The 207,497-nt window shown below is 47.3% G+C and overlaps 4 protein-coding genes and 1 long non-coding RNA gene across 9 annotated transcripts; 3 read left to right on the forward strand and 2 right to left on the reverse strand.

The window, feature by feature from the left end:
- Window positions 1–12,798: 12,798 nt before the first annotated feature.
- On the reverse strand, window positions 12,799–32,367 carry ATP12A (ATPase H+/K+ transporting non-gastric alpha2 subunit). Its single transcript, XM_027721029.2, has 23 exons — window positions 32,213–32,367; window positions 30,401–30,547; window positions 28,964–29,023; window positions 27,902–28,105; window positions 27,204–27,317; window positions 26,935–27,069; window positions 26,195–26,312; window positions 25,606–25,874; window positions 24,686–24,884; window positions 24,076–24,185; window positions 23,169–23,303; window positions 22,723–22,915; window positions 22,357–22,532; window positions 21,204–21,340; window positions 20,374–20,524; window positions 18,147–18,315; window positions 17,366–17,520; window positions 16,640–16,763; window positions 16,221–16,366; window positions 15,434–15,567; window positions 14,343–14,444; window positions 13,530–13,621; window positions 12,799–13,330 (listed from the first exon to the last, which is right to left on the reverse strand). The coding sequence occupies exons 1-23, from the start codon at window positions 32,219–32,221 to the stop codon at window positions 13,302–13,304; spliced, it is 3,108 nt and encodes a 1,035-aa protein (XP_027576830.1). The 5' UTR covers window positions 32,222–32,367; the 3' UTR covers window positions 12,799–13,301.
- Window positions 32,368–34,856: 2,489 nt separating this feature from the next.
- LOC120323006 lies at window positions 34,857–52,019 on the forward strand. Its single transcript, XM_039380001.1, has 5 exons — window positions 34,857–35,192; window positions 42,353–42,431; window positions 47,960–48,118; window positions 49,880–50,130; window positions 51,842–52,019. Exons 1-5 carry the CDS (start codon window positions 35,074–35,076, stop codon window positions 52,017–52,019), a joined length of 786 nt encoding a protein of 261 aa, XP_039235935.1. The 5' UTR covers window positions 34,857–35,073.
- A 3,262-nt stretch (window positions 52,020–55,281) lies between these two features.
- SCN3B (sodium voltage-gated channel beta subunit 3) lies at window positions 55,282–63,583 on the forward strand. The gene is made up of 6 exons (XM_027721002.2): window positions 55,282–55,825; window positions 57,356–57,519; window positions 58,974–59,199; window positions 60,119–60,257; window positions 60,772–60,868; window positions 61,318–63,583. The coding sequence occupies exons 1-5, from the start codon at window positions 55,771–55,773 to the stop codon at window positions 60,833–60,835; spliced, it is 648 nt and encodes a 215-aa protein (XP_027576803.1). The 5' UTR covers window positions 55,282–55,770; the 3' UTR covers window positions 60,836–60,868; window positions 61,318–63,583.
- A 5,222-nt stretch (window positions 63,584–68,805) lies between these two features.
- Window positions 68,806–157,390, reverse strand: GRAMD1B (GRAM domain containing 1B). Of its 5 annotated transcripts, XM_039379990.1 has the most exons (22): window positions 156,975–157,390; window positions 156,472–156,513; window positions 145,838–145,915; window positions 99,294–99,504; window positions 92,258–92,278; window positions 84,519–84,603; window positions 83,551–83,654; window positions 83,312–83,407; window positions 82,934–83,014; window positions 80,831–80,946; window positions 80,238–80,394; window positions 79,445–79,634; window positions 78,914–79,057; window positions 78,154–78,272; window positions 76,568–76,710; window positions 75,612–75,715; window positions 74,607–74,810; window positions 73,931–74,021; window positions 72,413–72,424; window positions 71,984–72,091; window positions 71,242–71,359; window positions 68,806–70,118 (listed from the first exon to the last, which is right to left on the reverse strand). In XM_039379990.1, the coding sequence occupies exons 1-22, from the start codon at window positions 157,331–157,333 to the stop codon at window positions 70,029–70,031; spliced, it is 2,673 nt and encodes an 890-aa protein (XP_039235924.1). In that variant the 5' UTR covers window positions 157,334–157,390; the 3' UTR covers window positions 68,806–70,028. The 5 variants fall into 5 exon arrangements, with proteins under 5 accessions (XP_039235924.1, XP_027576791.1, XP_027576792.1 ...); XM_027720990.2 differs by lacking the exon at window positions 156,472–156,513 and having other exon boundaries at window positions 156,975–157,388; XM_027720991.2 differs by lacking the exons at window positions 72,413–72,424; window positions 156,472–156,513 and having other exon boundaries at window positions 156,975–157,387.
- LOC120323005 lies at window positions 70,040–71,598 on the forward strand. The gene is made up of 4 exons (XR_005563044.1): window positions 70,040–70,161; window positions 70,353–70,466; window positions 70,561–70,669; window positions 71,211–71,598. It is a non-coding gene; the product is annotated as an uncharacterized LOC120323005 (long non-coding RNA).
- Window positions 157,391–207,497: the final 50,107 nt, after the last annotated feature.

Here is a 207,497-nt window from a genome sequence, read left to right on the forward strand (position 1 = left end):
TCCAGTGTGGAACTGTGATCAAGCCTCCCAGTGTGTTCCCTGTGCCAGAGGCTGTTCCTGATGGTGTTTTGTGGCACTTCCAGAGGCTGCCCCTGGCTGTGCTCATCACCTGGTTAATCCTTCCTCTCACACACCCAGATATGGAACCTTTAAATGCTGTGAGAATGAAAGGTCCAATGAAAATATCTAATGAAGGCATATATATATATATGCCCAATGAGGATTTTTGAGGTCCTGAATCATAGTTCTCAATTAAAATGCTCCCAGATTTGGAGTATTTTTCGATGGGGATCATCTTTGCATAGCTGACATGTCTCTTGTTTCATTGCCAAGGCTCTTTGTAGCTTCCTGCCCTTGAATCCTGCCTTCTGTGTGCTTTCAGGTGAAGTTGAGATGGCAGCTGTGCATGGCCAGGTGAAGAACTTGCTGCAGAACCAAGATAGAAAGATAAAGAGGGTTTGTGCTCTGGAGTCCCAATTTTAGCCTCTGAACATCCTTAGCTCCCCTCAGAGGCAATGATGTTGGACATTTACTGAAGGCAGAGCTAAACACCAGAAACTGGACTCTGAAATTAAGGCTGGTTTTGAAAATGCTCCAGTGAAAGTCAAGGTTGCCTTCATGTAGTACAGAGATCTCTCAGTTCCACCTCCAGGAAATATTCTTTTGAAAGTTTCTGGCTTTAATACCATGGTTTTATCCTGTACAGGGCATGAAGGTTCCCAAGAAGCTGTTTTCACACCACTGCTGAAAGACTACAGCATTGTCACTCCAAAATTCCTGGGTGTGAGCCTGAATTAAATGTTTCTATAGCCTTGTTCTCAAACATGAGAGGAGAGAATAACCTATTACTTGTGCTCCTATGGGAGGAATAAAAGCCTGAAGTAAAGAGGTTTTTTAATTTATAGTCAAAATGGGAAATCTTTTTTTTTTTTTTCCCCAGAACTAAAAAACTATAAATGAAGGAGAAAATGCTTCTTAATCTCTTTGCATTGTGTGTGAAGTCCTGGAGCTGTGGATGATGTGGTGTGTCCGTGGAAGTACAAGGATTATGTTGGATCTTATCAGCTGATTTTTCTCTCTTCTCTCTGCAGCTCAACTGAATAAATGTGAATATTCCAAAGTTCTACCTGACAGAGGGAAAACTAGAAAATCTGGCAAAAAAAGCCAAGTTGCTTTTGGAAGTTCCATCCCCGGGTGAGCCCCTGAGCTGAGTGAAAGCAGTGCTGACCCTTTCCTTAGGGCCCCAGCACTGCCCAGGAGGGTGTTGTGTCTCTACCACAGGTAAAAGGAGTCGTTCCCCACAGGGCAACAGGGATGAAACTGGGGCTGCCACTTCCAGAGGAACTGGGAGACACCAGCAGTGGCAGGTGGAGGGAGTTCTTTGGTGCTGAGCTCTGGAGGCCACCTTTATCCTTGGTTTATTCCTTGATTACACACTGAATTTATGGTTGTCAGAAGCCTGAAAGAGCAAATACTTCATTTCTGAGCACACAGTCCCCTGACTCAGAACAGCAGGGAATCACTCTGGAGCCAGGGAAATGCCCAAAGACTTTGGTCCTCACAGACAGTGACAGGAGGACAAGCTGCAGCCCCAAGCTGGTTTATCTTTAACACAGTAGTTTTGTCTCTGGAAACGTTGAAGTGTTCAATTAACAAGTTCTTCTAATTTTATCTTTTACCTCGCAGCTTCCATAAATAACTTTATAACTCCTGAGATAGCTCCTATCTTCATGGGATGGACCCTGTCCCATCTTACACAGAGCTGGTGATTCATCAGTCCAGCTGATCTGCTGTGCTGAGCACTTGTGTGTGAACCACGATGGGAAACATATTAAAACTGTGTGTAAAAATGCAGATCATCTTGCAAAACCTATAGCCTATAGAACTCTTCTTCCTCAAGGTTCCTGTTAAAAAATAGAACAGGTTGTAAAACCTAATGACCAAGAGCAGGACTTTTCTCTCTACAACACCCAGTGGTACATTGATCTCAGATAAATTCACAAGCAGTTTTAAACTTGCAGCACTGTTATGCAACTCTTTCATTGCTGAAAATATTTTGAATCAAACAGAAACATCTCCAAAATGTATTTTTTTTAACTGTGACCCCCAAATAAGCAGAGGGCTGCTGGGAGTCCCCAGTGAGGTTCACATGCAGTGAGAATCACCTGTGTCTGTTTTTGTGAGAACTGTGTGACAATCTTGGAAGAATTCAGTGTTTCATGGGAAAGTGGTGTCATATTTTCAGCAGGGAACTGATGCCCAAGGGAAGAAATTAAGCAGGATGAGATCTTGTCTTTGAGTAAGTCAGGTGTGCAGTCATTAGAAGAACTGGAAGAAACCTGAAGTGAGGAGGAGGAAGAAACCTGAAGTGAGGAGGAGGAAGAAACCTGAAGTGAGGAGGAGGAAGAAACCTGAAGTGAGGAGGAGGAGGAAGAAACCTGAAGTGAGGAGGAAGAAACTTCGTTTTCCTTATTGCCTTTTACTGACTTGGAAGTATTAGACCCTGGAAAAGAGAGACCTGGAAATTCCACTTCTATCTCCCAAAAGCAATAGGCATCGATTCCGCATCTCCCCCTCACCCATCTGTCAGCCAGTGGAAGTTCTGGCAAATCAAAGCCCAAAATACCACCAAGTATGCACAGTTCCCTGTGGGAAATCTGCTGCAGCCCATCACTCCCACACCTTGGAGCCACCAAGCAAACAGCTCTTTATTTTGCCATTCCAAAACCACACCAAGTGTACACCTGCGGTATTCCCGTGGGGAGAAAAGCTGCTAATAAGCCTATTTCTTGGAGCAAATGTGCCAAGGCAAACACAGATAAAGTGAAGAACGTGGCAGGGAGGAAAGCTGGTGGTTTCCATGAGCCCCAGCTCTTGCTAAACCCTCCTGGAGAGCCCAAGTGCCCGGGTCTGACCTTTGCGAGCGGCGCCGGGGAGGCGATAACTGGGTTGTGGTCAACAGGGAAGTCAACATGTTGTGTGGGTCAAAGGCCTTTTGGAGCCCTGGCTGTTGAGGTCAGACACTGCCTGGCAGGTGAAACTGTTCTCCAAAGCCTCTTGCCTGAAGCTCTGAGCTCTCCAGGATCCACAGGCTGAGCAGAGTGACGGAATACTCCGAGTTGGAAGGGACCACAAGGGTCATCGAGTCCAGCTCTTGAGTGAATGGCCTGGAAGGTGAAGGACAGGAAGGGTGAATGACCACAGGCTGGAGAACCTGGGCCAGCAGCCCTTTGGAAAGGGGCCATCTGATGAATATGCTCACAAGTGATGCCAGAGGGGTGTTTGTGGCCTGGATCTACATCACAGCACTGCTGCAGGAGTTGGAAATTGGAACTATAAAAAGACCTGGTTCTCTCTCGTTACGTGCTGCTGGGAAGTTGGATTTGCTCCATAAACATGAAATTTTGATATATTTTGCTATAAATGAGGTCAGGACCTGGGGGGGTTTCTTTGGTCTTGTCAGAAGAGCCAGAGTTAGTTTTCTCTCCTCTAGCAAAAGAAGGGTTGTACACTCAGTAAACAGTCCTCAACATCCTTCCTGGGGAAATAATATTAAATTTAAGATGTAAATGTTATTTGATCCACAGGCAAAATGTCCACCAGCAAATGTCTCCCATCAATGATTTACCACCCCAAGGAGTTTTCCTGCAGTGTATTTACCTGTGTTTTTTAGGTCAGCAGTAACTAAGAACGAGGAAGACTTTGTAGTGCTGTAAATCCTTTGCTTACCTTGGCTTCTCCACCCTCTCTTAGCAAACTGCAGCTCTAAACCCCTTAGCTAAGCTCAGAAAGAAAGTGTTCATGCACAGAATCACCCCTCTTGGGTTTTATTCTTTTGTGGTCCCCCTCTTTGTTTTTTTTCACTTGCTGACACCTTTGCCTTCTGGACTGGGAGGAAATTTGACCCTGGGTTGTGAAGATCCTGCTCTCAAGGAGAAATTCACCTTGTGGAGGAGTTTAGTCTCAGCAACAAGCTGGATCCAGCTGTGATCCAGGGAAGCTGAGCAGCTCCTTCCCTTCTGAGTTTATATTCAACCTCCCTGGGTGGTGCTGGGGGAGTGGGGGGCACTTCTCCTGCAGCCCAGCTCACCTGCCCAGGAAGGAAAGCTCAGCCACAGCTGGGGACTGGGACATTTGTCTTGGGAACATTCTGTCTGTTCAGCACAGAATGAACTTTCCTCCAGAGCAGCTCAGACCTGGCTATTCCAGACAGAAATGAGAGTAATTCAAACCTAATCTAGTAGAGCTGGTTTGAGACCCTTGAGAACTTAGGACAAAATTCAGCCACAATGAAGGGACTGGTTCCAGGCAGGGCTGTGCTGCTCCCAGTTTGGCAGAGGACTGCAGAGAGCTGGGGCACGAAAAGCTCAACACAGCTCCCAGAATGACTGAGCTGGACTCCTGAAATGAAATAACAGCATTGTCCCTCTGACCTCACCCCAGGAATGCACCTGGAAATGGGGAACTTGCTATAAAAGTAGCTGCTTTTCATTGTTATGTTGATAAAGCTGTTAATGTTTGTGGTTTGGGGAGTATTTGGGAACCCCGGTGGAAAATTGGAGCTGAGGTTGTTTGGACTGTTGGCACAGGTTTGTGTTTTCTTTTCTCCACCACTGGTTTTTAGGTGAGTGGAGCCAGGTGACAGCATCACATCGGGTTGTTGCTCCAAAAACCTTGCAGGGATTCAGGCCTCCAGTTCTGGAAGCACAGGGACATCCTCAGATGAAAGGCTTAGTGCTGCTGGTTCTGTAAGTCAGCAATTCCCTGCCAGCACATCCTTTGTGTGACAGGATGGGAACTCTCAGAACTCATAAAAAGGCTATTTCTGAGCCCTGCTGCTAGGTCACAGGCATCTTATTTATGTACCGGGCAGACACAGACCAATTTTTCTGGGATAAAATCCCTGTCTTGACTTCAGTTATCATCTGTTACAGTCCCACAGGAAATGACATTTGAGGTGTGTACTCTGCCCTTAACTCATTCTTTTGGGATGACTTTTTGGGATAACAAAACACCACATGGGTAAAAAGAAGGTCTTCACTGAGAAAAGATGACAGATTTGCTTTACTGGGGACAGTGGAGATGGCTGAAATGATCAAATTAAATCCAAGGGCAGTTGCTGAATTACTGCAATTTAGGAACTGGTAGCTTGAGACTGGAATAATCTGAGAGGATCCCCCTGCACTGGCCTTTCTGGGCTGTCTGTATTCTGTGGTTTGAAGTAAGAGCCTGACTCTCCTGCTCATGCTCCTTCCTTGTGATCAGGGGAGTTTACAAAAGCTTTTGCTGTCTCCGGGTTTCTTTCTGCAAGGTTTTAATGTGATTTCTGTGATCTGTTTCTTCTGTACCTCTTGTCCCAGCCTGCCCCTGCTTTGCCTCTTGCCCTGTCCAGCTCTGGATAGTCTTGTCCTTACACCCCTTGTCTTACAAACTGAAATTCTCACTAGCCAGCCTTTTCCTTCTTCTTTAAAAATGGAGAAGGCTACTGTGTGCTGCAGGCATCTTTAAAAATAGCAGTATGTGTGTTTTTCTTCCTCTTTCTGTCACATAAGTAGTGCTTCTGCCTGGCTGGTTCCTCCCCCAGCCCTCCCTGTAGGCAGGGAGCAGAACCCAGCTCAAAATCAGCTGCTGTGAGGGAGCTGAACTTTAACTCTCCCCCTTCCCCGAGTCTCTGGCACCGCTTTTGCCCCCAGGAAAAATAAGATTCTTCAGGTTATCAGGCTTTCTGCCTTGGGGGAATTCCCTGTGCTTTGTCTTGTGGGTCTTATCTACTCACTTACTCAACATATTCTGGTTTTTGTTTGTGCAGAACTTCTGATACTGCTGAGCTGTTCCACACAGTCCATTTGCCCACACACCTTTGGTTTCCTCCCTCTGCCCACCTTTCTCCCCATCCCTGTTGCTCCCAGGACTCTGCTGAGTGTATTTTATACCCTGTTTAAAATTCAAACATCAGAACTGCTGCTGTTTAAGTGCACGCTCCGATTTGAGCTTCCTCAGACTATCAAGGAAATAATTGGGATTTTAACTTAATACCTGGATAGGTGTCACTGCTCCATCAGAAAGCCTGGTCTGGGATAGTGGGTCAGTCTTACAGGGCTCCAGGCCTGGCCAGAGTAGGAATTTCTGCCTAAGAAGCAAGATTTGTACAGAGCAATGTGGTTTTTCCTGTAGTTTCTCAGTTGCACAGCCCCAAGAGTTGTCTGTTTTCCAGTTTTACGAGAGTGGTGGCTGGAGAAATATGGAGAATATGTGGGGCTGGAACAGAGGGACAGAGCAACTGAATGGCTGAAGAAATCATGGCATGGAAAAATAAATAATGCAACCACTTCCTATATTTTTATTGTCAAGACAGTCTCATAGTTTAGGGCATTTCTTGCCTGCTGACTGATAAAATCATTCACCTTGAGATTGGGTTGTTGATCTGTCAGTGGATGTACAAAAGGACCAGTTACAGAGTCTCTGTTGGGGTAAAATTTGGAGGGAAGGGGCTCAGCAGCAGTTGAGTTGTGCGAGAAGCTGAAGGCCACACTAAAGGCCAGGCTATTTTTACTGAAAAATCACTGTTTTTCATGGTGTTTGAAAGGATCAGTTCAGCTGAACAGACCTCAGGTGCTGTGACAGCACATGGGTTTGGAGACTTCATAGCTGTCAAACCCACCTCCTTTGGCAGAGAAATCTGGTACCATTTTTACTGATTTTTGTCTTTTCTGCTTATTTTACACTTAACTAACTGTCTCCTGTCCTGAAGAATATTTATTACATTCACTTGGGAACAGAGAAAAGCTTCTGCTTTATAGCTGTGAGTGTTGAAATCTGGTTTTGGGGCTTCAGGGGGTTGTCTGCTTCCAGGGAGTTAAACACATAAGCTGCAGAATTGGAGGCTGAATTGGCTTATTGCCCATTTTTACAGCACTTACACATCTTCCTGATTTTGGGAATGGCTTCAATGTCCTGCCCTCTTCTTCTGGGATATTTTCCTTGGAAGACCTCTGGCTTTTCCAGCCTCCCCTGTGGCTCCCTGAAACACAGGTAGCCTCAGGCTCAGCTGCTGGAGGTGGGGTGTGTTCTTTGCTGTTCTTAAACCTTCAGCAGTTGGGCTTCTGAACTCCCTTTCACAGAGATCTTTTTATTTGTCGAGGTCGTTCTTGCTTTTCAAGAAAAAGAACAATTATTTTTCTTGTTCGTTTTGGATTTTTGCTTGAAAACTTCGTGAAACACGGGGCAGAAGGAATTAGTCTTCCAGCCTCTTCAAAAAGAATCATTGCTGCTGCAATTAATTTTCCAGTTAAAGGGGTATTAATTACGAAACATAGTGGTGTTTTGGTGTGGGTTGTTAAATAAAAGACATAGTTCCAGGCTATTTAGGGGGTTTGCTGATGGGTCTGCTAGAAAAAAAAAAATCATGTTTGTCCTTAAATGCATCGCTCTGACTGGGCATTCTCCTTGAAATTCCTGGCAAAACATTACAAGGGTTTTTAGCAGCACCAAACCAGCTAAAGTTGATTCCAGCTGAGCTTTGTTTCCTAAATAGCTTTCTTAGAAATGTGAGCATTTAAATGGTGCCAAATGAGCTTCGAAGATACCATCTCCCAGGTTACAAAAGGTGACTCTGCCGGTGTGGGGGATTAGGGTTGGTCCGGAGAATCTGCCGGGTGGAAAACAACTTTGCACCTGGAATTCCCGTGTTCGCCCTGCATTTCATTGTCTGCCTCGAATTTCCCCACCTCCGAATTATAAAAACTCTTCTTTCAGCTCGAAAATAAACCTCCCGACGTGGAGCTGAAGGAGAGGCTCAGCTGAGGTCCGAGCAGGTCCTAACTGTGATTAGAAATGCAAAGTGCCCCGTGCTTTGTGGTGCTGCTGCCTGGAATCCGATGGATGGAGCGATTGTGGGCTCTGCAAGTGCTGCCAGAAAATATCTGCTCCCCCGGGGGGGTCTTTCGTGCTGGTGGGTCTGGACTAGTTTTTTCAGTCGTTGCAAAATAATGTTTTGGGAAAAGTTCACGAACTGACTTAGTTAAGGCCAGTAAAGTAACAAGGCATGACTGAGGAGGAGGAGGAGGGTGTTTTTCCCCTGTGAAGGTCTCTGGTATCAGAAGGAATTCTGCAGCCAGCTGGGAGTGGTCAGAGGATGGGGCTGGGTCAGATGGTTGGGGTCTCTGCAAATCGGGATTTTGGAATTCTATAGAAATTTCTGGGCTATTTGGCACCATAATCATATTCTTCAGTGCAGTTTTGTGTCTCTCCTTGTGGTTTGCCTGAGCGCTGATGTGACCTTACTGAGAATCTGCATCACAGGTTCTCAGCAAGGCCCCTTGGTTGCCCTGAGGAGGTGCCACCCCAGAGTTCTGTGTGTGGTGGCACACCAGCAGTAATCTCTTGAGTTACAGGAATAGATGGGCTGTGAGTTGGGTGTGCCTTCCTACCATCATTTCTATTTTCAGCAGGTGTTGAGCTGCAGTTCCCTGCAAATGTTTGCGTCACGATATGAATTTCTGTGCTTTGTTTCCTCTGTTTTTCTTTCCTGGGCCAGCAGTGTCCGGGTGTCTGCCAAAGAGATTCCTTGCACGAGAGGTGGTGCATTAGAGAAGGTAATGAGGAGAGTTTTCACTGTATGATTTGGCTGCAGTTTCTGTTTCAAAATGTGGACCCTCCCTATGAGTTGGTGGCACTGAAGGCACTCTCACAACTCTTCACTGTAGCCCTCCAGTCTTCACTCAAGTCTTGACACCTCAGGCTCTCTCAAACAATTCTTCAGCTCTTAAATCATATTCTGTGGTTGAAAATGTAATGCAGGGAATTCCTACTTAGTTATTTGGAGAGGGAATGAGTGTCCTGCATGAGGTCTGCAAAACTGATGTACAGGAAAGGGGGACTATGATCTGCATAGTCATCACTGAAAAGTTTACATACTACACTTCAGTGTTAAACACATCTCTTCTGCTAATGCCAAAATCAGTTTGGTATTTGAGCATAAGGGAAAATCCAGCCCTGGCACACATTAGGACTTATCTCTCTCACACAGTTATGGTGGAAGGCAGGTATTATGTGTTACCATCTTAAAGCTTGACTCACTCCAAGATAAATTGCTCAATAACTCTGACCTGTTCAAAATCTGTGTGTTAGGAAGCAGGACCTAAAATCCCACTGCCTAATTCCAATATTAAGTCTTGCCATGACTAAATTTTTGAGGGTCAGGAGACAGACCTCACGACAGAGCAACCAATACAACTTGCCAGCCTGGGTAGACTTTCACACACTGCATTGCACAACAGTTTTTGCCATCCTTAAATTCTCCCTTTCCCCTTTGCTGCAGAGCAGCCCTTTGCCTTGAGCCAGCTCTCCCTTTTCATTTTGCTTGCCCAGAATGCAGGAATTGTCAGTGACACAGAGGTGAAAGGGGAGAGAGTGTGTTCGGATTTTTAGGTGCTGGGGAGATGCTGAGGGCCAGTTCAAACCAGAGAAAACCGAGCAGAGAAGCTGTTGTGTTCAGCAGAAGGAGGTAAAGGAAAGCTGTGAAATTCTGTGTAATCAGTGGGGACATCAGACCTGTCCAGGCTGGCTGAGGCTGGAGCAAGAAGGCAGAGTTTTGTGTTGAAGAAGGATTTCTCAGTTTATGAGCTAGTGAGTTAACTCTTGGCATGCTTAGTGGAATTGTAGTAAAAAGAAACAGCCTGTTTGAAGGTCTATTATCTCACAGTTCAAAATCTGCTGCTCTCCATTGCATATCTTAGTAACAAGTTACTGAGAGCAGTGTTTGTTCCTGCTGAGGCTGCAGAACTGACTCAGGGCATTTACAAGAAAGAACTCAGTGGAGGAAATAGCATTTTCTTTTTGTTTTAGCACCCAGCACAGAAGTATTTCTCGTGATTCATTTGTTCCTGCGTGTTTTCTCACCCCTCAAATGATGATAATAATAATAATGAGGGTGTGCATGGGGTAATAATAAACCTACATGAGACTGGAGGCTCTGTGTGATACAGGCTGTGCAAGGCTGAGTGAAAAAGCCATACAGAGACCTGACCAGGAAAGCAAATTATTTTCCTTCCCAGCTAGAGTATAAGGAGCTTGCCAGCTCAGTTTTTCAGAGCCTGGATTAGAGTGTATTCTGCCCAGATCTGGAATTGAACTGAATCCTGATAACATTTTTCATTTGGGAGCCACGAGCACACAAAGTTGCCATGGTGAAAATCCTGAACCTGCTCACGAATGGGAGACAAAGCAGATTAAAGAGAATAAATGATGCAGTGCTAAGTGTGAGAATTGATGTGTGATGCTGCTACTTAAAAACTCGTTATGAGATTGGAGGGAAGATGCTTCTGTGTGTGTTTGAGTTGCTGAAGTTTGCAGCTGGATTGTGCCACCTTCTCCCTGTGGACATAGCAGTGCTCTCTGAGTTTATGGGGTTAAAAGAGGCCTGTGTTGAGTTCCACACTCTCTTGCATCAGATCCCAAACCCTCATGCCTTGGATGTCAACAGAGGATGGTGACACTGGGCTGGGAGGTCCCTGCTCTGCTCTCATGCAATGACCTGCCCTGTCCTGTGCAGCAGTTCCCAGGTTTGCTGGTTCAAACCAACAAAAATGCCAGGAGCAAATGCAGGATTCATTCTTTCCGTGCCTGTGGCCTGTTTGTCTGTTTTTCTTTTGTAATAATGGGAATGCTCTGAGATGTAGAAACAGTGGCTCTGTCTTTAGGCTTTGCCCTCGTGGAAAATCATGTCGATATTCTGATTTCTTCACTTGTCTTTTCAGTTGCTTTGATTGGAGCTTTCTGCTTGGGCATTGATATGGTAAAACAGATTGCAAAGAACATCTTGTCTCTCAAAGGAATGCTGGTGTGATGGAGTCACAGACTGCAGAGCTGACAGGGTGCACACAGACTAATCTCAGCCTCTGAGGAGAGCTGTGACTAAGCAACACTGGCAACACAAAGGAACATTTGTTGGCAATTCTTGTTAGAAGCAAAACTGACTCTACAGGTATGAGAGCAAACTGTTTCAGAACCATTTGCAGGGTTCAAGGTGTTTGCTCCAGATCATCAGCTCCCTTTAGTTTTTATTTTATTTTTTTTTTTATTGGTTTGGTTTGCTTTTTTTTCCTGTTGCTGATGTTCTATCTGTTGCTTTTCCCCCCCCCCTAAAATGATGATACAGGTGGGGAATGTGGTGCTGCCATTCCTCCCCACTCACTCCTGCACACAGGGGACGTGGAGACAGACATTTGGTGGTTTCCAGACACTGCTATGACAGAAGAGCAGAATTCTTTTGCTCCTCTCTCAGGAGCATATGTTGGTGTCAAAATGGATGGATCACATCCATCTTTTAAGTTTTCCTCTCAGAACTTCTCTTTTTTTTCTCCTCTGCTGCTGAATTTTTCTCCAGTCTGTGTTGCTTTGTTTCTTCCTGTTTCTTTATTTGACTCTTCTTCCATCCCAGAGCAAAGTTCCCTCTGACAGTGGGGAGGCTGCAGGTGTCAGACAGAGATGTTTTGTGATATGGCAGAAGAATGTTCCTGGAAACATCAAGAAGCAGCCAGATCAGGTTCCAGGGTTACAGCTGCCACTTGGCCTTGGAATCCTGGGAAACTCCTCTCCTGTGGCTCTTGGTTTTGTCTTTTAGCCTTGCATATTCCTGTGTATTCTATACAACCTATCCAGTCATTTTTTTCTATAGGTTGTTTCAAGAAAATATATTTTGTTTTTGGAGTAAGACAACCACAGCTATTATATTCTTTCCTGGTTCTGTGCAGTAACTGCCCCCTCACATCGAGTCCCTCTCCTCTTCCTTTCCTCTTGTCTCTGTTTGAACAGATATTTTGGCCAGTCTGGAGATGCTGGAAAGCAGCTCATGTTGCTCACCCGTGGAATTTCTCCTCACATCTTTCCCATCTTTTAAACAGGAAACAAAACAAATCAGTGCTGGCTCCTGGCAAGTGCCAAGGTGTTGGAATGAGTCAGCTTGGCACCTCTCCTGCTGTTGTTGGTGTGCTCCAGGATTGCATTAACCAGTGATAAGCAGCACATTTATCTGGAATTTGGACTCACCCATTGTTTACAGGCTCATTGTTTTCTGTCCCTCTTCCTTCTTCCTTGGCAATTCCTCTTCTTCCCGTCCCTCTGTTGATACCCAGTGTAATTGATACCCTGTGCAATGCCCAGCCAGCTATTAAGGTGAGGAGTTTTAAGGAAGGAAGGTCACAAAATGCAAAGCAGCTCCCAACAGAAGGGTGTGGACTTTTGGACAGGCAGCTTTAGGTTGGAAAACACTCCTCTCCTTCCCCTCCTGCAGCTCTTCCCTTGGTCTCTCCCTCCCTGGCAGTCCCTCTGGCTGTTTGATGCAACTCCTCTTTCTGCCTTTGTTCCTTCCCTACAGCTTGTCCAGGCTTGTATTGAAACGTGAAATTTAATACATATCATTTATCATTTGCTTTAAAATTGGTAGAGCCCTGGTCTAAACAAGATGTGGGACCTCCTGGTTCCTGCTGAAATGACCCTATTCAAGAGCTGGTTTCCAAGAGAGCTTTAACTGTTCCTGTCTAACCCATCCCAAGGGTTATTTTGCCTTGGAGATTGTCGCCTTTGGAAAGGAAGTATTGAATCTTGGCTCTCAAAGTGCTCAAATCTTCTGCTTTGTGCCTTGATTTTTCGAAAGGAATTTGTCAAAAGGAGTATTTCAAGTATGTTGGGCTGTAAAGGGGGGCACCTCTTTCCCCTGTGACCTGGCAGAGAGGTCAGGTCCTTCCCTGTTCCACTCAGTTTTTCTCAGTCTTTGTAAGAAAATAAGGTGGAGAACAGTTTTCTGGAAAAAGTTTTATTAACAAATTGTTCCTATACAGCACTTTTACCCTTGGTAAGGGAATACAGATCTGTGTATGCACTGGCTTGGAATTCACTTCCACCAGAACAAAATCAGCAAACAACACCTTCAGTGCAAATTAATGCCTTAGATTGCATGGAATTTCTGTCTTTTGGTTTGTTTTTTTTTTTGTCCTTTATGTGTGTTTTCCTCTCAGAGTGTTCTCCAACTTCGTCTTTGAACGAGGGGAGATTGTAGTCGTTACAAAAATAGGTAGTATTTCAATTTCTAGACAAGTCTTGGCTTTACAGTACAGTGGGAGCTAATTCATCAACCTCTAAAGTCCTTATTTCTTCATTAAACTCATGAAATCATTTCACCCCATCGTGGGGCAAAATCCATGCTTAATATTGCACAGACAGGACTTGAAAGCAGCAGAGGCTGAGTCAGGTGGGGAAGAATCTCTCCAGGAGGAGGAAGAAAACCTTTGGTAAGGACTGTTTCAATAATACATGTTCTTGTCCCACCAACCTGCAGGAGGAGAAGGGAGAGGAGAAAAAAAAATCAGTTATTTTTTTCCCTCAGAAAGGCAAAGTGATGACTGGCAACAAATGGTTCATTTTTAAGCAGCCACCTGTGAGCAGTGGCTGGGGGGGGTGGGGGTGTGAGTGAAAGGGTAGGAAAAGACACATTAAATCAAAATATTAAACTGGAAGAATCCTGTACTTACTTCCTGGGTACCTCCTGATGAGCAGCTTACGGATTTCATCATAGACCCAGATCAAGATGGCAAAGGGCACAGCCACAAACCAGTACTGGAACCTGGCAGGGTGGGAAGAGGGGCTCAGTCAGAGGCATTACCAACCACCCAGCTGCCATTCCGGGGCCTCTGTGCTGTTTGGTGTCACTAAAAGAGAATCTGGACTTTTGGGCCTCTTTCCTTTGTCTTAACTGAGCACTCAAATGTGCCTATAAAGTCTCAGAATGAATCTATTCCAGATCCTATTCAGAAGGAAACATTGCCTGGTGGTGGCATTACAGCCTCTGAAAATGGCAGAGAAATGGAGCATATCTGAGAGTGATCTCTTTAGAATAAAAGTTAAATGCTGACTATTCTGACAGTGATCTCTTTAGAATAAAAGTTAAATACTGGCTATTCTGACAGGGATCTCTTTAGAATAAAAGTTAAATGCTGGCTATTCTGACAGGGATCTCTTTAGAATAAAAGTTAAGTGCTGGCTATTCTGACAGGGATCTCTTTAGAATAAAAGTTAAGTGCTGGCTATTCTCACCAAAATATTGGGGATGTTGGAAAAATAAGCATTAAAATGTTTGCTTTACACAGGCAAGTTTCTGGATGCTCAGTAGTAAATCTGTGGAATAGTGTGGAAATCATGATAATAATGTCCTTTTTGGTTAAGAAATAGCCCGTTCTGCTCTTCATAATGAATATTCTTCAGTATTTACCCCTGCATGGGCACCCTCCTCCCGTGGTGTGTTTGTCTGTGGAGGGCAAGGGAAGTTCAGCAGCACCAAAACTCACCTGAGAGGTGTGAAATTCAGGGCTGTAACGTGTCCAAGGCCGTAGGTGAGGATCAAAGCAATTCCTATCTGGGAAAATATGCCCACCCAGATGACTTTGTTCCTGCAGGGAAGAGCAAAGAGGAGTTACAGCTCCTTATCCCTGGGGGCACAGGTGGAATGAGCTGCCCCAGGCGGGCACTGGGGACACAGGGTGGGCTCTGCTCTCCCTGGCAGCATTCCCAGCTGGCAGCAAGCTTTGGGATGCACACACAGCGTGCACTGGGAGTGTGCCCAGCGTGACTCAGGTGTTAATGGAAGCAGGAAGTGCACACAGGTGTGGGCTCTGGCCCTGCAGATAAAGGATGGAGAACAAATCGCCCTCCTATCGGGAATGCCTGGGGTGAATGCCTGCTGTGCTCTGTGGCCTCTGTCCCAGTAGATATTTTGAATTCCCTGGCTCCCGTGGGATTGAAGGGTGCAGAGGGTGGCCAGCTGGTATTTCCCCTTCTGGAGCCTGGAGTTATCTCAGAGAGCTCCAAACGTGCTATCTGTTGATAACTACATAAAGAAGTTGAGAAAATAATCTGGAAAGGAAACTCCCCCCCTTTTTTTTTTTTTATAGTGAGCATTTTAATGAATGGAGAGTTAGTTTAAAGCTGATGCATTTTCAGGATAATGAATACGATGCCTTGCTTTAAAAGAAAACCCCTCTCCTGAAGCAGGAAAGGGGGGAAGGGGAGGTGGAGTAAAATGTTTGTCTGAGATTTGTGGTTGCTTGAGGCCAAACCTGGTCTTTGTGCAAAGGCTGAACGTGAGTGGGTCAAATCACTGAGCTGACCTGCTTCTGAAATGAGCTGCAGGATAACTTGAAACATGGGTTTAGATTAGATATTAGGAAAGAATTCCTTACTGCGAGGGTGGGGAGGCCCTGGCACAGGTTGCCTGGGGAAGCTGTGGCTGCCCCATCCCTGGAAGTGTCCAAGGCCAGGCTGGATGTTGGAGCAGCCTGGTCTGGTGGAAGGTGGCAAAGGGGTGGAACTGGATGATCTTTAAGGTCCCTTCCAACCCAACCCATTCTGGGATCCCACGTGTCAAATCTGCAAAACTCACCTGAAAAGGCCCTGCCGGAAAATGGAATTTCTCCGTGTTTTCCTGATGATCAGGTCAGCGACTTGTTGAATGGTGATGCTCACAAAGAAGGCTGTGTAGCCTGTCCACTGCAGATAGGTCCTCTGGTATTTGGTCTGCAAAGAGAAGGAAAAATCAGGGAGTGTTCTATCAGACATCTCGTGCAGGAGGCTGCAAAACTCGAGAGTAGGGTTTATTTCGGCTCCCAAGGTGTAAATGCAGAGTTATTCCAGATTTAGATCCACAGGGATCAGATTTGGGCCAGTTTTAGTCCAACAGGTGCTGTGCCTGAGTCACGAGGCTGCAGCACGAGCTGGGGGTGAGGAGGTGTTTGTGTTCATTTATTAGTGCTTCTGCCTTGTGATTCCTGCAGGATGAGTGAGGGGGAGTGAGGAGGGAAAGGGGGAGGCAGAGACTGCAAAGTACTGTTTGCAGGGTGCTGTTCAGGAGCAGGGCTGAGAGATGATGCTTGTGATTGATTTGGATGGGCTTAAACACACAGTCCAGGGAAGAAGGTGCATCTCCAGAGGCTCTGAATGAGAAAGTGGGCAAACTGCAGAAGAATGAATGAAAGAATGGAGGCTGAATGAAAGCTGGGTGCCAGGAAGCTCTAAAGAGTGTATCCTGAAGGAACATTGTGTGGCAACTAATTAGAATCGCATTTAAATCTCATTTTCCTTTCTTTCTTTTGGAGGAGAGTATAGAATTTTTTAGAGAGTATAAAATTTTTAAGGAGGGGCAGTGCAAGGAATTTTCAGTGCTTCCTTACCCACTGCTGTCCATAGGAATCCTCGAAGTCATTGATGGCATTGCTTTCCCAGTTGACCCTCACACCCAGCAAGGTGGAAGGGAGGAAACCTTGCTCAGCATAGACTGTGAAATAGGTCACAAAGGCTCCCACTGACTGTATGATACCTGCAAAATCAAAGGGCTGCAATGAGGAAGAACCAGATTAAGGAGCACTGGGGAACATGCCATGAGCCTACAGGTAGTTTTAGAGCTCTTGGTGCTCCAAGTTTCTTGCTCCCTGTAGATAAAAACCCTGTTGTGGTGTTGAATAATAGAAGGGAGCTGGTAAATTTGCAGAGCAGGGAGTCGAGTTTCAGCTCTCTGTTTTTTAAAAAAATGGATCAGCTTGACTCTGTCTTGCTTTGCTGATGCCAGGCAGTGTTTGGGAGGCCAACCTACCGATCTGCAGGTAGGAGTACACAGCCAGCTGCTCGTTCACCAGCCGGTCTGTCCTCTTGTTCCGAGGTCTCCTGTTCATGATGTCGCTCTCAGCTTTCTCGTAGGCCAGAGCCACGGAGGGGATCTGCAGCAGAAACAACCCATCAGAGCCCTGGGGGCAGCACTGGCCTGTTTCCCGGGTGTTTGTCAGCAAAGTTTCAGCTCTCAGGTGGTTCTGTTCACATGTGCTGCCTTGTCAGGATCCAAAGGGGACAGAAGGATCCCTGGGGTGTTCCCTAGACATGTTTCAAGGGTTTGAGGGGACTCTGAGACTGTTTCCTAGGTCTGGTGATCCCATGACAACAGAAAGAGCTGGAGGATATGAAAAAAAAACATTAAAGGGCCTTTCAGGTGCCTTGGCTCTGGTGAAATACCTGGTGTTCATCCCCTGCAGTAACTGCAGTGATTTCTGGGATCTCTTGATTGAAACACTGGTGTTTGCTCACTTCTGATTGTTCTTGTCAGCACAGGTTTTGCTTCCTCTCCCCCTCTGCAGGTAGCTGTTGTTTTCTACTCTTCTTTCTCTACCCCTGGCTGCTTTTACCTTCCTCTTTCACTACCTTGTTACTGGGCTGCAGGGTAAGGCAGGGAAACCTTCCTTTGTTCTGCATTCCCTTTGCACCCAGCCCCTCTAGCTTGATATTCCAGCAGAAAATGACTTCAAACATGACTTCAAACATGACTTACAATGTCTGTGCCCAGGTCAATGAACAGGATGGTGATGGTGCCAATGGGCATCGGAATGCTGGCAATGATGTAGATGAGAAAGGGGCAGAGCTCAGCAATGTTCTTGGTCAGGGTGTAGGCAATGGTTTTCTTCAGGTTGTCAAAGATCAGGCGGCCTGGGGGAGAAGGAAACTCTTGTGTAAAAGTGAATTCTTAAGTGTTTTCCAGCAAAAAAGTTCCATTTTTAGCTAAACGAAGTGAAAACATTTACTGCTTATGTTGACTTTCCTCATATGTTTCCTCATGCATTTTACAGGTTATTTTTGTTGTTTGTTTGTTTGTTTTTTTTAACTGCTAACCTACCTTCCCTTAGAGCCTCCTGAAAATTCAAGTGTAATAAAAACCCTCTTTCAATGAGAAAGTTTGAGGGGAAAGTCCCATTCCACAACATGCTGTGGTTTCAATGGAAACCCCAGAATCTTTATGGTGAGAGTGGAGCAAATAATAAACTGAAAATGTAGAGAAAACAATTTGTATTCTAATGGGAACAAGCTGGGAAGTGCCTTTGTCTGGAGCTTGATCAAACAGCAGTAGCAAATCAATGCTGTGTGAGAGAGGGGATGACTTTCATGTCTATGAGTGGAATTAATTCCCAATTTCCCCAAATATCAAAATCACATCTCCAAATCCAGAAAGCAAAAAAAAGAGGAGGTGAGTGCAGGGGGGAAGGACCAGGAGGGCTGGCCAGTGCTGTGTGACAGCAGCTCTCAGCTCAGAAGGTGGGCAGCAACATTATTTTTACCTTCCTCCACTCCCGTGACGATAGAAGCAAAGTTATCATCCAGCAGAACCATATCAGCTGCATTTTTAGCTGCATCAGAGCCAGCAATGCCCATGGCAATTCCAATATCTGCTTTTTTAAGGGCGGGGGAGTCGTTGACTCCATCTCCAGTCACGGCAACAACTGCTCCCTGGAACACACAAAAGGATCCAGCTGTGGGTTGGGGGGGAGAGGGGGGTTGTTTGCCCCTAAGGACAGGCTGCTCTCAGCACACTCTTTACATCTCTAGAAAAAAGATGCTGAAGGGAAGTTCTGACTCCTCTTTGTACCCCCAGAAAACAGCCAGGGATCAGAGGGATGGTGGGTAGGGTTTGGACAGCAACCTTGGACTTTGGTGTGATAATGTCTGTCTCTGAGTTGGTCATTTAGGTTCCTACTCTAGTAGAAATATGGAAAATTCAGGGATGTGATTTCCTACATCCTACAGAGTAGACACCTCCGTTAGATGCACTTCAAATGCAATTAATCTGATAGCTTCTTTCTGTGGAGTATAAGCTGAAAGATTTAGATATCCACCTATATATATATATATATATATATATATGTGGTCTATCCCTGTCAGAGCAGACCCAGGTTCACCTCTGTCATCTGTGGGAGGTTTGGTTGACATAACATGCTCTGTCCTGTTTTTTGGGGTTATTTTGTGAGGTGCCTACAGAATCAGCCAGGTTTCATCCTAATTGTAAATTATGTAACTGCTGAGTGAGACCCCATTCCCATCCTATCCCAACACCTTCTGGCCATCACCAGCCTGGGCTAGAATTGCTCCAGTAATCCAAAAGATGGAAAACTCTGCTTATCCAGCTCAGCTTCTTTGTTATCTTCCCATGGGACTATCCTGCAGCTAAAGGTCTTGCTCCAGCTGATGCAGGAGTTTGTGGTTTGATGCAATACAGGGTGTTCCAAGTGGGAAAAACCCTGACAAAGTGATTAATAGAAATGCTGAGTGTCCTGTCCCTGGGGGGATTTAGCTCAGTGTCACTACCTATAAATAATGCCATGTACAGAAGGGCTTATAAGCTCTAAGCACTAAACATAGCATGGAGACTGAGTTTTGAGGGGGGAGGCTGTTCCTTTCCATCCTCTAAAGAGCCAAATCTCCCAGGAGTGTGGGTGTCTGAGCAGTGCAGAGCACATTTACCCACCACGTGCCAAACAGAGACCATTCAAGAAATAAGATCTTTCCATTTCATCTCTTTTTTATCTTTTTTTTTTTTTTTTCCCCCACTCTCCTGAAAGCAGCCCAGGCTTAAACCCCACGAGCTGATAATGCTGGTTGGAAAGCTTAGTGCTGGCATAACTACAGAACTAAAATAATGTCTTGTGCCATGTCTTCTCTACAAAGCCCAGGCACAGCACTGTGAATCAGCTTTGATTCACAGCATCTACCTGGAAGATGTCATTTCTGAAGGGAGGATCTTTTGGTGGCAATTTGCATCTTTTACAGAGCTCTGTAGGTGTCATTTCTCTGCCTCCTGTGCTGGCTGCACTCCACACTCCTTTACATAATATTGTGGATGGGACAAACTGTCTTTAAATCCTGCTTTCTGTGGGTTGATTTACAGCCTTTGAAAGCACCAGACATAAGGCTTGGTCGTGAATAAATCACCCTGTGACAATTTGTGGGGTTCATACCTTTAGAATCATAAATCCTTTAGAGCTTTAAGCTCACCAAGTCCAACCTGTTAACCCAGCACTGCCAAGCCCACCCCTAACCCACCTCACTCCTGAACATTCCTGTGGGCAGCAGCACACGGGTCTAAATGGCCACAAGAGATAAGGTGAGAGGATGTGGCAGGGTGTTGCTTTTATCTGGGCTGACAGGATTCCCGAGGGAAGGCAGCTTCCCAAGCAGTGCAGTCTCTGCCCAGGAGGCTTTATGTGCAGCACAGCTGCTTCTCAGAGTTAGAATCCGAAATCCAGACCCTGGCTACAGCTCCAAGCCAGCGAAGCCCAGGGAAAGCTCATTTTGTCAGCAGGAGTTCAGAGTGTGTAGCAGGGATCTGAGTGGCTTGGATTCTGTCCAGGCGGTGTTGGTGGCAATCTGTTAGATAATGTTCCTGCTCAGTGCAAAGAGTATAAACAGAGCTCAGGGAGCACCGGGAATTGCCTTCCACCCTCTCACCACGCGGCTGATACCCGGGGAAAGCTCCTGAAGGGCATGGAACCTTCCCCACCTCTTACTCACCTGCCTCTGGCAGCCCTCGACTATAATCAGCTTCTGCTGGGGCGATGTCCGAGCAAAGACTATCTCGGAGTGGTTACACAGGATCTCATCCAGCTGCTCCGAGTTCATGTCCTTCAGCTCCATCCCATTAACCACGGCTGCTGTAGCTTCCCTGCAAGAGCCGGGGGAGAGCTGGGTGAATTTTCGAATTAAAAGGCTCAGATAAAAATAGTGCACTCGTGGAAAGCACGTAAATGCAGCTGGGTAGTGGGGAAGCGGCAAATGGAGGTAATTTCGGAAGCAGTTTGTTGTTAATCAGCAGGTGTTGAATGAAAGGCGCCGCAGAAATGCGGAGTGAATTACAGTTACCTGGATACAGAGGGGAGTCATTGAAGCTTCTTCCCGAGCAGCAGAAAATGCATTTTAAAGAGGCCTCTCAGTGGGAGGGAGGGACAGCAGAAGGGGAAGACATCCCTTCTGTAAAGAGCTTTTATCCTTCCCTTGTGATGCTATTTTTTTTTTCACATTTGGTGGGTGAAAGAGGAATTTGGACTGTTGGTCTTTAGGTAGCGTGATTCTGAATTTTGCTTTACGTGTGTTTTGTCAAAAGGGCTGTGACAGTGAATCAAACGTGATCTGTAAAGGATAATTTGCTGGGTTTTCTTTGAGAAAAAAGATGAGAGCCAGCGAGTTGTTTAGGTAGGGATGGCACATGGGATGGACACAACTGGGAACGTGCCATGGAGCAGAAGAGCAGAAGGCAGGTGGGTGTAGAACTGGGCTGTAAAAGCTCCGTGGAGGGAGCAGGAAAATGAGCCCACAGGTATTCCCTGTGCTCTGTTTGCTCTTACCTCCTGTTGACCTGCTCCACGGGAATGTTGAGGCGCTTGGCAATGTCCTCCACGGTCTCACTGGTGGCTGAAATGATGCCCACGCTCTTGGCAATGGCCTTGGCCGTGATGGGGTGGTCGCCAGTGACCATGATAACCTGGGCAAGGGACAGGCACTGGGGTGAGTGACAAACGGGTATGCCCCGGCTGGAGTGAGATAAGGTGGAATATCTATTGTTGCAAGCCCGGGAAGCAGTTTAGGGTGGGAAAGCTGTGCTATGTGAATAACAAAGGGAGACTATGAGCAGTAATTACTGAGCTCCACGTCGACGGCAGGACTCTGACTCTCCTTATTGAGGCTGTTTTATCAGGGCTGTAAAGGAAGAACTTGTCACAGGCAGCAAGGTGAGAATAATGCAGAATTAAGAAGCCTTTATATAAGGATCTATATTGGGTATGTTCAATGGTGAGAGCTCCTTAGAATATTGCATCTTAAAATGGATCCTTGTGACTGAGGTGTCCTGACAGATAAGACACAGCCTTTTCTTTTTTTCCTTGAAGAAAAGCTGCCAGATCTGTCTTCAGACTATAGAAAATTTCATCAGGCTTGGGATTCATCTCATCTGAGATCTGCAATTCCAGAGATGATTTTCCTTTACTTAGACAGATCTCACCTCTGCTTAGAGCTGAAAGTTTACCTGGGGATCCCCTAGGAGTGAAATGAGGGGAATTATTGTTTCACATTCAACTTGAACAGTTTTGAGATTTGTGATTCCTGTGGGTTAAAGTTCTTGGCAAGTGTAGCCCTGGTGTCCTGATGCCTTCTCAAGAGTTGCTTCTGTCACTTTACTCTGTTTACAAGTAATTGTAGCTGGCATGGCTTCTGTATTCTAGCAATAGGTCTGATGAGGCCCTATCTGAGCTTTGGCAAGTTTGGATTCCCAGTTTTGGGGTTCTGTGCAGTTCCTGTAGCCAAATTCCCACTTAAGTTAAACTGTTTTGCCTCTGGTGGTTTCTTTAAGTTACAGTTCTAGGGTGTTACTAACGAATGTTTAGATTTTTGGGGGCTGCTTCGTGAAAGATACTTCATGACAACGTGGTGGAAGTTCTTAAAAGCTCTGTTATCCTGAGTATTTCTGTAGGATCACCGTGGTTTTCCCTGTAAAACCCCTACCTTGATCCCGGCACTGCGGCATTTGGAGACGGCGTCTGGCACCGTGGAACGGGGTGGGTCAATCATGGATAAGAGCCCAACAAAGCACAGGTTGGAGGTTGGGAAGTTCATGGAATCGGTGTCGAACTGGTAGGTGTCTGGAAACTCGTTTTCAGGCAGGTACAAGTGGCAGAAACCTGAAAAGAAACTGGGGTTGGTGCGATGCACAGCGGGAGAAAGAGGAGAGTTTTGCTGTGTGACACCAGGGTTTGCTCTTGCCCGTAGAACTCCAGTGCACTCAACCACTTTTCCAGACATGCTGGATGTGCCAAGACTTTAAATCCCATTTTCCTGCAGATCTCAGGCAGCCCCTCCAGCTGGACTCACCCAGCACTCTCTCTCCCATGCCCCCCAGCTCCATGTAGGCTGTCTGGAAAGCTTCTGCCTTCTCGCTGTCCAGTGGTTCCTCCTTGCCGTTGATCATGATGGTGCTGCACCTCTCCAAAATCCTCTCTGGGGCCCCTTTCATCACCAGCAGGAAGCGTTTGTCACTGGGGTCGTCGGTCTCGTGGATGGAGAGCTGTGTGCCACAAATGGGAAATGGGTTGGAAGAGCAGAAATGGTCCTTTTTTGCTCCTAGTTTTCCATGGAAGTAATGTTCTCTTCCACGAGGATATCATACATTCCATCAAATGTATTATGCTTGCTATTATAACTTGCTATTTACTGCATTAAGACTTCCAGGTCACAAATAGTTGCATTAGACCCAGTGATAGAAATGGTTTAAGCTGGGATAAATCTGGCATAAAATGAATTCCAAAAGTGAAACACACCTGGAATTTGTTGGTAGAGTTGAAAGGAATTTCAGCCACTTTCTTGTTCCGTGCTCTGATATCCATGACATCACCCAAAATTACTTCAGAAAACTTAAGCAGAGCTGTTTCAGAGGCATCTCCCACCACGACTCTCTGTGTGCACAAAAGAAGGAACAGTTTACAGCTTTTGTAGTACTTTTGCACTTCCGTGATTCAATAACACGTTTTCTGCTTTAGCAGTAATGAATCTACAATGAATCTTCAAGCTGTCCTGGAAAATTGTGACAGTAAAAATTTGGAATGTCTGGCCTTGGAGTTAGAGCTGAGCTGCAGCCAAGAGAAAATCAGTGTTTGATTTTGGAAGGCAGATTTGTGAGCACCCTCAGGTTCGTGTGGTGGCTTTGTGACACAGTTCTAGGTGACCTAACTGAGGCACAAATCCAAATTACCTTGAGGAAGGCATTGGTGAGTAAACAGCAGAAATCAAGGATATGTTCTGGTCATGTGGTCACTGGAATTTACTGCCTTCAAGCAGTCAAGTGTAAAGACACTCATTAAGGCATGTTTACCTTCGCTATATTAAATTAATAGCGTAGTAATTATTAGTGTAGAGATTCTTGCTGCTTGTGTTGCCTTTTCCCTCACAGGTACAGCTGTGTTTGGACAATACTCCCAGACATGGATTCTTGGGGATATCCTGTGCAGGGCCAGGAGCTGGAATTGTGAATCCCTTCCAGTTCAGGATCCTCTGTGATTCTGTAATTCCCTACTCTTGGCTGCGTGGGGTTTTTCCCCTGTGTTAAGTGTTTTGTGAGTGTACAGTAGTAATACCACTGTCAATGGGAACTCAGAGATTCCTAAAGCTGAGCAGAACAAATTGTCCCCTCAGAGGAAGGGAAATAAGCTGGTGTGAAGTGGGCAATACCTTCATTATGGGGAGGTTCTCCTGGCCTGGCCGGAATTCCGCCCGGTTGCAGAGAGTCACGATTTTGGATAACGCTGTCCACGACGGAGAGGTTTGGTCAAAGGGCTGGGCTGGGGGAAGCAAAACACACGAGGCATCCTTTAGCCCACTGTGGGATCATTGCATCCTATGGCACATTATGGGATAGAGGTAGAAGCTTAAGTGTGAAACAGCAGAATTGGTGTATTTGCAGAAAAAAAGTTGCTCTTTCGACAGGTTCTTTTAGAGAAAAACATTTTGGCCCAAACTTTTCCATCCATCAGTTAACAGTGCTGGTGAAGGTGTTCAGATGATGTTTCTCTGTTCATTTCCCTCCTAAATGTACTGTTGGCAGAGGGCTCTGGAGTAGAACCTCCCCCAGACTTCCTGTGAGTGGAGTTCAAATATTAATTCTTATTTTCACATCTCTACATGTCTAAGAAGGGACTTTGCACGTCTGTGTGGAAGGACATGTCTGGTTTAACTACAGAAGACATTCCCATTGGCACCAGTTTGGCAGCCAGTAGGTGTGAACATCCCAGCTCTGACCCAAGGAGTTGCCCCTTCCCACATCCCCCATTGCCACATTTACTTGTTTGGTCTTCACTGGTGTCTGCTGAGTAGATCTGATTGTCAAACCAGAGGTGAGCCACAGTCATCCTGTTCTGGGTGAGGGTCCCTGTCTTGTCAGAGCAGATGATGGAGGTAGAACCCAGAGTTTCCACAGCTTCCAAGTTCTTCACCAAACAGTTCTTCTTGGCCATGCGCTTGGCTGTCAGGGACAGACTCACCTGGCAGGAGCAAAGAAGTCCAGCTGTTAGTGAGGGATGATTAGAGGGGTGTAGTGAGGTTACATACTCCAGGGATTTGTTAAGGGTTTCGTTTTTTGAAGAGAACATTTGAATTTTTTTGCTTTTGATTGACTACAGTGCAGGTTTTTTTCTCTCTTTTTTAAAACCCTAAGGTTTGGCTGTAATCAGCACAAGTGCATTCAATGCTGAGAGGAACCTGCTTGCCTGCTGATAGAAATAAGAATGTCTTAGCAGTTAAGAGGCTGTTTTAGCTGGAAGAACCTACAATGGGGGGAGCTCCTGGTCACCAACTTAATGAATCCTGAAATGATTCTCTTCATTGTTGCACTACTGCTGGTGCTTTAGAGCTACCAGTGCTCAGCAGTGCTGCTCCTCAGCCAGGGATTTCAGTGATGCCACAGATGTGTTAGTAAGTGGAGTTTTCATGCATCTTTTAGGGTGCAATGTCCTCCTTTCCAAACGGGAACAGGCTGTGGGGAAATGAGTCGTGTCATTCTGCTGGTCAGCGATTGAGGGAGAACGGTGCTTGAAGAACCTCATTTCAGACTGGTTTGTTGGTTTTAGGATTAATGACTCGGTTATGCCAGAATTCCAAAATGAAGTGTTTATCCTTTCAGCTCCATGGGGGAAAAAAAATCCCACCCCCTCTTTCAAAGACAACTCGGACAAGAACTGGAGTGGCACCCGAGCCCGGACTCACCGTCACCGTGGCCAGCAGTCCCTCGGGCACATTGGCCACGATGATGCCGATGAGGAAGATGATGGAGTCCAGAATCTGGTACCTCATGGAGACAGATATGATGAAGAAGAGCACCCCGACGGAGATGGCCACTCCTGCCACCAGGAACACGAAGTGCTCGATCTCGATGGCGATGGGGGTTTTCTCGTTGCCCACGCCCGAGGCGAGCGATGCGATGCGGCCGATGATGGTGCGGTCCCCGGTGTTGATGACAATGCCAGTGGCAGTGCCTGCAGAAACAGGGAGACCTGTCAGCTCCAGGACAGACAGGTTCTTAGAGGCACCTGCAGCTTGACATTCCAAGGGATTATTGATGGAAAACCCACAGGGAAGCCACAATTAATTGATTGTTGCACGCGTGACCAGGGTACTGTTCAGACAAAGCCCTGCTGGTTGATACTGTGACCATCCTAGTGCTTTAGGTTTTATTTTGTTCTTCTTGGGACAGTAGCTTCTTGTGAGCAATTAACCCCCCCTGGAGTTCCTTGCAGCAGAATTGCTTCAGTGATTTAGCAGGACCCTTTCTGGAGGCCCTTGTCTCTGTACCCACCTTCCACACAGGTGGTGGAGTAGAAGGCGATGTTCCTGGTCTCCAAGGGGTTCTCGTGGGTGAAGTCACAGGAGCGGGACTGTGGCTCTGACTCCCCTGTGAGTGAAGAATTGTCCACCTTTAATGAAATGGAGACATGCCCATGTTAAGGTTAGTAACACACAGTGATGTCTGGCCCAGAAGGCAAGGTGGCAGCACATTTAATAATCAGTGACAGGGCCACAAAAACCTCTCAGTGCCTTTTCTCTGAGTTCTGCTGTCACTGACAGAGACTATTTCTGTGGGAATTCAGTTCAGTCAATGCTGTGTATGTGTCAGAGGGATTTTCAGTAGAAGCCTGAAAGAAAACATGATTTGAAAACCTTCTTTCCATGTCTGTGGAGGCTCTTAACGATGTATTGGTGTATCTGCCTTTGTCCTGGCAAAGAGCATTGCTAGAATGTGGCATGGACCTAATGGCTTGTTTTGATGTTCAGGGAGTGGAGATGTTAGTCCTAGATGAGCATCACAGCATAGCTTTGCTCTCTGATTTAAGCAGATTATATCTATCAGAGCTCTAACAGGTCCTGTTGGGTGTGCAGAAATTCTTTCTATGTAATAAAAGCCTCTAAACTCTGTCTTCCCTCTTTCTCTGTGCCCTTCCAAGTCCTGTTCGGCCGTGCAGAAATTCTTTCTGTGTAATCCAAGCCTCTAAACCCTGTTTTCCCCCTTTTCCCTGTGCCCTTCCCAGCCCAGCTCACCTTGCAGCCCTGAGCGGAGATGAGGCGAATGTCCGCTGGGATCCTGTCCCCGCCCTTGATCTCCACGAGGTCTCCAACCACCAGCTGGTCAGCTGGCAGCTCCTTCTTCTCTGCATCTCTGATGACAAGAGCTTGCTGAAAGACATAAGTGTGACAAAAATATCACCCTCTGCACCTCCTGCCAAGGGGTGCAGTCAGGTCGGGCTCGTTGTGCTCCTGCCGCTCCGAGGAGCGTTGTTGGGGTGAACTCTCATCTCGGTGGTTCTCACCTGGGGGATCATCTTGCTGAAGCTGGCCATGATGTTCGTGCTTTTGGCTTCTTGATAGTAAGCAAAGATTCCAGTGAGGATGACAACCACGGCCAGGACCACTCCAAGGTAGAGCTAATGAATAAAAGGCATAATCCAGTTAATTCGAGACAAGCGTTCAGCAATTCCTCTGCTGGAATAAATCACAGTTCTCTGTTGCTTCAGCAGACTTTAAAAATGTGGTATTGGTCAGTTTAAAAGACAGTTTAAGAAAAGAGCTTTCAAGTGTTGCCCTGCAAGTGATCTAGTAAAGCTTTTTGAGTATAAAAAGGGCTTTTAATAGCAAGGTTCCCATGTCTCTAAAAGCTTTCTCTAAACTGTACCTGACACAAGCCCAAACAAATTATACTTCTAGCAGAGTGTAACTCATAAGGGAATTAATCAAAGACTCTGGAGTTCTTTGTGGACTTCATTATTGCTCTTGTGAGTACTCAAGTATTGCAATTATGCCCAGTGGTTATAAAACCTTTGCATAGTTACTCTCTAGACAGAAGTGGTATGACAGGTATTTGAGGTTTTATCAGAAGTGTTCAGTCGTAGAGGGAGAGTCCTTCAAGAGTAAGAGGCCTCCTTGTAGTTACTGAGTAACTGTGTAGTATTTAAATTACTTAGATTGTCACAGGGTCAAATACTCACTTTGTGGTTATTCATCTACTTACATTGTCAAAGGGTGATTCAGCTTTCTGGACAAGCTGGATGGCAAAAGAAATCCAGGAGAAGACAGCTCCTATCCACAGGAGGATGGAAAACCCTCCCACCATCTGCTTGAGGAACTTCACGATCTCAGGAGTGGCTTTGGGAGGAGTGAGGGCGTTGGGACCATCCCGAGCCAGAACCTCTGCTGCTCTGGCACTAGAGAGACCCTGCAGAAGGAAATGACATGTTTAACATGAAGCCACAGAGAAAAACACATTTTATTTTGTCTCAGAACAAAATGCACAGGCTGCTGGTTCTGTCAGTGTTATATGTGTCACAAATCAGCCGCCGTGACCCGCAACCTTGATTCCCAAACTTTCTGATTTCAGAGTGGCTGCTATGAGTTATCTGCTATAAAAAAACCCAGATATTTCTTTACTGGACCACTGAATCTGAGACCATGTCCAATAGGAGTTTTTATCCTGGTGGTTGTAAATCAAGTACACCTGGACTAAGTGTTTGGAAAGCCAGGGAAAAACACACATCAGTTATTTTGCTGCTGTTTCTGTATTTCCACAAGGTGTTTGTAGCTCAGGGATTTCTTGAAATTCTTGTCTGTGCTTTGCCCACATTGCAGTGCTTTGATACTCAAATGTCAGGTGTCAAAGGGACTCAGGTGCACAATTTCTCAAATGTAATATTTCCTCCAAAACCAAGTCATCCCATGCAGACTTTTGCTATAAGTTGTTACAGGCACTGCCAGTGAGAAATGAATTGCAGTGAAATCAAAATATCAGATAAAAGCTTTAGAAAAGCTGAGATCCTGGTGCAAACCCCGAGGCCCCGTTTTGTGCAGGGATTTTGGTTCCAAAACAGTAGATCAGCCTTTTTCAGACTTGAGGGAAACTCCACTTTAAATCCAGGTCAGAGCTGCACATGGACTTGCTGGTTTAGGCTTTACTGTGGGAGCATGGATGTAGGCACCCACACACATCTATTAATGCTTTCCTGCTGCTTCTGGAAGCTTTGGGGAGCCCAGAGGCAGCTGATTCAGGCAGTTCCTTAATGATGCCCCATGGACTTACTTTGTCGATGCTTGTGCCATACTTCTTCTCCAGGTCCGAGACGCTGAGTTTGTGGTCATCCTGAATTCCAAAAGGGAGAGAAAATGGGAGTGAGCAGAATGTCAGCCTGCTGAAATTTGAATTTTGGCATCTGGAGAACGCTCAGGGATTCGGGACCACGGACCCAGTTGCTTGTATGACACCCCACTTTCATTAACAGACAATCTGCACATTGGTAAGCAAAGCATCTTCCACTGGAAGATGATGTTTTCTTTTGATTTGCAGAGTGCTTTTGTAAATAGCTCCCTCCTCCAGCAAATCTGTCACAAGAACAGGATGGTTCGTGGTAATCCTGCCTGCCACAAGTGTCTGTGCTTCTTTTAGATAAATAACTCCTCTTTGTGTGTGCTACAAGGCTCAGCACCACAGGCAGTGGCAGAAAACGTGTGACAACAATCTCTGCCCTGGATTGCCAAGGCAGGGGATGTGAAATTATCCACCAGCAAGTCTCACAGAGAGAGGCAACAGGTTTTAACCACAGTTAAAAAGGGTGTGGGAGAGGGAAATCTCAAAGCTCTTCTCCTTTGCCTGCAGTGACACCTCTGTGGTATCGTTGGCCTAATTATATCCTGTGCTGAGCTGAGATTTAGAAGCCAAGAATTTGAGAGATCTCACAGTTGTTTTCACGGGGTGATTCATGGGCACTTGGATGAGTCAATTCACTTGTCTGTGCTTTGGTTTCTCTTTAGAAACAGGAGGGTGATGTTACATCCCCTGGTGGCAAAGATAAAACGGCCTGGGAACTGTTTAGCTGGTACTGGGCACATCATGGACACATGATGGGTAAATTTATCACAGAATCACAGAACCAGTGGCCCATTTTGGGGTCCTTTCCCCCTGAAATACCATCCAGGCTGTAAAAAGCCTCTCGTCCGAGCTGCTCTCAAAGCAGCTCCAAAAAGAGGTCAGTATAATTACCCTCATGTTTCAGATTGGGAAACTGGAATGTGTGGAGAGGAAGCAACATTTCCAAGAGCAGCCAGCAGGTCTGGAGCAAGCCAGAAGGAAAACATAGGTTTCTTGAGCTTAGGGCACTGTCCTTGGAGCACAGTGCAGTTAGTTGGGGGGAAAAAACCCAGGCTTAAAGCTGAGACATGCTTTTGGATGTGCTGGAAATCTCTGTGCCTTTCCCTGTGTTTCCTGGCTGCCTGTGCAGTTGTCAGGAAATACTGGTGACAGTTATTCCATCTGGGGAATAACTCCTTTTTTGGGGAGATAATGTTCTGTACCATCGGTGGCTTAATTAAACCAGAATCAATCTTTCATTTTAGGTGTTAATCTCGCCCAACACTTTCCTGGCACACTCCAGGGGTGTGAGGAAGCAAATCCTTCCCTGTGTCAGGATTTTCCTTCCCTGGATTTCGTTGGCAGGTGTAATGGGAGCTCAGCAACACTCACCAGGTCCAGCTCTTTCTTAAGTTCCTCTGTCTTCTTTTTTTTCTTGTTGCCTTTTAAGTCTTTGTGCTTCTCATCTTCATCTTCAATCTCTGTTTTTTGTAGATCTTTTGTCCCGTAGATCTCAACTGAGTAAACATCAGACCTTTTCTGTGGAAGGCCACAAAAACCAAGTCAAACACTGACAAATCTGTTTTTTGTAGAAAACCTACGAATTACTGCTGTCCCTTTCTCCTGGCAGCTTAAAGTGTTAATTCCTGTCCTATCCTGAGATCCACCCAGTGTGTGTTACAGTGATCATGGGCAGGACTTCACCAAATGTAAATTACAGAGATTCCTTTAGGGATGTGCAACACTTTTAGCAGTTTATGGTCCAACACCAAGTGTGGAAACACTGCCCAGGCTCCCACCACTGCCAGTGAAAACCATCCAGTCCTTTATCAGCTCCAAGAAGAGATCAGTGGAAAAGCAAAAGATTTGCAACAGGAAAGCGGAGGGAAAATTTATTCATTGAGAACTTGCTTGTTCCTGGGGCTTTTTAGACACATAACTTGGAGAGTTACTTTTTTAATTAAAGTTAACATTTACATATTTATATTTACACTCAATCACGAGTGAGAGATGAGGCAAACACCACCTGAGAGCCAGGGAGAAGCCAGTCTGCTGCTTCTCACACAGAGCTCAGAACTAACAGGGAGTTAGCAGAATATTCCCTTATTTCTGCCGGGAAGCTGCTGACGTGGGGATGCTGCTGAACCTCAGATAATGTTTTGCTCTCAGGGATAACTCGGGGGTTGTGCTGTTTCCTAATTTAATTAATAATTTAAGTTAACACCGTGGTCTGAAGGGCAAACTTCCTGTGCCACCGATTTACCAGCTCCTGTAATCATAACGTTCCAGTTCCTAATTATCTTGTAAACTACATGCCAGGCTTGGAAGGACTATTGGGTGACCCCATTCTGGAGGCTTCCTTATGGATTAAGCACCAGAGGGTCAGGAGAGTCAAAGCAGAGAGCTCAAGTAATGGAAATAGCAAGGAAAAAAAATAATAATTGGGACATCTTATTACTTAATACTGTTCTGAACTCAGAATTGGCATCTTACCCTGAGCTGCCCTTTAACTGTTGGAATATTCAAATCTTGGCATTGTATCTCGAGGAAGGGAAAAGCAAAGAGCTGGGGAGTAGTTTGGGGATTTAAAAGGCTGAAATCCCTTTCTCAGAGCACTTGAGTTTGGTGATGAATATCCCAGAGAAGGGACATGTCTGTTACAAGAGGTTCTATTTCTTTCTAGCATGCTGAAGATTCACAGTCTGCTTTATCTATTGGGATTTTTTTCTTCACCTTCCTCCTCCTCCTCCTCCTCCTCCTCCTCCTCTCTTTAACTATCCCACCCAAAAATCTGTTCAGCTTTTCAAATCCCTGTAAAGGAGAGAGACCAGGAGAGAATGAAAACAGCTCTCTACTGTGAGAACTTAGCAGTTGGAAGAGCATAACAAAGAAAATTAATGAAGTTAGTAGAATCTATTGATCACTTCTATGCATGGTCTATGTTTAACCCTTAACCTGCACATTTTCATAAAATCTCAGATTTTGGCACTTGCAAGTGCTCATGAACCTGTGGATTATCAAACCAGCCAGTCCTGGAATTCTCCCCTCTCCAACCTGATCACTCCCAACAGTGTCTGGTATTAACTCAATTTTTCACTTAGCTTGTATTTATAGCATACATTGGCATATTAAAACTTAAATTCATGCTTTTTCTTAAGAAGAAACACGAATGCAGGAGGGGCAATCCCTTGCAACTGTACTCACCTTTACCATCTTGGTGAGTTTATTCCTTTCCTGATGGAGTGAAAAAGTCTCTGGATGAAAAGCCAAAGCCCAGCTGGAGGTGAAGTGGCTCGGAGCAGCTGGAGTGCAGGAGGTGGTAGGTCCCTCTCAGATGGCCAGCAGGTGTTAGCTGGAATCCTGCTCCCACCTTGGCATCCTTCAGGCAGGACGAGCTCCTTGTCCAAAGCCTGTGGAGAAAGAGCACTGTTTGCCAGTGCTTTATAAATCAGCATCTTGTGCTGCCACTCCACCCCTCCCCTTCCAGGTCCAGCCCATCTTCTGTTTCACCTGGAGTAGGTGGAAAAATACCACAGTAATGGGCATGTGGGTTTCAGGTCAGATAGGTTCTAATTATTCCCTCGTAGTGTTTGCTCACAAGTAGGGAACAGGTGTATTATTCATCTTGCTGGAAGCAAAGAGTTTCCTTCCGAGACTTTCCAGCTCCAGGCTGCCCTCAGGATTCCGGCTGTCCCGGTGGAGGGGCAAAGGGAGGCTCTGCACATTTTGTCTTGCCTGTTCAGGTGACCCCTAAGGTCCCTCAGAGTCAAATCCCTGCCCCATTTAGGTACTAACAGGGATTTATGGAGTGGTGCTCTCTCAAGCTTCTTGGCTTGGACTTCACTCTTAATTCTTGCCCTGCATTTGTTGTGTTTTTAACCTTCATGCTCAGCTGGAAAAAGCACTTCCTGGTGCATTTTCAGCAGGAGCACTTACCTGAACAGTTTGTTTACTTTGTTTATCTTGCACCAATTACCAGCTTCCAGACAGGAGTGAGAATGAGATTTATGACACTTTGGATTCCTGGCTTGGCTCATCACTTCCAAGTAAAGTTAAAACAACTTCTTCGCCTCTGAAATTTTACTGATTTTAAGTGAGATGTGGCGAAAGGTTTTCCACAGTTCAGCATCATTTGGGGGGAACTGTCTGTCTGACAGAACCAGTCCTGCTGACCAGCACAGCATCTCAGCAGTTGGTCTCTGACGTTATAGGATCCGTAAACTCCAAATTGGATCATTTGAGGTGCCACCAGCAAATGACTCAAACTGTGGCGAGAGACGTGACGTGTTAGCGGAGATAAGTGAGGTTGAATTTATCAAGCCGTAGATAAAAGCTGCTTCAACAGTAGCATGAATAATTTATGTTGAAATCACGGACAGGCTTCCAGGGAACTGGAGTTTCCTACCTCCTTGAACCATTTCCACCTCTCAGTTTATGTGTGTTGGTCCTTTTCCATGGCACTCTCGGATCCTGGGACGTTTCGCAAGGCGCGGAAGCGCCGCTGGAAAGGTTTCGTGTTCGGTTTCTGCCTCTCGGTGTGTTGAGACCTGGGTTGTGTCCTGGGGCTGGAATATAAACCTTTTCACAGGTGTGTAAGTGCTGCAGGTTTCACAATGTGTGCAGGAGCAGGGATAGAATGCCTGCCTCCAGTGAATCTGTGTTTGTTCTGGAAAACACACCGGAGCAGGACGATGGAGAGGTACAGTGAGGATATTTGGCTTTGCTGAGGCTGGAAATAGGGGGGATATGAGAAAGGAAATGGACTTGGAAGTAGGGAAATGCCTTCCAGGAGTGGGGTTGCACGACATCAGATCTGTGGCTAAAACCAGTGGGCTGCAAAACACAAAAAGAGGGCCAGCAAACTTCACCCTGTCCATGCACAGGTTTTAACTGGGAACTGAGATTTCTAGTCCAGTGGTGGGTGGAAAACAAGAACGTGTATCCTATTATTCATGGAATCCATAAAGACAGCCACCCTGCACTTTTTAGTAATGGTTTGTGATTCAGGAAGTTATCTGGGTCATTTGGGCAGCTTTTGTGTTCGTCTTCTATAAATCCTGCTGACTTTTGCCCGGGGACGAATGTTAGAAATGCAAATTGGAAGATTTTTGGCAACAAAATGCCTCATAACCCTGCTCTGGCATGGAATATTTGCACTGCCACATCTGTCTGTTGAAGGATGTGTTTTGTAGCAAAGGAATTGGACTGGGAAATCTCCACAGTTTAGAATTTACAGAGTATTCAGCTGGGTTTGCTGCTGACAAATGATGTGTGTTGAGCTGCCAAGTTCAAAGGGCAGATTTGGTGGTTAAAAAGCTCTGTGCCCAAAATGTCATTAATTTTGCCCACTGAAGGGCTTGTTTTTCTGTGAGATGAGAAGGATGAGAAGCACTGTAAAAAGACCAATCTCCTGTTCTCTGTGAACAAACAAACCAGGGTTGGGTCATCCTTGTTACCAGGAGTCACTTGCCACTGATCACCTTGTGTTTTATCACTTGGCCCTGATGGAAAGTCTCAGAAACAGAACCCAGGTGTGAATTCCGGTTGCAGTTCTGGACAAGGGTTTGTGCACCACCAAATCCTGCCAGGGAAGTGCTTGTGCCTTGCTTTAGCAAGACATGGCTTGTGTGGAGAGGAATATCCCTGGGCCTGTGCCAGAGGGCTGCAACCATCACGTGTGTCTCTGGTGTGTCACAACAGCCCCAGCTGGGCCCTGGCTAGGAGGTAAAATGAATTAGGATTTCTAAATATCAGTCTTGAAGTAGCTAAATATTTCTAAACATCAGTCTAGAAAAATGATGTGTCCCTTCTCAATTATTGTGTCTCACGTTTCTTCCCCAGAATCACGACGTGCTTTGATCATATTCTAAGTTCTTCTGTCTACGTGCAAGCTCAGTAAAAAAAGGCAACCAGGAGAATGCTTTGCTGTTATTTAACACAGGGACACCACACTTCTTGTGTGTGAAGGCTGCAGGTTGCTGATCCCAGCGCTCAGATTGTCAGACACCCTCAGGCTTTGAAGTAAAAGTGTAAATCTTTGGAAAGGGTTTTGGAGCGAGAAGGAGATGCTGTTGCCTGATGAACTTTGCTTTGCTATTTATGGGCCTCCTGTCCTGTATGAAGCAGAACGAGCTCAGCCGAGGCAGCAGGGAGCTTGGGAAGCCCTAAAGCCGCAGAGGGGATGGTAAATGGACACTTAAAATTGCTCAAATTCGCTTAAAATTGCTTAAATTCGCTTAAAATTGCTTAAATTTGCCTTTCCCGGCTGCAGTTGCGGGCGGTGCCGGCAGAGGGCGCACGGGCCCCTGTGCTCAGCCATTCCCTCCCCAATTCCCGGCTTTTAAACCCGAAAAATTCCTTAAATTCCGCGAGAGCGGAGTGTGTGTCTGCCTTGGTGTCCCTGCACAAGCCTGTCACCTCCCCTGGTCCACAAGGAGGACGTGGACCTGGGCACCAAGTTGATCAGAGGGATGGAACATCTGTCAGATGGGGAAAGTCTGGGAGAACTGGGATTGTTCAGCCTGGAAAAGAGAAGCTTTGGGGTGACCTAATTGTGCCCTTCCAGTACCTGCAGGGAGCCTGCAAGAAAGAGGGGGAGAGACTATTTACAAGGGCCTGGAGTGACAGGACACAAGGAATGGCTTCAGAGTGCCAGAGGGCAGGGTTAGATGGGATACTGGGGAGGAATTCTTCGCTGCACCATCCCTGGAAGTGTCCATGGCCAGGTTGGACGGGGCTTGGAGCAACCTGGGCTAGTGGGAGGTGTCCCTGCCCACGGCAGGGGGTGGGAGTGGATGAGCTTTAAGGTCCCTCCCAACCCAAACCATTCTGGGATTCTGAGACTCTGTAGAAAAATGTGGGGTTTTTGTTTGGGGTTTGTTTTTTTTTCCTTCTTCAAGGCCAAAGGTAAAACAGAACCTGAACTTCAGGTGAGGGTTTTGCAGTGCTGAAATCACCTTTGAAAGGTGGGATGGGGCTGCAGGTGAGCTGGGCACACACTGGCACATGGGAGCTGTGTGATTTCCTAGTCCTTTAAACACCCTTTAAAGGCAGGCTTTGCTCCTGTCTCCAGGACCAGGCAAGTCAAAGGGGCTGGGAATGTGTTCTGGGTTCATCTATTGAGAAGTTTGTATTCTGGGAATGTGTTCTGGGTCCATCCATTGAGAAGTTTGTATTCTGGGAATGTGTTCTGGGTTCATCCATTGAGAATTCTGGAGGATTTCTTGTTTTCTTACTCAGCAAGAGGAGAAAATCCCCTTTCAGCAGAAGGAAAAGATGGTGCTACATCTTATCTTTTCCCCCTCCTTAGTTTAACCCAAAGATGTTAAACTGTGATTCACAGGCCACAAGTGATGAACCAAGCACCTGTATAAAGCTCTCAGGGGCCAAATGAAAACAGCTTAAGTGGTATTTGGACACTGGTAATTTAGGCATTGGTTGTAAACCACTCCTTGTCTGAGCATTCACCTCCTGGGATCAGGGAATGGCACGTTCTGTTCTACGTGGGGCTGGACACATGGAAAACTGAATTTCTGTGCTTTTTTTTCCTTCCAATTTTCCTTTCTTGTTAATCAAAGATGAGCAGGGAATGCTGGGGAGCAATGGGCTTCACTCCCAGCTTTTAGGATGGCATTTTGAGCGAGGAACAGCATTATAAATGCCGTGCTGACCTGATGTCCCTGCAGACCTGGCACAGCCACCACAGCTGCAGGTTGTTTCAGGGCAAGTTTCTGATTTTACAAAAGGATTTGGGCTTCCCTTGGCCTTTTGAAGCTGATACCCTGCTGAGGTGAGTTTTGTGTAGCCACAAAGAGACAACATGGCTTAAATATATAATTTCATATATCTTTTTCAATATATCCTTTATTTCTTCACATCATTTGAAGAACAGCTGTCTCTGAGGAGGAAAACAAGCCACAAGCAAGTCACAGCTTCCAGAACTATCTCACTCTTCTGAATATTTTATTTTACTGCTTCCTAGTGCTACTAATATGAACCATTCCTGAATCCATAGTGGTGTAAAAACAGTAAGGAAAATTAATCTTTCTCTCAGCAACGTCCTGGGGCTTTGCAAAGGTACCAGTCATGGACTGGAAGTTGGTGCAGAAACACAGAGTAACTTTCTTCTTTAAACATGGTTATGTTGCCAACATTTCATTTGCAATCATAAATGATTTATGGGGGGGTTGTAAATTCTAGTCTTCCTTTCAAACAGCTGCTGTCTTGATGCCTTGATGTGGCTGCACAAGTGATGGCCAGCTGATAGAGCAGGACTGGTGTTGACTGGCAGGACAACTCTCCTTGGAAGGTGGCTGAGGTGCCACAGCCAGATGTGGTGACCTCCACTGGAAGGTGATTAAGACATGTTTAAAAATCACTGCTTTTGCATTCCCAGAAAAGTAGGTGGGTTCTGAAGAGCTGCTCCCAGAGCAGCCACAGGGGAAGGAAACTAGTGAAGCATTTAAGAAGAAGGCTGTGTCCCCCCTCTTCTTACTTTATTTTTTTCTTTCATTTCCATTCAATATCAACATATACCAGTATCAATGGAATTCTGTTGGCTTATTTAAAAGATGAGGAGGGAGGAAGAGAACTCTCTACTCAACTCCTAACACCCACTGAGATATTTCAGGCAATCTCTATCTTATTTTTCCATTTGTATTTCCTTCTGAAATTCTATCCCTTAGAAATCCTGTCCTCTGCCATCACCGGTGTGATGGTCACATTTTTGCCCTTGAGTAAAATTCAGAGAAGGGCTTCTGGGGTCAGAGAAAACACCTTGAAATAGTTGAAGGTGTTACACAACTGGGATGTTTGAGATGTGAAGTTGCAAACAGCATTTTACCTGTGGAATTCGAAGGTCACGTGGGTTTGGCTGCACAGCTTGGAGCTGTGTGAGACCTTCCCTGCACTTGGCCTTGCGCAGAAAATACTTGGGGTCAAGAAAAACTTGTTTCATGTTTGTCGAAGCCACGCGAAGGGGCTTGGCAGTGTCTCCATTCCCACCACCAGTGCCTCTGCCTTGGTCCCAGAGCACCCTTTGGAGGTGGATCCCAGTGCCTCACTCAGAGCCCCCAGCCTGGGGTGGGGCAGGAGTGATTTGAGAGGGAAAACACGGTGGTGGATGAAGTAATGAAGTGCCAGGGCTGATGCTGGGCCTTGGCACGAGGAGCACGGGGAACTCATGGTGCCAATTCCCCCCTGTGTCTGACAGACCAAGCATTTTGGTTGTGCACTGTGGTGGGAGCTGCTTCTGCCATGGCACAGAAATCAGGGTGAAACAACCCCCCTGGCACTCGGAGGAAGAGGAGGCTGTACGTGCTGCAGGTCTGCACACACGGACTCGGAGGGACTCACATTGGCATTCCCTTGGAATGACATTCCCTTTGCATGCCACTTCCCCTCCAGTGCCTTGCAAGACGGCAGAGGCACCACAGCCAGATGTTCACTGGCTTTTTAAAGAGAGGAAGGAGCCTCTGCTCCCTCGTCAGAGCCTCCCACCTCTGCCATCCCTTCCCTGCGCCAGCGCCGAGCGTGTCCCCGGCCGTGGGCAGTGTCACCTCCCACCTCCAGTCCTGGGGCAGTTCATGCTGCAGGAAAACCCAACCTCACCTTTCACCCACCTTCCCCTTGGGAAAATGCCCCTGACTTTGATTTACAGTGGGTATTGTTCAAGTGCTGCTGAGAACCAGTCCAACCACCCGCTTAATTTATGGGAATAAAGTCAGTTAAGTAAGAGATGTAGAAAGTTACGGGCTTGGGGCTTGGCTGGCAGGGAATCCACTGGTTTTCAGTCTGTCTCGCTTGGGAAACGGCTCAGGATAGTGTGGATAACGTCTTGTAAAGCTCTTTCTATCCACAAAGAATGCAAAGTTTTGTTAGACTTGAGTGCACTCAACTGCAAGACGTCCTTAGGTGTTTTGTAGCTCTGTGTTGGTGGGGAATTATTGTACTGAACAGCTCTGAAACGTTATTTTAAGCAGAAAATGTTGGCTGAGTTTAGATTTTTCCCTTCAGCTCTTTTATTTTTTTTTTTTTATAAGTGATGTCTGAGGTACCTCTTCTTACTGTGCTCAGCTTGGGGAAGGTGGCAGGGCTGGGCCTTTTTATTATCATGGTTGTAAAGCACCTTTATTTAGTGAGCAGTGACACCTGTGTGTTAGGGTTGGGGTTCTTTCCATCAGTACCTCTGGCAGTGATCAGCAAAGGAGGTCAGGAGCCTCATTTGCACTTGACAGATGGAGAAACTGAGTCACAGAGAGTGTAAAACCAACAGCAGGAGGGTCCCAGTGAAAGGACGAGGACTGAGTTTTCCACTTCCCTGATTTCTGTGTGTCCCTTACCTGTCTAATCTGCTTGAGGGCTGCAGAACATCAGATCCCCCAGCACAAAATTGCCTGGGAGGGGATGCAGCTCATCTAATTTAGCTCTGGGGCTGCACCAGTCACTCAAATTGTCTCTGCAGCCAAGAGGGAGAAAGCAGCACCTCCAGACAGCAGTTCCTCATCCGTGTTAGACGTATATGAGATGATAATTACCCTGCTCTCTGCCTGGATAAAGCAGTTCAGATGAAATACATGCTTTTAGGGCAGGTGACTCCTGTCCTTAGGAACAAATGCATGTATAGATGTGTCCAGATGACATGGTTTAAATATTAAATTAAAGGAAGCACTTCCCAAGCTTTGATTTGGCTTTTGTGTACAGATGATCTGAGCCAGATGTGAGCACAGTCCTTGGGCTTTTGTAACAGACTTTCCTAGGAACTGAGCTTCAGAGGGTCACCCTGATCTGCTGCAGAAATATTTGCTGTTAATGCTGATTTTTTTTTTTTCTAAAAGAGGATCTCACAAATCCCATCAAGTTTTGCTTCACGAGTCAAGTATTTTGAATGCATCTGGGCTGAGGTGACTTGTGGCAAAGCTAAGGATGAATGAAAGGCTTCCTGTGTCACCAAATCCGTGCTCAGTATGCAAAGTTTTGTGATGAGTAAGTGTGTGGTGGCTCAGGGCTGCTGGGAGGTACCTGCAGGTCAGCACAGTGTCAGTGTGAGCAGCAAAAATAAAACTCAGAATGGTTTGGGTTGGAAGGGACCTTTAAAATCACCTCATTTCACCTCCTCCCCTGGGCAGGGACACCTCCCACTACACCGGGTTGCTCCAAGTCCTATCCAACCCGGCCTTGAGCACTTCCAGGGATGTGCTCCATGCCCTTGGAAGGGGAAGAGAGGAATTTAAAGAGAGCAAAGTCGCATGAGAGGCTCTGAGCTCAATAAGGTGAAGGACTGTGAGGTGCAACACACGCTCCTGCACTTGGTAACCCTGGAGAAAGAGGGAAAAAGCAAGGGATAACTGGGATGTCCTGTCAAATGAGCTTTATTCCCTTCTCCTTGCTGCTGGGCAGCCTGTCCCTTGTGCAGCACCGGCACTGGGGTGTCGTGCAAAGTGTCTGAACCAGAACTTCTTGCTCTGGAAGTCAGTTTTTGTGAAATGTTGTGTGAGACTTATTGCAGGCACTTCCCAGGACGGCGTGAGGGAGCTGGGGGTGTCACAGCACAACTGCACCCCCCAGGAGGAGGCAGGAGGCAGCTGGATGCAGGGATGGGGCTCCAGGTGATCCAGCCCCAGAGCTGGGAGCAGCCCAGTGCCAGCAGCCCGGGGTTAATCAGCTCTGCTGCCTCACGGCAGTAATTGGTGTTTGCACAGCACTTTGCAAATCTGAGAGCAGTTGCTTAAATGCAAATGATGGATGGGTTGGCTCCCAGCCTGCCTCTGGAGCCTGCCCTCTCTGCTAATTAGGCACTTTGGCTCTGGAGATGAATGTAAAACACGGGATTGGATCAAACCTCTGGTTATTTTGGTTGGGGCTCCCTCCTCTTCAAAGGTGTGAAACCACCTGAGCTTGGAACACTGGTAGTAGAGCGACGTGCAGGTGAAGTTTCTAAGTAAAAAATCAGCATTTTGGGGGTGCTGCTTCCATGAGGGGCCCTAAAAGCTGTGGAAACAGCCGTGCTTCTGTTTTCCTCCACGTGAGCTGCTGGGTGAGGAGGTTTATTTTATGTTTTGCAGGGCTTGGTGGCACAACACTGCCTTTATCTGAGCAGTTTTCATCCTCCTTGGTGCCCAGGTCAATTTAAATTTGGGAATGTGCACAGTTGAGTTACTGGCCCCGGGGTTTTGTTGGACACTGACCGTGAGCTTTTTAGCAATAGCAAACTGCATCTTTATCTCCCCTGTGTGATTGTTTTAAATTTCACTGCAGTTTGGGCAGCCACAGACGACTAGAAAAGCTCCAAAATGTGTATTATTCTCCTCTCCTATGAAAACTGTAATCACAGCAAATTAAAACACATGAGTTAGTATTTCCTTCCTTGGAAGTGGAGTCAGATATTTTGATATTTCTTGTGAATAATACCTTATTTTTAGCTCTTTCAGACCCTGAAAATTTACACTACTTGGCATTAAATCCCTAACACGTAGGAGTTTAAGCTACTGCATCTTTTGGAAGGAGATTACTCTTTAACATAATATATTTCAAGATTAATAATTTCAGAAGCTTCTGGGCATCCATTCAAGAGGGCAGCTCCTTGGAATAATGTCTGGTTTTATCAGGTTATTGCACAAAATCAGCATTGCATTGAAATGTTGCTGTCTTGCAGTATCACCCTAAAGTATGTTATTCAGCTACTGAAGTGATGCTACAAAATGAGCATAATTTTATCACAAAGTGAGTGTGTGTGAAACCAAACATCAGAAAGGAAGAATGGAATGCTATGCCAGCTGGAAACAAAGACTGAAATACAGTAGTAAAACAGTTTTGCAAAGGCCACCTAAGTTCAGAAAAGGAAAACAGCTTCATAAAGAAAATCAGTCTCAGTAAATCACCAGTCCTGGGGGAATTGTCTCGTACTCTGAAAAGTAGTTCTGTGTATTCCTTCTCATCAGGATGATTAATGGGCTGGTTCTGCCAAAGGGAGCATGTTTAAGCACAATGTAAGCACTAAAAATGAAAGCTTGGTGTTTTTGCAGCTGCCTGTCGTGAAATTGGGTTCTCTAAGGAAGAGGCAAAAATTAGGATGTTTCCAAAGGGAGTTGGACCAGTGAAATACAGCAGTTTAATTCTGAACCATAACAGAAATATATTATCCCCAGACAAGCTCCTGGCTAATGCTCCTTCCCCCCACATCATCTCAGCTACCTTTCTAACCTGACTGAGGATTACATTTAGGAGCCAGAAGCTTTTCAGTGCTCCAGGCTCCTGCAGGACATGCCTTCCTGTTAGCCAGGAAGAACAAGCTGTAAACCAGCACTTGATAACTATTAAATTAACGAATCCCAACTTCTGTTGCAGCAGGTGGCACACAGAGGTCTACCAGGTACAAGGTTCTGCATCAACAAATGATTTGCATCTGCTTGTCTTCCTCCTGGAGGTGAGTCAGAGGCCAAATAGTTTCAGTCCAGTGTTTATTTTAAGTTGCTGTTCGTTGTTGATTCCTCCTGAGAGGGACTGAATATCGTGGCTGATATCACTGATATCTCAGGTGATAATCTGTGGGATGGAGATCAAAAATCCCAAGCCTGGGCTGCAGCAAATGGATCATGGCAAAGCATTGCCCAGCTCCTGGGGGCAGATGGCTCCCCTTCCCCTGTTCCCATCCCTTTTGGGGTATTTTTGGTGCTGTACTCCTGACACGGCCCCTCTTTTCCTATTTCTGCACTTTTAAACAATTTTTGGCTGCAGGTTTTGCTCTGGGACTCACCTGTGACTGCTGTGACCACACCAAGGCTGGTGGGAGCACACAGGTCCACTTTCAGTCATGGCAAGCATGAATATGCATTTCCTCATGTGCATTTTCCCTGGATTTTCCCCTTAGCAAAACCCTGGCTGTAGCACTGGGCAGGAGAGGGAGCTTTCACTTCTGGGTGTCACACCACTGGTTGAGATTAACTCCTTTGGGTTTGGGAGTGTGTGGGGTGTCGTTGCATTGCAGAGCATGTTTAGGGAGATAATCCACTTATCAGGCCAGGAACACGTTCTCCCTCTATCAGACAACAAATTAGTCCTTTCCTTGCTGAGGGAGATAATGAGGGATATCCCAACCTGGAGGAACAGGGGAAGGCATGGCACGAGGTTGACAAGATCAGAGACAAAAGGAGAAGGGGGAAATGAAAAGCAGATTTGTTGAAGAATGGGCTGCAAAATATGAGTGATTTACTGCAGCAGCTCATTCATCAAGGGAATTTGGCCTTGCCTCACTCTAATCTAAATTGAATCTAATTTAGATTCCAAGCAAGGGATGGGGATCCTTTCCTGAACCAAAACAAGCCTTGCCACCTCCTACCTTCTCATTACTCATTCCTTAATTTGTTTGGGTTCGTTATGTAGGACATTCAGGAAGAATAGCTTAAAGCTGTGTGTGCCTGGGCTAAATCTGGTGTTATAATCTCTGCTTTGCTGCACACAGGGTTGATTTTTGATTCAGTTTTGATGCAGGGCCCCCAGGAACTCGGGTGTGAACATCTTTTCTCCTTTCCTGAGTGCTGAATTGCTTGCACTTGATCTGGGGGAGTTCAACACTGCCTTGGGCTCAAACAGTTTCTGGTTTGTCATTAAAAATCGTGCCAGCATATGTCAGTCAGAACCATGCTGGAAGAAGGGGCTGGAAGATGGTTTCTCTCCATTTTTGGGGTGTGCTGCTTGCTGCCCTACTTTCTGCCCTTGCATTGTGAGTTGATAAACAGCCAGAGTTGGCCTGTGCATGCCTGGGAATGGCAGAATTCCTTCCCTGAGGCTTGTCAGGACTCCCAGCTCGGGCACTGAGGTTCAGACTGTGCTCAGTGAACTGCCCTTATTCAGGACCCTGCTGCTGATTCCCCCTTAAAATGTGTGCCAGGTTTTTCCTGAGCCTGTTCCTGAGGAGTGAGAGGTGACATTTGGGCATTGATTCCAGCAGAGGCTTCTGTGGCACGGGCCATGTCAGGGCACTGCCTTGGAGCTTGTCCCAGACCGTTGTGCTGCCTCCTAATTTTTGAATTCCACGTCTGATCCTTTGACATGTGTCTCACCTTCCTCCCTCCTGCAGCTTTTTGCTTCCCCAGGGATACTCTGCTGCCTGCAGGAATCTCCTGTGGGCATGTGCTCCAGGATCTCAGTGCCATAAATCTTGTCACACCTACATGAGTTGTTCCCATGCAACTAATTTGTCTCCTGCTGGTTCTGAACAATGTTCTGAACAAAACCTTGGGTTGGGCAGGTTGTTACACCCCAAGGATAAAAGGGGTTTGCTGCGAATTCAAGGCTTGAAAAAAAAAAAAACTTGCTTGAGGGGAAAACTTTGGGGAATGGGGAAAAAATTCAGCAGGGATGGTGAGAGAGGCTGGGCAGAATTTTTGGTGAAAGGGAATCAAATGGTGGTGTTAGGAGGTTGCCAGGATGCCTGTGGGGAATTTTCTGGAAGAAAAAGCAAATTATTAAGTTCCCTGCAGAATTTAAGGTATGGAAAAGGGTTAAATATTCCCAGTGGACCCCAGACCATGTAGGTTATGTGTCTGAACTGACTGACAGTGAGTTCCCTGCCATCTCTACCCTGCTGCTCATCAGGTCCCTGTGCCCTGGTTCAGTGTTGTTGCCACTTTGCCCTGGCTGCCTCCCCATGGAAAGCATTCCAAGCCACGTGAGGCAGGTGGGTGACAAAATGCAACCAGCTGGGAATGGTGGCTGTGGGAATGCTGCTTCCAAGAACTGCACCAAAGCACAGGAGCCTCTGTCACACGTGAGCTGCACTCCAGACTGCTCCAGGCAAGGGCTGGGGAGCTTTGGTCTGGTTGCAGTAGGAAATTCCAGTCGAAACCAAGACTGGGTTGACCTGATTAGAGCAGGACACGGGCGACAAAACAGCTCCTGCCCCGAGATTCCTTTCTTGTTGCCGAGGTGAGTGTTGGGGTCTGCTGTTCCCTGCATCCAGACACTTTTCCTGACCAGGAACTGTGCTGTCTTCTCCCACATCCTGCTTTAGTCACGTCTCTCTTCTGCTTTTTTTCCCCCTCTGAAGTTTCCTCCCTGCTGCTGCTGGGCATTTGGATGCACTTTGGCACATCCATAGATGGTGACATCGTCATTCTATTCCATTTGGAGCTGAAAGGAACTTGCAGTTGGGTGCTCAGGGTGATTTTTCAGGAGTGTAGAGACACCCCATGGAATACCAGTTGGTAGAATCCAAGCTGAATTAGGTTTTACAAAATCTGAATAATTACACTGGGAGGGGATCAACATAAATTAATTTTTTTTTTTAAGAAAGTGTTTTAAAATTAGCTTTAAAACAGCTGGAAATAAGAAATTAGTAACTGACAATCAGCTGATGAGCTTTCCTGCCTGCTATGATTAAGGGCAAGTACTTTCCATTGCTAAGCTGAGCTCTGCTGGGCTGGACTGAGCCAGCCAAGGCTGGAGTCTGGGGGCTGCTGGTGAGCTCTGTTGTTTTCTGTGATGGTGTTTCCATGTGGTCAGGAGATGCTGCCACTGTGGGAGCAGATCCCTTTGGTGACAATGCCAACATTGGGATCAAAACCACAACAAGTCCGGGAGGCAGCTCCTTCCCACAGCAGAGCTTTGTCTGTGTTGTATGGACATCCTGAGCCAGCATTTTGGCTTTGGGACTAAAATAAGACACAGGAGGCTCTGTGGAAGTGTTCCTGGCTGCATTATATCTTCCTTATCCATCCAAGCCTGTGTTTGGAATTGTGCCGTGGATTCCCAGGCTTGGGTTTGGTTGTTGCTCCATCTCCCACTTGTGCTGAGTGTGAAGTGTGGGTTTTTTCACTGGAAAACAGTAAATTAGCAGAACACGGGGTCAGTTTACGGAGAATTGCAGCTATTTGCATATTTGATAATTTGCAGATCATTAAATGTAAATTATTTCATGCCCCAGGGAGAAAAAATGTACGGGAGGAGGATGAAAAAGCACAAAATGTTTAATTCTGAGGTATCACTAAGAGCAAAGCTGATTTTTGTACTGGGTCCCAGTCAGTCAAGGGCTCTCTGAAGTTAAAAAGACAAAGGTTTTCAGTAGTTTAAAGCACTGAAGTGCTTCCTGCTGCGTGTTGGCACCCGGACGTTCCAGGAGCGCGACACGAGGTGGGGAAGAGCCCGTAAAGCTCTGCCTAGAAAGGGAAATGAGGTGAGGAGGTTTTGCTGAGCAAGGTGCAGGAAGGGCAGGAGGAGGAGGTTGCCAAAGCAGCCCCTGTGTGGTCACGGGCCAGCAATGAAGGAATGGGGGTCACTGGAGGGGCGGAGGCGCCGTCAGGGCGTGGCTGGAACAGGAAACGGGAGGTGCAGGGCCCTCACCCCAAACCCGGGTTAATGGGTGCCCTTGAGCACATCACCTCACCCTGAGCTGCCTCTGCTGCCACTCTGCCTCCTGGCAGGGAGGGCTGGACACCTCAGGGGTTCGGGTGATAAAGGACTTTATTAGTCTGTGGATGGGTGGGAGCCCAGAACCCCCAGACAGCAGCATTGACCCTCCTTGCCTGTGCTGTCTGTGCTTCAAATTCAACATCTACAGACCCCACAGGAGCTGGGAAAAGAAAATCATCCTTAATGCTCTCAGTACTTAATACTCTTTATTACAGCTTAGGAGCTCTCTGGAATTTAGAGGAAGCACATTTCCTTCTAAATTGGAATAAGCCTCCAGCTTTTGTTGAGGATGTGTGAAGTTTTATTTCTGCCTTCAGGATGTGCATTAATGTGCTTTGTTGCTTCAGTTCTCAGAGAAAACAACCGGTGTTGATATTTATTTGGGTGTTGTTGCTCTGAGATGCTGGGAAAGGGTGAGAAAAAGCCTATTTATAGAACAAACTTCTCCTTTCTTAGACAAATCATTCTTTGTCTGATTTGAATCAAGATGGGAGGGAGGAGGAGGAGGAGGAAGGACTTTTCAAAGGATGGGGAGTTGCCCTCTGTGGTGAGAAATCCAACCCCCACAGAGCACCTTGGCTGCCCAGGAGCAGGGAGAACTGCCCAGGGACAAAGTCAAATGCAGGAGGTGGGAATCTGATCCTTGCCAGGCAAGTGGAACACATTTAAGTGCAGCTGACAGGGAACGTCTGTCAGGGCTCTGCTCTGTAGTGCACAGCTTGGGTTTTAAAGGGATGACATTTCTGGCATAAAGCTTAGTGTATTTTATAGAAAAAGCTAATTTTATCTGTCCTCAAAAAGGTTTTGTTCAAAAAGTGGACACTCCATCATGGTTTGCTCACCGTGCTTGAGGTCCTGGGTGAGCTCTGCTTCCCTCGTCCTCCCTGCTGAGCCTGTCCTGAAACAGCCACAGACAGGCTTGATAATATAAAGTAATTTTGGGTTTTAGAATGAAAACTGTACTTCCAGAAAGGTTTGTAATCAAGGAATGTTTACATGGCATGACAGAAGTATGTACTGCCTGCTGTGAGCACCCTGAGTGCAGGAATGATCAGTTTAATAACTCAGGTGCTGGTGGGGCTGGTGGCCATGTGTAGTGCCTTTGGAATGGGAATGAGCTGTTTAGTGGGTCACAGAAGTAGCCTTTCACCTCCTTCTTACTGGGCATTTGGGGCCACGGGGATGCTTCCAACATAACCACTTTTATATAGAGGGTTGTACATGTGTGTCTCTTTAAATGGAATATATGTGCCTTGTGTTCTCTCTCTGATATGATCAGCGTGTCTCCCTGTCAAAAATCAGTTGTTATCACTGAGTAACTGTACCTGGACAAGCATCTTTTGATGCTGAATCTATAGAAGTACAAAAGGAGAAGAGATTATAGTCCAAGTGGTTTCCATTTTGATGTTTCAAATGTATGCATTAGAATAGCAACAAGGAAAATGTTATGAAAGTAGCAGATAAAACTTCATACAGGACAGCAAGCTTCTCTTCAGCATAAGTAAGAACAAATACTCTCCTTTTTATTTTTTTTTCATTTAATAGGAAGTTGTGCTCACAGTAACATCCTTCTGGGAGCGTTGTGCCAACATTCTGCCCTTCTGCTTTTGTGAGAGTGATGGGGACTGTAGATCCACAGTGTCCCTTGTTCTGGTGCTGGACAATCCCACCTCCAGCTCTAGAAGGAAACTCTGTGTTTCCCAAGTAAGTACCACCCAAAAAATCCGGGTTTGATGGCATTTAGTTTTGAGGGTGGGCAGGTAATAATGGCACCATTAGGGCCAAGAATGCTCTTGAACTTGATTCATCCTCCACACATCACTGGCAGTTGGCACTAATTTTAAGTCCTTGACAAAACAGAGGCTGGAGCTGATGACCTGGTTCCACTGACCTTGAAACAACAACCTCTGTGACCTCCAGGCAGTGACATCACCCTGCTACTGCTCTGCCTGCTGCCTCTGGAGCAGAAGGGCTGCTGGCGGAATTCAGTTATTCCCTGTGCCTTCCAGAAAAAAGGGATTCCCATGGAAGCAGCAGGAGGTGAAGCAGGAGGAGCAAGGAGGGAACACAAAAGCAAGCACGTGGAGCAGAGCAGGGCTGATGCTTTATGCCAAGGCTCAGTCTGGAGAGGAATTTCTGCATCCCTCTTGCTTTTGTTGTGCCACAGAAATCTAATCCTGAAGGTTGTACAGAGATGACACATCACTTAAGTCCTTTATGGCCAAATGCTTTTAGAGTTTGTCACACACCAACAGAAGAGCTGTTCTGGTGCAGGGATTTCAGGAAATTCAGATCTTTTGGGGTGGAAGGGAAGGATTTGCCCTTACACACCAAGTGTTGAGTATTGCAGCTGCTTAGTTGCCATGTGACACTTTAATGAAGGTTTGTGATATTTTACTGTGGGTTTGCACCCCCGTTTTTCTTAAGAGCTGATGTATTTCTGTAGCATTTCCCAGAAAGTGGGGAAAAGGTGTGATGCAGATAACACCATCTGCTTGCAGGTAAATTAAAGAGGGCTTTCCTGGAGAAATGTCTTTGTTCTGGGGCAGCTGCAGAACTCGCAGTCACTGAGCCGAGGGGCAGAAAGGCTCCACTGAGCTCTTAGTGCAGCTTAATGAAGAGTTTTGGGGGCTCTCGGAGGTGAATAATTAACCTCGGTGGCATCAGACGACGAGCGGATGCCGCCAGAAGGATGCGGAGGACACGGGAACAGCGCCACGGGCTCCGTGCTCCCGGGTCTGTGTTTGGCCGAGCGGGATTCGGGAGCGAGGAGCGGAGCCCGGCTCGCCCCGGGCGCTGCGGAGGCACAGCGCGACCTGCCGGGAATGCGGGAATGCTGCCGCTCTTCTCCGGGATTGCACAGCCCCGGGAATGCCTTCCCCCTGCACGTGTGCACATACATGTTCTCTCTCTCCTTCCCCCAAGCCCCCCTCCAGGGATTTCTCCATATAATCTCTCCCTCCCTCTCCATTCCTCTGGATGGAAAGCTACAATCACTCTAAATTTATTTGTGGGGTTTTTTTCTGTTTGTTTCTTTGTTTAAAATTAATAAAACAACTACCAAGAGTAAGCAAACTGCAGCAGAATCCCCAGGCAGGAAAAGGTGCCTGCTTAGGGGCTGAAGTGCCAGCAAGGAATTCCCTTTGAAAAGTGGTGGTTTGGGGGGGAAGAAAGAGGCATTTTATGGGTTCAAATCTCTGTGTGACTTCTGCTGTTTTACACAGCACCTTTAAATTTGAGCAGGGAGATGTTCCTTGCTGTCAGAAGACAAAAGACCTCAGGCACAGGGTGTGACTTGGGGATGGTCCTGGGCAGGGCCAAGAGTTGGACTCCCTGATCCCTGTGGGTCCCTTCCAGCTCAGCATATTCTGTGACCTTTCAATTCTGTCATATTTAAGCTGGAAAACTGTTTCTCCTTTCTCTTGTGTGATGTCTAATGTATCACATGCATCTTTGTCATTTTAGATGAAAGATGATGACAATGTGCTACTAGGAGGACAAAGTTGGAAACCCACAGATGGCAGATGTAGGATTACAAAGGCTCAAAACCCCCAAAAATTCTGTTTCACGACAGGAGACTTGATTCTGCAAGAGAAATATCTCCATTACAAAGTCTCTTGGTCTTCTAAGGGGTTTGGAAATGGTGTATGTCCATGTTCACTGACAGCTGGGAGGAGATCCAACCTTATTCCTGTCTCAGGAAAGCAGCAGCCAAGGTAAGGCAGCAACATTTGCTGAACAAGCTTTTCTCTCAAAAAATGCAATCACTGCACGAGCTAAAATAATTGATGCATTTGTGTTGTTTTACTAGCGGTGAGAATTCAGAAATTAAATGAGCAAATGTGAATGAATATGTGTGGCAATCTGACACGCTAATGGGTTTTCATCCACTGCTAAAGTGAATGAGCTGAGGAGAGTCTTAAAAGCATATCTGTGAAAGTGCCACCTCATTAGGCTGGGATTGGTAAAACAGTCCTGCAGTTCCAGCACACAAGGCCTTGCCTACGTGCAGATGCACTGCTGGATTTTATTGGCAAGGAGTCCCAGAAAACAATACCCCAAAGCCCCTGGACTGACAGCAGGGCTTAGAATTTCCAGGATGTATGTGTACAATAACACACCTCCAGACATGGCCTGCATTAAAAAAAAAAAAGTGTTTATTTAATTTATGGCCACATGTCAGCAACGTGCAGGAATGCAGCTCCCTGTGTTTCTTGGATGTGGAGCAGGGAATTTTCAGCCCAGCCTTGTTTGCTGCTCCAAGGGATCCCAGTCCCCAGACCCTGCCAGGCCTCTGTGCATGCGCAGGCTCTGCCTGATGGGAGGCTGCTCCACGTTTAAGGAAGCATTTCCCTGGCAGGGAGCAGGGCTGTGGAAGGCAGGAAAGGCTCACAGACAGCTTGGGCAGTGTCCTTGCTGGGGCACTTCTTGTTCGCAGAGGGGAGGACTCTCTAAAATCCAGACCTTATTCTTCGTCCGGGCAGGAAAACAGTTCTCAGAGCCGAGGATAAATTGGGACAGCCTGGGTTTTCTCTGGGACATAAGGATGGCAAAGGGACTGGGCCTTGTGGGCCCTCAGGGAAAGCAGAAAGGGAGAGTAGTAAATCAAGACCATGCACCATCTGTAAGTAGTGGAGAGAGATCCTGCAGTGTGTGTGTGACAGAAAACAGGGCTGTTGCTCGGGATGGAGCAGGTTTTTCAGGAATCATGGGGATGATTCTCCTCCACTTTGTTCCATGGCATGGGGAGATTGATCTGGCAAAAAAAAGATGCAGTGCTAATGCAGGCAGGTGTTTGTGCAGGGAGAACACGTAAGACAGCAGAGTCACTCCAGGTGCAGCTTAAGGCATTAATGGGGAACTATCATTTGGAATATTGGGGATGGGGTGGGTGAGGAGGGGGGCTGGGTCCTCCTGAAGACTGCAGAGCTGTTCCCAGCATTGGGAACTGTGCATCAGCTGGAAGTGGAGGTGCACAGGTGTGGGAAGGGCACAGCTGGAGCTGTCTGTAGTTTCGGATATTCAGAGGATCCAGGTGCTGGCAGGTACACGGGAAATGCATTTTAAAACCTGGGTGTGGAAAGAGAGAACTGAATGAGCCTTTATAACCCCCCAGGCGCCCTGTGAAGGCAATCAGAGAAGCCTCCCCATGCTACAGATTTCTGCTGCACGGATTTGGGAGTGCGTGGGAAGGGTGCCTACATCCATTACATTCAACATCTCTAAATTGGCATCCATTATCCTGGATGGCTTCTCTGCAGAGCACTGCTCGTTTCAGACTGGCTGGAGGCAGCTCTGTGGGAGCAGCAGTGCGAAGTGTGAAGGGGGTCTCTGGGTTTTCCGGCTCTCTCCTCCTGTTTTTGGTGGCCGGGAGGGCTGGGCTGGCCGTCTGGGAGCCGGTGCTGGGTGTGTGCTGGCTCCTGGCAGCGAGGAGGGGCTGTGCAGGGGCCGGGCCGTGCTGCTGCTCAGTGGAGAGGACGTTGGCACCGAGGCTGATGTGATCGGGATGGCAGAGGGAGCCGCCGGGGCGGCTGTGCCAGGGAGCCCAGACACGCAGGGCTGCGTTCCCACTCCCAAATCCCAGCCCCGGGGACCGTGGCAGTGAGGGATTAGTGGGGGCAGGGTGCTGAAATTATTTTTATCTCCTCTCCTTGTTGTGCCTGTGCACAAGTGCCAGCCTTTTCAGCCTTTTCTCCTTTTTTTTCCTCCTGCGAAGCATTAACTGGGTGGGTTGCCATGGCAACCCCCGCATGATAAGTTGGGCTGCCTCTCGCGGAGATTTCTCTTTCTACAGTCAAGATCTCCCTCTCTCTCTCTCTCGACATTCCATCCCCTTCCCCATTTCCCCTGGGGTGCCAGGATGGCTGAGGGCTCCGTGGTGTCCTCCACCCGGAGGCACCGGGGCTGTGTCGGGGCAGGAAGGAGCAGCCGTGCATCCCGTGGGATGTGCTTGGAACAATCCCCGCTCTCCATCCCTTGTGCAGCTCCCAATTCAAACGGGCTCCCAGTGCAACATCCCTTTTACTTGCAAGTTTTCCTGAAGAGGGCCGGGAGGTGTTTTTTGCTTGTTCTAAACAGGCAGACATTGGAGTAGTTCCCAGCTAAGCCCAGATTACAGCAAGAATGAAACTGTGTTATTCTTTCGTTCTAAATGCAAACAGTGTCTCTGAATGAGTGGGGAGAAGTTTTCTGTGAAAACAAAAGCCAGCACAGGTTGTGGCAGGTTAATAAACCACAGGTATTTATTTCAAATCACCTTTGATCTTGTCTGTGGTACATGAAAGATGCTCTAGATAAGGAATCCCAGGTGAAGAATAAACTTCTCCAGAGCTGGAGAAGAGGGTGTGATCTCCCTGACCTGTAACTCCTCAGGTTAAAATCCACCCAAATCCAAGGCCAGTTTCACCAGAGGGTTTTTTTTCACCTCAGGGCCCAGTTTCCCTTCTTTAAATAGCAGCTACTACACCGGTCTAGCATGAACTGCTTGAGATTGGTATCTGAGTAATTCTCATTGCTTTTTTAAGATATTTGTAATTTAAATTGCTTGGCAGGTGAGTTCTGGAGTGTCTGGGGTTAGAGGAGAAAAGGTTTCTGTTTCTACCTGAGCACTGCAAAGCTGAGGCAGGAGCAGAAAGGGCTGAGGGGTCAGTCAGTGGCTCTGACCAAGTCAGTGCTGTAAAGCTGCTGCTTCCTCTTAATCCTCTTGGACCCTCTCTCTGCTCCCTGGCAGGATTCTCTGTGATAGATGTAATTAGAGCAGCAGGAGCACAAACAGTGCAGCTCTGCTGATCCCTGCCCTGGGTTTGCTGGCAGGGCTTCCTGGGAATAGATGTGACTTCCACGGTACTTTGTGAAACAGGTGGTTGTCAAACTGGACAGGCAGGGACATTGTCCAGTGGTTCCTGTGCCTGTAAAACCCCACCATCAGCACTCATCCACCACACATGGGCTGGATTGTTCCAGAAGGGCTGGGAGCAAATCCTGTGGCTTAACCTGCCCTTCCCTTTGTGGAGCTGTGAATATAGGGAGGGTGCAGTGGGAGAAAAGAAAATACTTTAGTGGCTACATTAAACTAGATCCTTCCATCAGCTCTGGCTGTTGTGGCTGCTGTTTCATCTTCCCATGGAGAAAAGTCAGATTTTAAGGTTTGGACATCCATGATGGATGGTTTCTAAGGGGAATTGGAAGTCTGTTGCTGGTATCTGCAAATTGCAAGTTGTTTGTCTTCCCAGTCATACCTGGCTCCTGGAGACACATTAAATAGGTGTTTTCTTTGAGAATTTTGCTGGTAGGAGGAGAAATAAAGAAAGAAAAAGGAAGGAAAGAAAGGAAGGAAAGAAGGAAGGAAAGAAGGAAGGAAAGAAGGAAGGAAAGAAGGAAGGAAAGAAGGAAGGAAAGAAGGAAGGAAAGAAGGAAGGAAAGAAGGAAGGAAAGAAGGAAGAGAAGGAAGGAAGAGAAGGAAAGAAGGAAAGAAGGAAGGAAGAGAAGGAAAGAAGGAAGGAAGAGAAGGAAAGAAGGAAGGAAGAGAAGGAAAGAAGGAAGGAAGGAAAGAAGGAAGGAAGGCTGGGAGCAGAGGGACAGTGAGACCTGCCAGCCAGCATGTAGGGGCTGCCGTGGCTGTGGTCGGTCCCTGCTGGACTATTTTGGGCTGCCAAGGTTTCAGGGCTCACAGCAGCCATGGGTTGGAACAGGGCAGAGTAACCTGTGCTGTCAGCACAGTGAAGCAGAGCAAGGAATGAGGAGGATGTCCTTAGCTGGGAATTACTTGGAGCCGTCACAGGAGCCTGTGAAGGGTGACGTGGAGGCAGTGGCTGTGTGTGGCTCTTGGCAGATGATGAATGCAGCCTGCTGATACAAACACAATTAGGTGATGTCTAGGAAAAGTGCTGGCTTTGTTCTGTGCCTGCTCTGCTCAAGCAGTGCAGGGGCCTGAGTGCAAGTGTGTGCCCTCAGCCCCCGTGCCCCCCCAGGGCTGTGACAGTGACACCACCAGCACTGTGTGCCCAGCTGAGAGCCCGTGTGCAGCTGAACCTGGTGCTTTCTGCTGGCTGCAAATGCCCCTGTTTGGGTGGGTCTGGCCATCTGCACTCTGAGTTTGGGCACTGCCAGTCGCTCCCATGTCGTTCCCCCGTGGGGGTGGTCAGGTTTAATTGTGCTGTGTATCGAGCTGCAGATGCTTTAAAAAGAGGGAGCGCATTTAAAAAGCACTTCATTTCCCCCTCTCTGTCCACTGTGACCTTCAAAGTCGGAGGAGCCCTCCAGGGCATGGTGGCCACGGTCCAAGGAGAGAAAGCCCAGCCTGCTGCTGGCATTAAACTCCCGGGAATCAGGCTGGAACATGAGGCGAGAGGATTTCCCAGTATTTCCAACTGTGACCTTCAGAGCCGTGCAAATGTTAGTATTAAACTTATTACAGCAGAGGCCTTTCTGTGACCCTGCAGGGATAACTCCCCCCACCCTCCCCCCTTGGCTTTTTTTGGAGGCAGGACAGTGATGCTGATATGTGGTGCTGAGCCACAGAGACAGGACAAGGAGTGAGGGGTGCAAATTGAAATTCAGGTTGGATGTTAGGGAGGAATTCTTTACTGTGTGGTGGTGTGACAGGTTGTGTGACAGGTTACCCAGGGAGGTTGTGGATGCCACATCCCTGGAAGTCTTCAAAGCCAGGTTGGATGTTGGAGCAACCTGGTCTGGTGGAAGGTGTCGCTGCCCGTGGCAGGGGGTGGAACTGGGTGGTGTTTAAGGTCCATTCCAGTGTGATTCTATGATATCCCCCCTCTAGCCAGGGAGAGAGGGAGGCAGCCCAGGGGTCACTGGAGCCCCGGGGAGCGGGAGGAGCCCTGCACGCCCCGGGGCCGGGGGAGGTGGCCGCGCATGCCTGTGCCGGCCGTGCCCCCCGCCCGGGCTGCTCCAGCATCCTCGGCATCCTCCTCCCGCCCGGGATCCGCGCCCCGCATCCCGCGGGAACAAAGAGCGGCGGCCGCGCCCCGCGCGGGGCACCTGCTGCTGCTGCTGCTCCGCATCCTCCCGCATCCTCCCGCATCCTCCCGCCTCCGCCCGCCCGCGCATCATCCTCCCGCACCCGCGGCCCCAGCGCATCCTCCTCCCGCAGCGCCGGCCGCGCCCCGCGGAGCCCGGCGGAGCTGTCCGGCCCCGGGCTCTGTCCGTGGTGCTGCCGCCGCCCCCCCAAGCCCTGCCCTCGCCCGGAGCTCGGGGCCACCGCGATCCGCCGCCCGCGCCTCCCCAGCGCGCCCGCGGCTCCCGCTCGCCCGGCATCCTGTTGCGCCGCGCCCGCGGCGAGGAGCGGAGCAGCATCTTCGGGAAGGAGCCTCTGCCCAGGCTGAGCCCTCGGAACAATGGCTGCGCTGCCGCCGATGCTCTGGGCGTCCTCGCTCGTGCTGGTGCTCTGGGGTAGGTGCTTCCATTCCCACACCTCCTAAGGATGCTGCTTTAAATTTCCTAGCGGGGCTCCCTTCACGCCGCTTTCCGAGCGGCTCTTTATTTGTTTTGTTTTGTTTTGTTTACGAGAGAAGGGGATTACGTTCGTGCAGAGTTGGTGTGAATGTGACGGAGTTTGTACGAGCAGAGAAAACCCCTCGGTGCTGAGGAGACTCACGGCAGAAAGCATGTGCATGTCCTCTGCTGTTTGCTGTTGTTTGGAAATTTGCAGTGTAATTTAACGTTTAGTCGCCTTCAGGGGGGGGGTGTGCAGAGCATTAAACCGTGTGTTGGTGCTTAGTTTCCGTGTAGTCTGTACAAACTGGAGTAAATCAGTTTATTGCAATTGCAACTGCCACAGGGAAAGGGGGGTTGGTCTGTTGGTCTTGCCAACACGGCCACATTTCGATGTGCACGTCCCTCCAGCCCTGTGTGTTGGGTGCATGTCTGTGTATGTGTGTGTGTGTGTGTGTGTGTGTGTGTGTGTGTGTGTGTGTGTGTGCATCTGATTTTACTGGAATAAAGCAGGATCCTGTAGCTTTTCCTTATTTCTCCCTGAAAGCTGGTGCTACTCATGGAGCTGGTAGTACGGGAGAATTGGAATCGGGCTGTTTCCAGGAATAGTTCCCGGGATCATACAGTGCTCCAGAGAGCGGGTTAATGGTGTCTCTGAGGCTGGGGAGGAGGGAGCAGCCAGCAAAGTCAGCGTCTGGGCTCTGGAGACAGGCTTGGGCAGACAGAGCCCAGTATTGTTTAGCCCAGGGGACAAATGTCAGCAGGGATTTGGGCTGAGACGTTGTGCTGAAACGATCCTTTCCTGCCCAAGTCTGTGCTTTCACATGCAACGATTTTCCCCTTCTTTGCAAGAGCAGTAGCTGAGAGTTTCCAGCATTAGCACAGACCTGATTGGAAGCATTTTGAGCAGGAATGCATGTGAAATCAATAACTCCTCCTGCTGCCAAATTCACTCATGTCCAAGCCCCTTGGTTCCCAGTACTGCCCAGGAAGCCCAGAGACAGGAAGGGTGGCAAATCCTCATGGATTCTGAACACATTGATGGATTAAAGCATCCAGACCTTTTAACTTAGCACAAAGAGCGAGCTGTTCCTCCACACTGGAATTCTGGGCTTTCCCTCACCCCAGACTGTAATTGCTGCTGGAACAGGAGCATGCTCAGCACGCATGGGAGGGAATGAACAATGCCTTTAAAGTGGCGTTAATTACGAGGGGAGAGATGAAAGTTGTGGCAAAGGACATGCTGGAGAGGTGAATCTGTGTGAAATGATCAGCCTCTGTTACTTATTATGAATTATTAATATCTCAGAGAAGGAAGCTTGGTAAAATTTGACATTTGAGACTTAATCTGTTGTCAGACGGTGCTGGTAATGAATCAAACCGTTTTCCATGGGGGATGACAATGTGATCATAAATGCTAAGATGTGGATGACTGATGTCTCTCTAATTCTACCTTAACACTACTTCTCTGCTGCTCCTTTCCCCCAGCTGGTGTTTGTTCTGCAGTCTGTGTTGAAGTCCCATCTGAGACAGAGGCTGTCCAAGGAACAGACATGAAGCTGCTCTGCATCTCCTGCATGAAGAGGGAAGAGGTCACGGCCAGCACGGTGGTGGAATGGTACTACAGGCCCGAGGGTGGAAAGGATGAGCTCGTATGTATGTTTGGGAACTTGTTTTCATAGGTCTTACAGTGAAACACAGCCCAGTGAACTCGTGTGGGAGAAGCCAAGAGGTATCTGTGGGAGTGTAAGTTTGTCCTGGGGCAGGATCCCCAAGGAAGACTGTGCAAGGGAGGGAGAGAGACCCAGATATGAACAAAACCTTTCTGCCACATTCTAATTCCAAGTCTATAGAAATGCCCCACGGACTGCTTTTGTAGCTTGGCAGAGAGACAAGCTTGGAGTTCAGCTCTGAGCTGCAGGTCTTCACAAATTCTGCAGCATTTTCACCCAGCACCAATTTTGAACAGCAACTAAAGTGTCTTTTCCTTGCTTAGCCTATTTTCACACTTGGGCCCAGCATGAACCCATGGCAAGAAAAGCTAGAATCTCTTCCAGAGTTCAAACATTTGGGTCATGGATACATGAATGCCAGTTTCCAGTTCATTCCTTGAATACCTCAAGTCCAGTATCTAAGGATATCAAGAAGGGAAGCAGAAGTATGGAGTGACACTTGGTACCCTTGGCCAGGTCTGAATCCCTTCTAAATCCCAAAGCTGTTATTTTGGAAGGTAACTTGGCCTCCGAGAAAACTGCAGGACAGGATTTACTTTATTTTGCCTCAGGGAAAGTAGTGTGGTCCTGACTGTGGGAGGATCTCTGGGGCTTGTTTTGGATCCCTGTCAGGAAAAGGTAAAATCCGTTTCCAGAGTGAATCAAAATGGAAATTGCCCAGATGGGGGGCAACTGGGATGCAAGAAAGGATGGTGAAATGGAGGTAAAGCTGAGTGCACATTTCTTTCTAGCTATTTTATCTGAGTATGGAGCATTAGATCAGTGGCTGCACTTCATCTTGACTGAGCAGGGCCAGGCAAGATGACAAACTAAAGGAACCACACTAAGGGAGTGGGGATGGGGATTCACTTTCAGAGTGATATATTTACCAGTGGCAACCCAAAGAATGCCAGTGGAGGTGAGCTGGGACAGGCAGTGTAATGATGGGGACTGTGGTCAACCAGAATATCCCACTGTCATATTTATCCTTCACCTCAGCCCAATCTCCCAGGGCTTCCCGAAAATGACTGTTTGTCTTTGCTGTAAATATTCTGTGGTTCTTTCTCAAGATGATCTTACATGCAGTGGCTGACAGGCACAAAGACTTGCAGGATCCTGGTTTTCAGTTCCATTGCTGCTTTTTTGTGCCACTGTCCACGTGTGTCAGTGATTTTCTGTGCCTCAGTTTTTCTGCCCCAGTGATGGAGATGCCAGTTTTCGGATAATTCAATTCTCTGTCTTTTCTAAAGTCGCCTGATATTTTGAGGTAAAGGATGATGGAATATGAATAGCTGCTGTTACTAAGGGAGCCCAGAACATCCATGGGTGTAGCTAGAGGGGGATGCTGTTCCCGTCAGTGATTAACCAGAGTTCCCTTTCACGTTCCCTTGCAGATCTACGAGCACAGAAAAACCAACCAAGAATTCCAGACCCGTTTCAGCGGTCGGATACAGTGGAACGGGAGCAAAGACATGCAGGACGTGTCCATCACCGTGGTAAACGTGACCCTGAACGACTCTGGCATCTACACCTGTAACATCACCCGGGAGTTCGAGTTCGAGATCCACCGGCCCCTCTTCACCAGCTCCCGGCTCATCCACCTCACCGTGGTGGAGGAGGGTAGGACGGGCTGGCAGGGAGCCTGTTGTGCCGCCTCTGGCCGTGGGTGTTGTCCTCCAGGGATGGGGTTTTGTCGTGGCAGTGCAGGAGAGGGTGGCTGAGCCGCCACACAGCCTGTCTGTGCTTGGCAAGCACCGCACGGGGCTCAGCGGGACCTGCCCGCTGTTTGCTGGCTGCAAACAGGGCTGTGTGTGAGCGTGGGGAGGCACGGCCAGCCTGGCAGGCCGGGGCACAGCTGGGCACAGCTGGGCAGGCGCGAGCAGGGGTTTCCAGCTCCTCCTGCGGCGGCTCTGGGATGCTACAGCACCGCCTTTCCCAGGGAGCCGCAGCGTTCCTTGCTGCCGCCCCCTCCCTGCGGGAACGGCTCGTTCTCCATTTTGATATCACTCTCTTGCTGCCACCCTCCTTCCCTCTCCGGTGCTCCTGAGTCTTTCTGTTCCTCTCGGGTTTGCTCGGTTCAGCCTGGAACCCCGGCTTGCTAGAGAACAGTGGGAATTCTGCTGGTCTTTCAGAGAGGGGCGGGAGCTTTCAGCCCTCCTGTTTTCCTGCTGGGTGTTCCCCTCCCTCTTCCCCACAAGCATCTCCGTGTTTTGATCTCAAGTAGCACCAGCGAGTAGGACGCAGGGAGGAAACAGAGCGTGAGGATGAGACAGGCCAAGGGTGAGCAATCCCTGTGGATGTGGGGGTGGCACAGAATGTGAGGATCACATCATGTCTGATCCCACTGGAGACACTTGGTGGGTTTGCTGCTGTTGGCAGCCTCTCCTGGTCCCTCTCTTTTACCCCCTCACAGCCTAGTGGCACCTGGGGATCTCTGGCAAGGAGATATTTTCATCTAGGAAGGATGACACAAGGGTGGGACGTGTCCATGGAGCTGCTGTGCTCCCATGATCAGAGACTCTTTCATTTTCTTGAACAGCTGGAGAAGACTTCACCTCTGTCATCTCAGAAATTATGATGTATATTCTGCTGGTCTTCCTCACCCTGTGGCTGCTGATAGAAATGGTCTATTGCTACAGGAAAGTCTCCAAGGCAGAGGAGGCTGCCCAGGAAAACGCGTAAGTGTGGAACCTCTGGAGGTCCCAGTTGTTTTGCCAGGGTTCTTCAGGTGTCCCAGGCCAGATCAGACTGCAAGAAAACCGAACCTTGCTCTTGCATGGTCTAGTTGGGTGTCCAAAAATCCTTGTAATGTTTAGGAGTACCAAGAGGCACTTCCACAGTGCAGGTGGGGAGTGTGGCCACACTGTGGTGTCCCAGGGTGGCCTGGTTTGGATTGCGTGGAGATGCTCTCCTGGAAGGGCTGGTTTCTTACTGGCCCGTTCCCATCTTTCTCCACACTTGGCATGGATAAGGGTGCTCTTTGTACATAGCAGGAAGGCTGTATGTGTAGGATTTTCCAGTAGGGAAGGCTCTGTGTTTGCTCCTGACTATGCCAAGGGGAGTTTCCCGCCATGAGCATCTTGTACAGGTGACGTTTGTCACCTCAGAGACACCTCCAGGTGAATGGACCCAAACTGGCTTTTGCACTGTAGCACTTGAGGTTATGCTTTCCTCCTTCCCTTTCAACTACAGGACAGACTATCTTGCGATTCCATCAGAAAACAAGGAAAACTGTGCCGTGCCTGTGGAGGAATAGCGGAGAGGAGACAGCGGAATGAACGGCACCAAGGTAGGGGATGAGGAAACTCAGTCACTGCTTCTGTGTGTCCACCTTCCAGCCTCCCTGAAGTGAGTTAGGTGCTGTAGGGCTGGAGAGCAGGCGGATGGGAGACTCCTGGAGCACGGCTGTGCTCCTCCTCTGGGCCTCAGAGGCAACACAGGTGCCTTTAGGTGGTGGGTGTAATCATCCTACTTTAAACCCCAAACCAACACACACGTTCACTTTTATGATGGAATTACACCTCCTTTGCCCCTTCCCGTTGAGTTGGGAATCATCAGCACCCCCTGCAGATGGGGAGCTGTGCCCACGAGGGCTGCAAGGGCTCCATCTCCAAAGGAAACATCTGCTGGGAAGGATTAAAACCTTTTAAATTCTTGCTCCCGTCCTGTCAGCTGCTGTGCTAATCCCATCGCAACCCTCACTTTGGTGAGGTCCAAGAGGGCTTCTCTCCCTTGCAGGGGCTCTGAAGACAGAAGGACCACGTCATGCCAGCCAGGTTTGAGGGGAGCTCTGCGCCGCCGGGAGGAAACACGGGGAAGTGTAAATTCTCTTCCATTTGCCTTGGACTCTGTACAGCCTTGACTTTGGTCTCATGACTCCATCCTGAGCTGCCAGCCCATTGCTAAAGGACTCTTCTGTTGAAGCATGCTGAGCAAAAGGCACAGGGGTGTGGGCAGCACGGCTCCTTCCCAAGTTTCAGTTCCATCATCACCTCAATGGCTTTGTAAATGTTACCTGTCATTCCTTAGCTGCTGTCACCACCACCTTTATTTGCTAAATATGCTAGTTCTCCATTGCAGAGGTAAAGGGTACGGATGTCATGTCACTCTGACCTGCAGAGCTGGGGATGAGGGCATTTTAGGGTGATGTTCCACCATGTATTGCAGACTAAACAGACTTATTGGTGTCAAAACAGGAAGAATTTATTTAATTAGCTGCTTGGTAAATTGATCTGGACTTTGAGCTGCCCATGCACAGGCAGAGTAGGGTGGGACTGTAATGCACTAAAATAGTTAAAAATGTACAGTAGGAAGGATGGGCCCCTGTGCCTGGAGGCACCTGATTCTGGAGGGAATTGAGAACAGATCCTGAAATATTCCTGCTTTGGGAGGCAGGATGATGTAAGTATGAGAATCCTCTGTGTCCCTCCTTTCATTTAGCAAGTGTCAATACTCTCAGCTCCTTCCATCTGCCTTGCACAGCAGGTTTACTCCTGGAGTACACAGACACACAGTGGTAGGAGTAACCTGTGGAGCCACGTCCTGCAACAGCAACCAGGCAAGTAGGACAAGGTATGGGATCCACCTCCCTCTGGGAAACCCCGGGAAGGAAGGCAGCCTCATGCAAGAGAAATAACCAGGAGGCAAAGCCCTCACAGGAGGACACCACCTTAGTGAAATGGTTGTACATTTTACACTGTTCTCTCATGCTACAGCACAGCACCATCTAGAGGGACAGACAGAAAACACCCATTTTCCCCAGTTAGTCCTAATTCTTGTGCTAATTGCTCACTGGTTTGAATAGTCAGCATTCATCCTAAATGACCCCCTGCTGCCCAGGAATCACGCTCTAAATTCCCTCTTTCCTATGCAAACTTACTTTTTCAGAGGGTTAAGCAGAGTAAAATTTGTTTTCTGGCCTCCCATGTAGATCAGTTGAGCTCAACAAGTGGGTTTGGAAGGGGGGAAAAAGGCAGAAAGATTGGCCAGGGTGGAATTGCACCTTAAAGTGGGGGAGGTTTGGGTTTGTCCTATGGCAGATGTTACATCCCTGCTGCAATGGAGCCTGTACTGCTTGCTAGAGTTGACAAATTTTGCTACACTGATGCTTCCAAGTAGTTCCAAAGTGCTTGTGACTCCAGGCATGCTTCCCACCTATGGAATTCCCTCTGCTTTGTTCTGCTGCTTTTTATGTGTTTGCTAAAAATCACGGAAATTACTCCATTTGTAAGTCAGGCCCAGGCCAGATTTCTAACTGGCAGTTGTTCAACAACCCTTTTTTTAGAGTGGGTGTCTAGTAAACTACTACAGTGCAGTAGGATTGCTCCCAAATCCAGAGCCAAGTCTGGCAACTGGAGCACACTTTCCACTTGTAGTCTGGGCACCAGTTCCCTAAAACCTAATATCCAAAAGGGGGGAGAAAGCAGACCCTCTTCGAGTTCAGCTGGATGTTACCATTTTCCCTACAATGATTTGCCTGCATTATCCCAAATCCAAATCCACAGCAACAGAGGAGGGAGCAGATTGTAACTCCAGAGTTTCCAGCACTGACCACGAGAGCCCACGGAGATTTTTTTTTTAGGTAAGGTCACAAAACTTCTCTCCCACTTCAGCTCTGCTCCCCAGCCCCTGTGAAGCACTGAAAATCCTCTGGTTAAGTCAAAAAAAGGAGTAAACTAAGAACTTCTTGAGAGCTACCTCAGGTGGTAAAGAAGGGCCGTCCCCTCGTCCTGCACCTCCCCGTATCCCACACGGGCATCTCCTGGAGATGCTTTTCTTCTTTTTGGGACACATCTTTCACTTTTCCAGTTCCTGCAGACAGATGTGGCATTGTAGGCAGGAGAAAAAAAAGTTTTGCTCGAGAATCTCACAGAGTAACAAGTGAAAAACTGGGGTTTTTTCAAGGCTGGTGGTAAAGGTTGGTCTCTGCAAAGACTCTCTGTGTTCGGACACGACAGGAGAGACTCCAGAACAGGCAGGATAATAAAGAGAACAAAGACTCACACTGTCTGGTTGATAGAGTTTTTAATTGATACCGTACTTCCATGTACTAGCTACTTACACCAGGTTTGGCTGCAGAGCCTTTACAGTTCCTAGAGGTCCTAGCAGGTCATTCCAGCAGCGTTTCACCGCGGTTTGCGCACAGCGCAAAGGTCCCGACAGTCACACCACGCCTAAAACCAACCCACTGGGGGCCTTCCCCCACCCCACAGTTCACCTCAGTGCTCCAGCCCCCCCCGTTCCCGGGCTCTGGTGGCGAATTCCAGGAGGGAAGTGCAGGACCCACTCCCTCGTTAGTCTGCAGTTCCAGCGATTCGGGGGCGCGGGGTCCGGGTGGGGAGGACACGCTCCAGGTTTTTAGCAGCTTTATCCAGGCCTGGAGCACGTGATGGGAGACGAAGTGCCACGGGAATGGTGACATCCCAGTGATGGGAGACGAAGTGCCACGGGAATGGTGACGTCCCAGAGGTGCCACAGCCACCGTGAGGCCACTCCTGGGCGGTTGTGCTGCTCTGCTGCTCCTCCCTCCCTCCGTGTCCAGAGCCAGGTCAGTGCTTCCATCTCTGCTCTGTAAGTGCTATTCCACGGGAGGTGGGCTCGTGGAGATGGGAATGACGCCTGTGGCACGGGCTCCACCCCTCTCCCCGCTGGAGAAAGCTGCTGTTTTGTAACAGCCGCTCTCCCGAATCCCGATTCCCAAACGGAGACACGACCACGCGGCTCTAGAACCTGAGCTGCACATTGGTTTTATTCCCTAACTATTCTGGGAGTCTGGGATGGGGAAGGTGGCCTTTAACGTTAGCAATGGAATTGGCCTAAATGAGTGAGGTAACAGAAACGGCCAGAGGAGGAACCTCCCTGAGCCATGTGCAAATATAATTCCTTCAGCAGAAGGAAGTCCTTTTCCCTACTGAAAAAAAAAAAGTAAAACACATTCACTTAAAGAGCATACAGACTGCAGGAGGGAAAGGCAGGCAGGGACAGCACCAGGTCAGTCCATCTATGACACAGGGAATGATTGTCCAGCAGCAGAGGTTTGAGGGGAGAGGGAAAAGCCATAGCAAGCACTGCAAAACGTGGGAGAGGAGGGCATGGCACACCACGTACCCATGCTAAGGGATAAGCCCATGCTGTCTGCCTAGATCAGGGAATGGCCTCAACCAGCAGTCCATCAAGACACGAGGAGATTATTTGGCCAGTGTGCACATCTAGAAAAAGGAAGGTATTATGGCACAGAGAGACTCGTGCTGTGGAGACTGCGAAGCACAGAGAGCAGAGCGTGTCCGGGGGGAGACGGGCTGGGACATCAGCACAGGAACCACGCTGAGACAGCTGCTCTGTGAGCCACTCACCTCGGGGGCTTTGGTTTGAGACTCTCTGCTTCGAGTTTTGTGTTGAGCAAGCCCCTGCCAGGAGTTTTAACTAGTGCTGAGACTGGCTGAAAAGACTAAGTCAGAGAGTCCACGTGACTGTGCCATGAAACGTGTCTGTGGCAGCAACCCTGGCAGGGATCCCACCAGGAGATCTCCTGGAGTTGAGCAGGGATCTGTCAAGAGCTGTGGGATGACAGCAGCTGGCTGGGAAAACAGGATGGAATTGCTTCCCCCTGAGCCAGGCACTGTTCTTCAAACAGCAATTTTCAGACTGATTTTTCTGCACGCTGTGGAAGCAGAAAGTTCCACCTCTGAATTAGGAAGTGGTTTGTTTCTGTCCTCACTGGGAAAAGCAGACACTGACTGAGAGAGTGCTCCTGGTTAGAACAGTTAGTTAGTGCAGCAAATCCAAAAGGTCTTGAGCAAGTACCCAGACCAAAAGTGTCTCCAGTCACTACCTGGAAAAGAAATTTCTACCTTCTTGTATAAAGGTAAGAAAAAGTTTCTTATGTAGGACACATGGACAGTGCTGAGGAGGCAAGCAGGCTGAAAAGTCTGTCCCCATCTACACCCAGATGAGCTGCTGAACAGGGTCTGTCTGATAAGAACACAGACCAGCATTCCAAAATCAGCATTCCAGCTTTCCTAGAGGAGATATGCCAATGCAAGGCATCATTATTTCAGAGCCAGTTTTGTGCCAGGGCTTCAAATCCAGCAAAGCTTTGTGCTTTGAAACCCTTCCCCTTTTAATACAGGCTCATGTTCCACTAAAGGCATGTTGCATATCTCTGAGGTTTGTCTTTATTAGATCTAAAGCAGACAAGAGGGCTCAGGTGTCACCCAGCAGACAGGCACAGCCTGAGCTGTGTGTAAATGCAGGCTCTCTCAGCAGCAGTTCAGGTGTGTTAGGGGAGATCAAAGCCCCGTGACTTCTTTTTTTTCTCTTCTCCCAAAAGACTTGAGGGAGCCAGAAAGGATTTATGCAGAAGTTGGTGTATGTTAATATCAATTAATATCAAAGTTTTGTGACTGAAGCATGCCTGGGGTTATCAGCAGAGCACCCAAAAACATGGTTATCCTGTCAAATCCACAGCTCACTCCTCTCCTGACCACTGCAGGTACCTTTTTCTCTCCTAAGTGGAACGTGCAGCCCCAGCACTGCCCCTGTCTTGGGCATCTTACACCTGGAATAACCTGTCTTTTGGTCCTCCCCAAGACACAGGTGCTGCACTAAATACATCTGGAATGCCTGATGGCACAGCAGTTATCCAGGCCTCAAATCCACCCTGAGCTCATCCCAGATGCCATAACCCCAACAGCTCCTGCAAGGTAAGCATTAGGTGTGTGTTCATCAGAGGTGAGGTTGTATCAGGCCAGGATCAGTGAGTTATGTCCCTTCTGCCATAAAAACAGATACCCAAACTGGCAGATTGAAGCCTCCTGCTCCCCCTTCTCCCTCCTCCCACAGGGGAGCATCTCACTTGGCAGGAATTGGGCTCCTACCTGCTGGCATTAGTTTGCATGCCTGGCTGGAGAAATGCCTTTTTAAAAACCCCTGGGGTTTTTTTTTATTGTTCCTATCCTGCAAATCAAACCCCAGCTGTGCTCACCTGGCAGATGTGCAGAGTGGGAAGGTCAGAGGGAGGGCTGGGCAGGGAAATGTGCCTGCCACGAAAATAATGTGGGATTTCTGGCACAGATGAAGTGCAGAAGCAAAACCCTGACAGTGGAAGCCAAGCTACGACTTGGCTGGGATGCTGAGGGAAGTACCACCCCCTGGAACATTATTCAGGTTGCTCAACCTCACTCCTAAAAAGCATTGCTGATTTCTCCAGGAAATACAATCATGGTCCCAAACTGTCTATGGCTCCAGAAGGAATTAACCTGTCAGCTGGGACTGATCAGGAGCAGGTGATTCCTATCACAGCTTTCTACACCAAGGCATCGAAGTGAAAATACCCCCAGGTTTTGTTTAAGCCCTTACCTTTAATCTGAGCTTTGTTTGAGCCCTCACCTTTAGTGCCATTGTGGGTTTTGCCTTGAGAAAAAGACCTTGCTTTTCCCCTTTTTTATTATTACTGTGATAAATTAAGAGGCAATAAAAGATCAAGGATCCTATCCAACTCCAAGCCAAGTGGGAAAAAGAAAGTGAGTAACTAGAAATCTTGAGAAAAAGAACCCCAAAGCCTCAAAGACAAACCTCCCTCTGCCTGAAGGATGCTGCAGGTACAAGGTTCTGGTTGGTGCCCAGAACAAAGGATTTAACGTTGCTGTGTGTCAGGAGAGATGTCAGATGTTAAAAATCCAGTCTGATGTGCAGGTAGAATAAATATTAGTGCTTGAGATTGTTACAGCTGCCAGTGCAGCCTCACATTAACTTAACAGAGCTTGTGCAAGGCTGTCCCTGGGGCCCAGCCTGAGGGAGGGAGGGAAGGAGGGAGTCAGAGGGAACGTCCCAAGCCTAAAGCCATGGCTAAAGCTGGAAGGATGCTGCAGAGGAAGGATGCACTGATGAGGGAATGGATTTCTTGCCTCCCTAACTATAAAGAGAGTGTGAAACTGGTGAGAAACCAACCCTGACCAGCAGCCCTTGCTCATAACCCCCTGGGACAGGAGGGTTTCTCTGCCTCCTGACTGATCAAATCCACCTAGGGACAAACCCCTCCCAGCCAGGTGGAAGAGACCCCAACATCCCAGCTGTGTCTTTCAGGATGTTCCTTTTGCTTTCCTGGCATGGGCAAGGTGAACCACAGGGCCTCCTCCCTGTCCTCTTGCCTGGTGCTTGAAATTAAAGTCTAGAAAAAGGGGGAAGATGGGCAGCGGGGGAATTCTCTGTGCTTAGCAATTGTGGGAGGGAGTAATGGGGGAAACAGGACTCTGGGACAGTCTGGCAAGTCACAGTGGGGAGTCAGGGCCCTCCTGTCCCAAGATGAGCCACAGAATGCCCTTCCCAGGCACTAGCACCTCAGTGTCATTGTAGAGCAGCCATTTCAGCAGCCTCCCTGGCAAAAAGTCAGGGAGCAGTACAGTAGTCAGCAGCATTAAATTAAATAAATAGTCATAAATACACATTACTCTCTAGTTTTTCCCCAATTGTACCTTGCTTTCACAGTCTTAAATGTCTTTTTGATAACCTGTCTTCATCCACACTCCTTCCCATGTGAGTCTTCTGTGGGACATGTTGTGTTTAGCACTTGGTCATGGAAATTGGAGGCAGGTTGGGAGAAAGCAGCAGGTTGGTCACTCCTACATATATGACCTTTCCCTAATTGGAAACTGGGAGCTTGAGAGGGTTTTAGAAGCCACTTTGTCACCCAGTTGTGAGGATGAGAGTTTACATGAGACCAGTGACTCACCCTTGTGTTCCCTGCCCTTTCAGTGCCCACTGGAGACAACAGAGGAGCTACAGCTGGCACCATTTCCACACTGGGAACTTCCAGCTGCCACTCAGAAAGTGGGAAAATCCTGCTGTTGGACAGGGTGGAGATGGAGGGCCTCACATGTTCACCTAATCTGCCTGGCTGGGCAAGATGACAAAGCATTTATTAAACATTCACACGAGCAGCCTCCAGCTCAACCAATCCCTGTGGGGCCTGGGACTCTGCACAGGGCAGCCCCACTGCCCCTCTTCCTCATGGGGCTGCTCACGAGAGTCTGGAATTATCCCCCAGAACAACTACAAATACATATTGGCTTTTCAGTGCAGCTCTACCCCCTGACTGACTCACAGAGCAAATGCTTAATGAGAGAAACCTTCAGATGCCTCACACCATGGACACCCCCAAGCTCTGTCCTGCCACCCACTGATGGTCCTTTTTCTCTTTTCTCTTTTATCCTTTTTTTTTTTTTTGTCCCTGTGACCCTTCCTCACCTCTCCTGGGTTTTTGGAAGCCTTGGTGCACACAGATGCAGTCACAGATACCCACAGTGGTGGCTGTTGCTGCATAGCCACAAACATGTAAGTTTATCCCAGGGAAGGAAATCAAGTTATTTTTCTCACTAATGTTTTCCCACAGATTTTATAAGACAAGATACGAACAAAATGGTCTTGTAGACCAGGGGCAGGAGAGAGATTTGCTGAGCTGGGCAGTGGCTGCACATAAATCCTAATTTGGGGTTTGTTTTTCGGTTGGGGTACTCCCACCCTCGTGGGGAGTTGCCTGTTCAGCACAGATGTAGATTTTCAGCACGGGGATGGCTTTATGGCAGGGGCCCAAGCACATGGAAAGCAGAGAACTACAGCCAAGGTAAAGGGGACACTGTCACAGGGGTGGCCCTGCTCCACCCACACACCTTGGGGGCAGGTTCTCCCCTCCCCACCCTCTCCTCGCCTCTTTCTGCTGCACCAACAGCAAATTGGTGCTTGTGGACAGCATTTCAGCTCCTTTCCATCCTGGCCTTCGCCCTCTGAACCAGGCTGGCCCCTGTGACAGCCAACTGTGTTTCTGCACCCAGGGGTGCAGGAGGTGACTGCCAGGGAGACCTGCTCTCTGCAGACCTACAGCAACTCTCCCCGAGGCCTCCTCTCCAACCGTGGGACAGTTCTGCAAGGGGTTGACTGCCATGGCCAAACCCTCTCTGCCCTGAAGCCAGCAAGGTCAGGGAGTTGACAGTGTCCCCTTTTTATGCAGAGATAAATACAGTCAACCAGGGACCCTCATGCGTGGGGAGGGGGCTGGGGAGGGGGGGGGGCACTCACGCTGATGCTTCCCTTTGGAACAACAAAAACTAAACAGACAGACAGACAAACAGCCAGCAATATTACAGAGGAGCAGTGCAGGGCCCAGGGAGCACCCCTGGGCTCGGCCCTAAGCACAGCTCAGTGCTGGGAGAGCACAGCCCTCCCACACACACCCCCCCACTACCAGAGACACTCCAGTTCAGCCAGTGTTGGAGGTCAAAACCCTTCCCCTCGATACGTAGGCTTTGTTTTGTGGTTTTTTTTTTTTCTCTTAAAATCTGTATATAATATATATATTTATATTCTGTATATATATATATATATTTATATATATATTTATATATCCTATTTACACATATTGCACACCGTCCTCTGGCCTCCTGCATTCCTGCCTGTCAGTGGAAACGTTTCCGTTTCTCCTCTGGATCTGACCCGAAGTCCCGGGACCCGATGCCATTCTGAAGGTTTATTAGGGAATCCTTCATCTGCAAGACAAGAGATTTTCCCCACTGTGATGCAACCCTGGAGGTGAGAGCTTTGGGACTTCCTTCTTTTCCCTGTAAAGTGTCCACACCAGATTCAATTTTGGGAGCAGGGCTGGGATGTACAAATGGGCACTGAGAAGGTGGGAGACTGTGAGGCACCTTTCTCCAAAAGAAAGGGTGAGAGAACGAGGTTCAGGAGGAGCAGCTCTGATTTATGGATTATTTTCTCAGCAGCCTGCTGTACAAAAGGTTTTTTAGGCAGTGGATACTGAAACTCTGTGCTGTGAAGGGCCCATGCAGAAGGTGTTCCCTTCATCCACGAAACCTATGTGTGAATCCAGAGCTGAGGTAAAAAACAGTCTTTCTTCCAAACTGGGATGCCACAGACTAGATTCAAAATGTAAGATCTTTTGCCAATGTAAGATTTTTTTTGCCCCTGTAGAATTCTCTCCTCCTCGTGTGACAGAGAGGCTGTGGCACCCTGTGACAGCCCCTGGACCTGCTGCCCACCATGAGGGGAGAAGATGGGTCTGAGGGAGACACCGGTGGAGGTGACACACCTGAGGGACCACAGTGGAGCCAGGGAATGCTGCAGGGTTGGGAGCAGGGGGTGGGAGGACAGAGGTCCTGGAGCAGGTCCAGAGGAGAGCAACGAGGCTGGGGAAGGGACTGGAGCACAAGTGCTGTGAGGAGAGGCTGAGGGAGCTGGGGCTGTTCAGCCTGGAGAAGAGGAGGCTCAGGGGAGACCTCCTCACTCTCTGCAACTCCCTGCCAGGAGGGGGGAGCCAGGGGGGGGTTGGACTCTTTTCCCAGGCAACTCTCAGCAAGACAAGAGGGCTGGGTCTTCAGCTGTGCCAGGGGAGGTTTAGGTTGGATATTAGAAAGAATTTCTTTGCAGAGAGGGTGCTCAGCCATTGGAATGGGCTGCCCAGGGAAGTGGGGGATTCTCCATCCCTGGAGGTGTTTAAGATGAGACTGGATGTGGCATCAGTGCCATGGGCTGGGAACCACAGCGGGGTTGGATCAAGGGTTGCACTTGATGATCTCAGAGGTCCCTTCCAACCCAGCTGATTCCATGATTCTATGACTCAGGTCCCAGCCCTACCTGGCCGTGGGGTCTCACCTGGTCCAGCAGCATCACGGAGGATTTGATGATCTCCCGCCACTTCTGCAGCTCCGAGTCGTGGTACTTCTGCTGGGACTCCAGTAACTGGGCCCACTCTGTCTGAGACTGGGGCAACCTGGCAGCACAACACGGGCAAGAGTCACCCTGGGCAACCTGCAGTGGGTGTAACCAGCTTCTGGCTAAGCTTTTCACCCCAAAGGGGCACGTTTTCTTGAGCAAAAGTGCATTTAAAATGCTTGGAATTTCAATCAATTGGATTCCGTGGTTTGCTTTTTCTAGACATGCTGTCAGTCTTTATTCATCCCATGTAATTTGTTCAGGACTTTCTCTTTATTTTGAATTAAAGCTGCACTGGCTCTCTTTCCCATGGCTCTCTCTCTTCCTTCAGGCCCAATTAACCCCCCCAGAACAGGGTGGGAGGCTGCTGAGGAGAGAGGAATCAGGACAGATGGAAGCACTCAAGGGGCTTGGAGAGGTTCAGATACTTCCCCAAAAATCATGGATGCAACACAAAACTTACCTGTGTGGGGCAGGGAAAGATGTACCCATGTAATTCCAGAACATGCACATTACAGGATGTATGTTCTGTACTTAAATACTATATTGTAGTAGTCTAAACAAACACCAAGAGTACTAGAGAAAGACAAAATCACTTAAAGTATCTATAATCACCTAAAGTATCTATCCATGGGAAAGTAGCGGGGCTATTTTGGGGAAAATAATAATTCTCTAATAATACCTCTCCTGCAGCCTCAAGCCCTGCCACGCTGTGAGGGTCTGTGTAGTATATTCCAACATCCAGAGTTTGTAGAACAGCATCATATTGAGAATGACCAGCAGCACCAGACTGGAAAGAAGGAGAACAGTCAGTTTAGCAGGAGCACTTCACAGCCCATTGCCAGGCACACCTGGGAAATGCCCAAGGCTTGAGAAGGTGTCTGAGGCCCAGGTCCACCCTGGATGTGAGTGGGAACTTAAATCTGAGTAAGGACCAGGTGGTCAGAACCCAAAACTGCACCTCGTGGAAGAAATGCGTGAGCAAGGACAGAGAGACAGAAAGACAGGGATGAGGGATCAGCCAGAACAGGTTGGATGGGTGGATGTGCTGAATGCAGAGAAAGAGAGGGAAATGGGAGAGTAAAGAGGTAAAAAAAGAGAGAGACAGTACCTGAAACAGATCCTAATGGGAGCAGGGAAGAGAAAAGACGGAGCAGCTGCAGGTTAGAAACGGACTGACACAGACCAGGAGAAACTGGGCTGAGAGAGGAGGCTCAGAGACAGTGCAGGAGGTACAGGGGGGCCAGGGGAGGAGAAAGGAACAGTGGGAAGAGAGGCAGGAAGGACAGACAAATACCCCTGTGCCTGCATTCCTGGTGCAATTCACCCAGCAAAGCTGAGCTGTGGCTCTGGGGGACGAGCCCCAAGTGTGCCCACGAGGGCACCGTGTGACACACAGCCAGGCTGCACACAGCCAGCCTCACCTCCTCCCAGCACTGCTGGCACTGGGAACACCCCCACAGCCAGACCCTGCACTGCTCCTCTCACCCACCACCACCACACACGGGCATTTCCTCTCCTCCTGGGGAACAGATTCCAAAAATACCAGGCTGGTGCCTGTCTCTGAACAGAGCAGCTGTTCTGCTGGAAGAATGGCCCACTATCACCAGCTCAGTCAGGAGGAGGGCAACTGGCCAGGAGAGTGTTCTGAAATCATTATCAGGGCTCTCTGACCTAAGTGAAGCTCACAGCCTGTCAGGAGATGTTTTCATAAAGCTTTTTTGTACCTTTCTACTGTTTTCTTATCACAACAGGACTTGACATCACCTTCCCAGCAACTTGGCTGGGTTGCTGCTGCAAAACTCTGCAGTCAGTGCCCCCACTGGGAAAAGGAAACACAGAAAGGAGCTCAGTTTGAACTATAAGTTCAGTCTAAAAATTCCAGCTTCTTCCCACCTCACTGAAAGGTGGCTGGAGCTTAAGGAAAGACTGAGCCCAAGGCAGAAAAAAACCCCTCTGTACCTGGATTGCTCCTTTAGTCTGCACTGCAGCACTAACACATGAACTAGGAAAATCAACCTCTTGTGCTTCACATATTTCTATCCTTATTTTGAAGAAATCATCTCTAAAGGGTCCAGCTTCTTTTTGGGATGGTATCTCTCGTCCAAATCACCACCCAGGACTAGGTTTTGCCAGACCAGAATTTCCCCACAGAATCTGAACCTTGTTGTGATAGACAATGGCTCCCAGAGAGCTTTGCCTGGTCATTGTTCTTGATAACAGCTGATTTGTGAGCAGAATACATTAAAAGACTTATTTTAAATTTAAAACACCCCACGGTTTATAGATGCCATTGAAAGTCTCTAAATTGAGTCCCTGAAATAAAAAAGACTATCTACTTTTTCTCTTTTTTCTCTCTTTTTTTTTTTCTCTCTTTTTGTGTTTCTTCTCTTTCAGGTATTGATGCCCCTCTCCTTGCACAGCTGCCCTGCTTGCAATCATCACTGTCCCAAACACGTCCCAGACCTGCATTTAGGACTCCCAGAAACATGCAGGTCTACAAAGCCCACGTTTGGTTAAAAAAAAGGGTAAACCTGAGCAGAAAGAAGGGAGCACAGAACAGCAGAAATGCAGACAAACCAAAGCTGTTCAAGGCTGACTGTGAAGGAAAGCAAAAACCATCACTTACACAAAACTGATGACAAGGAGCAGCTTGGAGACACTCTGCAGGTGGAAGCCACTGGGGCTTTCCTCGGGGATGTGCCGTGTCTGAGTGGAACCTGAGGAGATGGATGCATTTAGGACAGGGAATGCTGTCTCTTGTCCCTCTCACAGAATCGACCAGGTTGGAAAAGTCCTCTGAGATCACTGAGTCCAACCTGTGACCCAACACCGCCCTGTCACCCAGACCATGGCACTGATGCCACATCCAGCCTGCTCTTTAACACCTCCAGGGATGGTGCCTCTACCCCCTCCCTGGGCAGCCCATTCCAATGCCTGATCCTTCCCAATGTCCAACTTCTTCCTAACGTCCAACTAAAACTAAAACTTCTTCCTAGTGTCCAACCTAAACCTCCCCTGGTGCAGCTGAAGACCGAGCCCTCTCGTCCTACTGCTGGGAGAAAAGCCTGACCCCCACCTGGCTACACCCTCCTGTCAGGGAGTTGTGGTCAGTGAGAAGCTCACCCCTGAGCCTCCTCAGCCTCTCCAGGATGAGCTCCCCCAGCTGCTCCTCACAGGACTTGTGCTCCATCCCTTCTCTGGAATCAACCCTCCCCGCCCAAAAAAGCACAACACCCCCTCCCTGCCCTGGAAACCAATTCTCCCCGAGCAGGGCAAGCAGAGGTGTCTTTTCTCTCCCTCACCTGCCACGTGCTTGCTGCGGTGTGCCACCTCCTCGTCGGTGGGGGTGGTGACGGGGCTCAGCACCTCCTCCAGGTGTGGCACCCGCAGGTGGGCGTGGGCGCGTTTCCGGCGCCGCACCGTGGATTGCTTGCTCACCTTCTCCTTGGGGGATTGTCTGTGCACCTCGGCCAGGTACGTGCTCTCCGTCTTGGCCAGCTCGCTCTCTGTGCGGGCGGGAGGGGAACATTTCAGGGATGTGCCTTCCAGAGATGTTTCAGGGATTTAAGGCCTCTAAGGGCGCAGAGAAGTTGGCAGGGGCTGAGAGACACGTTCCTTCCACCTCCTGCCAAGCCCTGAGCCCAGACTGCCTGGCAGAGAGCAGGACTCCCTGCCCTGGTTAATCCCAGCTGTGGTGGCCCCTTTTATAAGCCACCCCAAGGTGGGCTCCCCAGGCTGCCACGCCGTGCCTAAACCACTGTAAGTGTAGATACCCTTCTGGAAGATTTGTAAGGAGGAGATGAGGGCTTGTTTCCCTTAGGAAGCCTCTCCTGCCTAAGAAGAAACACTTTTCTCATGGCTAATTTGGATGTTTTATCCTCTTGCCTTAAACACCTCCAGGGATGGTGACTCCATCTCCTCCCTGAGCAGCCCATTCCAATGTCTGATCCCTCCCAATGTCCAAATTCTTCCCAACATCCAACTAAAACTAAAACTTCTTCTTAGTGTCATTCTCTCTCTGAGATGAGGAGAGAGAAACTCATGCAGGCTACAGGGCCTGGGGGGAGGCCAGTAAAGATAAAAAGCCTTGAAGAGAACAGGAGGCCTGTCTTTCTGAGGTTGTGCTTTTTGCAGCACTGCTGAAAGTTTTTTCCCCTTGCAAGCCCAGTGTTCTCGACTTGGGAATAAATTTTCCAGAACTCCTTCCACTGCCTGGCATTTTGGGGGTGGATGTGTGTTATCCTGCTTCCCAACCACGGGAGGTGCCACTGTCTGTGTGTCACTACCACAGTCACTGCCACTCTTACCCAAATGACGGAAATAATCCTCCAGGCCACTCCAAAAATTCTTCTCAATGAAGGATTTCACCAGTCCCCAAGGCTGTTTCCTGTAACGTAACTCCGTGGAAACCCTGTGAGAAGAAAGGATGGTCGTTCTCCCAAGTTTTGAAATATCAACTCACAACCTCTGTCACTGTAAATACCAGAAATAATCCTGCACACTGGGATTATTTCTGGGATGGTCCCAGCCCTTTGTGTTTCTCAAGGAGAAGCACTGCATGGAGAGTCCTTCCAGAGGCAGGAAGAGCCTCTCCCAAAAGGACTCCATGTGGTAGGCAGACATTTAGGCTACTTATTGAACTGTAAGTTCAGTCTACAAGTTCCAGCTTCTTCCCACCTCACTAAAAGGTGGTTGGAGCTTAAGGAAAGACTGAGCTTAAGTCAGAAAAACCCCTCTGTACCTGGGTTGCTCCTTTAGTCTGTACTGCTGCACTGCAGCACTAACACATGATGCTCACCCAAGAGGCAGAGAACCAGCAGATACACCTGGGTTTTAGTAGCAGACTTAAAAAGTCTACAGAAAAAGTCCCAGAAAAGCCTATAGCTCTGCCTGATACCAAACTCCTCTGCTTCTCCCCAAAGTGCATCTCAGAGGCACAATCCCTGGAAATATGTCCTGTTGCTTATCACAGGTAGTTGACTGCACGTGACAACAGGCCCTGCAGACCACTGCTTCCAAGAAAGGGCAGGAGAAGTCTTTAAATCCTCTCCCTGACCTGGCTGGAACTCCCCTGCATCAGGTCTGATGTTTGCTCCGTGTCACCCCAGCAGGAACCTGCCCCTACTCTTTGTGACAGGAGTGTTCCAGCCACAGGACAGAGTCCCCCCTCAACCCCTCCTAACACACCAAACAGCAAAACTCCCACCCCGAGGTGACTTTCTGGTCACCAGAAAAGCTCTTTTAATCCCCCCAAAAAGCCTACCTGAGTCGGCTTTTGTTTCTGGCCACACGAGTCAACGTGTAGCGGTTGATGGTGTAGAAATAATCGTGGTAGGGGACGTCGTGGGTTAGCACCTCTGCATCTATGACATAGCACTCGCTCTCCTGGCTGGCCTTGTACATTGTCTGCAGAAAAGACAGCAGGCAAGGCAACTGTTGGTGTGGTCAGAACACAGCTCTGATGGATGGCACCGGCACAAAACACACACACCCCCATGGCTCTGCCCCAGCTCACCCCGAAGGGAAGGCAGACTCCAGGAAACCAAGTGTTTCACCTAGATGTTTCCCAAGGGTGTATTTCAAAATGTGTATGTATTTCAAGGGTGTATTTATGTTCCAGCAGCTCAACCTCCAGTGTTTTGTAACAGAGAGGAGGAGCAGTTCTTTGGGACCTTTGCATGTATGGCCTCTGTTCTAATGTCTGGCTTGTCAGGGACCAACCTGAGTCACAGCCAGACACAGTCCTGCTTTGAGCAGAGGCCTCTCTAGCATAAATTATTCTGTGATTCTAAACACCATAAAAACATGTTAATTACTTCTTTTAAGTGCTTCTGATCTGCTTCTTCCTTTGCTCCAGAACAAACCTCATGAAGGGGACACAGTTAATTGCAGATCCATGTACAAAAATATGGCTTTTCTTACAGACCATTTCCACTTACCTCTGCAGCAAGGGCACAGCAAGGTGTGCCTTGGTGGGTGACCCCAAACTCAGCATAAAATAGGCCATGTCTTTCTCTGAAAATGTGCTGTTCCCTTTGCCCACCACTTTGCTGTCCCCTTTCCTTTCCCTTCCCTGCACAGTCTTGGCTTCTGAACAGCACATTTCATCTCATCCTCCCCATTTACACCTTGCTGCTGGGATTCTCCTTCCATCCTCCCCAGTTACACCTTGCTGCTGGGATTCTCTTTCCATCCTCCCCAGTTACACCTTGCTGCTGGGGTTCCTCTCCCTGAAATGTAATGCTCAGACATCCCTTCCAGGTTCCCTCTTAGTATTCCCTAATACTAAGCTAACTCTCAGTATTTACCTTTGGTCACTTGAACATATCTGAACAAGGAAAGAGGTTTTTCCTCCCTCTCCAGCTGCAGCTCCCATTAGATACAGCCAGCCTGGCTCCTCCCAGTGCACTGCAGGTCCTTCCCCTTTTTATCTTCTTAAATATATCTCATTGTCCTCCCCATAATAAAAACATCTCCCTGCAAAGCTGTGAGAAGGACTGGCCAGACAGTACCTGACTTTCTTGTGCCCTGCTCATGAATAACATCTGCTGGAGTGACCACAGCCCAAAAAAACACCAGAATGGGTGACAAACACATTTGTTAAAATGTGCTGGTTTGTTCACAAACTCATCTGCTTTTGTTGGAAAACTCGTGGTCCTCTCCTGGCAACACAATCCAGTGTGAGTGCACTGCCTGCAGTGATACTGGGCAGCAAGTTAATACAAAAAAATGTGTAAAAGGAAAGGGATAGGGTCAATGAGAACATGCACAGCAGCATGGCCAAGGCAAGAAAATAACTCCCAGATCAGTTCCTACCCAGCAGCACAGCCCTGCTCCCCCCTCACATACCTGTGTCTCTGTGACAGTGGCAGTTTTGGGGGCCAGAGGGTTGGTGAGGGTAATGGTATACAGGATCACTCTGGTCTGATTGCCATTTTCTTCCTTCTTCCAGGGATTAAAGATAATATCTGAGGGGACAAAACAATATTCCAGTTAAGTTATCAGAGAGGGGTCTCTGGTCATGCACTAGGGAAAGGCATAACAAGCTTGGACAGTATTTCCTTGCCCTTGCAGAGCCTGGTTGCAGAAGCACTAGAGCTCAGCAGAGTGTGAAAGAAAGGGCTCCTGAGCTAAATGGGAATATTTTCCCTTCTTTGAAGTGCAGGGAAAGTTGGAGAGGCTGGGAATACATCTCCTTTAGCAAACCTACAGTTACAGGGAAAGGAGAACCACAACATGTCAGGGGACACTCTCTGCATCAGCAAGTGGAGTGTCTGGTGTGGAGCCAGAAGAGCTTTCTCCTCACACTGCTAAGCCTTTAACACAGAGTCAGGCCTTAGCTGATGCTAAAAAATAAGAGGGTCTGCTTCTTCCATGAATTTTGCTGCTAGAAATGAAACTAGATGGGCAAGCGAGGCTGGTTCTGCCTGCTTTTCATTACTGAGAGCACAGACTGCACTGTCCCAAAATCTGCTCAGAACGTTACCCAATCCCTCCATCAGGCAAAGATACACCTCCAAGGCAGAGATTTTCCTTCTGCCCTGTGCCTTGGCAGGGACCACAGGAGGCTCCCCAGGGACCACAGACTCCCCAAGGACCACGGGCTCACCAGAGAACCGGCGCTGCTCCATGAAGTCCCTCTGGAACTGGGAGTCTGTGAAGAGCAGGTCGTAGAGCTTGTCCACGCTGAAGTTGAACACCTCGTTCACGTACTGACGGCCATTCAGGTCCTCGTAAAAGGCCTGGACTTCCCCTGTGGGGAAACAGGCCCCCATTTCTGAAAACTTTACACCTTTGAATATTCAGCCTTGACATATCTGTCCCCCAGGATCAGGGGGGCTGTGTTTCCACAGCAAAAGGGCCTCAGTATTTTACTTTGTGAAGAAGGAAGAAGAGGGACTTCTAACCCTTGTCCTCCACTGATCCCAGGACAACAGTTGGGATATCAGAAGGGGTAATCACCTCCATAGCTTATTTTAGGGATATCCTTCCAAATACCCCACATATCCACTTTCTGCAGCCCACAGTGGGGATTCTTTGCATCTTCTGAACCCCAGGAAAGGAATCCAGTATTTGCCACTCCAGTCCCTCACTAGAAAGGGTGTAAAACACACCGAGGGAATGGCCCTTCCCCACATACCTTCATCGTGGGTCTCTGAGGAGTCACTGAGCTCAGTGGGAATGTCTTCGTTGTCATTGAAGTCCAGGGAAGGGGAGTTCACAGGGCCAATGATGTCCATCTTCTCTCCCATGATATTTGCAATGCCGAGGTCTTTTTCCACAGGGCTCTCTGCCACTGCCTCCTCCTCTTCTGGGAGCACTCCATCGAACTGCAGCAAGCACAGAGCACAGGGAGGGCAGCATCAGCACCTGGAAACTGGGGCTCATTTCTGAAAACTTTGCATTTGTGAACCAATTGTCTACCCCTGAGTATTTAGCTTTGACATGCCTGAAAAATTAAATAACAGAGGAGGAAAGTTGCCATACAGTGTTTGTAAAACACTGGATATATTGGATTACCTCCTGTCAAACAGTCAGTGTTCGATCTTGGGACACCACAAGGTTTTTTTATCCAGACAAGCACACAAACAATACTAGTTTTGCTCTCAAACAAGCTGAAAAAACCTGAGGTTATAACTGAACAAGGTCTGCTCTGCCATAACACCACGAGGGCACCGCTGAAGGCAGCAAAGCAATGATAACCCTTTTTATCTCCAACACTCCACTCCTTTCCATCTGAGGGCACAGAAAGGAAAATGCACTTGGCTGCTGAGAGTCCCAGGCTTTTAGGACGGGCACACTTGGTTCATTTTTTTTTGGCCACGCAGAGACCTGAAGTCAGTGGAGGAGCAGAGCAGTTCCCTCACACAGCCAAGGAGCAGTGGGATCCCAGGGAGGAGCATTCCCGCTCCCAGGGGAGGGAGGACACTCACCGAGGCTGGAGCTTCACTGCTGCCCGTGGATGTCAGGGTGCTGGCAGTGACAGATTTCTTTGGCAGCTGAGGGCTGGCTTCTGGCTTGGCCTCCATGCTGCTCTTGGAGGAGCTGTCGTTGACTTCGTTCTCTTCCACGGGGATTTCCTCACAGTAGCTGAGACGCCACAGAGAACACAGGTTTTTATATTTACCCCTCTCAGTACAGCTACAACTGGACACACAGAGCAAGTCAGAACAGTCCTGTGAAGTTTCCAGTGGGGCCAAGAAGCAGAAATGGGTCAGTGAAGCCCAGACTTTTCAGTGTTTATACACAGACCAACAAGCATCAGCACTTTCTGACCATGTAACCCTGTCACTGGGATGCTCTGGCATTTGCACATTGCCCAGCTGGCATTTCAATCCCTACCAACTTCCATGAGCAAATGGTGGGCTTTCAGTGTTTCAGGCATTACACATTTAAGGGCAAACCTTTGGCCAGATCCCAGAACCTCTCCCCAGGGACAAGCAGCACTCTGAGGCCTGCAGTATATCCTGCTCTCCTGGGGCCATCTTTTCTTCCTCCCAGGCAGAGTCTCCTCCTCCTCACTCACCCCATTGTGTTGAAGTCATCATCAGGAGGCACATAGTCTTCATCATCACTGGTCAGACCCAGCTCGTTCCCATAGCACTGGTGGACAAAGTGCCAGAGCTCCTTTGGACACAGAGGCTAAAAGGGGATGGAGAACAGCACACATCTGCACCCAAGAACACTAAAACAGAATGACAGTCTGGAATTCCCATTGTCAGGAGTACATTGCTTGCCCTGAAAGGAGAAGTGAGAGATCCTGACACAGCCCCTGATGGGAGGTGAGAGCCTTACACTGGACTCACCTCTGTGAAATTCCGTTTTATGGAATTTATTTTGTTAGGCCAAGCTACCTTAGAGGTTGCCCCCACCAAGCACTAAGAGGCTCTTTTCCCAAAAAAGCCTTCACCATCAGCCCAGGTTCTGCCCTAAAACCTGATTTTGTTATTTTTCCATGCCACAATCTCACATTACTCAAGACTGTCAGAAAGCCAACACGAGGCTACACCCAGAGCAGCACATGGGATGAGATTTTCTACTCTACAATGGAATAATGCCAGCAGCAAACCTGCATTTCCCTTTCCCTCCACAGGTGTTTTCCTACCTCTTCTGCTGTGCTTCCATTTAATATCTGCTAATTTACCAAGCCCCAGTGGGGAGTATTTACAAGGAAAATAACCTTACAAGGTTATTTTGCCCTTCAAGTTTCCTTAAATTAAAGCTACCTAAAGAATCCCAGCTGCAGGGAAAATGATTTAAAGCAGCAACAAAGAAAAACGCTTCCTGTTGCAGTCTGAAATCAAAAGGAGTTTGTATCACCAGATACTTCTGTGAAAAGTATATACTTGAGATAAAAAGAGAAAATTAATTATCCAGAGTGTTGACAAAACCCCAGTTTTTCAGGGATGCAGGTCAGTTGATCACCATATGACTGTGATCTGAGGTTCTTAAAAATGGGGTAGAACTTGTGATTTAAATACGTGGCACAGGGATAAAAAGGGATGGAATTTTACCCACGAGAAACTTATGACCAATGACAAAGATTTCTTGGTAATGAGGGAAAACAAATCCAGTGAACTTTTTCTGAGTTGCCGGCTTGAATTTCTTCCCATAGTAACTGCATGGGATAAGGCAGGAATTTTTTAATCCAGCTCCCAAAAGTAGCAATCAAAAGCATGGGAAAAAAAAACACTCTAATGAGGAACTTCTACCCAGAGAAATGTCTGCTGTTTCACCTTCTCCCCACACACACTCTCATTTCCATGTTTGATCAGGAAAACTGGACGAGGTTCTTTCTCCCCCTCTTGGAAAAAAGAGCTCTGGAAGTGTTTCCTGTCCTTATCACTCCATTTGCTCTGACCTTGAAACCAAGGGCACGCTGAATTTTGTCAGGAACTTCCAAAGGCTCCTCAGATTACAGCACATGGCCCAGCACAAGCAGCCCAATGCAAAGCGATCCCCGTGCATCCCAAATACTCCCCCGATTCTCGGGACAGGGTATTCCGGGTGCTGGATTACTTGAGCCTCCCAGTATGGTCTGAACTCCAGCCAGGGCATCCTGAAACGCTGGAAGCACTGGAACATCAGTTCCTGAGCCTGAGGAGTGAGGCCAGAAATACTCACCAGGCTGTGGAGCAGATATTTGGATGAGATACAGGACATATGGGGCCTCTGGCACAGCAGGAGCACATCCCTGCTTTATTTTAAAACTGAGCCCTGAGTGCACCCTGCACCCACCACTGCTCTCCTTTGGATTTGGGATGCCCTGAACACTCTTTATCTGCCCTGTTTGGAACTCCACACTTCCAAAGCACAGAACTCTGCCAGCACACTGAGCTATTCCTCTTGCCTTTGGAACTGCTTTTTTCTGGGCTGCTTCACTGGAATTACACACTTCAAAAAAATTCCCTGCTGAGACCCTGTTTCCACTCCTTAGCAAAGGCAGGGTGGCACCTATAATGTGTGCACAGAATTCCATGCAAAAAGAAGGAATTGCACCTGCAGTTATGAACATGCTCTGTCTAAAAATATGTGCCTGCTGTCCCAATGTCTTTTGATGCACATGCAGCAGTGAGGTTACATCCATCCCCTCCCTTCCACCCCAGCCAACAGTGGATGGTCTCAGTACCTTGTCAAGCAGAGCGTTCTGCCAGAGTCTGAACATCATCATGTACGTCCTGTCTCGAGCCCCAAAGGAAGTAAAAAAGTGCTGAAAGGGAAGAGACGGGGAGAAAAGTCAGTTCAGAAAAGGCCCAAAAAAGGGAATATGAAGAGACAAGCCTGTTTGGATCCCTTTCCAGCTGCAGTTCATGGAAGGAGTGAGCAAACCACACTGGATGTTTTACCTGGCCCCACATCCCACCCCCCCCACATCCGAGCTCCGTGTGTTCCAGACCCAGCCCTTTCCCCTTGCTGCTGCACGACCAGTCAGTTTGGAAAAATCCCACACCACCCAGAATTCCCCTGCCCCTGAGAGCCATCAGAAGCGAGGGCTTCAAGGACGTACCTTTTCAGTGTCAGTGCAAACTTGGATGGCATTGGGAATGAGCCGGGCTGTCTTCTCCTTGGTCATCGAGCAGATGTCCTTCAAGCGAACGGTCAGCTGTGGGCAGAGCCACCCAGGAAGGAAAGAACACAGGGAAAGACAGGAGATGATGAGAGAGACAATGAAAAGAAGTGCTTCCAGAGCAGTGCCAGCAAACGTGCTGACACAAAGCCCACTGGCACACAGCCTGGCAGCCTCACCAGTGTCTCCCAGCGGAAGATGTTGCTGTAGAAGCAGATCCAGTTTTCCGAGAGGTAGAGGCGGCCCTGCAGGAGGATGTCTCGTTGGAGAGCACATGAGTAATCTGTGGGTGGACAGCAGAGGGTTTAGGAGCAGTAAAACCAGGCAGCAGGACAGCCTAAAGGTGAGGATGAGTGGCAGCACAGAGAGAAGAAGCTGCTTCACACAACCCAGCCGAGCCCCAGCTGCTGCTCCGGCCACTGGGTTATGTTTCCTCCCAAGGGCACGTCACACACAGTCTCTCTCACTGACTGATGATCCTGCCTGATCAGTTGGCCACTCTGGAGCATCCTATGTAGGACTGCCAGATTTAACCTGTCTCCTCCGTTTTGCCTTCTAGTGTCATTGTTCACTTCCCTCCCAGTTCGAGCATCCTCAACAATTCCCACCCCTCTGCTCCGACGTGCCTCGCTCAGCAGTGAGACACAGCCCGAGATCAGCACTTACATAAGAGGGAAGAACAGATGCAGTGTTCTTGCTCTGGGCAGCCCCCAATCAGCTGTGAGGCCCAAGCCTCACTGGGCGTGGGAAGGGCAGCCATGTGAGAGCTGGGAGCACCGGGAAGCGAGGGAATAGGGAAGCTCGGTGCTGTTCACATGGAGACCTGCAACCCCCACCACACGAGGCCACAAAGAACCCTCTAAGACTCTTCTTGAGCACTAGAAGAGCACAAACACCCTGTGAGGTTTGGGGAACACTGGGGAGGAAAACATGCTCCTCGAATCATGAGGGAACCCATCACAAATCAGTGCTGCTCTCCCTGAAGGAAAACGAGTGGAACCCACCCGGAATGGTGAGGAGGGGCTCTGTCTGTGCACAACAGGCTTTTCCTTGGTGGCAACCTCTTTGCAGAAGGAAAAGTTGGATGCATATGTGCTGGATTTCCCCCCTAGCAGGACAGAGCACAGCCCTGAGGGGCTGCACTTACCCACAATGAGTCGCTCCGTGTCCGGGAGCTGCTTGAAGAGTTTCCTGAAATCCTCATTCCGTTGTTTGTATGTTGGACTCAACACCTGCAAATAACAGAGGGCCTGTTAAAGAGAGGGGCAGGCATGAGAACAGAGCCATGGAGAGGGAAAACGGGAACACCTGGGGAAGGAGAAGGGGGGTCAGATGCACTCACAAAGCATGAGACCAGCTCCCATCACAGCCAACACAGATGGGAGGGTTTGGGATTTAGTGCATTAAGTGAGAAGAAGAGGAGAACCTGACTTGGAAGAGCAAGTACAGGGTAGAAGGGCTGCACCCATACCTGCAGCTGGGAGTTGCCTGGAAGCTGTGGCTGCAGGGGAAATCTCCTTCCCTGCAATCCCAAACTGCACAAGGTATGACATGTGCTCTGTTTGCAGTGCATCAGTTAACTGCCAATTCCCAGCTGAGCTCAGCAAGTAGGTGATCCAGCACAGCTGCAGCCCTGCCAGAGGAATTTGAGCAATCCCTGCCATCAAGAGCTCAGGAATACTGCTCTCATCCCAGCCCTCTCCCCATGGAGGGGCACTCCGTGCACACACAGCTATGTGCTGGTGTGGTGAGGACACTTCTGTGGGGCTCAGAAAAGGCTCTCGCAGGGACTAAAGTGTGTCATGTACTTATTTTGTGCCCTGGCCTCATGGAAGGGCTCGGAGAACATGGTGCTGTTGGCTGGAGGGAGACCAGGAGCTGGCTCCTCTCTGGGATTTGCTGAACTACAATGTGAACTCCATGTCAGACCACCTCCTCCACACCCTGCCCTGCTGACAGCTCCCCAAAACAGCCACAACAGCCTCTGAAGGCAGAGCTGCCCAAAATAGAGGCAGGTGCAAATTCCCATCTCCCAGATAATCTGCCACGTTCTTCCTCACACAAATGTAGGGAAGGAGAAGCCTCCTGGGGTACAACCTCTTCCCTCCCTACCTCCCATTTCTTGCCAACAACCTTCTCCTATCTCTTCCAGCTACACAACACAAATCTCCCAGAGCAGAAAGGGCCTCAAAAATCAAAGGTAGCTTCTGTTTGAGATGGTGGTGGGAGTCACAGGGTGGGAGGAATGTAAAGTTTATTTAGCATTAGCCTCACAGAATTGCCAAATGCTGTCAAATCAAAGAAGATTTGATTTTGGCTGTCAAATCACAGACAGCCTCCTGCCCCCAAAAGCATTCCCTCTTCCTCACACCAATTCAATGAACTACAAACAGTGTATTTCAACGTGAGCTCAGCACTTCCAACACTTGCTCCAGTCCTGTGGGCCCAAAGGAAAGGATCTTACTTGGGAATCAAACCCAACAGGCAGCAGATGACACAAATGTGAATTTTACTCACCAAACTTCCAGTCTGAACATCTGGAAAAGATCTTGGTCAGAGACGGGCTCCAGCAAGAGCCCAAGCCCAAGATTTCCAGGAACAAGCAGGGAACGGAGTGGGGAACAGAGACTGTAATCAGCTCTGAGCTTTGGGTTCAGTGCATTAACACAGCCCAGCTGAGCAGCACAGCTTCCATGTGCAGGGGCACTCCCTTCCCTGCACTAAGGGATGGTCCAGCCTGCCTAAAACCTGTCCTACAGCAGATGCTCTGCTCAGCACCAGCAGTTCTGTCAGGGTGGCAAACGGTTCCGTTTAGAGACACTCACAGCTGGGATTCCATCTGATCCAAGGCTCACATTTCCTCGGGACAAGTCGACAAGTCCCTCCAGGTCCCACCGCAGACATGGCAGCTCTTGATCCAGCAAATGATCCCAGAGAGACCCACACTCCAGCAAGGAATCCATGGTGTTCCCTCAGCACTTGCACAGCTCCCCGTGCTCTCCAACTCTGCTTTTCCTGTTCCTGCTCCCGCCGCTTCTTGTTTATGTCCAAAGTCAACAGAGATACAGCAGCTTGGCAGGAGTTTAGGTCCCTTCCCCTGCCTTCCTGCTCACTTTCAGCTCCTCTGCCCCAGCAGCCCCTGAGGATCCTGGAGAGGACTTGCCCTCCAGAGGACTCTCTTCCAAGTGGCTCATCGGGGTAACGGTGCTGGTGGGCGACCCCAGTGCTCTCCTGCTCCCGGCTCAGCAGCTCCTTGCCGTGGGCATCCCCTGCACAAGTGCCCACAGCCGCCCCAGCAGGTCTGTGCAGGGCACCTGCAGCTCCTGATGTCCAGGGAAGGCAGAGCCAGCCACCGAAATACCTCCAACCCCACCGGAGCAGCAGGAACTCACGGATGGAGCCGTGGCTTCCAGGGCTCAACAGGCTGGTAAACAACTCACACTTCAGCTCTTCCCCCCTCCTCTGAAAGCAGAAAAGCAGTAATTCTTCCTCCTCGGTGTCTGCCTCGGGCTGTGCTCTCTAATCCCCCTCTGCTCTCAAAGGCAGCTCCAGTCTGTGTGTGTTTCCCAGGGAAGGGGCGGGTGGGGAAGATCCCAAAATGCCTCGCACATGCCTGGAGTCACTGGAGCCGGGTAATTCCGGCGGCCAATGCCCGGCAGTAACCCAGCCCCGGCCCTGCCTCCCAGCAGATGTTTCCTGTCATGGAAAGTTGCTGGACAGGGTGTGCTGGGGGAGCAAGGAGAGACCAGCCTAAGGAATCAGGAACCAGCCCCGTGAGACCCACACAGACGGGAATCTGGAGGGCTGCACTGCTCCTCTGTGCATCTCTCTCCCCCCAAACAACAACAGGAATTTTTAGGTTTCATTTATTAGTCAGGTCACATTGGAAATGAAAGACAAGGGCTTCCTTGCAAAAGAACTCCCTGCAAGTCCCAGGGAGTGCTGGAACTCCCTGTATCCCTCTGCCCTTAGTGCCCAGGCAGCCTCTCCATCTCCCTGCCCAGGTACAGAAATGCACAGGTAAATGTTCACACCACGGCACCAGTGATGCTCAGCTATGAACAAACAAGCAAAATCCTCGTTCTTCCTAACAAACTGGGCACACAGGTCTCAAAAAGAACCAAAACCAGAAAAACACCAAGCAACCAACCCAGCCTCTGCAGAGGTCTGGTTCCACTCCAGGCCAGTGACTGCAGCTTGCTCACTGACCCTCTGCCTGCTCAGCTGCTCCCCAAAATCACTGCTGCTCCCAGACAGCACACAGGTCTCTCCATTTAGCCCTGTTAAAAGGAACCAGTAGATCCATATGCATCCCAGGATGAGGGAACAATAAAAAACCAAACCATTCTGTAACCTGGGAAGGACTAAGGATTGGGATTACAGGCATCTGCATTGCTTTACTGAATGGCCCTCTTTGCTGGAAACTGCATATGGGATTCACCTATGGAAAAACCCCACCAGGATGGTTCTGTCCACACCCCCACCCACCTGCCTGTGCAGAGATGAAGGACACCAGTGATGGGAAGAGCTGACCTGGAGGTGGAGGCAGCAAACATTAACTCTACTGCAAACAGAGGGAGACGGGACAGGACGGCACTGCCAGGGCTGGGGGGAAATGGGCAGAGAAGGTGACTGCCCACGGTGACATCTCCCTCTTATACACAAACAAATCCTCCCCAGGAAGCCCAAAGCATGACCTGAAGGACAGGGAAGTTGGACAACACAAGAACTGAGAGGTGTGTGGAACTGTACAGCACGTGTCACAGAAAACGGGTGAGGAGAGATGGCAAGAGGCAGAGGGGAAAGGGGGGAGGAAAACCTTATCCAACTTGCATGGCTGATGGACCCGCTCTTAAGCCTTTAGGGAAGATTTACATTGCTTCTGGAAAACTGCTGGAAAAGAACAGAATACATTCCCTGCTTGTGTGGGAGAGTTTTGACCCCACTGACAGCAAAGAAACTGGCCACCTGTCCCACAGCATTTCTTCCAAACCCAGTCTGCTTGCTCAGATTTTTCTTCTTTTTTTTTTTCTTTTTCTCCTTCTAAAAGTGAACGAAGAGCAGGGGAAGATGCTGCAAAGCAATCACTGGCCATCTGGGGTGGAAAATTGGATTTCATAATCACACCAGCTTGCACCAGAAGTTCACTTCTAATTTAGTGGCTCTACAACCCAACTGAGCCAGGCTGGCACTCCATACACCTAAAGAGCTAAGGAAAATCTGAGAGGATGAAAAGCACCTGAGAGACAGCGAGTTAACATTGCTCCAGAGAGGGTTTGATAACATGGTTATGGAACTTCAAAGATGGTTGTGCTGATGTAGAGAGAAAAAAGGCTGTTCCACACCTTGCTCACTCACAGGCCTGGATTTCTGCAGTCAACCCTGTTCACGTGGTTGCTGTTGCTGAGGCTGCCACTCACAGGAAAGGTGTTTCTGATGTTTTCCCTAAAATGATGCATAATTGCTCTTTGTCTTCATAGGGAACATTGGACTCTTTTCAACAGCTCAGTCTCCCCTCCCCTCTGGGTATCTACGAGGTCTCCAAGAAGAAGAGACAGCACAGGGCTGAGTCCTTGTGGTGTTGAGTCTTGTGATGGCTTGAGGTTTTTCTTCAGAAGCTCAAGGGCTGCCCAAAGGTCTCCACAAAGGCCCTTTGCAGCATCACATTTCACCACAGATCCTCAGCCAGCCCCCAACTCCAGCTGCACAGGCTTTCACTGCAGCTTTCCCAGAGGAAAGCCTTGGGCTCTCTCCTCTGCCTGGGTGTGTTTTTGAGGCTCAGAGCTGCCCTGTGTGCAGAGCATTTGTTTGCAGAGCTCCAGGGGCACTCCTGTCCCACTCCGTGCCGTCCCCAGGGCAGACTTTGCTCTCCCAAGGAAAATAGGAACAACTGGGCTCCCACTGATCTGTTCAGACTTACAGGGACAGCAAATGGTTTTAGTGGTATTTAAGAACACTTGACATGGACAATCAGTGTCTTTTCAGTGTTCAGGTCAGTTATAGGGAAAAGCTGTCAGAAGAAAAATAATCAAGCATGTGATAGACAAAAGCAAAGGAAGGGAGTACAGAGTAGGGCAGACCTTGGGATCCCAATAATAAAATGAAAACCCCGTGGACAGATGTAAATCTCACCTCTCCCCTGCTGTCAACTGTTTCCTCTAACTTTTCAAGATCATCTTACTGCCTTTTCCAGAGCATAGTCTAGATTCTCCTGATGCCTGGTGCTACAGGAGGCAATTTAAGAAGCAAGCCTTGCTTCAGAGCAGCAGAAACGCTGCAGAAAATCAGAGACACCCTCCCTAATTTAGGAACAGGGAAGTAGAAGGATTGACAGTCCAACTGGGACAGAAATAGGCAGAAAAAACCACGGCAGACTTGCCAGTGTGTCAGCTGTGCTCTGACATCAGGACACAGGATCTGAGAGCTCCCCATGCTCAGAAATGGGGCCCTCTGCCCAAAGCCCAGAGAGAAGGAGGAGAACGAAGGAGAGCTTTTAGCCTTGGCAGCAAAATATCTCCAGTTTGGCTCTAATTTTAATGACATCTGCTGGGTGACAAATTCCTCCCACCAACTGTGGAGCTCCCGACATCCCCCCACACAGAGCAACTCCTGTTTCGTGTCACCAGGGAAGTGAAACACAAGTTTCCCACCTCTCCAAGAGCAGCAGGTGTGCAAAAAAAGTCACACCTCTGTTTCAATACACAAAATTACTGAGTAAGTTTGGGGGTGAGGTCTGTTCTAATTTTTTAAAATTAATTTAAAAATAATTTTTAAAATTAAAAAAAAAAAAATCAGTTTCCAGTAATTCACCATGCAGACACACAAGTTCCAAAGCCTAAACCACAGCTGAGCAACAGAGTTTTGCTCCATAAGAATCACAATTCTTGTAAACCAGAGTCTCCTTGTCCACAATTCCTCACTGAAGGCATGACAAACACCTCAGGGACATTCTGCTCTTCCACCACGAGGACAGGAACACAAAGCAAACCCCACAAGGTTGAGTATATTTAGATTTATTCTCCAGCTGGGGTTCTCTTCTAAATCTCACAGTGCATCAGGACCAGTTTGCATTTTGTCCTCTGGAAAGCCAAGCACAGAAAGCACACCCAGACCCAGAGAGGGCAGGTCTGCAAACCAATCCATGACCTTGGGTCACCCCTTTTCTCCCACTTCTCAACCTGGCAGGGATGTCAATCCCAAAAAAGCACTGGTAGGATCAAAAGGAGAACACATAAGGCAAAAGAACAAGTGGTATTTTAAGGAAAAAAATAGAGAAAGAGGAATCCAGGAGAGGGAAAAGGGAGGGTCCCAACTGGCAAAGAGGGATGCAGTGCTACAAGGACAAAAAGACCAGTTAAAAGCAGCAGAAACCAAAGTCATCTTAAAAAACTGGTGATGCTCTGGGGATCTTTGAGGACTCTTTGAGGCAAGGGCTATTTTTTGGTTTGTCTGCACAGTGCCTGGCACCCAGGGCTGCTGAGCTGGCACAAAGAACAATGTGGAGGGTGTTTGAGCACAGTGGAATTTATGTAAAATGAAAGTGAGTAAGGGAAACTGTAAGGCTTCATGAAGAGGCAACCTCCACTGATTCATTTCTAGAGCTGCTCTCAGAGGGGAAAGGAATGGAAGAATCAGAAGGGTCCAAATGCCAGAAAAATGCTGCCTGGAAGGAGCTGGCAAAGAAAGGAGACCACACATTAGCAAATTTTTGATGGTAGTAATAATTCCAAGTGGGACTCACTGCCTTCCTGGAGTTTGTGGCCCATCCATATTTTCACACTGCTGCTTTTATCTGGCCAGAATGACTCTGCTAACTAGAACATGGATTTGGTTTTTGGTTTGTTTTCTAAAGGAAAATAATGGGGGGGGGGAGGAAAACCACAAAAAATGCAGCCAGTGCTTACTCTCCGGATGTACTGTCTCTCATGCTGAAAATATATGGAGGAAAAACAAGAGAACAGAAAGATAAGATAGAGAGGACATGAAAACACAGGAGACCCACAGAAGCAGAGCACAGCAAAGCATCATGCACAGGGAATGGAGCTCAGCAGCTACAGGCAGAAGCAGTAATAGCACAAGTCACCTTCAGCTTGGTGACAGGTTCACATTTTGGCAGCAGCCTGCTCAGGCTGGTGCATCTGCATCCACGGTCCTTTACCTGCCACTTCTCCACTAGTTTGGTCTCCCATGGTCTGTATTTTATTCCTAAAGCCACTGCCTCATCTGCTCCTGAGATCACTTCTCCTGTCCGTGCTACCACCCCTGATTATATCCCACAAGCACCTAACTCTGCCTCTCACACCCCTGCCACATCTGACCAGCCAAAATCCCAGGTTCTGATGTCCCAGGCTGCAGGAGGAACTGCTGCTGAACATTAACAGCTGCTGCATTTGCCCACTGGCTACTTGAGAGCACTCCAGGGAGGGGTTCAACTGTGCAAAGGGTGGCACCAGCTCTGCACCACGACACTCGTGCTGGCAGCACCACAACAGGGCCAGGGCAGAAGCAAGAGATGGTTTGTGTTTCTATGGGGTCACCAGAAAAATAACTCCTCTCTCGCCCCCACACCACCCTGAGAGATGCAAAGGGCTTGCAGGGTGGCAGCTCTTGTTTGTCACCTCGTCACAACCCACCCTGTGAGGAACCAGAGACACAGGGTGTGGGGATCACCAGGACAGGGGCTGAAAAGACAAAGCTCTCACTCTCTGTCTCTGGCATCCTTTCCCTCAGGATGCCAGTGCTCCTTTGCCAGTGCTGAGCCATTTCCATCTCTGTTTGGAAAGGGTCAGAGTGCCCCAGTGCCACTGCAAAGCCCCTTTGCACCTTCCCCCCGCCCAGGCCCCCAGCCCACATCCACCCAGGGACAAGAGAAACTGGAGTACTTACATTATACCAACTCTGGCTTTTCTGTAAGGACAAAATAAAAGAGAAGCATTAGTCAGCACAGAGATCTCAGGATCAAAAAGAAAGAGGGACAGAGAAAGCAGGTCCAATCTGGTTTGTGCAATTAGTGGAGTGAGAGTGGGATTAAACAAAAGATTTCAATGGATTCCACAGTGTAGTCTGAACACAATTATTTCCAGTTACAGGAGCAAAGAACAAATCCAGAAGCATGATTCCAGGACAGGGAACAGTTCAGGCTAAGGTGTGCATGTCCACATGCACACACACAGACACACAGGCTGGCATCTGTTCTGCAGACCAGCAGCACCTGCTACAACAGAGGAGCTCATCACCATCATCATCATCATCATCATCATTGCCAGCCGTGTCTTTAGAGGCTTCACTCTTCTGCATTTGCTGGCTGGGTGGCAAAAATCACATTGCTGAACAGCCCCTGTGCAAATAAACCCTCAAAGCACTACTAGAGGCAGGGACTCACAAAAAGCCACCAGGCAAATTTTTTCAACAGCATTTTAAAAGGGAGGCACACACACACACATGGAGCCAGGGGAAGTGCTGAAGGAAATCACTACAAAAGCTAAGCAAGGGGAAAAAAAAAAAAGGCTGGGATTTTTTTTTTTTCTTTTCAAAATTTCAGTGCACAGTGTTTTGCATCATCTGCACATGTGATTTTTTTATTTTTTTTTTTTATCTTTTTGTCCTTATCGTGGCATTTGGGGTGGTTGGAGAGGACAGGCCACATGTCACACTGGAGCACATGGAAGAGCTCAGCTTGGAAAGTCACACAGCCATTTTCAGCAGGAGGTGAGATCCACCTGGCACAGGGAGGAGAAGAAGGAACAAGCTTCCCACTCCCACTCCAGTCAGGGTGGCTTTCCAATGACACTGAGCAGAGCTGACAGGACATGCAGGCATCCCCCATTTTTGGGTGGAAATACCTCAGGGCACTGCAGCCTTTGAGCCCTGAGGGTGCTCAGCTAGAGTGTCCTGCCAGGAACATGTCTCAGAGGCACAAAGCTGAGCTGTCCCCTCTCCCAGCCACGTCCACATTCCTTGGGGGAGCCCAGGAAAACAGACAAGGACAGCAGCAACATCCCACTGCGCTTCCTCTCCTTGAAGCCACCTTGCTTCTGACCTTGGCAGTATTTTTCACTCTTTATACCCAGCCAGGGATATGAAGGCAAACACAAAACTGTTCTCTGCCTTGTAACAGAGAGTTTCACTCGGAGTGAAGCTCAAGCTCACAGCAACACAGAAACCACCTGCACTGGGGTGGCCCACAGAGGACACACAGGATGTTTTACCATAAAAAAGTACATTCAAAGTGTTAATGAGAGCAGACTGGACCCAAGATTTCCGTGAAGACACACTGTTTTCTCCCTGCTCTCAGTTCCCTGTGCCCCTTCCATGCCATTCCAGCAAACACAACCTTACTGGTGTCTTGGATTTCGTTCATGGAGACGTTTCTGAAGGGTATTTTAAAACCTTGGGCGTATCTCCCAGTTTGCCTCACTGATCTCAAAACCCCACAGTTACACAGTTCATGTCACAGACTAAAATACAGCAGTTTGATGTTAAAAAGAGGAACCCCCCTTTCCCCAAATCCCAGGGAAAGGATATGAACTGCAGGACTGAACACAGAGTACAGCTCATTCTCTACCCAAGGAATTTCCTCTTGCTTCCTACACTTTTCCATACCCTCCATTCATGAAGGATCTGCTTGAAGTCATCCCTCCCTGCAAGCAGGACGTGGAAAAAGGTCTTATGCAATTCAGTCTAGGCTAAAAAAAGAACCAGGGTAATTAACCCAAAGCATGCACACAGCACCTTGTCCTCGGGAGCACAGGGCCTAAGATGGAGTGGTTTTCCTGCAGGTTTGTTTTGCCATCTGTCTGCCTTTAATGAGCAAAAGGAGTAACTCAGAAAATTCCTGGGGAAAAGCAGCTCATAATCAAGCTATAATTGGCACACTCGAGGCAGAGGCACTGCTGTCACTGTGCCTTCTAAATCAGGGTGCACACGCTGTGGTGGCAGCACAGCACAACAGGATTTCACTCCCCTCTGTTGCATTAATTGCAGCAACTATTTCCCACCACCACCACATTTGAATTTCCCCAAATTAAGGGGCTTCTCTCTAAAGGAGCCCTGCAGGTTCTCCTTTTTTAAGCTCTTCCACCCCCAAAAAAACCATACTGGCATCAATAAATATACTGAAATCCATAATTATACTGGCACCCAAGCCTCATCTTTTGCCTCCACCAAATGTTCTAACAGACTACAAAAAGTTCAAAGAGAAGGGAGACCAAACCTTTAAATCTCTCTTCTATTTTATTCACCCTTTTATTTTATACTCAGTGACAGAATATAGGGGGATGTGAACTGTGAAAACCAAGAGACAGTAAAATGGAGGAGAAAAAAAAAGAAAAAGGAAGAACATGTTTCTTACTTTGAGCAGGTTAAGTCTGTCATACTGGAAAAAGAAACCATAAGCATTAGAACTGAAAAGAGAAAATAAATAAGTAACAGAGGAATGGAGGTGCACACAGACATGGAAAAGATGGGACTGGTTTGCAGAGATGATGCTACAGGAGCAGAGAGCAGAGGAAGAGCTTTGGAGAACTTGAGCAACATGAAAACTGGAGTATTTTCCCTAAGCCTTCAATTAATGCAGTGCTGCCTCTAAATCTCCGTGGGTTAATAACCCCATATCTGACACAGTGCTGGGGAAGATCCCAGCTTTACACAGTGCAGATGGGAAGCACAGGGGCACACAGACAAAGTTCACCCTGATAGCCTGATCCAAAGGAAGCTCCCACCTTCCAGCAGCACTGGGAGCAGGATCACAGCTCACTCTCACACACTGCTGCTCCCAGGGGAACAGAAAGCTTGTGCCAAGTGCCTGACATGCCACAGAGCTCCAGGAGAATCCCTAAATCCCTTCTGCTGGGGACACAGGTACAGAATGAGGAATATGTTCCAGAGCATGGAATATATTCCAGAGCCCTTTCTCCTGATCTGTGCACTTCCAAAATCTCTACTACCCACCTCTAAACACCCATGGGCAAATAACTCATAGAAATTAATTAAATTTATTCCCCAAACCCTCACCCCAGCCCAAAATGACCAGAATTTCATGAGTTACGACCTAAAGGGGGATTATACCACCCAGTGGGAGGGTGAATGAGAAGACACAGCCCAACTCTTCCCATCATCACACACTGAAAGGACAAGGTGCAACAGTCATAAGCTGCAGTAAAGGGAAATTCTATTTGGGTAGAAGGAAAAAGCCTGTTCACAAGAGTGGTTAAGCACTGGAGCAGGGGCTGGGGGATCTCCAGCCCTGGAGGTCTGCAAAACGTGGCTGGCCAAGACTTTAGACTGAGCTTATCTTACCACATCAGCCCTGCTTTGAGAGAGACCTTCCCAGATCTCTTCTGACCTAAACTGTTCTACAGTGCCCAGGGCCCACCGCAAAATTCAGGTTTTCCCCTAACCTGGTATTAATCCTCAGCATTCCTCATTAGCTATGGGCATTGGGAACAATTTGAAGGACTTGCAACGGAGAGGAAATCACTTTTATCCTCGGGCAAGAGCAAAAGAGTTAAAAATACACATTTTGTTGTTGGCTACTGGCAAAAAAGGTTGGGTTTTCCTGAGTTTGGAAAGCTGTTCCAGAAGAAGCAGCACTACCAGTGAAAGCCTGAGGCTGACACAGACCTAGGGGTGGTTTGGTCCTTGCCACACTGGGGGACAGAGAGGAAAAGCAGGTCCAGGAGGGATTGCCTCAGGATGGAATCCAGTGCTTAAAAACTCCTGGTGAAGCGCTCCCTCTGACGGCAGCGCTGCAGCACGACAGGACACACGGACAAAAGAGGGCAAGGGACTCAAGCAGATCTGTCAGCAATTGTATAAACACAGCGTCAAACTCATGGGCTCAAGCTGTTCCATTTCATTAGCCAGACAGGTTGGAAAATCGATTCCTCCTGCAGGAGATGGCTGGGGGAGGAGAGGAGGCTGAGGAAGGAGAGTCTAAAATCTCTGTCCTTCTCTGCTCCCTGTCTTGAACAACCACCGTCACCTAAGTGGGGAGAATCAGGGGGTTTGTTATATCTGGAATTCCTCATCTGTGCCAAAGAAAGAGCAGAGAACAGGGATCCAGCCTGCACACTGGGTTAGGCTGCACAGAGACTGGGCTTGATCATCCCTGTGGGTCCCTTCCAGCTCAGAATATCCTCTGTGTGTGTGTGTGAGCAGGGCAGGAGGCTCTGACAGGCTGGTGGAGGTCATGCCCAGGATCCCCTTCCCTCTGAGCATCACCTTCCTCACACCGGGACCAACCTGGGCTCCACTTCCCTCTTGTTTCTCTAATTGTCTCCCAGTGGGTGGGTTTTGTTCTCCCAGAAAAGCAATGGGTGGCTGCAAGCACATCACAGACAATTTACACACACATTGCTCTCCACCACTGTTCTTCCCACTCCTAACAAACCTCTCCACAGACATCAGTCCCACTCCTCTGCAGTTATCCAAGCTACAGCTACCAAGCACAAGACAGCCTGTCTAAAAAAAAAAGAGACATAAAGAAGCTTCCAAGAGACACCAGGATTCGTGCAAGGCCAGGCTGGCTACAAGGATCACCACCAAGGGAAGAGCCAGCCCTGCTCCCTGAGGACTTGCCTAGAATGACACCCAAGGCCAAGGCATGGATTTTGTGGGTCATGAAGCCATCCAGGCCAGTCTGCTTTTAACTTTCCCTGCACACATGTGGAAGTGCCAACAGCCTGTCTGATTTTCACACTCTTCTCAGGGCAGCACAGAGGTGTGAGATCCAACCTCAAACGATCTTATCTCCAGTCCAAGCACCCACAGAGGGATCTTCTACTTGTCACCTTCCAGAGGAGCCCATGAATTCTCACAATTCATCTGGGACAGGTCTGTTCTAACAGGTTAAAGCTGGGTTCACTTGAAATCACTGATCTTTAACATTTACATCACACAGGGAAGCGTGCAAGGGCAGTAAAGCTGAGACCACTGGCCACAAAACTGCTGTTCATCATAAAAAGCAGGGAAGAAGCTATGGAGAGCAACTCTTTTTTCTGAAAGTCATGAAGGAAGAGGAGAGAGGGAAGAGAAGGGATTGTGGTTCTGCTCAACCTACCAAATCCAGGGGACTTCTCCCTGGCAAAGGCAGCTGCTCACTTCTAGGGAGGGGGAAAGCAAAACTAAAAGGCTGAAGGCAGTTGGAAGTAACTGAGGGAGCGTGATGAACAGGCCAGTTCTCACTCTGTGTGAGCAAATATTAACGAGATGCCGGGGATTTAAGTGAAACCAGCTTCCAGCTACAGGCACGGGGCTGAGCTCTGCTGGCATTCTCACAGCTGCACCAGGAGAATGCCTGTGACTGGGGTCACCACTCAGCACCTGAGTGACGGGACAATTCTACAGTGGGGGACAGGAGAGAAAAAAGAAGGCTTACTTTGGAGAGGCGCTTGTGTGACTTAATCGGAGAGAAAGCATGCAGGAATGAAAAGAGAGAAATTAGGGAAAGAAGAAAAATTACCTGGCAGATCAAGAGAAGGAAACCCCACAAATCCCAACAGAGAGCAGCATACCCCCCCCTTTTCTCGTGGAAAGCACCATGAATTAAAGTTAAGCTTTAGCAGTCACTGTTTTGGTAAAAATCTCACTCCCATGGCCTTAATTCACAGCACTTTGTGGGCCAGGGCAGTGCAACTCGTGTCTGCAACTCCCTCTTAGCAAGGACATCACTTCCCTGAGAGCAGCCCTGAGTGTGGCCATAAACACAGCATGCCCTGCATCCTGCCTGCCTCCCATCCCATCCCATGGCTTGCTTTTGGGAACACAATGCACGGGTGTCACCCGGTGGTGTTTGTAGGTCACTGTGTGCACAGGAAGCCAGGCTGACCTCGAGGGCAACCTCACAGCTCAAATGGTTCAGCTTGAAAAAACCCTTCTCCCCCCTCTTTTGAACTCACACAACTCCCCTCAGTGGGGAGAGATCAGCTCAGCCCAGGGAATGTGGGCCACTGAATCCCGTTCCCGTGCTGAGAGAGCCCACAAAGGGCAGCAGATGAAGGTTTCTTGTGTGTGACACAGCCCAGCAACAGATCAGGCAGAGATCTAACAGCTCATTCTGTACAAGCCACCAGAGTTATGCCAGAGTTCTAACTGTGAAGTTATTCAGGCCGAAATATTTCACTTCAGAAAGCTGGAAAAACACAAGTGCTCCTGACAGATGACTTAAAACACATCCCTGATAGCAGGGTTACAATCAAAGGTATGTTTGGCTCCCAAGGGCTGTGTTTCACCAGCTCCCACTGCTCGCAGGAAAACCCAGAGTTGCCAAACCTGAGACCCTCTTCTGCAGCACAGCAAAGACAAGGCTGCTTCTAACATGGTCCAAGGACACAAAACCTTTCTAGGGAAAATACCACCTACCCTGGCCAAGCCAGCCCTAACACTGCACTGATCAGAAGGAATGGGCAGAGGACTGGAAAACTGATTCTGTGCAACCTGAGCCTCATCTCAGAGGGCTCAGGCAGGACTGAGAGTGCACAAGCCCTTCACAGGCTGCACAGGGGAACCTTTATTTTTTCCATGGCACTCAACGATCCAGATGACAAAAAGTAATTTCAACAGCTGATTTTCAAGGTCTTTCTCAGAACCACAGAGCCTCCCAGGAATCAAGGCTTTGACTATAGAAAGTGAGGCTCTGGCAGCTGTTAGGGAGCTGCAGTACCAGCCATCAGCAGCTCCTGGACTCAGGTCGCTGCGAGGATGACGGAGCTGTGCTGAAGTTTGACCCCAGCGAGGAGGACTTGACCCTACTTAGGAAAACTTGACCCCAGTTAGGAGAACTTCCAGAAATACGATGGGAGAAGGAGGAGGAGAGTTATCCAGAGGAACAGAAGGCACAGGACAGAGCCAGTGTCCTGCAGCAGGGAGTTCAGCACCGGGGACACGTGCCCACCTCGGCCGGAGCCGCTCGCTCGCTGCTCACCTTGGAGTTCTTGGCCCCACTGCGGCCTGACTGGGAGGAACAGCTCCGCTGGACACCCTGCTCCGGCGTGGAAGGGGATTTGTCTGAGGAGTGGTCCGAGCCCTTCTCCACCATGGCGTCTCCCGGGGCGTCCTGCGGCGTCGGGGAGCGGGAGCGTTTGCGCAGGATCGGGGAGCAGGCAGGAGTGCTGCGGTTGGAGTTACTGGCAGTACTGCAGGGAGGGAGAAACAGCAGGGTTAGCCACCCCCAGCTCAAAGGGAAACCAGCTGCACCCCTGCCCCGAGGTGTGCAGAGCCCACAGATCTCCCCACCAGCAGGGCAGACAAATCTGGCTTCCTGGAGCAACACGCCCAGCGAGTTGGGGCTGCTGACAGTCATCATTTCCCAGTGGCAGAGGAACTGCCAGGCCTGGCAGTGCCCTTCTCCACCCACTCTTCAGTTCATCTGACCACAGACCAACGAACTCATTCTCCTGTGGGCTCCAGCAGTTTCAAGTGATGATGATCTGAGCTTAGAAAATCTAAACTTGCGCTCAAGAATGAGGGAGATGTCAGTGTTTTCTCAACACTCTGTCCCTCCTTAACTTTCTCTTAACTGTTCTCAACAGGATGCATGACAATGGGATCACACTCTGTTAAAGGTCATCAAAACCCAAAAATGCTGGGGCACTGGGAGGGAGGTCATGATGACAGACACTGCAGTCATGAGTTCCTGTACAGAATCATCCTTTCCCACACCAGTTAGAGCTGGGCATGAGAACGTTTTGCTATAACCTGAAACCCTTCATGATTCAAAAAAAAACAAACCGAAGTTCCCCTTTCATAATGGGAAAAGTAAGACCTTCTTGAGTCTTCCAGAAATTATGAGACGTTTAGGAGAATGGAAATTCTCCTCCTCTACCCTCAGTAAATGCCCCAACACCTCAGTCAGAAAGTCAGTAATATACCCATTAATACAGAACAGGAAAACTCAGATTTCCTCACTGGTCCTTCTCTTTTGATGCCTCTTCTTCCTGCCAGACTCTTCATGCTACATCCATTTTCCCCCACGTCACTCATTTCCTTCAGCAGCCATATCTATTTCTGACCAGGCCAAACATCCCTGAGGCTTTTCCAGCAGCCTGCAGGTGCCAGTGGAACCTGGGCTGATCCAAGGATGAATTCTGTGCTAACTCTGCCATGCTCAGTGGTTTGGTACCCTGTTGTCTCTCAGAGCCACATCTGAGTGACAGAAAAGCAGGCAACAGGGAAAGCATGAGGGAATTACAACTGCAAGGGACTGAATTAAAAAGTTGGTACAACCAGACTCTTAAGGGCTATAATTTAAGCCCAATTATCTACAGCAAACTGAAGCTTCCTTCTCACACTCATACACAGTGAGGTACCTAAAAGGGATCGTTTCCTTTCTGAAAATCTCAAAAAGCTGAACACGTGCCTGAGGTTTCATTAATTCCCAGAAAAAAATCATATCCACCCCTTACCTCTGAAGATGCCAAAACCTTTTTACACAACAGATATGAGCAGACAATGTAACACGCTCCTGCAGCAGTTATCAGGCTTGGGTTGGTTTAGCACTGGATGAACTGGTCTCATAAATTATCCTCTATTTGCTCACTGCTTGTGTAAACCCACAAGTGATGAGACTTGCCCTAAACAATCTGCAGAAAGCACACAACCTGTGCAAACATTGACAGAACCAGATTTCACAGCAGCTGGCAAGGGGCAAGAACAGCAGGATGGAGCCCCACAGAAACCCCGGAGAAGATGCTTTCAAGGACACAAAGTGTGCAAGTTCACACAGAAAACGGACAGAAATTGGGTTTGCAAAATGTTCTACGAGCAGGAAGCTGGACTGAGTTACAGACTCTGCTCTGTTACCTGCTTTTACTTAGAGTCATACAGCTAGAGAACAATAAAAACCTGATTGTTCAAATGCAAAGACAGGCAGAGTAATCCCAGCCTTAGCTCGGTTCTTCACGGCTCACAATTAGCAGTGGCACATCTCATGAGTGTCATATATTGTCACAGCACCTTGTCCTGTGTCCTCCCTTTCCCTGGACAAGAAACAGAAACACATGTACAGCACAACTGTGGCAACATTCAAGATTTAAGCCCTCCAAATCACCTTTGAAACAAAAGACTAAAGAAAAGATGATCTGGACCATTCTCCCAGCAGCACTGCCTGCAACAGTTTGGGTATATCATAAAGTCAAACTATCAGGAATTTCTTAGTTATTGAAATTTTATAAAGTATCAGGTTTCTTCACAGACTTGCAGCTGATCCAGTTAAAGTGGGTGTTTCAGCTTGTCTGTTCTGCTGGTGCTCTTTCTCCTGTCTAAACCCACTTTTTAACAGTCCACCAGAGCTACACTGGTGGTACTAAAACTTCAAGTTCATCAGCAATGGTTCCAGTGATGGAAATGGTTCTGAATTGCCATTTCTAGACTCTACACAATGTAGAGTTCTAGTCAAAACCTCTACATTCTGAGGCAGTATTGGTCCTGCTCGCCCCCAGCAGCCTCGATGCAACACAAGCTGCTTTATGTGAGAGGTCCCCAAAAATACAAAGCCAGAATTTGAAGCCAGCGTTCCTGACTCACACATCACTGGACTAATCTGAACAGATGTACTAATTTTGCTTCTACAGCTCTACAAAACCTGAGCTTATCATGCATGACCTCCCTCTCACTTTCGGTTCCTGTGAGTTCATACCCCCAGTTTCACTTTGGGTGTGAACTTCATGCAACCCTATAAAGACCAAGTCAAATTCACTCAAGGGTCTATTGGCTTTCAGGTCACAGCTGTGAGATTTTTAATGCTACTCAAAATGCAAATCACTCAAAACCAGGGTTCAGCTGCATCACGTGCATGTGAAGCTCGGATGAAATGCCCTAGAAAGTTCTAGTTTTACTCTTTTTGTGGTCTTACAAAGCTCCTCAGGTGGCTTTTTCAGTAACAGCTGAGTAACCCCCACAGGGGCAGAATCAACACTAACTACCTTAAAGCTGCCATGTATATATTTGTTCATATTATCATAGCCACGCATTTTCGTGCCAGCCCTGCCAAGCACAGTCTCAGGCAGATTCCAGCTTCCAAGCTCGTTTTCCAGTCATTTAGCATCTCTGGCATGCTTTGAAACACTAAATCCATCCCCACAGATTGTGTTTGGGATGTATGGATTATCACCTTTGCAGGGACGGGGGGGAAATAACTTCAAGGGCACCTTCTCTGGCTCTCCCTGAGGTCAGTGGCAGAGCCAACCGAAGGCAGGAGGGTCTGATTCCTCCTCTGGGTGACTGGGAAAAGCAGAATATTTCTCCCATGAGGGGCTCCACACGCCAAGAGTCTGTTAATTCAGCCTTTCGTGTCTAGGGCGGCGAGGATGGGCCCAAAAAGCACCGGAGCTGCAGCTCCATCCCCCTCTCCTGCCCCTGCCCCGAGCCCCTCCAAACTGCGCTGCTCCTGCTCATTCCCTGGCGTTTGGATCCAGCCCAAGGCACAGCCATGACGAACGCTTTCTGCAGTTGCCATGGCGACCGAGGCCTCGCAATTGAACCGGGGACCGGCGCCTGAGATGCCAAAACGGCCTGACCCACTTTGAAAAAAAAAAAAAAATAATAGTAATAAATAATGCTTTAGAGCCCTAATTGCCCGGAGAGCATTCAGGGCCTCACAGCCCCCCCTGCAGCGGAGCCTTCAGCGGGTGCAACAGTTTAAGTGAGGCACAGAACACAAACAAGCCCACCTAAGCTGCAGCCCCTCGCTCCCAGGGGAAACCCTGCACGGAATATGTGAAAGCACAGAAGGGCTGATTCTGTCTCCTTGGTTTATGTCCTCGCTGTGCCTAAGAAAAACCACCTTGTCCTGGGGTTGGAGCCACAGGAAGAAATACCACGGGACGGGAAAGGGCCAAACTCTGTTCAGACGTGGAGGAAAAGCCTCGGTGTCTGGAGCAGCACAGTAAAGAACCAGCAGCCTTCCAGAGTCTGAAAGGGTCTACAAGGAAGCTGGAGAGGAACTCTGCCTGGAATTGTAGTGATGGGACAGGCAAACTGAAAGAGGGCAAGTTCAGGTTGGATATACGGAAGGAATTCTTGCTGGGAGGGTGGGGAGGCCCTGGCACAGGTTGCCCAGAGAAGCTGTGGCTGCCCCATCCCTGGAAGTGTCCAAGGCCAGGCTGGAGGGGGCTTGGAGCAACCTGGGCTAGTGGGAGGTGTCCCTGCCCATGGCAGGGGGAGGACCAAGATGATCTTTAAGGTCCCTTCCAAACCAAAGCACTCTGTGATTCTACGAGCTTTTCTTCAGGTGGTGAAAAAGGACAAACACTTGGCAATGCACAGACAAGCCACCTGGTCACCCTGGGACACAAGGCAAAACACAGAAAGGCCACACTTCCTCCTCCAACCCAGTATTTTCTGTAAAGATCTGGACCAGCTGACGAACAGAGACTTCACCAAGCAGTCACTTTTGGGAAATGCTACAGCTTGTACTCCACAAGTGAAGCTTGGTGTTTTTACAGCTACAAAGGAACCCTGAGGACTCTGTGCAAGGAAAACTCAACAAGAAACCTGCCTTAGTTCGAGTCTGTTAAGTAAATTCTGCAGGAATGACATTCAAGCAGCCCTGAACTGACAGGAAAGTCTGTCCATCCTACCAGATCTGAAACAACCACCCTGCCTGCCACTGCTACACAGCCAGCCCTGGGCTTGAGACAAGCACCCTGCAACAGTTCTTCCCCAAATTTTGGGTGCCCCAACAGCCAGGAGCCACCCTCCAGAAGAGCACTGTCACAGCACCAGTGGCTACAGCTACACTGCAGGACAGCAGCTCAGTATTCTCTCAGGTAGGGACACACACTCAGATTAGGAGGACACACAGCAAATCCATCGGAACCTGCCAGTTGCAGGATGTGAATTAGAATTCAGCCAGAAGTAATCACTGTGCTGCCAAAGGTTTTGTAACAAGGGCAGATCATCTAAACAAGCAGCAGCTCCACGTACACTGTGATCACCAGCTTCTCAGAGGGTTTCTTCCTGATCTGGAAGTCCTGATCTGGAAAGCTAATTGGCCTCCAAGTCCTCAAAAGAACCTGCTTTATAAGAGTAAATCTGCAGCTGCTCAGGTCTCCCTGCAGCCCGTAGCACCCACCTGATGGAAGGTTCTTCAAGGCCCCAAGTCTGTGTTACAAAATCAAGCTTAATTCTGAAAGTGCTGAGCACTGTGTTCCCAAACCAGCAAAGCAGCACATATTTAAGCACATATTTACCTCTCTATGTCTGAGAACTATGGGCTGTGCACACAAAGTCAAGCCTGTGCCTACACACTTTCCTAAACACGATCAAAAGAGATCCCCGAGCATAAAACAGAACTGCACTGAGAAAGTCTTGAAAAGGGCAGGAAAGGCTACAAGGTCAAGGAGGCACCTCAAGCCTGGCTGCAGCACAAAAAGAGTTAATTCTCCTCAGAAACAGCCACTAAGAGGGTTAATTAGACGCCTACAAAGATACTTTTCTGCAATACAGTCTGACATCAGTGCAAAAAGAGGAGATTCAGAACCTCATTATGCAGTCTCCCAAACAGCAAGCAGATGGTAACTAAACTTTTGATCACCAACCTACACTCGCTTCAAATTGATAATCCAAGAATGAAAACCTCCATATATCCTTCAGCAATCCCCTGGGCTCGCCATTGCTCTACAAGCAATAACAGAATGCTCTGCTTCTATTACATCTCCCAGCAAGAGAGACAAGAGAGAAAGCAATAAATCAAAAAGCAATGACACCTGCAGGGCTGTAGAGAAACTGAGTGTTTCATGACAACTGCTTTGAAGAGAATGGTAAAAATAGCCTGCCTTCTGCATGGTTTTGGGTAGGAAAGTCCATCCTTGCTTAAGATTTTCTCGGTGTGTTTTGACGTTTCCCAGAACGGTGTCCTCCGGTGACATTCAATCGCATGTTTACATATTCATGAAATAAAATTAATGCAATTATTATGCCTCAGAGGATTAGCAAATCACTGCAAGCATTAGGAAGGAATTTGCCTTCTGCCCACATGCAGCAGTGCGAGGCTGGTCAGCTGCATTATTAACCATGTCATTGTGTCTCTCTGAATCACCCGATCCCGGTTACCACGAGAGACGGACGATCAACTCCACGGACAAACGGGCTCATCTCCCACAGAAACTCCCACTGTGCTGGGTTGGAAACAACCTCTCCCCTGCTCCCTTCCTGCTTGGAGTTACTGCAAAAATGCCAAGAAAACTGGACAATTTTTTTGGAACCAGAACCAGACTGATCTGAGTAATGCTGTCTGATAACACAAGTCACGATTTGGAAAGGGTCGTTAATCTGCAGAGAACCACCACGTGTGATAAATCACACCCTGAACCCCTCCACCACTGGCAAATTAATAACTCCATTTGCTCCAAGGGAAGGCAGACCACATGAAACACGGTACAGTGGGTAATACAAAGAAATCTGGGAGGCAAAAAAGGGGAAATAGCACGAAGCAGGAATTTCACATCCCTCTGAAGCTGAGGGTGGTTCAGACACAGCCCCAGTGTGGTTACCTGCAAGTCACCCAGCTGAGCTTCCAAAGAGGAACAGATCCAGGCTTTGTTCCCTCTCCTCCCCACCTCAATGTCAGCATTGTCCTTAACAGCAAGAACTGCAATATCTGATGCTGCCCTCCAAAATCTCTGAGCCTGGAACTTGGGGCAGAACAGAGCTCAAAAGTCTTGTTTAAAAAATAAATCTAATTACCAAAGACTCTGTTAAGCCATCTTGGATGTGAAGAAAGTTTTGAAAACTTGACAACTCAAAGAATAAAACGTAAAATACATCCAAGCATGTTTATTTTAATCCTCACTATTTCCAAGCTAACACCAAAATCTTTCAGTGGTTTGGGGACTCAGCGTTGCTGCCACACATCAATCCATGTGCATTGTTCCAAGAGAGGGTGAGAAAATTGCAATACAGCACTAAACAGCAAGTGATAAAGATCCAGGCTCATTTTTGGATGAGGATGTAGGTGTGATCCCAGATGACCTCAGGAAGAGCCCAACAACTCCTCCCTGCTACCCATCTCCTGCTATAACTTCAGCAAGGCTGGGAGACCCCTGGCCTTCATCCCCAGCACAGGGATTGTCTCCCTGAACACATTCCAGTCTTGTGGCAGCAGGTTTAATAAACCACAGATTAAAGAACATCTCCCAGACAGAGTGGGGGCGGACAGGGATATTGTGCATCTCAGGAGCAGAAGACAAAGCTGGAGCTCTGCATCTTCCCACTCACTCCCACTGCTCCTCAGCATCAGCTTTTGTAAGTTCACGGAAGATGTGATCTTCAAAGCTGGGATCAAATCGATTTCTTTTGTTCATCCCTTACTGCTGCCTCCCTTTACCATTCAGAAAACAGCAATGCAACAATTCTACACCCTCCCCCTGCTATCTCCATGCCATTTGCTCTCCTTTGCTCTATCCATGCAGCAGCACTGTCCAGCTCCAAGTTAAAATTAGAGAGGGTCAGGGGCTGCAGCTGATCCTGGGAAGAGTCAGACCCCCTCAGTGCAAGAGTCACACACAGTCCTGAGGACCTGCTTCAGGCTTGTCCCCCCACCCGGCACATTCTCACTTGCTCCATCCAGCTGGTTATCAGTGGCACGGGCAGCTGGGGGCTTCCCATGTTTGGCACCCAAAGTTACTGCACTGCTGTAAAATATACCCCTAAGATCTGGCTTGAAGTTTCCTCTTGTCCTACTGAGTCCAAATCACAAACCCCATCCTAAATCCACCAGCTCCAGAAGGAGCTCTCCCGCAGATGCACGTGATTTAATGAAGCAAGGGAACAGGAATATATTCCCTTTCCTGAATCGTGATTTCCATGATGGACAGGATAATGCTAGTCACCAGTAATCTAAGAAAAAGCAGCGTTTTAGGGGATTCGGCAGATTCTCGCTGCCTATAAACACAGAGAGCGCAATGAATTAAATAAATAAATAAATAATGAAAAATAAATAATGAAAAATAAAAAGCCACCTGTACAGAGTCTGGAGCAGAGCCTGAAAAACAAACCCTGCCTCTCCCCATCCGTGCAAATATACAACCACAGAGAGGAACAGAGCGGAACCGTGGCATCCGTGCGAGGGCTCCGAGCCCTTTTCAAAGCGAGGGAGCACATGGGCAAACAAATACACCATATTCCTGCAGCAGCTCCGGCTGCTCCTGTGACGCATTGCCCTGTTCATCCCACCCCGACCCCCCTCCTTGGACCCAGATGTGATGGGAGGGATAAGTGTCCCCTTGGGGATGGGGGAGACGGGGAAGGAGGAGGGTGAGGGGAATGGAAGCTAAAAAGAGAGAAAGGAAGAATGAAAAGAAGAAAAAAAAAAAACAAACAGCCAAAAAGGATCTGCTCATCGGGTCGTTTGCGACAATCGAAAAGGCTGTTTTAGCAATTCCGCTGCAGGAGAGGGAAAGGCACGTGCGGGGTGGGGGGAGAGAACAAGGGGGAGGGAAATAAAAAAAAATTCAAATTAATAAGTTTTTTAAAAAAAAAAAAAAAGGGGGAGAGACCAGCCCGCGGAAGGGTAAAAAGAGACGAAGCATCTCTGCAACATGATGTCACGCTGCCTGCTGCTGCTTTCGAGTCCCCCGAACAGAAAGGAGCAGCAGCAACAACCAACATGGACTCCGGGTTTAATCTGCCCGGGGAGCGCAGGGTGGACGGGCTGGGGAGCGGCGTGCGGGGCACGGCGAGGACACACGGACAGACACCCCGACCCCCCGAGCCGGGGGCAGCGCTGCCCCGGCCCCGCGCACTGACCTGGCAGCCATCGGGAGCGAGCGCGGGGCCGGCGCGGGGCTCATTCATTCAGGCGGCTCCGGGCGCGGAGGGTGGGTGGGTGGGTGGGCCCGGCGGCGAGCGGGGAGGGTTTCCCACCTTCCCGCACCATCTCAGAGCCCTTCCCCGGGGCTCCCCGAGCCCCCCGCCCGCCCCGCCGGGGATGCTGCGCCCGCTCCGGCCATGGCCGAGCCTCCCCCCCCCAGCCCCCGCCCCGCTCTTTGTGGCGCTGCCGCTGCTGCCGGTGGCGATGAGGATGTCGGTCGGTGCCTGTTCCTGTCGCTGGCAGCGCTTTCACACACTCCTGCACGCAGACACAACACACACACACAACACACGCGTGCGCAGCCTCGCCGCTGCCTTTTACATAATTCATCCCCCTCCGTGCCTTCCTCGCTCGCAGCCACCCCGGAAAACCGGGAGAAAAACCAACCCTAACGCTACCCCCCCTAACCCTTCTCCTTCTCCCAGGGTCTCCTCCTCGCGCCCGCGGCTTTTGGGATGCTGCCCGTGGAGCTGAACAAAGTTGGGAGCCCGCAGGTTGGGGACATGCCCGTCCTCGCCGTGCACACCCGCTGGTGGGAGAAACACCTTTCGAAACCTGTCAGCGTGTCAACACGCGAACAGCCAGGGAAATTAAACCCTAATTAACCGGTGGAGTGGATTATCTACACACTCGTTCAGAATTGAGGTGACCTCAACTCAATTCAGTTTGCTCCGACCAGGGAGCTAATTTGGTTTCTTTTTTTCCCGTGCCTATCCATGTGTAAACAGGCCTGGGATTTTTAAAGAAACATTATCAAGCAAAGTTGACGACTCTACAGCTGCATTAGTACATGGTGTTTCTTTGAGGGACACACCACTATATCCCTACACATCTGCTCATGGACATCTTTATTCCAGAAATAAGGAGGAGGGTTCCAGTCCCTCTCAAGGGCTCTCACGGTACAATAAAAATTATATAGACTGAAGGGTGACTAAGAAGAGAGCAAAACAATCAACTGGCTTGCACTCTTCCTTCCAGGATATGAAATCAGACCTTGTGTGAACAAGGGAATACAGTAGAACGACCTGGACTGGAGCACAAATGTCCACGTGTGGACTTACACTGACTTATTTTACTGAGGATGCTGTGAATGGCCCCCTCAGGGACTTACTGCTCCCCCACTGCTAACAGGAGGAGCTGTGCCTTAAGTGATGCAAACACTCCTCACTCTGCCCTTCGCTTGCCTGTGTTGCATTTCACCCCTTCCACACACAGGGTTAGCAATTTTCTCTTCTCTTTACAATCAGTCACAGCTTTAAGTGCTAATTCCCAAAAGAGCATCTTTCCAAAAGGCTGATTATCCATCATTTTGCTCTAATCAAAAGCGGTGGGAGCAGGAAGTGCTCTGCTCTCAAGCACATCAGTGCTCCAGCAGACTCCCATCACTGTGCAATTCAAATGCTGCACAGGATTTTAAACTGAAAACACCATCACCAAACACATTTTTATCCGGGTACTACAACAGCACCATCCCCTTCTACTGCTCAGAGGATACACCCAGTGTGTTCACGGTGTGTGTGCCACTGTAAGAAATTAAATGATCCATCCCCTTGATGTCAATTTTGTTGTTTCCAACGCTCACAAAAGTTTGTCCGCTGGAGAATTTACAAACATGTTTAAAGGAAATGGCATTTGTAACACACAAACTTTCCCATCCCCTGTGCCCAGTGCAACAGCACCCCAGATCCCAGGATGGCGTGATTCCCACGGAAACGCGTGTCCAGGATTGTATCCAGGTTCAATGAGTGCATAATGTGGATTACAGAGGGCCCAGATAAGAGCAACCACTAAAGGCAGTGGCTCTGAATCCATTCAACACAAACTGGAGGCCAAGATCTCAGTGATCACCTGGAAACCCGTTGGATCACACTGGGGAACAGATGAAAGTGCTGAAAGCTGAAGCTTTCAGACAAATTCTCACTAGACAAGAGAGACCTATTTTTGGGAGCAAACAAAACTACCCACTGTAACTAATTCAAGGCTCAATTATCCATCTGTGGCAAACATTATTATGCAAGGGTTTGTCTTCTGCTAAATACTGTTCTGTACCATGAACCAGAATCAGTTCAGGCAAGTCTTATGCCTTGCATCCAACAGGACTCAGAGTGACATATCTGAATGGTCCCATTTTGGTTTACAGTCTATGAATCTTTCAGTGTTTTTTTTTTTTCTTATGGCTTTCAGAGAAAGTGAGAAAATAGTTAAAACTGTGATTCTCAGCCCCTACAAATTTTGATATGTTTTGTCTGAATGACTATTAAGGTTTGAACAAAATGCTATTTTCCAATAGTCACAACAGTTACACTGACCCAAAAAGCCCTGATGAAACTGAGATCTGGAACAATGGAAAACACACAAAGGCTCAAAGCAGGCCATGAAGAGGTAGGATAAATTCAATATATGAGATTAAGAGTAATCCACTCTTCAGACTGACAGGAGGGAAGATGAATCAAACAAAAGTTCTGCTTCCAAAAGCACTGTAAGAGCAGGAGTAAAACTGCAAGACTTACTTAAAGAAAATCACGTGGCACCTCAAATGCTTTACAAACCTCAGCAGATCTGCAAAATTCCCCCCGGAACTTTAGGAAGGACTGACGCTCTTGTTACATTTCTGGGCCTTTGCAGCACCGTTCCTGGCACTTTGAAGACAGCTTGTTTCATGGTGGTAATACTGAGATAGTACTGAAGTGAGAAGAGGATGTTTCAGGAAGCTCTTAAGATGTTAAGGATGTTTGAGGACCATGAGGCTACAAGTTCTGTTTCGTTCAAGAGCTGCAGGACACACTTTACCTGCACATGTGTCAGCCCCTTGCCTCAGTGTTCAAGACTCCAGACAAGCACTAGGATGTTGTTTTGGGTGTGAAGGACAGCTTTAGGAGGGCCTGACTCCTGAGCTGTGTCTGGCCATGGCCCCACACCACAGCCTGACCACCACAGCCTGACCAAGCCCTGCAGAAGGTGCAAAGCCATAAATGAGCACAAAGGATGCTCTAATTCAGGGCACGCCTGTGTCAGGCTCCTCAGTGTCCAGGAGCAGCATCTTCCCTGCCTGCTGGAGCTGCTGGAGCAGTGGCAGGGCTGTTTTCTGCTCCGTTGTCTCAGGCCCAGCAGTAACACAAGCACACTCATACATTTTGCATCCCTTGCATCTCCCAGCTCAGAGGAAATGAGGCACTGTCCGAGTAATTAAAGCCCGGGGCTGATGGCTGATGATAGATACGTGGGAGACAGAGCAGGGCCTGAATGCCCAGGCCATCCAGTGGGTTTGAGATCAACTCTATACCCACCTGGAGCAATCTTACCTTCCCTGTAAGCCACACCAGGGATACAGAAACAAAAAGAAGCCTTTGAAAGTCTGTCTGCAAAATGTCAGGGAACAATGAGCGCCCGGATTTGAAAACACACAAGGGTTTCTCATCTCCCCTTCCCCAATAATTCTTTGCCCACTTTTAATAAGTTCTGTTTTGAAAATGCAGTTATCCCCCAGCATCTCTACTTTTCAGCTGAGTCTAGAACAGAACCAAAGGACACAACACCTTCCTCATACTTTTGGGCTCGTCTTCAAAAAGGCACATCAGATACGTCAAGAAACCACGTCCTGAGGGAAAACTCAGTGCTGCAACCTCAAGATCTGCAAGTAGGATTAGCATTAGTGGGCAACTGATGCATCTGGGTGGGAATTAGTGTTTTGCAGGTGGTTTTTTTGCTCGTGCCACTGCTGGAAACCCTCTTTCACTCTGAATGGAGGGATTCCTGAATGCAAAGCATGGCCCAGGGTGAGTTCTCCCACTAGGAAATGTGGTTGTGTTCATTGAACATCCTTCCAGCCTCCAGTGGGTGCTACTCCTCAAACCCCACAGGATTCTCACCCCCTTAAAGCAACAAGGAGCACTGCCAAAGCTCTTCCTTTTGCCTTGCAATGAAAATGGGCTCCTAGACAGGTACCAGACCGAGCAAAAGTCTTTTTAGAGCACACTGAGCTGACAACTGCATTTTCCTGGAGTGAGATACAGTGGCTGCTAAGAGCTCATGGATTCCTACAGTAGTGGGGGGGAAGGAGGAGGCAGGGAATCATGTGCTCCCAGGCATGGGGAGGAAGAGGGGGAGGAGGAGAAACAAGGAGAGAGAGAACAAAGTGTCAACATCTTAACTGGGACACACAAAGAGCCAGTTCTTAAGTAAGAACTTAATCCAGGATTAACAAGAGGTCAGCTACCTCTGCAAGGAGACTGCACTAAAAGGAGCTAATTAGCTCTCCTTAATTGCACAAAAGAAACCACACAGAATTAAAGGCATTCACAAGTAGCAGATCCCACCTCACCCAGGAAACATAGCCCTACCTGTTGTCCCCAACACCATCCTCAAACAATCAGCACGTGGAAAGCCAAAAGCAGGAAAAGGTGCAATGATGTTGGGGAAAAGGCTGTGGGGGTTTAGGCTCAGCATCAAAAAGTGCTGGAGTGAGAGCTGGAGCCTACACCAGCCAGGACAAGTGGTTTTAGCATGGCCAGGATCTTTCCAGTTCCATCACATGTGGAACTGCCCAAAAACCCTGCAGTAACTACAGCTACCACTTCCATAAACAGTATTGTCCACGAGGATATTTAATGCAGTTTTAGCCCTCTTTAATTCAGCCTGATCTCTGAAAATGAGGAGGAGCCACTCAACTTTGCTCTCTGGAGGTTGAGACCAACAGAATGCCACCCCAACGTGGGCAGGCACTGCACCCTGCTCAGGACCAATGCAGAGCACACAGCATCGTGGACAGGTCACAGCTCCAGGCCTGGGAACCACCAGCCTGGAATGATGCAGTGGGTAAGGCTGGCTGGGCTGACCCCCCACCAATGCAGTGTCTCCAATTTCTAATCATATATTACAAAGACACACATCTGAAGTCCTCAGCCAGCTCCCACTTGATACTAAATCCATCTCTTTTTCCTGTGAAACCATTCCATGTTCTGTTCTCCTGCACTGATGATAAGCTGGTGCATATTTTACCCCAGAAGCCCTTGCACTGCACTCACAGATAATGTACACAGCAGTCAGTGCACTTGAAAATGAAGATTAACAAGCACATCAATAACACTGCCAGATGTCTCTGAGATGGAGCACTAATAAAAGTAACTCCAGGATATATTTTCCAGCATTGAGGGCAAGGCACTTGCAGGCAGACCCTCAGGAATTACAGTGAAAGGTATGAGGGTGAGAGGTTGCACTGATTTCAGACCCTACTGACATCATAGGATCACCTCCAACCACCAGGGTCAGAGTGCATGCAGCCAGATCAGTGCCCAGTTTAAGAGAGGATGAAGGAAAAGCAGAACAGGTTGCCAGGGGAGGTTATCCTACACACAAAGAAAAATAACAGCAGAAACGGGAGACCACACTAATTACAGGTCCCTGTGGAGTCATTACAGTCCTGCCTCCATTATCTATTTATCCTTCTTTTCTTCCCTCAGGACAGTTAAATGCCATGCCACTGTACAGTGACATTGCAGAGGTGGCCACCAGGGGACAAGCAGCAGCAAAACTTCACCTCAAACCCAACCCAACCCAACTCCTGTTCTTTGGATGCCACTCCAAATACAAGACAGTCACCTCCCCCCTGCTCCCAGGAACCCTCACATGTGCTGCTCCTGTGTGAGCTCAGCGCAAAGAGAGGGTTCCCTGGCATCTGGATCAAGCTTCAATAGCTGCCACTGGAGAGAGCAAACTGCACATGGGCTGGGCTGTGCCAGGGGCTGGGCTACACCAACCTCCTGGCACAGCCATGCCCCACTCCTGCCATCCACCATCCCTCCACTCCCTCTTCCATGCTGTACTGAGCTGGGATAGCTCAGACTTGAGAGCAGATTTATAAAGAGAAGAGGAAAAGGGCCCTTATAAAAGGGTCCAATCTCCTTCCTGGTGCAGCCTGTGCTTCTGCATCGTGTAATTGTTACAACCCTGCCAGCTTCTCCGTTCCTCTGAAGTGCTCCAATCTGTTCATCCCAGCCAGAATCAGCCCCCTGAAGCCTTCCCCCAAACCACTACCCCACTCTCTACCTTCAGACTGCTCCTGAGCCACCTGATTTTCAATCCCCACTCCCGCTGAATTGCTCAACCCTTCGTTCCAGGATGGTCTGATTTCTGTAACCAACCCACCAACCCCACTAAGGAGCTGCTCAGTCCAGCCCCTACTCCCGTGTTGCTCCATCACGAGTCTTGCTCAGCCTCTCCCCCTGCACCCCCATCCCTCCCAGCCCGGCTGGGATTCCTCCCCCAAAGCCTGGATCCACCCCCATCCCTCCCGCCCCGGCTGGGATTCCTCCCCCAGACCCTGGATCCCCAGCCCAGCCCCGCACTGCGTCAGGGCATCCTTTTTCCTGAGGAACCGCCTGACCTCCCGGCACACAAAGGAACCTGCATCCCCAGGAAGGAGCCCTCCCACCTGCCTTGGGGGTGAAAAAAGCGAAGGGGCTAAAGAAAGGATTGAATCTCCACCTGTTACCACATGGCACTTCCCGGGGCACAGCCGTGGGTCCTCCCCGCTCCTCTGCCCTCCGGGGCTCAAACCACCCCTCGCACCGCAGGCAGCAGCAGTTCTGCTGGGGGGGAGAGCATTAAACCACTCGAGGGTCTCACTGCTCCGACGCATTTTACGTGGACAAAAAGATTCCCCGCTCTGATAACGGGCTGGCATGGCTGGAACAAAGCCGCCTTTGCAATGTGCCCTGGCATCCGAGCTGGCTGCTGCCCACCGCCAGGAAAAGCTCCCACTGTCTCTTTAAGAATGTCCCGGAGCCCACATCCCTGTTAACCCTGTGCTGCTCCTCGCTCCAGGCGCTCAGGAGGAGGGAAATTTCGGGATGACTCCTCTCTTGTCCTGCTCTTCTTGCCCGGTCCGTTCTACCGCCCTGGCACAGCTCGGTTTGTTTAGTTACACATCCCTGGCATCCCAAACATTCCTGCCGGGGAAATCAGCGGAGCTTTGTTAAACATCCCTGCACTCCCTGCTCCGCAAACCACCCGGGAGCGCTGCTGTGACGACAAAGGAGCAGAGCAGTCAGCTCGGACATAAACATCCCAATTACCTCCGAATTCCACTTCCTTACTCCCACAGAGCTCTCTGACTGCTCAGTGATTTCTACCAGCTCTTCATCAGGACTGCACACCCTCCAAACCTTATCAGGCAACACAAACCACCTACTTCCCCACAACAGGCAGCACAAGCAGCAACAGGAGGAGTATTTGTCTTGACACACGGGTATTTCCAAACACAAAGCCCTGGAAAAGCCTTTACAGAGAAGTTCTACAATGCACAAGGTAAGGATGTGACTGACGTTGAAAGTGCATCCAAACACACAGACAAAAACCTGTCCCAGGAAAAATAAGCAGAGGTTGTGCCTGATTTTCTTCTGGGCAAAGCACGAAAACCACTGTCCTTGGGTTTGTACCTACTCCTAACAGTGGGAACAAAGCCATGCAAAGAATTTAAAAAGCAAGAAAGCAGCACGTATGTCAAGGTATGAGCACAAAGCAAATCTAGACAGGTTCCTGCAACATGATACAGGAGCTGCGTGGTCTGATCAACCCAACCTCAGGGGAGCTGATGAAATATTTGCTCTGTATGATCAGTTAAATCTCCGCCAGGAACTTTATTCAATGGGTGACAAGCAATCAGAAAGGTTTTTCTTGCAGAGCAGTGAGTTCAAAGGAAAGCAACAAAAACATCCCAATATTGACCAGGCTCGTTTATGAAAAGAAACTTGAAGGGTAAACAAAGTGGAGTGGTCAACAAATATTTGAAGAATGTAAATATGAAAGGGAAAGAGAAGCCCTATTAAAAGGTTTTATAACAACCAGAGATGTGATTATATTAAGCTGTGGGAAAAAATTAGGCTGAAGTCAACTCCTTGCAGCCAAGAGCAGGGGAGAAGTGCTATAAAACTCACCTGTCGTGTTTATAAACCCCATTAGGTAACCACTAATAAAGATAAAACAGGGAACTGTCTCACATTGAATCAGAGAACCACAGAATATCCTCAGCTGGAAGGGACCCACAAGGATCATCCAAGTGCAGCTCCTGGTCCAGGAGCCAGAGGCATGGATCAATGCCTCAACAATATCACTTTTTTTTCTCATTTTGCTTTCCACAATCTTCCCAAGAGGCAGCAGCCCAGCTTGCAGCAAGGAGGGCTCTTGAAAGGTTTGTATTCAGTTGGTGTTACAGCTGTTTGAGAGTTACAATTTCAAGGACTGTTTTGACTTGCTGTATTTTTGTTCCCAAAACCTCCCAGAGAAACAGGACCATGTGACTTTTGAGTTTCCTGTGGGAAATCTTGCAAAGTGACATCGAAATCGTCTCAAGTTCTTAATCTGGGTTGTGCCCCTTGAAAGAACAGATGTCCTTAAGGCAATTATGGTATTTCCAAATATGAGCAAGACATCAGTTGCTTTGGGGACAATTGTATGGATCCAGCTTGTGGTGTGGGACAAGTCACCCATGAGAAGGGCAGGGGATAAGGCTGGACAGTTTGCATTTCTGATCCCAACTCTTACATCAATAGAATTTGTGCTCTTTAAAGCTTGTGGTTTAAGCTTTCACAATTTCTTGCTCACCTAAGCCAAGCTTCCAGCAGGGAAGCTTTCTAGTGCACATCTATTAATAAACATGTAAAAAGGAAAAACACCTTTAATCTCCATGTGCCTCATCTGCAAACTAATACTGACATCACCTCCTTTCTTCTACCCTTTGTTCATTTTGACTGTTTAGTGTGGCAGCTCTGACTCTGGAGGTGGGCATGGAAATCTCCAGCACAGCAAGCCCTTGTTTTTAAAAGCCTCTCTCACTGTAAAACAACACAATCTTAGAAACAATTCCATTTCCAAGATCAGTTGTGCTATCAGCCACCTTTAAAAGAGAAATTCAGGAGAATCCACAGGGAAACTATTCTTCCTGCTGGAAAAATAACAGAGCAGGTATTCGAGGCAATGATGGAGTTTTGCTGCCCTGGAGCAGCCGCTGAATATTGCTCAGGTTCTCTGAGCTCCAGCCCTGAGACACATCCTTCTTTCATGGCCCACAGCTCAGCTACAGTTTGCCTCCCAAACCTCATTCCTAAAATGTGCCTCACATTGAAGGGCACCACATGAGCACATCATTTCTCTTAACAGTTGACAGCTCCGAAAAAAAAACAAAATTCCACTTTTGAGAGCTGCACAGCCACAAGCCAATCTCCTCAGGAGCAGAGGGCACTTCTCTCACATCTCCGTGGCTGCTTTACTTCTGTTCCTGTGGGGTCAGAAATACACCAAAATTACAGCTCTGGGGCTCCACCAGCTTTCTAAAATACCTCTGGCTCCTGTGCAAAGCTTTTAATTCACAGCACTTGGTGTGTCCTCACTGCAAGGGATGAGACCTGGCAGACGATTCCTCTGCCCTCTCCTCCTCCTGCCATCTAAACACAGCCTTGTTTGCTCAGTATTTCATTAAAGGAATTATTCTACTCAGAGAGAGCTGTTCTTAACACTAAAGATAAACAAGCTGTGTGTTCCCCCCCCCCCCCAGCTAATTTGTTCTAATTTCATGTGCATATATGGGCTGTTTTTCTGCTACAAAATCTTTGCTGCTCCTGAATATACACCTCAACATCCACCTCTTTCTTCTCCCCAAGTCTTTTTCGTTCCACTCATTTTCTCCTCCATTTTTCTTCTTCCAGTTCCAAGGCCTGAAATTAGGTGTGGTGAAGCCACATTCTTCCAAACCTGGTATTCCAAGTGGTTTGAAAATGATTCCAAATATATACCTCAAATATACATCTGCCTCTCATACCCAAAAACCTCACAAATCTCTCCTTCTCTGCTCCTTTGCCACATGCACGGAGTGGCTGTGACATTGTCAGAGGAGAATGGCAGCATTTTGCATCTTTTTTTAGCTGAAAAAAAGCAGAGCATCTCCCCCCAGGTCACTTGGCTGTGGCCACAGAGAGCATTCTGTCCAGGAAAAAATGGTTACGGGGAGCAAACCACTGGAAAATGTAAAGTACAAGCAACAGCACAGACCTAAATCTGGCCAAATGGAAAACCTTAGCCCAGGAGATGCTCAGAGAACATTCCAGCACCTTGTTTTCAGCACGTGGCTCTGCAAGGGCACACTGAAGTTATGGAAGGAAAAGAACAGCTCCTGATTTCTGTGCAGTATTTGGCTGGGTCTCTCCATTGCCTGAACTTGGATATTTTATACTTGGATGCTATTACTGCTGTTACACCTCAATTTATATCATTTACTTCCACCAGGCTCAAAATACTGAAATTAGCAGTTACCATTCCTAATAAGCATCAATTATAATAATAATAATGGCATTAAGATGCACTTTTCAACCAGGACTGAACTTGGAAGCAGGGGAAGGTTCAAGCAAAAAAAAAAAAAAAAAAATAAAATAGCAGCTGCTTAATCAACCACAGGAATACCAGAACTAGTTTAGAATTGAGAGGAGTCTGATTCCCAGGGGGAATTTCAGCTGGCAAAAGTGATTAAGCAGAAGAGATCTTGACCAGAACATGGTGATTCTGGCCAGAAAGTTCTACAAGAGTTTTGATGGCAATTTTTGGCCCTTCCAAGCCTTGCCAGTGCCCACTTGCTGAGCAAAAGTCCGGCAGAAATTTCAGCTCTGTGAGTTTTCCTTGTTTGGTTCAACACAACCATCAATCACACGCTTAAAAACTGTGGAATCCTGTCCAGCACACCCCTCTCTAGCACCTGTCCCGTGGAAATCCCACACTGCTCCAGAGAAAAGGAGGAGAGCAGTGGTTTGCCTCGTTCTGCAGGCAGGGAAACTGGGGCAGAGGCAACACCAGGATACAAGAGGTCAGGGACAGATCCAGGCACAAAGTGGCCTCTCGTGACTTCCACAGCCAGGACCTCGTTCCCCACTGAAGGGACCAAGCAGCCAAACAGCCCCACACTTCAGCTTTGGCACAGAAAAGCAACACCTGGTCAAGTTTACCTTGACTGAATTTGCCTCTTTCCACGCTTTTTACCCCTGTGCACGTGAGGAAAAGGATCTCTGGGGAAGCCTCACTGCTGCCTCATCCCTCTCAGCTCAAGCCCCGAGCGAGCAATGGCTGCAGAATTCCAGAACAGTTCCAAGCACTTTGCCCTTCACTTGACATTTATGAGGCTGCTGAAGGGCTGGAGAGAGAGAGAGCAAGGTGATTTTACCATCTGATAAGGAGGAAAGGCAATTTTGGAGCCAAACAAATGGTTAGGATTCAATTAGCCCAAATAATCTGCAGCCCAAGGAGAGATCTGAGGGAGAGATTCGGCAAAGTGCAGCATCCTCATGGCTTAAGTCAAAGAATTCCTCTGTCTGGTTGTCCTCAGAGAGGTTTCAACAAGCACATATATCTTAGAGCATAAAATTATAGATGTTTATCCAAGTTTAAAGCAAAAACTGATGCCAAAAGCCGACCACATAACAAACAAAAATCGCTAAAGGGGCGCTTTTGCCAGTCTGTCATCACACAGAGCTGCAAGCAAACCAAATCTCAGACCAAGGCCTTCATAATGGCTCAGTTTTCCTTCAAATAGTCTCCCTCCACTGTAATTTCACATTTTGCCTTTGCTAAAATAGTCACTTCAGTCGTGCTTCACCCCGTGTCACCACTGAAGGTACGAATTCAGCGTGGCAGCCCAGGGCAAAAGCAGGGAAGGAGCTGCTCTGGGCTCTATTTCTGGCTCAGCTGGTGCCCACGAGGACAGCCTGGCCAAGGGAATTGCGTGCAAGATTTTTTCCTTGACAGCAGTGCACTTGGATTAGGCTCCTCTCTGCCTACTATGGCTTCCCACTGCCGAAAAGCCCAGATAAATTAGCACAAAACCTGCCGCTAACACTTAGGAATTATAATTATACAAAACCCTTTACAGAATAAATCCCCCAACGCTGCCCAAAGTTGTTCTTCCAGTCACCTGACACAACATCTTCCTGTACTTTGTGGACAGAGGTTCAGAATGTTCTGGATCCAGGCAGAGATGAGCAAGCCATTAATAAAGGTTTCCTCTTCCCACCACACTGACAGCAAACGGGAACATCCTGATTCCCAAGATCCATTTGCAGAATTTATAAGGAGCGAAAGCCTTTTCTTTCCAAAATGCCAGAGCCATATTTATATGTATGTGGGTCATCCCTGATGGCTTTTAGCAGAGGATTATCAGAACCTATTCCTTCCTTCTGAATAAAAAGCACGGAGAATGATGTAGACGCAGAAAAATCGATGACACAAAACACTAAAATGCAACATTTTAACCTGGAATGTGAAGGTCAAACAGCACAATATGCACAGCAGCACAATTATGTAACTTCAGCAGAACTGTTTTGCTGGGCTCCTCCAGAAATTGAGGAAGAATTGATTCTGGAAATCCAATTTCATTTGGAATCATTTGCGGCGCACGGGAACGAAGTTCATTGTTGCTGCACACGGCAGCTCTTTAAGTCTCTGCAGCATCAATATGAAATTGGGAGTGATTTAAACAGCTTCATCATTTCCTTAGGTAATTAAGGAGGCAAGAATCCCAAACACCCACGTTTGTCACCTTTCTGTGTTACAGCAAGTACCGGTTCTCTGGAGCCGAGGACAGCACACGTCCCTCCTGTCCCTTCTTCACTGCCCTGGGATTTTAGACTTCATAGAAGACACAAGACTCGCCTGTAAGAACAGAGCTAGGCAGGATTAGAGCTTATGTATCCCCCTCCTGCCCCTCTTCCATGCCCTGAGACACTTCCAAAGCCATGGAAAGGGCAGGTGGTGTTGGCCTGGACGAGCCACAAGGAGCCCCTGAAGTCGCAGCCTTACAGAAGCAGAGCTGAATCTGCCTAAAGTTAATCTTCACTGCTCCCTGACATCAAACAACTTCTAATTTTAGCTCTGCTGTTCTGTAACCCTACCTAGTTCCCATCCCACCCCCACAACTACATAATAGATCTTTCCCTCAGATAAGTAGGGTGTTGGAACATTGAGAGTTTTTTTCTCACCCACAGGCACTAGCAGAAAAATGAATTACAGATTTATTTTTAGGCAGAGCCTTTGGCCCTTATTTTCTCAGTGGGCTCCACAGAGCAGGTTCTGTGGTTCAGAAATATTCCAGTCAACAAAGCAGCACAAGTAATGCAGAAGGAACCACAAAAGGAGGAAAATCAGATGAGCAGGGTTTTGTTCAGTATCTCATTTATGGGACAACAAGTTTGGTTTTGTCCCTGAAATGCTCTTCTGCCATTTCAGAGAATCAGAATATTCTGAGTTGGGAGGGACCCACAAGGATGTGCATGGCCCATCCAGGGATCAAACCCACAGCCTCAATGTTATTAGCACCATTTAATTCTCATTTTTCACAGAAGATCTCAATTAGTATCCACCTGTGGTGGATTATGAGCTTCCCAAAATTCCCAACGAGGAAGAACAAGGCGAGCAGCACAGCCTGAGATGAGAGGGGAGGGAAAGCTCAGCCTGTCCTGCTGTAGTTTGTGGCTTTCCCAGAGTTAAAGCTCAAGGCCTGGCTGATTGCAATCCCTAAGGATCTCTGAGATAACAGTGATGTCAGCCTGGAAGCAGAAGTTCTCTCTCACAATGCCATGTCACAACATACAGACGTAAGAAAACATTCCTCTGTGCCACAAAAACGTCTTACTAAACCAAGACTTTAGGCCCTGCTAAAACAAACCCGTGTTGTCACACGTCACAGCAGCGTAGTCAGGGACTGCAGCATCATTCCTGATGCTGGAGCACCACAGTGAGATGCTGCACTGGCACATCAGGGCGTTGCATTGTGCCACAGCCACGTTCTGGGGTCACCCCTCGGGGTCCTGCTGTGCTGCAGAGCCCGGCGAGCACCCCGAGCCCGCCCGGCAGCCCGGGAGACCAGATGGTGGGGGGATCACTTGGGGCACAATTAGGTGGCGTTCTGCACAAATGCAGGGCATCCTGAGAGGGATCAGCACGTTGGCCTGGGCCAGGACAAGCCTGCACCCAGCCCAAGGGTGGCCAGAGGGGCCCTGGTCAAACGCTCTGCGTTATTTTGTGCCATCTCACGGCGGCCTAAAAACTGGCAGGAGCAAATCCCACTGCCAAGTGTCAGAGTGGCTGCTCCCGCTGACAGCATTCTGTCCCTGTGCTCCTGCCCTTCCTGCCACACACAGAAATCATGAGCCTTTTTGCCATTTTTTAAGTCCACTGCTTTTAACCCCAGCAGTGCCAGAACGGGAATCACCGCTCCTACACCAAAGGATCTGTCTGCATCCCATGCACTGGATGTGCTTTATGATTTTGGATAAATACTAGATGCTGTAAAACCATTTCATTGCAAATATTAAGGCTGTGCCAGCCCATTAAAGTACCCCAAGCAAGTCTGACAAGCAGCAAAGCCCAGGGAACTCTGCATTCTGTACTTAGAGCTGTGCTCCTCTAGAACCACACAGTCAGTCCAGCAGCGACACACACGTAGATTTGGGTGACACAGAACCTGAAATAACACCTTTAACTCACCCTTCTGTGCCTGGGTGTTGCAGCACAACCAAATAAATAAAAGTGCCTAGAGGGAGAACACAGTAACTACTGCAAAGATCCAAAATGCTGTATAATGAAATAAGGGAAGCAATCAGAGTGTTTGACTTCTCTGTGGGATTCAGAGGAAGACGAAGAGGATGCTGAAGAGGCAAAGCAAGGAGTGGTCAGCACTTTTTAAGTGTTTCTAGGAGAGCCAGGGGAACTGATTATTGAGAACAGAGGGACCCAGGACAGCCCAGGGCCCCCCAGCCCCTGCCTGGAGCTGAGGAACTCAGAGGGAAGAGCGTCACCTACTGAAGCACCACCAGCATTTCCTCCAGCACGGGGTAATCTGCTTATGTCCCCAGCCAGCCCTGGATCCACCTCCCTCCCCTGCTTAGCTGTGACAGAATTCCCAGGCTGCCTCCAACGTGAGCTGAGAGAGGCTGGGACAGAGCTGGGCACACAAAAGCTCTGCAGTCACACGAGGTGGAGGAGAGGGCTGGAGAGGGCCGGGGAGGGACGCAGTGGGTGCCATGTTAGTGCAGATCCACACGATCCCAGCCTCTCCAACACATGCTCTGCTCTCCTGGTAGTACACTCAGCTATTATGCAACTCCTCGGCCCAACTGCACAGCACAGAAAGCAGCAAAGCACTGCAAAATTTGGGCTTTTTTTTTTTTTTTTTTTTTTTAATTTAACATAAAATAAAAAAAAAAAAGGTGTAATGTTTTCAAACGCCAATAGCTGTGTCATTTGTACAGTCTGTGTTACGCACAGCCATGTACACACAGGGAAAATTCAAAGGCTGTCAGTGTAATTAAATAAAAGAATTACAGAAATTAGGAAAAGAGATGACCTATTGAGTCATCCCTGGCTCTAGCCCGTCCCCTGGGGCCCAGTACAAGATGCCTCCTAGTGCTATACTGTAGTGCTTTTATTTTTTTGCACAGCAAAAAAAAAAAAAAACAAAATCAAAATAGCGACAATAAATAAAACAACAAATAAAAAATAACTTCCCTGGTTTCTCACACTTCACAGGCGAGGATCTCAAAGCACCACATTCATACTGATGCAGAGCAGCACACTTGAGAGAGGCTGTTATTTCTGTGATTACTTCCTTTTTCATTACAGAGAAAAAGGATTAAGGAAAAGGAACAGGCCTTCCCGTTGCTCTTGACATCTACTTCTACCCAAATTACAAAGTCACATTCCACTATTAACTATGGAGCCGTTCCCATCTGATAAAGTTCTGATAAGATCAATTTCATCACAATAATTAAAAGATTATTTATTCCAACTAAGTAGTTTTGCCATCCTAGAGATTTAAGCCAGTTTTGATATATGCAAGATTTATATAAGTCTTTGTTGGTTAAGTTTATATTAGATATAATTGCATTCATATCTGTTATATATGTATATGTTTATGTACCCATGTAAAATACAGGCTCGATGAACAAAAATATTTACATGTGAACATTTCAGATATATATACACACAGCTTTGTTAATTGACTTTCACCCACACAATGTTTTCTTTCACTGCCCACTTATCCAAACCTGGAGAGTTTTCCCCCAAAACACCCGGGAACGATCAAAGAATTAACGAGCACTTTGGTACCTTCCTGGAAGCTCTCGGTTCCCAACTCTAATAATGTCCTTACAGCAACACGCCAGGAAGATGCATCCCCAAAAAGCAGCTATTTAAAGGACAAGCCGAGCAGGAGCCATTCCACGCACGCAGGATTCAAAACAAATTTTTTTCCCTCACTTTTCCTCGGGAAAAATTAAAAAAAAAAAACAAACCCGCACACGCTGATTTTCTCTGCGTGCCAACATCCCCCGAGCCCCGGGGGACGAGCAGGGGCTCAGGTGAGCACACACGGATGCGGATTCACGCAAGCGATGCCTTAAACTGATTTTAGGCGACAGCAGAGGAGGGGAAGGGGTGGCGGCAGCGGGGAGGAAGATGCAGCCAGCGCGGAGGGAGGCTCAGGGCATCACGATGCTGGCGCAGAGATGCCCGGACAGCAGCGGCCCATCGTTATTCCCGGAGCCTCTCCCGGCGGCTCCCTCCCTCCTTTCCCAGCCGCATCCCGCGCCGTCCCCCCGGGGTGATGCTGCAGCGGAACTTGGCGGAGCGCGCATCCCTTTCCCCCGCAGCGCGATTTGGGGGACAGGCGTTTTTTGGGGAGGGGAGTGGAGGGGGGGAGCGACGGCACCCAGCGCTTACCAGGCGAGCTTGAACCCTTTCATTAGTACAGCCACGATAATCCGCTGCCCGTGTCCTTGTCTGCCCACTGACAGCTCCAGAGGTCCCAGGACATATTGGAGGAGCCGCGGCCGGCGAGCGTCCCGCGGGGAGCGCCGAGCCCCATGCGCCGAGCCCCCCGCGCCGGGGCACGGCCGCCCCCCGCCCCCGGGGCACCCCCAGCCCCCCGCAGACAGGCTCAGGGCTCCCCGCAGCAGCAGCGCCAGCGGCTGAGCCGCCCCGCTCTCTGCTGAGCATGTGCAGCAGCCGCGGGACCGCAGCATCCCATGGCATCCGCGCTGCCCGCCGCGACACGTCGCGACAGCGCCAGGAGAGGGGGATGCGCCCGCTCCGCCACCCCCCTCCCGGGCCGTCACATCACTGCCTTCCCCCCCGGACCTCTCCCTCCGGAGCGCGCTATGGCAGAATAATCGAGTTTATATCAGTCAAGGGTATGCCAAGGGGTTGGAATGGACCGTAAGGAGCATCTCGTTCCACCCCCCTGCCGTGGGCAGGGACACCTCCCACCGCTCCAGGTTGGGCCAACCTGGTCTTGAGCACTTCCAGGGATGGGGCAGCCACAGCCTCCCTGGGCGACCCACTGCGATGCCTCCCCCCCCTCGTGGTAAAGAACTTCTCTATATCGATATTTATTTACATAGATATTTTATACCTAACCTAAATTTTCCCCTCTTTCCATTTGCACCCCTTCCTCCTTGTCCCATCAGTTCATTTTATACCTAACCTAAATTTTCCCCTCTTTCCATTTGCACCCCTTCCTCCTTGTCCCATCAGTTCCTTTTATACCTAACCTAAACTTTCCCCTTTTTCAAGTTGTACCCCTTCCTCCTTGTCCCATCAGTTCATTTTATACCTAACCTAAATTTTCCCCTTTTTCAAGTTGTACCCCTTCCTCCTTGTCCCATCAGTTCATTTTATACCTAACCTAAATTTTCCTCCTCTTTTCCCTTTACACCCATTACTCCTTGTCCTACCAGTTCCTAACAATCAGTCCCTTCTCCAGCTTCCCTGGAGGGAAGAGAGTTGGTCCCCCCCCAGGGCTCTCTGCACAGGGATGGATTAACCCACCTCTCCTCTGAAAGGGCTGAGGAACAACTGCTACAGAAAGCAAAGGGAACCTGAATTTCCCAATGGAAACTGAAATCTTCAGAGGGGCAGGGGACAAGTCCCTGCCCTGGAGCTGGAGGGGGGGTGTCTTATCTGGTGCCAGCCACTGCTCTTGCACACATGGAACAAGGGAGCCGTTGTTGCCCCATCACTTTATCAGGGAAGAACCAAAACCTCTTCCCCCCCCACCGTTACCAGAGACCTTCTGCACCACAGCACCCACAGGGCCAGGCCTGGCAGAGAGGGGGAAGTGCCAGTTATTGCATTACCACCCACGTTTCCTGCAGCACACTCTGCTTTTTCTGGGAATTCTTCTATTCATCTTGCAGCATCTGAACACAGCTTGCTGCTCCAGCACACAAATTCATAGGGAATGGGGCAGAATATTTCAAATAACCTGTAGCTTAACTATTTCTTAGTAAAGGGTCATTTAAATTACTTCAAAAAGTGAAGTAGTTTGGGAATGCCCAAGATGAACATATACACTCTTACTCCATACAGAGATCTCTGAACATCTTTGGCCTTGGGAGAGGAATTGTCTTGCTTGTAAATCCTACAGGCATTCATGTTTCAGGGGTGGTAAAAAGAGCTATGTATAAATAAAAATATTCTGCTAGCTTGAAGGTATTTTTAAGGTATTTTGTCATTCTTCTGCACCCAGATACCCCCATCCCCATGATTGCAGATGATGGAAAAGTGCACTGATAAAAAACCTGGACCTGTAAAATCACCATGTCCTCTCTGTTCACTGCTCAGGGGACAGAAGGGGGCTTGTAGCACTAATTCAGTGTCTGTGTTCTGGTTTTCAAAGCTTTGTGAAATTTGTCCAAGGAAACACAGACTGCAATGCCCACACCCCCCTTGGAAAGCAACAAACGTGGTTCTTTGCTTTCCTACTTCACCTAATAAATGGCACCAGATCTTTTTTCTGACTCTCCCAAGTCCTGAACAGATGGAGAGCAGCAGAGCTCAGCTCTGAATTCAGCAGCAAGTCACTTCTGAGGGGCTTTGATCATTCCAGGGCAGGAAACGGGATCGTGGCACTGGGGCTGAAGCTTCAGAACCCATGTGAGTAACACTGAAATGGGGAGCTCAGCTGCAACAGGAAAGCTCAGCTCAGTGCCAAGGGCCCCCAAAATGCTTCCCAGACACTTGTGAGATGTTACTGCAGGAGGAAGCAACGAGGGTGAAAGTGCAGCTTGTGCAGCATCATCTTCAACTGCACTTGTGAAGGCAAGTGTGGGCAGTGCCTGCAGGAGAGCCCCAGGGCAGAGGGGAGATCCCAAACACCCCCTCTGTGAGAACTGATCCCAACAGGAACTTGGCAACACACCTTTTGGTTTATTTGTGGACAAAAGTCATGAATTTAGCCATAAAGCTGAACACACACTTTGCCCCATGACAAAACAAACCAAAAAAAAAAAATACATTCAAATCTCCCCCCACATAATCCCAGCCTCAAGCCCTCATCAGGACCAGCCTGTGCTGGCTTGGCCTTGGCTTTTGTCCACGAGATGCTCTGGGGCCTGCAGGTTGTCAAGGAGGGAAGCAAATCACAGTGCTGTAAAATGGGTCAGGAGACCTGCAAGCTTGGCAAATCTAGGACAGACTAATGCTGCAGAGTCACATGTTTGGAAATCAAAGCTCAGGCAAGAAAGGTATTAAGAGATAAGCAGTCATGCACTTCTCTTTTTTTTCTCTTTGCCAAATAACGTGAGGGTTGGGAAGTTATCAAAGGAGAGAGATCACTCAGGAGGTGTTTGTTGGAACACCTGTCTGATGGGTGCAGCCGCCTCTGCCACAACTCCCCTGGGACCTGCTCTCCAAAATCCTCACAGCAGGACCTGCAAGGGGCTGGGGGTCACCCACCCTCTCCAGAGACCCCCAAAGCAGGTGTTGCTGCTCTTTCCAATCCCAATCCCACATTCACTTGGCTAATTGTCCATGCTAATGCTGCATGGACAAGCCCTTTCCTTTCCTCCAGCCTCTGCACGTAACTATTCCAGTGGATTAAAAAAAAAATTACAATTTCAATAAGGTAACAAAAAAAACCTGTGCAGATATCAAGAGAGACAGGCTATGCACAGGCACCCTGTCCACCTCCACAGTGCTAAGAATACTTATAAGTCACATGCAAGTAGAATTCCAGATAAATTATCAACCTACTCCATCCAGAGCACCCAACCCACAAAGCAGGAAAATGGAAGAAAGCACTCAGAACTGTGGATTGACAGATCCTACCCTGCTCTGCTTCACACCTCTGCTTTGCAAAGGGGAAGCCCTAAATCCCTGTCTTCTCACTCATCCATGGATTTACATTTTAAGGAGACACTCAGAAAGTGGTTGTAATAAACATCATTGATGTATTGTTTTGGTCTGTATAAACGTTGATATAAGTGAAAATATCTTTGAGGGTCATGTTTTGCATGAGAAAGAGCTTTCCCCAAGCCATTGTTATTTAGATCAAAATTCTTTTTCCCTTCCAGTCATAAAGTCTGTAAATCAAATAATTTTATTGGAATGTAATTCTAATTATGTTATAACTCTAATTCAAATTATTCTAATTTGGAGAAGGGATCTTTTGTTTTTTTAGGTGCAGCATTTGCTAAAGCACAAACAATAAATAATAACAAGACAAGTTTATGTGGTGTCCTGCCCTGCCTCACCCCCTGTCCCTTCCCCCAGGCAAAATTCTCATAAACTTCAAAAAGAATTAAACGAGATAATTTGGATCCTGGCCTAATGCCAGTAATATTTTTAAGTATTTCTGGTCCAGAGCAAGAATGCCACGACCACAGACAGATCCCTTGTGGCTTCTGGTTGCCTCCAGCACCAGTGAGGATGAGGAAGTCAAGCAGCACACACAGACACTAAAAACAGCAACAAAGTAAAAACTATGCAGAACTTTCTCAAACTGAAGAAAGACTTGGAAATTATGAGTAGCAGGGGAAAAAAAAAAAAAGGGGGGGGGTGTAGAAAAAAAAGACCGGATGTTTTCCTGACCTGCAAGTACAAACTGTCAAAGCCTCATGAATTTTAAAAGTTAAGGCTGGAATACACAAAACCAGAGTTACTTTTTTTCTTTTTTTTCCTCCCTGACCTCCTACTTGGATGAAAGAAACACTAAATGGTCCTGTCCAGATAAAACAGTGCTTTCCATGCCCTCTGCACAGCCAGGAACATCTGTACAGAGTGACAGGCATGAATTAGGTCTCGCTGTTCTCTTGTTTTCCGATCAGATGGGAGAAAGAGGCAATTTTTGTGCAGCATTTCGGCCTGGGTGGGAGCTGGAAGCACAGAGGCAACTCCAGAAATTAAAATTCATACAACAGCGTTCAATATTTAGCACTGTTTTATTCACAGACAGCTATTTTGCACTCCCTATTGTCTTCCTCCCCTCACACACACTTCCCCAGGCAATCCCAGCCAGGTGCTATCTAATAAATCCAAGGAAATCATCTCTAAGTAAAAGCTCTGTGGTGCTGTAAACAGGCACCTTGCCTGCCTTCACTCATCATTCCTGTTACAGCTGAGAACAGAAACATTTCCTTCAAGGTGGAACAAGTAAATCAGGTGCTTAAATACCTCTCCCCACCCCCTAAAAGGTCTATGGACTTTCTAAGTGTGTCCCTGCAGCTCAGAGAGCAGGAACCTTTCAGTGTTGGTGAAATAAAAAGCATCTCTGTGACTGATGTCCCTCACTGCCACTGGTTCATCACTTGGGAAGTGATTCATGTCTTCCCAAGGAGCTTTTCAGCTCCACATTGACCTGGTTTCCCCCCCTCTCCAACAGGTTATCTGCTTCCCCCCTGGCACTCAGCAAGGAGCAGGGATGGAATAATCAGGGATTTTACTTTTAGGAGGAACCCCCTGAAAGCACAGCTGGGAGGTGACAAAGCCCCCAAAGGTGTCACTGTCCCCAAGGTGCCCCAAAGCATAAAAAGGGACGGTTTTTTGAGTCCCCCAACAGGTCTGAAAAGCCTCAAGATGAGGATGGGTGATGGATTACCCTGGGATTAAAACCACGGGCTACTCAGTACTGAAAAGTGCAGTTCTCTTTTTAATGAGCTAAATATGGGCCCATTCTTTGGCGTGTCAGGAAATGCCAGTTCTGGAGACACCCCCAAAGGTGCCTCAGCAGCAAAGGAAGCAACAGTGCAACACAATGGAGAGCAGCAACATCCTGATATCCCATCCCAGGGCTGCTCTGGGATCACTTCAGGCTGAGAAAACAAAGCTCTTAAACGCTCTCAGAAGGTCAGTTCTTCCAGACTGACCCCCAGCAGAAATTAAGTAAAATTAATATCACCCTTTGGAGGCTCCAAACCGACTGTAAAAAGGGGTAACTGACCCCAAGCCAGAAAAGAAAAACAGACCATGGAAGAACAGGTGGGTTTCAACAAAGAATAGGGAGCTAAACATCAGCACTTGCTATGGTTAAGGCCAAATCAACCTGTACACATTCCAGGAATATTTACATAACCAATTTCCAAGATGCATCTGTTTCAGGAGGTTCACACTAAACTCAGTTTTTCACTCAAGCTGCATTTCCCTGAAAAGATAAATAGGTTTTAAGCACATTCGTGCTAAGATGGTGCTTTGACACTGTAGATCATGTTTGCCTTTAGTTAAAGACACGAAACTATAAATAACAGGTACAGACAAAGAGAATTTTCAAGTGGCTTTGTTGTTTCTGTCATTGAAAATGTCTGTTTTTCAACACAATAAAGCTTGAGATCCCCAAAGTGCCACCACAGCTCTCACTGAAGTGGAGTGTCACTCAACTGGCTCCAAGGCCAGAGACCCTCCAGCATCTCAGTGGGAATTGTTTCCAAGCCCTAGAAGTGGGTTTGCAGGGACAAACAGCTGAAGCTTGAACCAACATGACAGTGAGGATGAGTTCACCTTTAGAAAGCAACATTTACCCAGAAGTACCTCCTAAAACTCACTGACAGACATTAAAAACTCAAAACCTGTATTTAACCCAGTCCTGGGGAAAAACAGGGCACCAGCTCCACCCAGGCTTCTGGGATATGGGATTGGAAGTAGTTAGTGCTTAGCAGAAATACATGTGAAAGGCAAAACTCAGCTGGAATTCTGGCTGAGTCATAAGCCCTTCAATCTGTCAGCAGCACCACAGGGGGGGTTCTGAGCACGGACTTCTAAGCCCAGGAAGGAGTTGGTTCCTGGAACACAACACGCCCATGTTCCCATGCTCAAGGACCCAGCCAGAGCAAGCTCAAAAGCAGGGGGTTAAAATCCCTTTGCCTCTCTCCAGCCAGGCTTAACTTCAGGCCCTGCAGAGGAAAAGAGCCCAGGACACGTTTTGCAGGCACATCCCCTGCACTTTAGCCTTGCTCTGATCCCAAGGAGTCACACTGGTGGCCAGCTCGTGCTAGAAACAACCTCTTTGCTGTAAAGACCTCATGAGTGGTCCTTGCCACGATGAACCATCATCCAGTGGCGACAGCCTTGTGCTTCCCAGGTCACCAAACCATCCTCAAGCCATTTCTACCTCACAAAGCCCATCTCAATCCATCCAGCTCCATTCCCAGATTTCCAGGCTGCCAGCCCACAGGAAAAGCAGAACCCACAGCCCGGTAAGAGCAGCAGCACAGGCAACAGAGAAGCCTCACAGAAAAGGGCGGATGCATCCATAAGCTCGAATTACTTTCTCCCTCGACACTCCCCCGAGATCCTTCTCCAAAAAAAAGAGAGGCTGCCAGAAGGAATTTCTCGGTCGCTGGGAGTGGAAAGCTGCCCCTAAAGCACCCTCTAGTGTCACTCTCTCACCCAGCAGGCTCTGCCGGCATCCCTGCTCCCACCTCAGAACGCCCCGGCAGGAACACAAAGCTCCCTTATTTCCCTCCCTCCCGCCCCCGACCTTCACCTACAGCACCGACATTCCACGGTTCTCCCCAACCTTACAGCACTGTGGCCACTGAGTACCATCCTCCCAGAGCCTAAATCCCACGCTCAACCCCAGCACTCCCAGCATCGGGGAGGGTGGTCAGGAGAAAGCAAAAAGGTTGAGGGACAAAGTAAGAAGTTGCCAAGCGAGACCACTTACGCACAGTGAGGACGGCAGCATTTCCATCCTACCTTTGCTGTCGCCATATCAGACGTCTCCATGTTTTCTGCTTGGCCTATCAGTAAACAAAGAGCGTTGGAGGAGGGAGAAGGGAGGGGAGAGAAAGGGAAAGTCAAAAGAGGATGAAGAAGAACGACTTGAAGAAGGGGAACAACTTGACAGCGGGGCGAGAACAATGAAAGAGTCACTTCAGCGCTCGTTCCAAGCGTTCCCTCCTGCCCCCACAGAAGGGCATCTCAGGCAGATAGTCCCAATTTAGATACTTGTTTGGAGTCTGGCACAAGACCTGAGTCATTGCCATCCCCCCCAACTCCTCCCCCCTGCCACCACCCAAAGGTCTAAGCTGAGGAACACAGAGGACCCTCCTCCCAGCTTCCCTTTTACGTGTGAGCTCTTTAGGCTGAGCTCTGCGGGAGCAGGGGAACAACCCATCTCCCTCTGGCTCCACGGGAAGGGGCAATGACACAACCCCCCCCAACCCCGAGTGGGTATTTTAGGAGTCAGGAGAAAGGGAGAAAGCAAGTGGGTTCTGGGCAGTGCACGGGTAAAAAGGAGGAGTGATCAGGCACGAGAAGGACTGAAGTAGGGAAGGCAAAAGTGACGGGGATGAGCCAGCCAGGTGGAGAAGCGATGGTGCAGAACAGGCATACCAGAGCTCATGGAAAGGGAGAGTGGCACGTGCAGAGACAAACGCAAGGTGGAGGCTCCTCAGCTGCATCCTGCTGAGAACACTCACCTCGGAGCAACACTCCCAAACGACTGGGCCTCAACTAGTAACTCTTTGGTGCACGCTCAGCTCGGGCTGCAAAGCGCCAGATCCCCAGCTAAGGTGAGCTCGGTCCCGGCATCAAGAGGCATCCGTAGCTGCGCGGCCCTGCCCGGATTGGCGGAGCAGGGTGACTTCACGCCGCCCCATCCATCACCCAGCTTCTCCCTCCCTGGTCCTCCCAGCCCCTCCTGGCCTACTTTACCCCGGGAAATCAGCCCTGGAGCCTGAGAGCCAGCCAGGGAACGCTGCACGCAGCTCCCCGGAGCGCTCTGGCAGCGCCAGCCAGCCAGACGTGAGCAATCCTGGCTGGGAGGGAGGCAGGGAAAACACTGCGGAGCTCGGGCAAATTAAGAGCCTCCGAGGGCTAGAAAACGTCGCCGCTTGAAAGTGCTTATTCATAGCCCGGTGCAGCACAGCAGGCACCGCGCCGGAGCACACAAAGACCGGGGGCACACAAGGCAGCTTGCACACACGCTGAAGGGCAGCTCCTTCCCTGCAAAACCAGACCCCGCTCCTATTCCCTCGTGCACAGGAGTTCACACGCTCTCCCCCTTCACCCACCCCCCTGCCAGGGGTTTTACTGTATTAAACATTTTACAGAGCTGGCATTAATCTTTTTTTTTCTAAACCAGATGTTGCCCCCCCCCCCCCCCCCCCCCCGTGCCAGATGTGCAGTGCAAAGAGTCCGGGAACAGGCAACGATCCTCAGCGCTCAGCCCACCTCTGAAAAGGGCCATCGGTGGAAAACACAGCGAAAACTCCTGCCAAGTCCTGTCTTGGCACACAGAAAATGTGTATTTTGGTATGTTTCTGCTGCGAGGCATTCGTGCTTGCACAAATCAGAGCTGGCACACTGCACCTTTGTGCTCAGAATATACAAATGCTCTGAAAGAGGGGAGGTTTACAGTAGATATTAGGAAGAAATTCTTCCCTGGGAGGGTGGGGAGGCCCTGGCACAGGTTGCCCAGAGAAGCTGTGGCTGCCCCATCCCTGGAAGTGTCCAAGGCCAGGTTGGACAGGGCTTTGGAGCAACCTGGGCTAGTGGAAGGGGGTTAGAACATAATGATCTTTAACATCCCCTCCAACCCCAATCATCCTGTGATTCCCTAAAATCCACCAACGTCCTGCTCACCAGGGACATAAAGCCCATTTTCTGAACACGTATTTTTAACCTCCATCCCAAGAGTTGCTGTGGGTGTAACACAGCTTCAACACACCCAACCCAATGCCACAGGGGGGAAAAAAAATCCCCACAGCACCCAAGCTGGTTCCACTCACTGGGATAAGGACTGTCATCCTGGTTGCCCACTAAATGAATTCCAAATGCCTCCTGTGCCATAACACTGTAGTGTGAAAAGTAACCATAAAACATCCAGTGCAGACAGAGAGAGAGCCAAACAGCAAGTGGACAATCTGCTCCTCAGTCCCTCTTTTACAGGGCCACTGGTGTCCCTTAAGGACTGTCTACTCATGTGCATTTTGCTGCAAGTATTCACAGCAGCGTGGGGGGGGGGGAAAAAACACCCCACAGCAGCTCCATGAAGGACTTGCAGCAAATCCTAAGCTAAAGAACCAGCAAAGGCTTTGCAATTCAGAAAAAAAAGCTGATTTTCCACGTCAGCCCCTTCACAGCAGAGGCTCTCTGCAGTTCCAGCAGCTCAGGAACTTAAAAGCAAACAGGAAACATCTCCCGAGGAAGTCCACTGTTGGGAAGGGAACAGCCCACTGTGACAGCCTTGAGCTCTGGGTAGGAATTTAAAGCTCTATAAATAGCCCCAGCAACGGTCCTGTTAGCCCGGGGTTTGAGCTCATAATTGCCACCTTAAAAATCAGAAAACATTGCTTTTTATAAGCATTGCTTGCCAGTGTCACTGCCCCTTCAAACAGTCACACTCACAGCCAGCTGGGCATCCCCTGGAGAGAGGTTTTACTGCTGCCCATCACTGCAGTTCTGGCTCCTCACTCACCAGAGCAGACCCACCTCTCCAAGATCCTGAAAAACTCACTTATCAACACCCACACAGTGCAAACAAGGGGCTTAGAAGGCTCAGATAGATTAATTCTCCAGGAAAGGTGCGTGACCTGCAGGCAGAGCGTGTGACGTGCTCCCTGTGAGCCACCACCTCAGCCACACTTTGAGTCTCCCATATGGTAAAAAAAAAAAAAAAAAAGGAAAGGAAAAAAAAAACTCTGCAGGAGTTGGGGAAGCAATTAAAAAAACCCAAACAAACTAACCCTGTGTCTCTGTGAAACACGCACACAAAACAAAACCTGTTAGTGACAGAACCAGTGGGAGGGAAAACTAGAAACGAATTAGGAAATGTTATGGGGAGAAAGAAAGAACTGCTACAAAGGACGCCAGAATGTAAGGGAGAGAGAGCTGAACTGTTAACAGTGCACCTTGGTGGACAGATCCCCAGGAAAATGTGCCAGATGGGTAAAATCCTGAATCCTTCCTGAAGTCAGCAGTGTTCTGCAGCCTTACAGCCCCTGCTGTCAGAGAGAACCACATGGACTCTGGGAGCCAGGGCACACCTCCATTTCCCCGGGAAACAATCTCAGAGGGGACTCCCTCTTTGCTGCAGCAGCTGGGAAGTCACATGAGACTTCGTTTCCAGAGAAAAAAAAAAAAATATGGATTTCACTTCTCTGGGCATCATGGGAGCTGTAGTCGCTGCCCAGGGCAGAAAAGTCTCTGCTTTGAGCTGTGTGACTGCAGTGTTTGTCAGCCTGGGGGTGTGGAAGGGAGAGCAAGGGAGAACAGCATCACAGCACAAAGGCAGTACCACTGGAAGAAGAGACTGGAGAATCAAAAGGAGAAAAATCATACAGAGACTTGGGAATAGGAAGAATGTACCCTTGTGTCAGGAGGGCAGAAAAAACTGGGATGATTCAGACTGTTACTGCTGCTTTCTCGAGCAATATTATAATCAAAGAGCACTGCTGCTTTCTCACAGAGCCTTTTGGCTCTTTCCCCCCCTCATTTTCTTGCCTGTTTGAATTCTTAACCTTCCATTTGCTTGAGGGTGGTGCAATAACCTCTCCCACCCCAGCACGGACTCATGCACTCTGAAAAGCAGGCCAACAGAAAGCTCCATGACTCATGGCATGCCTCAGAGAAAAAAATCCCTCTCTCATTGGAATTCCCGAGAAAATTAAAAGTCATCTTCTCATTTTTACCTTCCTCACCAAGGAACTTGCAGCCACCATGAAAAGGCAGTAATGTGATAGCTGATAAGCTGCTCTTTCATTAAGGGCAGGAGATTCTGGAATAACTCATGGCTTGAAATAAGTCTCATCACATCACAGCCCAACACCTGCACCAAGCAAGCTTTTCACTCAGCTGAACATCTGGTCTCTCAAAATCAATGCCTAAATCCAAGACTCTTTGTAACTTAAATCTTTCAAGTACCTCAACCTAAACCTTTATATGGAGTCCAACAACCTTCAGGCTTTGGGCTGGCACTGTCCAAGGGATCATTCACAGACACACGTGGAGAAACCAAGCCTTCTGTGCTCACCTGGACCTCATGCAATGTCCTCTCCTGGACAAAACATAATCTAATGTTACAGATAAAAGGGTGAAACACTTGCACAGGAACACACACCACAGTATTTTGGGTTTAAGTATATAAAAACCACTGCATGTCCACGAAAGGAAGAGAAAGGTCCTGCATCCTTCATTTCTCAAACCTGAGACAGAAGGAGATAAAACAGGAGCTTGAGACCCAGGGGTTAAACACAAGCTTCCAGTTTGAATGAAGGCATTGCAGCTCAGCAGGGAAAGCCTCCCACAGCCCGAGTCACTCACTACCTCTGGCATGTTTGAGGGCTCTTCCAGTGGCAGTGGCATCAACATCAGGGCAGAACAAAGGCTGGCAGGCTGCAAACAGGAACACAATGCAGAGGATGCCTCTTTTCCTACACTGTCACAACCCACAAATTCCTTGGGGACCCAGACCCAAGACCCCTGGTTTCTGAGGACACTGATGGGTGGTGCACTGAGAAACAGCCTCCTCCTCAAGCTCATGTAAAGAAGCCTGAGCACTCATGTCTAAGCCTGAAGCAAAGATCCTTTTCCAGAGTAAAGGAATAATGAAATCTTACAGTGTTAGAAGCTTTGTCAGACCCATATCCCTCCAACACGCCTGTATTCACGTGGCCTGTCATTTAAACAAGAGGAAGGGGTTCAAGAGAGTGAAATCTTTAGCATTGTCAAAGATTTGGGACAGGGACAGGGAAGGGAAAGCAAGCAGCAGATAAGGCTTAAGGAAAAATATTAGGCCAAACTTGCAGGAAAACAGGGAAAAAAAAGCAGAGGGGCTCAAGGGCAGACCTTGAGCTGGTACCATCACAATGCCTGACCTTGGTGCAGTGGGGGGACACATGCTGCCATGTCATCACCAAAATGCACAACAAACACTCTGCAAAGGCCCAAAAGAAACGGCTGGGGGGGAAAAACAAGGAAAAGGGGGAGAAGGCAGAGAAGAAAGGCAGAGGTCAGCGAGCACTCACACGGTTACAGTCATCTGCAGAAAGGGGGGATCTGTCCAAGTGCCAGCAGGGCTCCCCAACAACCTGGGGCAGCGTCACTTCAGCAGCCAGGGAGCACAGACACTGCTGGAGTCAAGGAGGAGGAAATCCCAGCTGGGTTACACACGCACAGCAGCACCAGGGGGGAAGCAGCACAGAGCCGGGACCTCGGGATCCACCCTGGGAGCAGGGAATGCCATGGAGCTGGGGCAGGGGGGGTTTGACTGGGGTGGGAGTCACTGCAGCCTGGCCCCCGAGGGAAGGAGCAGTGACTGGGCTGATGAGAAGGCAGAGCTGTGGAGAGATCTCCAAAGAGCCTGATCTGGGCTCTCTGCTCTCAGATTTCTTCCATCACAGGCAATTCAATTTTAAAGGAACAGCTGCCTCCAAGCCTCTGCCAGATATGCTGCTACAGGATGAGATGCAAAAACCTGAGAGAATCAGGAATTCTCTGCTGAAACCAAGAGAATTCGAGGTTAATAATGGAATTCTCAAGGCCAGTTAACCAACCACCACTTCTCTTAAGCTGGACTGTCCATCACCAGGGGGAGGCTAACACAGCTTATCCCAAGTCTCCTGAAACAGAGGGAAAAAGCCTTGGGGAAGAGCATGGGTGTTCAGCTGAGAAGGAAGCCAGAGGTTGCCTTGCAGAAGTGAAGTCCATAAAGAGATGTTCCAAGCTCGTTTTGAATGCTTGGTACTCCCCCATTTTGGCAGCTGACCACGAAGTGTAAAGGTGCACCTATTTTCCAAGGTAAGCATTGCAAATACTTGAGTATGCCAAAGATATATAGCATGAAAAGCATGGAATAGGCCATGAGGAAGAGGAGGGGTGCTGACTGTAAATGTAGGAAAGAGATGATTTGTTCAAGGCCTCACATTGAGAACAATCTGTACAACAGAGAGCAGCTATCTCTTAAGAGTAGGAGGATGTTTCACCCAGGAAATGCAGAATAACTTGAATTCCCAGTTCAAACCACTGCCCTTGGATTCCAAGGGAATTTTTCTGTTCCTACAGAGAATTAAGCAGAAATATCCTGCACTGAGCAGCTGCATTCCAGAAACAGCTGATGGCTGTAAACAAAGGCCTGCAAAGGTCTCTGTAAGGGCACAAGCACATGCATTTGAGCTGAAGAAAGCTATTCCCAGATCCCCTTCCACCACTCACATAACCTGCAGAGTCCCAGGGGAAGCTGAGGCAGCACCATCGTGGGGCAGAAGGATCAGCCTCCCTCTGTGCATCCAGCTTCCCTTAAGCCATCAAGCTGCAAAGCCTGTGAACAGCAATTCCAGCTCCAATTTAGGCATATTATTGTGGTCCCAGATTCTCAAAAAAACTGAGGTGGGAGAACAGGCCAAAAAAAAAAAAAAAGGCTGCAAAAAACAAGCCTTCTGTTTCTGCCCTTCAACATATGCCAGCCCTGTCTGCCAATTTATTGGCTCAACAAGTGGGTTTTAGCTTCCTTATCCCTGCACTGTTTCTCCCCACCTAATCACTTGATTATTTACCTTTACATGCCCACTGCTTGTCAAAAAAGTCACTGTAAATTAGGAGATTTTGCTCCACCTCATTCCCAGGATTTTTAGGTGAAGCTTGAAAGCTTTGAGCCCTTATTAACAATCGAGGCACATTAAAGCTGTGGCAACCCCAGTGGCTCCTGCCTTGAGACTCCTTTCTCACTCCACTGGTTGGAATTACAACCCCCTGTAATAAAGGTGGCAGAAGAGGTGCCATTTATTCCTTACAGACACCACAATCAGCAGCTCCATCTGCTCATTTGAATAGTCAACAGGAGCATAAACTGGGGCACTCTGATCCCCTTTTCAGCTGGGACGTCTGTTTGGCATCACCTTTTAGTCTTTTATTGATAAGTGGGTAACACAGGCCCCATTTCCACCTCCCAGGCACTGTTCTGAAATGGGAAACACCCCTTTCAAACTGCATTTTGGCTTCAATGGCCACAGAGACACTAAAGAACACATATGTTAAAATTATTTGTCTTCTCTATCAACTGAGTGTTGGTCAGATTTATAGTTTTGAGTTCTGTGCACTTGAGATCACCTTTTGCTTCCACTTAAATATCACACCAGGTCCCAGAATATGGCCTGGGAATGACTGTATGCAAATAATTACCAAAATATTTCAGTAGCAAACGAGATTTGCAACTATTGGCAAGGAAGAGAGATTAGAAAAGGGGTTCCCAAAGAGCTGTGCCCCGTTTTATTTGAACACCACCTTTGTTTTACTGCATTAATCAGTCACACCACCCAGGATGGGAGCAGGGAACGACGTAATTCCAGAGCTTTTCTTTGCAGTGGGAGCACCAGGCACATTCATGACATGACTCACAGGCACATCTTGCTCTCTGATGACATCTCAGTTAAAATGTTCCCAGCACGAGGAAAGGTGGGTTTTGTCTGACAGGGAGACAAAAGAGGTGTTGCCTACACAGTGCTCTTTTTTGAGGAAACCCTGATTACCACATCCATAGTTCTTATGAGTGGTGCCAAGAGAGAAATTACTAGCACAGCTCAAATTCCCAAATCCTTCAACTTTGGGCACATGCAATAAAATCTGAAGGGCAGTTACAGCCTCTGTGTGTGTCCCAGGGCACATGCCAACTTAAAAAGGCAGCCCCATCAAATGAAGTGTTTTCAGACTCTGATCTAGAGGTTTAAAGCAAAGTCTGAAATGCAAGTTCCATAACAGGCAGTCCCTGCAGGAATCTGGCCACACTCTTGAACAGAATTGAGCAAAACCCTCCCTTCTCTGCATCCCTGAACCCCCCAGCTCTGGTTGTGATACCAGGGAAGTTCCCTGAGACTCTCTGATGGCTGATTTTATGGCAGAACTGAAGTTTTAGTGCTGCAACAGAAGCCCACAATGGCCTTGTCTTTCTTTACTGATCTTGCCCTTCGTTTGGCCAACAACTGGAATATTTTCAGGCAATCTCAAGAGGGCCAAAGCCAGGCTCAGTGCCAACACCCCCCTCTCAGAATGCCCTCCTTCTCCACATTTGGTACCCAAGGGAAGGAGGTGCAAGCAGAACAAACCCAGATTAGTCTCCTGAACAACCAGCCTCGCTCCCAACAGCCAGTTGGCACCTCACAGCAATGCCTGCCTGGAAAAAAGAAAACTCCCGGGTGGAACTTGTGAGCAGGAAAGCAAAGCTGGAGTGTGACACATTCTGCACCACAGCAGGGTGGTTACACCAGGGGAGTATCTCTGGGTAGCTGCCACCAAACTGCAGGTCCCAGGAGGCATCCCAGCCCCTCTCTGCCACAACATTCTGAGAATTCCAGTGTTCCCAGGGGATCCAGAGCTGGCCTGACCATGACTTTCAAGCCTGCAAGTGAAGTGCAGTGACACAACTGAAACTTCTTGGGAGCAGGGAGGGTGAGGAGCCTGCCCAGCACCTCAGACAGGGAGAAGGAAGGACATTAAAACACCTCATTAAAACATTATTACATAATTAAAACATTAAAACACCTCCTCCTGGTGTTCTGAGTGGGTGAGGTCTGTCAGGCCTCCCCTGCACTCAGGGATGGGCAAGGAACAGCAGGGTCTGTCTCATCTTAACCAACACCAGCCCAGCAGAGACAGAAATTCCAGCAGAAAAAACCATGTTGGCACCTGAGGAACAGAGTGTTTCCACTCACAGTCACTCTGACAGTGCCCAGTCCCAGCAGGACAGAGCTGATTTTAAGCTGTTCCTGTCAGCCAGGAGGTGAGAGGAGCAAAAAAAAAAAAAGGACACAAGCTCTGAGTCCAAGCATTAACCATCCCTCCTATGTGACAACAGAGACTTGTACCACTCTGGTTAAACTATTGAAGTCCAACTGACTTGGAGTTTGGAGCTGGATCCAAAAGGAAACTCACCCTGAAGTTATTACAAGAGCATCAGAGTTCTGCTCACGGACCCTCTGAGAGCTCAGCAGCCTCCAAGTCTTCTCCAGAACAAGGACTTCAGCACCACTTTTAAAAAATTCCCTAAAAGTGATACATCAGGCATCCATCTGTGAGGGGAAAAGGCTCCTGAGGGGTTTGACTGGTATTAGGACCCTTCCCCCAAGGATCTTTGCTGTGCCTCCCCTTGCAGGCAAATGGGCTCAGAACGTTGGCACCAACTTCACTGTGCCAAGGGGAAAGGGGCACAGGCAGAAGATGCAGCATAAACAAGCCCTAAGGACACAAATAACATGGACTTTATCCTAACATTTTCAAACTTCAAGCTCTTTTCTGAACTTTACACAACTTGCTGGGAATCCAAGCAGCCAAAGGAATTTCTTCAACCTCTCTCTATCTTAAGCTCTTCCCTGATCTCCTTGCAAGGAATTCTCTTGTGAATTTTGATCCATTATTTGAGAGACCTTTATCAGATTACTCAAAGGAAAAACAAGCCCTGCAGCCCTGGAAGCAGCAGAAAAAGGTACTGAACTAATAAGGAACTAATTAAGCTGCAGCCAAGATTTAGGACGTATCAAACACAGATATCACAAAACTAATTGCACTTCCCATTTCCTCCATTTAGATATGATCTCTAATGTAAATCATTTTGATTTACAGCAGTGTAAATGTAAATCAGTTTGATTTACATTTATCTTTTCATGTAAATCACTTTTATATGAGCTCTTATAAACTGCCACTCACTTCCCTCCTAGATTCCCCCACAGCCTGTTGCTTTCCAGTCTTGTAATTTGCCTCCTCTCTTCACCAGTTTGTCTCCTCCTTAGACTGAGTCTAAGGACTGATTTTTCCTCTGGTTCAATAGCTTAACTTTTAATTAATTTAACTTAAACCTGATGGATGCCTCAGCACCATGACAAAGAACAAGTCCTTGGATCAAACAGGAGCAGGGTCACAAACTTGGAGTTAATCTGGGTGAAAACTCAAGGTAATTCATGCCTAACCTTGTCTCCTTTCAGTGATTATTGGCTCTGTGATGTGCACACATCTCACCCAAATCTGTGGCTGTCTCCATCCCAACCTCACCCACCCTTGGAATTACTTTAAATCAAATGTCATTATTTGGGCACTCAGTAACTCAGCTCTGCTTATCTTGCTATTCCCACAGCTGTGATTTTTCAGCACTTGGGCAATTCAGGCTTAATTCACCACCTCTATCTTCCTGTGAGGTAAAAAAAAGAATTCTCCTTATTTCATAAATAGCACCATGAAGTGACTCACCCAAACTCCCCCAGGCAATCAGAAAACAAGGAACTGAGCCCTAAGTTCACACAAGACCTGACTCTTTCCAGCCTGTCCCACTAAATTCTTCCTTCTGAGCCTCTAAAATCACCCACAAAGCACACAGTTACCCCCCCAAGACAAAGTAAAACCCGTGTAGGATCCCTCTCAGCATAAACCAGGCATGACAGAGACAGCACAACTTACATGGCTTTGCAGAGGGAAAGCTTTTTCCTCAGGGAAGACACACAGGGATGGCAGACCTGCCTCACTGCTGTGCCACAGGACACCTCAGCAGGGCAGGAGTTCTGGACCATGGCAGCACTTCCCAAGGCAGGAGACACAGCAGCACTCACCCCTCAAAAAACAACATTGCTTTCAGTGAAAGCAATCTGGAGCAGGACAGAATGTTCAGTCTCCTCTGAAAACACCTGAGGGTTGGATTGTGGTGCTTGGAAGTCCTTCCCTGAGTTCACACCACCAGCAGCACCCCCGGCAACATCTTTAGTTGAGATCTTGGCTGTGCCTGCCCCAGATTTCAGCCACCCTCAGCTGTGTGTTCTTCATCTTTCTATTTTTTTTAAAACCTCAGAATCAACTTAACAACTCAGCATCCCTTCCCTTTTGGCTGGGGTGGCTTCTTTCAGCACTTTCCCAGCTGCACTGAGGCTGCTGCAGCTTTTTCCCCTGCTCCAGTTGCAGCACAGGCTCCTTCTGCCTGGGATATCAGGGGCAGGATGCCAAGACAGGGTGTACCTTCCAGCATGTAACATGTTGGATTTATGCTCTCCCCTCTGCTCAGCTTTTGTCACAGCTCACAGGGCTGCTGAAACTCTGGGTGGTTGAGGATTTGTTTGGTTTGTTGTTTTTTTTTTTAATTGATCAAGTGAATAGAACTGTCTTACAGGGCTTTGTAACAGAAGCTCAGAGCTCCAAACCTGTGCATGGAAGACCTTTTTTTAGTGGTCAAAAATACCACCACAAGGAGCAGAAAGAAAGACCCTACTCCTTCAATTTTTAAGAGTCTGACAAGTTCAAGATCCCTCAGAAACAACCTTCAACTGTGTTAATAAGAAGTACAACCTTCAACTGTGTTAATAGAAATACAGCCTTCAACTGTGTTAACAGCAATAGTAGATAGCAAGCTCTCAAATGTTCTGCCAGCCTTCTCACTAATTCTTGTCCAGCTTCACACCTCAAACTGTTTTTGAGGTTTGTTTTTTTTTGGTTGAGTTTCATGAGCCCAAACCACTGCTATCCAAAGAAGAATATACCAGAGGAGCTTCATGCAATTATATCAGTAAAAGAGGAAAGAAAGCAGAGCAGCAAAAGGTAATTTATTATCCCTCATATGCATTCTCGTTTTAGGATCAGTGTTCTCCATGAAAACAAAAGCTATTTCTAGTTCAATCCAGGCAGCAGGAACGTTGTAGGTCCCAAATATGAGAGGTCAGGAGGCTCAACATCACCCTGGCTCTGCATAAATAGGTCTGAGATCTGAGTGTGCTGCACCTCAAACATGTCCCTTCCAGCCAGGGAGATACTCTTGGCACCAATCTAAAGGCTCCATTTAGGCTACAACTGGAACAGGCAGCACTTCCAGAGGATACCCAGAAATCCCTGAGTATTAACAAAGGCTAATCCTGATCCTGTTGACACATGAAATTCCAGCTCAAATGGAGTAACAGCACATCACACAGAGGAAGGCCAGCTATGCCCTAAGAACCCACTCTTCCTCCTGGTTCCAAACCCCTTCAGCTGTTAGTCAGTCCAGGCTCCAGGGAGGTGGATAATTGGAGTGAAACATATGGAGGAAGAGGTGAGCTACAAGTGCTAATTCTGAGCCCAGCTCTCTTGGGATATTAATGAGCTCCTCGGGGTCAGGATGTTCTCTCAAGTGAGTCCATTCCTCAGAAGCTACTCAGCTGCTATTCAGTTCTTACTCAACCCATTGCCCTTTGACATCCTAGCAGGGGTTCTGAATTCAGTAAGAATTTGCCCTGCTCCACAGTTAGGAACAAAGAACTTTGACCTCAGAGAGCTGATGTGGGCTGAGCTACAGACCTGGAACAACCCAATCCAAAGGGATCCTTCCTGGATAAAAGCAGTGGGAGTGGAAGGTGCCACACCCAGACGCCTCTGGCAACCAGCACAAGGGAAGCAGTTCCCAAATCTCAGCATTTGCCCTCCTGTGGGCTCACTGGAACCCCCAGCCACAAGCTCAGCTGAGTAAAACCCAGCTTAACCATTTATAAAACAATGGGAATCCCAGAAACCAAAGTCCATCTGCAACACCGGACCCAGGGATGTCAGCAGGTCTCTCCTGCAGGAGCTGGACCAGGAGAGAAAGGCAGGAATAACTCAGGACTCACAGCTCATGCCCAGAGGAAGAAAACCAAGCTGATTCAGGCTCAGAAGTTGAACTACAAGAGACAGCAAAACTCTAAATCATGTGGCTCTGAGCAAAGCAACGATGATAAATCACACACGAAAATAAGCATTTGTTTTCCAACAGTTTTTGTGCCAATGCTGCAGTTTGCAGCAGTCATTAAAGTACAAGAAACTTGAAGTACAAGAAACTTTAGTTCCTTCTGGAGCTTCACAGCAGCTCTGGATACCTCAGGACTGTCACAGCACCCCAGAAGCGAAGCACAACAGCCAAGCTCAACAGTGTCTTGGTGAGGACAAGAACCACATCCAAATTTCAACGTGTATTTTTAAGGACCAGAGCTGCCAATCACCAATAAATACACAGCAAATTTGCTTTCCCCCCACCTCCTGGAGGTGACCCACAGGTTCACTTTGGGATAACTTAGAAGCTTTTAACTCTGTGACTCAGTTTCCCCACAGCTCTCTCTGGCAGGGTCTAATAAACCATGTCCCAGTCAGCACCTAGACTGGGCTTAAAGTCCACAGGCCTAAATAAAAGCATTTTCAAAGTGGTCCAAGCTGATTGCAATCTGCAATTACAGGAGTTATAGGTGCAGGCTACTTGAGTTGGATGCATTGTCCCACAAGCTCTACTTTTCAGTTGATGAAAAACCAACATAAATCACATTCCTTGTCAAGCAAGTCTGGGAAACACAAGGAAAACAAATCAGAAGGTTGACCAGCTCAGCACATGGAATTTCAGTGAGTGTTTCCAGGCATTCCCCCCCAGTTCAGCAGCACTGACTCACCTGTCCTCCCGCAGGAAAGGGCTCAGGAACCGGGCTGAGTCGTCATCGTGGCTGCTCTGCTGGCTGCTCTGCTGGCTGCTGCAACAGGGACAGGGAAACACAGCACTTAGACAGGGCCTAAGTCCCTAGGAAACACTCAGGTTTAAAACCTGGATCAAGCAAATAAAAAAAAAAAAAGACAAGGTTCATACTCCATGTCTGGGGGTGCCAAGAGGAGACGGCAGAGGCGGCCGCGTCGCATCTGATTTACGGCTGGTGTTTGGGGTGTCCATCGGTTCTTCCCCGAGAGCTTCCTGATATACAGAAGTGCTCTTGCACATTGCTTAGGCAGCATTTCCTCGTGCCACCCCACAGCACTTCCTGAACATTCCCACACCATGTTTTGTTTACCCCCCCAGTTCCAGGCAGCGGCACAAAAAAAAAAACCCCAGTTAAAAACCCAACTCCGAGTGGCCAGCGCTGAATTTCTGGTGGGACTTGCACGCCGAGCCCACAAGATGTCACTGTCCCCCCTTGAATGGGTGTTTTGTGGGAGATTTTTTTTTATTTTTTTTCTTTTATTTCCAGCACATTTATTCCATGGATTTGCCCTCACTCCCCTCCAGTTGCTCCAGGGACTCAACAGGGTTCCTGCCTCTCGTTGCTGTGGCTTCGTTTCTCGGCAGGAGCTTTCCTTCTGAGCAGCAGGCAGAGCTGATTCTGCCCCCAGGGAAGACTAAAGGTGTTCCTGGGCTGGGTTTAATCTGCTTTCCCTGGCTACCAGTGGCTCTGGAGTCATGGCAACACCATCAGCACAAACTGCACAGTCCTGCCTTGGGACACTTGTCTGAGCACGCAGAGCGTGATAAAATCCTGTGGTTTTGCTGTTAAATAAAACTAGTTCAGGTATAAATACACTTGCAATCCCAGCTCCTACTGCACTGCACATGGACCTGCACATCCCATTGCCCAGAGGCACACAAATACCAATATGGTATCACAAAACCTCTAAATTATATTTTCATTCTGAAGAGCAGCAATTCTCACTAGTAACATCTATCCTGGGGGGAAACACAGTACCAAAACACTGCAGTGTTTTGCACATTTCTTTGCACATTTCCATGAATTCTGTTTGTTAATTTTTCATTCAAAAAAAAAAAAAAAAAGAGAGAGAGAGAAGGGGAGGGACTTTGTGTTCTCCCCCTACCCCAAGATCAGAGTTTTGGTCCAAGAGATTTGTGGTTTCCTGTGAAGAGAAATTAGCCAGTGATTCTTATTATCATTTAATACTTTCCTCAACCACCTTGACTGTGACCAGCTGCTTCTTCAAGATCTGAAAGAGATTGATCTTATTGAACATGGTCTTTCTCTAAAACACAATAATTGCCCTGAGGACCCATTTAGCATTTGAGAAACATCACCCACTGCTCACTATTTCTGCTGCATGAGACAGAACCCTGTTCCTTACTGTTGTGAGAGAAGGCTGAACCTTTCAGAAAAAACTAATTATTGATCAGTGTAAAAATCCTCAAAAAATAATACACAAATCAGCTTCTGAAGTTGGACCAAAAAAACACACTAAACTGCAATATTTCTGATTTTCAGCTCAGGATTTAAAGCACAGAAGTGCAGTGTGGGCACACAGAGCACACTCAGCTCATTTCCCCACTGCACAGGGGGGAGTTTTGCCACCAGAACCTGGACAGGGAAACATTCCAGCAGAAGGGGACAGATTGAATTTTCCCACACCCACGTGTTTAGTCATTCTGAAGTGCCTCGCTGCAGAGAGGATAATCAGGGAATAAGAATTCTATACTGGCTTCAAAGCTATAAATCAACAGCTGGGTAAGAACAAAATATTCCCAAAAGCAAAGGAACACTTTTCTTGGGCTTCTGAGCTTAATTATGGCCCAGTGAACTGGTTTGGAAAGAGCAGAGAGGGAACCACACTAACCCTGGTTATTTAAATTATCACCCTTTAGATACAAGAAAGCATTGCAGGGACTTCTTCTATAATTACTTGTTTTTTCATAGAAAAATCCTCCCACCAAACTTTGCCATTTCAACTCAGACCAAGCAAATAGAATAAAACTCACCAAAGGAGAATTCCCAACCTCTCACCAGTGCTGGTAACGCCACGTGAAAGTTCCCTTTTGGGGCAGCTATAAAAGATGAACCTTCAACCCCTTCCCTGCTCATCCACCCATTAAAGTTCACAGGCAGAAAAGTCCTTCAAATGAGGGCTTAAAATTTAACAGAATCCAGACACTGCAGCACCTGAGCTCAGGATTGTGAGCAATTAAACAAGGAGAGAAATCAGTTTTTACCCACTGTTCACTCCAACACAAAGCTTGGCAAAAATCTGTGAGCTTTTCACACAAATAAAGTGATTTTAACAGTCTGATTATTAGACAGTGAGGCTGCTAAATTCCCTAAAACGTTCAGAGAGGTTGAAATGCAGAGTTTATTGTGTTTTTTCAGTCCATTTTAAGGTGGCTTGTCATTCAAAACTGTTGCTTTGAGGTGGTATAAAGATGAGTTAGGGTTGTTACACCAGAGATAATACAAGGAGGTAAGAAAGGTGTGATTTATACTGAGGAGTAACACGGGGAGAAGCTTCCAGAGTCATGTCAGTTTGGTATCTACAGAGAAGGTCCAAAGCTGGATAAAATTCCCAGGAAATCAGCAAACCCCAAACTTATCTCATTCCAAAGCTCAGCAATGACAAACCTGAATTTGGACAAGGCTCAAACCTTTGGGTGCACACGCCCAAGGTGCCCCTTCCCTTCCTAGAATTTCTGTATTTTAAGGTTTATGCCTTGTGCTTTTTCCTTAATTCTCATGCAAACGCTCAGACTTATTACCTATTACTTTAGAAACTCAAGAGAAGTCTTAACTACAGATTAACCAGGTCTTTTAACAATTAAAACCTTTGAAGAGTCTGCTCCCATCCCTCCTCCACCTCACTGCTCCCAACCAATTTACCCAGGTAACCCAAGCACAAAAAAAAACCATTTTGCTGACTAAAAACAGTGTTCTGATCACACACAATTAGTTTCAATCTGGAGATCTGAATTTGCTTTTGTGCCTTAAATATTTAAATATTTCCTATTTTTCTCGCACTTGATTTTGGGAAGTTATGAGCTATAAATTAGATTTTGTACTATTATCTGTCTGCCCTTTCTTTTTTTTTTAAAAAGTCTCATTTTCTTCTGAGATTTCACATAAGGGAGAGCCAAAAATCTCTTACTTTAAGCAAGAACAAGCTTTCAAAGCTAAGCAGGTCCCCCAGTCAAAGATATTTGTCAGGATTTCTCAAAGTTCAGACACTCAGTCAATGTTTGCACACTAAGAGCCTTTGGGACTTCTCTACCCTCGAGGTCTGGGTGATAAATCCACTGTACTTTTATATCTGCAGGTGTTTGGGGCAGAATTTTAGCCAGATTTTTTTTTTCCACTGGTGATGGATGAATGGGACAAGGAAAGAAATGGCTGTAACCTGCAAGAGAGAATCAGTTAATGAGCTGGGAGGATAATTCATAAAAACCAGAAGGCTGTTGTTATCCACAGCTATTAGTGAGGATTTCAGGCCTGAACCCAGAGGATTATTTTGTATTCACTTTGCTTAATTAACCCCAGTAATCATAAGGCTTTGAGTTCTGTATTATCTGTTTTAAAAAGGGGAATAATAGACACCTGACAATCAGGTTTACATATTCTTTAACTGCTTTCAGCAACTGTGGCAGCAGTTTTTTGAATTAAAAACTACCACGTATGAAATGCCACAATACACAAATATTTTCACCAGCACATTTGGGAACAAAGATATGCAGGTTACAATCAACAGAATAGGCACATCAAGGCTTCTGTTCAAATTTACAAAGCTTTTTGGTTATTTGAACAACTAGAGAGTTCTTTTCGCTCTCACAGCTGCAAAGCACAAAGACTTGGCTCTACCTGCCTTAAAATATATCACAAAATAATTGGGATGCCTGAAGAAGCACCACCAGAAAGAGAATAACAACACCAATATCTGGTGTGAGTTGTGGTTACTTTCAAACTGGCAAAAAGGTTATCCCCGTGCCTTTTAAAGGGTGTTTTTACACTGTTAAAATTCACATTAATTAAAAGAGAGCTTTGGCTTAAATGAAGTCTAAAAGATTTGCAATGCAAATGGAATATTTTAGCCAGTGATGAGCAAACAGTCTTCATTTGAGAACTCCTCTGGTGAGTGTTCGTGCCCAGCTTTCCTTGACAACACAAACAGGATAATAAAACCAGGTTGAACTTCAAGCCTCAGGTGTGTCAGAAGCAAAGGTTCCTCTGAATGTTTTCCCACAGAGGGCTTTTAGGAGCTTGTCAAACCCAATTTTATCCTTCAATTCCGCCCTCCTGCTCTGCTCCTCCTCCCCAGAATTCAGCCCCCCCCTCCACCGCATATTTCTCATGAAACAGCAGAAACAGAGCTCCCAGTCCCAGCTGCCTTAACAGCACCTCATTGTCCTCGGAAAATTAAATTCCTGTCATCAGGAGCTCCGTGTTTCTATGGTTGCAGGGATCCGGAAATGACTGCGCCAGTGCAAACCCCAAGGAACTGCCAGGTGGAGGAGGGAAAGCAGGATAAGGGACATGAGTGGGCAATCACCGGCCCGAGTTCCAGGGGATAACAGTGTCCCCCATCGAGGGCTGTCCTTTGGTGGACCTCAAGCTTCAGTTTGCAAATTAAAAGCCAAAGCACCTTCAGACACGGTTTTCCCCGCAGGTGCTGTTCCCACGCTCGGGATACAGGAGGAAAGGTGTGAGGGCAAACGCGTCCTTGCTGGAGGCAGCAAGGAAACATCAGGAAGATTTATGGTCAGACTTATTGCTGAACTGATCCCAAGCCCTGGGGGAGGCAGGGAGCACAGCATTTCCAAGGATCACAGCACCTCTCCTGCCTCCACAGCCCTGCTCCATCTCAGGATGGAGTCTGGAGAAACCCCTCCAAAGAAGGAGAACCATAGAATTGTTGGAAGGGACCTTAAAGCCCATCCAGTCCCACCCCCTGCCATGGGCAGGGACACCTTCCGCTAGCCCAGGTTGCTCCAAGCCCTGTCCAACCTGGCCTTGGACACTTCCAGGGATGGGGCAGCCACAGCTTCTCTAGGAATTCCATCCCAGCCCCTCACCACCCTTGCAGGGAAGATTCCTTCCCAATATCCCATCTAACCCTGCCCTCCTTCAGCTTAAAGCCATTCCCCCCTTGTCCCAACATTCCATGCCCTTGTGAAATGTCCCTGTCCAACCTTCTTGTCAGCCCCCTTCAGGTGCTATGAGATCTCCAAGAGCCCAAAGAGATTCCTGAGAACCAAAAGGGCATTTCCTGCTCCAAACCTTCACATCTCCCTAATAACTCAGGTTCATAAATGGGGAGGGTGTAAAGCAATATTTATAGTCTAAACTCATTAGTAATGATCAAAACAAGATAAGGGACAGTTCTATCTGTCATACAGACCATCTTAATTAGCATTAATTGCGTCCTTTGCAGCAGAGTTGGAGAGTCAGAATGTGAATCCGTGGTCATCTCCCTGCTGGAAAAGGTTACAAGGGGCAGGACGGGCAAGTTTTCTCCTCTCACAAAGGAAAACATCAACACCAACCCTCCCAGCTGTCAAGACAAGCCCTTTCATCAACATCTTATTCAACAATCCCCGGGAAAACAATCCCGTGGTAAAGAACACAATGATCAGTTGTTAAAAACCATCCACAGGCACAGCGCTGGGCAATTCCGACGGTCCATTGGTAAATATTTGCTGACTAGATAAGATCAAGAGCATTTAAGTTCCAGGCTGTTTGTAAATCGGTCAGTTTTGATACTCTTGGTCATCCTAAACCACACAAATACTGGAAGGCAAATATTTTAAAAGAAAACCACAAACTACTGCACGAGGGCAATAAGATCCAGCCAAGACAAATAAGAGAGCTGGTGGAATTCACAGTCACTTGGCACAGATTATCCTAAACAAATGGCAAAAAAATCTGCAGTCCCAGCGAACAGCACATCAGCTGTCCTGGGAGGAGACGTTTGCAGCACGTGAAAAAAAAAATCCGCTTTATTGGAAGCACAAGTTGCATTTGAACCGGCAGGTTCGAAAAGAAAAAAGATTACATTATGGCTGAGCTGCTACTGAGCTCTCACATTTCAGATTAGGAGAGATACCACACAGAGGGAAGTTTGTGCTTGTGCACTTCCCAAAGCTACCAAAAGTAGAGAAGATCAGCTGCTTCCCTCAGAGATCAACAACTGATATCTGTCTTCCCAAAACCCTCTATTAACCAGCCCCAGCTACGAGCAGGACGTGGAAAAAAAGATGCCTTTGCCTCTTCCATTATGAAATCCCCGTGGAGCATCAGTTCCTCACACAAAGGAGATTTTAACAAGAATTTCAACGACACCTGAAAAACAAAACTGCCCCAGCAATCCCAGTCCAAACCCCACTTCCACTTGCTGCAGTGCTGATAGCAGAGAAGCCCAACTTCCCCCCTCTGACCCACAACTGAAAATGGAAGTTGATGAAAGCCTGAGAAACTGAGAACTACAACATTTCCTTACTCAATTTGCAGCTTCTCGGAATTTTGTGGAGAGAAGGGAACAAAACCTCACCCCAGCCGAGCCTTCCCAGCGCTCTCGGACCAGCAGCAGCTCCAACAGCTCCCTCTCCATCGAGTGCTTGTTCCCAGCTCAGCAAATCCCTCCACTAACATTCCCCAAAGACAGAAGTCCACTTGGATCACGTTTCCACGATGGGAGAGGCTCAACAGCCTTTAATCTTGAAGCTTTTCAGGGTTTTATTTTTCATAATTAGCAGTTACTTAGGGGGGAAAAAAACCCACATCACTGGCTTTCACATGTTTTCCTCTAGAAAACACAATATTTTTTTTACATGTTCAAGGAAGAAAGAGGTGAATGAAGCATTAATTTATCCCCAGAAACACTGTGGGTTTCAATTTTCTTAAGGAAAGCAAAAGCATTATGAACTAGTTGAAATTAAAGATTCATTTAAATTAAAGATTCAAAATATCTGAGCCACCTCTTTGTAACTAATATTTTTAGCTCATGTTCCAACAAACCAGCAGTTCACTGATGTGTCTCACTAAGGTGACCAAGAGACTTGACAAGTGGAAGTGTTTTTAAGGTAAAAAATAGAAGTTTTGCCTCTTTCCACACCGTGTGAGGAGTGGCAGCCACAAAGCAAACTGCTGAGCAGTCCAGAGAGTCTCCTGGCATTTATTTGATACTGTCAGGTAAGTTAAAGATTTCAGCTGAAAAACTTCTGCAGTTGTCTATCTGGCAGCTCAAAAAACCTCCATCTCCTCAGCACAGCCACTTTTCCAAGATGTGCTTCCAATAATACACTTCATTTTTAACACATTAGAGGCATTTTAGGACTTAGGCAAGTCTTTGCTTTCAGGTGAACCCACGGGGAGTGTCAGAGTTTCCAGCAGAAAACCAACCTGAGTACATCCATCTTTAGGAATGTCAGAGCTACTGCACAGGTATTCCCCTCAAAATCCACAAATTTCACAGTCTTACATTTCATTCTTAACTAGTCTGGATGCTGGGATTGACCAGACAAATTCATCTTTAGGACAAGAAGGCAAAACAAGGGGATCTTGGAGAGCTCAAGGCAAAAGGAGCTCTGGGGAAGGACTGAGCCAGCAGAGATTACAGGCAAGGGTGGCTTTAAGAAGTAAATAATAAATTAAAGCAGATAAACTCCCTTACCCCCACATCAATAATGCATGTTCATTACATGCACAGCAAAATGCTGACAGATTGCATCTCCAGCCTCTGAAGACAGAAACATCATCATGTCTTAATAAAAGACTTGTGCACCTGGGTTCATATTTTACAGAGCTCTATGCAGGTAAATAACTTCATTACCTGGGTGAGGAGTACAGGTAAGAAGCTGTCTGCACCCCTTATCAAAATCAATATATTTATCATCTGTAGGCCCCCAAAACACCAACTTTGTAGCTTGGATCATGCTTTTGCACAAGGACAAGTTGCAGGGAGAGTCCTACCCCTGAGACATGGCACCTTTCTGCTCTTTCACCTCGAACAAAACTGTGTCAGAGGCAAGAGAGGCTCTCAAATGCCATCTCTGCTGTTAAATGGAAGGAAAGGAAGTCTCCCTCCTGCTCCATCAGCCACCCAACACAGCAGGTAAACACACCTTCGAACCACCCAGGCTGTTAAAAACCAACCAGCTGATACAGGAGGTGTTGTGGGCTGGAGTTTCCTGGTGGGAAAAGCAGAGCTGGAGCGTTAGAGACAGCCCTTGGAGTCCTAAAAGCCTTTGTTTATTCACTTGGATGCTCTCTGTGTGCTAATGGTCACCGAGCTCTTGCTCTGGGGCATGTGAGCACAGCACCAGCTTTCCTGGGAAAACCCTGCCACACAAACAGCCACACCACCGGCCACAGGACGGGTGTAAAGGCTGCCAGAGGCCAAAAATGAAATTCAAGCTGATTGATGGCACTTTAACCAGAGAGAGGGAGCCACTGGCAGCAAACTGGATTCCTGCGGTGGGAGCTGCAACCCTTTAGCAGGTGAAATTTGGGAATCCTGCTTAATGGGATCAATACCTAAATTTGGGAATCTGCACGTCCTAATAGGATGCCTGCACTCCTGGCCCCCTTGGGAATCCTTGTTACTACAGTGTAACTAAACTGCTGGACAGGCCAAGCACCACCAACAGCTCAACTCCAAAACAGGGCTTGGTGAATAAACCCCTGGACAAAACACTGAAGGTTGTTGCCCTTAAACAAACAAACAGCACAATAAATTATATTAATATATATCCTATACATTAATGTATATTTATTAATATATATCCTATACATTAATGTATATTTATTAATATATATCCTATACATTATATGTATTCTATATATTAGTATATATTCCATATATTAATAGATTTTATATATTATATAAAATACAAATATGTATTTTATATATTAGTATTTTATATATTAATATATATTCTATATATTAATATCTATTTTATATATTAATATTATTGCATATAATATATTATGTAATATAATTAATTATGTTGCAGAGCATCTGTTACAAACATGAGTGGCCTCGAGAGGCTGATGACAAAGTCTAAAGCAGGGAAGGCAAACAAGCAGTACTTGTTTGATTTATAGGAAACCAGCTTCCTGCCCTGCTATTTTAGAGCAGGGTTTCACAGGCAAAACTCAGGTTTACCCCACAGTTTGAGCTGTTAAGTCTCTCAAATAAATGCCACAAAATCCTTTAGGGTTCATCACACTTTCTGTGGCCAGTTACCCACAGATTCTGCTTCCTCTGTGCCCTTTCAGCACCTGCTGAGTTGTGAAAGCCCAGTGATGATCTCTGCACCCTCCAAGCCCAGAGGATCAGCACAGTGACCAAAAACCCCCCAGATGGGGTTTTTCCATCTGGACTAGAAAGGGAAAAATTCCATCTGAAAACACTGTGTTTCCCATTGCAAAAGGGATCGATTTGGAGCCTGTTGCACGTGAAGAAAAGAGGTGCCATGCTGGCTTTGGAATGCTAATGCCACCTAATCCATCAAACACTTCACCTCTTTTCCAATGACTGCTTCAAAAGCATATCCAGGCAGAAATGTCTGGGAGATGGACGAGCAGAAAGCTGTCAGCACGGCCAGGAAATATGGGCACGAGAACAAACTAAGTTTTCTTACGCATTCACACCAAAAGAAACGTGTCTTGGCCTCTGTCTCAAACACATCCACCATCAATAAATCCAGAATAAATCCTTCAGCTGAAGAGCCATCCTCTGTTGAACTTCAGACCTTAAAGTTGGAGATTCTGACACTTGTCTTACGTCTTATCTTTCCCATTTTGTGTGGTGCCACTGAATCACTACTTAAATCACCACAGCTACGTGAAAATCAGTAATAGTTCCCGACCAGGAGATGTTTTTCAATGTTGAGTTACTGAGAGGGGTTATCAAATCCTCAGTGGCATGCATTTATTGAGGAAACTTCTTTAAAAATTAATACAATGACAGACTGACCTTGCTAAAGGGACCTCGTGCGAGAAGACTTATCACAAAATCAGAGTGGATATTAAAAGCTCTGTCCTGTAAACACTGAAGCAACACAGCAGTGACTCAACCCAGCATGTTGGGTGTAGGAATGGTAAGAGTTGAGTTTCTCTTCTTATGGAAGTGCAGCACATCCTTTCAGGGACAAACCCACAGATCAGCTGCATGGGAGTTGCAAACAACAAAAGAAAACTTGGCCCACACCAAGCCAGTATGAAGATTTATACAGCACTAATTTCTTGGAGAAACCTTTAGAGTTTCTTGTGTATTTGGGGCCTTCAGGAAAGGTAGATTGTTCCACCCCCCTGTTAAAGGTAGGGTTGATTCCACTGCATGTTGTATGGCCTGACTGCACCTGCAGGGGTTACACCAGGTACAGCTTTATCTTTGTGTGGCCACACAATAACTCCCTGGGCATTAATTTCCCTGTGTTGACAAGGTCTTGGAAGCCTTTGTGAATGATTTGTCCCCTTTTGAGCCAAAAGACCAAGTGACTTTTGGGTCTGGAAAGCTGCCAAGAAGGGAACCCAGGCACCTTGATGTGCAGACTCACCTACTTGGTTTCTGTCTCGTCCTCGCTTCCTCCCAACAGCAGCTACAAAGGATGACAGGGAAGGTCTCAGCGGGAGGAACAGGCACCACCAGCATTAACAAAGGTCTGGCATCATCACTCCTGTGCAGGCAATGCCAGCAGGGAGGTCACCTCCTCTCTCGCTCTCAAGGGTCTCTTCAGGTCACCTTTATGAAGTTAAGTCTTATCACCACCCACTCCTTCGGGACAGTCTCCCTCTCTCAGCAGGGAGTTGTTTTCACTGGCTCTGTGTTATCTGTAGGACCATGAGCAAGGACAGACCCCAGCACTGCTGTTTCTAACACACCTCCTGTCCTCACACAAGGATCAGGCCACTTGGTCTGGCACCAGCAAGTCCAACCAACACCACGATGTTCCAGCCAGGGAAAAGCACACCAATGCATCCAGGGGAACACAGCCCCTGCCTGCCTACATGGACAGGGTCACGTTGGGAGCAGGGAAGGGGAAGTGGCCAAAGAACATACCTGCTCTCACTGCACTCCTTCTTCTCTCTGACGCGCAGCCACTTCCGAAGGAGGAAGCGCTTGCGCCGCGGGGAAGCACTGGGTGTGGAGCAGTTGGACCAGGGGGTGTCCTCGTCACTGGAGGGGGTGATCTCAATGGATGGGAGCTGCAGGTATTCCTTGCTGGAGGAAGGAGAATCCTGGTACCTGCCGGCCTCCAGGCTCTGCTCCTGCACGTTCTTCATCCGCCTCATCTTGAAGCGCTTCCTGCGCAGGGTCGGGGTGGACGAGCTGGACCAGGCACAGCCCTCCAGCCCCTGCTGCTCGGGCACTTGCAGGGCTGGGAGCTGCAGGGTTTCTGTCATGTTGGCAGCTGGCATCAGACGCCCTTGCTCTCCTTCTGCTCCCACCCCCAGGCGCTCTCGCTCTGATCTCGGTGTAAACCACACCACAAAGCCACAACTCGCCTTCCTCCTCCTCCTCCTCCTCCTCCTCCTCCCTCGCCCGGTCCAGCACTGCCCGCCCTGCTCAAGCAGGAAACCTCATGTTCTTCACGTGCTCTCATTTAACAGCCGGCGGGGTGGGGAGGGGATGTTCGGGGCACAGACATGCCACAGGGGGAAGCCAGGCTCAAGTTTCTTTTTCCTCCTCCTCTGTCTCTACAAAACAAAGTCCCTCCCCTGCCTGGTCTGGCTCAGAGCAGGTTTAGCACCGAGACGAGGGTTTGCCAGCAAAGGGCTTGGCTCGGGTTCAGCTTCCCCCCTCTTCTGTCCTCTGCCTAATGTTGGCTCGGGAAAGAAAAATCTCCTGGGGCTGCTCTAGGAAAGTCAGCTGAGTCTTCTCAAGAGACGGAGCGGCCGGAGCTGTGAGGAGGTCAGAGAGAAACAGAGGGAAGGGGAGGGAACAACACTCGATAAAATCGGGAGAAGGAGCAGCAGGAGCAGCCCGTTCCCTTCCCGCAGCGGGTCAGACACACGCAGGCAGCTGTTGCGAGTGGAACCGCGCTCTTAATCCCGAGAGAGACAGGGTTTTTATTAGCAAATATGCTGCTGCTACAAATCACGGGGTAAGGAGGGCTAACAGCCTTCCTGGAGAAGCCAATTGGACAGGGGTTGCTCTCCTTGTCCCACCTTCCTGCTCAGAAATCCCACCCTGTGCAGGGAGGGAGGGAGCGAACTCGGAATTTCTGCCTCCTTTCACAACTGGCTGGGGTGTTTTTTTGTCCTCATTGACTGCTCACAGAGAAGGCGAAGGAGGAGAAGGGTTGAGGAGCAGCTAAAAAAACACCAGCACTGGGCAGCTGGTTGGGTTTTTAGCTCCGTTTCACACCAGTGAAAGCCGATAAAAAAAGAGTTCTCTGGAGGGCAGTGATGCTGCTTCCAAAATGACAGTGGGTGATGGGTGCTCTCAGGTCCAGGAACCAACAAAGACACCACACGAAGACAATTACACATGCAGAACAGATGTCACAGCAGGAGGAAGACACAGAGCACATTTCTCAGGCATTAATACACTAAGGAAGCTCTGCCAAGGGTCCAGCACTTGGAACAGCAGCCACAGGACAAGGCAAAATCCTGGTGGTGATGAAACCACATCAGGAAAAACAGTGTGACAGATTCTCCATCGGGATCCTCTGAATTTCACTGAATGCTCCTGCACAAAGCTGTGTTTTCAGCTGAGAAAAGGGACATAGAATTTAAAACTCCAAGGCAGTGACTGGAATTCAGCTGTGTGCTGTCAGGAAAAAAAAAAAAATAAAAAAATCTCTAAATCAACCTGAGACAGCTTTAGTTTTCATTGTTCAACAGCCTGAACCTTTTAAAAATATTAGCTTCAGGTTAGAAAATATTTGTCAGCCCAAATGAAAATAGTTATTCTTGCACGGGCTGCCTCAGTTTTGTTTGAAAATAAACTTCGCAAGAGCTCTGAACATCAGAAACTGCTGTGAAACGTGTCAGAAAGGGAAGATTGATAACAGCAGGAGGAAGGGGGAAGGAAATATTTCACTGAAATGACAGGGCGGGTGTTAAATCCTCAATTGCTGTATTTAATTCCTGTGCTGTCCTTTCTGCTCTGCTCATTCTGGAAGTTAAGAGCTTGAGCAACTCTCCAGGTTTGGAGAGCCCTTTGGAGACTATCAAAGTTTCTCTCTGTGTATTAATGAGTTTGATCTCCTGAGGAATCTTTTATCAGCTACACAAGATTCTTAATCACAGAAATAAGTATAAATAAGGGTCAAAGTTTGCAAACTTTGGCATGGTTCCCTTGGTCAGGAATTGCACAGGACGCTGCAAACCCTCAATCCCCCTGGATATTATTTTATTAATCAACAAGAGACTCATCCTGTGTTGCTCTGGGCCGGAGGAACATTTGGAAATCACTGTTTTATGCAAGGAAAAGGTTGCATAAAACCACAAATCTGTGTCACAAATCTGCTTTTAGTTGCCAGCACGAATTCCTCACCCTCGTCCTCACTGAACACTAATTGAATTCACTTAAAACAGGGATCCTTTCCCACCCCTTTCATATATACAACTGAAATAATTCTCTCAAGCACCATTTCTGTACAAATCACTGCTTCCATGAGAACTGTGTGTTGCCAGAGCCTTTTTTAATGACTGCCCCTGTGGTTTAATGATCCATCTAATGATGGATTTATTCCAGCAACAAATGGTTGTCAATGCTTTATGCTGATCAACAACCTCTCTGCCTTTCTCCTCATCAAATATTCTGGGTTTTCCAGTGTTCTCTGAAGAGGGTTCACAAATTAAACCATGAAGAAAGAAAAATCCTATTAAAAAAAATAAAAATCCCTTCCCTGAATGAAGCACATGAGCTAATGCCAGCCCAGATTCTCTGGCAGTCCTTTCCAGAAGAGCTTTTCCCACCTTTTTAAGGGACAGCAAAATGCCATCCCTGCTGGATGGACACAGAGGAGTAGCAGGCACTGAGATTACACTGTAAGAAAGCAGTTTGATCAGTTAAAAGCTATTCTTTTTAAACACAGGAATCACATCCAGCTTATGCAGAAGGCAAACCAAGTCACTCACATGCACATCAGGCTACAGCAGCTCTGCCAGGTCAGGCAGGGAGATCACTGCACTTACAGACTTGGGAGAATTCAAGCAGAATTCCCCTTTTCCTACAATTCCACCTCATTTTCCTTCCTGTGCACACAGTTGCAAGTGGCAGTTTCTGCATGAGAGCCCTGCCATGCCCACAACACAGGCCAGAACCTTGATTTTCAAATTCCAAAACACACCTTTTTCCTCTTTTTTTTCTTTTTTTGGTGAAAATTCTGGAGTAACTTTATGATTTTTAAATAAATTTTTTAAAAAAATATGTATACTTATCAGCATTTACTTTCACATTCTAACAGCCTCCTGCAAGACCAGTCATGTTATCTCTGGAACTGGAACTTGCACGAGGTCTTCAGCCACCTTTTGGTCTTTGCATGTTCAGTGAGATGAGTTTTATTACAATTTAACTTGTGGATACATCCAAGCAGCAAGTATTGACTAACAATTCCTGTCTGGGGGCCCTGCAGCTCTGTCCCTTTAAATCCTGCCCTCCCAGCCAGCAGCTGAACAGTCCAGCCCGTTTTATTTTGGCTGTGTGACACCAGACACCTGCATGTGTTGTTTTATGGAACCCAAGGACTGTGTTACAAGGCAGATGACAAATTTCACAGCCTGCAGGGCAAGAAATACCAGCCACACTGTGTTATAAAGCAAGAGGGAAGCTCATGCTCTCCCCAGTTCTTCCCTGCTCGGTGCAATATTTCAATTAAAACTCCACTCAGTGGGAAATCAGTGCTTGGATAAATTGCATCAAGTGCTCTCTGGCACAGGAATTGAATATGTCTGTTATTTGGCCAATATTGAATTAAAATAAGGTGTGTGCATACCTGTACTCACAGGGCAAAGCACAGCCCAGACACCTGAGAAGTGAATTCCAGGTCACCCATCCCAAAAACTAGGAGCAGTGATTCTCAGTTCCTCCTGGAATCTCAGCACTGCCATCACCAGCCTCGTGGACAGCAATGTGGGACATGTACCCAAGCTCTGCTATGGGATATTATTCCACAAAACTTGTGGAAGATATGTTTTGTCACATGTCCAGTATTTACATATTTATATGTTTTATCACATGTCCAGTATTTACATATTTATAGATTTTACCACATATCCAATATTTATATATCTGTATATATTTTATCACGAGTTGCTCCCCATTTTAACAATATTTTGAGAGGTAGAAAAGAGGCTGATTCCAACAGGGCTTTCTGCTTAGAGGCTAATCTATATAGATATTCTATTTATATTTATACATAGAATATATAGGTAGATATATTTATGTAGATATTTTTAGAAGATACCAGCTATAGATTAATGCCTATTTTGTGCCTTCCCTTTCAAAAGAAATAACTCTCATGTCAGCAATAACCATTAAAGACTTGAGCCCATGAATTATTACGAGGCATCTCAGTCCTGACCTCATACACAGCAGCAGTCCCCAGATGCTTCAGATACCATCCAGAATTCCAGAAATTGTCAAATATGATTCCAACAGCACAGCACATGGTGTATCTTTCCAGCATTAGGTCAGTGCTTTCACAGTTAATTTGTCCAGGCACTGTTCTGTCTCCAAATTCCAGGGGACAGCGGAGCCAGAGACAGCAAACAATACAAATTAAATCAATGTCAGGGCTTGGCAATGAGATCCATCAGAAGACAGCAACAGGGCAAAGGTTCCAGGACCTGCCTCTCAGCTGGAGTTCTCTTGAAAATGGAGATCTGGAGTGAATTATTTGGCACTGCCTGTTCACACTGAGCAAGACCTCTCCTTGAGCATCAGGAAGAGCAGCTCCTTTCTTCTCCTAAAACTAGTGAAGGGGAAATAGGATCAATTAAATTCCCTCCCAAAACGCAGGGGGATCCATTAGACTCGGTTTCCATAGGAGCCTGGGATTAGGTTTGCAGTACATACACTGGATATGAAGGAATTCCTTGGAATACAGCACCTCCCCCCGTGGGCCACGGCTCACAGCACACCATTAACCACAGAACAAACCTCTAAGCACAAAAGGTCTCTGAACAATACATTCTTCTCTCTCCAGCCAAAACACCTCCTTCACTGGCTCAGCCCAGCCAGGTTTGCTGTGTGGAACCCAAGAGCAGCCAGGTTGTGGTGTTTGCTTCCATTCAAGCCCAAAAGCCTTTAAAGTTAAAAAAAAAAAAACAAAAAGAGGAAGGGTTTGTTGGAGAACACCCTGCAGCCCAGGGATTGAGGCTCTCACAGGTCATTGCTCACTCAAGGAAGATGCAGCCCAAAAGCTCTCAGCTCGAGGAGGGGTGGCTTGACCTCAGCAAAATTTCAGTTCCTGCAGCACCTACATCCTGTAAATCAGGATTATCCTGTAAATCAGGATTATGTGGATCTGCTCCCACCTGGGCCTTTGTTTCAGCTCAGAGAGGAAACACCAACTGCTTCAGCAAGTGCTGTGTTGTCCTTTTAGGATGGCCTGGCTCCAACTAACATTGCTGTCTGGTAAGAACAGTGATTGCCAGCTGTCAATATTCCTATTTCAGGCAATATTGGATATAGAAAACACGGGACTCTACTCCCTATAAATTATAGTTTTACCTGTAGGTCATGATTTTCCACCCCCAGCATAGGTGGAAGTGGAATGTTTTTAAGTGCTTCTTCTTTCTGTCTTATATTTAAGACAACTAAAAACAGTCCTGGAATTGCTGTCATCTTCCTTTTTTCTTTATGGAATGACAAGAGAAAGAACATTTCTTTGCCCTACAAAAATACTGAGGGAATGGATGCTTGCCAAAAAAAGACTCTCAAACCTTATTCTGCAAAAGGCCAAATGGAAATCACCAAAACTGTCTCCCAAGAGCCACTGAAAACAAAGAGAGACAGAAAAGGTTCTTTCCTATGATTGGTAAAGTCGTTTCACAATAAGCATATAAAGATTGCTCTATAAATACCACTCTTGTCCATCACCTCAGCTATCCAGCAAAACTGCTGGAGCCTGTTCCTCCAATTTAGGCAAATGCCTGAAGACAACTGTCAGTTTTCCTCATGATCTCTCAAAGAGCCTTTTGAAAAATACTCCGTGGCCAACTGAGAAACGTCTCCTCCAGCTGCCTTTGCCATTCATTCCCACTTGTAATCCCGCCCTTGCCGGGATGGAAACGCAGCCAAGTGCAGCTCTCCACCCCCAGCACACAGCCAGCATGCACATGCAGACAAATCTCTCTCCATCAGTGTTTATGACGTGCCATAAATGTGTTTGTTTGAGGCATAAAATATGCACAGACTATAAACTCAGCCCGTGTTTCTGGTTTGCAGAACAGAGCATGTGTAAGGCAGTGCATGTACAGCACCTGCAGCATCTCTCTGGAGGTAAATTAATAATCTCTAGCTAGTTAGAGGTGACAGCAAATGAGTTTGGAAGAGCTCTATACACTGAGAACACCAAGCACTGTCCCAGGAACACCACATTCAGCATGGAAAATCAGAATGCACTGAACGTGCCCCTCAGGCAGCACTTTGCACCTGAGTGTGCACCTGCAGGTGTGAAACAAGAGAGAAACTCCTCTGCAAAGCACCCAGGAATGCAGCAGATCCTGTACATCTCAAAAACAGTCACAGCTGGTGCCCAAACACCACAAACTCCACCCTCCTGGTTACACCTCCCCAGCAGCAGTTGGTTTCTTCATTTATTCACGTTGCTTCATTTTTGTTTGCTGAGGCTGCTGATGCCTCTGCTGCAGCAGGAAGGGTAACACTGCTAATGCAGGGTGTAAAAAAGCTAAATATACACACAATTTCTACTGCCCCAGATCCAAACAGTTGCTGAGGACATCAGATTAATGGCCATCATTTAATGAAATACCTTAGAAATGTCAGGGTATGTCACAGTCACCAGAAATCTTCTTCTCATATTTTCCCTCCAAATTATCATTATGATGTTCCAGTGAGGAAAAGGTCAGAGCCCAGTGCTCTGGGGAGACCTTACACTGATAGTGCCAGCAGGGCTCTACTTCATGTGTCCCCAGAGCTACAAACACCACTAATGACCATCAAATAAAAGGCCTTTTCCCCCTCCTTTTCTTCCCTTTTATAAGTAGCAACAGGTGACACTTCTTCAGCTGTTTGGGTTTTCAAGCAGTGTTGAACAACCATAATTCCTGTTTTTATACACCCAGATTTGCACCCAGCAATCATGTTAGATTGGAGCAGAGCTAAGAGGTTTTATCTGTCATCACACAGGGGGAGGTCTGCACACACATCACCTCTTCTGCCTTAAACAATCTCTCAGCAGTTCACACAGGTTTGCAACCAGTGGAAGCAGAACTACCAAAAAAGAGCCTTATTTTTCCTCCAGGAGGGAGCCCTGAGCTGCTCCCACTGCTGCTGAGGGTGGATATCAGGGCTCCTGCACTGCCATCGAGCTCATTCGTCCTTCACACGAATAAAGCCAGCTCACATTTTTGTCTCAGTTTTCTTCCAGATAGCACCGAGATTAAGAGAGCTGCCTGATGGATTAGAAGTGGGGAAGTTTAATTTAAGAAAGTGCGTAAGTCACATGGTCATCCCAAAAGACTGTCAGGAGACTTCAGGAGTTCAGCTGAGCCCTGAGAGCTGAAAACTCTGTGTCTTGTCACCCCCAAGAGCAACTGCAGCACAAAACAAGCACCCACTTCAAGGTGGAAAACAGAAAATCAGTAATTAGTGGTTACTTCTGCTTCCTCATCACAGCTAAAGCAGGCATTGGAATCGAGCTGCCTGTGAACCAGAACATCAGCTTTGTTAAAAACAAACAATTCCTAAGGATGACAACCTTAAGGTCCTTCTTTTTCTTTATTAAACTTGGGCAGGGGCTGCCAGCACTGTTTGCTGAGCTTTAATTCTCAGTCAACACCTCCAATTCTATCACTGGAGTGATGCCAACTGCTCTCCTGCCACGTCTGAACTGTGACCCAAGTTGTGAACTACAGGAAAACATTTTCAAGTTAAGCATAAAACTGACTTTTCCAACGACTCACCTCTGCTGTGTCTCTACTTTGTTTACAGCTCCTGCCAAATTTCACTGCTGCATTCCTGCTGCCATCTCCAGTCAAGGAGGAGCTCCAAAATCAAGGACAGGAATTTATGCTCAAAGTCCTTCTGTAAACCAAGGGCCAGGGTGAGTGCAATGTGACACTGCTGCCTGCAGTGCTGTCTGGGTGAAAAGAACGGTTCATCCTAAAAATAATCAAAATGAGCCAGGTGTAGCAGCACCAAAAGGTAGAGGTTACCTGGTGCAGAGGTTGATGTGCTTTCTCCTTCGTCCAGCTGAATAGGGCTTTCATTTGGAACCTCTTTTTTTTAAAAATATGGCATCTTAAAATCATATTATGAGCCTGTTTCACCATCTGAGTTGTGATTTAAGTGGAGGATCCCTGGGAATGATTTTACCCCTGGCTCAGGTTCCCATTCCTGCCTTTTTTACACTTGGTCCAGGTTCCCATTCCTACATTCCCAAGCTCCAATTCCCAGAGATCTCTGCAGGGAGAGCCTGGAGCAGCAAGACCTGCTGCTCTCTAGTGGCACAGCAGCCACAGACAGGAAAACACCTTCCCTTGGGCTACACATTTTGCTTTGAAGGTGGTTCCTTGCCTCAAACATCCCGTTAAATACAAGTACACAGGATTTACTTCCAACATTTTAAGTGCCTGAACTTGTGTAGGAAACACTGCCAGGTGCTTTCATGCTGAACAGGGTTATTTTCTCCCATAAATTCCCAAGCCATACACAAAAAGCATCTCTTTTAACCCCAAGAAACCTGTCAAGCAGCTGCCTAAATCCTAAATCCTCTGGGGCCAATCACTAACTGATTCAGAGCTTTCAGAACTGTTCACATCTCCCCTTTGGTCCAGGTCATGGACTATCAAAATTAAGGGTTCCTTCCTCAGAGCAGACTGTTTCTGGGTGTTAAAATATTAACCACTGCTAATTTTAGAAGGGTGTATAAAGTAGGAGGCACAGAGGACACAGGGAAGGTGTGTGGATGCATGTGTGGAAATAGGATCCTTCTGGGAGATGCCTCTAATTTGAAGTTATTTGGCCGATTTTAAAATCTGTTGCTCGGTTTTTTTGCCTTTTGAATTCCTCCATAAGGCTGTGGGGTAGATTTTGAAAATGAACTAATAATTCACAAGCAGAACATCTTATTCTCAGGGTCAAATTCCAGCTCCAGTGAAGGGTGGGAGGGGAAAAAGCCAATTCCAGCAAGTGATGTCACTACCTTTGGAACGGAGTTGGAAGGCGGGTGGAGATGAAATCTTTGAACCATGAATTTAGTGCCCAAAGTTCTGACTCTCTTAGTTACAAAATTATTCAGCCCAGGCTCAGCATCTGAGTCAATAACCTCTGCAGGAATGAACACTGAGCCCCTTGCAGCAGCTTTTCATTTGTTATAAATACACCTGCCATTCTTTCCTGCCTGCCTGCAATTCTGCTCCCACTTCTTCCCAGTTAGGTTGGAGCAAACAATGACACTTACTAGATTATTTAAAAAAAAAAAAAACACCTTATATTTCTGGGCCTCTCAGTAGTTTGCCTCGGGCCTAACTGCACAATGACACCTTTGTAAAGTTATAATAAAAAAAGCACATATTAAGTGTATGGGGGGGAAAAAAGCCCCAGTAAGCGGAAGCTCAGTGAAATATAAGATAAATGTCTTTTTTAATACATTGGAATCTGGCAATTACCTCACACATGAGTGTTCCTGATGTGAATAACATCTAATAATTACATTGAAGGCACAGAGCTTATTTAAGGGGTTGACTTGGATCTAAAATAACCAATGGGGTTTATAATTAGGCACAGTTACAGTGGCACTGAGAGCAGTGGGATGACTTCCAGTTGCTCAGTGCAATGCTTAAAGAGTAAAAACTTTTTATTTAAATTGTACCAAGAAGGCAGGAAACCTCTTTCCATCTTTTTAGGACAGAGCCTGAGGACCTGTTGATCCTCCTGTTCATTCACTACAACTTAAACTGCCTCCAAAGAGAGTGATCCTGAGTTTCATCCCCGACCTAAGAGATGCAGCTGGACCTGTTGCATCTCTGATCTTTCCACAAGGATGTGGAATTGTCTCCAGAGTCCCCTCAGTGTGTTTATGGGTCATCCCTTTAAGCAGCTCAAGAGCTTCAAGCCTTTGCTTAGACCACTACAGAAATTACCATTTCAATCCCAGTGAGAGTTTGCAGATGGTGAATTGAAATTTCACCTCTAGTCCACCACAGGTAATTAACACTTTTACCAGCTTTTTCCTAGTTAAACTGGGGTGCAGAGGGGAGAGAGATTTATTTGTACCCAGGCTTGGTTTCTGCACAATTACAGCTCAAAAGTGTTTTCAGATAATCCTTGAATGCTGCAAAACTTCCACCAACTTTCAGTGAAGTTTTCACTTCCACACCAAGCAGCTTTTTGGGATTGTCCTGGTTTTGCCAACAAACTTTATCCCAGCTAAAAGCAAGACAGGAATAAGACTTACTGCTAATGCACCTTTTACAAGGTGCTTGTGCTCTGTGGAATAAAGTGTTTTGCAAGAGTTATTATTCCATTTGCCGAGCTTAGATGGACAGAGAAATCAAATATACAAAGAGAATACACCCAAGACATGAAAATACATCTTCTAACAGCTCAGCTCCAAATGATCTGCCCATTTAGCCTCAATACAAAGCACCTAATAAGGAGCCAGGAGCCCAGACAGATGGATGAACAGGCTGAGTCTCTCCCCCTCAAGAAGTGAGGATTCAACAGCATCTGCTCCAGACATCCAGAAGGTTCCTGTCACACAAATAAAAATAATCATCATCTGTCAGTCTCAAACACTTGAGCAAGAATTCATGAAGAGTGGAGGTTGTCAGCTCGGGGAAAGCCAGTCCTGCTCCAGAGGAGTGAACACACCAGCAGTTTGTGAATTCAGCACTGCCCTGAGCAGGGGATCCCCACCCCTGTCACTGCTGGCTGGGCTTTCCAACACCCAACTCCAAGGCAAGGGCAGGAATTAGATGTTTACTGAACTGAGCACGGCAGGGACACACTTTCTCAGCAGGTGCTCACACAAGCCATTTTCTCAAATGACCCTAAGCCAAAAATTTAAGAACAAAACTGAAGAAACGCACAAATTTCCTTCCTCAGAAGACTTTAAAAAAAACAAACATGCCACTTCTAACAAGAGAATCAACAGAAAGGGAAAACAAATGAAGAGGTAAAATTAGATCCCAACATTGCAGTGTTCCCTCTGGGTGGAACAAAGTGCCCAGAGAGGGCATGGCAGCTGGTTTGAGGTGACCAGGGGCTGAGTCAGTGCTTCCTTCCCAGCACCAAGCTGACCTCGGCGTTCTCAAGGACCTGGAAGCAGCACAGGCTCCATTTCAGAGGGAGCTGAACTGTCCCAGCAGCGGATGTGACACTGATCTGCCTCATCCTCCGGGCACAGGGTGGGGATCTCAAATTTAAGTGGGTTATTCAAGTGTGACCTGCTTGTTTGGGGCCAACACTGAGAGCACAGGTTGGATGCACAGCTCTCTGAATAAATCTTTGCCATAGGTCTCTGTGCAGTGGAGGAAATTACATTTATCTCCCAGGTAAAGAACTTCAGGGATCCAGAACAAAACTAAACCTAAGTTAGACAGAGTAGAAAAGGGACCAAGATCCATTATTCCACTCGTGAGCTAAAAGATGTGAACTTCAAATTTAATTAATGACCAAAGGCTCTTATGAACTCACATTCTTGAGATCCCTTCAGTTTTCTGACCAATTCCATCTATCTCAAGGAATACTGACCACTCGGCTTATTTTTGAGGATAATAGAGCAACTAACATTCATATAAATCAAATTCCACTATAAACTAATATTTATGGTATGCACAGCCTTATTTCACCTCTATATCACTGTCCAAAAATGAGTATTTTATATAATTGACCCACATAACGTAATAATGCTTTTTCTGTATAGCACTGACACCAACTCCAATAGGAAAATCCTCCACATTTACTGCAGTTTCCTTCACAAAGACAAAGAAGTTGCTATTGTTCCATACACCCTCACATAAAAGAAACCCCAATTACAATTAAAGCTGTTTGATACCCACTGTTGCACACCCTCTACTCACACTTTTCTCCCTTCTGGTAGCTGATACTTTCCTTTTGAACTAAAACTGCCAAAGTTCATGCAGGTAAAAGGCTCAGCAAAATTTACATTTCAAAACAGCCAGGATGGAATGGTGGTGCAGCACTTACAGGGTTAAACACACAGCAGAGAACAGGGACAGTCTTCCTTGGCTCTCTTCCTCAGGGAAGCCTCTGACACAGAGCACTGGATTCATCTCCTCACCTCTGGGAGCTGTGCTGGTGCTGCAGGGAAGGCACACCCTGTGTGGACTGTGTGTGTGGACAGAAGAGAGGGAGGAGGGAAGTGGAACAGGGAGGATCAGCAGATCAGGGGAAATCCTGCTGAACAGAGGATGGGAATCCGGCAGGAGATTCCATGACTCTCTTCCCCTCCCTTCCCAGCAGTATCCCAAGAGTGGTTTCGAAGCCAGAGGCAGCAAAGAACAGGACTGACTGACCCAATTCACATTTATAACAGTGGCCCTGATCTGTCCGAGGCTGCAGCACATCCAGAGCTTGCCCCCGTGCTTCAGCAGGCACAGAAAGCAGCTGGAAGCACCAACTGCTCCTGCAGCAGCTGCCACGAGGAGCAGAAGGACCCAGCAGCTGGTCAGGAGGGTCTCAGACCCCCGGGAATATCCTGGTGATGGGACTGTTCCCCACCTGGTGCTGCCTCTGAGATGCCACTTCTCTCCAGCAACTGTTTTTAGGGCAGAAAACAAAGGGGACTTGAAAGAAGATCATCTTACACGGAGAACATTAAAGACACAACTTTTCAGGAGTCACTGCTAATTCCACACATCCTTTTCCGCTCTGGAAAGGATCAGCAGTCTTGAGTGGATGTGTAAAAACTGGGATATGTCTGAAGGGGTTTCTCCCAAGAATTACCAGGAGGAATTTGGCTTATACACGAGTTTCTGCACATGAAAACACACACAAGGAGTGGACTGAACTCCGTGTGGAACAGCAGCTGTCAGTGATCCAAGGAGCAAAGCTGCACGTGAGAGTTGAACTGATCCTCCCCAGGACTGTGTTAGTCACTCCCTGCTCAAGGAAAGGCAAATGACAAGAACACAAAGAGCTTTAGTTTTCCAGCAGAACACTCAAGGCTCACATTTTTCCAAGGTTCATATCATTTCTTTAAAGCAGGAGTTGATGATCCACCTCCAGACACTTGAGTGAGTTCAGCACTTCAGCCAAACTCGCCCAACTTGACACAGGTTACCCTTGATTTCTGAGTCACTGGCAGAGCCTTCCCAATTTCCTCTCACTTAAACCCACTGAGATACAATTCCGAGTGGCTGAACTGACACCCACACAGGGATGAGCTCCTCAGCAGGGTTTGCAGCACCTTTTCCTTCTCTAGGATCCTTCAGAGGGTCTCTCAAGACTGAAGTCACAGGATGTGATTCAGAAATCACTGCAAGCACAACCAAACCTGCCAGGGACTGGATGGGAACAAGTGAAACGTCTCTGGAAGTGCAGGGGGAGGCAGGAACATGAACACAGCTATTCTTGACTATAGTCTGAAGTAAAAGGGATCAGTAGTTATTGTTCCAATCAGTTGAAATTCAAGTTCAGGTAGCTGGCTGGGGAGTGGGGATCTCATAGGAAATAATGTGGCAAACCTCTGTTTCAGGTAGTTTACAATTACTGCAATATCCAGTATCTTTTTCTAACCAGCTCAGTCTAGATTTTTTTATATCAAACCCACCACTCAGCTTAGACTCTGCCATTTCCACTACAGTCATTTCCTGATCTCTGCTCTGCTTCCAACACAAACCAATCCCACTTCCTGATTCTCCTGAAATTACACAGTTCTGTTGGTGTTGGCCTTTGCATAATTTACAGTCAATATTTTACTTTCTTCCTCCCCCCTTCCCCCAAAAAAATATTGGAAATTTAAAGGAAAAGTTATCTTTCTCTGGATATACCATCCGTTCATTTTTAAATAATTAACGTTTCGTATATTGCTTTAAAAGTTCTTTAAATATTAAAAACAAAAACTTGTGGGTTTACAGGACTTATTATCCTTCTAGAAGATTCCCTGGCATTGAATGAAGTCCTATTACACCGTTCATTTTTCACCTCAGATATCTTCACAGCCACATGCAGCACGACACAGTTAAGCTTAAATGCTCGAAATTCCCTTATTTTTTTTCTTTTTGAACTGTAGCTCTCCGAGTTTGAGCTTTATTAAGTCAGGCAGTCCCTCAGGCTTTTTTCCACCATATTAGACATGAGCTGGAATAGCTGATAGGGCAGTGAACGCTGCCATCATGTGTGGCAGGAGCACACAGTCATACATGGCCTTTACCAGGGATCAGCTCAGACTTGTTTAAGACATCACGGGCCTTCCCTCCTCAGATGTTGCCATAGAAACCTCAAATTATGTCTATAGGGGAACAAAAAAAGGTTTCCTAAAGGTATGGATGAAGCAGCTCCATGGAAACGAGCCCTGACTGTCAGAGGAGATGAAGGAAGGGGGTTTGTGTGGGAAGACACATCATCTAAATATGCAAAGCAGGAGCCAGGCAAGCTGTCCTTCAGTATCTGCCTAATCCATGGCATTGGCACCTTCTGGAGTAATAATTCCTGGCACGCTGGAGATGAGGTGGTGGTCAGTGATTCCACAGGCCCTGGAGATGCACAACCATGTGCCCACATGGCTGTGACACCTTATCCTGCCACTGAGCCCTGAGCCAGCCCAGCCCGGCTCAAAGTAAACGGGAGCCAAGCTGAGAAAGGTTAGGAGAACTCTGTGAATTCACACACACACCCCCCTCTGTTTTCAGCCTTACCAACCCACCAGCCTGCCCTGAAAACAATATGGGAGATTTGTGGTAAATTTTCACCCCATTTATCCACAAATAACCCCCTCCTGTGAAAAAGATGCTGTTTGTTCTTCGAGGCAGCGTTGGGAGTGCAGGCTCTGGAACAGCCACCATCTAATGAAAGCAACAGCAAGAAACCTTCTGGAAATTCCCCTTTGCTGCGTAAAACAGGAGATTAAACCATAGCAATGCATATTATTGTTGGACTGTGCTGCAGTCACTGAGCCACTCTCAGCATCTCAGGCTGATGCTGTTACCCCTGAGCTCCCCCAATAGTTCTCCGAGGTAAACATATGCTGCTATCTCATGATGAAAGAAGCATTTAAATGCATCGGGAGCCTAAAGCAAATTAGTCAAATCTAATCCTTAATCAGCACACGCTAGTTCACCGAGCTCAGACAAATTATTTAATGCTGTTTATTGAAACTATCGGAGCAGCTGGTTGTCTGCACCTCCACTGCCTGGCTGCAAACAGGAGCATTATCTCAGCCAGTATCTGCTTCATTCATTAAAGCACTGAGGAGGGTAAGTGAAGCGTAGGAAACATTGAAACGGAGATGGGAGTGCCTCAAAAATTCTTCCAGAAACGAAAAAAAAAAAAAAAAAAAGACGAGCTTTTGCAGCTCTTTATCGCAGGTTGAAGAAAGGGCTGCTTTACCACAGGTTTGAGGAGCATTTTGTGTGGTTATAAAAGGTACAGAGTTACAGATGTGCTGCAGTCCTGGCCTTTTCCATTCTGTTTCCCTTTTCCGTTTTCTCTCTCTTAGGTTTTATTTACCCGAAAAGAATTTTGTATCCAAACACCGTGTTGGAAATTCCCATTAATCTGCCCGGCTGTGATACACAACCCTGGACTTGGGAAACGCTGTGAGCCCCCCACACGGCCACGTCTGGCACCAGACAGGCGTCACACAGCACTCCCAGGAGCTGGTCCTATTTTTCATCAAGTTAACGTGAGGCAAGACTTCTAACGAGCCCAGAATTCCAAGGCACACGCGATTTCCTGCCCTGCCCCCAGCTTTCCAGCCCCTGCTATTTCGTGTTTTTGCAACCTTACGCCACAACTCTCCAACCTCTTCCTGCCCGGCTTGATTTCACATTCCCTCCATCGCCTGCCAAAACCTAACTCGCACAACACTTTATTTATAAAATTCCCCTCTCTCCCAGCCTCAGGAGTAGCCTTGCCTCTCAGCAAATCCAGTTTCCCAGACCATCTCTCCAGGTTTGCTGGAAAATACTCTGCTTTTTCCGTTGTAGAAGGTTAAAACAAACCTGTGGGGAGGGGAAAAAAAAAAGGCATCACAAACTCGGAAGGGAAATTTCAGTCCACTGGAACAAAGGCACCGAATTTCCAGTGTTACGTGCATTGGGTGTCTTTGGAACTCAGGATTGGTTTTCAGCACGTGGAGGGAATCAAAGTTGAGCTTTAGGTGAAAGATTGGTATTCTTACAGTAAGAACTAAACTGAGAGGTTTGCAATTCCAAGTCGTTAATTTCTAGAGCCTTTGGTTTCATCCAGACACACGGTTTTAATGAAGATTTGGGGAAATCAACAGGAACACATCAAGCCAAGTAAACACCTTCCAAACAAACCCGTGCTGTGCAGAGCTTCAATAGGTACCTGTGCTCCTCTAATAACCACTCTCTCGTCTCAAAAGCACAAACAAGGCTTGCTTATCTTGGATTGCCAATCACGGGCTACAAGGATTGTATAAACAGGCACCAGAGGTGTCAGCGTCACACAGAACGAGCCTGAAAAACACTCCGGGCTCTTGGGCTTATTGTGCTTCTCTCCTCGACACAATTAACAGCAGTTAAAGAAACATTTTCCCTGGTGAAATGTTTCAGATTCTTCAACTTGTCTGAACTTTGCTCACCAATTCTGTTCCATTTACACCCCCAGGACTTGTGAAACTCAAGCCATGGAGTGGCTTTAAGCAGAAAAGTATTTAAGACAACAGCTAAAGCACTGCTTGTTCTGCCCCAGTCCTCAGCAGAGGCTATTCCTCTCTCAAGTATTTATGCCAGCCTACTTCTGAAAATTTAAGATACTGGAGGATGTTTATCGTGTCAGGGTAAGTGCAGATCTTCACAAACAAAATTCAGTGTGTAGTGCAAACTCCAGGCTAAGCACTGGAGGGACCTCTTCACTTAACACCTTCCAGTGTTTCCTCTGGAAAGGAGCACACACAAAAAAACTCTTTTTCCCTCCCAGTCTCAGAAGTCCAGAATTCATCTGCCATAACTTCACCTCCCAGCCAATGCTGTGACAGCTCAGGCACACCCAAGCACCTGATGGCAAACTCCTTATTTTGTTCCAAATTCATCATTTTGTGGCCATAATTCCGTGCCAGCACTGCAATTCCAAGTATTCCCATGATGGGAGAACTTGACAGCACCTTAATCACAGAATTCCACACCATGACCCCCATGAAGGTGGCAGTTCAGACCTGCAGGCAGTGGGACATTGTCCACAGGTTTGCTGTAATAACAAAAATTCAAACCCAAGGAGAGCAGCCATCCTTCAGGGATGCATTTTCCAACATGACCACTGAATTACCTGGACATACTGCTTGAGTATTTTTATTTGTTCTAATCTAAAGCAGTCTCCTCCAAGCTGCCTCCATTACATTATCTCCTCATTTCTCTCCATTACTTCAGTTTCTGTCTGATCCCAACACCTGAACTTGCATCTCTTGTTGCTCAGAACACAGAACACGATTTCTCCCCCTTCTGGCAGGGACCATTTGCTTTTTTAATGGGATCACTCCTTAATCCAAAACACTTGAGTAGGTGTAGGAGTTCCTGACTCCATTTCCTCCTCAGATAAGAGTTCCAGTAAAGCAGAATAATCAGCTGAATTAACCCCCTAAGAATAAAAAAACCCCATTATCTCAGGAATTCTGTTTATGATCCGAGGGTGCTAAAGAAAGGAACAACACACAGTAATGATTAGCAAGTTATTCAGAGCTTCCCTAGAAAACACACAGATGGCACACAGACAGTCAAATGCTACACATACATTTCATGACATTTTGGAAGCAGCACATTTGGATTTGAATATCCCAAGCTGTTACTCAGAGCAGCTTCTTTTTTTGCCATCAACAAAACTCTGCCTCATTTATTTTCGTGTTCAAACACACACACACACAGAGCACAAGTCTTTGAGCAGGCTCATAGTAAAACTATTAACATGGATTTGGATGCTGCTGTGATTTGTTTTCTTCTCCCTCTTGAGTCTGGAGGGAGCCAGAAGCCAATGGAAAAAGAAAAGCAATATGTAAACCCATGAAAAGGAGAGCTAAAGGAACAGACCCCTTCAGAAACACTCCTTATTCCCATCTCATGGGATTCCCAGCTCATTGAAGTGACCTTCAGATGCCTCTGCCAACTTGTTAAAGTTCTGCAAGAACAGATCCAACACCCTTGGACTTTTTTTGTCCACCACAAAGGTTAAAAGTGAGATGTTCTTCACCACCCTCGTGCTTCCCAACCCACGTGGCAAATGAAAATGCCCAGTTCCCATCTTAAAACCAGATTCCAATCCTGCCTGGCAGCTTTGCACTTCAGCAGAATCCTGCTCCATTGCACTAACACACCACCAGATTTATGAGCACTAAAATATGCTTATTAAATGAAAGCCAGTTCAGAGGTTTTATAAATAGTGGGCTTTTTTCCTGAGAAAGCAGACCTGGCAGTCCAACAGCTGCCACAGCAGCAAGGGACAGGACACAAATAGATGAATTTCTGAATTTTATCAAGCAGTTGTGTTGCAAAAACAACCCCAGCAGCATCTGCTCTGAACCCACAGTGCAGGATTGTGCAAAATCAGCCAGCCAGTCACCAATATTCATCTTCAGAAGGGCATAACCCAGGAGATGCTGAGCCCCAGGTTGCTGCTGTGAACCTTGGGCTACTCTGAGCTCACCTGAGCCCTCTTATGCCAGAGACTCAGTTACTCCTCTACTCCTGACAGTCTGCAGTCATGAATCATTGAGCCATTCTCCTGTAAAAGTTTCAGCACATCACAAGGAAGGTGAGAGAAATCACTCTCTTGGGGGCAGAGTTTACAGGTCTGAGCCTCAAACCATCTCATCTCCATTTCTGTTCCCCCTTGCAGGATGAGGACTTGTCTCCAGAGAGTGAAGAGCACTGGTGAGCAGATGATTTCAGCAATAATTACACTTGGCATTTAAATTATAACCCGGAATAATTTCGTTTAGGCCTTCGCTGTCTAGCAGGGGAAAAAACAATATTAATGAACATCACGGAATAATGACAGGCAGACACCAGAGGAGCACTGAACTCCTTTCATTCCTACACTTCATGGAAGACTCGGGAATGGGGGGGGAAGGGAAGCCACAAAACCCCTTAAAAACCAGCAGATTGAAGCACCACTGCCAGGATCTCACAGAAACCAACGTGCAAACTGAGCTGATTTCAAAATAAACACTCATTGTGCCCTGTGTGGGGTAGGAGTGGTGTTCAAGGGCCTGGAATTTGAGCCACAGGACTTAATGACATCAACTTCAGCAAAAATGACTCCACCAGGTGTTTTAACCATCCCATCCTGTGTTGCCCACACAGTGCTGGGATCCACATTCCCTCTAAACCCTTCTACTCCACCGTGTTTAAGCTGAGAGCACTCAGTAGTGTTTAAACAGACATTTTGACCCATCTCCCTTGTCACATCCACATTTAAGAAGCTTTGTTTGGTATTAGTTAACGTTTCAACAAGTCTAAGATGATAATCAACTTAGGAACAGCACTACACCTGTCTAAAAAAAAATATTTTTGCCTTCAATTGCAATGCAAAACAAAAACAGAGCTCAGGATTCCTTATCTGGAAGGTTCTTGCACACATTTTGTTCTTCACACCCAATGAAATAAGGTCTCTACTCTGTTCAGTCTCAATTTGGGCAATTGCCAGCCAGAGGGAGACAATGAATGGGAAGATGGAGCCACATAAAAGCAGAGCCCTGCAGTGACAGACAAACCCCGCAGGAGCACATTAAAAAGCACATTAAAAAGCAAATCACTCCGAGCACGAAGTGGAGCAGCTCCACTGACTTCGGCAGAGCTGCCTCAGCTGGTGGGGAGCAGTGGGGAGCTCTTGTGTTCCCCAGCTGCAGTCCAGGTCATCTGTGCTCTGCTACAAGTGTACTCCTCCAGAAAAAGATAACAGTTTGGCACATAAACCACTGCAGAGACAATAATTTCCAGTTTCCCCCAAAAATTCCTGGCGTCCGTCTCCCCCATCCCATATCCAGGGATGTCACCTACACCTCCAGTGACACACTGGGGAGACCAAGAGCCCAACAATCTCCCAGCTTCATCTGATTTGAGCTGCAGAGATGGTGGGAGGGCCCAGGACCCCCCAGAGCCAAAGCTGGGTGACCATCTCTGATGTTCTTGGGTCATTTCTTGCGTGAACATCGAGGGGCTGAAGGGAAGCAGGAAAGAGAAAGGTCTGTTGGGGGTCTGTGTGTGGTGCCTCGTGTGTGCCTTTCTGCCACAAGGTGTTTGCAGAAGGCAATTAAGCAAAATGTTTATCCAGATGAACATGGCCAAAAAGGGGCTTAAAAAGGGGCACAGGAGAACAGGGTTATTTGTGCAGCCAAGGAGCTCCCGGCACCAGGGGCTCGAGCTTTCAAAATCTTTACTGCTCCTGAAAGAGGGGCCCTTCCCCAAAGGCACATTAAGAGCTGAAAGGCTTATCTACACAAATAGTAAACACACAATTAGTAAACACACGGCCCCTGAGCTGCTTTACTCCGGCCACGGGATTGCGAGGGCTCGCAGAGGGAGGATTCGCAGGTGCTGGATGCTCAGGTAGCACGGACAGCTCCGAGTGCCGAGCGATCCCCGGCAGGGCAGGGGCTGGAGCGTTCCCAGCCCCGACCATTCCACTGCCGCACAAAAACCTGAACTTAAAAGCTTTGGGGACGCGGCCCCGTTTTGCTCCCTCCCAGCTTTGCTAAGTGAGAGATCAGCTCCAGTTCTCTTTGTACCCCAAGGTCTCATTAAAATAAAATTAGAAGCTTCTCTCAGACTACCAAGGTAGCCCAGAGCCTCTGTACACCGTGGTGATTTTTTTTTTCCTTTCCCTTCTTTGTGGCACAAGGGAGAATTCTTTCAACAGTTCGACTGTTCTAATACTAAGTAATTAGATTTCCCCCTCTCTATCTTGCCTAGATCCCCAAAGCTTTCCCTGGCAAAGGCAAGGAAGAGCAGATGTTCAGTTCAGATGAGATTAAAGAGAAATGTTACATATTGGTTTCCCTGTAAAAGAAAAAGGTAGAGATTAAAATCAAAGCGAAAAAAAGATCTCAGATTTGGTAACTGATTCTGCAGTTTAAGAGTCAAAGGAAACTGGCCAGATTTGCCACCAAGTGGAAAATGTGGCAGAACCAGGGAACTTGGCTTCAGAAATTCCCTTGGCCTGAGGAAGTTTGTTCCAGTCTTCTGATTTTATCTTGCCAACCACTCATAAGACTCCAAAACCAAAGTGTGAAATATTGGTTAATTATTGGGTACCCCAGGGCCAGGAAAAGTTAAATATTAGAAGGGAGAAGAACAGTGGCAGAAGAAAGAAAAAAAAAATAATCAAGATGAGTAAAGGAGAAATTGATAAATGAGGCTGGAATAAGAAGTTTATATGTGTACATCTTGGCTGGGTGACAGCTGCAGTGACTCATGTGATAAAACATCACACAGCCAATGGAGTTGTTTGAAGAGGTCTCCAGAGTGTGAAGCAAGGAAGAACGGAATAAAAGCAAGGAATAACAGAATAAAAATGAACCGAGACAATTATGTGGATGTTTCCTTCAGTCATAACACAGCTCAAATTGAGGGTGAAGAGGTGGGTGAGGTGTGTGGGTTGAGACACAAATAAGGATTAAAGCCATTTTCTCAAACTTGTATCCACGTACAGTTTGCAACTCCCAGCCCAGTGATCAGAAACAGATTATCCTGTAACCATTTCCCAGCACAAAGGGTGGAACCCACTGTGGAAAGATGCCATTTTCCCCCATGCTTTCATCAGGGCTGGACTAGTCCTGTCATAACCATGGAAAACAGCACAGCAAACACTCACATGGGCGGAATGAAGGAGCTGCTGGGGTTCTCCATCCTGCTTTTCCAGGTGTCCTGATTCAAGAGCTTTTTTTCTAGCCCAGGGTCTCCAAGTCCTGAGTGTGATCACTGCCCTGCCAGGGTCATGAAGCCACGTCCTACAACCTTCTCTACAGCACCACTGGGGTGGGGAATCTGGGTTTTGAGCACACTGCTGTCATCAGGCTTTTCATTCTTATCTCTGCTAATCCCATTAATCTCTTGCTCTTTAGTCCAGTTAGGCCCTGGTAGTTATCAGTATTTATGCTCTGAAGACTCAGGATGGGGTTGTAACAAGTCCAATTTCTGTTCCCACTTGACTGAAATCTCAGAACTCACAATAAGAGAGGAGAGAATTACTAAATTCACTTTTTTTTTTTGTGAGCATGTGTGGTAAGAACCCGACAGGGGAGGCAGCTCAAGAGAGTCCTCAAAAAGAAGAATTTAGCTCTGGACACTTTAACATGAAGTTACACAAGTGACTTGCTCTCTCTCTCTCCACCACTTTCCTCACCTGGAGAGGAGGGAAAGCATAAAAAGCATTGAGACCATAAGGTGTAAGAAGCACTAGGGCAAAGAATCATCACTGAAAGGCAGCACCTGATCCAGGCCAAGCCTAACAGAGCTGTCATTCCCCTCCCTGGAATTTCAGATTTTAAGACTAAAAGCAGTAACACAAAGCAGGTTTGCATCCAGCAGGCAAAGGCTGACCAAACACAGTGAAAGTGTGAGGAAAGGTGTGCTGGACTTCAAAGAAAGGAGATCTGAGGGGACAGGAACTAAAGCTGAGCACAGGAAATGAACTGGCAGCAGACAGAGGGGGGCCAGGTGATTAAAAATAGCTTTGGCAGGTTTCTGATTTTGTTGGCCATAAATACATTACTGAACTCTCTCAGCACATGAGGAACAACCCCCCTTGATGGATGTGCCAGTGTTTCCTGTTCCCTTGGAGCTGCCCTCAGCTGAAGTTTTCAGAGGGCTCCAGCCTGGTTGTTTCTGTGCTTGCAGTATTTCCTGGGCACAGAGCTCCTATTTTTAGCATCACAGATCCCCTCGTGCCTCTCACCACCAGCTCCACAGTGCCAGGGCTTGGCCTGCCCGAGCTCTACTGAAAACACAGAGGTGTCTTTTCAAGTCTCCCAGTCACTGCTCCAAGGCCACAATCCCTGAAACACGTCTTCATGTAGCCCAGGCATCACAGACAGCATCATAAAACCTGCCTGGGTGCAATTTTCCCGGATTCATACCACCCAAAATGTCATGAAAACTTGGCATGCAAGGCACTGGTACTCAAAGAACACGTCTAAGTGTATCCTTAATAGCACCATGGGAGTCAAAAGGGGGATTGGTACCCTATGATGTGGTCATGGCAATGTCAGACTTGGACAAGCTGCTTCCACAGACAAACCTTTGCACAGTGGTGCATCCACAGGTGCCACAGGAACAGCACACACTTGGTGTGCCTTGAAATGCAGATCCCCCTTTTACAAAAAGTCACCTTTTTTGCCACACCATTGATTTGAACCTGTACTGGTCGGGCTGTGGAAGTTTCCAGAAGCTGCAATCCGAGGTCCCAGTTGGTCCCTTGTAATTGCAGGTACAGAAACAAGTGCTCTGAGGAACTGGAGATGGGATAAGTTTGCTCTGCTCATCTCCCCCACCCCCCAAAACCCCCCTTTCTGGTACTTACAAATACTCTGCCAGCAAATAACTGCAAAGCTGAAAGATCATTCATCATTTGGGTACAAAAAGAATATTAACCCAACAGTGCTCTCTCGTGGGACTCTGCCCTCAGGCAACTGGTAAGTCATTAGCTGGACTCTGCAGCCTCCCCTCAATCACAGCAGTGCACCAGAGCTGATCCTTGATTAATCTTTTATTTCAACACAGATCATCCGTTAACGTTTGAGGTTATTTGTCCTTTCCCCCTGTGGCTGAGTTAATTAAAAGTGTAACAAAGTCTAACTCCAGAGTGAGTTTTGCCTGTGGTATCATCAAATAACCCAATGTATGTGTTATACCCAGTTCCTCCTTCCTGACCCCTCCCCAACAGCAGATTTTCACAAGGGCTGCTTAAAGTAAATACCTTATTCATTAACCAAGAATTAGAATGAAGAAAAACGTGTTTCTACTGCAGTCCCAGGCATGGTTACTGTAAATGACCTAGTTAGAGATGGAAATGGGAGTGAGAAAGCTGCAGAAATCTCACACTCAATCAGCAGGACAGCCCACACCAGCTCCCTGAGCCATGGCTTTGGTTTCCCTGCCCAGCTGCCCTGTCCTACCCAAGGCAAAGATCTCTCCAGTTGGAGCAGTTTTGGGTTCTGAGCCACCTGCTGAGTTTAGGGTTAGAAAAACAACACTAAAATTAAGATGTATCTTAATTCCTTGTGTTTGCTCTACTCCACATTAACTAGGAAACCAAGGCTGTCAGATCAGGCAAACTGTTCCTTTTTGGATGGGTTCCCTCCTTGCCTTAGGGGGCAGGAGGGCAGAAAGGTTCTCCAGCTGGAGGGTCTGTGCCCTTTCTCCTGCCTCGTGTGTCACATTGATGAGTGTCACACCACAGGCACACACGGCAGCTTGTTCTTCTGCATCAGCTTCTCCTGGGAGACAGAAGGGCTGGAGATGGTCATAACTACCTCCAAACAGCACCTCCAATCCCTCTCCTTCCAAAATAGGGCCCAGGCAGCACTATATGAGCTTTTTGTTTCACAGGGGAGAGGTGGTGGAAAAAAATGCAGGGCACCAGTTCTGAGTTTGGGGGTCTGTTGTAGAAGAGCCCAGCACACCCCAAAACCAGAACACAGCAGGGTCATTCCATCACTGCTGCCCTGTCTGTGAACAGGGCAAGATGTTCTACAGCCAGATCTGAGACTTCCACCTCCACCCCCAAACCTTCCCTTGTCATCAGCAGACACGGAGCCCAAAGTGTGACATTTTCCATCCCTTACAATTGTCACTCCAATCTGGTTTAGACAGCCAAGTATCATCAGCTTTATGAAAGCTCAATTCCTTCGTGTCCCTCCTGCCAAACATCCAAGGGAGGAGGGGAGGGTGGAAAAAGGATGCAGAAAGACGTGGGCATGTGTGAGAAGTGCTGGAAATAGCCCAGGGCTGATAACAGAAATAAAACTGTGCATCAACAGGAACTGGCTGGGCTGGGGAACAGCAGGGCTGAAAGGCACAACACCTCTTCTTGGGTTGCAGACAGAGGACACTGCCCAGGACACCACCCCCACTGTGACACCCTGGAGGGGTGGGATGGCACAGTTTGATCACAGAGCACTTCAGTGGCTCAAGGACACCCCACAGAAGGAAGGAGGGAAACCTTCACAAACCCACAGCACTGCTGGGCAAGGCTGGTGAGAGCCAGACTAACAGAATAATTCTCTGAAAGGGAACAACATCAGCAGGCACTCCACGGGCAGCAGGACCCCCGTGTTGGTTCACACCAAGCTTCCAAGCCAAACCCCCTAACCAGGCATGGGAATGGCATGAAAAGCAGTCTCAAAGTATTCCAAGCTAAGGAAAAAGGTCCAGGATATGTGAGGTCTTGTAGAGTCACTGGTTCAGCTACAAGTAAGAGGAGGGACTGACTGAAACAGGCAAATTTAAGAAGTTTGGAGGAGAACAGGAGGCAGGAAAAAGAAGTGCAATGATAACTATAAATGAAGACATTCATCTGGTTCCCATCACAGCTACAGAGCATTTCTCTTTGCTCTGTTCATTTATCTGTTCATTTATCATCACCACATCCTGCAGGGCGGTGCTGGCAACCCCCCTGCCAGGGGCTGAGGGCCAGCACAGCTCACATTCATTCAGTTTAGACCCTGAGATACCACCAAAATCAACACCAGCACAATCACAAGGTGCCTGACCTTAAACGACCCTCTTCCTGCCACTCCAGACCTCTACAGTGGAGCAGGGACACAACTCAAGTGGCCCAGGGTAGCTCTCTAATCAGTCATTGCATCTTTAAATAGAAGCTTAAAATATAGGTCTCATTGGTCATGCACCACCCAGGAGCAGCAGGCTCAGTCCTGCCCTTCCTGAACAGGCAGAGTGCAGACAAACCCAGGGCTTTTGGGATCAAGGACGTCATTGGTTTCGAACAAACAGTTTAAATAGTTACAAACAAACACTTGCTGATTGAAACACGTGAAGTGCAGTGAAATTCCCCACCCAGTGACAGCACACCTGACCCACTTCAGCTTGGGCATTGTTTGACTCTCTCCTCGAAGGAAATAATTTGTCTCTGGGACTACAGGACTAAACCAAAATGTCTTTTACTTCCCCCTGCACCTGCAGCCCCAATAAAGACTTCCCAGAGCATGGAAGCACAGGAGAGTTACTGATTTGCATCTCATTAGCACAGATGCTCGTTGCACTGTGCAGCTCTGCCCTGAAACCCAGAGCAGATCACTTAAAAACTTGCTCCCACAGCCCCTCACGTTCCATACCTGGGCACAGACATGAGGCTCATGGGGCAAGTGAGCACCAAAATGCAGCATCAGGGCAATATATGCACAGGCCACGAGCTGGTGTGGCTGCAGGACATGTGACAGTGGCTCCAAGTGGGGTGACACCTTGTTCTGCAGCACAGGAGCAATGGATATCCATATCCATTTATTAAGCTTGGTGCAGTAAAAGGGGATGCCAAGCACAGGCATGCCAGACAAAAGCATGTTGCAAAAAAAATAGTGCTATAATCAGCATTTTACTTTTTGGATTAAAAAAAAAAAAACCACAAAACCAAACTTGACACAAAAGCTCTGAAAACATGACTGTGTTCCCTAGGTCAGGGTGGTTATGCTTTCTCCTTCTTCTTCTCCTACACTGCATTTTACTACTGATGCTTCATATTACTGCTCATCCTCAAGCCAATTAAACTTCTTTAACCAAGAGCCCAGAACTCCAGCACCTCAGCCTTTATGGCATAAATCAGATTTGGTCTGAGAGAAAAAGCCTCAGAAATACCTTTGCAAAAAAAATAAAATTATAAAAAAACCTCAATGGAGTGTGAATATGTTAAGCAAGACTTTTATAAGTCACTCATGTTATTAAAGAGCAACAAAAGGTTTAGTTCTGTGTGAAGCAGAACAAGTTCAAACTCACTGCTTAAATTCCCCTCTGATATCAGCACATGACAGCCCAGCTACAACCACAGTGTTCACAGGCAACTCAACTCTGAGTTCTTTGTCTTTTATAAAGGGACCATTTATGGAAAGTTTAGAAAATACACAAATAAATTATTCCCTGTTAGCACTCGCACTTGACTTGTTTCATTGTCTTCCTGAGGGTGACAGTCTCCTGCAAGACAGGCTTTTTTGAAGACCTGAAGCAATTAGAACCATGAATGTTCTGCCCATGGACAGCAGGCACAGCCTTTCCAAAGCATCTCCTCACTCTGGAAACCACTTGTTAGTTATACGGTACTGATCAGAGGTCCAAATACACTCCTGCTGCTCAGCTAAATGAGCAGAATGCTCTTTTCTCTGTGAAATTAAAGTGAGTGAAGGCACTGGAAGGCAGCAGTGACTCCTGGTGTTTGCAGGGTGTGCAGGGCTGTGATGCAAAGCCCATATATTGCAAGGAATCTCAATATTTTTCATCTCCTCGAGGTTCTCGTCCCCTCTGCTGCCACATCCACACATTTTTATGTCAGTCCTCCTGTTTCCTCTCTGCCTGATGATTTCCAACACCCTTTCTCCCCAGACTTCACTCACACCCACTGTCCTGCTGGGACACAGGCTGGGGCCATGGACAGATCCAATTCACTGCTGTTGCTCCAAGAAAACCCCATTAATGACTAACAGGGGGATTTTTCCTTTTTCCTTAATGAGGGAAAACATGTCAAAAATGGAGAAACTCAGCCTGCATGGATTATTCCAAGGTGAACATGGAATGTTAACTGCAGCAAATTCCATTCTAACAGACACCCCAGCCACACCTGAGGGGTGATTTTTGCACACATCATCCAAGGAACATCCCTGGCCCTATTTATGCTCCTTCCCAACATTCTTTTGTCTAAGAGTCTTTGATCTCTGATTTCCCAGCGAGAAAATGATTAATTGGCAGATGAATTTTAATGATCAACATCTCCATTCACAAAAGAAAACTGATGCTATGAAGTGTTGAGATCCTGTTCTCTTCAGGAAAGGCCAAAAAATGGAATTATTCACTCTGCTGCTTCAGTGCTTAGGGAAGAAAGAGGCAACAGGAGCTTCAAGGCTTAAACTTTTGGTTTTCCAAGACCAATCTCCAGCCTTGTTATTAATATTCACTAAATATAGGCTGTAAAGGGAAAGAAACAATAACTATTCAGAGGTCACCTTATCCAGATAAAGCAAGATGCAAATCATGGTCATTCTTTAATACATGAGAACTCTGTAACAAGTCTCTTGTTTAACATTTACTCAGTTGTTTTTATATGGGAAAGGTCAGAGGAAGATGATGGTAACAGCACCTGATATCTCCATATTGACCTTAAATTCCTTTTTCCCTGTTTGCTTCAGCATGTTTTCGTCAAATATGCACGGAGGCACAATGGATTGTACATAAAATAATACAAAACTTTGTTATTAGGTGAAGGAAAGACAAGCACATCAGCCCTGGTCACCAATCCCACTGTTCTTGCATTCCATTTAAATGCCTGCAATTCCTACCAGCAACGGGACACTGAGCTGTGGAAAAGACTGAAGAAAAACCAGAGGGAATGTTTCCTAGACCTCAAGTCTTGCTTTCACCTGTTTTTTTCCCTTCAGTTTGACATTTGCAGCTGAATTTCAGTGGCTTAGGAAGTCTGCAGTCTCTGTGTTCACTCTCTACATTCACGACACAGGGCTAATATTTTAGAGATGTTTTTGTCAAACATCCAGAGAATCAGAACCAGCTAAACCCCCAGATTAGCAGTGTCATCTTTTATTTAAGGCCTAATGCTGCTTCTGAGGAGGATCACTCTTAATAAGATTAGGTGGGTACAAATTTTGAGCCGAGTGTGCTCACAGAATAATCAGTGAGTGGCCAAAATCCTTGTCTAGCTCAGCCCACACTCCAGCCAAGGATTTTTGGCAAGTGGTGCCTCCTGTCAAACATATATATGTATGAATTATATAAGATATTCAGGAGCCTAAAGTTCATTCTAAAAGCACACAGACAGCCAGCTATAAAAAGTGTGGTCCCACGGATACTGATTTGTTGCAATAGCTGCTCTGACAACTCAGATGGGAAGCCTGGACTAACCTGCTGGGTTCCACAGCCTCATAACTCACATTTAGGGTGCTATTTCCAAGGCAATCACTTAAATGGGAAAGCTGGGAATACTTGTTGACTGAGATAAAAGAGGGAGGGGAAAAAAATAGAGAAAACCCCCGCATAATTAAGAGATATGAGAGCAGAGCAAAAGGCTGGTTTTTAAAATTGAGGTTACAGCTGCACAAGTGTTTTGCCATATCCAGGAGGTCCACAAAAAAATACTGTGTTATTAAGTATACATTGGTTTGAACACAGAGAGAGGACACATGGTTTTGTGTGGAGTATTTTAATACTCCAAGACACTGAAATCTCGTGGAATGAAGCAAGTGAAAAGTAACAGAATTTCTTATCCCTCCCAAAATAAACGGGTATTTCCCATCACAGCCTTTCCAGCAGTCCATGTTAATAGCTTTACTATCCACTTGCAGCAACTTCAATGCCCCCAACGAGCTGATAAAACAACGCAAGCCACCTCCGGAGCGGACAGCGCGTACTTTTAATTCCATGCTGGGAGAGCAGCACGGTCAGGGATGTGCCCCGGGTTCCCACCCAGCACCAAATCCCGGCTCCGGCAGCGCTGCTGCCGCATCCCGGGAGGATCGGGAATGGAAGAACGCTCTTACCTGGCTCTGCTGGCGGGGACACTCATTCACCAGGCAGCGCTGCCAGCAGCATTCCCGGCCGTGGGGAGCGGGGATCCCGTGCCGGAGGGGCGGGATGCGGGGATGGAGGGAGGCGGGGAGCGCTGAGCGCGGGGTGATGGGAGGGGGGGACCCGGCACGGAGCGGCCCCGAAACCCTCGTGCCGCGGCTCATCTCCCTGCCAGCAGCTCCCACCGCCCCCCCGGGAGCTCTGCGCCTCCTTAACCCCCTCCTGCCCGCGGGCATGGGAGCGGGAGCTCCCTTTTCCTCAAAGAATCATCTCTGCTCTTCCCAACCCATCCCTTCGGAGCTGGAGGAACACGTCTCCCAACACCAAGTGGGATTTGGCGGGGTGGTCTGAAAGGGATTTTAAAGCAGTGGCAAGAGGCTGCCAAACCAACAAAACCCACAAAGAAACCAGAGCTGCAGATGTGGAGGGTACAACCAAAACCCATCACAGCAGGACAAGGGTCTGCTGTGGGAAGGGAGTGTCTGACTGACCGGATCCCACAGGGCTGGAGGTGGAAAGGTGGTCTGAAGATTGATACTTTATTTACTCCCATATAGCCCAGTTTTGTGCTGGGACACAGCCTGGGGCCAAGGACAGATGAAATTTGCTGTTGTTGCCCCCAGAAAATAGTGCTGATGGCTAACAAGGGGATTCCCCCTTTCCCTCAGCATGGACCATTTTAATAATGGGAGAACTCCACCAGTCATTTCAGCCTTCATGGATTAAATACCCCAATATACCTGGTATATAGAGTATACTGGACATACTTTCAGGCTTTAGAGAGGGTCAGAGGTTTGGATAATCTATTCCCACCATCTGCAGCAAGAACACAGTTCTTTGGGAGTTGAAGGATTTGTTTGTTCCCAGAATCAATGAGGTTAAGGCAATGCCTGACAAACACAACGTGCAGAAGGCAGACACTGAACCAGAGTAGGTTACTGGGGAATCAGGTTTGTTCCAGCATTAAACCACTTGGAGCAGAACGTTACCACTCCTCTCTGCAACAAGCTCAGAGCTTTGATGTGATCCTCTCTTCCTCATCCTGATTACTTGGCTTTTGTACATTCTCTTAATTCAGTGACCACAGACCAAATGATCCTTCCTTGAAAGCATGCCCAAGGGATTTGGACACCAAGTTCTCATTGACTGTAACCAAGTCCAAATCCATCGTGTAGCCTGAAGCTCAGATGTCTGAGCCTCCTTTTTACCACAGCACCTGAATTCCAGCCCTGACAGAAACACCAGAGCCCATCCTGTGGCTGACAGCTCTCAGGGAACTTGCACAATGCCTGTCAGAGAAAGCTGGGGGACTGGTTTTTTAGGAGGCTGACACGCCCCACACTGAAAGAACAAATTAAAATAAAAAAAGAGCTTATTTCCTCAAAGACAGTTACTCACACAAAGGGACTAAGGTCAGAATATATAAAGCTTTGCTTCAAGCACACGGTGTGGACAGAAAACCTTCCCAAAACGAACCCCAGCCACCTCCAACATCCTTCCCCTCCCAAGACAGTCTAATTCAGGGCTTCCTCTCTCCTGTTTGCTCTCAAAGCAAACCTCAGCCTTCCCACCAGCCAGACATTGGCAAACTCCAGTGTTTGCTCTTTAATACCTGTGAGGGCACCTGGCTGGGTGCAACCACATTTTGCAAGGATGTGAACAGATTGGAGCCAAAGAGCAAGAAGTCCTCTAGAAAACAACCTTATCCAGCACAGAGGAGCATTTCAGCAGCCAGACAAAGCTGCAGGAAGGTGCAATTCATGCCAAGATGCACCACTGCTGTCACTACCACGGGGGTGTAGCAGCCTTTACACACAAGGCAACAGTTAAAAAGCAACACAGACTCATCCCAACAACCTTCAAGGAGCTGCTGTTAAGCAAGAAAATTTGCTCAATGAACTTTTTTTTCCTGTAAAATTGTCTTCTTTTGGAAGCACAGCCAGCATTTAAGCCCATCACGACACAAAGTACTGGGAGGGCCCAGAATAAGGCCCCATCCCTTGATCTTTTATTAAGGAATTTTTTTTTTTTTTACCTACACTCATTAAATACAAGCAAGGACAAAAACAGAGCCACAGCTCTTCAACTGACTGGGTGTATAAAGCACTTTTCACTGTGGGCAAGATGAGCACTGGTCTGGCTGCAAGAGGCCATCCAGACACTGCAAACTTCACATTCTAATCAGAGCCTTGGGTTAGTCCACCCAGACCTGGAGAAAAAAAATTCTGTGCTTAGAAGCCAAAATTTATCTTGGCTTATCTTATTCAAACACAGCCTGTTTGTTATGTTAAGGTTATCTCTGTCTCTCTTGTCTGAGTGCTCCTCTATAAAAAGCAAAGCTGACCCCTCTCCTTCATGCATGGCCTGATAGCTCAGGAAAACATCCTGGAGGAGAGCTTCAAATATTCTGAGGATGGCAGAGTTTCCTGGGGATTCCCACAGGAGCAGAGGTGGTGACTTTGAAGGGTAAAACCCCACCAAAGAACACACTCCCTGTGCTCACAGTCATTACACAGCTGGACATCAGGTTTCCACCTGCCTGTTTTCAGATCTAAGTCTGGGAAGAAGAAAAATCTGGGCCCCTACAGCCACCTCTATACCAATTTTGCCTCCCACGGGCTCTAATCTCCCTCCTGCAAGCACAGGGAGTCAGCACAAAGCTCAGCCAGTGTCTCCAAGGAAGGAATTTGACCTCAAAGACTTATGTGGATGTTGATAAGCTGCAAAAGCAGCTTTACAAACAAGAAAAAAAAAAATCAACCCCAAACATTTAACTTAGCCCACCTAGACAAGGGATTAAGTCTGGCTGCAACAACAGTTTCCTGCTTATTCCCTCCAAATATCAAGTTTTCTGCTCAGACTCAATTCAAGAGGAAAACTAGTTTTTTTTTGTCAAGCATTTGTTTTCTGACAAAATAAAAATCAATTAAATGCTGCCTTATTTCTACACGAGCACAGCATTTTTATTCTCTGAGCAGGCACAGACTTAGCACTTACATAGCTTGCAAAATGTTACAGCAGTGGCCCTTCAAGGCAGAAGCAAAACATCATTTAAAGGAAGAAAAGAAAGATTGGCAGAGATGGGATCAGAGTTTAGGACCAAACCCCCACTCCTGCTAAAGAACTCTTTGAATTATCCCATTGCTTTGCTTTTCAGACATCATTAGTCCAGGAGAACACGTTAGTTTGGGTCCTGAACCAAGCAGAGGAAGCAGCTGGAAGCTCAGCACTGCAAGTACAACTCCTAAATCATTCCCAGCTCCAATTGGCTCCATCCAGTTGGGAACTGCTGTGATTAGCCTTCACTTTTTCAGCTGCCAATTAGGGAGAAAAGCCAAAAAAAAAAAATACCTCATTCTTCATTTGCAAGCCCTTAGGGGAGACCTGGAGCAAAGTGAAACTTGGCCCTTTCATTCCAACAGAAAATGGAGCAGTGGAATTTATGTCCCCTCCCACCACCCATAAATTTGAATGTAAGAATTGGAGCAGGGAGAAAGGAAAGCAACTACTTAGAGACAGGAAATTCAGGAAGAAATGGAGCAGCTTCTGGTGTTGCATAAGGTAGTTGGAACATGGGACCCACATGATTTAAGGGGTGACCAAACATCTCCTCAGTCCCCTTGGGCACTGGGCAGGATTGTTCCCCGCTGGAGAAGGATAAAATATGTAATTCAGTGTTCAGGAGAGTCTGGTTGTGTCATTTCACATTAAAGAGGGATTTACCTTCCCTCTTGGGAATCAGTAGTACTGCTCTTAGAAAATGTATCCACAAAAAGCTTATTGTTTGCCCATATTACAGAAGTTTAAACTGCTGGAACACCTGTACTAGAAAAAATAGTGGTCTGCTGATCACAAGGTTAATTTACAATCTGTCAGCTAATAATTACGATACAAACATAAAAGAAGTTCCTCAGGAAATGAGGATTTTTTTTTTTGAGACACTGTGCTTCTATTAAAGAAGCAGGTCCTAGGCTTTGTTCCAATTTCCTTCTGTATTCTTTACCATATAACCAATAGTTTCAAATAAAGGCATCAAGTAGATCAGAAGATAAAAGCCATCTCAGTACCTGTGAGTGCTCAAGCAGAGAAATTAAAGCACGTGTAGACTGTGGAAAGCTTGAACATACAAATATTGTTACTCTGTCAACCATTTCCATGAAGAATTCTTAGTTTAGATGCCTTTCTTACAGAAGAAATAAACATTCCTCGATTACAGAGGTCAGGACAGATTTGGAGAATATTTCTAACAGATATATAGTGTCTCCTATTCAGTACCATTGGGAGAAATACACTGAATTTCTTCAGTAAAACCATTGCATCCCACTCAACTCATATTTACTTCAGACTACCCACTTAAAATAAGAAAAAAGGCACAGATGAGTAATTGGATGCGAAAAAGGCACAGTCTGAAAAGCCCTGGTGCTCTGACAACAGGGCTGGGCAAAACAGACTCGGCAGCAAGGAATGTGATAGCTTTGAGCTTTTCTTTTCTCAGGAAACAAATCTATTATCTCAGCCTCGCACGCTGAAGAATTATTCTATCTGTCTTTGGCAGAATTCTAAACTCAACTGCAGGTCAGTGAAACTTCTCAAGTATCGGTTCCCTTCCCGATCCACAGCACTTCGACAAGGAGGATAAACAAAGATATTAAAGGCAATCAAGCCCTTGAGAGGTTGTCTGACACGGCCCTTTTTGAAGCGATAAGATGCCTAAATTACCCGCTTCCAACCTCCGATACCTCTCATGGGCAGCGAAGGACCTGAAATCCCATTTTCACGTTTCAAATAGACGCTCAAATGCTCTGCCGGTTCAGGTGTGGCTGCGACAGTCTCAGCTCGCTGGGGTTATCAAGCCAAATACCTTTCCTCCACATGCCTCTGAAAAGCTTTTTTTCCCCCCCTCTTTGCATTAACGCTGAGGGTTTTAAGTGAATTACCTCATACACCGCTGAGGAAGCTTTTCACTCTCTCCCATTTCCTGAGAAACTGGGCTGTGCCAGACTCGGAGATGAAGCACATTGTATAATCTGGCCAGAGCCTTCCAACACCTACAGCAATAAAAAGACTCGCAGCTAACACACCTCAGGAAAAAAAAAAAAAAGGCCCAGTCTCCCCCCGAGGATTTCGCTGCCTGGATCTATGCAGGTGGATGACAAAAGCCTCTTCTCTAACAACACCACCACAATACCACCTTCAAACACACGGCAGAATTTGGCAGGTTCAGAGCTGAAGCTCCGGCCCTTCGACTTGGAATTTTACTTTTTTTTTTGTAAGAAGCAGAAATTTCTACCAAGTTCTGCACAAATAAAAGCCTCGTGCAAGTCCAAGGTTTTGGATATAAACTTGGTGCAGAAATTCAGAGCAAAAAGTTTATTCTACTTATGTGTGCATTGAGGAGGGCATATAAATACCAGCTCGGGGCAGAGTTGTGCCCTCTTGGGATGGAATCCAAGTCTTTTGCCAGAGTAATGGCCACAATTAGGGACTTTTGTTTTAAATTCCAGCGCCCAGACACGGAGGAGAGTCACGACATCTCCCCTGTGCTCCTTCCCCTCCCACCCCTGTAGTCATTGCCATGGAGGCCAAAAAAAAAAGAGCATAAAGTGGATAGATTAGAGACAGACAGGCAGCAGTAAACAATAAATACCAGAGATATAAAAGTTCACGGGCAAAACTGTGGCCTCGAGGCTTCTTTCAAGGACAGGGTGTTTAATAATAAATGGGAGATTAATACAGCTCTCCATCAGCAGGGGAGGCCTTGGGGGGGGGGAAGGACAGGGACTGAGCCTGGTTTATTAGAGTCATTTAGCATATTCCCAGTGTTTGCTCCACACAAACAAACACATCGGCCAAATTTAGCTCTCGGAGCGCTTTTCACAAACAAAACAGTCGTCGGGAAGAGCTTCACAGCAGCGAAGAGAACAAAGCGAGCGGAGGATCGCCGGGATATCGAGGGCACCGTTCCTGCTAAAACACTAAAAGGGCTCCTCTCCGAAAGGAGCTAATGAGGAGCTTCCAGTGCGAGAGCAGAAATCGCGCCGAGCATATGGGGAGAGCATCTGCCTTCGGAGCTGCGACTTTCCTAGACTTTCTGGGATGGAAGGAACATTCCATAAACGTTCCCCAGCCCGACCTTGGGAGCACGGGCTGTCTCTGGTTTGCACGGAGGTGCCAAACCCCGAACCCCCCCACTGAAAAACTCTTTATTCCCGAAATTCCAAGAGTTTAGGAATAAACTCTTGGGGGTTTAATAAATTAGCACAGGCAGCGAGGACTGCCAGGTGGCTGGAACTTCTGCAGAACCACTCTGAAATTTGGGAGGTTTTGTGTCTATGCAAAGCAAGGCAGTTTCTGAGCCCTGCACAAAACACAGTGAAGTTGAAAAATGCAGCAATAAAGTCACAGCTGCTCCTATCTCTTCAATCAAGTCACTGAAACAGCTGAAAAATATTATAATCAACTCTTGTGGCTTCTGCCAGGGGGTTATTGACTCATGTCTGCTCTGCCCCACATAAATATTCACAAATCCAACTTAATTTTTGGTTTTTTGCACCTTAAAATAGTTAGGGACCAAAGGGCTCTTCGGATTTGCTAAATTTGGCATCTATTTTTCTTGCCCAAATCATCAACCAAGAACCCCAAGTAAGGTATTACAACAGAGATTGACAGCCACCAGAAGATTCATTACTCGAGCACCAGGAAGATTTGGGGATTTGCAGTTTTATAAGAGCAGTTCATCACTTTCTTGTCCCTCTAGTATATGGTTTCAGTAAAAAAAAAAAAAATTAATCATGCAAATATGAACAGAGCATGTCATAAAGGGGGAAAAAAAAAAAGCTTCAAAATCAATCCATTCTTCCTTCCTGAAAACCTGTTTGAGTCCCACACCCCAAGTGCTGGCCTTTAGCAACCCTGCAGCTGTGAAATAAGTACAAGTTCCAGAGATTACACAAAGAAACCCGTTATTTAATGCTGTTAATAACATAATAATATTTAATGCATTAATAACCACGAGCTGAGGGAAGGAGGAGAAGAACCTTGTAGCAAATTAATACAGATCAAAAACCTGGAGTGAAATATTTGGCTCCAAGGCTGTAACGTTTCTAACCAGAACATTTCAACTCACTTCTACAGCAGCAGCTCGAGGGGTTCAATCAGCAACTGGGAAGCTCCCAGAATCTTGGGGGGGGGGGAAAAGAAGTCCACCTGAAATGTGACACCAGGATTGAGACAAAAACTCTATTTTTACACTACTAGTCAAGACTAAGCTTAATCATAAAGCAAGTCCTTTCTTCCAGTCTCTCCCCCCCAAGCAGAGACTTGTGGCCAAATACATCCCCAACCTGAGGCAAAGGGATCAACAGGTGAGTCAAACACTCAATTAATTCTCATTTTTTTAAGGTTCTACCTCTTGCCAAAAACCTACAGGTTGTGCTTCACCTCAACCCTGCTTTTTTGGGCAGGAGAAAGCCAGTCACCACCACCAAATGCTATTTACAGCAGCACAGACAGGTGGGAGGTCACTGTGACACCACACAAGTGAGAATTGTAGCAATAAGAACTTATTTACTGGTCAGAACAAATAAAACCGGGCACCTGAACTCAGGCTCCCTCAGCCCCTAAAGCAAGGGTCCTAAAAACCTCCTTCTTCCCCTTATTTATTGTTTTAAGCACTGCAGCCCCAGCCAGCCCTCCAACACCCCACAGGCTGGGGGCTTTCACTCCTCAGGTGCCATTGCACACACAGGGTGGGAATAGTAAATGAGAATAGTAAATGAGAATAGTAAATGAGAATAGTAAATGAGAATAGTAAATGAGAATAGTAAATGAGAATAGTAAATGAGAATAGTAAATGAGAATAGTAAATGAGAATAGTAAATGAGAATAGTAAATGAGAATAGTAAATGAGAATAGTAAATGAGAATAGTAAATGAGAATAGTAAATGAGAATAGTAAATGAGAATAGTAAATGAGAATAAGAATAATAAATAACAATAGTAAATAAGAATAATAAATAAGACTAATAAATAAGAATCTGTTTATAAGGTAGTGCAGCCTATAACTACCCCTAAAAGTGGAGGTGACTCCAGCCATGGGGAGGCTCCTCTTTCCCCCCCACACCTGAGGGTCACCTCACACAGGCAGAACCTTCCAGAGCACAGCCCACCTGCCCCAGCCCTCCCATCTTTATCCTATAAAAAGTTACCTGGGGGGCTCTGCCACACAGATCTTCCTTCCACACCCACTGGTCCCACCCCAGCCCTCGTTACCTGCCCAGGGGAGCCCCCCCAGCCCATCCCAGTGCCCCCTGGGAGGGCAGAGCAAGGGAGACCTTCAGAACCACCCCCCTTCCAGCCTTTTGTCCCCCCCACAGCCAAGTTTTCCCTCGGGCAGTGCCAGGACATCCCACAGAGGCAAGGGGAGCATCCCTGCCACCCTCTGCTCAGTGCCAGGCTGGGCACCTGCTACCCTTGTTTGCCTTCTTCCAGAAAAACCCTCCTGAGGAGCATTTTGGGGGGAGATTTCCTTGACTGCAAGCCCTGGAGCCTCTGCTCAGTCACTCTGATGGTCCTTTTCAGCAGCTGAGTCCCTTTTGTTTGGTTTCATTGTTTGTTTTCCCGTGCAGACGTTTACCAAACAAAATCTTCCTGCGATTTTGGTCGTTTTATTTATTTTTTTTTTAACCTTTGCTGCCACGTTGCATCCCCAGATACTAAAATTGAGGTGCTGCCCCGGGTATAAGTGAGGAATTAGGCTGGTTTACACCATTTTCCCTCCTATCCTGCCCTTCCCAAAGCCCTCAGAGTTCCTGCAGAGGAGACTGGAAGCCTTGCAAGATTAGCAAACACGGGTATTCCTACAAGACCTTGTTCCTTATTAAAGTCAGAGCTGCTGGTGCCACGGGAAAGGGTCCAGAGAGGAATCTTTTTTAGATGTAAGTGGAGTGATTTTTCTTTGTGCCACCTGGGGAGCCCTGACAGAGCCAGAAACAGAGTCCAGCTGAATTCCTGATACCTTCTTTGAACTGCCTGATCATGTTGCTTTCAACTTTTCACTTCTTGCAATTCATTTGAGACCTGTGTCCAGCCAGGGAATAAATTAGGACTAATAGCCCACTGTTCCTTTTTCTTCCCCTATGGAAAACACCAAGGGAAAAAGCATCTGCTTAAAAAAAAAAACCAAAAAACCCCAGTTCCTTCTCTGTTACTTCCTCCCATTGATGCAGAGAGAATTAAGAATAAACCAAAAGGCAGAAGGCTGGACAAATAGAGGTGATTTTAGTCATGGAAACCAAACCCTCACCAAGCACCTGCCAGTTATCAAGGGATAATTAATTATCAAGGCTGCAGGCAATGAGTTTCTCATGTCTTGTGTGCAAGTGAACTCAGGCAGAACAACCTGCAGCACTGATGCATTTTATCCCAGCAAGAAACTCTCCTGTCATACCTCTCCTGTCACCCCATGTTGTTGTGGTGACAGCAAGAGCTTTCTAATTTTACCAGGAGACTCCAACCAGCAGTGAAATTCAGCCTGTTTCCATTAGGGAAAGGCAATTCCTTGTTTCACAGCCAGATGCAGATTCAGGATGCTGCTACCTGAAGCAACCACCAGTCCCACTGGTGTTTCTCAGTAGCACCAGTTAAGTGTAGACAAGCTAAAATACAGGCTGACATCTTCCTTTCTGACCCTTATTCCTTCTGGCTTGGTTTTTCCTTTTACACACATGTGAGAGCTGCTTTGGTAGAAAACGAGGAAAAAAAAAAAATCACCATTCTTAGACTTAACTTTTCAATTTCTTAATTGGAAAAAAAAAAGAAAAGAGTTGGAGGCACGCCAGCCTTAGTTATGGGAAGCCAAAAAGGTCCATTTCTTACCACAAACAGTGCAGTGGAACAGCAAATTTGCTTCTTCCAGGGGGAAAGATTAGATTATTTCAGTACCAGTCAGAGAAAAGCTGATGTGACATTTGAGAGGTCTACTAATCCACAGTACAAGAGACAAGCCCTTACATGCAGGAATTGAGAGAGGGAAACCACTTGCCTGTCTGAACACAAAAGCTGGGGAAGTCTGGCAGACACTTCCCTCCAGTTGCTCCAGGATCTGAATTTTCAATTTTGAGTTTTCAGCTTTCCAAGAGAAGACAGTTACATGTAAATCCTTTATTTCATTACCTAGATCCAGATTACCCGAGCACCTCTGATCCGAGGCTGAGGTTATTTATTCATTGTTCACCACACATAAAGTATTAATATTCCACAGCTTCCTGGGCTAACATGTTTTAGTCTGTTGAACAGCAAAGTAAAATATTCATGGCAATCATTCTGTGAGGATCTATCAGAAACAGCCAAGGGGAAGGGAAAAAAAGGTGTGGTGGCATTTGCCAATATTCCCCTTCAGCGTGAGAAATTCACTCCTCAAAAATAAAACCCCCAAAACCACGGAGGCAATGCTAACTTTTTATTTACCCCCCATTCCTACTGTGGTTTTAGGCTCCACTAAGGTTACTTGTATGTATTTTGGGTCACAGTGATCTATTACCAAGGCCATTTTCTGAGGTGAAATGCTCCAAAGGACGCAAGTGTGGGCTGTCTGTAGAGACAGAGAGTAAGGACAGAGTCAAGAGAGAGAGCAAATAATAGATGTAAGATTATAATGGAGATAAAGAGTAAAGATAGAGATAGATAATAATAATAAATATAATATTATAATAAAGAGAGAGTAAATAATAAATACGGTATTATAATAAAGAGAGTAAATAATAAATATGGTATTATAAGAAAGAGAATAAATAATAAATACAGTATTATAATAGAGAGTAAATAATAAATATATTATAATAAAGATAGAAAGTAAATAATAAATACAGTATTATAATAGAGAGTAAATAATAAATATAATAAAGATAGAAAGTAAATAATAAATACAATATTATAATAGAGAGCAAATAATAAATATAATAAAGATAGAAAGTAAATAATAAATATAATAAAGATAGAAAGTAAATAATAAATATAGTATTATAATAAAGAGAGAGTAAATAATAAATACAATATTATAATAGAGAGTAAATAATAAATATATTATAATAAAGATAGAAAGTAAATAATAAATATTATAATAAAGATAGAAAGTAAATAATAAATATTATAATAAAGATAGAAAGTAAATAATAAATATTATAATAAAGATAGAAAGTAAATAATAAATATTATAATAAAGATAGAAAGTAAATAATAAATATTATAATAAAGATAGAAAGTAAATAATAAATATTATAATAAAGATAGAAAGTAAATAATAAATATTATAATAAAGATAGAGATAGAGAGTAAATGATAAATATAATATTATAATAAAGATAGGGAGTAAAGATTCCTTGCTGTGATTTACTTCTTAGCCCATCCTTCCTTCAGGGTTTGTACTTTGTGAGATGCAGAACAGCTTCTTGGCTGACAAGAGCTTCTCAGACAGCAATAAGCATAAAAATGTGTCTCCTAGAATCAAAAAGCAGTTGTGTTCAGCCAAAATGTAGAAGGAAAACCAGGAGGAGATTGGGAGCCTTGGGGGGGTCCCCACTTGTGGCAGCCAGGCCAGCAGCACATCCCTGGCTGGGACTGCTGAAGGTTGTGGCAGCAGCAGCTCTGCCAGGCTGGAACAATCAGAATTATTTCCAGCACTACAGCAGATTATGGACCATCACATGAAGAATTCATGTCAAACCGGGTTTTTTGGTTGGTTTGGTTTTTTTTTTTTCCCCCATAGCTACAGGGCTTGCATCAAATACAGAAAGATGAGTTCTTTTTGCTGGTATTAGCCAGGCTCGTGTTCCTGCTGCAGCCTCTCCCTGCTGGGCTTCATTACACAGGCACATCCAGTGCCTTCCCAGGGGCTGAGCTTCCCAGTTTATCTAAGATGCATTTCCCCAGGGTGAGTGGGGGGAAAAGAGCTCCTGTCACATCTGTGGAGTGAGAACCTGCATTGCCTTGGCAATTTTCTCTCACAGGCTTCAGCCTCCTTGAGTAAATCCATGCCTGATCCAGGTTGGTTTGTGCTGGAAAAGGCACGAGCTTTGCTGCATGAGCCACAAAACTGGGAGGCAAGACAGGCTTTGCCTAGAAAAGGATGTTGGAGGGAACAGCTGATCTTTGCATATCAAGATGTTGACATTAAAGCTGAACCTGAGCCAGAGATCCCCACCAGGACACAGACTTGCCACCCATTTTGTGTTATTTCCCAGGGGAACACAAGGAATTCCCACCCTGAACTGCCAGGTGTCACATCACCCTGCATCCAGAAGCTACCACTGTTATTAAACTTCAAAAGATGCTTCCACAAAGTATTCTGGGGTTGCATTTGGGTGACAAGGTCGGTACAAATCCAAGTTTATCATCGCCTACAAATCCCTCCTGTGTTTTCAGACCATCTGGCTGTGGTTCTGTCTTTGCTCAAACCTCACCCCACATCAGAGGGGTACCCCAATTCCTCTCAGCTGAGCTCAAGCCTCTGGTTTCCCAGCCTAAGGAATGGTTCCTCACATGTCCTTGGGTGTTTTTAACACACTAACCTAACAAAACACTGAATTTCAGAGCAAGCCTTTGACTTCCTCATTTCCATCAAGAACATCCAAGGTCTTCCACATTCAATCAACATATTCCAAGTGCAGCTTGAATTGTTCACCACTTGAAAGGCAGACTGAGTGCTACTGAGAGCACTGATTCCTGTAAATCATCTGCTCTCTAGGGATGCCAGCAGGACACTGCTGACAACTGGGAAGTCACATTTCAGGCCTGAACACCAGAAGGTAGAAGGCAGCAAAGGCAGTAATAAAGAACAGAGGCAGCAGAGCACTTAACTCAAGGGCACAAAGCTATAAATACAAGCTCACCCCATCCTGCAGGCACGCACACATCCCTCCAGGGAAAATCTGCTTCACTTCTTAACTCACACTACCTAAAGCACCTTCCTAAAGATTACAGAACGTGCTGAGCTGGGAGGGATCCACAAGGATCACTGATTCCAGCTCCTGGCCCTGCACAGACACCCCAACAACCCCACCCTGTCCCTGAGACCATTGTCTGAACCCTCCTGGAGCTCTGGCAGCCTTGGGGCTGTGCCCACTGCCCTGGGGAGCCTGGGCAGTGCCCAACCAGCCTCTGGGGGAAGAACCTTTCCCTGAGATCCAACCTGACCCTGCCCTGACACAGCTCCAGCCATTCCCTGGGGGCTGTCCCTGCTCACAGTGGATTGGAGCTGCCCCTCATGACAAGCTGCAGACCCCGAGGAGTCTCCCCTCAGTCTCCTCTTGTGGCCCCTCCAGACCCTTCACCATCTTCATGTCCCTCCTTTGGACACTCTAATAATTTTTCCTCTTTCTCATATTGTGGCACCCAAAACCGTCCTCCCCCATCCCCCCCAGACTGCTCTCCCAGCCTCACCCTTCACAAGTTTGGGCTTTATTTAACAAAAGTTCCATCTTTTTGTGCCACAGTTCATCCCTGCAGGAGAAGAGACCCCAGCACCAGCAGCACATCCTCATCACTAAGGGGTATTCCAGCACCCTGAGGTTTTTAAGCAGGCTGACCACCCTTCCCACAGGTCCTTCGGGAAAAACTAAAAGCTCTAAATGGGAAGCATAATTTTACTCCCTTTTTAAAGGAGCAGAAAAACTTTCCCTTTTCAGACAGAAAGCGCTGCCCTCGAAAAGAGGAACTCCAGCATTTTTATTTTTTTTTTGCTGAGCTCTCTGCTCTTTCAGCCTGGAGAAGCTGCTCAGATGTCAACCACAAAACTCCAGTGAGCAGGATGTGGCAGGGCCTACCCTCTGTGCAGCGTGCCAGCAGTGCTGGAGTTATTTTTAAGCTTTCTGTAATTGATTTAATTTGCATGCAGCAAAGACTCCGATAGGGCAGCAACTATGTTTTGCTCAGTGTTTATACAGCACCTGGCAAAACAGACTCCTTGTCCATGTTTAAGGCTCTTAAATGCTAAATAACAGGAATAGATTAATGTACCTTACTGTTGAACTATCTCTGGGCTGGGGGATTAATACAGAACCTCAGGAGAGTTGGAAGTCGGGTGTTCCAAGGTCTTCTGAGTGACAAGTGTCAACCAGACACCATTTTCCAAGGCCTTTCTTGAGGTCAAGTGGTAAATTGTGGTTCTGGTGCCCTTCAAACAGGTCTGTGTTGGTTTTTTAGTGATACAAAGCCTTTTTCTGACTCTCAGTGTCAGAACCTGACATTCTGACACTTAGGACGGTGAGGAAAGTAGATTTACTCAGTGTTTCTTAGAAAACCCCTGCCAGTGTTCCTTTAACAGCATCCCACTCTTCCCTGAACACCCTGCACCACCAGGGCACTCTCCACCACATCCCTCCTTTTACACATCCCTGCTCCAAGTTCTCCACTGTGTTTGTCACATGGGAGAACCCACAGTCCTCACCCACCCTCTCACACCTTATTATGTAGCCTAGAGCACAGACTTGAATCCTTCTCATGTTCAGCAACTCCCAGGACGTGTTTGCATTCATTTGCTGGCACAAAGTGCCTTTCCACTGGAAAATGTCCTTTCCCCACCAGCAACACACACATCCCGACCAGCCCTCCATCACCAGTGCCTGATAAGCACCTTCCAGCTCAAATTTGCCTTCCTCTAATGCCAAAGAGCAGCCTTCCCAGCCAGTCTTACCCCAAAAACCAAAGGACTGCATGAAATCTCATTAAATGCCCAAGTCCTGGCTCCTCATTTTGCCTTCAGGGGGTTTTGTTTGCAGCCAGGAACAGATCAAAGCACATTTGCAGGTATTTGCAGAGCATTGCTGGGACGTTGCTGTGACATCTGGGAGCAGCTGAAGGAGCCATCTGTTTTCTATACCATCTGTTTCCCCATATTCCTGTTTTCCCCCCCCTCCCAGAAGTGCACATGGAGGAAATTCCCATTCCAGGGGCACACACCCCCCCGGGTTTGCAGGGCACACGCCCCAGTAATTTGCTTCAGAGAGCAAACCCTGACATTTGGCACCAAAATAACACTTGTTCCCTGGAGCATTTATCATTCAATGAAGGGCACATTTTAAATATACATCTCTCCTAAGCAGCTGTGGAAAGCAGCCACAAACACTGCAGAACTAAGAGCAACCAGGCAATATTTCCTTTTAATGAAACAGCCAAGCTGACAAGTTAAATACCTTTGAAATAAAGCCAAAAAGAACTTCATTCAGAAGCACCAACAAGCATCAGGACCTCAACTCTTTCACACCACAAACGCTTCTCGTTGTCCACCAAAGTAAAGCAGAAGAAATCCAGCATAAATAAACCCTGCTCAGACTTTACAGGGTTCATTTCAAACTCTTTATTCAATGGTTAACTTAGGCTAGTCTTGCTCAACTTCCTTTGCCAGATAAAAATCGTGACCTAGAAAAAAAAATTTTTGCTGTGGAAAGCAGCAGTGTTGGTAATTGAAGTGCAAGGAGAGGAAAGATAAAAGCACTGGGGAAAGGCTTTAAGTTTCTGTGGAGGCCTGGGGAGAAACATATTTAAGCTTTAATGTGGTATGACATGAGCAGACTTAATAAACCGCTGTTAGATCATGATCCAGCTTCTTCCTGTATCCTCTTCCCTAAATTCCTAGAGCAGGGATGAAGCACCAGGCTCTGGTCAAAACAGCTCCAGTTTTCTCAAGGTTTTAAGTGCAGTGGGTTTAACCAGGGCAATTCCTTTTATCTCTGCTTGCCCTGGTGTAGCAATTTCTTTATCTTCTGGATCAGCTCATGCAAAGAAATAAGTTTCAACTCTTGCTCTTTCCTCCTTGCCCCCCTAAACCCCTGCCTGGCATCTCTTCCTGGGCTTTTTGTGCGTGTTCAGCAGATGCAGCAGCTGCTGGGAATGGAAAGGCTCAGCACGGGCTCCATCTGCTGGGACACGGGACAAACCTCGGGATCTGCTGGCACTTCATCCCAAAACGGGGATGAAGAGCTCAGGAGAAGGTTTGGGAGCCTCTGGCAGTCACGGCATCGATGCAAGATGTGCTTTGTGCCCACAGAGCTGCAAATCCAGGAGGCAGACACCCGGATAAGGCAACAACTAGGTGGCCTGTGCTTATTCAGGCTCTGCTGAAACTCATTTTTCATCTTTTTTTCCTATTGGATTGATTTGTGCTTCCCAGAGCATCCATGAGAGCTGAGAACAATCCCCTGCTCCAAACCAGAGCAAACCCCTCCCAGGCAGCGAGTTCCTCTGATTTGTGACCTCGAGCCTTCACACCCCTTTAGCACTTGTAATTTCAGTGCTAAATGAATTTTCCAAGGAACCCAAGCTCCTTGCCAGGCTGAGCTTATCCTGTACATCAGGATGATCACAGCTAACATGGAAAAGGCTGCTGGCAGCTTCCCTGGGGAATGCTGGTTGTGAAACGGAAGCAGGAGGGATGTCTGTGCTCTGCAGGCATCCCACGAGCTCCCTTCACATGCACTTGTTCCTCCTGACAGGCAAAGCTGGGATTTCAATGGCAGCAGGAACTAATAAGCAGGCTTTTCTATTTTTTTTTCCTCCCACCCTTCTACATTTAAGGGGATTCTCTGTGAGATTCTACAAGCATATAGTTAAAAACGCGGTGTTTTAGCATCCATTTTTCCCTGCAGAACCAGGTTGTGCTGCAGTGAAATGAAGAAAAAAAGAAACCAACAACACAGGATCCTAAAGAAAATATCAATAATTGGGATGTGCACAGAGTTTTTCAGGCCACAAACTCTTTTGCTTATCTTTTACAAGGAGAACATCAGTGGCACAAAGACACTTCCTGTTAATGCTGACATTTTGCAGGAGAACCACATAGACCCAGCTTCCAAAAAGCTGTATAAATATATCCCCACACCCAGCACACAAGAGGCTCATCCCTGGTGAGGCACTGGTGGATTCCCAACAAACCAAAGATAAGGAATAGAGGTGGAAAGATGAAGTATTGCCCATATTACCACCACTGTGTTGAGGTTTATCAGTGCTGAGGGGCTTTGGGTAGATGGTGAGTTACTCAGTGACTGAAAATGTGCCAGATATTTTCACTAGGATGAAGAAAGATACATTAATCCTTTGCACAAATTGATATTTTATCATTTTTGTTCTTTTAGGACTGGAGGACAGCACAGAAAAAAAATCAAATTATCTCCTTTTTCAAAGGCATCCCCTCACTCCTGGTAAGTGGAAGGGTTACAAGACAGACCCAGATATTAGAAATACCAACAAGCTGCTTCTCCACACCTCCTCTGTCTCAGAGGGATGTGGGATTTAACTACACTGATTCCTGGAGTTAAAAAGCCCTTTGCAATCTTCAGTCAAGACACAGGGTTCAGGAAGTGCACGTTATTAACATTTCCAGCTAACAAGCTGCTGTTGTCACTGTATTTCTTTGATATGTATTTGACAGGGCTGTCCAGAAACTGCTTTTTAAACTGCAATTTAAACTCTGCCAAACAGACCTGCTCTTAGTACAGCAGCAAGGAGTTGGAACCGATCTAATAATCAGAGAGCAATTAAGAGTAAAAAGTGATTGTTAACAAGAACACTGTTGCAAGGTAAGGCTGTATAATGGTAATTAAACGTGTTCTGCTCCTTGTTTTCAGCCTCATCTGGCCCCACTGTCCTTCCTCCCCTCCGAGCCCACGAGGTGGCACCGTTACTAAAAGAATGAGTTTAGGAATTAATTATTTCATAACCCATTAACCAACGGTCAAATACAACCCCCGAGCTCCTGCTGAAGTTGGAGAGTGCATTTTCGTGGCTTTTAAATGCCCTTTTTTCCCCCCCTTAAACCAACAGAGAAAGAAATAAGAAGTCAGATCATCTTTTCTGCCTTTGTAGAGCACCTACTGCCAAGACAGAGTTCAGAGAGGCTCTTCAATGCTTCTGTAAATCAAATAACATCCATCCACCCCCTCTGAGGGACAGGATGAGACACAGAGCCTTACTTCTGGAGATATATATATATTTATATATTTTTTTTAACAACAGCTACTGGCTGGACTGCAGTTTTAATAAACCTGTGTCTCTATGCCCCAGAGCTCTCATCCTGTTGTGCATCTCCTCCCCAGCCCTCATTTTCTTAACAATGACATCAAACAGAAGCACCATCACTTTCATTGGGTTTGACATATGCCTCAATATTTAATGACTTCAAGAGACCACTGCCTTCCATCTTCATGGCCCTTGTTAGAAGTCTGAGGTTTTTTTTCCCCTCCCTATTTCACCTCCAAATGATAAATATGCTCCGATTTTCTGTTAAAATGCCCTGGCCAGCAATTGCTGAGAAATGTTGCATTTCCATTTAGCTCAGGGAGACACGTATTTCTCCTTAGCAAAATAACCATAAGAGCATTTTTCCCCCCCTCTCTCAGAGCAGCAGTTTAACAATGTCAGTACCCACAACCCATAACACTGCAGATATCTGATGTAAGTAAAATTATACCCAGCACAAACCACTAAAAAAGGAACAAAGTTAGAAGCCTGAGTTCTCCATGGAGGATATAGAATAAAGTAGCACATCTAATTATGGTGGAAAATTCACTCCCATTCACTTCCTGAACAGTCCAACCACCTTTGGATCAACCACATCTTCAAAACCCTCAGGTGCTACAAAGCTGAGACCAAATTTGGTTAAAATCAGTCCTTGTCTTCACCTCTGAGCACAAAGAACAAGTGACACCTATTTAGGTGACTCCTTCATCAATACTACACATACTCAGGGTGTAACCCTAATTAACAAAGATAAGTGGAAATAATAAATTGCCTTGCTTTGTTTCAGCTCCAGTGGACATTCAGAGCCAGGCTGAACAATTCCCAGTGTTTTCCTACTCAACAATCGTGAGCTTCTGCTGCTAAAGATCATTCTGCCCTTCTCTGAGCCCACTGTAATCAATGTGACAGAGGAGAATCCGAAACAAGGTGACATTTTCTACTTCACTGTGCAAAACACAAAGTGGGAGTAGGTTGCATTCCCAAACTACCAGCAATCACAAGCACCTTAACAAGTGAAGGGAAAAGTGGACAGAGAAATCCCACGCACTGTCTGTGGGGTGTGTGCACATGCACGGAGGGCAGGAGCCCTCTGGAATCTCTGGAAGGTGGTGGATGTGCCTTCCTGCCAGAGGAATTACCAAAACAGGCCCCAAATTGACTCATTTCCCCCCATATATATCAAGTTTCTATTCTTCAAACACTAAAATCACAGAGCACGTGAAAGGCTTCCCTCATCTCATGCCCTGAAAAACAAGGCAGGCTGGGAACGCCCTCATTCCCATTTCTCATCCCCATCATTTTCCAGTTAGGGAGTAGAAAAGAGTCCCCTGTTCCAAATGTGGGCTTATCCCTTCTCCCAGGAATTCCCTGTCCTTTCTTACCCACCACCTGGATGTACACTCAGAGCAAAAGTGAGTTAATGCCAGGACACACGAACTGGAATTCTGCTCTCCTGCCAAACTGAGGGCAGTAAAACAAAGTGGGAGAAGACCTTCCCCTCTGGACTAAGTTAGAGGATTAACTGGTAAAAACTGGGAATTCTAATTTATACAAGGAACAGAACCAAACAATGTTCTCAGGTGATTCTGGGCAGCATGAAATCTATGCCACATTAATGGGGGGCTTTCACTGCAATGCTCAAATTCATGGTCTGTTTGTTCTGCAAGAATTCTGGAAGGTAAAGCAATTCCACCACTTTTACCTTTCACTAGGACAACCCAGCTCCTTTAAAAACAAAGGCAGAGGTGTTTGGTTCCAGCAACACATCCCGATTTTTCTTGCAGTGTTCCTCCCTCTGACCCTGCAACTTATAAAAATTTACATCCACTAACCAAGATTCCAACCCTGAGCTGCAGCAAACAGCAATGTTGACAGGCATTTGCCCAGTTAGAGGCACTAATCCTAACAGAGCACGACCTATGAATTATTCATTGCGCAGCATTTTTCTTTCCTTTTTGCAGTTAGACACTGAAAAACCCCCAGTTTCTTCTCAGATGATCTGTAACAATCTGCATATCTGGCTGAAACATTTTTTTCCTTTTAACAGGCTTTTAGTCATGCTCGGTGGAGTGTGGAACTTCTTTATTCAGACACCAAGGGACACTTCCCAACAAGTCCACGCAGCCAGAAGGCTCAGGGAGCACCGTGGAACCCAATTCCTGAGGTGAACACACAGCCTTTAAGTTCTTGTGGCAACTCTGACATCACACTTTTGAGCAGCAGATGAGGAATTTGAGTTAATCCCCTGCCTTCCCCCTCTGTTACACAACTGCTTCAGCCCTTCAGACATCCAGTCATCCCACTGGAGCGGGGTCAGGGCAGATCTGCTGCCAAATTATTCTGATCAACTGAGGGCTGCAGAGCTGTCAGTCTGGAGCTTTAAATGAACATCCACCTTCAAGACAGAGCATCAGGCAACAGGACAAGAAACAACTCACTTGACCTTGAGAGAGAGAGAGAGGACTATTTTTTAGCCTCTGATCCTCCAAGATGAGGAA

Source organism: Pipra filicauda, unplaced genomic scaffold (genome assembly GCF_003945595.2).
Source record: "Pipra filicauda isolate LSUMZ 115617 unplaced genomic scaffold, ASM394559v2 scaffold182_size1470994_pilon, whole genome shotgun sequence".
Taxonomy (NCBI): domain Eukaryota; kingdom Metazoa; phylum Chordata; class Aves; order Passeriformes; family Pipridae; genus Pipra; species Pipra filicauda.

What these genes read in the sequence shown, in the direction of transcription:
- GRAMD1B (XM_039379990.1), bottom strand. Translation starts at nt 157,333, where the DNA reads ATGCCAGCTGCCAACATGACAGAAACCCTGCAGCTCCCAGCCCTGCAA. An exon ending in CACGGAGCGACTCATTGTGG is followed by an intron (nt 83,655 to 84,518) that starts GTAAGTGCAGCC and finishes GTCCACCCACAG; the next exon opens with ATTACTCATGTGCTCTCCAA. An exon ending in GGCTTGAGGCTGCAGGAGAG is followed by an intron (nt 71,360 to 71,983) that starts GTATTATTAGAG and finishes TTGTGCTGCCAG; the next exon opens with GTTGCCCCAGTCTCAGACAG.
- ATP12A (XM_027721029.2), bottom strand. An exon ending in TCGAGGGCTGCCAGAGGCAG is followed by an intron (nt 18,316 to 20,373) that starts GTGAGTAAGAGG and finishes TGTGTGTTCCAG; the next exon opens with GGAGCAGTTGTTGCCGTGAC. An exon ending in TTCCGGCAGGGCCTTTTCAG is followed by an intron (nt 14,445 to 15,433) that starts GTGAGTTTTGCA and finishes TCTTCCCTGCAG; the next exon opens with GAACAAAGTCATCTGGGTGG.
- LOC120323006 (XM_039380001.1), top strand. Translation starts at nt 35,074, where the DNA reads ATGCTGTTGCCTGATGAACTTTGCTTTGCTATTTATGGGCCTCCTGTC. An exon ending in GGAAACTCTGTGTTTCCCAA is followed by an intron (nt 48,119 to 49,879) that starts GTAAGTACCACC and finishes TTGTCATTTTAG; the next exon opens with ATGAAAGATGATGACAATGT. An exon ending in TCAGGAAAGCAGCAGCCAAG is followed by an intron (nt 50,131 to 51,841) that starts GTAAGGCAGCAA and finishes GGCTCCTGGCAG; the next exon opens with CGAGGAGGGGCTGTGCAGGG.
- SCN3B (XM_027721002.2), top strand. Translation starts at nt 55,771, where the DNA reads ATGGCTGCGCTGCCGCCGATGCTCTGGGCGTCCTCGCTCGTGCTGGTG. An exon ending in GCTCGTGCTGGTGCTCTGGG is followed by an intron (nt 55,826 to 57,355) that starts GTAGGTGCTTCC and finishes CCTTTCCCCCAG; the next exon opens with CTGGTGTTTGTTCTGCAGTC. An exon ending in GAGGCTGCCCAGGAAAACGC is followed by an intron (nt 60,258 to 60,771) that starts GTAAGTGTGGAA and finishes TTTCAACTACAG; the next exon opens with GACAGACTATCTTGCGATTC.